At 39.4% G+C, this 274,768-nt stretch overlaps 6 protein-coding genes across 6 annotated transcripts; 2 read left to right on the plus strand and 4 right to left on the minus strand.

Annotated features, from left to right (window-relative positions):
* Positions 1 to 37,594: 37,594 nt before the first annotated feature.
* On the plus strand, positions 37,595 to 93,620 carry LOC134669503 (probable phospholipid-transporting ATPase IM). Its single transcript, XM_063527093.1, has 24 exons — positions 37,595 to 37,885; positions 45,339 to 45,397; positions 46,653 to 46,865; positions 58,248 to 58,453; positions 62,402 to 62,532; positions 66,061 to 66,260; positions 70,133 to 70,351; positions 70,825 to 70,933; positions 71,292 to 71,431; positions 76,793 to 76,972; positions 77,762 to 77,872; positions 78,233 to 78,406; positions 78,894 to 79,065; positions 79,589 to 79,693; positions 80,257 to 80,409; positions 80,901 to 81,036; positions 83,981 to 84,115; positions 84,627 to 84,778; positions 85,629 to 85,852; positions 87,161 to 87,386; positions 89,450 to 89,553; positions 90,436 to 90,609; positions 91,569 to 91,748; positions 92,257 to 93,620. Exons 1-24 carry the CDS (start codon positions 37,705 to 37,707, stop codon positions 92,491 to 92,493), a joined length of 3,921 nt encoding a protein of 1,306 aa, XP_063383163.1. The 5' UTR covers positions 37,595 to 37,704; the 3' UTR covers positions 92,494 to 93,620.
* A 4,951-nt stretch (positions 93,621 to 98,571) lies between these two features.
* On the plus strand, positions 98,572 to 100,666 carry LOC134669498 (uncharacterized). The gene is made up of 2 exons (XM_063527086.1): positions 98,572 to 99,700; positions 100,094 to 100,666. Exons 1-2 carry the CDS (start codon positions 98,643 to 98,645, stop codon positions 100,617 to 100,619), a joined length of 1,584 nt encoding a protein of 527 aa, XP_063383156.1. The 5' UTR covers positions 98,572 to 98,642; the 3' UTR covers positions 100,620 to 100,666.
* On the minus strand, positions 100,651 to 152,322 carry LOC134669332 (unconventional myosin-IXAa-like). Its single transcript, XM_063526844.1, has 37 exons — positions 151,470 to 152,322; positions 149,818 to 149,961; positions 147,079 to 147,191; positions 143,001 to 143,914; positions 141,254 to 141,434; positions 140,402 to 140,541; positions 139,814 to 140,060; positions 138,999 to 139,134; positions 136,896 to 137,044; positions 136,238 to 136,345; positions 135,498 to 135,578; positions 134,052 to 134,237; positions 131,276 to 131,470; positions 130,567 to 130,814; positions 129,759 to 129,930; positions 128,772 to 128,955; positions 126,763 to 126,854; positions 126,028 to 126,108; positions 125,240 to 125,362; positions 124,043 to 124,214; positions 122,411 to 122,523; positions 121,478 to 121,626; positions 119,540 to 119,675; positions 118,465 to 118,623; positions 117,888 to 118,088; positions 117,321 to 117,507; positions 117,140 to 117,281; positions 116,913 to 117,103; positions 115,893 to 116,162; positions 114,803 to 114,964; positions 114,149 to 114,250; positions 113,580 to 113,717; positions 112,486 to 112,668; positions 111,715 to 111,830; positions 110,946 to 111,087; positions 110,118 to 110,302; positions 100,651 to 104,285 (listed from the first exon to the last, which is right to left on the minus strand). The coding sequence occupies exons 1-37, from the start codon at positions 151,503 to 151,505 to the stop codon at positions 104,144 to 104,146; spliced, it is 6,420 nt and encodes a 2,139-aa protein (XP_063382914.1). The 5' UTR covers positions 151,506 to 152,322; the 3' UTR covers positions 100,651 to 104,143.
* An 8,538-nt stretch (positions 152,323 to 160,860) lies between these two features.
* LOC134669221 (Krueppel-like factor 6) lies at positions 160,861 to 162,218 on the minus strand. The gene has a single exon (XM_063526734.1). It carries the CDS (start codon positions 161,831 to 161,833, stop codon positions 160,973 to 160,975), a length of 861 nt encoding a protein of 286 aa, XP_063382804.1. The 5' UTR covers positions 161,834 to 162,218; the 3' UTR covers positions 160,861 to 160,972.
* Positions 162,219 to 165,865: 3,647 nt separating this feature from the next.
* LOC134669222 (Krueppel-like factor 6) lies at positions 165,866 to 167,205 on the minus strand. The gene has a single exon (XM_063526736.1). It carries the CDS (start codon positions 166,866 to 166,868, stop codon positions 166,008 to 166,010), a length of 861 nt encoding a protein of 286 aa, XP_063382806.1. The 5' UTR covers positions 166,869 to 167,205; the 3' UTR covers positions 165,866 to 166,007.
* Positions 167,206 to 190,204: 22,999 nt separating this feature from the next.
* LOC134669504 (protein groucho-like) lies at positions 190,205 to 274,560 on the minus strand. Its single transcript, XM_063527094.1, has 16 exons — positions 274,328 to 274,560; positions 264,574 to 264,671; positions 262,626 to 262,689; positions 261,793 to 261,837; positions 239,950 to 240,087; positions 229,657 to 229,855; positions 225,399 to 225,424; positions 199,572 to 199,673; positions 199,235 to 199,356; positions 198,037 to 198,330; positions 196,830 to 197,076; positions 195,937 to 196,116; positions 193,807 to 193,967; positions 192,311 to 192,393; positions 191,700 to 191,899; positions 190,205 to 190,565 (listed from the first exon to the last, which is right to left on the minus strand). Exons 1-16 carry the CDS (start codon positions 274,394 to 274,396, stop codon positions 190,458 to 190,460), a joined length of 2,136 nt encoding a protein of 711 aa, XP_063383164.1. The 5' UTR covers positions 274,397 to 274,560; the 3' UTR covers positions 190,205 to 190,457.
* Positions 274,561 to 274,768: the final 208 nt, after the last annotated feature.

The raw sequence follows: 274,768 nt of genomic DNA on the forward strand, positions 1-274,768 counted from the left end.
GAGCTTGCAGAATTCTGCTTGCTACATTAGGATCGTTGTGGCACGCGAGAAATGCAGCATCATCAGCAAAGGTGGCCACATGAATGTTGTTAGACTGGGGTAAATCACAAGTAAATATATTATATAGTATAGGGCCAAGAACGGATCCTTGAGGTACACCTGCACGGCAGAAATGTAGAGAAGATCTAGCTTCACCTTGTTTCACCTGGAACATCCTTTCATGAAGATACGATGCCATTATTGGATAAAAACTGTGTGGTAATAGTTTCTTGATTTTATAAAGGAGTCCTTTGTGCCACACCCGGTCAAAGGCCTGTTGTACATCGAGAAATGCTGCCGAGCAGTATTCCTTGCGTTCAAAACATTGTCGTATTGAATAGTATACTCGGTGAACTTGTTCAACAGTTGAGTGCTGCTTGCGGAATCCAAATTGGTGGTTAGGTATGGTCTGTTGTTCGTCTAGGTGATATTTTAAACGGGTTAAAATGATCCTCTCCCAGAGTTTTGAGCCAGCTTGTCAAAAATATTCTTAGGAACGTTGGGAGTCTTTCTTTTCGTCATGACTGTCATGAGCTTAAGATAATTTTGTCAACTATGTAAAAATTAGGCAACCCAATATAAGTGGAGTTCTATGGTCACCCAGTCATTATATTTAGTTCGTTTTTTTAGCATTAGAAAGTACTTGCAAGAAGGTAAGCAATCTTGACATGTCTTTTAATTGAAAAAATTATTTTTAAAAATTCAAATCTATTACTTATGAAAGCAGAAGAATATAAAATATGATCGTATTAGATTCATAATTGTTACATATTTACCGTAACTTATTTTAAAAATGTGTTTTTCAATTAAAAGACACATCAAGATTGTTTACCTTATTTCTAATGCTAAAAATAACGAACTATAGTGTGTGGTATTGGCCCTTGTGATACAGCTGGTGGTACCGAATCCAAATTCAGAAAGCAGCAGTTTAAAGTCAATTGATACATTAATACAGTACCGGTCAAAAGTTTAAGTTCACTCTGCGAAATAAGGTTATCATATTTAATTATGTTCAAATATAGAATATGTTTTGAATTTCAAACGTTTAATTGTTTCCACGACTACCAAATAACAATAAAAATACCTCTTGGAGGAATCGTTTTATGTTATTCGGAAAATTTGATCCATTTAATATTTTTGTTCCGTATTTCCTATGAGATTTCGTGAAGTTAGAAATCATTTAAAATGGGTCGCAAAGCCGATTTTAGTGTCGAAACTCGTGCTGTTATTGTAACTCTGTCAAATGAGGGCTACACGACGCGGAAAATCGCTGAAAAAATGAAGGTTTCTCAAACCGCTGTCGTGAGTACTTTGAAACGAAAACAAAAAACCGGTCTTAATTGCAGTCGATCTCGATCAGGTAGGCCAAAAGTCACGTCTAAAAGCGAAGACCAATTTATTTGCGTGAAGAGCAAACGCCAACGTACTCTAACTGCTCCAGAAATTTGCGAAGAACTCAACGCCACCCGAGAACAGCGAGTATCGGTTTCGACAGTGCAACGGCGTCTGCGAAACTATGGTCTAAAAGGTCGTATTGCTGCCAAAAAACCCTTGTTACGTAGTCAGAATAAAGTTAAGAGGTTGAAATGGGCCCAGAAACACAAAAACTGGACGTCTGAACAGTGGTCTAAAGTTTTATTTTCTGACGAATCGAAGTTTGAAATTTTTGGAGGGAGACGTCGTCAATATGTTCGACGACAAGTAGGCGAACGAATGATAAAGCAATGCGTGATGCCAACAGTGAAGCACGGTGGAGGATCAGTTATGGTCTGGGGATGCTTTGCGGGTGACAAAGTTGGTGATCTCGTGAAAGTCAATGGCATAATGGATAAGAAAATGTATCATAACATTTTGCAACGTCACGCTTTTCCATCTGGAAAACGGATTGTAGGCAGAGGTTTTGTTTTCCAACAAGACAACGATCCCAAGCATACGTCGAAGTTGTGCAAAAACTACATTTCATCCAAAGAGAACCAAAAAGAATTAAAATATATGGATTGGCCTCCTCAATCGCCCGACCTCAATCCGATTGAGTTGTTATGGGATGAATTGGACAGGAGTGTGAGAAAAATGCGGCCAACTAATAAAGAACAGCTTTGGGAATACCTATACATTTGTTGGAATAAAATTTCGACATCAACACTGCAAAAACTAATTACGCGAATGCCGAAAGTGTGTATGGCAGCATTGAAAGCAAAAGGCGGATATTTTGAAGAGTCTAAAGTTGGCAAAAACTGATCTTTTTTATTTAATTGTGGTTTTAAATTAGAGAATTACCTTTAATTTATTATGTAATAAAAGATTATTAAATACATTGTGTTATATTTTATTAGTACATTGTGTTATAGCTTCATTTAACCGAATTTACAGAGTGAACTTAAACTTTTGACCGGTACTGTATTATTACACTGTATAATAGACCAAGTTACCATCATGTATTATTTTAATGCTGCCATTATCTGAATTGCTCTAATTATCGTAATTTCTAATATTTCTATCCATTTGTATCATCAAGTGAAATTATCTAAATAGATGTAAGTACATAACTTGTAGGTTGTAGTTATTTTGTAGTCATGTAATTACAGCATATAGGTGATTCTACATTAAAAAGGAACAATTCTAACACATAGTATATATTTTATGAATAATATATTCAGGACAAGGATAAATATTACAATTATGGAACTATCAGTAGCAGGGTACGGAAGTGCCTAGAGAGGCCCAATATTTTTAGTTATTTTGTGCTATGTTACATAGTAGGACTGAATCATGTATTTAGGTAACAACTTCGTATTATTAGATAGTCCCATTCAGAGCCTTGGTCAGTAGGCATGAATTGATTTTTACAAAATGTGAAACCTGCCTTAGTTTACATTCAAAGATATTTTTTAAATATTTTATTTTGTTTCTCACTGCCACGACAGTCCCGTCATCTCTTTAAAAAAAAACATTCAACTTTAAAAATATTTTAAAGGCTTTTATGTATACAAATCTCGATATACCTAAATAGGCTTAAAAAATGGAGGGAACGTCACTTTTGACCGTCAGCAACCGTCTCTGTTAATCATGACGTGATTGACGTGGCCCCATGAGCGTCCTGTTGAACCAATCCAAAATGGCAATAATCGCTAAATAAGTTAGGTACCACAAGTAACACATTAATAAATATTAACAAAGTGCCGTTGATAGTTTGTCACGAGAAGGTTTTGCATGGGAACCTCGCCACTGCTGCGACACGTAGAACAGATGCCAAACACCAGCGTGTTTTCACAGTTCAAAATTGCACGGAACGCTAAATCAATGTATAGATATAGATGGAATAAACTATCGCGGCTGCAACATAAAGAACAGACGAACTGTACCTACACCAGCGTGTGTCATTGAAAATGGCACGAAACGTTTAATTATTAAATTATCAGTTACCACGTGTATACATGTTAATGACTGGCTATACCGTTATTTGGCATTGGCCGTTGTGACACTAAGGCCCTGGGAAGAGCCAGCCGCCGCTGCGACAGCAGCCGGCGCTTCCCACGCGTGGACGCCGTGGACACAATTACACGCCTAAATTATTCAACCCCCAGCGAAAGTCGATGCTACCCTTGAACTTTCTTTTCGCAACACCTGAGGCACCAATCAATTCTCTTATAACCTACAATGTATTGTAACTTAACAAGTTGTAGTTCCACAATCGATAAAAAGAAAAGTTATCGAGGACACTTTGGTGTTATATTCTAATTGTAATAATTGCAAAGGACGAATTATTTTGAAAATCTACTTTACAATTAGATACTTGCCTAAATTACCTAAACAATTTGAACCTCCGAAAATGAATGCTGCCCTTAAATTTACTATTTTGTTATCATTCATTAATTGCCGACTGAGTGAAGCGATGCGCCTGCCTGATTGGGTGATGGGTGATGTGATATTTACAAGTGTAACTGCGCTTCAATCACTCTTCTATCATATGACTATTACTCAAAACCGATTACTTAATTATCGACGGGGTTTAAAATGAAACTAACAATTACACCTATACTTTTACACATTCCGTACACGCGATCAGTTCGAACATTGTAATAATTGTTACTATTGTTAGGTTAGAAAACATGGAAATAACAAAGCAATTAACTATAGTTATGCACCTACTACCGACGTGAGCAAATATATTCTGCTCGAGAGTGGAAAATAACTAAATTTTAGATTATTACCAGACAACTCTTCAAGCGATAAAGTTGCAATAAAGGTGTGATACAATGGAAATGCATTTCTATTATCGCGAACAACAGCCCAAGAAAATTCACATTTTTGCCATGACGTCATTGTCGCAGTTTTGAATTTGCCCACAACGTACCGTAATAGAAATACGATTACCAAAAATACCTTAATTTTTTTATAGGTGGGAAATAACTTCACTTTCATTAGTTGGACGAGACCACTATTATCTCTATTTGACTGACCTATCACGTCGAGTGGCGTGGACGCAAAGACGCCAATTTTCTAAGGTAATCTGATTGGCAGTTTGATTGGATGGGTTTCAATTTAATGCTGATTGCATTCTTTTGCACGTGTAGAAAAATAAACAGTTCTAACTGACTGATGGATTGGCAATTTAACTACTGGAAGGGGTTCTAAAACTCTATCAAACTGGCTTATAATACCTGTTCTCACGTGAATCAGTAGCTCGTTGAATAGCCATGTTAGCATTAGCACCATTAATGCACGCACGATGCAACCAATAAGCAAAAGTAAAAGTGTGTTTATGTTATTATTAGATTTTTGGGCTTCCGGTAAAGTCATCCGCAATCACACAAATAAGCTCGCTATAATTATGTCAGGTCCATTGCCAGTTACATTACAACTTGTACAATTGTACATATGTACGAATTTACAGTCACTCTCGTCGCTCTCTGACACCGAATAATCTGTACTATTTATTTCGAAAGCGCGTTAAAAGCGGACTATGATTTTGTTGGCTTTGCTTTCATTTTCAATCCCATAATGCGGCGCAAACACTAACTGCAAACAATCAATGTTTCCCCTCGTCTAGAACGTCTAGACAAAGGGCGTTGTGTATTAAGGTAGGTATCGTCAGTTAACAGCATTTCTAAATGCCAAGGCAAGACGCGGCTCGCGATGCGAATAACCCGAAAAAGCACGGAAAGTTATTAAAGCTTCCAGTTATCAGTGGTGATGGAAGGTGTGGCAAGGCTTTGTTGCTGAAGAGTATCATTCCAACAGCTTACTGAAGGCTGCTCTTACCACTATCAGTGCGCTCTATGGATAAACGCATAGGTGTTATGGTTCTCGAGGCCACGTAAAACTGGTTCGGCGAACTAGATTTGCCCGCGCTCGCGCAACATAATAATAAATGGCCATGCCAAAATGTCAGGCGTGGCCCGTGACGTCACGCCGGTGAAATGGCGCGACATTTAGCTTTTGCGACCGCCACGCCTGGGCCGCGAGCCCACCCTAATCTTTATCACCGCAGGGCTGCCCCACATGCTCCCTCGAGCCTCCTGGCATTTAATCTGTTGAAAATGTGGGGCGCTGATAAGGTCAGCCTTTCCTAATGTCATAAATATTCGCCCTAATTTGTCCGAATCAGAATTTTACGTAACGCACGTCACTCCTGACTAGGGTGACCAGATACAAATTTCAAAAGTCCTGACAAAATTCCTGATTTTCGGCCGAAATTCCTGACATGAGCTGTCGCGGTCGCGGCGGGTGGCGAGGTGGCGGTTTCTACGTTATAACAGTGCGCGTGTCGTGTCCTTAACATAGCGTCTAGTAGCAAACGCCCGAGACTATGTACTTTTACGGATGATTTACGAATTAAATATCCGTTACTGAAAGAAGGTAGAGAGCCGAGTGAAGTGTATTGTACTGTATACCATTTTATTGTTTTGTTTATTTGTCCTTCGGGAAACGGAAATGCCAAAATTCCTGACATTTCCCTTTTCCGGCCGTCAGGAATGACATATGCCTAAAATTCCTGACATGTCAGGAAAATTCCTGACGTCTGGTCACCCTACTCCTGACTGAGCATTGCCCGGCGGTGGTGTTATGGCTCATGATATGCCAGTGTCAGATTCGCTGCACTTGCTTTTAACTGAAAAAGGTACGTAGGTACTGAAACTACAAAATGCACATGCCTATCGTAAATAACTGGAACTGTAATCACATTATTAGAGTTAACGGCTTGAAAAGATAAGACATTCGTAGCAAGTATCAACAATAACGTCAAAGATAAGATTTCATTTCTTTATGTTGATAACTTTGTGCATCTGTACTATGGTAATTCACTTACACAATGTCCAAAAAACTCGTCTTAAAATGCACAACAGGCTACTCTGGTCAAAACTTTTTCAAAACATAATAGAATTTTCAGGAACGAAAAGTGAGATGACGGAATGTCTACATCGTCAACTTTCATTTGACACTACAATTAGATAGACGTATATCACAAACATCTAAAATATATAACTAAGGAAAGGCTCGCAATGTAGTTTTGAGATATTGAGAACCATTGGTAACAGTTGTAACTATTTCGTGTAAACGTAATATACCACACCACAAACAGTGTAAATTACACAGGTTAATAGAAATCTGATGATCCTTCGTGTTCAAAGCTTTAAAAGCGATGTCTTCGATCCTTCATTCACTTTTGTTGATACCATAAAGTACTTCCATATCTATGCCAAACGCATTACCCTACTTTAAGCTCTAGCACAGTTTTAACATTCGATTTTGTCATGTCGTTAGCACGACATTGATTTTTACGGTGTGCGTTTCTTAATAGGCAGCCTCAACACATAGTTGACGATTATGATTTGTGAATGCTCTTTAAGACGCCAGAGGACGAAGTCACGTGACCGCAACAACGTGACCGTAATACCTATAGTTTGGGTCAAATCTTGTAATGGAAGCTAAATTAGGGCCATATCTTGACATTCGATAGGGCTCAAACTTAGTATTCTTATAAAAAACTGCTGACAATGAAATATTTTGCCTATTATTATCGATCTGATCTGATGATTAACACCGAAGATTGTCATTAGGAACAAGGTAACAAAACGACGCAACCTTTTTGTGTTCTGGTTCGCGTTTCTACGCCTCAGTGAATACATGACTGTTGATAGAAAAAAGTTTATTTAAATATACTTCTATAACACAGGGTGGTATTGATGGTAGCCCTGGACGTCCCCGTCCAAAGAAAAGTGTTGCGGAAGCGGTGTCCATAAACAAATTGCTTGCACGCGTGCGTGTGGTGATTGGCGGAGCCTCTGCCGCATTAGATGCCGCATTATTTGCACAATTTGTACCTACAGGTAGCGAGTGGTGCTGTTGAGGCCATTTACATAATATGTCGGTCCAAAGTGTCCAAACGCGCGATTTATCGCAGTTATTCTCACTGTTTGTGTCTTGCACGTGGTCTCTGAGTTGAGGAAATCTCGTCATAGGATTTAAATTTGAATTTATTAAAAAAATATGCACTGCGATTAAACGTTGGCCTTTCTATTCTCAAACCATAGGTTTCTATTGAGAAATTGTGAATTATGTGAATATCAGTTATTTTGGACTTATAATAGATTGGACTCCGAGAACCCTTCCTTCAATTTTGATGACGATGCTTATTTTGATCTTAGCTGACTTGGCTCGTTTCCGCGCTTGCATTTTAAACTTTAAACGAGATTAGGATCCACGTGGCGCTTGATTGTAGAAGGGTTGAATTTTCAACCAAGACTGGGGCGTCAGGTGTTCGTTCTTCAACTAAGTACAATTAGCAGCTTTGTCCATGAAACATTATGTATTTATGAATCATGAATCCTTGACATAAAGCTTTCTCCTTTTCTTCCGAGTGAAATTTTTTATGTTGCCTAAATATTTAACGTGATATACTGCTGTGGGTTTAAATATTCAGTAGTAAAAGTGTACATATTGTTTTCCAGAAGTATGTTTAGCTATAAAAATATGAATAAAACACTGTCTGTGGTGGATAAATACGTCCGATTAAGACATAAACATCACAACGGTTTTACCGTCATATTTTCGTGCTAAGTTTCAGTTTATGACACAATAGGAGAAAATACAACGAACCCAAGGGTAGCATTTCTAATCTAAAACGAGTCTAGAAGCGATCGTTGTGCTTCGCTTGGCTTACAGAAATGTTATTCCTAATTCTTTAACGAATCTCTCTCGGATTAACCAGTCAGTGTGATCTCTGATTACCAACAGTTAATAGGATCTCAAGGTTACATTTATGCTGAGCTATAAAGCTTATGAACGATTGTAATAGCAACCATGTATTGTTATGTCTAAGAATTTGCTTACGTTATTTTTATCGCGTTCAGCGTTGATCTTTGCTGTTAACATTTACTGTTTGACTTTTCAAACTGTGTCCCCAATAGCAGTTGCGACATGCATTAAGCTCGACAAAATGCTTGCATTACAATAATTTGAGACTGTGTTTATTTACGTTGCCTGAATGTTGTTGTCGATATCATTTTACATTGTTTTATGTCGATTCAGCCGTTTTTACTCTTGGAGACATGTTATATAACTGCCATTGCTGAATAATTAAAAGCCTTTAAAAGACAAAAGTCAAGGAAGGTTTAAAAGAAAATACTAGTGGCGCGTGAATCTAACCTGGCATGCTCTTTCTAGAAGAGTTGTAGAATAAGGCACCTAGTCACTAGATATCTAGAAATAGGAGCTCAAATCTCTGATATGCAAGTTATTACATATACTCGTATCATACAATAGATGTGAAAAAGGTCTGTAAATACGCTAAATCCTTGTAAAAACATAAAATAAGTTTCTCCTTAGCGCTGACTTAATAATATATTCATATCATTGACGTGGCGGAATGATATATTGTCCCTAAGGGTGGTATTCCACCTATCCAATTTCTGTGTCCAATGTGTATTGCGTCTCAAATTTTGCTTTAATGAGAGAGTGAGACGCACTGACATTGGATAAAGAAATTGGACAGGTGGAATACCCCTCTAACATCGAACAATTATGCGACTAAAAACGATGATGGTGGTTTAGTCGGTAGTGACTCCGTCTACGAAGATTCGCGGTTGAAGTCCCGGATAGAGATAATTTTCGTGTAATAACCACTGTGTGAAAACCGCTAGGCTCAAATGGGACTGGGCCGGTCACGTCTACCGCATGCATCCGGAGAGGTGGGCTAGCTTAGCCACCAAGTGGATGCCGGTAGAGGGACGTGGCCGCGGTAGGCCCAAACGGAGATGGCGAGCTGACCTGGACAGCTTCCTGAACAACTGGCCGGAGGAAGCACCAAATCGGGAGTCGTGGAAATTAAGGGGAGAGGCCTTTTGCCCAGCAGTGGGACACTGAAATAGGCTAGGAAAAAAACCACTGTTTGTTTTCCTGTTTCTGATCGACTGCAATTGCCAGATCTAATCTCACAGAGCCACTAGTAATTTAGGTATTAACCCATTTTTTGCAATTTCAAAAAATACCTTCTGGAAGATCTAATTAAAGCTACATATATTGTTCCCAGGTAATTAAGACGTGGCCGACCATGGGTCAATTGACAGACTACTCGCTGAAACTGTGATTTGCTTTGGGTACGTATACTATGTGTTCACGTAACTATCATCATTCAGGCCTTGTAAGGCATGTAAATGTGGCAGGCAAAAGTGCATGTACATGATTCAACCGTAATATTTAGGCATTACGATCGACATCTATCCATGCACTTTTGAACGCTACTGTACATCTTTGCAGATAATTTAACCTTTTGGCCGCCGGACCTAGTCCGCAAAGACGCTCACTCACACGCCAGAGTAAATTTTAAGTAAACAACTAATAAAAAGTTTAGGGATTGCAAATTGTGATATCGATATTTACAATTTATGGTAAAACTCTTCTCAATTTGGCTTTGTTCTTAACCAACTTTAATTTATTTCGAGAATGCCAAAAATTAACATATTTTTTACACACGACAATGTTAAAAATAAAGGTCTTTATCATTAAAAACAACCACTAAACAATATCGATTCATGACGTAATATCACCGCACTAGGCTCTACGAGAAGTCTTGTATACATGACAACGGCGCGCATGGACTGCCCGCAGTGCAGACCGACAAGGACCGTTTCCGCGCGGATTAAGTAATAATAGTCTCTAGGTCAACGGCGTAAGCGCTTGTCGGTACGTAAACTTTATAAGCGTTAGGTTAGAGCCGCGCATCGTGTGTCGATAATATAAATGTACCGGAACTGCATTGGGGAAAATGACACGTGGGTTGAATTGTCAATGAGTGAAGAACAATAATATTGGAAAAGGGTGGGGATCAGAAATGTTCGGGAATGCATGTTTCACATTCGACATGTTCCTTAGAAGAGCTTGTCAGTTCCCGTATTACACCCTCCCTACCATAATATTTTTTCGTCAATTTCAAATATATAGGTAACATTCTCATAGTTAGGCGACACTGACTAGTCCGGGCGTCCGCCTGTAGGTACCATTCTTGTGCGAAGCGGTCACTGCAGGGCATCACTCCCCACTATACTGCAAAACGTAATTCAAGACCAAAAAAAGTACGACAATGTTGCCATTGCAATAATTTGTTTGTAAAATAGTAAATTCCTTTTGATAAATAATCACGCTCAGATAATTTATTCCTTAGTAATTTTACTCCTACTATTTAATAAAGTACTTTTATTTATTTATTTGTACATAAATACAAGACGCGCTAGTAAAAAGTGGCAACATTTCTTACTTTTTTTGGTCTTGAGTTACGTTTTGCAGTATACACTATCATCTCAAAATGAATCATTTGTTCTGCAAATAGACCACAAGGACAGATTTACTTGTCTGACTCTACTATGGACAGCTGAACAAGTTCCCTGAACTCCGGAATTATGCCTGTCTCTCTCTCGTTTAACGTATTCTAGTTACTAGTTATCACCAATTGGCATTTAACAGGTGTTCAAATGCTTAAATAAAACCAGATTGGCCACTTGATATTTAATTTGAATATTCTCTAGAGATGCACCGGATATTCGGTTACTATCCGGTATCCGGCCTATCCAGCCAGTATTTTAATATCCGGCCGGATACCGGATAGTGCCCTATTATCCGGCCGGATACCGGATAGTACCATTGCTTGATTTCGGAGTAAACAAATTGGATTTAAGAAACAGTCGTACTTGATTATTATTTTAAAACAATTTAGAGATTCCACTGACTTCGAACTCATTTCGAACCTAGAAATGTGTCCGCGCGAACGTTCACTTAGAAACAGGTCAAAACTGCAGAATGCGCACCTGAAAAACCGAAATGTAGGTGCAGCTCCGCTGGCCGAATATTCGGCGGCCGGATACCAGATATTCGGCCGATGGTCAGGCCGAATATCCGGTATCCGGCCAAACAACTATCCGTTGCACCTCTAATATTCTCATATCGAGTTAACATTCCCATCCCTAGCTGTCTTGTATACAAGACAACGGCGACGAGGAACATGAAAAACGTTGAAAACTGGAGCAATTTTTTTGATTGCCTTATTATAAAAGAATGGATTTATTTATCTGCTTTGAATGCAATTATTTTAAAAATCAAAGACCTAAAACATTAACACGAGTGTAAAAAATACTACAATTGATGTTTTTTCACATTTACCGAGCGGTTGAATTTGTGTCTTGTATACAAGACAGCGGCGCCAGTGTATCGTTCTATCGTTGTCTTGTATACATGCCAACGGCGGTCAAAGGGTTAAGCAGCATCTACTATGATCTAGCGAGTCTAGCGACAGCGCCGCTCGTGGCTATAGATACAACCCGATCTTTGAACGGCATAATCGCCCGCATAATACATACGTAACTATAATACATACGTATTACCACAACCTTTGCCACTCCATCAATCTTAGCCCGCTGCGTAATTTGTTAATTGTCTTCCGCTCGTCCGGAAAAAGGCAAAAAAGCCACCCCTTCATTGTTCGCGTGTCTGTTGTTTGTTTTATTTGAAGGATGATGATGTTAACTTTTTGAGGCGCCGCGCTGCGACCTAAATACTGCGGTTCATATATTATATTGTCTTGTGGGCCCGGCCGAGGTCAGAAGGGTAAGGCTGGCGGCTGTAAAACCATTCGTCTTTATCGTGCAGGTGTGTGCATATTACTGCCTATCTAAACCTACAAAACACAGACTAATAAATAAACTAAGCGTTGCGGTGACGGTTCGGACTAAATAATTATATACCACACATACAATTGATTTGCTTTCCAACAAGTGGACGATGTACAATTGACTGTAACGACCACTAATGGTTTCACATTAACTGCTCTGGAACTTTGTTCTAATAGTTATGACCGCTGTTACAATACCTACCATGAAAGTATCGACGGCCAATATTGTTCTCGCAATCTCATGTCGTTTAATTCATGGGAACTTTAACACTGCTCGCCTTAGAGGTGTGTCACACCATCAGTTCTACGAAAAACAATTTAATATTTAGTACTAGAATTATATAGTGTGCGGGTGATGTCATTCGTACGGATTGTAGACGTGTCAACACGTTACAAACGAGAGGCCGTAACTAAGCTTACGAATAGATTCCAGGGTATAGTTTGATTAAAAAGCTGGCTAGCCGTTAGGGCCCCATATCATCATCATCATCATAGGCCTTTCAGTCTATTGCAGACTATACAAACAGTGTCAGGCAGGGCGACAACGTTTTTCATGGCTGTATAAGCCAATACGGGAGCGGCAACCACGACCGCAAAACTGGCAGGTGTAGTGTGCCCGTGGCGAACACATGTCGGGCTGATGACGCTTGGCTCGCTTACTTAGGGCCCCATATAGGTAAGCAATAAACCGTCTGCTTCGATCGGCGACCCGATTAAATTCAATCAGCTCATTGTTTCTTTCCACGGATCTAGGAGCCCATATATCGCATATTGCCATGGCTGGAGATCGCGGAATCGCGTGCTAGGCGCCGCACCTTAAACTTATCACGAATCACGACATACGTAGAGCCTACTCGCTGTAACGAGTCTTAGACGGCGTTTAGTAAGAAGCGGAGCTTTTGTATTTGCTCAATGTACTGTTGTGCTACTTTGATTTAGTTGTCCATCCAAAATTTTGATATACTTAACGACTTATGAGGCAATTTACCTACTTATACACTTCCAAGGGACCTATCTCTGTGTTCGGAGAATCATAAAATCGCTGATGATGCGACGAACTTGATTGTTTAGGGGGTTCTTTGTTGACTCGACCTAATTTCGTTGCCCGCGAACGACCGCGCCGCGCCGCGTCTGTCAACTGGCACGGTTGTGATTTTACTTCGAATGTCGATAGAAAGCGAAAATAACCAGAACATAGATCAAAGGTGCTAAAGCAAATATTATAGACTTATATTTGTTTTATGTTATTATCCTGGAAGATTTTTAAATGTTGTTATTAAAAATCGTCCACTTAATGTTGTCATAAAACGCGTTTTTCCGGAGGCAAGCAGACAATGATGATTGGACAGTTGCCAAATGATGTGACTGCCCGACGGATTATTCATCGACTTATTTTTAATATCGTACTTTATGTACAAAACACGTATCAAGTAAAATAATAAATATTATAATTAGAACCTACATAGTCTACATACTTCTGAACAATATTACGAGACAACGTGTTTATTCTGAATGTATAGTTTATATAGATTTTACAACAACCTATGTACTTATTTTGATCCGTAACTAAACATAATACCTGCTAACATAATGATATTTAACTCCTACGAATGAGAACGCGTGTACCAAAGCTTAAGGTAAGGTAAAAGTGCGAGCTTAGAAATCATAAATCAATATCCTTGAGTATACAATATATACATATACATACATAATATAGTCCTGTTTGAATTGAACTGAATACACATACATTAGGTACATGACAAGTGATTTCACCTTTTGTCAGTCGGACAATTACGAGTGTAGGAGGATATTTCTTTTGACTATCGCGTTCAGGGGGCCTAGCCAAGGCTATTTGTAAAATTCCGGAGTTGATTTCGTCGTGACATCTCAATAAAATATTATATTTTAAGTGATAGGAAATGATACAGGCAGATTTTTTTTTAAATTAAACTACAGATTTTGTCGAGCATTCTAGTGCATGTAGGACCCGCGTGACCTAGCTAGTCGATCACAGATGACACCTCAAAATAACAGAAACATCAATCAGATGATAGGCATGTAGCATGCCATATTCCTCGAAATAGTGTTGAAATAAATTTATTTGTATTTACTGGAAATCTACAATTATTTATTTATATAATTGGTCAGATTAATTTATTAGTGTGCCGGAGGCCTGCTTGACGTAATTAGCCGTAGCGCTTCAGCTGCGCTCGTAAAATTGTGATGAGACTATCAGTTGGAAAACGTCTGAATTTTCAGATATTTCCGTGTGTGACGTCACTGGCACGGAATTATTTTTTTAATTTGTCTGGGCGATATTATCGACTCCCATATGGCGCGAATGAAGTCATGGTCGCGCGACGGATACTTCCCGAGTTTTAAAACGTTTTATGTATCAAACGCTATAACGTTAATAGGGTCTTTTGATGTAGGTATACGTAGCTGAGCAATATTTACAAAGTTTACCTAAACCGTCCCATCCCATGAAGCTGTACGTTCTCACGGGTAACAGATGCAGTTTTAATGATCTTACGGAATAATGGAACAGTTTAAAAAGCTATTTGTAGGTAAAATAAATCCATTAAAATCTCTTAAATAATAAAATTCCCTCCTTATTTCCCGCCTCTTATTAAATAAGGAAAACATACTTTTTTCGTCGTAAATTGTTTTTCAATATCATTAAATATTCTGTATAAGTAATTATAAAATAGGCACATATTCAATACTAAAGTTATTTTTTATTTTAGCGATAGCGGTACAACCTGAAATTCGGGAATCAGCTGCAAATGGTGTTAAAGGTATGAAAATCGGCACGATTAATCTTTAGGCCATTTGAATCAATTTGACCCGTAGCACCAAAAAATAAAAACAAACGGAAAGGAGTTATGACGTCATCTTTTTTTGTATGGAAAAATAAAAAAAATTGTTCAGAAACCTATCGTGTGTGGTATTAAATGAAAGGGCATTTTGAGCCGGTTCTAAAAATATATCACATTATTATATTTCCGTCATTTGCATTCAATTAAAATAAAAATAACTTTCAAAACATACCAAGTTTGGGCTCCTCCAGATACGAAACCGTTGAATTATTTTTTTCAAAATATACCTCAAGTAATACCCAATATCCTCATATCTAACCCCAAGAAATTAATTTCGAAAATATTTAGTTTTAGTATTATTTTAATTTTTTTTATTATTACAAATTGTGATCTATCAATCTATCAATGAAATGGCCTCCTAGCCTAGTCAATAGTGACCCTGCCTATGAAGCAGGCAGTCCCAGGTTCGAATCCTGGTAAGGGCATTTATTTGTGTGTTCATCATCATCATCACACAAATAAATGCCCTTACCAGGGCTTGTATATATTTGTATATGGGCATTTATTTGTGTGATGATGATGATGAACACACAAATAAATGCCCTTACCAGGATTCGAACCTGGGACCTCTTGCTTCATAGGCAGGGTCACTATCGACTAGGCTAGGAGGCCGTTTCATTGATGGATTGATAGATTACAATTTGTAATAATAAATATTTAAATAATAATACTAGAACTAAATATTTTCGAAATTAATTTCTTGGGGTTAGATATGAGGATATTGGGTATTACTTGAGGTATATTTTGAAAAAAATAATTCAACGGTTTCGTATCTGGAGGAGCCCAAACTTGGTATGTTTTGAAAATTATTTTTATTTCAATGAAATATAATAATGTGATATATTTTTAGAACCGGCTCAAAACGCCCTTTCATTTAATTCCATACACGATAGGTTTCTAAACAATTTTTTTTATTTTTCCATACAAAAAAAGATGACGTCATAACTCCTTTCCGTTTGTTTTTATTTTTTGGTGCTACGGGTCAAATTGATTCAAATGGCCTAAAGATTAATCGTGCCGATTTTCATACCTTTAACACCATTTGCAGCTGATTTTGGTCAACCGCTACTACTATTTATTTATAGTTCCGCTATTTAATACCCTTAAACGAGCATTTCTAGTTTATTTTTATATATGTATTTCGGGGATCTCGGAAACGGCTCTAACGATTTCGATGAAATTTGCTATATGGGGGTTTTCGGGAGCGATAAATCGATCTAGCTGGGCTTAATCATTCTAAGGGTAACATTCTATTTCCAACGACAGCTGCACTACTGTCAATTTTACTATGGACATTGACAATGACAGCGACACGTTCAGTATCGGTAGTGCAGCTGCGGTTAGAAATGGAATGTTACCATAAGGTAGGTACCCCGCTACCGCTACTTCGCTATAATGTCATACTCATAATATAGGACGGGGCGATACACTCACTATACTAACGTAACGTTTCGTGCCCTCGGAAAAACCAGTCCCGTTGTATTGATGACATTTCACAATCCATACACCTTATTGCAATGAAATAAGGTTCACGCAACGGTCACGTAGCGAGCCGTGCTACGAGCCGCTTGGACCTCTAGTGCGCCGCCGGTGCAAGTGTCCGCGGTTTGCACTCGGCCTCAATACCCGCCTTCACGACACCTTACCGGCCGCTTAGTCATAACGAGACAACTTTAAGTCTGACCTGTGAATACACGTAATTGCTACGAATGTCTGGTTCAAGTTGTAATGGGGTTTGCTGGTCACCAGGGTAGTTATTTTGTGAATTAAGTTAGCAGGAAAGAGACAAAAAAACCTGATTTGTTCATAACGTTACTGGAATTTCATTAATGATGCGATACGTTTCGCATGTTGAAACTATAAAGATTATTATTTTGACCTTGTTTTGAAATTTATTTATATTTGAGATAGGTAGTGATTGTAGATTTAGATTAACCTTGGTACAAGATTTTTGCAACAGTTGTGGAAGTTACGGATGGTGTGCTATGGATGGGCTATGGCTGGTGCATTTGATAAGGTTGTAGTAGTAGTAGTAGTAAAACACTTTATTGTACAAAAAACAAAACAAAACAGGAAAAATAACATTCGTCATTAGTACAAAGGCGAACTTATCCCTTTAAGGGATTTAAGGGAGGGAGGGGGTTGTGCTTAAGAAGTAATACAGTCACTATGTAGAGATTTTACTATGTATGGCATTTCTTGGTGTCTCTTTTCTGTCGGCTGCACGGTTTTATTTAATTGACACATAAAGTTCTTCAAGGCCCACTTGCACCATTCCACTAACCCGGGGTTAACCGGTTAAGCCTGGAGTTACCATGGTCACCGGTACAATTTGACGCTGGTTTAACGGTTTAACCGCTTAATCCCGGGTTAGTGGGATGGTGCAAGTGGGCCTAAGTGTTTCGTCGTCTATTTATTGTTGTAAAGGGACCCACTGATTAACAGTCCGCCGGACGGTATCGGCCTGTGATTTAGAACAAAATTTTGACAGTTCCGAACAACTGACAGGCCGAAACCGTCCGGCGGACTGTTAATCAGTGGGCCCCTTAAGTGGCTTAAGTATTATAAACAACATATATGTATATGTAAAAAGTACAAACTGTCATTAAGGAACTGTCGCATGTAATATGTATGTCGATAATTGCTAGTAATTTCCTACTAATCGTTTAGCGACAAGTGTGGTGTGAAGACATCCACCGTGCCAGGTGGCAAATGAGTTTTCAATGAAAGTATGAAAGTACGGTGGAACCCAACCGGCTCACCTTGGGCTCGCTTACGCTAAATACACAAACTATGAAACAGTGCGTCCTGTCCGCCGCGCCGAGCACACGCTCCACTGCCATGCGCCGTTCAAAAACGCGTTAAATATCGCGCGTGAATACCGTTATTCAAAAGACATTCTAAATCAAGTGCCTTTATTTAGTGTAGTTTTTTAAAAATTACTGGATTTAAAAAAATAAACCGTTTATGTTACAAAAGTGACGTGTGAATGGTGTGATGAATAAAAAAATAACTTCTGTTTCGGATTGTATTATATTATCTTCGGTGACTAAATTGTAATTATGTAAGTATTTAGTATATTAGTGTTTATTGTAGTATGTTAGTATTTCTTTATTTGCGAGTTATGTTTTAAATAACTTTCGTTCACTTCTTTTCAAAAAATAATAGACATGTTGCATGCTAAGTATTTAGGTAGTACTATTAGTTATTCTGTGGTATTTACCTGGTTTTAAAGTTGAATACCGTTATCGTTAATGTCGTCAATTAACCTGAACATAGTGGAAACAAAGTAGGTTGACTTAAACGATTTGTAATATTTTGTTAATGGTTAAAAATAAATTTCCGCAATAAGTATTACCTAATTTGAAGTTTTATAAACATAAAACTGAACAGTTAGTTGTTTATCAGTAAATTCTGAAATGTATTGAGGTGCAAATTAATACCTTACCTCTGCTCTCTGCTTAAATATTTTTTGCAGGCGAGGTTTACTTAGCAAATGAGTTCTTAATGTATTCATTAGTAACTTTACAATTAAGACAAGACAAAGCTATTTGTATTCTCATTGAGCGTCATTAGTCATTTTGGATGTATTTCCTACAAGGCAAGGCAACACAAAGTATTTGCATACAACTTCTTATCGTGTCGTTATCCTGACTCAGTGTGTATCTTTTACTATGTTTTATCTACTAATACTAAGCTACACTATTTGTAGCGATAATAGATGTGTATTTATTAGAAACAAACGTTGTTAAATAAATGCAAAGTAAGGATGGGTCTTGAACCCACGACCACTGAATCGCTATCCGGCAGAGAACTGCTGCCATCTGAGCTACCAATACCTTATCAAATACAGTTAAAATTTCCACCATATATGAGCCTTAGGGTAGCCCTAGCGACATCTAACAATTAAATAAGTGTAACACTCGTACGTTAGATGTGGCTAGGGCCATCCAGTGAATCAGCGATCCATACCTAAGGTGTTGTATTACATCAAATTTCAAAACCCTAGAGCTATTTTTGAGAACTATGTAGTTCATAAAAATATATAAATTTGATAGATTGATTCCACTACCAGCAATAAATTACCGTAGCAAAACTGTCGCATACATACATGCAACATTCATCATAAATTACAATTGCATTATTAGTTTGGTAGTACCTCACATTTATAGAAAAAGCAGTTATTATTCACTTTGTTTTCCAATTTGCTTTGAAAGTTTGTCTGGTCTATTTATGGATTCATGGTCATTTTAATTTTGGACAATTTTACAGTTGATTTTAGTAAAAGCCTTCGTCTATGTTGTTTATATACTGCTTATTAAATTAAATGAAACAGTTGAAATAGGAATGAACGTTGATGATTAATTAGTAATGTAAATAACTAAGTATAAAACCGCTTGCGTTTTCTCAAGTTACGTAATTACCTTTCTCGGTTGCATAAAACCTGTTTCTTTTTGTTTTTGACAGAAATTCTTTTGTAACAGCAACTGGTTCTTTCAAGTTATTCGCCAATTTCACAATGCACAAATGGGTGCTGACATTATTGCTAAATTCTGTTGCCAATTTTCCTAGAAACATTCACGGTGGCTCCAAATATTAAGTGAAAATATTAAAATTAGTTATTAAATAAAGGGGATAAATGTGACGTTATCTATGAAAAGGGACCTTATTGTCGATGGCGCTTACGCCATTATTAACGAAGCTCCGATATGAATACAATGCCGCGCGACGCTGTGCGGCGTAAGCGCCATCACAATAAGGTCCCTTTTCATAGATAATGCTCCAAATAAAGTTTTCTGTTTACTAAAAAACTAAAAGCTTAACGCAAAAAGATGACTTAATTTGCATAATAGAGCGCCGGTTTATGCTTGTGCAACATGGTTGACCGTAATGTCCTCCGAGTAAGGTTACCCATTATTAGTAAATTATACTAAGTTGTGCCACAGAAAAATAACAAAAATATGTCACCACGTAAAACGTCTGTTCTTAAAATAACCATGTCTGTATACAACAATTAGATCTTTTTAAACGGTATGTATAATAACCAGAAACCGGTTTTTTTACGAAAATAACTAGAAAAACTTATTTCTTACTTCATCATTTGAAACGTACCTGCACACACATACGGTTCTTTTTTCACTTCACAATAGCAGCACGTTTTGTAGTTTCATATATAAAGTAGTAGATTTGATAAGTTATAACTACCTAGCCAGTGGCTTATATCAGTGTTAAATCATGTAAAACATTCAGGGTTGTTATTATAGGAAACCCTTATCAAACCATTTTAGAGCAATCATGAATGACAAAATAATCCAAAGACATGTTTAATAATGTCTCTTTATTCTATAATTAATATAATATTAACTATCTATAATTAGGCACTTAAGTTCAACAACTAGCAGTTCAACCAGGGTTATATCAATCAGGAAAATATCACATACATTACTTATCATTTTCTCGTAATATTTAATTAGAGCCGTTCTTCAAATCTGTTGCAAACTAAATTGTGAGCTAATTACGTGCGAAGGTCTTAAAGGTATGATACAATGTGATGATGTCATGTTAGATACGAGCAGTCGAGCATGCCACCATGATCATTTGCTGTCGTATCTAGGTAATAACGAGGTAATTTGATGTTTATATCATAATTCCGTAATCATATACTGGCTATTAGACATTTGATTGTCTTATAACCGTTATTGAGATACCATCGGTACAGATGGAATAACGTTATTTGCATAAGTACCTATTACAAATTTCCGTAGTTATTTATTTGACATCGATTCGAGTAAATAAAAACGTGTCCCGTTCCAGTTTTTATTAACCTCATATTTATGACGGCAACGGAATGGAAGTAGGTACGTATAAAACATGTGCCAACATTATGGAACGCTTTTAACTTCTCGTGGTACGTGGATCCGCGTACGAGGAAACTATAAGAAAAAATACTCGCGGCAGTCGCGGCACACGAGAGGCTAGTAACGTCAATACAGTGGGGCTCTGAGTAGAAATACGAAAACCTTAAAAATTAAAAAGAACCGGGCAATTGTGAGTCGAACTCGCGCACGAAGGGTTCTGTACCATTACGCAAAAAACGGCAAAAAAATCACGTTTATTGTATGGGAGCCCCACATAAATATTTATTACATTCTTTTATTCGTATTAGTTATAGCGGCAACGGAAATACGCCATCTGTGAAAATTTCAACTGCCTAGCTATCACGGCTCATGAGATACAGCCTGACAGATGATAGACAGACAGAGAGACAGACGGGCAGACGGACGGACAGCGGAGTCTTAGTAATAGGGTCCCGTTTTTACCCTTTGTGTATGGAACACAAAAAACCGGGCAAGTGCGAGTCGGACTTGCGCACGAAGGGTTCCGTACCATAAAGCAAAAAAAAAAAACGGAAAAAATGCAAAAAGAAAACGGTCACCCATCCAAGTACTGACCACGCCCGACGTTGCTTAACTTTGGTCAAAAATCACGTTTGCTGTATGGGAGCCCCACTTAAATCTTTATTTTATTCTGTTTTTAGTATTTGTTGTTATAGCGGCAACAGAAATACATCATCTGTGAAAATTTCAACTGTCTAGCTATCGCGGTTCGTGAGATACAGCCTGGTGACAGACAGACGGACAGACGGACGGACGGACGGACGTACAGCGAAGTCTTAGTAATAGGGTCCCGTTTTACCCTTTGGGTACGGAACCCTAAAAATGAGGGGTTGAAAGTAAAGTGGTTTTAGAAAAGCCTATAGTTGTAAGAAAGAAAACATAAAATGATTACTTACTCGCAATGCAAAGAAAACGCACGTTTTCTACACAATACAAAAATTAGTATGCATAAAAACCATATTCTTCAAATTGTAACTGAGCACGTTCACTAAACTAAGTGGCGTTTACGTGGAACCGGATAACATCATCAAAATAAGGCCACGACCTTCTCTGCTGTGTAGTGTAAGAATTTACAGGTGCGATTATGTGCCGTGCGAATAAATAACCCCCGCGTTGGCCCACTTTCGATAGGGCGAGGGAATAATACCTGTCTGACAATGATTGTACGAGTGGTAAATGGGTTTAAAAAGTTTGCTCAATAGTAGGCAGGTTATTGCATTTCGATTATGATAATAGGAAACCTAAAAGCGCCAACTGGGACAGCCAGTACAGATGTTATTTTTGTAAATTCAAATACTGGCAGGTGTTCCGGTACGGTAGTCCCGTTATTTATTCAGTGGTTGGATTGGATCTAATGCAGCTAGCCGCCCTTTGCAATATTTTACGTTTTAACTCCCACCGCAACCGCTGAAAATTAAGGATTTTGGATTTCACGGGCCTATAAATCCCGGTCTTTTGATATAGGCTTGCGTGGGGGAAACAGATCACACACGTAGAGGCCTTTTGGAGAGCTTTAATGTCATGTAGAACGCCTGCTGGAACCCGTTCACAGGTGCAACAATAGTCACCCATGAACCGGTCTCATAAGCTGTTTTATTATTATGAATACTAGATTTTAAGACATGTAAATATCGCATTGTAGACATTGTAGTTGTACCAAGGGGTGAATGAACTTTTTGCTTTAAGAGTGGATCTACTTAAGTAAAACTTCGGCTACGGAACAGGTGACTGCCTCCGTGATAAACAAAGATATACGTCACCACAAATATTTACAATGCGTACAATTTTAATCACACCTACTGAGCCTATTAATTCCCGCCTCCGGATATTTTGTACACGACACAAACATGCATGTTTTTTTAAATATGAGTATATATTATATCATGAATTCATCATCTATCTATAGATCATTAAAATGTCAGGAAAAAAACATTTGCGGATTTGATCTTGTATTATTTTATACACGGTTTAAACGGAAGCATACACGATTATTGGCTGGTACTATACACCCTCAGTATAAGATTTGATATGCGCATTTCTATCGTTTATCGGCATAAATAAAACATCTGTTACGTTGTGATAAGTATATAGGTACATGCGAGGTGACCGATGTTTTCAGCGATTTACTGCAATGTTAATAATTTTATAGTTTTTAATATACATACCTTGAAATAGACTTGTGTAAGATCCATATATATTATTAGCTTATTTATTTAGAGATTTTTTCGTGATATTTATGCATGCAGACAATTAATTATTAACGGGTATTTAACAGTCATTACATACCTTTTCACTGATAATCAATATGAAGCCGCTAGGGCTCTCACTTCACTGTGACAAGGTATGGAAAGCTATAGTAATCAAATTCCTTGTCTCCGTATGGCATGACACGTGACGGCTATCAAGCAGCGCATCTCAATTCACCCAATGAAGTCTAATTTGTCTCATTAGGAGCACTGCTTGACGGTCAGCCTCTAGTCTCTAGGCGGGACTTATTAACCGACTGAATATACTGCGGTGGTACGATAGACTATGCTTGTTTAACGCCCTCTGAGATTTGGCGAAGTGGTTCGAAATTAGTACCTACTTTAAAGTTGTTTGTCTATGTATAATCGTTGGCCCAGTTAAATTAAGGGTTTCACCTCGGAATGAGAGATAATAAGCTAGAAACTCGTATACACCTTCGTTATGATGTGTTAAAGGTCCTCTTAAAAGTCGACGCATAGATCGTGTGCGCGTCAGAAGTTATTCAAGGTCAAATGTCACAAAAATCGGTTTTTCGCGGATATCAAAATTTCTATGGCTCCGATGTTTTTTACATGTAGGTAAGAATTGTAGAGCATATAATTTGCGACAAATTAGGTATCAAACATTTTTTCATGCGATTAGCCGCTTTCAAGATATACGGCATAGAAGGCGCAGCGGCCCGCCAAACGCACTATGACGCAAGGTTAGCTGGTAAACTCTGTGAATAATAAATTTAAAGTTTCATAATCGTTAAAATAACACTTGTTGGTCATAAATAGATTTTGAAACAAAAGTTGCCCCTCCTGTGGACATTAGTTAACAGCTTGTGTGCATATTGTAATGATTTTATTACATAGTTTAATATAAAAAGGGTACCCCTTTCATCATCATCATCATCTCAGCCTATATACGTCCCACTGCTGGGCACAGGCCTCCTCTCGAGCGTGAGAGGGCTTGGGCTTTACACAGGTTTAATCAGAAAATTATGCTTTATAGCCTTTAGGTATTTCTACAGGAAAGAGGTAGATTTTAAGTAATGCGTGTGTCATACACGAAAGTGGTTCCACAAGCTTTTATTTAACTCCCGATGTTCGTATGTACCTAACTATGAAACTTGGCTACAAAATTCAACTCAAATCGATTAAGCTGATCTATTGATGTTGACCTTAGATGACCATAGGAACTCTGTGATAAAATGACTCTATCCCATTGAGTTTATTTGTTACAATCGTCTGGAAGAGTAGTCGAGCACCGTGAAACAAAGATCAAAATCCCTACCGTTTGAGGTTCAATTATTTTCATTTTCAACGTCATCTTTATCAATTTATCATCTATTGTCAAATCTGGGTCAAATGCACTTTCTTCATCGGGATCGCTTTGCAATGAAGCCGCATTAATACACAAGCCTGTTTGCCATTGCACTGGCCACAAGCTAAAGATCATTTCAACCTCGATTTTCTGCACCAACAGTGTGGACCACAGTCCTTTTTACAATTGCAAAATATGGTCACCCACCTGGAAGGTAAGGCTGCGCTGGCATCCAAAAAACTCGGTGTGCTCAATAAAGCGAGGCGATACTTTACTCCGGGGCAAAGACTGCTGCTTTATAAATCGCAAGTCAGACCCCATATGGAGTACTGCTGTCACCTTTGGGCAGGAGCACCTGGATGCCAGCTTGGACCCTTCGACTCAGTCCAAAGGCGCGCTGTGCGAATCGTCGATGATCCCAAACTCACAAGCGGTATTGAACCTTTAAGTCTAAGGAGAGACTTTGCCTCCTTGTGTGTGTTCTACCGCTTGTACAATGGGTTGTGCTCTGAGGAACTATTTGACATGATGCCAACGGCCGCTTTCTATCACCGCACCGCTCGCCGTCGGCAGGGTGTTCATCCTCACACCCTAGAACCTAAATGGTCGCGTACTGTGCGATTTAAGAGGAATTTCCTCCCGCGGACGCTCCGGCTGTGGAATGAGCTCCCTCCTGAGGTTTTCCCGAGGGGGTTCTACAGTATGGGGTTCTTCAAAAAAGGAGTGTACAGGTTTTTAAAAGGTCGGCAACGCGCATGTAACACCTCTGGAGTTGCAGGCGTTCATAGGCTACGGTGACTGCTTACCATCAGGCGGGCCGTATGCTTGTTTGCCACCGATGTGGTATAAAAAAAAATGGTATTTAGTAGCTCACCTGGAGCTGGTGCTAATTTTGTTGTTATTGGCTCCATGAATTCGTTTTGAAGCATCCAATCCCATTCTTGGGGTTCTAAGTCATTCCCTAACCATGTTTGTACATGGTAATATGTACGGTTTATACGCTGATGGGCTGCTATAGTTATCGGTGGAAGATTTAACAGCTCTACAGGTTTAATTAAGCTTTGAATATAAATGTTTGGTCGAAAAAAATATTTATTATATTTTATTCGAAAAATTTGGATATGGAGGGAATAATGTTGGATTTTCTCTGGAACTAAAAGGCAAACCAATATCTTCGCAGGTACTTACTACTTACAATAACAATTTGTCCTAATTTTATATTTTCTACAGGACAGACAACTTTTAAAATCTGGATATGATCAATAAAGGATAATTAAATAACTTTGTAGAAGGTATTATTCACCGATATTCACGATTGACCTCATCATAGTGAGTTTGGCCTGCCGCTGCTCCTTCTATGCCGTATATATCTTGAAAGCGGCTAATCGCATGAAAAAATGTTTGATACCTAATTTGTCGCAAATTATATGCTCTACAATTCTTACCTACATGTAAAAAACATCGGAGCCATAGAAATTTTGATATCCGCGAAAAACCGATTTTTGTGACATTTGACCTTGAATAACTTCTGACGCGCACACGATCTATGCGTCGACTTTTAAGAGGACCTTTAACACGTCATAACGAAGGTGTATACGAGTTTCCAGCTTATTATCTCTCATTCCGAGGTTGACCCCCTTTTTAGGCTTAAGATGACTGGCCCATTTGCATGCATTTCATTTCGAAGCTGCGAGTAAGGTTGTACTGTAGGACCAAACTGAAACAGATGAAGATGACATACGAAAGAAACATTATTCAGGCCTGACATTAAAATGTCAGGCAAGACACAGACGCTGTTATTAAAATGATAGACGAAACGATAAGATAATACAACGAACTTTCTATGTACAATGTATATATTTAAGATCTATGATTATTATGAGATATTGATATGAGAGATTTTACTAGAGATGCAACGGATAGTTGTTTGGCCGGATACCGGATACCGGATATCCGGCCTAGACACAGGCCGAATATCCGGTATCCGGCCGCCGGATATTCGGCCGGCGGAACTATACCAACATTTCGGTTTTTCAGGTGCGCATTCTGCAGGTTTGACCTGTTTCCTAGTAAATGTTCGCGCGGACTCATTTCTAGGTTCGAAATGAGTGCGCGTGCAAGTCAGTGGAATGATTAACTTGTTTTAAAATATTAGGTGTATAACTTAATTTTTACAGATTCTTAAGTAGTTTTTTTTAATTATAAAAAAATAGTGGACAATGAACTTAATCTTGAAAATATTGTCCATGGTGCTCTATGACCTTGCGCCATCTATCAGGCAGCATACGAATGCCGTCGCGAAAGAAACTTGCAGGCTTCGAGGCGATAAAATCATCGACGAATTTACGCACATCATCCAGCGTTTTGAACTGTTTACCCTCTAAGCCATGCTGCATTGACCGGAACAAATGAAAATCAGATGGGGCCAAGTCTGGCGAATATGCCGCGTGAGGTAGAACTTCCCATCCCAAATCCAAGAGGGTCTTTTGAGTCACGCGAGCAACGTGAGGTCGAGCGTTGTCATGCAGCAGTATGACTTGCCGACTTCCTTGCCCAGTAAATGGCCTTTTCTGATCCAGCTCTTCACTCAATTTGTTCAACTGTCGACTGTAGCGTTCCGCTGTCACCGTCTGACCAGTTTCCAGAAGTTCATAATAAAGCACACCCTTCATGTCCCACCAGATACACAGAAGAACTTTCTTAAAGTTTCTGTTCGGTTTCGGCGTCGATGTAGAGGGTTGCCCGGGATCTACCCACGACTTTTTACGTTTGGGATTCTCGTAAAAAATGTACTTCTCATCACCCGTCACAATTTTCCACAAGAAGTCCTTTTTTTGTTGCCGGGCAAGCAGTGAAAGACACGTGTTCATACGTTGACCTAGGTTGTGTTCGGTCAACACACGTGGGACCCATCTTCCAAGTTTATGAATTTTTCCCATTTGGTGCAAACGCTTGGAAATAGCTGTTTGGGTGACTCCTAACTGAGCTGCAAGCTCTTTTTGCGTTTGCGTTGAGTCCTCATCTAGTAAAGCTTGTAATTCCGCATCTTCAAACTTTCGAGGCTGCCCAGGGCGCGGCTGGTCACTAAGATCGAAATTACCACTTCTAAAACGTTTGTACCAATAATTACATGTTTCATAAGATACAACGTCGTCACGAAGAACACTACAAATTGATTCCCGTGCTTGAGAAGCATTTTTTCCTTGTTGGAATTCGTATAAGATGCAGTGCCGAATGTGCTGTTTATCAGTTGCCATCGTAAACTTTACAATTCTGAGAGGTTATGTAACTTGTATAGACTTGTCGTTTTGGTGTTCTAAACTCTTGTGTACGACCCTTCCAAAATCACAAAAGACCGCGAAATATTTCTGTTTTAAATATAGTTTTAAGCTCTAAGAAAAAATCTGTAAAAATTAAGTTATACACCTAATAATAAACAAGTACGATTATGACCGTGTCTGTTTCTTAAATCCAATTTGTTTACTCCGAAATCAAGCAATGCTACTATCCGGTATCCGGCCGGATAGAAGGTCACTATCCGGTATCCGGCCGGATAGTAAAATAGTGGCCGGATAGGCCGGATACCGGATAGTAACCGGATATCCGGTGCATCTCTAGATTTTACCTATGATTTTCGTCGCGTAAAACTGAAATGTCCGGCTATACCTACCCGTAATGCTTTAATCCTGTCACCGTAGTATAAAGCACGTTCAGATAACTCATAACAACAATGGGTTGTATTGTAAGATTGCTCCGATAACGTGATTGTCAAGACTAAGATTTTACGATAAGCGACTAACCGGTTATATTAAGATTAGGTACGTACGTACGTAAGTATATTCATTTCAAACGCCAAAGATTAGGTACCTATATCTCGTTCGTAAACTGACATTTTCACAGTTCTTAATACCCGATCGGAAAATGTGATCTTATTAGTGCTGTAGTTATTTATATGTCTACTTTTCCACACCTGAAAATGATGAATATCTAGTTTAAAATTCCACTGGATAATAATTTGACGGTCAAATTTTTTACGAGTTACTTTGAATGCCGTCTACTCAATTGACGGGAAAATTTATTCCCAGAGGCACGTGTTTTGCCAAGAAACACAGGACGTGGTTATTGGTAGACCAGGATTCAGTCTGTTGTAGAAATCATGTTCATTCAATGTTCAATGGATATTCTAAGATAAATCCTGTTGTGTAAAGCCCATGAGCAACTGTTGGGCTATAACTATATCCCTGATTTCATCTTTCCGGCCTTTTCTCCACAAAAATTACATTACTGTAATTCAGTGACAAATCCTTAATGTGACATTTTACTCTGAGACATCCTTAAGGCAGAAGCGACCCGCTTACTCGTAAGAGGTAACAGTTATATAGCTATACGAGTAGAATAGACGTTTGCAAATCCATGGGCTCTTTGAAAGTGGTCGCAGCGCAGTTCTGTAGTTTATAATCCTGTAGTACCTAATTTTAGTGCAGTTTGTAACTTTGTACCTATACGAGCAATATGTTAATGTGAGTTTATGTTGTTGCAGGAAGGCGACGTGCACCGGGGGCGCGCAGGATGCGGTTCGCGCCGCGCGGTCCTCCGCCCTTCACCATACCGCCTTACCGCCCGCTACGTAGGAGACCTAGATTACCCTCAAGTGTCCTTTCATAATATAACGTGTAACTTTTTGTACGCCGCTTTTATACCGACCTTTAAGTATAAGTACGCACAAAGTGTTAAGTGTGTGTGTTAAGTGTAGAGTGAGCGTGTGGAAGTGTGGATGGTGCGGCCGACATGGGAAAGTCCTCGGCGAGAACACATGGCCAAGGTGAGTGACGTTCGGCCTCGGCACTTGTACTCAAGGCTGACGCTAAGTCTATTTATTTTGCTTCAGTCATCTGATTATTGTTGTTAAAGTTATTAGCGGTTGACATTGTAGAAGAGAATAGACGTGCTTAACTTTTTTCATAGGGGTCTTGACCAAAAATTACAGCCAAAGTGTCACAAGTTTATTGCAACATGTCATTGTTAATTTCGAAAAGGGTGTGATGCGAATTGCGATTATACAATCCAATCCAATTTGGCTTTGTATTTAATGACGGGCTGTACATAAGAACTAACACCGTTATTCATTAACGACTCACCGGACAACCTCAAACAGTTATTGCAGCCCTTATCTTTGACGTAAGTGTTAGAATGGGATAAAATAAAACATACATTAACCATTAACGCTTGTTACGTTTAATGAATAAGGGATCTATGTAACAATCAACAAAGCTTAGCACCGTGTTAGCACCCCTGCATAGTGCATAAGTGCATACACTTTTGTATGCAGGAGTTCAATAGTTTTTCTCACTGTACACAATATGCCAAGATTGCCAGGTGAGCTTGATTTGACTACATATTTAAAATGCTGCGGTAGAACTTATGCCCTTTTGAATTTGTATTTGTGTTCTATTGTTCTTGAACTTTCGGTTTGGACAAGTTGGTTTGTTTTAATGGCACTTGTTCATGTAACTTCTAGCTTAGATCCAAATGTCGCGTGTAGACTAATTCAGAGGGTTACGTAATGACTATTAGCCTAACGACTTTACTTGGCTAGTATTTGAGAAACGCTTAGCTCTAATATGCAATATTTAACTCGTTAAGAACTACATAATTATTTATTCTATGTTCTAGCTAATGCCTGACGATTAATTCACTGTCCATTAAAGTATACGTTACTATATAGAATAGAATAGAATTGATTTATTCGTAAACACAAACAAACAATCGATACAATACATTAGATACAAGAAAACACAAAATAAGATTAAAGTGCCACGAAATGGCCCCATCTCAGCATATAGCAGGTATAGGTACTGTAAGAGTAAAAACACCAGAGCACCACTTTTAACAATATTTATTAGGGAATCACAAATATGAGAGTATAGATCTGAAAATAATATGCCAAGACGCTCTCGCGTAAAACCAATCTAAGATGGACGACCACCTCTAGTGATGTGTCATTGTCGGTCATCGTAGTGATGTCAAACACCGACGGATGACGATCTCGCCGTATAGCTCGGCCATCTTCTGACCCGACCTACGTCCCGTCAGGTCACCGTTATCAAGGCCGCCACTGAAGACTACCGCAGCCAACGCAGTCGCAGCAAGCTGGGCCTTCACCAGGTGGCGGTAGTTGGCTCCTCCGTTGAGTTGGCTCCTCAACTGGTGGGAGGCTAACGTGGGACACGTCTCATGCTTGTGCATAGGTGCCCTCCAATACAGCACATGTAAACAGTACAAACTCTTATTCACGAAACTCTATAACATACATGTGAAAAGCCTCAGTTCCTTAATATAACAAGGCGTTATAATTCACCCTAGCGCCATCGACAGGCTTTGACATTAGCATACCACAATGTTGTTCAAAATAATCATGATAAGGTTTCGACGATATATTAATGCGCAAATGGCACAGTTAGACCCTTTGTTCACAGGTCCGGCTTGATAGCCATAAAATTATACCGTAATAACCATCACAGTCAAAAGGTCTACTTCTGTAAATACATGAGAAAGATGCAGTTATGATTGGACAGAACTCATGAGCACTCTTTAGCAACATTGTTAATAAATTACATAATCACCCTTAATGGCGACGTAATCAAGTAGGTACTTCATGTCACCGCTTTCTAGCATCGTGACTAATGGCATATAACCACAGATTTGATTATTGGACAAAAAGAAAACATTACCGTGTTAAAATACCACATGCAGGCTAGAATATCACTGCCATTGTAGAGGCAACGACCGTAGAAGTCAGCCCTTCACGATAAGGCTGTCACGGAGCCCATTGCACGCACTCGTTCTACTGGGCATCTTGAACTGGCACTACCTCAACGTCTACTGGATCCGGAACTGCGCCAGCGATCTCTAGAAGGTATTAGTGCAAGCAACCCTTTCAAGGTAACCTTGAGATCATCAGTCTTAAGGTCATTTAAATATCCTTTTGTAAACAAAGTCTCAAGCCAACCTCTCAAGGTCAACAACAAATAGTACGATATAGATAAAACAGTTATCGGTAGTAGAAATAATGGTCCTCTTAAGGATAATCTCATATCACATACAATGGACCGCCTCTTAAGGATAGTATTATATCACATACAGCGGTCCGCCCCTTAAGGCCTGCACTGCAGATACCAGGAACAAACTAGCCTCTTAAGGATAGTATTATATCACATACAGTGGTCCGCCCCTTTAGGCCTGCACTGCAGATACCAGGAACAAACTAACCCCTTAAGGGTAGTATTATATCACATACAGTGGTCCGCCCCTTAGGGCCTGCACTGCAGATACCAGGAAAAAACTAGCCTCTTAAGGATAGTATTATATCACATACAGCGGTCCGCCCCTTAAGGCCTGCACTGCAGATACCAGGAACAAACTAGCCTCTTAAGGATAGTATTATATCACATACAGTGGTCCGCCCCTTTAGGCCTGCACTGCAGATACCCGGAACAAACTAGCCTCTTAAGGATAGTATTATATCACATACAGCGGTCCGCCCCTTGAGGCCTGCACTGCAGATACCAGGGACAAACTAGCCTCTTAAGGATAGTATTATATCACATACAGCGGTCCGCCCCTTTAGGCCTGCACTGCAGATACCAGGAACAAACTAGCCTCTTAAGGATAGTGACAAGCAACAGACCGCTCCTTCAAGCCTTTGTTGCGATTACCGGCGCCAGGAACTAGCCTCTTGAGGATAGCATCCCTTGCCAAGACAAAAGTAATAGCACTTCTTAAAGAGCACACAATAATTAAAGCTCTATAGCAGACATTGAAGCAACCGGTAGAATTATGAACCAGCCTTTAGAGTAAAATGGCTAACAGTGGGGTGGCATAAATAACATACCGCAAGCATTACCATGGTTACTACAATATTTAATCAAGCACAATGTGTTTATTTTCTAGGTTTAGTCGGCAAACCCGTTAACAAAACACATTAGTATGATAACAGTAACCCAGTTCTAAATCTGGAATAAAACAAAATCACAACTCGGTTCCTAATCCGAGAGTAAGTAATATAAATAAAATCAAAACTCAGTTCTCAATCCGAGTTTTTAATAAAAGTATAACTCAGTCTTAGTCTGAAAATATAGTCAGTTCTTAATCTGTAAACGGTACCTCAAATAACAGCATTTGCCTTCATTAGTCGGCAAACCCGCTAACAAAATACATTAATATGACAACAGTAACCCAGTTCTAAATCTGAAATAAAACAAAGTCACAACTCGGTTCCTAATCCGAGAGTAAGTAATATAAATAAAATAATAACTCAGTTCTCAATCCGAGTGTCTAATAAAATTATATCTCAGTTCTTAATCTGTAAACGGTACCTCAAATTACAGCATTTGCCTTCATTAGTCGGCAAACCCGCTAACAAAATACATTAATATGACAACAGTAACCCAGTTCTAAATCTGAAATAAAACAAAGTCACAACTCGGTTCCTAATCCGAGAGTAAGTTATATAAATAAAATAATAACTCAGTTCTCAATCCGAGTGTCTAATAAAATTATATCTCAGTTCTTAATCTGAGAATATACTTGTCGTCAGTTCTTAATCTGAAAACGGTACCTGAAATAGCAGCATTTGGCGTTAATATGGAAAATATAAGATAATAAGCAGTTGCTACTATGCAACCAATGTAAATGATCATGTGCAACTTGGCGTGCCTCTTCCGTGCCCCTAAATAAAGGCAACACTCTTACTATACCACGGTTGAACTACAGTAGAGCCTGAACAGAAGTTCATGTTATCGAGGTTCCTCTGTTACCCAGGTTCGCCTTACCGAGGTTTCACAAATTTGTATTTTCAACCATCATGAAAGTGTATATTGATAATGATCAATCAGCTGAATCAATGGCACATATGCTTAAACCATAAAGCTTTCAATCCCAAGACACATGGTTGATTTTCTTCAGCTGTATATGTGCATTTTATGTGTAGGTAACTCATCACATCATCTTATACCTGCACAAAACTAAATAATTTTGTTAAATGCCATGCAAGCACACATTTAAAGGTAAATGAGTTCATAACATAATAAACCACAGTTTATGCAGTTTGCAAAACAAGAAACATTATAATTATTATTGTTTATTTTTATTTTTATTTTTTACTTCTGATTTATGAAACCCAGAAGCAATAAGTGTACTGTTTTATAATGCAAACAGTACCATAACACACTACAAGTTCAGACGAAAACCATTAATAACTTCAAACAGTAACTCATGATGACATGATATCCTTCGGTCAATGTTCAGCAGCAGTGAACGGGTTAAAATAGTTACTTAGAAAGCTTTAACCAAGCTATTTACCTTCGTTTAATATTCATCCATTTAACATTTAACTGACCGGTACGTTTAGAGTCCAGTAGCAATTGTATGTAAAAGACATGTACATCATGTAGACCGTCAAAGTCTATATTGACTCCTGAAAGAATTCACCTTGCTTACCATTAGCAGCAACCTGCTTTACCAATCAGCGCAATTAATATCTAATACAATATGTCCATTTTTTTTTTTGACAAGATTTAAACATTGGAATCTCCTGTAATCATAATTCATCAGTGCAAGTATATGATTACACCTTATGGTCAAAACTTCACCAGCAATCAAGTTTTGTTATAAGGAAATGCATCTGAAAAATACTGTTAGAACACAAATGATTTCATTGTCAATAACTCAAACACTTGACAATATCATGCCAATAAAATTTTCATTAGTTTGGTAAGTCTGTTTAAATATATGTCTTTGGTTAATTTTATAACATGACATTTTGTGAAAAATATTTGCAATTTCAACTTAAACCAACATCCCCATGAACAAAACAACAATCACAACATGTCAACACACTATATGTTGTATGCAATGGTTGGATAGACCTTTTATTCATAAATTCATAATCTATATTTATTATGTACAGACAGAAATTATCCTTGTTAATTTTTTTGACACTTCTACTGAGATACTACCTTATAATATATATCAGTTTGTCTCCAACTTAATATGAATTGTAAGGATGTATGAGGTTATATGAGATATGGAACATCTTTTTAAATATTCAGCCCGAGGAGGCTCCGGAAACATGGAGCGAATAAACCTGTCACAGACAATACTAACCAGCTATAAAATAGATGCCAATAATTCCTTTTGCTTATTCACAAAGCGCATTTTACCAACCCACAGTCCATGTAACACATACTAACCATTAGTATGCATGTAAAACATGAACAATCATTTTTTTTTCCAAATAAATACCTCATTTTCCATGGCATCAGAGATTAGTCACTTATCAACATTTTCTGCATATAATGAATTACTTGAACATAATATAACTGGCATCCATAACCAACTAACTTTGAAATATTATCCATGTCCGGGTTCATTATAGAGGTCTGAGCTGATAACCGCTCTAGTGCCTTCAACGGTATGGTAATTCACTTCAAGAATCATTGCTGTCAAATTTCTGGAAATTACACAACTCAAAAACATACTAACAAAGCATTATTTCAGTTGCAATAAGCACACACACACACACATATGTGAAACAACAATTCACTTTCCTTATCGGTTTGTGTTTTTGAAAACTTGGAATCTATTTTAATTTGACTGTAAAGGGAAAGTATTAAGTGGCGCTTATTGTTAATTGTGAAAGCATAACATCACCATACACATAGTATCAATCAAGGCTAAATTTATATTACCAAAATTGTTTTGTATGACTTTTACTTGAATTTACTTCTCACACCGGGATACAAATCTTAGAAAATGATTATAGCATTGTGTTAATGTGTCAGGTGTATATAATCACATTATGTTATGTATCTGAAAGCACATGAATCACAAAAATAACACAACATATAAGAGAGGCAGTGAATATTTACCACTTTGGCCCCGGAGCATTCTTAGGTGTTGGATCAACGACTGCTTACCTGAGTCAACTTTAATTCTTACTTTGTAATCCCAAGGATTTATTTTATTATACATTACACCATACTGTCAGTCTATGTCTTGTAACCTTCTGCTGTGAATATTGTAATCTCCATCATCATCATTCATCATCATCTTGGAGCTGTATTACACTGTCCATATGTGTTTTTTTTTAGACAGTCATGATGCAACGTAAACACATACACTGCAACATAACTGCAATGGGTATCTGAAAGTAAACACAAACACAACACAAGGAAAAGATAGGCGGCAGTAGTTTAGTAGGTTCGTTTAGTTAGGTTAGTTTTGTAAGTTTATCCTTGTAGGTCTTAGACGGTAAGACATTGTATATTTTAATCCCTAACTGATGAGTGGTGTTGATGCGTTTACTCATTACAATCAGAGTAATTATTTTATATAACGATAACGTTCACAACAATGAAACAAGGAATGACTTTTCCGACAAATCATATCATAGTAGGCGAGGAATCACTATCGCACTTCTGAAAGCTGTAAGAGTAAAAACACCAGACACCACTTTATAACAAGATTTATTAGGGAATCACAAATATGAGAGTATAGATCTGAAAATAATATGCCAAGACGCTCTCGCGTAAAACCAATCTAAGATGGACGACCACCTCTAGTGATGTGTCATTGTCGGTCATCGTAGTGATGTCAAACACCGACGGATGACGATCTCGCCGTATAGTACGAGTATACACCTAAAAGAAATGCAAGCGTATAATTAATCATTGTCGTTGATAGTATCTAGGTACCTACTTATTAAAAATCAATAAATGCACTGCATCAAGTCAAAGTAATGAAAAATATGGTTTATTTCAGTTTCAGCCCCCGCGGTCATAAAGTAAAATTTCTTGGATTTGAAAAAAACATACTGTTGTCGGCGGGATTCTCTGGAATGTGACGTTTTTTCAAAGAAAAACGTCACTTTTGAGACTGACACATGTAATCCATATCGTTTCTAGATCTATTAATTGACGTATCTTAAAATTCGAATCGGGCAGTGTTTTGATTACTACGTACTAAACTAGACTAATAGGTAATTGTTGTAGGGCCAAGGCTGGCTCAAGGCTTGGGATTAGTTGCCATCGGACCCCAGGCTCCCATGAGCCGTGGCAAAAAATCGTATTGTCCCGATGCGATGAAGATGATGTTATGCTACCAAATTAAATTACTAATTAGCACAGGTCAATGTCATAAAAATTGTTAACAAATGGTCAACGGATCTTCATAATGAAATGGTGTTATTGTATATACTTGACGTGTTTCGGCTCTTTATTAACTGTTATATAATCTTTTTTTGTTAAAGATTATATGAATAAAAAAATGGTTACAGCCCATCACGCACATTAACTCGCGGTTTACCGCAAATTACCAATAGTACAAAACTTTACAACGGATACTTCCGCTACGTTTTCCGCAGGAAAGTTTAATTAATTATCTAAGCAGATATAAATGTTATTAAATAAAGTTCAATAATCGAACTTTTATTTAGATATGCCTACCTTTACTGAATGATGACTAATATAATTTTGACTAACCAGAATGATTCCATTACATTCATTGCATACATTCGTATTGAGCTCGTTGTGTTATTGACATTGTTTGCTTTTCACGGACATTGAAGTGAGGAAACGGACGTAAAAATCGAATAAAAGTCCATGAGTAACTAGACTTGGTTACGACTTGATTTTATTTTGAGCAGTTAACCCCATTTGAGTACATACGACAAATGTACCTACATACATATGTATTTGGGATTTTGAACTACAAACGTGCCGCGTAAGTGTTTAAGGCGTTCACGACTCACAGAATGTGACTGTGTTACGACTGTAAATGTAAATAAATATAACGCGCGATAATTGTGTGTGCTGAAGCCATCAAACATCCACTACGCACGTTGCTTGTTGTGTAGCCGGAAAAATCGAGATTTGTCGGTTTTTCCAACGGCAATGCAGGAAAACTTGGAGAGTTTTCTCGATTAGTAGCGGCCAACACCGAGATGAGAGGGCAACACAGGTCGCAGATGCGCGCGCCGGTTGGGCGGCGCTAGTGTGTGGTGCGAGTCTCGGCCCTGCGGCTCGGCGGAGCGCGCGTGCGGTCGCTGCTAGTGGTACGGTGCACCGGGGTGGCCGGGCGAGACGGGCGGCATGGGGCGGCGGTAGCGGCGCGGATGTGCGCGCGCTCGGAGGCGGTGGAGCTGGAGGTGCTGGGCGCGGAGGGCGAGCCGCGCCCGCCGCGCCCGCTGCGCCTCTCCCTACTCGAGCTGCTGGGCAAGCTGGTGCGACGCGAGCCCGCGCCGCCGCACCGCCGCAACCGGCACAACCATCGCTTCCGCACCTTCGTCTCCTGCGGTTCGTCTATTCATTCCTAACCTTATTTACTCTTGTGTAACGATAGGTAATAAGTAGTAATAACTATTACGCGACCTTTGTGCGTGTCATGAGTTATCCGATTGAAATGTTGAGTTATTTTGAACGTTCGAATTGTTGATACTTCACAAGGCGTGGAAATATAAAGGGAGTGGACGGTGGCACAGATTGGCCAAGGTTAGCGTCGCGCCCCCGCGCGGTCAACGGCCGAGCGTTTCGGCGCGCACAGTATGAATCGCCGTCGCTGTTTGTTATCGATTCACCGCGCCGACGTTCTTCTTAGCGTTATTGTTTCACTTACTACGGATTAACGTTTTTTCTCCAAGTAATCTGTTTAACAATCCTATTAAATAGCTTTCGGTTTGGTGCAAATAATCCTAGTCTACAATGTTTCCTGTTATTGTTTTACTTATGAACTTATGAATAATTGAGACCAGCGGTTCTATGATGGCTGCGTTTATCACGTTTATACACTTAATATGATGTAAATAAAATACAGAAGGTTCACTATTTAACAAACCCGTTTGTTGTCACGAAAATACCGGCATTGTGCCCTTTTTCTGACTTTCGTGTTAGTACATGAAGATCTAACTAATCTGTTCTTTTGTTACACGTTGCCGTTGTAACAGTGAAAATCATTTTCCTATAGCACATCGCTTCCACACAAAATCATAAATATGGTCGATGAGTAAGTTTACACAGGGTATTTACAAAACAATTATCCTCACTTAAAAACGCGCTCCAGCCGATTAAACACGCCGAAAATGTGTGGAGGTGTAACATAGCAAAATGTTATTCATTGTTTCCAATGACGAAACAAGAATATGCACGTTACAATGTTAACAACGTGGAACAAATGAATAGAATAGAATACGTATATTACACGTTACCATGTTAACAACGTGGAACAAATGAACAGAATACGTATCCCTTTAGCAAATAGGTCAACGCGTAGGTTGATCGAGCCGCCGTCGCTAAAACAAAACTCACAGCGGCGGAAATCAAACCACTGAAAGCTTACATTTCATAAACATTTATACACATTAATGGCATACATAGAAAGGTGTGTGAAAGATGGAACCCTCTCGACTACCTCGTCGTGTTCTTCTTGGTGCTGTTGCGAATGCAAAACGTAACGTTGGGAGGCCATTGCTTCGTTTTAAAGATTGCGCAAAGAGGGACATGATTGCCTTCCGTATAGACCACCAAGACTGGGAGAGACTCGTAGAGCAGCGGACGGAATGGCGCAAACGTCGCAAGTTTTGTGATGAGACAAGGTGTCTCAGTACCGGTTTCCGCAAACTTCTCTTGTCAGACCTGTGGTAGACCATGTCGATCTCGCATCGGTCTATTCAGCCACCAAAAACGGTGTTACACCATAAATCGTCTGCATGATATAGACGAAAAGCCTATGATGAGAAAGGTGTGACTCTTTGTTATGTTTCCTATTAACGCCTAAGCCGCGAAATCCAATGCCAAATGCCAAAGTCCAAAAAATAATTCAAATGTTATTTTCATATCGCACATACATGACATAAGTAGGTACTTACCTGGTCCTGATTTGTCCGGGTGTCGCCGTTGACGTGTACGTCTGGGAGGCCATTATCATACATAAAAAATAACAGTATGACTGCTCAATCCGCCCAACTCATTCTTTTTGAGTTTAAATATGTACTAGTAAATACGTCGAGGAACCCTATATAATTATTATATTAAGGTAGCCAATTCTTTTTAATAAATGAAAATTACTTCGCTTAATCAATTAGAATCTTCTTACCTTAGAAATTAAGGTCGATTATTTCTTTTATAAAGTTTGATCTCAAACAATATCAACCATAAGCAACAAGTGGGGCGCTCAATCAGTGTTCATTCATCTCGTGTAGGCGGTTGCCCATCTTGCTGTGGAATAATAACTTAAAAAATGTCAAACATAATAGTGTGCCCCATGATTAAATGTCTTTCAAAGAAACATGATAAATCAAATGTATTTTGTTTAGAATTTTAAACCTACGTAAACACGTGTAAAAACTTCAACGTCTGCGTTTACCTATTTGCAAGTCAATGATATTGTCACATCTTTGGTAGATGAATAAAACCTTCGTATAGTATCGGAACTCCCACGTGACTGATTTTCTCTCTTTTTGTATATCCCATACAAATACGTGAATACGTTAAATCGATGTCCCGTGCCGCCACTTGATTATATGACTGACTAGGCACAGTTCGTTAAATTTCGAACGCTTTACGTTTTTATCCTATCTACATATGCTGGGTCAAGTGATGTTAAATTGAACCTTTGATCCTGTATGAAGGGATTTTTACTTCAAAGGGGAAGAACTCGGAAAATTTTTTTTAGCCTTCAATTTTTCTGTCTGTTGAACTATAGGTACTCATATTCACATACAGAATTACAAGTAGGAGAAGTAAAACTCACAGAAATTGAAACACATATGGAGTACTTTTTTTTCTTTTACGATAGGTAAGGAACTGAGGACTTTTTGCTGTGGTTACTGGTAGTGGTAGCCGACGATCAAACAATTGTCGTATATAAAAAATGAAGTTGTTGTGTATAAGAAATAATAAGATTTTTAAAATGTCTAAATGATTAATGGAAGTGATGCCTCGGGTAAGATCCGCAGTAAAACATTTCACTTTTGGAGTGCAAGGGTCCTCTTGTTACTCTTACCTGGTTAATGGGAACTTGATAGGGTATTGAAAAGATAAAACCAAATATATGACATGCAATTTAATACAATTCGCTAACTACTACAATGCACTCCGCTTTAGGGCGGGCGCTGCTCAGAATACAATCGGTTTCTCTAAACTGTCGGCGGTTATGGGATGACACTATAGTAAACCTTAATCTACGATCGCGAGATGGACGAGACGCGGGGTTTTGGCCAAAACCTGGGATAAAAGTCTAGTGCACTCACGGGTACCGAACGTAGCTATCATCCACAGGCCCGCTGGTATTTAACGCAGCAGGCGGATCGCTGACGGTGGGCGACGGGCGTTCCTCAAGCTCCGGCTTTGGCAAGCCCGGGCGAGAACAACCCGCGGCGCTCAGGAGTTCCACAAGAAGGACCCGCGCGATGAGACCTTGGGGTCGTCGGACCGCGGCAAGGCTGTCCGACACACGGCTCGCGGGTCAAGGCCGTGCCCTACGGCTTGATGGTGGCGCCAACGTGTCGCGCCTCGGAGTCGACAGGCCACGCAAGTGAAAGGGAGGCCTGTGTGAAGCACCTCGGGATCGCCAGGCGGCACGCAGTCCACAGGCCTTGGAAACTGCGCCCTGCGGTGAAAACCAGCGTCCCCACGACGCTCAGCACATCAGGGAGCGCGCAACGGCGCTCGGAGCAACCCGACCGTCGGCCATGCTTGCGCTCGCCGGCGGCACGGAAAGCACTCGGTGGGCTACGCCCTTTTCGCGCACAACACACACACACACGGCGCACTTTACATATATCCCAATCTTCCACCGGCCAGGGCAGGCGGCGGAAGGGGGCGAGGCGGTTTATTTCGATATTCAATTAGGAACTGTATAAATGCTAGCGTGCCCCAGTACCAACTCTCCATCCATTGTCGATTCTAGCAAAATCCCCAGCCCTCCGTTTCGATCCATATCGACGCATCAAACGTCAAACCAACTTAAACCTTTTCCAAATCATATGACTCTCGAAAAAATATCAATGCTCATTAATACTTGTAATATTTTAAGTGGTTAATAATAATTACTAATAATTATATTTCTATCGTACGTTTCCTACCTTGTTTCATTCAGAATACCTTCTTTCCGATGCGGTAACTAAACGCATAGTCTACTCTCTGACAGTTCTCCTGTCAAAATTTCAACCTTTTCACACCTTCATATTCACTATTTATGTTTCATAAAAATTCCGAAAATGATTCTAAAATACTAATTAAATTAGGAAGTGACCTATTTGAGCAGTTTAGGTAGACTAGGAGGATCATTTTGATATGCATGAAGCCAGGTTTGGTTCACCAATCTCCGCGCAATCTGGGTGACAAGTTCCGTTCAAGTGGCATACTCTTTAGACTTGTTTCTTCGAAACCAGCTAACCAGGAGGCAGGATATGCCAACCAACCTACAGCTGAGAAGGTACATTATAGTTTTACCTAAGTGTCATACTCTGGTGTATGTTATTTTGTTGGAAATGCGACAGTCATGTTGTACCGGTTATCTTGTATGGAAAAACATGTATTTATCCTAGGCAAATACGTAGCATCGCTACACAATTTGATGCACTTTGCTTTAGGTTTCTTTCGAAGGTTATAAAGTTTTTAGAGTTGAAGGAAGGCATTGTGTAGAAACTAGTACATCCGGACTAGTACAGCCTAGTTTCCCTTCTGGGCTTGAACGTCTGATGGCAGTTATATTCGTATAACCTAATAGTGCCTGTGCTAATTCTTACGATTAAGTTATAAAGAGGGACCTGGACTCCTTTAGTATGCAACCGGGAAAGCGATAGGAGGAATCAAATTATTCTTTCGTCTAGCTAGACAGTTGTCCAATGACCCTACAAATACAATTTTCCGGCTTTCATCCAGTCCGGTCACGCATTACAAATGAAATTTCGCAGTCGTGTCTGGAAGATACGCAGCTGTAGTTTATCGGGCGTACTGCTAACGCGCGAAGTGCCCATGAAAACATGATTAGTCGTAAAACGGGAGAAAGATCGATCGGCGTCTGCTTGGCGCCCGCCCCGAGCGACGCGTCTAACACTTCAGCGAGTACTATAGCAACACACCGTGGCGGCGACGCCCCGCGGGCCCGTCATAACACCGGCTCCATAAAATGCACTCGGTCAATTTCTTCTACAAACGTACAGACGTAAAAGTATTCCGAGATTTTTAACTACTTTTGGTTGTCGGGAATCTCGATGCATTGTACGAGACGTTGGGTTTTGTTGCCAAGAATTTTGCCCATTAGTCTGGACCGCCGTCTGAATACGATAATGAAATACTAAAGATTAGTCAATATGTACTTGTTCTTATATTTTGCAACAATGATTAATTAATTGGTTAATGAGTCAAGTAAAATTCTTCCTAGTAATTCAAACTTGAAATCCATCACAAAATCGCGCACCCGATGAGTGTCACCTGTAGTATGACAGGGTAATTCTTCGTGTTAGTCACTCACGACTTTTTTTAAATTTGTTAACCCTATCCTAGCGATTTTTTATCTCTTTGTGGGTGTTGTTAGCAAGGCGAGCTATGTTCAAAGCGACTAAAACAAAACAAAGCTTTAAGACTTAAGAGCACGGCTAATTACACGAGCTGCCCTGCCCGTCTATCCCGTTCCTTACCGAGTTGGATACTCATTCGACCAGTGTAACTGCGACCTTACGATGCGTTACAACTATGCATAATCAGATGTGGGATACTGGCTTGGTTGAGCTGAGCGTTTATTAAGTAGTAAAGTAAGAACGAACTCTCTTATTCGTGACATAGCCTGTATTATGTCCGTTCTTTAGAAAGCTTTGAGCTTAAGCTTCCATTAATAACTTCCTGATCTTTATGAAGATGAATAAGGACACGTACCTACACGTATTCGTACTATTCGTAGCCAGCTGGCGATGTAACTGCGACGGCCTATGTTTTAGGAACGTTGTTACTTATTGATCTTATTATCACATGCATGACACGTCACATTATTTAAATATCCTCACCGACTATTATGATCTTCTCCTCGTTGAAACTTCCTAGTTTAATGCACCTCATACCTCATTATATTTGTGTTTTTCACTATCATCAGAAGAATTATGTTTTAAAACTAAATTTGCTTTTGTTATACTATGAAAATAAATTTTTGAGATGTTTCGGACGATTAGTATCGCCCTGTGCTTGCGTAGCTAAAGCTAAGGACACCAAAAAAATTAAAGCCGGATCTTATTTAAATATGTATTTTAATTACAGTCTACATTTTGATGCCAATTATGATTCCACGTTTAAATCATAGGTATAGTAGCGGCAAATAATCCATCATATTTTTTCTGGTACATTTGCATAATATTTTTGGTTATTTCTCAAAACTGCTCTAGCGAATTCGATGTAATTTACAATATAAGTGCATATGAAAACAACACACATCTTGAAGCAGAATGCCAAAACTAAATCGGAGCCGTAAAGTTTTATGAATAAGGGGGTAAATCGTTACCATACCATTGGAAACAATATTTCGATTCATAAATCCGTTTGTGATAATTAATTAAAGTACACGACATATTTCCGCGCTTACATAAGACACTATAGATAGAAAAGAACACATAACAAAATGCAAGTTAAATGTGAGCCGGGGAAGCCCAATAAGTAAGTACATTACTCTTGCTGCAGCGCGCTAGTTCGGTGTCAAACACCTTGGCGCGTTGTGTGTGGGTAAATGTACCCTTTATTTTATACCCATTTACTACCACTTCCCTGAGAGTTGAACCATAAGATCCTGATGCTGGGATGATTAAAAATGTACCTAACTACCTATATATATATAGGTGCACATATTGGTCGACGTCGATCATTTTAAATATCCCGTAAATTATCAAAATTGATATAATTAATTGCCCGTTTTCTGTTCTACAACGAAGCATGCCAAAACATACGACATTTGCTCTGAGATTCTTGTCAGATTTTTTTGCAGCTGCATACACGATGCATTTAGTTTTTCTATATTCCGATCCTAAATATAATAAATATAAAAACTGTTGTTGTAATTAGAATTTTTCATTCTTAATGTATGGACTCCCACGTATTTTAGTATGTATCTATAGGTATTTAAATAAAAGTAAACAAACAATTGGTACATTTTCGGGTGGTTATAACATTTATTGGACTGGTTAACCGACCAATTACAAAGCCGCCTAGATGTATAACTGGACAACTTTAATTAACCTACATTATTTGATCGTGTACTGTTTCCATCTACCCTCAACTGGGTTAAGAAGCCATTAGAGGGTAGATAGTAGTAGTAGTAATAAACACTTTATTGCACAAAACAAGTACATAACACAGAGAGAATACAATAAATGTGTACAAAGGCGAAGGTGTAGATTTTGTTAACTTTTACTTAAATACCTAAAAATATACAGAATTATAGATACCGTACATATTTGTATAGGTCAAAAATGAACGTAGTACTAGTACGTATCTCTGGTGTAGGTATTGTAGAAGTTAAGTCTGTATAGACTATATACATAAAAATCTTAACTGTGTATAAATTTTGACACACATTATGGCCCTCTCGCGCATGAGAGGAGGCCTGTGCTCAGCAGTGGGACGTATATAGGCTGAAATGATGATGATGATGATGATGGCCCTTTTTATTTTTAGCTAGAGAGAGATCTGTGATCTTTAATGTTATTAATGAATTCGATATATAATGTAGCTGTCTATTAACAATGTATCTGTTTTCTTGTTTCAGAGAATGAACGGAGAATCAAAGCTAACAATAGGGAATACAATGCCCAGTTCCGTTACGCTGTAAGTCTATTTATATTATATCACACACAAAATGCAGCCCTATATTATTTCACGGCACTGTCGGCTCCTTTGTTTCATTCGCTTTAGTAAATCAGATTGTCACTTCACAGACGAAATGCTTTTGGTAAATCACAGAGGTGCAGTCTTTGATGTAAAGTCAACAAAAAGATACAATTGTAAATGGCTGCATTCGAAAAAGGCTATAACTATTAATTAATAGAACTATACACTATAAATAACGTTTGAAGTGATTGTTTCTTTACATCAGACTGTTGTTGCTTAGTTTGAGGACGAATGCAATTATGACGAGATCAATTCATTGATTGATCCGGAACCATCTCGGAAACACCTTCCTTTTGTTGCAATTTGATTATCTTTGATAGTTGTTATCATTTCCGTTGCTTCCTATTTTAAGGTTAAACAAATAAAACATAAACATATCCCATTCTATTAGATACTGTATTTTAGGAAGATATAAGAAACACTGATAAAATTATGTAAGTTCCTGTTTCGAGTAAAAAAACTCGAGGATATTGTACTATAATGTTTTTAAACTCAATTTTGAACTGAACAGAAATTTACATTAAGAAAATAGTGGTGCTTTGAACATTCTAAGTCTACGAAAATTACCCTGCCCTTTGCCTTTGAAATAATATATAAACTGCACACTTAAATGCAAATTTGCTCATTTCAAACCAAACAATCCACACATATCCTTAGTCGCGTTACACATACTAATGCGCATCACTTACACGTTTTCATGTTTTGGCTACTACTATTCAAAATATTGAATTTGTATTCTTTTACTCAGTGTTTTGCATATGGAAGGTGTTACATATTTAACAAAATATAGCAATTTAAATAGGTTACAATAGAACAATGAGCTAGCCGATTTGGTCCGTCGCGTGCCAAAGCAATTGTAACATGCTGCTTGACTTTGATTACATCCAACATTTAGGTATAACGTAAATAAATTGCTTACCTAATCTACATTTTTGAGTCTAGGAAAGATGCTTCTAAACGTGTTAGCAATTAAGGTCGCAAAATTCTGTAAAAATCGTACCTGGTCAAGGCATTTTCCAAATGTAAGAGACATTAGGCTACAGCCTACTACGTAGCACTAGTTACAAGGGCAGCTCAGCAGTGCGTGAGCAAATGTACTAGCGGCCATGTATTTCGCTGTCATGCTTTCTTAACATTCAAAAACATATTCTGGAAATATCCAAACTGGACTGACTACACGGCTTTGTTCCAGAACAACTACATCAAAACATCGAAGTATTCGATCATAACGTTCCTGCCGCTGAATTTGCTGGAGCAGTTTCAGCGGCTAGCCAACTTCTACTTCCTGTGCCTGCTGGTGCTGCAGCTGATCCCCGCGATCTCGTCGCTCACGCCCATCACCACCGCCATTCCGCTCATCGGCGTGCTCGCGCTCACCGCCGTCAAGGACGCCTACGACGACTTCGTAAGTTGATCCGACTTGCTGCTCCAGTGGCTAGCCAACTCTTCTACTTCCTGTGCCTGCTGGTGCTGCAGCTGATCCCCGCGATCTCGTCGCTCACGCCCATCACCACCGCCATCCCGCTCATCGGCGTGCTCGCGCTCACCGCCGTCAAGGACGCCTACGACGACTTCGTAAGTTGATCCGACTTGTTGCTCCAGCGGCTAGCCGACTTCTACTTCCTGTACCTGCTGGTGTTGCAGCTGATCCCCGCGATCTCGTCGCTCACGCCCATCACCACCGCCATCCCGCTCATCGGCGTGCTCGCGCTCACCGCCGTCAAGGACGCCTACGACGACTTGGTAAGTTGATCCGACTTGTTGCTCCAGCGGCTAGCCGACTTCGTAAGTTGATCCGGCGCGCGGCGTGCTGTGCTGTGACTTTAACGAATAAGTAGCTAACTTCTTTACTCCCTGTTTCTAGTCTTACGAAAAGAGATTAATAGTGCAATCCAATTAAAATAGGATATACAATAACAATTTTATTAATAGTACGTTGTAACAATGCTGCAACAATATTGAATGTGTCTGTAACACGCACATATCAAATATCGCTATTTCAGTTTTATTGCTTTAGTTGGCATTTGGCATACAAATACCTACTCTGCATTGATTGTAAATTTACACTACTAAAATAAACAACAGCGTCTGGAAATGCACAAATTTAAGTGATTATGGATGTTTGGTGCAGGAAATAAACGAGTTCCACGACTTTAAACCATGTCTCTCGTGTTCAACTAAATACATATTTAGTTTGATATGTATTAATGAATACCCTGGTGTATAATTGTAATCGAAAAACGATCGTCAACACAGAACATTGATAGTCTGTATAAAAATGTAGCTAAATTCTCCCATGCTCCCCGGAGCTGATATTGCAGAACGCCATAGCAGCCTCCTTACGGCTAATTGGAGTGCACTCACCGTAGTCAAAGCCTACTTCGGAAGGGCCTCCACCTAATTCGACACATACTATGGACTGTTCTATTGTAGCTTGTAGCGGAAGTCTAGGAACTTTGCTTTAAAAGTAGAAACTATTTCAAACTTCAAACATCGAGAGGATTAGAACATTATAATCGTCTTATGAAACGGTTGTTTTTCTTGTGGAAGTAATGTCACTGTAGACCTGACAGATTGTATTCATAACCGTTTCATAATGAGATTATAAAAGTACAAATATAAATCAGAGGATATTTGGGCTTCAAATAAAATACGCTATAGCAATGAAATGTTGAAAATGAAAATTCTGCTTATATTTATCGCAAAACATTTTCTTTGGTTCAGTTATATGTTTTTAAACGGTTTAACTGTTTTATCTTAATCATATTATATTTATATTGCACGCACATGTTATAATTAGCAGTGTTTAGACTTGGACGAGTAAGTAAATACAATTACTTGCTTGTTAAAACAATTACGTAGAGTTTTGACAAGCTCTAGTTAGAAAATCCTGCGTAGTTGGTAGATAAATACTGGTAAATGTAGTTTGAAATATGGATTAAAATCCGAAAATCTAACAAGCGTAGACTAGTAGACCTCTAAAATAAAGTATACATAACATAATATAAATGACTCCTGTTCAGCAAACATTGGCGCTCCCTTACTATATGCTAATTTAATCAAAAAGCGTTGCCGGTCATTTTGCGACTAACCTTTAGGTACTCGTGCAATTACAAATATTAACACAATTTGTAGCAGGTAAAAGCTTGTAAGGTAGGTCTGTAGGTGATACTCGCAAAGTGTGATGTGTGTATAAATTACAATTGCCTATAAAGTCACTTGATCAAAGATAGACTGATCGAAATATAGATACGAGACGATAACGTACACGAGAGAAAAATCATCACCAGGAATTAAAAAACAGTTCTGTACTGTAATGGGGGAAAAAATGAAGTTTTAGTAATAATTATGGACGTTTCACTATTTCTGTAAAGTTTATTTATTTCTACAAACAGCTCAGTAATCCCAAATATAATTTCAACAAACAGATAATAGGAATTGCAAGAACTAATAGAAATTGCAAAAGTCAATTTGTTCCTATTAGTTAACTCTCCTTGTCCCCGGATTAAGTTTATTTTTGTAATTCTAAAGACTGTATACGATAAAATCTAGCCACTATTTTTCATATAAAAACTTTTTTATTTATAAATCAATATGACAGTAATTCTGAGTCCTGTTGCGATAGAAACCAAACTACATAATTTCATCAAAACTAATGGGTTTTACTTAATAATTATCAGGATGTCCTCAAAAGAAGATGCTATGCGTAAAAAAATTGTTTCCGAGCACCATCTGCATCCGTATTTGTCGTGTCGAAAGCTCGCGAAAAAGCTAAACGCGGCCAAATCCACTGTGTCTAGCGTATTAAAACGTTTTGAGGAACGCTTGACGACTACACGGAAACCAGGCAGTGGAAAGAATCGGGGCCCCGTTAGCAAAAGTAAGGATAAAAAGGTTATAGAGGTGTTTAAGAAGAATCCAAACTTATCCGTTCGTGGTGTCGCTAAAAAAGTAAAGATGTCGGCATCTTACGTCCAAAAAGTTAAAACCAGGGCTGGCTTGAAACTTTCAAGGTGCAAACTGCACCAAATCGTCGAGATAAACAAAACCAGTCTGCAAAAACTAGAGCTCGTAAGCTGTATGAAGAAATTTTGACGAAACACAGTTGCGTTATCATGGACGACGAAACCTATTTTTATTTATTTAGAAATTTAATTCAGGCAACAAGGCCCATATTACAAATACCTTACAGACTAACATACATATGTATTTTATAAACTTAAAACTAAACACTATTTAGACGATAAAACGGCGTGGCTCCGTTGCATCGGCTGCTCTTGTGTCGGATTCGGCAGTTTGCCCCGGAACCTCCGAAACACGACACCTTTCGGCCAGAATACCTATGTCGTGGCTGATTATAAACAGTTACCTGGCCAGGAATTCTATACAACGTCGGATAAAGGCGGTCTTTCCGACAAATTTAAGAAAAAAAAGAAGTGTAAGTTCCCTAAAAAATTTTTAGTTTGGCAAGCATTGTGCACATGCGGTCGAAAAAGTCAAAGTTTCGTTACAACCGGCACAGTAAACCAAAATATTTACGTCAAAGAGTGCCTTCAAAAGCGACTTTTGCGTTTTATTCAGAGTCATACCAAGCCTGTAGCATTTTGGCCAGACCTTGCCTCTTGTCACTATGCTAGAACAGCAATGGCATGGTACGAGAGCAATGGCGTGGTAGTAGTACCAAAATCGATGAACCCACCAAACTGTCCCGAACTTCGGCCAATCGAGACATATTGGGCTCTCGTAAAGCGAAAGCTTAAAAATACGCACAAGGAATCAAAGGATGTTAATGAATTCAAAAAACAGTGGCGTTTGGCAGCAAATTCTGTGTCCCAGACTACTGTGCAAAGACTGATGATGGGTGTGAAGAGCAAAGTGAGGAAATTCTCCAGAAAGCCGTTAGAGTCCTAAAGTATATAATGTACATAGTAAGGTTACAGCTCGTATATTAAAGTTAATATATAACATAGTCCTTTGTATTATTTTTTCATACCTCTATAAACATTTGTATGTGGCCAGATTTTATCGTATACAGTATACAGTCTTTAAGTGTATTTTTGTTGTACTTTTCTCTCAGTGTACTCTTATAGCGTGTTTGCGTCACTTACATAATAAGTGTGATCATTATCGCAGAATGGAATGATCCACTTCTTTTATAAGCTGCAGTTATCATTCCGTGATTCATGCACAGGCAATCGACTGTTGCAATGTGCGGTGGAAACTACCTACCTACTGCATGAAGAGAACTCCATTGTATTGTACTGCATAGTTACTAGTTACCAGTGTTGGCATCAATCTGAACTAAATCAATCCGGATTGATCAATCGAATTGACGCGTCAATCCGAATTGATCAATTCGAATTGAATCAATTCTGATTGACGCGTCAATCCGATTGAATCAATTTGAATTAACGCATCAATCCTCAATTCGGATTAAATCAATTCTCAATCTAGATTAACCATAGTCCCTAAGATTACTTTTCAAAGGTGTAAGTTTTTGGGACTTACTTACTGGACTTAAATTCGATATCTGAGGTTCCCAGAGGTTCGAAAACATGTTCCTGATGTCAGTATTGATTTATTTTATTTATTTTATTTATTTTATTTATTTACTTTATTTACTTTATTTACTTTATTTACTTTATTTACTTTATTTACTTTATTTACTTTATTTACTTTATTTATCTTATTTACTTTATTTACTTTATTTACTTTATTTATTTTATTGATTTTATTTATTTTAATTATTTTATTTACATTATTTATTTCTTTTACTTTATTTATTTTATTTACATTATTTATTTCTTTTACTTTATTTATTTTATTTATAATATAATAAGATTTATAATAAGAACACACCACACAGGTAGATATAAAGATAAACAGAGGAACGGCAAAAAAACTTGTTTATGCTGGAGGCTGTTTTCACCTTAGATATCGATTTTGAATGCAAGCAGTCACTTTCAAAAAATGTCACTAAAATGTCCCGAAAGAGGACACCTTTCAATATTGCAGTCGAAAAGATGTTTAGAAACCTCTGGCTACCTCAGATATCGATTTTAAACGCAATCGGGTAATTTCTAGAAATGTCCCAAAAAAGGGCATCTCTCAATATTTCCCTCGGAAACAAGTTTCGAAACCTTTGGGCACCTCAGATATCGATTTTGAACGCTATCGGTTAATTTCAAGGAAAGTCCCGAAAATGTTCCAAAAAGGACATCCTTCATAATGCCGTCAGAAACATGTTTCGGAACCTTTGGTAAACTCGGACACCGCTTCGGAACGCATTTGGTCAGTTTCAAAAAATGGCCTAAATAAAAAGGACATTAGGTGTACATACAAAGTAATCGTCAATCCGAATTGACGATTGAGGATTGAGGATTGACCGGCCAATTCGAATTAACGATTAGTAATCGTCAATCTTCAATCAGTAGATTTAGAATTAGTTTCGTCAATCGTCAATTCGAATTGATCGGTCAATCCTCAATCGTCAATCGTCAATTCGAATTGATATTTTGCCAACACTGCTAGTTACCAAGGACGACGCGTTATCCTTAGGCGGGTTTCACTTGGCACAACATTTATATTAAACGTCTCTTAAATTTTTAATACCAAAGGAAAACATTAACATTAACCCTCATCGACACAAGTCTAGAAAAAGATTAAAATACATACAATATATGCGAAATGGTGGATTTAGTAATTCATATATGTACATATGTATATAATATAATACATAATTTAAAATAATTTAGCCTATATACGTCCCACTGCTGGGCACAGGCCTCCTCTCAAACACGAGAGGGTTTGGGCTATAGTCCCCACGCTAGCCCAATGCGGATTGGGGACTTCACATACACCTTTGAATTTTTTCCCAGATGTATGCAGATTTCCTCACGATGTTTTCCTTCACCGAAAAGCTAGTGGTAAATATCAAATGATATTTCGTACATAAGTTCCGAAAAACTCATTGGTACGAGTCAGGATTTGAACCCGCGACCTCCGGATTGAAAGTCAGGCGTCATATCCACTCGGCCACCACCGCACCGCCATGTACATATACGTACCTACCTAATATAGTTTTATGAGAGATCTAAGAGAAGTCAAGAATAGCTATAATAGTTGTGGGTTACTATGTGACCCGCAGGCGAAATTAAGCCGTAGCACGGCACAGCCTTCACGGCATTACAATGGGGAATAGAACAAAGCCTTTTTTGCAGATTTATTTATGTATATTTTTTATGTCAGCTATAATGGTAGGAGGCCGAATATTGTTTTATTTGTATAAATAAACACCACTCCCAGAAGCCAAATACTTAAATTAGAATTTAAAATACTTTATTCTTATATAGTAACATGGGGCATGGCTAAGGCTACATTGTTACATACCTAACAAATCATTATAAGTGTTGCCTCTATGTCCTCTAATTACTCAAGCTCTTAAGTCAGTGCTATATGTAGTTTTTATCTGTCACTTTAATACAGTTCAACCAACCATAAGGTAGCATTAAATAGGTGGTTTCGCCTTGACCGTTAAGTTTAATGTACACCATAACTACCAGAAGATGAATATTTTATATAGTTACTTAGTTACAGTGTCGTTTTTATAGGAGTAGGTACCATACCATAGGTTACCTTACCATATCTTACCTTTATACCATATTTTTCGGATATTTTAATATTGATAATAAAATTAATACACATGAGTTTATCACTTACAAAAGTAGCAAATCAAAACAGGAAATAACCTCCAGATGGGCTCGCCTTCATTAATAGGTATGGTCTAAACTTGGCGTGCTTTATGTTTACGCGCAGGCCGCATGAGATTTGGTTCAACATCCTGCGCGTGACGTCACGCCATATTCACTAATTCAATATCAGTTAGTCATTCGCATTAGCCTAACTATCGTATAAGGCTAGGGTGAGGTGAGTCAGTCGTCAAACATCGTCAGTCAGTGAACCGTGAATATAAACATTAGGAATTTAGCACGTCAGTATTACGTTTTGTTCCGGAAATTACTTTATAACAATCGATTTATTAGACAAAGTGCCTATCGCGAATATAGACATTCGAAGGTCGTCTGTCTTTACCATGAGATTCATGAGTGGGCCTTAAATTTATTTTAGCTAGAGTATGATCGGCTTAACGCGTTTGGATATGAAAGCTCGGCTCCATTAGAATATAATAATATAATATAATAAAATAAAAGTTCCAGGGCCATTTTTGCGGTTGAGGTCACTGGGCAGAAAAGGGCTGGCAGCTTCCTCGCTCAACGAATAGAGATTCGGCGAGGAAATGCTGCCAGTATCCTTGGCATTATGCCCCAGGCCCACTTTAGTCATAGATTTTTAGTTTTTTAAGTTTTTGTTTTGTAGGTACAGTCAGCCAAGAAAGTGGTCTACCACTTTTCGACTCTATCATCTGATTGATAGAGTCGAAAAGTGGTAGACCGCTTTCTTGGCTGACCCTACATATTTTTTATATACCCAGCACCAACTATGCTTCTCTGTTTGGCCTAAAGGTTGACTGGCAGAGAATGCCATGTAGCATTAAGTCCGCCTTTTGTCACTGTATATTTTTAACTGTGCAATAAAGTTTAAATAAATAAAATAAATAAGAAATACGCTAGATAAAAAGGCACCTATTAAATGCCAATGAAGGAAGACGCGCTTGGAATATTTTTCAGAATCACGAATCACGACATAACATCTGGACACTGGGTGTTTTGTAGTCTAGTGCTTTTATTTATGAAGTACATCATATTATATGATAAATGCACAGCATTATGTAGAAATCAAGTAAAGCACTCTCAACATCGATAAGATATACGAGTATTTTATTATAAAGACCACACTATCTTTGAGTTTACTTGTGTCCCCATTTGCTAAGGGCCTGTTAGTTGTATACTTGAAACTGTCTTATATCAACCTATACGTATCTCAATGTATTGTCACTGAAATTACCTACAATTAGGCTTAACAGTCCTGTTGTTAGTAACTTTGTACCATACAATTCAAAAATCATTAGTACATAAGTTAGCCTTTCTTGAAGGCAGTTTTAACGTATTCCATAGCTAAGTGGTTACGTAAGTGGTTGTGAGTTATGGAGCAGATGCCCACGGACCGCGACCTTCATACCCACCTGATTTAACCTTGTCCGAAACGGAGCTTCTGAGGTCAAAAGCTTTGTCCCGAATCGCTTGGCCAATCGATACCTACGGCTCGATTTGGGAAATTAATTAGAGATTAACTAGATACGATATAAGATATGTGACTTACACGGCAAAAGGTACCTTATGGCGGATGACGCTGCGATTCGGGAAACGAATTAGAGATTCACTAGATATGAAATAGTAAAGTTAATTATATTTACTATATCGTATCTAGTTAATGTCTAATTAATTTTCTGAATCGCGCCGCTAGATATATTAGGTAGGTATGGTTTATTTGGACAACTAGGATACAAGGCCGATTCAATAAGGAGTGTTACAAGGACATTTCCGTTACGGCCCCGAGTGCCCGGCAAAAGGGGTGCTAAGAATCCCCGGGCGGAGATTTCCCACAAAACGAATATAACGACCCAAGCAAGAAAAACGGATTCCGATACGCTTAATGTCTTAACCTACAATGTTCGTACTTTAATGAAAGAAGAGCGTCTCTTAGAATTAGAACACGCTTTGAAAGAAGTTAAGTGGGACGTTGTAGGTTTATCTGAAGTTCGACGAAATGGCGAACAAACAATAGAACGCGAAGACAATGTGTTCTACCACTTCGGAACAGCCGGCGGTCTGTACGGGGTCGGTTTCCTCGTTAAAAAGAAGTGGAAGAACAACATTGTCGAATTCTTAGGTTACTCCGAAAGGGTAGCTGTGTTGAAGTTAAGTCTATCCCAAAATCACACTCTGACGCTAATCCAGGCCTACGCACCAACATCTTCCCATAGTGATGACGAGATAGAAGAGTATTACGATCTCCTAAACAAAGCTTGCGACGAGCACCGAGGAACATGGACCATGGTTCTTGGTGATTTCAACGCCAAAGTCGGAGTAAGGGATGAATTGGATAACACCGACATAGTTGGACCACACGGCCTTGGTAGCAGAAATGACCGTGGCGCTCGGCTTATTCAATTCGCCTTTGGACAAAGCATGAGCATTAGTAATACCTTATATCTCAAAAAACCTCAACGTCGCTGGACCTGGATCGCGCCAAATGGAAACGTTAAAAACGAAATTGATTATATCCTTTCTTCCGACAAGAGTTTAATAACAGACATATCCACTATCAACCAATTCAAATTTAGTTCCGACCATAGGCCAGTAGGAGCAAAATTAAAATTTAATATCAAAATTCATCGCAAACAGCTCTTTCTGAAAAAGATAAGACGATTAAACAAAGATACGCTCATTTGTAATCACGATCAATTCAACCTAGAGTTAAAAAACAGTTTTGACGCATTTAATAATAACACAAATACTCATCCCGATGTTCAACTACAATACGACGCCATTATAAACAGTATTAAATCAGCTAGCAACAAAATCAAACCAACCAGAAAAAATAACAATAAACTAACAAAGGACACATTACAGTTGATAGAGGACCGAGAACACTACAAACATAACAGGGAACAATATAATACCATAGATAAACAGGTAAAAAGAAGTATCCGGCGTGATATACGTAACTTCAACACGAAACTCGTTGAAATAGCATTAGCAACACAATCGTCTCTTCGAACAGCCAAGCAAGGCATAAATAAAGAAAAACCCTGGATAACAAGCCTAAGAGACGAAAACGGGATAAAATGCAGCAGCAGGGACCAAATTACAGATCTTTGCACTAAATATTACAAAAACCTTTATTCTTCCGACACTTTGCAATCGACACTCAATAATAGCCACTCTTGTCCAGATAATATCCCTCCTATAACCGGTTGTGAAGTCAACGCCGCCCTCAAGAGCATGAAGTACCAGAAAAGCCCTGGGGATGACGGTGTCACAACCGAAGCACTTCAAACAGGAAAGATTACATTGTTACCATATTTAACGAACTTTTTCAATTCAATTTTATACAGCGGTAAAATCCCTCCTAAATTATGCCACTCAAATATAGTACTTCTGCACAAAAAAGGCGATAAGTCAGATATAAATAATTACAGGCCCATTAGTTTAATCTCTCATATTTACAAATTGTTCATAAAGGTAATAGATAATAGAATTGCCCCACTGCTGGATAAACATCAACCACCCGAGCAAGCTGGTTTTCGCCCTAGTTTCTCCACAACAGACCACCTTCATACTTTAAATCAATTGATAGAAAAGTCCAACGAGTTCAACGTGCCTCTATACCTTGCTTTTGTAGACTATAGCAAAGCATTTGACAGCGTTAAACACTCCGCTATATTTTCCGCCATGCAAAGCCAAGGTATAGATCCGACGTATGTTGAACTCGTTGGAACAATCTATAATAACAGCACAGCCAACATTAAATTACACGCACCTGGTCCTGTATTCAAAATAGAGAAAGGCGTTAAACAGGGCGATCCGCTGTCTCCTAAACTGTTCACCAGTTGCCTAGAGGAGATATTCAAAAAGCTGGCGGTCTCGTGGGAGGGGTTGGGCATTGTCGTCGGTAATAAACGGTTAACTAACCTGCGGTTTGCCGACGACATTGTCCTTTTCTCCCACACTGCATCTCAACTGCAACTCATGCTACAAGACCTGAGCACTGCGAGCCTTGAAGTTGGACTCACAATGAACAGAGCGAAGACCAAGTTGATGACCAACAGAGCAAAACATAGGGTCACGGTAGATGGGCAGGATATACAATATGTTGATGAGTACATTTACTTGGGCCAGATAGCTTCCTTCGAAAACAGGCAAACCATAGAAGTCAATAGACGTATCGATAACGCCTGGAAGAGCTTCTGGTCCATGAAGGCGCTATTGAAGGGTGACCTTCCCCTGTGTCTCAAGCGCAAACTCATCGACATGTGTATCCTGCCTATCCTAACCTATGGTGCTCAGACATGGTCATTGACTGAGGCTTTGAAGTCCAAACTCAAGGTTTGCCAGCGAGCGATGGAGCGCAGTATACTGGGTGTTCGCAGGACTGATAGAATCAGAAACACGGAACTGCGCTCCAGAACTAGAGTTGTAGATGTAGGTGTCAAGACCGCTAAGCTTAAGTGGGACTGGGCTGGACATGTCTGTCGTATGCACCCTGAAAGGTGGGCCAAAATGGTTACGGAGTGGGACCCACGGAACACCATAGATGGTGCTAGCCGGAGTGCAGGCAGACCGAAAAGGAGATGGCGGGACGACTTGGACGTATTTTCTCCGGATTGGCGGGAGACTACAAAAGACAGGGTTGAGTGGAGGAAGCGAGGGGAGGCCTTTGCCCAGCAGTGGGACACTTAATCAGGCTAACAAAAAAAAAAAGCTGTGATTATTTCTGCGAGCTATTTATTTATTTGTTTGTTTGCCAATGCCAACAAACTGTCTACAGTTTCGCGAAACTTTTGTATACCTAGACATAAGTATATTTTTTTGAAATAAATAAATAAAATTAAATTATTAGAATGACGTTTCAATAAAAGTATGAAATATTGAGTACTCTTACCCTAGTACAATTGACGGTGACAGGAATTCGCATGTCCTGGTCAGAAAATTAAAAATACCTATGGTAGGCTTAGGAACCTACGAGCTAGCTTAGTCGAAAAGTGTAACTACAATCGAAAACGACTTTACCGCCTTAGATATATAACGCACTATTTTGTTTACAGCAACGTCACCAAAACGATTCCCAAGTGAATCACCGGCGCGCGAAGACGCTGCGCAATGGCAAGCTCGTGGAAGAGAAGTGGGCGTCTGTTCAGGTGGGAGACGTCATCCGGCTGGAGAACGACCAGTTCGTGGCCGCCGACATCCTGCTGCTCAGCAGCTCGGAGCCCAACGGGCTCTGCTACATTGAGACTGCTGAGTTGGATGGGTAAGTGTTCATATTAACCCTTTAACCATTTGACATTCCTTTCTAATTGATTCTTAATGTAGATATGCGTTTTTGTTTTAAATATGATGGCAAGTATGTTGCCGCTACGGACTAAAGGGTTAGGTCAGCGCACACCGGCTGCGAGTGCGTAGACATATTTGTGAGCTAAAATGTTGGAGCCGTGTCCGCACACGTCACGCAAGCGGTGTGCCGTCTCTCATAAGGATCTGTGTAATACAATAACGCGGACGCATCCGGTGTGCTCAGGCCTAAATAGTTTTAAGTAATTGCGCTTATACTTGACGGGCTAAAATAAATAAGTCTCAAATTTTGTATCAGCAGCCGTGTGACTTCTACATACGATGCGCCAGGCAACCACGCGTAGATGCCGTTTTTATGTTACCGCCTTTTCAAGCTAGTTACGTTTTTTACTGTAATTTGCATTTATTCTTAGTTCCGTATTGTCCATATCATTGTACTCAAACTTGACAAGTCAAGCAAAAAAATAATAGATGACCTTTAAGTCTAATAGATAAAAACTTTATGTAGGTGGATAGCGTATTATTTTTAAAAATAATCTCTGTGTAATCCCTCTCTCTATTAGCCAGGATGTTATATTTTTACTGTAACTTAAAGTTACGCAAGAAGGATAAACTTCAAGTTTCCTTGTAGATAACCGTTCGTTGAACATGTTAATTAACTTCCTTTTGCGTAGTTTTTTAACAACTTAATTAGCGTGAGCTGAACTTATGCGGGCAGCTTATGCCTCTAACATTAATGTTTTTACCTACTGAAAAAAATAGGCAGGAGTTCCATGCAAGAGTACAACAACATGCAACAGTAGGGCCAACACAAATAAAAATGCGCCATGAGACCCTGTACAGTCACCTGCAATAATATGTTACTCTTCGGATGCCGCAAAAATATGTAAAACGCTTAGGGAATGCAAATCGGTTATTTTTTGTATGGAAATAATCGGTATTTAACCGAAACCGCGGTTATTTCCATACAAAAAATAACCGATTTGCATTCCTTAAAAACGCTCTTATGGCTCTACAAATAAGATCGAGTCAGATATTTTTGCGGCCTTCGTTTTGTATCATATTATTGCAGGTGACTGTACATTGTACAATGTATGTTTTAGAGAGGTTTGGCGTTAAGTTGCTCACAGTGACTAACAGAGTAACATTTGTCATGCGGTAGAGTTGTGGTTTGAAATGGCAAATGACTGTTGATAGTTCCCTTTGCATTACGGAATATTTTTGTCACAATTTACACCTTAATCCCGAGGCTACGCGAGGCAATATATTAACACAGATAAAACGTATGCTAAACTATAGGTTGTAGGGGCAATTTTATACGATATTTTATTTTTAATTTCTAAATGTGACCCAGAATATTTTTATTTCGGTGACGGTGTAGCGTGTAGGTATAATTTTATTTTGTTATTTTAATGAAGCACCTAAAATTCCGAGTACATACACATACATATAATACTACAAGTACACGTATTTCAACAATAGGTTTTTAAATGTTGACGACCAGTCTGGCCTAAAGGGTAGTGACCCTGCCTATGAAGCCGATGTTCCCGGGTTCGAATCCTGGTAAGGGCATTTATTTGTATGATGATACAGATATTTGTTCCCGAGTCGTGGTTGTTTTCTATATACATATGTATAAGTATTTATATATTATATATATCGTTGTCTGAGTACCCACAACACAAGCCTTGAGCTTACCGTGGGGCTTAGGGCAATTTGTGTAAAAATGTCCTATAATAAAAAAAAATGTACCAACAACCAGTCAATATATACATATATAGTATAATCTTGCCGGGTTTATGCCAACGATCTCGGCCAATAACAGAGGGCCTACCGCGGACCACGTTCGTCGTGTTGCCTCCCTGTCACACTTACGTACGAATTTACAAAGGCAACAGAGAGGCAACCCCTTAAACGTGGTTCGCGGAAGGCCTGGGGTCTTCTGGATAGGAGTGCAACCGCTCTCGGCGAATCCCATCTATACAGCGAAGCGTTAAATGCAATATAGGTATCGTATTGTCGTATAGTTGCGACATGTTAACGGCTACTTTGTGCACAAGTGATAAATCGCGTACACCAACAGTGTTCGTTCATTACGTACACGCAATGCATTGTGCTTTATTGGTATAGTAGGTACTACTGATAAAGTGATAATTAGAGATGCACCGGATATCCGGTAACTATCCGGTATCCGGCCATTATTTTACTATCCGGCCGGATGCCGGATAGTAACCTACTATCCGGCCGGATGCCGGATAGTAACATTGCTTGATTTCGTAGTAAACAATTTGGATTTAAGAAACAGACACGGTCATAATCGTACTTGTTTATTATTTTAAAACAATTTAATCATTCCACTGACTTGCACGCGCACTCATTTCGAACCTAGAAATGAGTCCGCGCGAACGTTTACTTAAAACAGGTCAAACCTGCAGAATGCGCACCTGAAAAACCGAAATGTAAGTAAATAGTGCCGCTGGCCGAATATCCGGCCAAACAACTATCCATTGCATCTCTAGTGATAATCCTCTTTTTTCCTCCTTTTTAGGGTTCCGCACCCAAAGGGTAAAAGCGGAACTTGATCTTTATTCTTTGTTAAATATTTATTTTTCCTGTTTCAACGCTTCACTTACGGCAGTTACGGCAAGCCATTGCGTGACCTCCGCCAATCCACAATCTCGTATGCTTTGTGGCGGCCAGAGATTTCCCCTACTCGCGTAATATGCTTTCAGCTTGATTACTTGTATATTACCATGTGGCAGGTATTAGCACTCTGAGCTATTACATATTTGCTATATAAATAAAATAATTTTATTGGAGTAGACATACGTAGTTGACGAATATATGTGAAGCGTTTGTGACAGTTATGACACCATTCGTTTTGTGTCTGGATTTCCAACATTAGCTTTTGACAAGTCACTATAAAGTTGTTTAATATTATCTTCCATCATGCCGAACGTTGCAACAACATATTTTCTAGTTTCCATACCAAGTAGCTGTCTATAGTTATCTAATTTCCAATAATATATGTTTGAAAGGTGACCATTACTAGGAATTAGATGTAAACTGCTCATTGGTGGATATAAAATCACTGTATTTTCAAGCCTAGAATTTATACAAAATGTACGGCAGCTGTGCAATATAACGCCACCTAGTTGAGGTAATAAAACCACTTCGATATATTTTTCACTGTGTAATACGTGTACTTCAGTTTATTTCAGTTCTATATATTTACTAATATGGATGAAAAATTGTTTCAATGCCATGTCATGACCTCTATCCGTTGAATGCATTGACCCTATAGCGCCAAGTGGTGGTAATAGCAATTACACCAATCAAGTAATTACCACCTTTGTGCATTGATTATGAGATATTAGATGTACAATTTCTACTAAAGAAACCCGGTTTAGGCATTTTATATTCTAGAATTTATTAAATGGTCAAGTAATTAATACCTTTGTGCATTTATAATACCGTAATGACCTAATCTAGATTTTATTAAATAATCAAGTAATTAATACCTTTGTGCATTTATAATACCGTAATAACCTAATGACGATACTAGGTATGTTATTTGAACTAAAGAAACCCTATGGTTTATTGTATATTCTAGAATTTATTAAATACAACTAGGACTGGTCATTTAGATCAATTTAATTGATAAAAAAAGTTAATCATCGAATAAAAGTTAGCTATGAGATTATATGACAAGATTTTGTTACGCAATGCCAATATTGCCAATGAAGTATATTGTAGACGAATAAAAGTTCAACTTTTATTTACGTTGATGATAAATTATTTATTACTTAATCCCTTATGAAATCGTTACAATCGCTTTTCGACTGTAAACTTAAAAGGCGATGATGGCCCTATTCGAGCGTCTATTTAAACTTTTGTTTTGTTACAGGGAGACGAATTTAAAATGTCGTCAGTGCCTTTTGGAGACGGCCGCGATGGGCCAGGACGACGCACAACTGGGCGCCTTCGACGGCGAGATCGTCTGCGAGACACCCAACAATCTACTTAATAAGTTTGACGGTAGGATATACGCTAAGGGGACACTGGTCGATCATTTCCTGTCTTTGACGACACGTGGGGACAGCCGCGTTGGGCAAACAATCAACTTGACAAGTTTGAAGGTAGATTAATATCTTAATAGGTAGAATATAAGATAAGGATAAGAAGGTAGAATATAAGACGCTGGGACACTGGGTAGGATATAAGAAGAAGGGACAATGAGTGCCCATTTCTTGCCAAGACTTTTGGGCGCCATCAACGGCTAGAATCCAGCAAATCTAGTTAACTAAGTTGAAGGTAGGCTCGCATTTAGGGGCGCTCATTGAGAAAATTAACCAATAAGAATACTAGCAAAAAAAAAGAGAAAACAAAGTGTACTATGTACCTTAAATTATTGGTTATATAGTTTTTTTTACAGTTGAATAGGGGACTACGATTATTACGAAAGGCTGTAATGCCTACTACATCTACTCGCAGCATCAAATCCTTTCATTTTGCGCCCAATTTATGACATAGATGGAATTACAGAGGAAATGGAGTTAGTAATTGCCACAGTTCAATGGAAAAATGTTAAGTTCCTGTGTTGTGTAGTTTATCTTCCGCCGAGCTACAATGATAATCAGTACTTATCCGTTCTATCATGCCTGGAAAATGCTGCCTGCAAATATTCTGACCTTGATATGTTAATTATAGGCGATTTCAATTTGAACTCATGTAGTGTTAAGGTTCGAAACCATTTTGAGACTTTTTTAGCTTTTTGCCAATTCTACCAACACAACACAATACATAATCACCATGGTGGACTGTTGGACCTGGTATTGAGTGGGCTGGATTCTGATCGCTTAACAGTGTCTGATGATATAGAGCCACTGGTGCCGCCGGACGCCTACCACCCGCCCCTCGAAGTAGCGCTAGTATTGCCGCGAGGTGTACCGTTGACACCCTCGCCTACGCTGAGTGGCCCCCCCGTGCCGCCGGTGTGGGATTTTCGTAAAGCCGATTTTGAGTCGTTGTACGCATCACTAGCTTGTATCGATTGGGGCGAGGTCTTACAGACACGTAATGTTGAATTGGCGACCGAAGCTTTCTATACAAAATTAAAAGAATGTATATCTGTGTTCCTAATAAAAGGCCAAGTAAAAGGTCCGGGCGGTATATCTATCCTCCGTGGTATACACCGGAAATTATCAGGTATATTCAGAGCAAATACTTTCACCTAAAAAAATACAAACAAACGGGAAAATTGTTTAACAGAGAGCTCTATAGATACTACAGGGGGCATGTCAAAATGTTAATCAAAGTTGCATATGGACGATACCTCGATAACATTGAGCGAGATATTATTAATGAGCCAAATAAATTCTGGAGTTATGTTAGGAACAAAAGGAGGGATAGACGCGAAAGTACCTATTCGTATAAAGGTAAAATCGTGGTCGGGCAGGAGGCAGCAGAAGCGTTTGCAGAATATTTTAGCTCTGTGTTCCACAGTGAGGCACCGCGCTTAGACTTCCCTATGGAAGTTGTTGTTTACAAACAGGCATTGGAACATTTTAGGAACCCAAAGACCTTTTAACTGACCGTCAGTCGTAAATCACCTAGAACAAATATTGACCAAGTACTCAACTTCCCGAACATGACGCCACGAAGTCCTAAAACTACGCTTACGTAACCGACTCAAATATTCACACTTACATCATTATACATCAAAGGTTTTTCTCGGCCTATTAGCCGTAGGTCGATTTCCGCCAATTCCTAAAGGTGTAAGAACTTTTGTTCCTATACACGACTTACGTCTTTTAGGTTCAGAAACTAGATCAGATTGAGTATAAAGATGTCTCATTCGACCCCAAATAACAAAGGTGCAAGGTATTCATTAGTTTGATTGAACTACATGTTGGAACGGCCTCTTTCGAGGCGTGTACGCGCCGGTGGGCCAGTTACCTATTTTTGTAAACCACTTCGCAAATTGTGCTAATTAAATGCGAGTCATTCTATTTGTTCAGCTAATTCAATATCGAGCGGTAGTAAAATACGAGTTTGCCTGCTGTTGAAAAGGGATGATGAGGATGATATAAGTATGTTGAATTTTATGATAGTGAGTATCTAGTTAAATGGGCAGTAACCGAATAATAGATCCCAGACGTAGGTGCAACTCTGTAAATTTTAGTTTCTATCCGAATTATTTAGATTAAAATGTCATGCGGTCGGATGCGGGCGGATTGCTTTAGGATAGGTAGCAAAAGCTTTATGCACTACAAAGACTTTTAAGAATTAACTGTCAGCGAAGTGCGGGGAGTTCACTGCTTACAGTTTTAAGCGATAACAACTTGCGCTATGGTATGGATAGGTTAACTTTGGTGCGGCATTTTCATACTATGTATGTGCCAATTGCTAATAACGAATATGAACTATAGGCTCCTTGGGGGTTCTACAATCGCGCCCGTAACCGATAGACGTTCACACTACGGCACACCGACTTGAGCGTAATGTGAACATTGTGTACGAATCCTAAAATAAATATTCATGGGTTGATACGAGTTGATTTCAGTCCGTTCACCCGCATTCGAAACAGTATTTGCGAAACGGCGGGAAGAGCGCTATTCGCGGATGTCGTAACGATTGACGATGTTGAGTAATGTAATAGTACATACGCCGATAATACATGCTGGCTCGAACGTGCCGCTGCCGACTATTGTGATGTGTGCTGTTACGACTATAACTAGCTGTGGTCTATAATTGAATTTTAACTCAACTGCATCGGATTACATATTCGTTCTTTACAAAAGGGCAGTTGATTTAACTCTGCCCTCGTAGGCATCTTTATCGCACCAACATGTAAAGTTAATTGAACAAAATACATAGTTCTTACTTATAATTAGCACCTACGTTTATAAACGAATGTGAAAAGAAACTTGAGTTATGTTAAATTATATCCAATTAAGTAAATTTTGTGAAGGTAATTTGAATAATAAATGGGTAAACTAGTTAGAAAAACAAATATCTAGTTATAATTATATAGTTGTGAGTTCACATGTTTTTTTCAAAAGAAATTATTTTAACGACATCAAACATACTACCTGATCTGATTTTAGAGGTCTCAAATCTTCACTGATTCCAAATCGCAAAAGTGATTAACGTTAACGCGAAGTTAAAAAAAGATTTTGAAAACGGGTGCCATTCTTGTCATATGCTATGCATTATGCGAACCCTTAACAATTACTGGCTAATTCCTAGAGAGGAGGCAATTTGAGAAACCCTGCCTTAGCCTCGCGAGGTCAACCTTTGGTATGATAGCCAAAGGTTGAGGTTGACCGCGATAAAAAGGAACCGCTCCGGCGATCCAGTCAGCGCTCTATTACTTATCTGGTTGCATTTATGACATTTAGGGCCACTTGCACCATCCCACTAACCCGGGGTTAAGCGGTTAAACCGTCAACCTAGTGCCAAATTGTACTGGTAACCATGGTAAATCCAGGCTTAACCGGTTAACCCCGAGTTAGTTAGTGGAATGGTGCAAGTGGCGCTTATTTAAATAGTGTTTAATTCCAGGCACGCTGACTTGGCGCGAGCGAGTGTTCTCCTTGGACAACGACAAGATCCTTCTGCGGGGCTGCGTGCTGCGCAACACCTCGTGGTGCTACGGCGTGGTCGTGTTCGCCGGCAAGGACACCAAGCTCATGCAGAACTCCGGCAAGACCAAGTTCAAGCGCACCAGCATAGATAGGCTACTTAATTTTCTTATTATAGGGGTAAGTGTTCACACAAAAGGAAAGCTAAGGCTGTAAAGTAGCGGTCGGCAACAAGCGGCCCCGCGAGCCCCTCTGGCTATTTAGTATGTAATATTGTCTAACAACAATGTCTGATAAAGTCACACATATTAACAAAGGTGCGGCCCGCGTCAACTTAACTATTATGTGGTCCTTGGTTGCTAAAAGGTTGCCGACCGCTGCTGTAAAGTGAGATCGGGTATGGTTTTCTGAGAAAGTTTTCTCACAAGTTGGATGTCACAGCAGTAAACAGACACCACCTGTGGCCATCATGCATAATTACGTCGGAGGGTTGCTGACCTGCAGCGATTGTGACCGCACATTTGCTGCAAAGATTAGCTGCGTCAGTCACCTGAGAGCGCACCAGCGGCGCTCTCAGCGGTAGAAAAGCAGTCGCTGTAGCCGAAAACGGCTAGGAGATGATGATGACGATGAACAGACAGTAGAAGGAATTGATAAACTTATTCGTGCGTTACGTTAGTAAAACCATACCCGGTCTCCCTCACAGTCGTTTATCGATGTATCGGGTATTCAAAATTTCATGAACTCGGCTCTATCGAAAAGACGTGGGATTGTGCATGTTTTGATATAGATGAGCTCCACGTCCGCTCCGATATGATGCGATTGGATGAAACTGATGAAATTTGTGCCATATGATTAGAGGAATTGAAAGATGAGGGTTGACACGAGATGAAAAGTAAGACGAGGACATGGAAATTAGGGTCGAAATGAGGCAGAGTCAGTGGGGGACGGAAGAAACATAAAAAAAGGTCGAACGTAAAATAACTAGATGATCCTCGGTATAAAATTATTCATACCTATAGTCGATCACTCGAAATAAAAATAAAATTGTTATGAGATAAGTGCCTATGCATGTCAGGTTATGTTTACTGTATAAATTTTATCATAAATGTACGATAACTCACGGCAGTGTCTGTCACACATGCTGAATAATAAAATCTACCTACCCTACACTAGTTGTGCTTGTGGTCGATAGTTCGATAGATTATATTAAAAAGTAATAGGACCATATATCTAAACAATTAAAGGGCGAATGCCCGCTCAAATATTGTTATATGGTGCAATATCCGAGTAAAAAATAGCCCTTGCGTGATATAATGTCGTGTTCGCGCACTCCGTGCCGGATACTCTAACTCTCTAAGCCTGGCTGGGTTGACGCACACATTCTACTTCTAGTAGCAATTTTTCATTTAGCATGGCAGTATACTCTGCGTACATGGCACGCTAAATATATCAAATATTTTTGACGTTGCCCGCCTCTAACACATGGCAAAATGGGAAAAAAATAATTTAAAATCTGTTTTTTATTGATAAATCCAACATAGAATTGTATGTTTCCACTGCTATTGCACTAACCTCAAATGCAATTCCACAACTTTTCCGTGTTTAGAAATTATTTATTAATTATTAGGGTTTCGTACCCAAAGGGTAAAACGGGACCCTATTACTACGACTCCGCTGTCCGTCCGTCCGTCTGTCACCAGGCTGTATCTCACGAACCGTGATAGCTAGACAGTTGAAATTTTCACAGATGATGTATTTCTGTTGCCGCTATAACAACAAGTACTAAAAAGTACGGAACCCTCGGTGGGCGAGTCCGACTCGCACTTGTCCGGTTTTTTTACAGTTAAGTATCTAATCAAATTGACATTAAATTGTAGATCCAGAATACAACTTTCTGACTAATAAGGCTGACCAATGGCAAGCTCTGGGACAAATATTATTCACAGCCGTAATAAGAATAAGGATAATAACTTTGCAAACATAAAAGTGAACTCTTTATTCCAAATCACAGTTAACGTAACAAGTCAATGTATTGATTAAGTTATTTTAGGCCTTGCGTCATCTTCACATATTATACGGACGGTAATCTTTACGATTAAGTAGGTATTAAACTGGGCCTTGTTCCCACCGCTTTCCTACTCGAGAACGCGCGTTCTAAGCGCGAACTACCGCCTATCCATCGTTACTACGTTATGTTTTTGTAAACTAAAAAATATTGTTAACCTTTTCGACGCCGTGTCAAACACAAAAGCTGTCCTCCGACGCCACGTCACCGAAGTGTCAAAACTGAAATTGAACTTTATGCAGCATATGCACGTAGGTCTATGTTGCTCTGTGACCGATTAATCGGTCTTTGGCGTTGAACCTGCGGTGCCGATATATCGGTCATTGGCGTCCAAAAGGTTAAAAAACCTTTGCACACCCTAACGTATCAATTATCATATCACTACGCTACGCCACACAGTTCTATACTATTTCCTATGGGCAGTACTGCATTGTCTAGATTATTGTGGTGTTGTGGGCCTTTGAGTGTCGCATCGACCAGCATTGATCTATTGTGACGGCCCTTTAAAGTTCATTACTAATGCCCGTTGCATCCAGAAAGTTCCAGATTCTTTGGGCCGTAATGTTCTGTACCTCATAGGGTTGCAGTACTGCATACTTGCATAGTTTAAAAATACAGACTATTGTTTAAAGTTGTTGAGACTAGTCCTTTAATTCTTAATTAACAAACCTTAATACCAAATCGTCGCTACCTTCTGGTCCCGCTTAATATGAAATACGAAACCATCGACACGAGAAGAAGACGAAGGCGATCAGAGCGGCTACCGCGAAAACCGAAATTCGCAAATTGCGGGGATCTTTCTCTTTTACTCCAACGAAGGCGTAATTAGAGTGACAGAGGAAAATCCCCGCAATTTGCGAACTTCGATTTTCGCGGTTATAGCCCAAATCACTTAAGATTACCCAATTATGCATAAAGGATTTCGCAACGATATACTGGTTTATCTCAGGCGTTTTCTCGCCTGCAGTTAGTCCGCAATAGAAATAACGGCTCAGAATGTAAACAAACACGTCCCGGTGTCTGGTGCTCGGCCAAATGGGAATCGAACGCGATTGATGGCCCGCCACGTTACCTTTCTATTAACAAATAGACGGAATGAAGCGATTAACTCGATTACACCGGCTCCCTACTTGTTGAGTGTAGAAAAGACGCACCGTTTTACGTGTATATTAATTAAAGCCTTGGCATACGGTCCTTGCTTACCGGCGGCGAGGCACCGGTTTTGTCCCATAAAATATAAATAATTAATATATGAAAGACGCTAGTGTGTCAAGGTCCAAAATCAATGTATCGGAATAATAAATATATTTATTTCCTCATAACATATGAATAAACTAGAATATCAGCGTTAATTGTAAATATTTAAACGTATTTATACGGTAGATGATTTATTGAAATTTAAAATTACATATGGAAAAAGAGGAGAGAGCCTTTGCCTAGCAGTGGGAAACAATGGGCGCTGAATAAATAATAAATTTATTATACATCTATATTCTATATAGTGATAATTGGATGAATGCCAAACATATACATTTCAACCTTACCTATCGTGGGAGCAGTCGCAGATGTTGATGGATGAACGAGTGAACGAATGAAATTTTGTCCATGCAGACATGCAGAACACTGCACGGTGGCGTGCGGCCTGTGGGAGTGGCTGGTGGGGCGACACTTCCAAACATACCTGCCGTGAACGAGTGAATGAATGAACGTTTGTCATTGCAGATAGTGTTCTTCCTGCTGTCGATGTGCGTGTTCTGCACGGTGGCGTGCGGCGTGTGGGAGTGGCTGGTGGGGCGGCACTTCCAAACATACCTGCCGTGAACGAGTGAATGAATGAACGTTTGTCATTGCAGATAGTGTTCTTCCTGCTGTCGATGTGCGTGTTCTGCACGGTGGCGTGCGGCGTGTGGGAGTGGCTGGTGGGGCGGCACTTCCAAACATACCTGCCGTGAACGAGTGAATGAATGAACGTTTGTCATTGCAGATAGTGTTCTTCCTGCTGTCAATGTGCGTGTTCTGCACGGTGGCGTGCGGCGTGTGGGAGTGGCTGGTGGGGCGGCACTTCCAAGCATATCTACCGTGGGACTCGCTGGTGCCCGTGGAGCCTGTGTCGGGCACCGTCGTCATCGCGTTCCTCGTGTTCTTCTCTTACGCCATCGTGATGAACACTGTTGTGCCTATATCGCTATACGTTTCCGTCGAAGTAAGTACTATTCTATTTTTTATTTTTTTTATTTAACTCCCAGTTGGTCGCCCCAGATAAGCTCTTTTAGCCCTACGATCCTAGCCTAGGCCTAGCCTAGCTTTGGCCTAGGTACCGATGGATCGACGAGGTCCAGAAAGACCTGTGTGGCATGCAAGCGGGCGAATGGCTTCAGATTGCACAGGAAAGGAAAGAATGGCGCAATCTAGTGTCGGAGGCCAAGATCCACTTCGGGTCGCTAAGCCAGCGAAGTAAGTAAGTATATAACCTTAACCCGTAACTTTATGCTTTTCAAACATACATTTTATAATTTCATTGTTTTCAATTAAATTATATCGCGGTAGATCCGTTTGTGTAATTAAATATGTGTACAAAACATACATTTTGTTTGTACAATACAACAATAGCCGTAAGAACTACTCTAAAAGTATGAATAATTGAATATATTAACAAGTACGACTTTCCCGTTGCAGGTAATAAGATTTGCGCAGAGTTTCCTCATCAACTGGGACGAGAAGATGTATTACGACAAGACCGGGACGGCCGCCAAGGCGCGGACGACCACGCTCAACGAGGAGCTCGGTAACTTACTCTTTATTCATGTTAACTTCAAATTTTAAGGTGACCGAGCTAATAATGCGTCTTGAAGGAGAAAATGGAGAATAGTTATTTGTTTTACAAGGGGGCAAAGTTGTTGTTTAACCGCTCGTGCTAATATTGATACCCGAGCAAGGGAAAGATTCTAAAATATAAATGGAATCTTGAGCGTTGCGAGGGTTTCAAAGCACCAGGGTTAAACAAAATCTTTCTGTTACAAAGCTACAAACTATACCTATTACGACGTACAGCGAGATTGCGTTTGCTTAGTTCAAAAGAAGAGGTCCTAACGTTACTTTGAAAAAACAACCACCAAGATTGCAATTTACATATTTTATTTTAGGTCAAATCCAATACATATTCTCGGACAAAACGGGCACGCTGACACAGAACATAATGACGTTCAACAAGTGCTCGATCGCGGGCGTGTGCTACGGCGACGTGGTGGACGAGCACACGGGCGAGGCCATCGAACTCAACGAGGTATTTATACCACTATACCACTCTCTATATTATCCTAGAGAAGAACGCACTACTTGAAAACGCACTCGTAAATAGGGAATATTACGCGAAACTCTGCGTAGGAGGCGTCACTACAACTATCCGTCACAATCTGGGGGTCTATCGCGAAACAAGAAAATTGAAATTTCGTTATCTAACCTCTCTATCACTCTTGCATATTCGAGCGATAAAGAAGCAGATAACTAAATTTCGATTTTCGCGATTCCCGGCAGGACCTTGTTAACAAACCGTCTTGATGCATCAATGTCATAATAAAATATGACTGTCTGTGAAAACTTGTCAAAAACAGTTTAAGTCACAGTGTGTATAAGTTACTCTATGGTTTACTAGAGGAGCTAGTGCTGCACTCTGGCGGCAGAACATTGCCCTATTTGTATAAGATTTTACCTTACACTACCTGTGACAAGACGCACAAAGGGGTGCAATCGTGGCGTGGCTTTGACAGCTGAATTAGGTAATGCCGTAGGATGATATTAGTTTAGTGAGGTCTGGACTGTCAAATGATTGGCAACCTAGTTACCGCTAAATGTTCGACGATATGCAGCGATATGTAGTTCAGACGTCAAAATTATGCCTACGATATAATTCTCTAGCTTGTTAGGTACAGTCTACGTCAAAAATATGTTTACACCTTTGCACCTTACTCCTTTGTAATAAGGCAAAAAGTGTAAACATATCTTTGGCGTCGACTGTACCTACAGTCACGTATAATATAATAGTCCATTAGTCCATGCAAGTATTTCGGGCACACCATGAGCCTTCAATCAGGTAGCGTAAAACCCGCCTTAACGCGGTTTGCGCCATGCGATAGATAGTTCTACCTGAATATGAACTTTCATAGTGGCCGAAACAAGTACCGTAGCCTGCAGTAAAGTTTTACATAAGTTTAACAATGGAATGTAGGATTGTAGCTTTATTTTGTAGTCGTGTAACTCACACAGTTTATAATTATATTTACGACTGCGTTTTCAAAGTTTTGCATTTTTCATTATAAGGATTGTAAACATTTTTTTTCTCTCAATAAGACTGTAGCCAAGCACATTGATCATTCTAGACATTACGAGCATGTAGGCATTCATATATTGACTGCGCTGCAACTGCACAGCGCACCTAGCGACCATCATTTTGTTTTGCATGGAGTTGGTTTCATAAATTATGAATTTTTCGAGTGAAGATTGTGAATTGAAATGTTTTGTCCCCGTCTAGCTTTGGGGTGTTTCGTCTGAACCGTAACCTTTAATGTTGAGTTTACTTTTGTTTTGTTTACCAGTTTGTGCATGTTTACTGCACAGGTTTTGTATAATTTGTGTTTATTGATACTTGCATCCTCGGATGCGTAACATCACATGTTGTTTACACTACAGTTTGCCACCCACCGGTCACGATATCTCACACGTATTGCATGTACACACAATGCAGTTTGGTTTAGTAGCTTTATTTGCAATTATTATAAGTTATTTAAGGCAGTAGGATCACCTACAGGTTCCTGAGGATATTTTATTAATATACATATTTTTAAGCGCCAAATTTTTGCTCTCCCGCGATATTATTTTCTTTTCATATCGATGCCTCGCGCTTTTTACTGGCTGAGATCATGACATCCATTTTTATTGAAAAGATGCGTACTACTTAGGATAAGCCAAGCGGCAGGCACTCAGAGCATAGAATACTGCGTTCAGCAGAGAATAAATAGATGGGATGGCATATATGGTCGTGTCACAAACATAATTCAAATACAGATATGTATCAATATTTGTGTAATCACAGAACGCATATAGGTACCTAAATCGAGGCGATAAAAAACATTGCAGTCTCGATTTTGGGACTGCAATGTTCCATACAAATTCCATTATTTGTCGAGTTCCAAACTTTTTAAAAGTTGAAATGGCCATATGAAATGAAGGCACAGGCCCATTAAACAGCCAAACAGATGATTAGTACCGCGACTATTTAGCTGTCTCAAATAGGTTGGCGTATTTTCGGCAGAAAAATACACTTCTATTTTTTAATTAAAAAAATAAAAAGGCGGCAAGGGCTTTTTTCTGTGAAAATGTATACGTAAGAAAGTTGCTTTTGTATAATATTTCTGTGATATTTATATTTCTTGCACCATTTTTGAGAAAAGCACTATATATGACTCGGCTGGAAGGCTACTTGCTGGCTTCGGATTCAATTAAACGGACTCCCAAGGTCGTCCGTTTAAAACGAATCCTCAGCCTGCAAGTAGCTACTTCCGAGCCTCGACAATAATGTACTATAACTTTTTAATTTTTGACTGACCATAAACTTCGCGACCTATTTTTTAGACGGCGAAGTCGACTTTGCCGTCCATTTTTGAGAAAAATTAATTGTGATCGATGCAAATCTAGTAATGTGTGTTAATTTTTCATCCTAAATTATATTTTGCTGGTTTAACATTGAAATGTTCTTATGGGAGAGTCAATGTTTTTTCGCGATTTCGGGGTTGGTGCCATAATAAAAATTGCTCAGTGTGACCTACATATTAACGGGTTTGAGTAAATGTATTTCGTTAGTTTACATACTGTATAACGTATATTATGAAAAATATGCAAGATGTGCTAGAAAGCGTGACACAGGAATATTTAGGGCTTATAATAATATGTAGGCAGGATATTGTGCAAGTACCAGGGTGGCATAAATAGTGAGATGTATTGGGCAGCGCGGCGGGTCGCGGCCGGGGCCGGGCTCGGCGTCGCGCGCGCGGCTGCTGGAGCAGGAGCACGAGCAGGGCCGCAGCACGCCCGGCGCGCGCCGCCCCCAGGACGCCCACGCCCAAGCCCGTCCGCATGTACGCGCACACACACCACACACTACACACACTCGTACCTACACAAACATCACACACTGCGTCTAAAGAGACTCGACAGATTCTATCCTTGTTTTACTTGAGATCTATGGAGTTGACACATACGACACCTTGTACGCCACGCTTATTATATATAATGCGCCATCGTAATTATTATTATTCAGAGCCCACTGTGTTCCACTGCTGGGCAAAGGCCTCCCCCCTCTTCTTCCACTCTTCTCTGTCTGGTGCTATATCTGGCCAGCCTCTCAAGGAGTCCAGGTTATCCCGCCATCGCCGACGAGGCCTGCCGGCTCCCACCCTGTGGTTAGACTCGTGGGGCTCGGAATTCGTGGTTAACTTGGCCCACAAGTCGTTCGGCATTCGGCATACATGACCAGCCCAGACATGACATGATCGTACACCTTATTAAAATTCATGAAGGTCTATATTGCATTGTAACTGTCTGTAGGCATCTTTGGCAGCCAAAGGGTTAAAAACATATACAAATAAACCGGACGTCAATATAGTAATATAAAAATGTATATTATGTATAGTAAAATAAAAAAATCTTTTATATAGTAATATGTATATTTAAATTTATAGTAGACTTTGATGTCGCAAATCAATTACATTTTTAGTTTTTCTTGCTCCATTTTGGATTGAGATGCTTCTCACAGAATCAGAAAACAAATATAATTATACAAAGAAAGGAACTGTCGAATCTCGTTAGCCTCAGTATTGCAATATATTCAGAGTCACGTCTGTAGTCTTAATTGATCCTGCTTTGAATGCTCGTCCTAATCATTATTGCTTGTACGACTGCATGCATGCCGGTAATAAATTCATAACGAATGACAAGCGTAAACGTATAACCTTTCGGTAATATTGTGATCAGTTATTTGTTTTATTCTCGATTTATAATTTTCGATTGATCAGCGAAAGAGATGACTCTGAGATTTCGATACACGTGACTACATACAAAAACATACGTAGGTATTTCACATGTTCAAATACCCAAAAGAAATCCTTGATTAATAATATTTATTCAAGGATCGTATTGGATATTTGAGCAAGATTCCTAATGGATGCAATGATCCTATTGGATGTTGGATTCATAAACTCGTTCTTATAACCACAGCACATCTCGAAGTAGTTCGACGCTCTTTTATTTATTTACTGGAATGGAATGGTTATAGGCTAACACATCTATTACTTTGTGTTCCTTGAATTTCTCTTTCGATAACATCTTCGTTATCATCTAAGTAACTTTGAAAATCACAACAAAATCCTCAGAACACGTAACAAACTATTTAAGGGCTAGTATCTTCTACAAACTGAATAAACTTAACCCAGCTTACTGTACCTGTTGGTGAATGTGTAAATAACGTTTTCGTTTGTGTTGCATGCGCTTTGCATTTTGTTGTTCTTGTAGAAAGCTTCTCTAATGTACAATTTAATCTGTGTTCGTTTGATATAATCGCGCCGAAAATCTAGTCCCGTCTGAAGTTGGTTCGTTACTAGTGCGCGTTGAATCGTGCTTATATTCAGAGCGGACTAGATGATTGGCGCGATCTGTTGTAAAGCCTGCTTCACACCCATTACGCCGAGTCGTGGAACTGGCGCTCGTGCCTGAACTTTGATATTGGGGATTATTGCAACGCCGCTCGCTCCGCGGCGCCGAGCTAATGGGTAAACAAATTTGCTCTAAACGTCCCCGCGAGCGATGGCTCAACTTTATTACTTTTATCATAAAATCAATCTTCCTCTATGTTTCAGTTAAAGTAAACGATTGATTGATTATAAATGCATTCACATATATGCATTTACGGGGACGTAAATCTATCGAACGATCGTATCTGAGGTTGGCAAATAGTTGGATATGTTACGATGTGTTTATCTATTAATCCTGTTTTAGGAGTAGTTTAGTTCGCCTATAGTTCGTTTTTTTAGCATTAGAAATAACTTGAGAGAAGTTAAGCAATCTTGACATGTCTTTTAGTTGAAAAACGCTTTTTAAAAATCAGTAACTATTACTTACGAAAGCAAAAGAGTATAAATGATCGTATTAGATTCATAATTGTTACATATTTGCCGTAACTTATTATTAAAATGTGTTTTTCAATCAAAAGACACATCAAGATTGTTTACCTTATTTCTAATGCTAAAAAAACGAACTACATATAACACAGTTTACATGGTCCTCGTTATTTATATTTATTCATTATATTATCTCAAAATTAATTTTAATTTAATAATGTAAATATTTTCGAAGTCCTACATATTAGACTTGTAAAAAAAGATACGATCGTTACACACCTTCCTTTTTGGATCGCATTACAGATTCAGCTAAGAAAAATATGTGCCGTCAACCATCCTTTACTTGTTCCCGTTGTTTTTGTATACATATTTATGCTATACAGTTTTTAAACAATTCTACAAGTAAATATGAATCACCCGCATAATCAGCTACTAGTCGTGCTAAACAAGTTTAGCAAGAACATCACATCCCACAGAGCACGCAGCCGCTGGACTTCTCGTTCAACCCCGAGTACGAGGCGGAATTCAAGTTCTTCGACGAGTCGCTGCTGCTGGCCGTGCAGCGCGGCGACCAGCACGTGCACGACTTCTTCCGGCTGCTCGCGCTGTGCCACACCGTCATGCCGGACCAGAAGAACGGCCGGCTCGAGTATCAGGTACTAGCGCTGCCCGTGTCTTCGACGAGTCGCTGCTGCTGGCCGTGCAGCGCGGCGACCAGCGCGTGCACGACTTCTTCCGGCTGCTCGCGCTGTGCCACACCGTCATGCCGGACCAGAAGAACGGCCGGCTCGAGTATCAGGTACTAGCCTCTGTCCGGGACTTTGCCCGGGTAGACGATAACCCACTTCCGGGGTGTCAGTCTCATACTGATGCGCATCAGCACCGCGCTCCAGTATCCAGTACTTTCTAAACTTCATAATAGCAACAACCATTGCATTCCCTTAGGGGATGAGCTTGCCATATTTTGTGGTCCAAAATTCCTTAATGACTGAATTATACGATCAATGAGGATGAAATATGGTCAGCTGTGGATTTTTATCGCGGAGAGATTTGTGACTTTTCCAAAAGGCTCCTCACTTAACTATTTCGACGCGATACATTTTCAAGTCGTCGGGACTCTAGAGCTTAATTATCTTATTCATCTTATGCCAAACCCATGAACCCATAAAGTGTGAAGAAAAACTAAGCAGTTGACATATTTCTGGTACCATTATCGATCTCGTTGGATTGAGTACTAAAATCACCCTTCCTTATCCCCTTGACAAAAATTTAAATCAAAAATTATCCATTCGATTTTTTTTAGATAATTTCGTCAGGTGACAACTAATACTCACTAATTACTACCACAAGTTAATAGCCATATTGAACCATATTGATACCTGTATAAGGTTGAATTTTGTTTAGTTGATAAATGATGAAATATTAAAGAAGCGCTTTGTCTCCAGGCGCAATCTCCAGACGAGTCGGCGCTGGTGTCCGCCGCTAGGAATTTCGGTTTCGTGTTCAGAGAACGCGCGCCTAATAGTATTACTATAGAAGTTATGGGTAAGACAGAGGTGAGCACTACATTTTATATACCATTGTATCGAATTAATGTTGTGACTGAGAGTTCATTTGGTCCCAATGATTTAAAAAAACTAAAAAAGTCTTAAACATAAGGTTAGGCCCAGTACAATAGGTACATTTTACTTGGGAAACAATTTCTTATAATTATTAATTTCGGCTTGTAGGTACAGGTTAAACTAAATGTATTCAAAGAAAACGGATAATAGATCATTTATGTAATGAATTAGACATTTCAAGGTCACTCCAATATCTAGAACTGGTAGTTTAGTATAATTAAGTTACAAACATAGCTTCAACGTAATTGAATGTCCTAGTTTAATTAAAAACTAATCATTATTTTCTTGTTTCAGGTGTATGAATTGTTGTGTATATTAGATTTTAATAATGTTAGGAAAAGAATGTCCGTGATATTGAGGAAGGATGGTGAAATTAGGTTATATACAAAAGGTGCTGATAACGTAATATATGAAAGGTTAAAAGGAAACCAAGACGGAGTGAAGTCGAGGACGCAGGAGCATTTAAATGTAAGTCCACATCTATTTTAATTTGTGTTAAATCAAATTCATTGTGCATTATGGTTTTTATAAGAAAATGAATACAAACAGCGAGTACTCGATCGATATACTTAACCTTTTGGACGCCAATGACCGATCTATCCGCACCCCAGGTTCAACGCCAAAGACTGATTAATCGGTCACAGACCACAGAGCAACATAGACCTATATGCATAAAGTTTAATTTCAGTTTTGACACTTCGGTGACGTGGCGTCCGCGTGACAGCAGTTTGTGTTTGACACGGCGTCGAAAAAGTTAATTGAAGTGCTGCTATCTATAATTACTGTTAAGAACAGAAATATATTTTCATCTTAATAAGATGTCTGCCGCAATGCAGTTGGAACAGTTGGTCAACTGCCGTTTACAATGCCGCAATGATTTTGTTTAATGCAACATTTGTATTTAATAATGTTTTTTAGTAAGAACCAGCATTAACAGATCCTGTAACACTTGTAGAAATTCGCGGGCGAGGGTCTACGCACGCTTGCGTTAGCGTGGCGGCCGCTAGACGAGCGCGGCTTCGCGGAGTGGAAGCGACGGCACCACACGGCGGCGCTAGCCTTACACGACCGGGACGAGCAACTCGACGCCATCTACGAGGAGATCGAGACAGACCTGCTGCTGCTGGGTACGTGTTGACAGACCTCTACCTACCACAGTTGTACTATCGCGGGCGAGGGTCTACGCACGCTGGCGTTAGCGTGGCGGCCGCTGGACGAGCGCGGCTTCGCGGAGTGGAAGCGACGGCACCACACGGCGGCGCTAGCCTTACACGACCGGGACGAGCAACTCGACGCCATCTACGAGGAGATCGAGACAGACCTGCTACTGCTGGGTACGTGATTGAGTTGACAGACCTCTGCAATACTTGTACAATCGACGTGAAATATATGTTTATACTTTTGGACCTTACTACTTTGTAATAAGGCGAAAAGTGTAAACATGTTTGACGTCGACAGTACAATTGCGCAGGCGAGGGTTTTGTAACACTCGTGCAAGTGTAATAGGCAAGAGCCTACGGTTTAGATGCGAACAGCATATAAACTATAACAAAAAGGTTTACTTTAAAAGTCAAATTTCGGAAATCATTTATCAACAGTCACTTATTGAATTGCTGATTTTTATGTTTTAATGTTTCATGTTGTCCTCAGGTGTTACAGCAATTGAAGACAAATTACAAGACGGAGTACCTGAAACGATAGCAAATCTTAGCATGGCGGGCATCAAAATATGGGTGCTCACCGGAGATAAACAAGGTACGAACAATACCTAATCAATAAAGTCAACACATTGGTTTATATTCCACAATTTACTGTCAATACATCGCTCCTTGTCGAATCGCTGAAACGCACCCTTCTGTTTGAGTTCATTTTTTTTTTCATTTCTCATGCTCTGAAAGAGGGTCATTGTTGTTCTAAAAGGTGTGCAGAAAATGACACGTGTCTGCACTAGAGCATTTTAAGTTCCAAGTACGATTTTATTAATTGTTTTACGATAAGACTCCCCAATCCATAAATAACGATACTTTTGCTTAAATTGTTAATTGAAAGTACCCTAAAAAATGCTATAAAAATTTATACTTAGTCATGTTTAAAAAAAAACACATGCATTTTAATTTTCTCGTATTCTAAATGAATGTTTATCTCGAGTGAAAGGCATCATTTCAGCCTCGGACTATTGGCGCTCTCACTGCGTTCGAGCGCCAAACTACCTCGGGCGGAATGCATGCCTTTCATCCCTTGGTTAACAATCTACTATTATCCTCTAGTGTGTACTGTGCCTGATCTTTAAATAACGACAGATTGTTGTTTTTCAATAGAGACGGCGATAAACATCGGGTACTCGTGCCAGCTGCTGACGGACGACATGGCGGAGGTGTTCGTGATCGACGGCGTCGCGCACGACGACGTGGAGCGACAGCTCGCCAAGTGCCGCGACTCCATCCGCGTAGTCAACACCTTCCTGCCGCCCGGTCAGTATATCTTACCCCTAGATTATGCGTTAAGACTGAGGGTGGTATTCTATCTGTCCAATGTGTATTGTGTTTTACATTTTGCTTAATAAGAGAGTGAGGTGGTATACCAACCTAAGCTGCGTCAACATAGTGATGGAATAGCGCAACAATTCTATAGAACGTGACTGAAGCTCTATCGTAATGGACGTTGGCAACCTGACTCCAAGGCCTAATAGGAAGAAATTTAGTGTACTGTATTTTTCGTAAGACGTAATTATTTCGTACATTTTTGAGCTTTTACAGACCACAGAGACGCATCGGCCACCGCTGCCGTATTTAAACACTGTTTTGCTTGTGTGTAGATTTAAACCTAAAGATTATGTTATCTGTTTAACCTTCCGATTTAAGGCAGGTGCATGAACATAGGGAAAACCTTGACTTGATTCGTGAATTTGGTCTGAGATACGGTAAACAAACGAAAGAAAGCTAACAGTGATGTTTGTCGGCAGGCACTAGTGGCGGGTCGGCGGGCACGGCCGCGGCGGGCGCGCCGAACGGGGCGGGGATGCCGCGCGGCGGCGCCTCGCCCGGGCGCGCCGCCGGCGTCAAGCTCAACGCGCCCGCCGTGTCCGTCGTCACATTTAGGTGGGAACATAACATGCATGAGCACAGGTAGAGAGAACAAGAGCTACACCTTATCACTGCTAGCGAGCCCTGTCGCCACCCCGACCCCACCTCATCTCACCTCACCCTTCCCGTCTACCGCCGGATGGATTCGCAAACTAAATAACCCAGTGCCTACATTGATACCTACCGCCAAAGAATCGGTCGTTCTGTAAAATGAGAAAAGTCTGACACGGTTCACACATTATCGTGATGCAAATTTGACAGGTGATGTTGATAGCGCTGTACGCCTACGTACATTGTGTTTTTTTGGTTGTGAGAAGATGACGTTTGACAATTCAATGACCATGGCGCATTACAGCGCCATCTGGTTCGAGCCTCAAACTAAGCAACACATTTTTTTACTGTGACTTAGATCTTTAAAATGTTGCGCCACAAGAAACACTTTTGTCTTTTCGCGTCAAATTATGAATTATGACGTTGAAACCTACTATAACCAACCAACTGAAATTTTTTGTCAATTTAAAAATGACTCGGTAAGCGCATAAATTAATAAGGTCATTGTTTCATGTACTTCATCCGTAATCTAGCCTATTGTTAAACTGTAATGTATTGTATTCTTAAAAGTGTTTATACTGTTTATGAAACAAGATCTTTTCTTATAATTCAAGTATGTATCATATTGGCATGGTTTATGGTATAAAATATCAAAATTCCATTATCTACATTGATTATTTAACTTGGAAATGTTTTTGCGAATCCATTCACGATCGGTGTTGTGTAGTGATCATTGTGAGTTAATATGAATAACCTATGCATTTTGTAGATGACTGTACCTATCGCTTCATTATACCCTGTAATCTGAATCTCGTTTGTGTGTCTATGTTTAGCTAAAATTATATGTAAAAACTAAAGTAACTTCTGCAAAATAGTCAGCAGAAGAATATTTTTCCCTTGGCTGCTACTGTAGTATGAAGGCAAGAATTAATAAAGTTCCGAATTGAAGAACGTTTAACATTATTAATTATTTAACAAGAAAGTTTTTAATTTCAGACCTGTTACAAAAAATATGGACAAGATCATGGAACGTCTTCAAATATTTTACTTACAAAATATAGAAGGGCCTGCTTGTATTTATATATTTGTTACAATTTAAAGCTTATCACTTATTTGGAAGTATTGTGTATTTTGTTTATGCCTGTCAATTATATTACTTATCTTAAACGAAGAAATCAAGGTGTTATTTTGTAAAAAATTAAACCCGGAATATAATTAATGCCGTAAGGTATACCCGGAATATAATTATCGATTTGATAATGAGACAATGATAACATTAGGCGATGGGCTTTCAATTGACATTACTAATGATGTTTCCAGCACTATCCTACTAAACCTTCTTCAACCATGTGACATGCAGCACCTTTCTGTAACACCTCGACGCCTGGATGACCGCTCCAAAATAAACGAATTACATGTTTATTTGCTTTGTACTTAGAGCTTCAAACCCCGTGGCAGAAAACGTTTCGTTTGAGTTAGAGCGTTGGTCAAGCGGAGACACGGTCCAGTCTGTCCTATTTGCCCCATACTCCCAGTAAGAGCGCTCTTTTTCTCTATAACCTGTACGGCATTTCTATTTAACCTACACAAACCTCTAGAAGCTAATAACACAATTAATATTGAACCTTAACACGCTGTTTTTAGAACCATAGTCGAGCATCACGCGAAGTCCAGTGGTAGCATATCTGTGTATCATGTATTCGTGCGATGGCTTGTTATTTTAGTTTTATTTACCGTTATGCTGTGATATTGATGGTTGCTACTATTGGCGCTTCAGTAAATTGGTGCAGTATTTGTTGTCATTATTAGCTAGACTAGTTTTTTAAGTATTGTGTACAAAATTTAGTCAAAATACATCCCTATATAGCTGTCGTCTCAGTTTTGCGTAGCGTACTGCCTAAATAAAACAGTTGGACCTGTAATTTTATTAGACATATTGTTAAGACACGCAAGTTGTGCGAATTATACCTCACGCATCGAATGTCGGTCCTTAGGACAGTTAGTTTGTTTGGAGTTCAGCACAGAAATGTAACATTTAGATTTTAGGTAATAATAACATATTTCTTAAATTAAGTATTTTTTAAATACCCACCCAAAAGAGATTTGAAGGAACTCATATGGACCATTATTCGAACAGGTTTAGAATATCAATATAATACCTTTACCTAGATACATCTATGTACATATATTGCATTAAGACGAACTGAGAGAATATCTTAAAAAGGTTTTTACGCAAAATTGTTGTACTGTAAACTTATCGACGCCCTCGTGCAACAGATGCATTTTAATTTCCACACTGTTTCGTTTGGACATTATGCTATGTCACTTATGATTATGACGTATATGCAATTAAAAAAGTTTCATAATTATTGGCAGACTTGCCATCTTGAAGTAGTCCGAAAATCAGAGCCTCTCAAGTAACGACTGTAATGTAATACTACTGGCAAACTGTAGATCTTTAAGATTTAATATGATTATTTATCCACATTATTAGATTATTTTAGATTTAATATGATAATATTGGGTATCGACCACAAAACAAATCTTCCATAGAGCGAGTGACCCTTCAAATTTTTTACAAAATATTACCACTTTTATAAGTTACCACGTTGTAACCCTTCAGATCGACATTCTATGACGTTTTCTTTAATGGTTCTTTTCTAATTAATATTTTCTAGATTATGTCGAAGACAAAGTAATCTCAGATACATCCCATCCATCTATTCTATCGAATTCCATACTTAAATATTCAGTTTGTCAAAAAATTAAGGTACGCTAGAACAATATAGCCTATAACTAAAAGTAACAGGTAACGAGACGTTGTAACTTATATCAGTGGTCGTAGTTACTCGAGTCCCTTGCCCTGTGTAGTACGGTACGCAAAGTGTTGTAAAGTTTGCCATTATAGCAACGAGTACGCGGCGGGCGGCGGGCCGGCGTCCGCGGACTCGCACGAGCACGGCAACGACGACACCAACGGGTTCGCCATCGTCATCAACGGACACTCGCTGGTTCACTGCCTACACCCCAAGCTCGAGGAGAAGTGAGTTAATCAAATTTCAACTCGTGATGTCCCATCACCGCGATTGTTGCGCCATTTAGGGTCCTAGCTAAATAGGTTGAACAATACTTAGGTTATAGAATTTCCAATTTAGCAAGAACCGTAATTGGCATAACAATCCCGTGTGGTGACTGACACATGACACGTTCGCGGTTCGAGTTGATGGCGCGTTTTAGCTCCGTTTGTAGTGACCCTGTTTTCGTATGCTGCAGTGCAGTCCTGAGTCCAATTTCTTAAACGATTGTAACTTGCAATAAAATATAAAAGAATGACTCTTAATAATATGTATTATTAAAACGGGACTCCGGCTTGTTTTACAAGTTGCAAGCACTAGAAAAGGAGACTAATAGCGCGCCAGTTGCGAGTCATTTGCGACATATGCGTTTCGTGGCATGATGAACACGGAGCGATTCACGAATGGCGCACTAGCGGCGCATCTGCCTGCGCAATCATCATTTTAACTAAGTAAAAAGAGTTTGTGTTTCCGGCGCAGGTTTCTCGAGGTGGTGCTGCACTGCCGCTCGGTGATCTGCTGCCGCGTGACGCCGCTGCAGAAGGCCATGGTGGTGGAGCTGATCAAGAAGGCGCGCCGCGCCGTCACGCTCGCCATCGGCGACGGCGCCAACGACGTCTCTATGATCAAAGGTGCGTGCCTCTAACATTTACACTTTTTTTATTAGCCCCAAACTATATTTTTCACGATTTCGGGGTTGGTCCATAGTAAAAGTTCCTCAGTATAATCCCAAAACCTCCCTGGCAACAGGAATGAAATTATTTTTTACCCACCCTGTATATGCAGTGCACGGCCTTAAATTGAAGGCCTAAAGAGTGAATTGCAAAAAATTTGTACATAGTTAAGCACCTGTAATTATTCTAACGTTAATTGATTCTATTGTGCTGCCACAGTCAAGCCATATCTTAGATATGTTAGATGCATGAACGTTAACGTATGCTATAGACTTATATGTGTACGAATTAAGTATGTACAATAAATACAATAGTTAATTTTCGTAACACAAATGAATCAATTTAAGTTAAGACTAATTCTGCGCTTAATTACGTACAATTTTTTTGCAATTCACTCTCATAAATTCTTGTGACACAGTTGAGAAAACAACAATTCACTGTATAGTGCGTAGGTTTCTAATAGAGCCCGAGCTAATCCTATTGTCTATTGTTAAGTAAAACCGCTCGTGCCACGTGCCACAATCACCTTCATAAAATAAAAACCTGTTCGGTTACTGAGTGCCGGCGAGTCGAACACTACAGAACCAGTCTAAAATGTGTCATCGAGGTGCGTAACAAAGGCGCGTATTCGGAGAGCGCACCTACACTGGTTTTTTGAGCGTTGGACTAGCCCGCGCTCAGGTGCCAAATAAAATGAGTATGACCCTTTTCTGCAGGTAAGTAGCACGTGAGGTTTTACTTAACAATAGGATTAGCCGTCGGGATCAGTTCGAAAACTACGAACTATAACAATGATGTAATGTTCCAGCGGCGCACATCGGCGTGGGCATCTCCGGGCAGGAGGGCATGCAGGCGGTGCTGGCGGCCGACTACTCCATCGCGCAGTTCCGCTTCCTGCAGCGGCTGCTGCTGGTGCACGGCCGCTGGTCCTACTACCGCATGTGCAAGTTCCTGCGCTACTTCTTCTACAAGAACTTCGCCTTCACAGTGTGCCACTTCTGGTTCGCGTTCTTCTGCGGGTTCAGCGCGCAGGTTAGTTAGCTTAGGCCTTAGCTCTAAGGGCTCATTTACACGGTGCGAGAACTCGTATGCGATTTTCATTACATTGCGCTTTGTGATCGGGCAGCTGCATGAGTTGTAACCTCAATGGTCCGGAATGTAACTAAAATCGCATGGAGTACGCGCGCCGTCTAAATGAGCCCTAAGAGTCCGTTGCACCAACCACAGTTGACGGACTGACCAACGTCACTCCGTCAACTGTGGTGTGGTCTGTGGTGTCTCCGACAACGTGAACTATGAGATGTACTATATACCCATACATAGCGAACTTGTCACCGTTAAATGACAGAATGTTTGGTTCAACCGACCCTAAATTAGTTATTGTGTTAACAACTGTATTAAGAACTATGTTTCCACGACTAATGCAGGTGCCAGCGCAAGCCATCTGCGCAAGTGACCCTTGTGCTCCGTGTTACTGCGCAAGTAGCCCACGCAAGTAACTCGCACGATGGACAAACACACGCGAGTAATCTATGCCTGTTAATTGAGCTCGCACCTCTACATGGGTCCAACAACAACGGTCCAGATTAAAAAATACTCAATCACAGCTAAAAACCTAATACCTCGTTTACATTCAGTCGAAGTGAGCAGGAAAGTGGGCAGAATGAGTGTGTAATTGTAAACACGATACTTCTCATGCCACTGCCATTGCCACTCGCGCTGCCCGGCGCTCCCCAAAATGGCGGTTTTTTGTGTGGAAGTCAAAGAACCGGGAGCGGCAGGGCGTGTTCAACTGTTCACATTCTGCTCCGTCGCTTATTACTCGCCGAGCGCCTGGAGGAGAAAGGCGTCTGTTGTTCGTTTTTTTAAGATCGGCAAAAATGCCGGAATGGAGCAATGAGATCCTATCACCGGCCACACCCGGTATAATATACAAAATACTTAGATGCATAGAAAATTAATTAATAAAAAAAATATTAGGTACTTACAAAGTTCTATTATGATGGATAGATATCATCCACCATCGTCTACGACGAACTTTCTTTTTTTGTATTCGATATCTTTTTAAATATCGAACCTAATTGCGTATCGCAAAAAGACACAGCGCGGCCGCTGTAATTATTTCGACGTCTGCCATTGCCGAAAGTTGAAAGCGAAGTGAGTGGTAGGGCAGTATGTAAACACACCTCTTTCGATCCTGCTGCAACAGAATTTAGAGAATTATTGCCGGCAGCGCGAGGGGCAGCGGCAGGGGCTGAATGTAAATGAGGCAATAAGGTCTGTTTTGAAGAATAATATTTAAGTGTCACATCTTTAATAACCGAAGTACTCATTTTACAGACGGTATTCGACGAGATGTTCATCTCGGTGTACAACCTGTTCTACACGTCGCTGCCGGTGCTGGCGCTGGGCGTGTTCGAGCAGGACGTGTCGGACGCCACCTCGCTGCAGTTCCCCAAGCTCTACGTGCCCGGGCACACCTCGCAGCTCTTCAACAAGACCGAGTTCATCAAGTCCACGCTGCACGGCTGCTTCACATCGCTGGTGCTGTTCCTCATCCCGTATGGTAAGAGTCGAGAAAGGATATATGTTCATCTCGGTGTACAACCTGTTCTACACGTCGCTGCCGGTGCTGGCGCTGGGCGTGTTCGAGCAGGACGTGTCGGACGCCACCTCGCTGCAGTTCCCCAAGCTGTACGTGCCCGGGCACACCTCGCAGCTCTTCAACAAGACCGAGTTCATCAAGTCCACGCTGCACGGCTGCTTCACATCGCTGGTGCTGTTTCTCATCCCATATGGTAAGAGTCGAGAAAGGATATATGTTCATCTCGGTGTACAACCTGTTCTACACGTCGCTGCCGGTGCTGGCGCTGGGCGTGTTCGAGCAGGACGTGTCGGACGCCACCTCGCTGCAGTTCCCCAAGCTGTACGTGCCCGGGCACACCTCGCAGCTCTTCAACAAGACCGAGTTCATCAAGTCCACGCTGCACGGCTGCTTCACATCGCTGGTGCTGTTTCTCATCCCATATGGTAAGAGTCGAGAAAGGATATATGTTCATCTCGGTGTACAACCTGTTCTACACGTCGCTGCCGGTTCTGGCGCTGGGCGTGTTCGAGCAGGACGTGTCGGACGCCACCTCGCTGCAGTTCCCCAAGCTCTACGTGCCCGGGCACACCTCGCAGCTCTTCAACAAGACCGAGTTCATCAAGTCCACGCTGCACGGCTGCTTCACGTCGCTGGTGCTGTTTCTCATCCCATATGGTAAGAGTCGAGAAAGGATATATGTTCATCTCGGTGTACAACCTGTTCTACACGTCGCTGCCGGTGCTGGCGCTGGGCGTGTTCGAGCAGGACGTGTCGGACGCCACCTCGCTGCAGTTCCCCAAGCTGTACGTGCCCGGGCACACCTCGCAGCTCTTCAACAAGACCGAGTTCATCAAGTCCACGCTGCACGGCTGCTTCACATCGCTGGTGCTGTTTCTCATCCCATATGGTAAGAGTCGAGAAAGGATATATGTTCATCTCGGTGTACAACCTGTTCTACACGTCGCTGCCGGTGCTGGCGCTGGGCGTGTTCGAGCAGGACGTGTCGGACGCCACCTCGCTGCAGTTCCCCAAGCTGTACGTGCCCGGGCACACCTCGCAGCTCTTCAACAAGACCGAGTTCATCAAGTCCACGCTGCACGGCTGCTTCACATCGCTGGTTCTGTTTCTCATCCCATATGGTACGAGTCGAGAAACGCTATATAACTTCGAACAACTTTGTTTATTCTAGAAGTTCTTGGAGAGTTAGGGAGAATCACCACTTTCTCCGTTAATATAATTCATACTGACGTGTGGTATTACATAAAAATAATAATTATATTTATTTTAGATAAAAAAGATAAAGATAAAAAATAGTTTATTCAAGTAGGCATATTACAATGCGCTTATGAACGTCAAATAAACCTTTACCGGCTCCAACCGTACACCTCTGCCCCGAGAAGATTTAAATCCCCCCTCAATTGGAGGAGGGTATCCCAATATGGGACCGGCAACAAACTCGGTGGGACACATCTTTTCAAACATTATTATATCTTATAATTAACATGCATTACGAGTAATTAAGAAAAATACAATTTAAATTACTATACGAGTCGAGAAAGGCTATATAAATTCGAACAACTTTGTTTATTGTAGTTCTTGGAGAGTTAGGGAGAATTACCGCTATCTCTATTAATTAACAATATCTGGGAGACCGAGCTTTGCTTGGAAAACATATAAAAACTCAAGAATGCGGCGTTTTCCCACAGATAAGACCTGTATGGAATTTGCTATGTAAACAAAAGTCACTAGTAAATTCATCATTCAGAGACGATTTCAATATGGCGGTTTGTTGACATAGTTAGCAAGTTCCATAGAATGACACTTTAGCTAGATCGATTTATTGCCCCCGAAAACCCCCTTATAGCAAATTTCATAGAAATTGTTAGAGCCGTTTCAGAGATCCCCGAAGTATAATAATAAACAAGAATTGCTCGTTTATAGGTATTAGAATATTCATACTCACCTGTGATATTGTGATACAGATTAGAATGTTTTTTTTTTCATTAGATATAGGTGTATTTAATAGTGGTTTGCCTTCGCAGGTACTTACAAGGATGGACTGGCGCCCGACGGCAAGATCCTCTCCGACCACATGCTGTTGGGAAGCGTCGTGGCGACGATACTAATCATAGACAACACGACGCAGGTAAGAAGGTTTACTCATAGCATATTATACAATTAATCCACTTATATATTATGAGCCCCACGAGTCTAACCGGGGAGCCGGCAGGCCTCGTCGGCGATGGCGGGATAACTTGGACTCCTTCTTGATGGCTCCTCTACACGATGGGCCAACGCCGGCCAATCCAAGGGACGCAAACATGCGGTAGAACGAGATAGCAATATCACTTGCTCCCTCTAACGCATAAATGCGTCCCTTGGAGTGGCCGGCGTTGGCCCATCGTGTAGAGGAACCATGAAAGGCTGGCCAGATATAGCACTAAACAGAGACGACTGGAAGAAGAGGGGGGAGGCCTTTGCCCAGCTGTGGGACACAGTGGGCTCTGAATAATAATAATAAAATTCCACTTACTTTTTTAATCTTTCGCTGGTTTTCTAAAGGCCTTTCGAATACTCAACGTCAAAAGTTCGCTTAGCCATCATATCGCACAAAAGCGACTGTAAAGTTCCAATTAGACGGTTCAAGAACTTGCATGCATTATTCGTTACATTGCAGTATTTGGTTGACCGACTGAATTAATTGTACTTTGTAGTCGGCAATGTATTGAATATTGCATGCAAGTGTTTGAACCGTCTAATTGGAACTTCATCTGTGGACCATATCATAAACTCAAAAAAAATACTATTCTTCTTCCTTGTGAATCGACCAGTGGTAACTACTGGGAATTTTTACCACTGGTAACTACTGGAAAAAAAAACCCACCAAACCGAGTGGGTAGTAACTACAGGGAATTATTTTTCCCAGTAGTTACCACTGGTAACAACTTGGTGATAACAAGTGGGAATAACGCTTATATATTAGTGTACGATTATTTTCTGTTGTTTTAATAATTTGGTTGCTATTTAGATCGCCCTGGACACGACGTACTGGACGGTGTGCAACCACGTGACGATCTGGGGCTCGCTGGTGTCCTACTTCGTGCTCGACTACTTCTACAACTACGCCATCGGCGGGCCCTACGTCGGCTCGCTCACCGTCGCGCTCACGCAGGCCACCTTCTGGTTCACGGCTGTGCTCACTGTAAGCATTGATTGTGAAACTATACATATACACCATCATTAATTTAAGAGCATGGCTCTTGTCGGTGGAGTATGTGCCAGTTTTCGCGGTCCTCGGCTAGGTTCTTTAGGTCCCTGTGAAGCTATACATACACATTATAACCTAAAACTGTCCTGTACGGATATGATGGTCGTTTTTGTCTACGTGACAGCGTGACAAAATGGTGTCCGTCCCTTTCTATCTCGCGGAGTTAAACTGTGAGACTTATTTTATCTTGTGGATAAATTTTAATGTGGATAAAACGATCCATAATACTCCTGCTATTATATTATGTATGTTGGTGGACAGTGTGCAGAAATTGAAATATTATCTTTCTCCTTGCGGAGTAATTTTTGTGACATAAGTCAATAAGATATGAATCACGGTATGAATGCCCACATTTTATTTCATTTTCGATCCTCAAGGTTTTGTATTCCACGTAAATTTAGGCTAGTCTTTTGGCTTCTTGCGATCATGTGTAAGGGGTTAAAAATTAATTTAATTATGAAATTACTTTAAATATCCAGTAACTGTGAGTGAGAAGTGGGGTTGCACCGACAGCTAAGACAGCATGATCCTGGCAGGGTCGCTATGAAGTGTGGGGCGTTCAGGGGTATAATAACAACAAAAGAGTGGAGTAAAAAATGAATGCTTTATTTAATTTATATATACAAGAATTTTATTGTATGTTATATCATATGTTAATTAATAATTATTGTTCACTGGTGCGTGAATGCATCTTAGGAATGCGGCAAATGATAATTATAAATTAAATGTCTGTTGTATGGGTAACAGCTGATCAACCGTGTGGCCGTACTACGGATCAGCCGTGTGGCCCCACTACAATCTGGCCTAGCCATTAGCCAAGTTTGTAGAAAATGACAATCATAATATGGTGATGTTAGTTTTTATCGCATCAGTCAAGTTGTGTTTCGTCGCAGATGATAATCCTGATGGTGCCGGTGGTGTCGTGGCGGCTGGCGTGGTCGGTGTCGCGGCCCACGCTGGCGGAGCGGCTGCGCGCGCGCCAGCGCTGGCGCGAGGCGGCGCCCGCGCCGCGCACGCCCTCCGCGCGCCGCGTGCGCCGCTCCATGCGCTCCGGGTACGCCTTCGCGCACCAGGTACGCACACTAAACTTTATTTTTGATACTTAACTAATATTTATTCCGTCAAATACCCATACACGGGGCTGAAGTAATTTCAAATTGTGATCACGGAGGAAACTAACAATAAATAAAAACAATTTTTAATTACTAATAAAATACCATTCGAACTACTTTATATGTATACAAAAATTTCAAGCTATTGGTAGAATTCCAACAATTTGGCTGTGTGTGAAATTCACTTGTAAAAATAATAGTGATGATAATTCGACGTGAAGAATGTTTGATTTTTTTAAGTCGAGTATAATATTGTAGTGTATTTGACTTCTGTAAATAAGTCGTTCTTATGATAAATATCAAATAGTAAGAAAAATAGAGCGACGGCAGTCCAAAAATAAAATAGTTGCTAGGTTAGCACTACTTTCACGCACACGCAATGAAAACTCTGCACATCAGAACCGAATGAATATCCGCGTGGATACATTTTTTAGTCTTTACTAACACGGACATATGTTATATCGTACAGGAGGGCTTCGGGCGTCTCATCACGTCAGGCAAGATCATGCGGCGCATCCCGCACGCGGACGCGGCGCTGCACGCGCTGGCCGCGCTGCCCGGCAAGTTCAGCGCGCGGCCCGCCACGCCGCCCGCCGAGCCCGACCCGCCCGCCTCCTCCCCGACCTCCCCCGCCTCCCCCACCTCCCCCGGCACTCCCCCCAGCCCCAGGGCACCCAAGCAGGATCTCGACTCCGTCGACTTATGAGCGCCGCCGACCCGCAGGACTGTAGTTCGCTAGTGCCCGTGTGTGTGAGCGAAGCGTGCCGGACTGTGCGTGTATGTACGTGTACGCGACCCGTGCGATCTCGGGGCCGAGGGCCCCTTTTGTACTTTAATATTTATTCGGCCCGGGGCGGCCGTGATTTCCTTAAAAAGACGAAATGTACAATATAATATCGAGAGTAAAGTTTGTAAATACTGAGAGGGTTACGAACGAACCATAATTTTTTAAATAGACGGCATAATGTCGTCGCGACTCATATTGTGATAACGTTACTAGAGTTAAAATTCGTATTATATTATTACCTATATTAAATTATATTTGTTGATCGAGAGTATATATTGATAGATATTTATTATGGTACGTGCTAAGATTACTCTTTTATATCGGAAAGCGTAGTATTTCGTAATATTTGTTTACGTGTTAGACGACCTAGTTCCGTTCCGCAGCACTCCCGATCGTTCGGTATCGTTTCATTAGTTGCGGTCCCGGCGACCGTTCGCAATCCATTAGAACAATATTAGTCGTAGTGTCACGATACCTTCTATAATCTCGATGATAATTCCTCGAATCGGCTTATTATTCTTTCTTTTTGAATTTGTTGTTTTCTACTAATTTCATTGAACTTTGTTACATGTTTTGTCTGTTGATTTCTCTTAAGAGCTTAATGTTTTCAAATGATATTTAATTGTCGTCTATGTGTCCGAAAACTTAGAAAAATGTGCATTTAAACTGAACTGTCCAATTCCGCAAGCAGTGAAAACGCCACATTCATTGTAAAATTTAAGACATCAATTTGTTATTGTTGTGCCAACAACATTGTAGCCTAAGTGTAATTTATTACTCACTGTTTGCTTGATATTGAAAAAGTACCAATTGAAGTGGGTATTTATAAGCTGTACAGTTGAAAACTAAGCTGATCGTCCTATAGTAGTAACCGATCCGTGTAAATGATTTATCGATGCCGAAAATGAAACTTGATGCCGAGTACGCGCGAGAGCGCGCCACATGCCTTAATATCATATAAAATTGGATGTTGCATTTTAACTGCATGCGAATTGAAACATGAATTTGCTTTGGAATCGATTTTTTAATAAAAAATATAATTCTTATGAACTGAGTTTTTGTTTTCTCATCTACGTGCCTTGACCCGTTCCTAGAAGGATAGTTATTTATTAGGGGCTCAAACTCACTACATATCATAAAAGGGTGGATTTCATGACTAAAAATTTCACCATACAAAATTTTATTTTTTTTAATGTTTAATTTAACACGATTCTAGCTGTGTAAAGTAATAGAGGGCTGTATATAGAGGATATTTATGGTATTTATACAATCATTTGTGGCTTATATTTGAAGTTATCGCTTTCGGAAAATAAAAACGCAAGATGGTGATGACAACCATGGTATGGTAATGACTATTTTATGGACGGTAATGACACTGCATGTACGGTAATGACGATTTGGGAACTAAATTACATATGTCTTAAAAACGTATTAAAAAAATATAAACTATTTTAATTGTAAGGATTTAGAACTTTAATAAACATAACAAATAACATGTTTTTGAACATAAGACTAGCTTCATAAATTATTTTCAGAAAATTATAAAAAATACATTTTATTCATATAATAAATAAATATATAACAAGTATTTGTATTGTATAATTTTAAATAATTTATATTCAGAAATATGCAATTTATGTATTTTATTTTTTTTGGTTTTTTCAATGTTACGAGCATAGTATCAATATTGTACTCTTATTATCAGTTTAAACCCGCATCTTCTTTTATCTACTGCATAACTTGGTATTTATATCATATTAGAAAATTGCTGGCTTACCAATGAGCGTAATTGTTATGATATATTACGTTTTTATTTGATAATTTGATTCATTACCTAAGTTTGTAATGTTTGTATTTTTGTTGTTTTATAAACTAACTTTAAAAATAGTTGTAATGATTTAAATCCATATATAGTTTGTTTAATAGCTAAACATTTTTATATAATCAGTGTTTTATAAGTTGCAAGATCCCTATTTTTAATGAATGTCATAAGTTACAAAATGTTAGGTATTGGGCCGAATGGGTCGGGTGACTAACAAATGGTATAATTATTAATTGCTGTAATTATATACATACATCAATTAATGTAATATCATCAAAAAACATAAAGCCATCTGGATAGTGAGCCAGTACCGTAGCCTATGGTCGCTTAAAACTTAATAGATGTTGCTTGTTTAAATACAATGTTTTAACACGACTAACATGCAATTACAGACTCTAAGTTGCACGATTTACATGTATTAGATTATAAAAAACAAAAAAAAATGTTCTAAGTTCTAAGTGACCTAAATTTTGCCTACTTAGTCAACATGTTATATAAAACCTAACCATCCCTCTAGTGTGAAAGAATAGTTATATCTTTTTCTACATTTATTCAACATTTATAAGGTAAACATTACATTGTTAGAAGACATAGAAAACGTTTTTCAAACATACAGCTTAATATCATAGTGAATTATACCAAAATAACTAGAAAAGTTTCTGAGAATCGTCATCACCATACACATGAAATCATCACCGGTCGTCATTTTTTCCCGGTGATGATGGGTATGGTGTTGACGATTTGAGAGTTTCTTGTTTTTATTTCTAGAATGGGAATAATAGTAGTTAATGTCTTTGCCACACAATAAATTTCATGTAGTTTTCCATTCATTTCGGTAATTATTTCTAATATATCATTCGTAACTTCTTTAAACCAAAGCATAACGGTGATGATGCTCTGTTGTGACAAACTACGTTTTACAAATTTGTTCGTGATATTTCTGACGATTCAATGATGTGAATGTATCAGTGGCGGATTTGCAGTCTTTGCCGCCCTAGGCCCCAGGCCTTGTAGCCGCCCCTTTCTCAGCATCACCCATCATATTGACTACATTTAGGTCAGGCAACGAAAAAGTATAGAGGGAAATGCTTGGGACACATTTTTAACTTAGTAACTTTATTTGGACTCTTTAGGAGGTGAACATATCAAAATTCCCCTTGAGCGGGGGTAGGGGAGTTTGGTTTGAAGGTCACATTTTTCGGTTTTCCGCTTATTAGGTATATCTCAGAAACTATACGTCCTTGTGATATGATCATGGGAACATAGGTTAAGTGACAGTTTTACCAATAGCATTGACTTTTAATGTACCTACAAAAACATTCAAAAAATTTAAAAAAGAAACAAGAAAAACATTATTTTGCTATACCTATAAACACTCATATATTTTTTTTCCCTTCTTTTGGCCTCCAGCGAATTCCAGAGAAGTTTAAAAGACAAATTAGGAGGGGAATGGTCATTTTTTGCCTATTTTCTTGAATAACTGCTAAACTATTTATCCTAAAATTATGAAAAAAATATATATTTGAGATTCTTACAATGAGCTCCTTGATTTGATATGTAACACGATATAGTTTGAAAAACTTTAATTTTTAATTTTCTCATTTACCCCCCAAAAATGGCCTCCATATTTAAAATTCATTTATTTACGTTACACGTCCATCTTTGGGTCACAAACATACATATGTGTGCCAAATTTCAACTTAATTGGTCCAGTAGTTTCGGAGAAAATAGGCTGTGGCAGACGGACAGCCAGACGCACTAGTGATCCTATAATGGTTCTGTTTTTTTCCTTTTGAGGTACGGAACCCTAAAAACGGGGCCCTCAAGATATCAAAAAACTTGTAGCTTGTAGCAAATTTTACCCGCTTTCATTTGTATAATGAGCATGTCGTTAGAACGCATAGTTTTCGAGATATGTATAAGTGAAAAACCGAAAAATGTGACCTTCAAACCCCTTTCTTCCCCCGGCTCAAGGACTACGGCCGGGGACTTTTGATATGTTCACCTCCTAGATAGTCCAAATAAAGTTAGGTACGAAGTCAAATTAAAATTGTGTTTCATGCATTTCCCTCTATAAGTACCTTTTTTTGAGAATTCGTTGCCTGGCCTAATTTTGAGTTATTTTTTGTTATCATCAGCGAATTTTTTTGTCACAATTTGCCGCCCCTAATATTTTGCCGCCCTAGGCCCGGGCCTACTGTGCCTTATGGGAAATCCGCCACTGGAATGTATAGTGAAATCATTTTATGCATTTTATATTAAAGTGAAAAATAGGGCAAGGACCTTTAGCGGTATTTTGTTGTTTATACACGGAGATAAGCTCACATTGACATAACCATGACGGTGTTGACGAATATTCGTGACAAAATTTTAAATATTTTTAAATGTACTTTTTCGGTGAAGGAATTATTGCATATTTATTCATGTGTTAAACAACAACATGGATAAGATTTAACTAAAATAAAAATCGCAATCGTACGATAGGTATGCTATAATTTTCACTGCAAACAAAAAGGTTTAGATTTTTCCGGTAGACGGTGATGATTTTAGACACATGAAACATTTTATATAAAAAAAACTATTAAGTTATTGGAGATGGTAATTGAAGGAACATTAAGATAATAGTTCTTAAAAACATATAAAAAAGTTGCAACTCGCACAACCCACTAGTTTTTTTTATAAAGACCGAACCATAACTTTTCGCCCGATTTTGAAATCCACCCGTGCGTGACATTTGTACTAGCCCCTTTCATATTGCCCGTAAGGCCCTTCCTTGGATTTATCGCAATGGAAATCATGGAAAAAACAGATGAAGAGATTTCTATGGGTTTTGGCCTAAAAGTCTTAGTTTAATTGGTATAAAGCATAAATCACTGACAGCGTATGTTTATTCCATTATTTACAGCTGCCAGCTGGACACTTTAGCAACAGTTCTATAGTTCTCCCATAAAATATTGTCCGCACATAAATGGTAGGATCCTATATACATATAGATGTGCGTCCGTGAGGGACAGAACATACGCAATATGGTCACTGGTCATGCATGGTCATTCTCATGCGCGTGTTTTTTTTTCTCAGGTCAGGGTTGTTATTGTTCAAAAAATATTTTCGAACGCCCTGAACAAGGCCCCTACGTTTTCTGTTCTCTTTGACGGCGTATCATTTCTCTCTCCTCGCTCTTTTAAAATGCCATTTGTCAAAAAAGGACAACCATACTGTTGACAAGGTGAACTTCAAATCAAGTGTTGCCTTTTTTGATGCATCCAGGCTGTGTATGTGTGCGTAAAAACGTGTATGTGTGCTCTTTTAGGGATGTGAAAAGTCGATTTTAATAATGTTATATATCGATAAACGCTACACAGCGGAACGAAATACCTATTAATTGAAGCTCAATATCTTTGTTAAACATATACATAATTGAAATGCTAATGAATAATAAATATGTTAGAATATAATAAAATATTTCAATTATTGCGGAACACATATCTAAGTAGGTATTTATGTATTTTAATTAAATATCTGAACTTTCCCTTGGTTCCCTGCTGGGGCGTGACGATAAAATTATGATCTGATAACCACAATAAAGAATAAAAGCGTTTTTGTTCATTTTAGATATCGTCAAACCTTTGAAGTAAAATTAAAATTGTAAGAAATGTGGCTAGTTTATCGATATGACTTTATCGACATGGCTACAGCAAGGTGGTGTTAAATTGTTAATCGTACACTAAACAAAAGCAGGGGTGCGAAGCTCCTGACTTCGGCCAAACTCGGCTCCGCTCGGCTCAGCATTGCTCCGAGCAATTATTAGGGTTGGCACCACTTGACTTCCTTTTGCGTGCACGACCACAGATAAGATAATCACTTGAATTTTGACAACCCTAATTAGCCGAAAGGGATAGTGCCATGTATTAGAAAGGGATAGCATGATTCGACCCTGAACCGCTGTCAAACTTCGGTTTTGTAGGAAGCTTCCTTTCTGTACGGTAGTACTATTATTTATTCTGTGACAAAAGTGGCAACAGTGACAGCTCGCTGAGACCCCGTCTCTATATATTATAAGTCTATGGCCCTGAAACGTTTATCGCGCAGGTTTCTAAACGTATCCCCCGAAATATTTGACATTTGATATAAAATTAATGACAGATGAAGATAACCTCAAAATGTATGCTCAAAATGCTGGATTGCTCATTATATACAGGCGCTTTCTCTTTTAATTACATATAAATCATATAATCTAAGGTTAAAAATGAGTCAGTCTTGTCAAATTGTACCCTGGTTTGATAGCAAAGAGTGGTTTGAGGTGTATGAAAAGATTTATTCTTCGCCCTCGTTAAAAAGTAAACAAGAAGCACTTGAAATATTATTAGTGTGGAAAGCGAGATGTCCCTCTCTCCCGGCTGGCATCGAGTCTACCCTTGGTCTACTGGAAGTTCACATTCAGGATTCTACACAAGGAAATGAAAAATTACTTCGCTTGGCATATGCCACTGCAATGATGCGGTTTGTCAATCACATGCTTGATGCAGAAATAGCCAAAGGCACGAGTTTACATCAGGCGGCCAGAGTTTCTGATGTTCCAGATTGGATCATAGATTTGAGACATGACACTGCACATAATAATGTTCTACCATCAATTGAGATACTCAGAGAAGCATCATTAATAGGCCTGGAATGGTTAAACAATAATTATTGGTTAAAGCATAGAGAATTTATAAAAGATTTTGTATCTGGCCATAAGGAAATAAATAGTACAGATGAAATTAAAATATCAGTTCTAATTAATTTCTGTACAACATTGAGCATATGTGCAAGCCCCAGCTGTAAAATAAAGAATGTAAGCGATATTACTGACAACAATATGAGGGAAGCTATTATAAATGATGCAAGGGATTTATTTGCTAATAGTATGGACTTTTCCAACCTCAAAACTGTATCTATTGTGTCTTTAGTCAACACTCTAAATATCAATGCTAAGAGACTGCTAAAATCTAAAAATACACCTGCTTTAGTGAACAAAGCTTTGACTAGTGAGGACTCACTATTCCTATCTTCGGACCTGTTACATTATTTGTGTGAAAATGATTTTTATATCAAAGGCAAGCTCAGTTTTCAGTATGTTCAGTGTTTTGAAGTACTGCTCACATTCTTGCAAACAAATGATTTGCTAATGGACTTTGTCCAAGATTTAATTAAATTTACAAATGAAGAAAATGACAGTGAAAAACGCAAGCTTGCTGCTCTGTGGGTTTCAGAAATATTACAAGCACTGAAAAAATCTGTGTTGTTCAGTCATAAAATAAAAGGGTGAGTAAATTATTTCATTTTGAAATATTATCAATATGGGGTAATTGTGTCAGTTTCCGTCCACTTGATGGATTAGTATATAATTTTTATGTAGATAGATGAATTGTTTAGATATTAAAGATGTAATAAGTCCAAATTTGTGCAGCAATGAAGGTGTATATTCAAACTTCGTAAAGTGGACGGAAACTGACACCGGACGAAAAGTAGCACAATGACCCTACCAGGTTTAGATGTATTACATGGTTTCCTGTACAAGTTGGGTCTTTATTGTAACAGAATAGTTTTTCATGGGTTTATATAAACAATGTTTCAGTTCCATGATTTATACAAGAACATCAATACTAAAATCCACTCCATGTCTACATTTTAAAACAAAGCTACTTCCACTTTCAGATCTGATCCTGATCAAACCAGAAATAAGAAGAGGAAAGAGTTGAAACTCTTGTATAAACATTGGTTCCCGAATGAGAAACAAAGTGGACTGTTGTTGGACCTCCACAAAGGTGTTCCCAGTGAATGGATGGATATAAAATTCATTCAACCTATCATATCGGCATACAACCCATATCTGATTTACTTTATTAAACCCCTACTAGATTTGATAGAGCCAAGTGTTCCCAAAATAAATATTGATAAAATGTATAATTTAGCTAAAATAATCTCAACACCAGAGTCCGGTCCTGCACATTCAACTAAAGTATACACCATTGAAGACTTGCAATCAAGTCAAACTAGCAGAGTAGTAGCTCAGGATCCAGAATCGGACTGCATGGAAATATGTGAGGAAGAGCTATTGGATAACACAACAGTTTGTGAAGAAGAGTTTCAAACTGGTATTTGGCAAAGAGCTTCCTCAAATTACAATTGGTCCCTATGTCCTGTTGGAATTTTGCCTTGGCAAATACATATTAAACAATAGGACCTTATAATTTTGGATACTGAATAAAACATTTGATTCCACAGCAATTTTTATTTTTTCATAGTTTGTATACAGTATAACATTTTGGTTACATTCATTATATTGACACATTATAGGATCCCTAACAATAAATTGAACAATATACATGTTATTAGTATATTACAAGATTAACAATTACATAGGATGTTCACAGTCAAATAGCATACAGAAATATGATCTAACCAAACTTGAACGGCATAGTATTGGTCCTTAGCACACTAATCATACTAAACAAACACCTCTAGATCATATTTAATAATTGGTATAATATCAAAGTAATATCATGTCAAATATTTGTTTAAATATATAGAATGCTATTTGCCACAAGCGATAGACACAACAGAATGGCCAAAGCGCGTTTTAAATTTACATTAGACATGATAGGTACATGATAAGTTGGTAGTAGACATTGACAGGCCATACGTAACACTACAGCAACAGGATCAACAACGACGTAACGCCTCCGAGCAGGCCACCTCAACACATTCGTTAATGACTATATTCTGATAAAAATTTAATTTTGCTATTTTTTTTATATAGGCACCTGAAGGGCATATACTTATGGAACAATAAAATTGATAGGCACTTTTAGAAACTAAATTGTTTACGTAATAAAGAGTTTTAGCAGTTTCTTAGATAAAATGTGGTACTTTGCTAAAATCGTTTTAAAAACTAATAAAAATATTTACATAATTAAAAAATACTAAAAGAAACTTAATTTACACACACTTCTAAAGTGTCCATAGGGTTTAATCGTACAATAATTATAATTCTATACAAAACGCATAACTTTATGTTAAAATGACCTATGAGTATAGTATGTTCCCATTGCTCAAGGTAGTTTTAAAATTGGGGAATCCTACAAAATACCTAGAAATGAAACTTAATATCCATTTAACAGGGTAGCGATAAAATATAATTTTACTGGGAGTATCGACACCACAGTGAGCACCAACAACAAAATACACGCCAATGATTGCAATTCTCACAAAATATAAAAGGCACAGAAAATACACGCAGTTTCGACGGCGTCGCCCTGGCGACGTAGGACCCCAATGCTTTGCACTTAATTTTTAACATAACGTGTCTAAAGAATTAATTTCTACTAATTTATAAATAAGTCATTGCCCTTTTGAGATTCTAAACGGATATTATGGCATAATAAACGTTGTATTACCGATGCAAATTAAACTTAATAAAAAGCGCCATCCTGAATATAATTGAGCGACATACCTCGTCTTGGTCAAAGGTACAACATGAATATATAAATATAGTTAAATGATAAATTTCTCAGATATTCGTTGTATAATAGTTGACTAAGTTATTAGAAAGCAGGTAAAATATTTGTGACTTAATAATAAATTCAATAGCTTATGAATAGACAGTCTTTAGATAATGAAGCGAAATTAAAAGTATGAAGTGAAGTAGGTACATTTACTAGTAAGTAATCTGTTTGTGTAGTCGTATATGGCAACCTGACTGCGCATGTCATGGCGGAAGTACACAACTAAAATGGTTAATATAATTAAGCATGATCATGTTAAAAATGGAAACAGCACAGTTAAAACAAGTTTCAGAGTAAAAAATATAATGACTGTAATATTTGATAAAAATAGTTATTTCTTCTAACGATTACGGAATTGAAATCACAATCGAAATACTATCGCCTAAATAAAGTAAAATCTCAATTTAACATTTCCCAACATACTCGCATCGAACTATAAATCAATATTGCTATTCGGTAAAGGTTTACATATGTACAGACAGAAAATATATCTTAAAATATAAAGTCGGTGCAAAGATAAACCCCCTTATTCATAAACGTTTACTAAAGTTGACAAGCCGATAATAATCGTTTGTCCCTTTCCGACGTATTGGTATGATGGAAAGGGACACACGATTATTATCGGCTTGTCAACTTTAGTAAACGTTTATGAATAAGGGGGTAAGTCTGTATGAAAAATACTTTTCATAATTATCATTTGGACACGCGCGGGACGACGTGTCGCCGCCCCGAGTAAGCTCTTTCTATTCTACGTCAGCCGCAGCGACACAAGGGCAGTCGACAACGCGAGTGAACTCGGCTATTTAAACATAGTATTTCACTTTTTTTATTTGTATTTATTGTTTTAGTGAATAGTTTCTTCTTCAAATCTGGTAACAATTTTGAAGAACAAAACTCCCAATACATGTATAAAGTTTTGAAAGAGTTTAATACTTACTAAAAAAATAAGGAATCACTCAAGAACGTTCACCGCAGAGCTCAGCTCGCTGCCGGCCGGAGACAAACTATTAATTCGTTTTCTTCCACTTAGTTATGTGGACACATTTCGCCTCAAATCTCTAATATGTGAAATGTGGAATGTTTCGCGTGTGGTCAACGCACAACGGAATGTTAAAGTCTTACCATACACTTTTAAATTAATGTATGAGATCACTATAACTATTTAAGTACTCGTCTAGATTGCCTTCGGCCGCGACTGCTCGTGGCTCGACTACTGGCAAGAATATAGTAACTTCAATAACGAGAGAAACATCAACATCTTGTAGGAATAACAGAACCAAACATGAAGACATTCTGATGTCAATATACTAACAAACTGAGGAACCGAGAATGGCGCGTCCGTTCGGGTCCCGAACGCCCTTTGAACATTAACGTAATAAAGACACAATGATCACATTTCACCGTACGAGTAAACATCAACGCTAATGACTAACACATCTCCTTACCATAGCGTAAGGTACCACGGCAAGAATATCGATGCAACTGGTCGGATGAGTTTTGTACACAACCTAATAGGCTTCATTTCAATAGTACACATTTGGGCGTCAACCCCTACACTAAACAAAAGATTGCTTTTCGCACCATAAAGCCCCTAAAAACAAGTTTCTAATATCGAGTAGTTTGAAAACTCTCAAGTTTTCAGAATAGAATTTTATAGCTCCAACGACTGATACTTTTTTATTTAGGGTTATTCTTATAGAGCTTGACACCAATTTGAACAGTCGTGTACCATAAAATGGGGTGACTGTGAATTATTATTAGGCCAAAATATTTTTTTTGCAGCACCAGTAAATGAACTTCCGCTCATTCAAATAGATTCAGTTAATTAATAATAATGCTTTTTATTTTAATTTGTCTCTATCAAAGTATTCCGGTCTTTTGTAAAGTCACCCCATTTTATGGAATAATAAACAATAGTAAGAACAGTTTTTCTTGTCATTGCAATGTAACGACATTAAGGTCGTCGGACATTCAGTACATTCTGAATACAATACAGAGGTCAGTGTCCTGCCGTTCATCTAATAAGAACTTTTCTAAATATTTACCTAAAAGTAACCTCTCGCTGTAGCGGCAGGTTCGTTATTTGTCATAAAAGCGGCACGCGCGAGCATGAGGCGGTATGACGACGCTTATGTGCATCTAGCTGATAGTTGTGTAATCTGACGGGGTCAGTCCGGACAGTGGCCGGCGCGCGGGGCTGCTACACCATGATGGGGTCGTCGGAGGAGAGCTGGCGGTGCAGCAGGCGCTGCGAGCGCGCCGACAGCCCGCTCAGGTCGTCCGTGCTGCCGAACTCGCCGTCCTGCTCCGTGGCCGACAGCAGGTCATCGTCCGACGTCGCCCTGCATACAGAATACAAAACACGTTACCGTGCGTCACAGACAAGACATCCTCCAGACTGAGCGTATTAACGCTAGTCTGACCAGCTATTTCTTAATATTCTTATTCATATTATTATTTATTTATTAATATTCTTATTTTGTAATAACTTTCATTTTAAAATAAAATAAATAAATAAATATTTACTTTTAATATTCTTTATATTACAACTTTTTTTCCTAGAGTCTGGCTACTGAAATTTTACCTAAATTATTGGCGGGAAATTAAAAAAATCTTGGGCTGGTCACACTCTGTGTAGTAGGAATTATAGTTTTGATACTAGACAATATCTTTGATATTCTGTGCACAAGTAACGTACCTAAGGAAATAAGCTAAATAAACGTTTAAGTCAGCTCACATAATTTCTACCACTGTTTAAAGTACAGTCAACGACAAACACACATGTTTACGTTCCAATATTTAGATTTTATAGATATTTTTCAGAACTTTTAATTTATCCGTTTCTTTATACACTTGTCCTATTTATGAGATTCAGGCATTAATAAATTCACGTACTTAATCAAAGTAATCGGCAAATGTTAGAACTAGTACTTAAAGTATCAAAATATTTATAAAGCACCAACCTCCTAATTTGTTTACATTTGGTTAGAAGTTGTAAACATTGCACTTTTTCATTATACAACGCTACACGTCGACTTCGCACATTGTCGTAATTATTTACGAGCTTAAATAATAGTTTGTGAACCTCACTCAGCATAGAAATTATTAATATTATTTAAAATAAACCCCATAAAAACCGCAAACAATTTGAATGAATGACATAAATTGACAACTGACTTTTAGCTTTTTTTTAAATCATAGACAATTGGTGATACAACAACGAATTATCTGTCAACAATTTTTGGCTAGCCAGACTCTATCAAATAAGCTGTCATTGAATTTCATAGTAATTTTATTACCAGGTGCGGTTTATACTGAAATTCCCGCGTTTTTTTGTGCCACGACTCGCTGGTCAGACTCTACCTCCTCTGCCACAAATATACGGTAGTTTTACTCCATGTTTGAGTCAAAGTGTCTTTGTGTGACGCCCGTGTCTTTGAACGGGCTAATCACGGCACGGGACTCGCTCACCTCGTCCCCCGCACCCCTGTATTTTTGGCAGCATCGGTTTCATGAAATAATTGTTCTAAACTCCGTCTAGAGGATTCCTATAGTCTATGCCGTGCCTTCACCGAACTATAATACCTGACCTGACGTATGGCAGGTATCCATCCGGCGGGCCCGGCGGCGATCAGCGAGTAGCGTTGGTTTCTTTGCGAACGATATTTATCCGTACAGTACTCGCTGGCGGTGTAAAACAACATCTAAACTGAAAATCGTAATTCAAAAAAGTAAGACAATGTAGCCACTTTTTACTAAGGCGTCTTGTATTTTTGTAAAAATAAGTAAATAAAAATACTTTTTTTAAATCGTAGGAGTAAAATTACCAATAAATAAATTATCTTAACGTGTTTATATGTAAAAAGGAATTTACTATTACAAACAAATTATTGCAGTGGCAACATTGTCATTGTTTTTTTGGTCTAGAATTACGATTTTCAGTTTAGCGATCAGCGGTTATAATACATATTTCTTTTGTTTATGATTTGTACAATTAGGATTGTTCATTTTTTTTCAAATGTTCTATTTCGAAAACTATTTCGAGATATAAGGTTTTTAAACAGTTTCCGACATTTGCTGCGATATAATAATTGGAGATTGAAGATATTTCAACAAATATCCTTATGACCTTAGTTTGACCTTCTCCCGGGCTGAATGTAAAGTCATTGCATAATAAAAGTTATCGAACCATAGTAAATAAATCCGTCACTCACGTATTGTCAAAGTTATCATTGTCATCGATTGTCATAACAATATTTTTCAGTTAAACCGCTGCGCTTGTTTGTTACAATTTGATTTATAATTAATACCTAAACAGTAGATTTCATTGCTTAATAATATATCAAAAACCTTATTCCTATGTGTGGGAATGATTCACAAAAATAATAGTTCGAATCCACGAAGACCTACGACGTGAAAGATGGTGCCGTGAATTAAACTTGGAATACCTACCTACTTCACGTGTTACACACAGTATTGCTGTGAGAATCACGTCGATGTAAGTATAAAATTAATTTTAATTTACTACAATTAAGTATTTAAAAGCTCACTTTATTGGTAGGGTCGTGGTATCTATTTATTTTCTGTGGTAATGTAGCCAGAGTATCTAAAGGCAAACCGTTAAACAGAGATGGTGCCTACTAGAAAGAAGGAATATACAAGAATACATAGCCATACTCAAAATTCAGCCTGAAACTGCTTTAAAAAGATATAATTTCTAATTTCCAGGTACATGTTGCAGTTCAAGCTGCTGATATCATGGTGGACAAGACTTAATAAATAGTTGTGAATAATAAAACATGTTTTTGTTTACCTACTTTTTTATTAATTTGGGAAATATGTTATATATGTTTCCAAAAAAAATAGTAACTTTACATTAAATGTATGTTTATCATGTTCTGCACGAGCATCTGACAATGATGGCTTCTTGTTGACCATCCAGAAGAGAAGTGTATGGTTTGTTATTTACTCTGTTCCCAGGCATTATTTACGGTCGTAAAGTATTACGACGATTAATAATTAATATGACGTTCGTTTCAATACAAAATGCTCAACTTTGTTCTGGGCCCAAGTGCAGTTACATATCTCACAGCTGTATCTAAATAGGAATCACGATGACCTGAAATAATAGGATATAATTAGCAAAATTGGCATGTTCCTAATATAGTAGTATAAGTATGTAGTACAATATCCAAACAATGGTGACAAGCCGGTAGAAAGCACCCACTGGGTGCTAAGCTACCTTTAGCAATGGACGCTTGTAACGATTTTATGAATCCAATCTTCTTACAAATCGAATCAGTTAAAATATATATGATGTAGGTAACTTACATTTGTATTTTTGCTCCCTTGATTTCAGCCAAGTTATGGTTGGAGTTGGATGCTATATGGATACATACTCCAATAAAACTAAGTTATATTATATAACTTAGGCAGATTTCTGGAATCAGCTTTCTCAAATTTATAGCGTAGGTATTTTGAAATTAATGATTCAAAATAAACGAGTTTTCCATTCCAGATGATTGTTATTTATAGAAACACGTGACACTGACATTGTCGACAGGTGACATTACAATCAATTGACAATGACAACTATTTTTTTAATGCTTGTTGTTGCTTGTGCATTATCCTAATCAGCCGACGACATGTAATTTACGAGAAGTCGTATCTCATATTTTCAATAAATTATAAATATTCAACCGAGCCACGAATTACTAAATCATTCAAATTGGTATCTTAAATTAACCTATATTTTCAGAAAATAAAATAAAAATGGGGGTCTAAAAAAATGAACAATCCTAATTCTCCACGGTAATTGCTTGACCGAGAAAATAGTCCTTTGCTTCTCGCTTCATCGCCGCAGGTACCAGCGTAAATAAATCGTTAATATAAACAAACCTATGAGAGTATCGATAATAATAAAAGTTTTGATATTAATGAAATCGATTTCAAATAAATAAAAACAATAATTTAACACAGCGGTCGGCAACCTTTTAGCAGCCAAGGGCCATATAGTAGTTAACGAAGTTGACGCGGGCCGGTCATTGATAATATTTGTGACTTTAGCAGACATTGTCGTTTGTTAATATTATATACAAAATAACCAGGGAGGCTCGCGGGCCGCAACCGAGAGGTTCACGGGCCGCATGCGACCCGCGGGCCGCTTGTTGCCGACCGCTGATTTAACACAATGTAAACCATTGATCGAGAAAGATTTTACTTTAACATAAAATTCTAAATTTATTAAATCTAACACGATTAGAGTACTAGCGAATCTGTACACATACGATCAATCGGGAAAAGCCTCAGATGCCGTGAAAACCTCGCCGCGTAAAATTCAATTGGGATATTACATGAGACAGTTTATGTCAGTTCGTCGAAATCATTGGTCGCCGCCTTCTGACCGACCGTCTACTCGGAGGAACCTTCGTCGATATATTCGGTGGCTGACTTCTGATCGACTAGACACTCGGAATCTTCGTCGATATATTTGGTCGCTGTCCTCTGATCGACTAAACTCTCGGAATCTTCGTCGATATATCTGGTCGGTGACTTGTGAACGACTAGACACTCGGAGGAATCCTGCGAGGACAATCTTCGGTAACAGCAGACGGGGATCGAAGTGGCGCCGAGCATGTGCGAAGGCTCGGGGTCGCATTCCCAAATAGTCCTGAAATTAATCGCGTTTAGGAATGGTGTCGCCTTATAACACTGTAAGGCTTACAGTTACAATGTAAGCCAATCCTTGGAAGATAATCGTGTATATGACCTATTGAGATAACAGAATTAAATGGACCAAAAACTTAGTTTTTCTGCTACTGAACTGAACTTGACTGGGAAAGTATGATAAATACAAACTGATTGTAGAAGGGTTGGAAAATGAAAGAAAATAATTGTGCTTCTATATTAAATGCCGATGTGGATGGCATATCCGTACATCCACGAAACAATAGCGCCATAAAGCGCTATCTACATCAGCAGTCAAACTCTGGGCACGGTATAGATCTTGCCAGTTTTGTAATCAAATCATTCTTTGAACCATTTAAACATTTAGTAATTTTAGGAATATAAATGCCAATTAATTTCTGAGAAATAGATATCTGGAGAAATTTAGCTCGAGTTAAAAAAAAAAACAAGTAGGCATCATTTAAGGCCTAAAAAAGGCTAAATTAAATGTCAGTACCCTTACCATGAGTCACTGACTTTATTAATAATGACATATTCACTAGCGTGTACGTAACTTACTTTCTATACATCTCGCTCATACTCGTATATTTGTGCGAGCGAGATGTATAGAAAGTAAGTTAAGTAGACGTTAGTGAATATGTCAGTTTCGATACTGTCAGTGACTCGTGGTAAAACTAAAGATGAGGTTTTGGTACGATTTAAAAGCTTATAAGGCGGGCGGGCAACAGCGTATAGCGAGCCGGAGCTGTCATGTCATGCAAGATAACGGCGACACGAAGCGACACGGGTTTAGAGGCGACATCTACAGTTTATGAGGCATCCGCAGATCAATCGCATATTATACATAAACGCTAGTACGATAAACGTATAGAAACGTCAACAACGTCACATGCGTAGTGACGTTTAACCTGTAAAAGCAAATATATCTATATTATTTGTGGTTATTTACAAAGCTAGAAATAGCCAGCGGCCATCAATTAATATGCCAACACTTATCCACTCCGTTTCTTTTAAGTGTTTTCATATTTACTGCCAAAATAACTATTTCTATTTTGAACTCTTTGAACGCCATGAATGAATTAAGCGAGAGCTAGAAACAAAATTAGCTCATGTTTAACGCTACGTTATTCAGCAGTTAAGGATTTCAACTGCTGAATAACGTAGCCAAGTTGTGCTTCCAGATCTAGCGAATGTGCCGCTATCGCAATCGCGACCTATTTTCGAAAGGATCGTTAACTGCTAGGCTGCATTTCGCACGGTGCATATCGTCACGGGAAAAGCTCCAAAAATATGTATACACGACCTTATTGCTCTCACATTAAGGTGTACATACATATTTTTGACAGTATGGATTTAATGACTGAAGTACGATATGAAGCGCGCGAACGATTCGCGACTGGCGTACAAGCGGTGTATTCGCCAGATCAAACACAATGTCACGGATGTGGCGTTCAAAAGGCAAACGAGGCGGACAGAAGCAGCCATACCTGATAAGCGTGGGCAGGTTGGAGGTGAGTATGGCCTTCTCCTTCTGTATCTCGCAGATGTGCCCGACGAGCAGGCGCTCCTCGCGACGCTCTTCGGGCTGCGCGCTGCGCAGGGAGGACAGCCGGTCCGTGGCCGTGTGGCACGCCGTGTCCAGTGTCGCGATGTCTTGCAGCATGCCGCGGACCTGACAAGTATTCAATCAGTTGCGGTAAATCTAAGTAAGAGTACGGCTTCAGGGGCAAGTGAACTGCGTCAAAGTAATCTGAGCAGCATGCACTTAGGCCGCTTGTAAACGTTTACACTTGTTTAACATGAATGCCGCAGTTTCCTAAAATGAAGAAGTCAAAAAATCTCTATTCAAACTTCCTAAACAATGGCGCTATTGGCTCTGTCGTCATCTTGGTGAAGGTCCCAACGTTTTATAACAAATTTTATTGAAATTCCCTACCATGAACTGACTAACAAGGGCCTTAGAGGCTGCCATTTCTCTAATATATAATGATAATAGTCATTGTTTACACTGCTACTAAAACAAATTGATTATTTTGACCCAGAAAATTACTACATTTCAAAGATCAACTAATATTGTTAACCCGTAATATTTATTTACATAAGGAGATCCAACAGCTAACTAAATAACAATGGAATCTTAAATAGATATAATGAACCAATTACAGAAATTACAATTATATTAATAGAAAGACGTGGTTAATTATTTCGAGTTTTTTGCGCCCACTCCTACAGTATGTTTACATTTGCGGGATGTTTAATTTCGTCGGACGTGACGTATTAGTAGGCGCGTTTAGTTGCCAGTGGAGTGTACTCACGGTGCGGATCTTGTCGGAGAGGATGGCCTCGAGGCAGGCGGTCTGGCGCGCGATGTCGTGCAGCGAGTCCTGCGCGGGTTGCACCTTGTGCGTGCGCAGGATGCACGGCGCGAACACGATCGCCAGCGCGTTCGGGCCCATCCTGCACAATACATACACCATGTGTAAATAGTACGGTCCACAGACAAGACTTCCTCCGGACTGGGCATAGTAGCGCTACCCCCTCTGCCACAAATATAATATAATTTTCGAATCAAGTGTCGTAGTCCGTGTCTTTGAATGTACCAATCACGGCACGGGACTCGCTCACCCCCGCACCCCTGTATTTTTGGCAGCATCGGTTTCATGAAATAATTGCTCTAAGCTCCGCCTAGAGGATTCCTAGTCTATGATACGGTCTGAGTGGCAAGTATTCAGCGGGCGGCGGCAAGCTGCTCCGTACGGGCCGCTCGTATAACGTCGCACGCCAGGAGTGAGCGTCCACCCAGATAATAAGAAGATGTATCATCCCCTCGCTTTCGCTACTACGTAGGGCATACTGAAAATTCTTGGAACTGGCCACTTAGAAAAAATAAGTCGTCTCATATATCAGCATCCAGAAACTTTCAGTATGGCTCACGTACACACACACAATGGCGTTTCCCTCTAATTATAACAAATAACTGATTAAGATTATATTTAAGATTAGGTGTTAAGTCGACCTAAAGGCTAAGCAGCTTAAACCTTCAATTTGTTTATCTGTTTTTATTAGCAAAAAACTATTGTTTACCTGTTATTTTCTTCTCCTAAAGCTACCCTCGCCAAGTGGAATATTAGCCTCTCCACCAGGTCGAAATTGGGCTTGGGTAACTTTCTTAGAATCGTAAATATACTAGACACTCGTTCCTGTAAATAAAATCATTATTGTAAAAATACAACACAGTACACATTATGAAGAGAGATGCTTACATAAAAGTTGGGAGCGAAACACATTTGGACGTTTGAAAAATTAGGCCAAATTCCACCTTACTCAGACAAGTACAGCGAATTGTTAGAGTCTGTGCAGAGGAACACGTCATAATCCAAAACAATATATAAATGAAAAAGTCTGCCAATAAATTTTGTTAACTAGGCAGGCAAAATTCTTGTCATATAGTTTTGAAGCATAGCTTGTAAGCGCCACTTGCACCATCCCCCTAACCTGAGGTTAACCGGTTAAACCGTTAACCCAGTGTCAAATTGTATTGGTAACCATGGTAACTCCAGGTTTAACCCGGGTTACTGAATGGTGCAAGTGGCCCTAACACGTGTATCTGGCGCGACTCTAAAGGCCGAGCAACACCGGCTTGCGTGTGCGTGACGTGCGCGTGTGCGTGCGCTAAAATGTTGGAGCCGCACACGCACACGTCACGCAAGCGGTGTGCCATCTCTCATAAGGATCTGTATACTACAACGCCGCACGCGCACGTGCACGTTACGCACACGCAGCCGGTGTGCACAGGCCTTAATCTCTCTGTATGTCGGTGAAACAGAGGCCTAGCCGAGTGATGGTGTGACATACCGCGGGGTCGGAGATGTCTGCGGCGATGATGAAGTCGTCGTAGAGGTCGAAGGTGAGCAGCGGCTCGGGCAGGTCGCGGAAGAACCCCTTGAGCACGGAGGCGCGCACGTGCACGGCGTACAGCTCCAGCCGCTCCACGCCCTCCTCCGGCCGCTCGTCCAGCAGCCGCCGCAGCTCGCGCACCTACATATCATACACGCACTTAGTACCCACAGACACAGAATAAATAATAGTACTAGGTACAGAAGACTCACTCCCTAACAAAACGCGTCTGTTACGATCAGCACAGATATGGCCGCTAGGTGGCGACAGCCCACGCGCGGCTTATGGCAAACCCTAAAATTGGGGCCGAAGGGATGTACTTTTAGCTACCTGTAGCAAAGCGTCGAAATCGCGGAGTGAGCCACGCCTGCCACAGACAAGACATCCTCCAGACATAGCATAGTCGCGCTACCCCCTCTGCCACAAATACGGTCTTTGAATGGACCAATCACGGCACGGGACTCGCTCACATCGTCCCCCGCTCCCCTGTATTTTTGGCAGCATCGATTTCATGAAAAAAATTGCTCTGTACTACTTCTTTTGAAACTAGGTGTTCTGAGTTAGTACCTTATTCATAAAACTTTACAAATACATGAGTCAAAATGACAGATAAGGAACGATTAGGTAATTAAGGTTGTAGCGCGTTTATGAATAAGGGGGTTATTACCTATCGCCTGTTGTTTCATTGAGTAGTAGTATTAAGAAATTGTAAACCGAAAGATCAGCGAAATGGATATAGGAAAATATTAGACGCTGACGATAAACTGATGTCCAAGGCGAGTGTCCGAATGTCGGCGGTCACCAAGTAGCGACTTTTGCCATTCTCGAGTAAAAATAGTAAAGTAGCCAAAATGTTGACATCGATTGACTGACATAAAATTACTTGTTGACATTGACTTTTCCCGTGAGATCTTAACAAAGATCCTAAATTAAATACCTTATGTTAATAATATTTTTGTTTATTAGCACTGTATAGTCAGACATCTCAAAGGGTGAACAAATACAATTTTATCCAAATTGTCATCAAATTCAACGATCAAATGAGCGTGTACCTTGGAACTGAGTCCGCTTTTCCTGTAGAGCCCCTCGGTGTAGAGGCCGGTCATCTCGATGGTGGTGATGAGGCGGTCCACGACTATCGGGATGTTGCTGTCGCCCGTCGGTAATTCGCTTAGAGGGACACCGAACACCTACAATCAGATTATTATTAATTGTCATTATTTTAAATAATTTCTAGTCGTGATTTTTTACTGATTGGCGCAAAAACGTGTAATATTTTTCTAACAATTATACTTGGCTAGTATATATGTGCAATCGTTACACAAACAGGACTACTTATTTTATTATTTTTTTACATTTACATCCACTTTAGCAGAGGTGGTAAAAAAACAGCCTAAGAATTTTGTGTTCCTAGGTCACAATTCAAATAAGAGCAAAAAAATTGATTCATGTTATAGAATGTTTTCTAGCCATTACAGAAGAGCTGGATCTGTACGACTAGCATAATTCACAGCAGCTCGCGCGACTTAAGATCCAACATTATAGCATGTACGCGTTTCACTTAATCCGCACATTACATGGCGACCCTGCCAGTATTTAAATATGAATATTTTTGATTGACCTTTCCCCGCTTGCAGACGCCGAGCTGCTCGCGGCCGCCGGCGTCCACGGCGCCCACGATGGCGGCCGAGGCCGCGCCCGCCTCCTTGCGGCACTGCAGCACCTGCCACACAACCACAACTGATTACATCAATGCTGATCAAAAGGGGGTTGATGATGCCTGTTCGCGAATCATGCTCGTGGGTTTAAAACCCTAAACAATTTATAATATTATAAAAAATAAAATTACATCTAGTAATCAAGTTTATTGTTAGCAAACTAGGACAAAACAAGTTATAAGAAAATGCCGAAATTTGCTATGAAAGAATTAAATTGTACCAAGTTACGAAAACACACTGAAATTACTTCGTCAAACACGTTTTGCAAAAAATAAAATATCGAATCAAAGTGTTTTATCTCATGGTAACTTCGTAATTACCAGTTAGTTTGATCTTTGATTTGACATGCTAGGAAGGAAGCTGGCCTATAATGTTGATTTATATTACAAAGAAAACGGGTAATGTATGGACACGACTAGATTTCACAAGAGAAGATCAAAAAAGAAATATTATTTTCAAGAATGGATGCCCTAAAACAAATCTACCTTGTTATTGTAGGAACCGATTGTACTTTTCATTACTTGAGAATATGAAATAAAAATGTAAAGGTTGTTTACCTTCATGTAGCACTTCTTGTGTGACGCCAGCCTACACGTCTGGCAGATGAGCGACCGCTCGATGGGCCACATGAAGAACGTCTTGCAGATCTCGCATTCCGTAGGTATGTTTATCATTGAGAGGATAAACGTATGCCCTTTGTACTGTATTGGATCGTCCACCTGGAAAAAGAAATTAGCTCAGCCGACAATCGACGACGCCATTAACCCTTTCGCCGCCATTGACTTGATATGAAGTCCGAAAATTTCGTGCCCCACACGCCACGGCTTGATATCAAGTCGTAGTTTTGATCAGGTTTGTGTACGAGCAATTTTTGACATGGCGCTGATGACACTTTATTACTTCATTGACGTGGCGGCGAAAGGGTTAAACTCACTTTTTTTATATCAGTCAAAATGCAATAATGTCACACGGACCATAATACTAGTCCATAGACACCTTACTCATCAAAAATTGCTCAGTAAGTTAGGTATACACTAGGTGCTAGACAAGAAATATTTAAATTCAGAATAAGGAACTGTAATAGTACATCACGATACAAGTGCGAAAAGTAGGAATTTAGCAACGAGTGGCGAATTACCTTTTCGCACGTGTATTGTACAACGTTTTACAGTACATTTGGTCCTTTAAATTTTTGACACAGGCACGTATTGTCCTTAATCCCGCCCTAGGGCGGGAAAGTAGCACCATATGTACTGTACAAAAAGTTACTGTTATTTGATTACAAATCTGTTACGTGCAATAAGGGCCGCACTGGTGGCCTAGCGGTGAGAGCGTGCAACTTCCAATCTGGAGGTCGCGGGTTCAAACCCCGGCTCGTACCAATGAGTTTTTCGGAACTTATGTACGAAATATCATTTGATATTTACCAGTCGCTTTTCGGTGAAGGAAATCATCGTGAGGAAACCGGACTAATCCCAATAAGGCCTAGTTTACCCTCTGGGTTGAAAGGTCAGATGGCAGTCGCTTTCGTAAAAACTAGTGCCTACGTCAAATCATGGGATTAGTTGTCAAGCGGACTCCGCGCTCTCATGAGCCGTGGTGAAATGCCGGGATAACGCGAGGAAGGAGAAGAGGGGCCGCACTCACTTTTCTCTTCTTATCCTTTTTCCGCTTGGTCCTCCCCTTGTCGACGTCATGCTGGCTCATGAACTCGTCCATGAACCCGCGGAAGGCGTTGACGCCCATCGTGATGGACAGCGTGGAGCCCTCGCGCGCGCACACCGTCTCCATCACGTGCAGGAAGTTGCCGATCAGGTCCTTGTACTTGAGCGCGGAGCCGCGCGTCTCCACCACGCTGTACGTCGCCACTAGGTTGTCTTTGAACTCGCGTAGCGCGTGCTTGAATACCCTGTCCACCTGCGGGTGTGACGTTTTAGCATTAGGATTGAGTGAGTTATCACGAAAAGAATTCTAATACCGCCGAACTATAGTTCGTTTTTTTTAGCATTAGAAATAAGGTAAACAATCTTGATGTGTCTTTTAATTGAAAAACACATTTTAAAAATAAGTTACGTCAAATATGTAACAATTTTGAATCTAATACGATAATTTATATTCTTCTGCTTTCATAAGTAATAGTTACTGATTTTTAAAAAAGCTTTTTTCAATTAAAAGTCATGTCAAGATCGCTTACCTCCTTGCAAGTTCTTTCTAATGCTAAAAAAAAACTAACTATAGCACATGCCTGGCACGACAGCATCTCGCCGCGAGATAGACCCATCCCTCTTTAATTAGTACAGTCAGAAAAAGACAAGTAATCTATTTCGCGGCGAGATACTGTAGCGCCAATCATGTGCTTGGCCTACAGGCACAAGAAAGCACCCTTCAATGAGCTCTATTCGTCTCTCTACTTAGTACTTATAGTCTGTATCTTTAGGTATTTAAAAAAGAGTAAACGAAATCTACCCTCAAATGGCTTCTTAAGCCAGTTGAGGGTAGATGAAAATGAAAACATTACATCGTCAAATAATGTAGGTTCAAGTTCAGTGACGGATCCAGAGGGTTTTGTATTTGGTAGGTAACCAATAAATGTTATGAACCGAAAATGTACAAATTATTTGTTTACTTATATTTAAATACCAAAAGATACAGAGTATATTCACTCACCTCAGATTGTTTCTCATTCTCGCTCGACTCCATCTGGAAGATCTTCTTGGTGATGAAGTTCTGCATGGCGTGGAGGTCGTTGGCGTCCGAGATGATCTTGTCCGTGCGGTCCATGAACTCGGACGTGCCCGTCAGGTTGAAGTGCGTGCTCGACGAGCTCTTGTGCTCGGCGCCCAAAAGTATAGTAGGCACTTAGGTACTCACCCCAGATTGCTTCTCATTCTCGCTGGACTCCATCTGGAAAATCTTCTTGGTGATGAAGTTCTGCATGGCGTGCAGCTCGTTGGCGTCCGAGATGATCTTGTCCGTGCGGTCCATGAACTCGGACGTGCCCGTCAGGTTGAAGTGAGTGCTCGACGAGCTCTTGTGCTCGGCGCCCAAAAGTATAGTAGGCACTTAGGTACTCACTTCAGATTGCTTCTCATTCTCGCTGGACTCCATCTGGAAGATCTTCTTGGTGATGAAGTTCTGCATGGCGTGCAGCTCGTTCGCGTCCGAGATGATCTTGTCCGTCCGGTCCATGAACTCGGACGTGCCCGTCAGGTTGAAGTGCGTGCTCGACGAGCTCTTGTGCTCAGCGCCCATGTGGGGTTTCCTGGGACCATTTAATAGATTATTGTTATGTATAGTTATTTTGTGACATTGTGTTTGTTTAATTTTTCATATCTTGTAATCGGTTGGCATTTTAAGATAGTACATATGTATTTTAGAATAGAAATAATCGCGAATTATTTCCATTCTAATTTCAATAAGTTTCACGAATTATCAGTAAAAATTGTGGCCGATAGGACAATACAGCTAAAGACGACACTAATTAAACCTGCCTTATTGTTCAGTAAGCTGAATAATTACATGGACACGGTATGAATAAATTGAATTAATAAATTGGTCAAACAATTTAGTAGCTGGATGTATAATTTGACGCTACAATCGCTACATGCAGCGTACGGCGTCAACTGGACAAATCGGGCTTACCTGTATTTGTGCCTGCCGCGGCCGGGCGCGGCGACGGGGCTGGAGCAGGGCATGGTGATGACGCCCTTGTTCTGGATGCACTTGGTGTGGTACAGCTGCTTGCAGTCGATGCAGCGCTGGCCCTGCGTCACGAACGCGTCGATCGCCTGGTGGCAGTACACGCACTTGTCGCCTTTCGCGAACCGGGTGCCTTTCCGAAACCTGGAAAAAAAACATTACTCTGCTGTTGCGGGTCACTACAAAACACATAGTAATTAACAAAATTACGTTCACATGGGTATAACGTTTATCATAGTATAAGTGTACATACGACCCCAGAGGCGCGTTCGGTTGGGTGTACAGTGAACCGTCGAACTTTCAAGGGATTTGAGCGGCGTGTTTTTCCAAATTCATTCAATTTACATTTGTATATCATAGACGCTGCGCCGGATGCTCAGTCGGTCGCCCAGCTCGAGCATTAGGTCAGTTTACACACTAAAGAATGCTGCGCTAGCTTGTTTGTACTAACAGCAACACTCTGACCATTGGTAGAGCTTATATCTTTGCCATAAGGTTTACCAACACGGTATCTGCGTACCTGTGTCCCGCGATCCGGAAGAGGCCGTTGGTGGTCTGCCCGATGTAGTCGGTGGAGCGCGGGTCGGCGGGGCGCGGCTCGGGGTCCGAGTTGCGGCGCCGCACCTCGCCGCGCAGCGGCGGCGCCTCCAGCAGCGGACCCATCATCTCTGACGCCGCACTAACAGAACAATGTTTCCATCAGTATGACTCATAGACTAGGAATCCTCTAGACGGAGCTTAGAGCAATTATTTCATGAAACCGATGCTGCCAAAAATACAGGGGTGCGAAGGACGAGGTGAGCGAGTTCCACGCCGTGATTGGTCCGTTCAAAAACACGCGCGTCACACAAAGACACTTTGACTCGAAAATGGAGTAAAACTACCATATATTTGTGGCAGAGGGGGTAGCGCTACTATGCTCAGTCTGGAGGATGTCTTGTCTGTGGTATGACTACTTAGGTACATCCTTATTTGTGTGTACACGTGTAGGCATGTTTGCTGTAGTAAGCGTGACCGCTGAAGGGGGCTTGGCGCGCCGTAATTAGTACACCCCGCGGCCCGACATCCGATATGATAATATGATTCGATTTGGTTTACGCGGTGGCATATCATGCAACACGCACGGTCCTATATTTTCCCTAAAGGAGATAGCGACACAAACACAGCGTTTCTCGTTCTCAATAACCATCACAAAGTACATAACTTTATAGGGATGTGTTCACCTGTAACTGGGGTACATTAGTACATAAGTGTTCATATACATCAATCATATCACATAATTATTAACATTGTAACACTTTGTGCTACGTATTTTGTTGGTGTCCCGTATAACATGGTGGTGTTGGTGATGCCGTTTTGTCGCCTAAATAGTGTTTAGTATTTAAGTTTATAAAAATGCATATATATGTTAGCCTATGACACTAGACTAGACAAGTCTACGTCTATGCCTCGGCTAGTCTGTGGCCACGAGTAAGCCCATTCATAATTAAAAAAAAAAATGTTAGTCTGTAAGGTATCTGTAATAAGGGCTCGCCTGATTTAAAATGTTAAATAAATATATAAAATAACTAGTAAAAAAGTGTGTGGTGACGCACCGCTTGATGTCGTGGTGGTCGTTGTGGTCCGCGTCGGGCTGGTCGGGCGCGCGGCGCGGCGAGCGGCGGGCGGCGCGCGCCGGCACGGCGGGCGGCGGCGGCCCGGCCTCCGCACCGCGACCCATAGTGGCGCACGCTGCAGGAACACATGCAATACATCGCTGGCCCAATATTACAGGGTTCCATGTTATATTTTCAAGATAGTTGAAATTCGACTCAATGTCACTATGACAATGTTCAAATTTCGGTTCGATAAAAGTGAAACAGAACCCTGTAATACTGGACCGGCGACATGACTATATACGAGTTCATGTTGTAATACCTCACGAGTAAAGCTTCAATGGCAAAATGAATATGTACTTCAATATTTAGAACATCGAATGTCTGTTACGATAGAATTGCAATTCAAATCTGTCAACACCACTAACTTTGAATTAGGGACGCGCGTTTATAACGCCTTAAACACCCTAAAAACTATATAAATACTATCCCCACTTTTGAATTTGACTCCCCTTGATTGGGATAAGTACGAAATTATTTTATAACGATATCGTTTCGCGGGAAAATTTCAATATTCATCAGCCGAGGATAGAACATTTTTATCTCCGAAATCAGTCTGTTCGGACGTTCTCTTACACTCCTCTTATTCATAAAACTTTACGGGATTGATTTAGTTAAATTATGTTTTATCCCTTTCCTACAAATACATAAATAACAGATAAAGACAAACGATTAGCATTTATTAGCTAATTGAAGAGGTTTGTAGCGCGTTTATGAATAAGGAGGTTAGAATTTACAGAGGTAAAATGAGAATGAAACTTCGTACGAGGAAGCAATTGTGCGGCAAAGATTATCTAGTTATTAATTTAATACATAAGATCTACCATTATATGAAGAACACAAACACCAAAATTAAAGACAAACGAGTGTGACGACGTTTACGAATAAGGGCACAAAGTTTATGCCATAAACGTATATCATACATAACTTACCGAAGTAATAAAATAACAACTTAATACACACATTCACATATCCCATCAAGAGAAGGATCACGGAGAACAACACAAGATATGCAAAACATTTCTCATCCGCTGTGGGTTTGTCCGTTGGCACTACTCGCACTGACATTCTGTCATCAATAGTAATATCAATAGATATAGATCTACTATACTGACTATTATCATTTTCATTTATAAGAAAACATTTCAAAAAACAATAGAGCGTAAACACATTAGCAAAGGGATCTATTAAAGATGGACCCTCAGTTGCAGATGATAAGACTGTCTAATCATTAGACTCTAATGTAATGAGTTTATGCAAAACAAAATTTGCTTGAACGGGAAATCTTTTGTGTTATTCAAAATAGAGTTCGTAATTAGAATGGGTTCTGCTGTTATTTGTCTTAGTTAGATCATAAATCCAATTTGAAAAAGGTCGGTGCTTAGACTTGGCAACAGATCACACACACATCGATCAGAGGTTCGAGAGCGATGGATTCGCGATTGCTCCGAGCAGTAATTGAGGTAAACTCTAAACAGCGGTTAAGAGAAAGTGTGATACAATAGGAAGGGATAACATGATTTACTGTGAGTTTTGGTCGTCACCTGACGGTATGGCATCATGAGCAATTATAGCATATTTGACCAGGGCGCGAAATATCAAACACGCTCTAATAGATGTGCGAGTGTGTATGAAGTGGGTATGGTGGGTGGGTATGGGGTGGGTATGTGGGTACTCAGGCAACGATATATATAATATATAAATACTTAAATACATAGAAAACAACCATGACTCAGGAACAAATATCTGTATCATCATACAAATAAATTCCCTTACCAGGATTCGAACCCGGGACCATCGGCTTCATAGGCAGGGTCACTACCCAATAGGCCAGATCGGTCGTCAATCACTTATATGTGTGTAAGTATGTGTGTATACCATTAATCTGCGTGGTGGGGCGGGCGCGCTGCGGGTCGCGGGGCTCGCGGCGCACGGGCGGCAGGCTGAGCAGCGCGCGCGGCGACGCGGCCGGCGGCTCCAGCGTCGTGCTCGACAGGCTGCGCTGGTACACCGCGGGGGAACCTCTTCTGGGGGGAGGGGGGACCATACTCATTTACAGTTATTTACACATGTCTCATGCGGACGCAAAACCTATGCACGTCCGAGTAATACAAACATTAAAGAAAAGAACAAGCTTTGGTTACAGAGAGTGTAAGTGTTAGGGCTGATTAAGACGATGCGCAAACTCGCATGCGATTTTAATTACATTACGGGTTACGTCCAATTCAACCGACCGTTTAAAAACCGCAATGTAATGAAATGAAACTCGTATACGAGTTCGCGCGCCGTCTAACACAGCCCTTAGACCAATAACCAATAACCAATAAAGATTCGATAACACTCCGAGCAGTCGAGGTGCGGTGGTGAGGTATCTTGTCAAAGTAAAAAAGCTCAACACCAGCTCAGTTTTGTTTCTAAATTGAAGGCCGACGCCAGGCTTAGGGTAAAAATAAATATATATTTTTACCCACCATATTCCCCTCTCCCCATGTAGCGCCGGGTATCTCTCGGTGGGTTACGCGAACGTTACACAGAGTTCGAGAAAAGACACAAAGCATTCGTGGTGATTAGTTCACTTGCGGGTTAAGAAAATAAGCCCTGAAATAAATGCTTGAGAAAGAAGTTTTCCTCAAGAGAGATGATAAACCCTATTGTAATATATATTATGCCAAGTCCACATATTGGGCCAACTTGGGTCAATCTGAGGGACGCATCAATGCGGTGAATGACATAGCAATATCACTTGCTCCCTCTAACGCATAAATGCGTCCCTTAGATGGCCCAATATGTGGACTCGGCATTATAGTTTACCTGGAGCCGCTCCTGTTAGTGTCGGAGCTGTCCGCGGGGCTCCAGTCGCCGGCTTGCCTCAGGTACTCTTCACTACTGCTCGCTATCGATTCTGCTAATTCTCTTTCTCGAATCTGAGGACCAAAGTGAATAATAAGGTAACGAAATACTGTCGCGGCACACCCACAAACCCCTATCATAGAGATAAATTTGAACCAATTTATCTCTATGATAGGGGTTTCAATCAGTGGCGAACTTGCAAGTTTAAAATTTCGGCGGCGGCGCCCTAACCTAGTTAGCTAGGCTATTGGAAATAAATAGGTAACCTTGGTGAGGTGGATTGCCTCACGGCGCTCCTCTCTACTGTCTACGGCGCCCCAGGGCGCCGCGGAGCACAGTTTGGGAGCCCCTGCTCTATGACATTGGCAAATGAATATCAGAAACCAAACCAATCCATTCTGGTTTAACGATGCTCCTCTATATTATGTAATTGTGATTTATCTCTAATAAATCATAATACTAGACCGGTTCTAACTCTACACCACAGCCCCGAGATACCGGCGAAGAAACTCGGCGCCAATTACGATAATTACATTTTAAGAGCCTGAAATAAAACTGATATTTTAATTTCTATATTGTTTAAGTTACATTAATGATAGTAGAGTATGGCTGCATATTTGCGGCTGGCCCTATTGCAGTTTAGAAATACTGAAAACAAAACCCAAGTCTAAACGGGTCATTTGAATGTTTGTTGCAAATCACATTAGTCAACACATTCCTATGCAAAAGTTAAACTTAATAGTAGTGGTTTACTAAGTACATTTTCATAGCGTTTTCGGATACGTAATAGTTTAGGAACTCTCTACCAAGTAATCGAAAATTTCATTCAAATCAGCCAAATCGCCAAAGACATGTTCACAAGAATAAGGCAGACGACGCTCAAATATTATCTCAAACACACTTACACGTTTGGCGTAGTCTTCATAGTGTATAATACGTCCGTAAGTCCGCAAAGATATATGCACCATCTCAAATAATATGTATCAAAATAAACACGAACGGGACCACTATAAAAGGCCGACAGACATGGAATGACGCTGCGTGCACTCGGCTACACTAATCCCCGGCCACTGCACAACTACGTAAATGTATAATTTAATTTATGCAAGGTAGTATTAGTTATGAATACTCACAGCGCAGATTGAGTCAAACTATATAATTGTCTGCTAAATTTGAAATACTAGGGTTCACTAATGAAGTTCGATCTCAGCCCTTTCGTGATTAACCTTGCAAGTCCCCGCGTACTAATACAAGTACAAATTCAATGTGAGTTTTGAACTTTCGTAGAAATAATAGAAAGTTCCAAATTCAAAAACACAAATATTGGTCTGGATCTTAAGCTCTACTTTCCTAGGATAGTGATAGTGGTGCCGTAATAAATAATACGGCTAAATATGGACGTCGTAGTATTTTGTATGGAGACGGCCACTATATGACGGCACCGCTATCCTAGGAAACCAGAGGTTTACAAGGATTACTAAAGTACCTAGCATTCCCTATTAGATTTTAAGAATTCTTACGATATATTTTTTAAACTCGTTTGTTAATTGCACTAACTATAATGAACATAAATAGGATACATAAATTACATACCTTATTCTTTTCGGCCATGAGATAGTTCTGGTCTATCCTAAGCCAGAGCAGCTCATTGGCCAGGTCTTCGGGAGTAATCTTGTTGGGGGGGATGACCCCCTGCGGATACTTGTTCGTGGTCACACTCCAGCTCTCATCTGGGGACGATTCGTTCGCCTCCGACTGGTTTACGCTGCAAGCGACAAGTGAAATGAACCCTAAACTCATAAACATAGATCCTAAATTCGTATTGTATTGGGTTTATAGTAGACATCAGGGATGTTGCGGATGCAGATTTTTTGACATCCGCGGATGCGGATATTTAAAGGCTCACATCCGCGGATGCGGATATTTAAAGGCTCACATCCGCGGATGCGGATGTCAAGATTAGGTACTTAAAAAACTTCAAATATTACATTTTTAGTAATTTTTATTTAAAAAAAACGAACCGTTTAGTATTTGAGCAAGAATATAGGTGCGTTATATTTAATAAAAAGTATCTTGGCCGACTTTTCTATAATTAGACGATTTCGTTATAGGTAATGACGAAATTTCCTAGCACTAAGACGCCGCTAAGACGTTCCTATACCTACTTGTTCGACATCCGCATCCGCATAAGCTCCGCATCGATTTTATGCGGATGCGCGGGATGCGGTTGTTGAAAACAATGCGGAAGTTCCGCGGATGCGGATGCGAATATTCGCCACATCCCTGGTAGTCATAGTCAGGCGCCAGTGACGCGTTACTATAGTCGTGATTTGTAGGCGTGTTTCCTGTGACGTGCTGACTAGATTTATTGACTGTGTTTTAGGGTTATGACTCAACTGCGTAGTTGGTTCCTTACAAGTCAATTGTCCAGTAAAATTTGTTTACACATTCTTATCTTTACAGTTCATGGTAAATAATACACTTGTTTATTCTTGAATGATTCAAAATATAGATCTACGACGCTGATATTATGTTTTTGAATTTTTTGTGTTAAAAACATAAAAAAGTAATCGCTGAGTTTTCTTAAGCATAATATTGCTAATTTTATAAATATTTTTCATATTATTTAGTTTTTGTGCAAAATTTATTAAAACATTTTAAAGTGCATTTTAGACCTATGTTCGTGATGTTTTCCTATCGAGCGAAAGTATCTAGAGAAAAGCCTCAAGATGGCTAATACAATTTTTAGTGCGTCATATGCGGAGTGTCTTTTTTTTTGTCTTGTCTTACCTCGAGTTACTTTGTTTTAACGGCTGCTCTGTGATATTCTGCGTTTTGGAGACTCTTCGCTTGCCGTAAGTCACTTGCGTGGTAGTAGCGTCCGTGATTAGGATCTCGCGCTTTTTCTCCAAACTGCCACAAAAAACAAAAACAAATTGTGCAAAAAAAACCTTACATATACGAGTAGATGATATGTATTATAATTTGTGCTATATATAGTCTTTGTTTTTGATTCCTTTAACCTTTTCGCCGACATTGACTTGATATAAAGTCAGTATATTGCGCGTCCCACACGCCACGACTTGATACGTTATACGGGTTGTCTACGTGCAATTTTTGACATGGCTTTGATGACACTATTATTTCATTGACGTGTCGGCGAAAAGGTTAAACAATATATTTTTAGACGAAATTTATTATCTTAGAATAATATCACAAAACATAAAGTTAGCACAAATAATCTCGTACATTGTCCCGCCATTTCCCATCCCTATCGCACGTGTGTAATCATATTGCTGTCCCGCCCATGATGCTAGTGGAAATGATACTGCGAGTGGGACCGCAATATAATTAAGCGCGTGCGATAGATAGGATATGGCGGATCAATATATGAAATTCTTTGTGCTTAGCGTCCTTACTTTAGGGTGGTATTCCACCTGTCCAATGTCATTGCGTATCACTCTCTCATCAAGCAAAATGTGAGACGCAATACACATTTGACAAATAAATTAGATAGATGGAATACCATCCTAAGATATGTGTTGAATCACAAATTTTTCACAATCGAAATGATTTACCTCGGAATGGGCAGAGATTGCGTCACTCTTAGTTTTTCTCTCGTTTCTTTCCTCTCCGCCTCTTCTTGTATCAGCCTGTTCCTAAAACGGAACAGAGCACGTGAGATATATTGTAGGTTAGTGGCGGGGTTTATGGGTGAATGGAAATCAACAAAGTTGTAGAGCTCCCAGTTAATGTCAGTCGTAAATATCAACGCCGACTCACTGACATTTGAAGTTTGGGTCATACTCATATTTAGGCGTAATTTAATACTATTTTGTTATAAAAACATGAGGTTTTTTTTTCCAAATTATAATCTTAGTTTTATTATATGTATGCCACGTGACCGAAAAAGCCTACTAACATTTTTTTTGACGTCACTATAGCAGAAACAAGTGTTAAATTTGTAGTGATGGCGAAAAGTTTGCACTGCACATTTGACGTTTCTTCGTTACAGCACTGTTATTATGACGCCACAAGAACGGCGGCTGCCTTTTTGGCGCGAACATGTATCGTTTAAAAAAAAAATATTGATAGGTATATAGCGAAGTTATTTTCAGGAAATAAAAATTCCAATTGGCTCGAAGTTCGATGCTACACGAACATTTATAAAAATATAAAAAAAAAAATGTAGAATATCCTATTTTGGTAACGCCAAAAAATCCAAAAACTACGTTAGGACCAGTTCGGAGAGGCAGGACCCTATTTATCGCTTACAAAAAAAAGTAAGGCTTAAATTGGTATGAAATACTTACAATTGTAAATCAATAATATTCCTAATTTGGTCGATGCTTTGCCGTTTGCTGAAGCCGTCTGTCTCCGACACGATTGGCGCTTTTCTGTCATGCTGTCAACACATGGATCAAGGCGGTGTATATACAAATATATGCCATACAATCAAACACATAAAGTTCACTTTCGTATGAATTTCATTTACTATTAGTTACAGTAATTTTAGAAGGCGTTATGAGATGGAAATTTAGTCACAATGTAGTTGCAGGCCGATTCACCGAAGTATACATGAATGAATGAAGTAATACATGTGTAATTTTGCATGTCAACATGCAACCGGTTACTACACCACAACGGCACTGACAACGATACATATCAAATAGCTGTCACAGGTTGACATACGTAGAATTATATCGACCGGGATATGAACCGTGATTACCTTTTGTATAGTTTTCGAGCTCCCGATATTTCGACGCATTTACATGCATCTTGCACCCGTGAACAAGATGCATGTAACTGTGTCGAAATATCGGGAGCTTGAAAACAATACAAAAGGTAATCGATATTAAACTTTCGTGAGACATATTTTAAATTGTTTATATGACAACGGTCGTGCACGAGTTGCAGCCGCCGCGAGCACTCGAGCCTGAGGAAGGACCCCCGACGGGCCCGAAACATGTCGCCAATAGCGACAAAAAATTCAAGTGAGTGAAACCGTTGTCATATAAACAATTTAAAATACAAAAGGTAATCACGGTTCATATCCCGGTCGATATAGGTCTAGTGAAACTAACCGTGAATCATTCAAAATTGTTAGCTGTCATACGTGTTTTGAATATTTATTCAATTTATGTAACTTTGGTGAATAGGCCTTGATTTAACTCTAGAATTGAATTCAAATGTTAAAATATTGATCTTACAAAGACCGAAGACAATATCAAATCAAACTGTTAAAACTTCTTATTTACAATTACTAAAGTCTATTTCAATAGAACTTGCTAACTATGTAAACAAACCGCCATATTGAAATTGTCTCTGAATGATGAATTTACTAGTGATGGGCAAGACTCCTACTTACTACTTTACTAATGTCAAACCACATCGAATAATAAAATACAAAAAGTAAAAAACAAGTAGTTACTTATTTTTAATTTGTTTAATCACGATTAAGTAGAAGACAAATTAGTACTTAAGAATAATGTATTGATGTATTTTATAACCGCGGCGGTAGGTACAGAGCGTGGGTTGGGTAGTGTGTAGCGGGTTTATATCACAAACTTTAGTCACAACACTACCCATCATAGACAATTATAGAATTTAAAAGAAACAAAACCGTCATTCCATCAGGTCCTAATAACCTAACTTATGAAACCATTTTAAACTTTTAATTAAATATCCAAGATACAGTTATATATTTATGTATTTTACGGAACGAACCGTTTCAATAGTGTATATGTGTATGGTTTCAATGGTATTTGATGAGGTGGTGTGAAAATTCAAAGAGAAACAATGATAAAACAAAGTTACGTTGTTTGTTTACATAGTTAGCAAGTTCTATTGAAATAGACTTTAGCTGTTTCGATGTAGATACATCTCAAACTCATATACAGGTACAATCATTCCATACATTCGCACACGTTCAATATGTCCTGACGGCTTTCCACTACAACCAATAGCTTTCCAATACGAAGATTTTCCAACACAATACGAATTAACGATTTTTTTTGTCGTTTTAATCCCTTTTTCACAGTGGCGGTCAGTCAAATATAACAGTCGGCTAAACCGGACAAAGTTGATAAGGAAATAGCATTGCTGAGAATTTATTCTTCAGCGAGATATTCCTTGAAAAATACTAACCGGCAGTGTGAACATAGGTCTGCAAACCGAGCGAATGCACTCAACGTCACGTTGGATGCTCTGCCAAACGTGGTGCTGAATGCATCTGCACTTTCCGTGCGTAAGAAAAACATTGAATACTCGCTATATTGATCGCCAAGTGGAAACCCGTCAGGCTACCCCACAGCCTACATACCTCGTTAGCGGGCGCGGGCAGCCTCCGGCGGTCGGGCAGGCGCCGGCGCAGCAGGTACCCGCGCGAGGCGGCCTGGAAGGCCACCACGGAGTCCCGCAGCCGCACGTACCAGCGACGCACGCGGCTGCCGCGGAAGAACGCTTGCACCTTCGTCGCGGCCTCGTGCCGAGCTTGGAGCCATTGTCTGTAAACAAATAGTATGTCAGGATGTGTAGTACCTAAGGATACTATAACATTTTTGCTGATTGGTGCGGTGGTGCTCCAGCACGGCGATGATGGATGCTGGATGGTGATGATGGATGCCATTACAGGAGTGCGACACTACTCCCTTAGGGTAAACTCGGCTCCTTTCGGCTCAGCATTGTTACGAACAATTATTAGGGTTGACACAACTTGACATCCATTTGCGTGCACGATTACAGATAAGGGCTTGAATTTTGACAACCCTAAATAGTCGAAAGGTATAGTGCCATATATTAGAAAGGGACAGCACGATTCGACCCTAAACCGCTGTCAAACTTCGGTTTTGTAGGAAGTTTCCTTTCTGTACGGTAGTACTATTATTTATTCTGTGGTCATGATTTATCAGTCATGTGAGTATACCTGCAGGCGCCCTGTATGAGCAGGCTGGCGCGGCGCAGCGCGAGGAAGCGGTGGCGCTCCAATACGGCGCGGAACCAGCGCTGGATGGTGATGATGGACGCCATGATCTGTGAGTCATGTCAATATACCTGCAGGCGCCCTGGATGAGCAGGCTGGCGCGGCGCAGCGCGAGGAAGCGGTGGCGCTCCAGCACGGCGCGGAACCAGCGCTGGATGGTGATGATGGACGCCATGATCTGTGAGTCATGTCAGTATACCTGCAGGCGCCCTGGATGAGCAGGCTGGCGCGGCGCAGCGCGAGGAAGCGGTGGCGCTCCAGCACGGCGCGGAACCAGCGCTGGATGGTGATGATGGACGCCATGATCTGTGAGTCATGTCAGTATACCTGCAGGCGCCCTGGATGAGCAGGCTGGCGCGGCGCAGCGCGAGGAAGCGGTGGCGCTCCAGCACGGCGCGGAACCAGCGCTGGATGGTGATGATGGACGCCATGATCTGCTGATGCAGCTTGTATTCCAGCTTCGTCTGCTCGCTCTCGCGCATGAAGATCTTCGTCGCACCTGTGTCAGAGAGAAATTTGTTTGAACAAGTTAAAAATCGAAACAAACAGAAAAATCATTGTTTGATTAGTTGGTTGATGATGATATTGATGATGCAGTGATTTGTAAAGCTATTCCAAAGAAGTCACAAATAGGCAAGCTTTTCAACTTCAGAGTGTTACACAGAGAAATGAACAATACCCTAACCTAATTTATATCTAAGAAGCATGTCGTCGGGTGACAAGGAAAAGTCACTAAGTACTATCAAAAAAATAAAGTAACAATGCACTTTATTACACATGTAACACGGTTTATTGTCCAATAATTTCAATGGTGTTAGTTAGTGACTTTTGCTTGTCATCCGACGATTTGATCCAGTACAGAAAAAAAAATCGATTGACTGAAAAAAGCCTAAATACACGTTTTTATGGCTGCCTATACTTTTCCTAAAATCTATGATTGTCAATTGTTATTAATTAAAAGGTTAGGGAAGGTCTCTTAAGCTAAGACCATTTTCGCGTAGAGGCATGGGATGTGGTAACTGTCCTCACGTACCCATGAGAAACATGCATGGCCAACGGTATTTAAAACCATAATGTTTCATTGCAAACGAAATTTCGATATTAAATATTTAAATGAATTACTGAGCGAACTTACCGAGCTGATAATTATCCCTATCCAAGTTCAACTTGGCCAGAAAATGCCTAACATCAATCTGCGAGCTGAGCAGCCCCTTCGGCAGAAGTATCCGGTACAACTGTATGAATTCCTCATACGTCAGCCGGACGTTGTATCCAGCCTGCCGGATCCGCACCGTCTCCAGCATGCCCGTGTATCGCAGTTGACGTTGGACGGTTTCCTCGTCGAACACGTTTGGGACTTTGTCGCTGTTTGACTTTATGCATCTGTGGGGTGAACGGTAAATAAAGATGTGGTGTATGGATGGTAGTGACTAAGCACGCGATTTTAGTAGATTTGGTTTTCGAGAAGGGTTCGATTATATTTTTCTGCCAGTATTCAAACGATTTGCAATCCTCTACGGTACGTAGAGGTATAGTAATCTTTAAAATACATACATTATAAATAAAGCATATCAGACACTATTTACGAAATTCTAACACGTGGTACGTTTTTTATTGTCACAAGAACAATGCAATAAGATACGTAACGACAGAGGTGTTTGAATTTTTTTTTGTAGATGGCGACCCTGTGAGGACAAGCCTACAAAGTTCTAGCCTTTTATGATTTATACCTTCAGCCTTGTGAAATATGTAAATATTAAAATATTAGAACTGCCAAAGATTTTCCTGGCGGGGTCGCCATGTACGAACCTACTCTCTATTTCCTCAGATCAGGTGGACATTACCTGATGAAGAAGGGGTTAGCCTGGTTGAGCGTCTCCATAAGCGCGGCGAGCGAGTGCTGGAACTGCGCGGCCACGGTGAGCGGCTGCTTCCTCTTGCCGGCCAGCGCGGCGGTGCGGCCCGCGACCGTCTTCACCGACTGCAGGTTCTTGAGCCCCTTCTTGGCGCGCTCGCGCGGCCTGAACGACTTGTATTTCCTGTAACGCTATGCCAATTCAGTACAGGGGTCGGAGTAGGCGCCCATGCACGTAGAGTGATAGTGTATCGAATATACATTGAAGGTCAGTGAGGGATAAATGTGTTTTGAAAATTGTTACGGCTGGAATATACGGTTGCTACGCCTTTGTATTATGCTAATGTATGAATAAAAATGAGAATTGGTCAAAACGACACTGAAAACTTTGCTTGATACATTTTTTTTACTTCAATAGTTTGTGCCTAATTTGCATTAGGGTCATTCCATAAGAAACGCTACCAAAGGGTTGAAAAATGAAAACTGGTTTAAGAAGTCAAAACTAACCTATTTCCATAGAAAACATACCGGACCTTCATGTCACAAAAAAAAAAAACCGAAAAAAAATGTTTTTTTATGGTAGCTCCTGTACAAAAAAAATTTTTTTAATTTTTTTTTTGCATTTAATCCTGTGATGTGGGGTGTCGTTAGATAGGGGTCATTCCACCGTTTCGGGTGTTACACTTGAACTCATAAAATAAGGTTTTATTCGATATTGTAACAGGAACTAGGAGGTTATAACTATTGATTCATCTACTACTTTAATAATATTTTCCTTTCCTGTACGCACATTATTAAAGTATAAGAGAAATAACGAGAGAATCACTAAAAAGTAGCTGTTTCGGGCGTTACGCGAATTGGCCTATACCTTCTGACCATCAGTACCAAAATGCATAATTAAGCGAATTTTATCAAGTAAGCTCCAGTTTTATTTATGTCAAGTAATAATAGTTAGTATAGTCTACTGAAACACAGAAGTAACACTTAGTATCACTTCTTATTTAATTTTAATAAAATAAATTACCTGTTTCGGGTGTTACTCATGGTTCGTTTCGGGTGTTACGAGTACGAAATTTAGACAGATTTATACGAAATTATGGCTCATTTTATTGAAATTATTGTCTTTTTAATAAATTCGATTAAAAATATAAGTAATAAATGCTGAATTATTTTAAAATACATTATCTTAACAATAAAAACTGTTTCTCGAAGATATCATAATTATTTTTCTTTCGATGCGAATATTTCCGAAAATATTCACTTAATCAAAAACTTGTTGATGGTGACACCTATTCATTTTGAAAGATCTATCCAACGACACCCCACATCACAGGATTAAACGCAAAAAAAAATTAAAAATATTTTTTTTGTACAGGAGCTACCATAAAAAAACATTTTTTTTCGGTTTTTTTTTGTGACATGAAGGTTCGGTATGTTTTCTATGGAAATAGGTTAGTTTTGACTTCTTAAACCAGTTTTCATTTTTCAACCCTTTGGTAGCGTTTCTTATGGAATGACCCATAGATTTTTCAAAATGAATAGGTGTCACCGTCAACAAGTTTTTGATTAAGTGAATATTTTCGGAAATATTCGCATCGAAAGAAAAATAATTATGATATCTTCGAGAGACAGTTTTTATTGTTAAGATAATGTATTTTAAAATAATTCAGCATTTATTACTTACATTTTTAATCGAATTTATTAAAAAGACAATAATTTCAATAAAATGAGCCATAATTTCGTATAAATCTGTCTTAATTTCGTACTCGTAACACCCGAAACGAACCATGAGTAACACCCGAAACAGGTAATTTATTTTATTAAAATTAAATAAGAAGTGATACTAAGTGTTACTTCAGTGTTTCAGTAGACTATACTAACTATTATTACTTGACATAAATAAAACTGGAGCTTACTTGATAAAATTCGCTTAATTATACATTTTGGTACTGATGGTCAGAAGGTATAGGCCAATTCGCGTAACGCCCGAAACAGCTACTTTTTAGTGATTCTCTCGTTATTTCTCTTATACTTTAATAATGTGCGTACAGGAAAGGAAAATATTATCAAAGTAGTAGATGAATCAATAGTTATAATCTCCTATCGAATAAAACCTTATTTTATGAGTTCAAGTGTAACACCCGAAACGGTGGAATGACCCATTACCAATTTTCGAAAGTAGCAACAACAGTTAAGTAGACTGTCTTATGAGTGTGATTACCCTCTATAATTCCAACATTTAATAAATACAGGATAAAATGATTTTGAAAACACATTTATTCAGCTTATAATACCCAAAATATGTTTACACAAATCCGCTGATACCCTGGATAGAAACGAGTTATCACATTGAAACACAAAATGCACGGAAAATTAAAACCCATAGCCGACACCGGAAAACAAGAGCAAGTGTAGATCCCCCAACCAATAGCTGCGGATTCATCAAACAAAATCGTCAAATTGAATCGATGGCAGTATTAAAGTTTGTAAAAAATTAAAGTAAATACGGCGTTCTATTCTAAGATAAAACGAGATAAAAGTACTAATGTACTACAGAGGCTTTGTCAAAAAAAGTATAATAATCTATTCATGCGGCAAGAAAAAATTAATAAAAAGTGACTGAATATGAATATGTAAGAAGATCGGGAATTATAGAGTTGAAAGCGCGATCATATTCGTCTCTCGGCCGCAGGACGTTTGTTTGATGAACGCTGAAGTGCGAGACAGACAGAGAGCGGGCATAAAGTCGGAGACACCGCACGTACATAACGATCTGGCTGGCGCGCTGCATGACGTCGGTGTCGTCAAACGTGCGCTCGTCCCTCTCGCGCTCGAGGCGGCGCGTGCGCGTTTCGGCGAGTCTGTAATTTTTTGTCCCTTTCCCCCCTTGTCTAGGCGGCGGCTCGGCGCGCCGCGCGTCCGTGGCGCGAGCGGCGGGCGCGCGCGGCGTTCTGCTCGCGGGGACGGTGGGAAAGATGACGATTACAAAATTAATGAAACAGAAAATCTATACAAATTAAAATTTGATTAAGGTGTGAGTAGTATTGCTTCGCGCATGCATTACTGGTGCCGTTTAGAGTGATTATATGCGCAGGATCTACGGGTGTGGTGATTATGATACTGGAAAGTCGATCCGAATGGACGTTAGAGCGTCAGGCTGTGTTTAAAGCGTCTAGATTCAAAATGGGTCTGCGTAGAAGCGTTAAGCTGACGCTGAGGATATTTTCGGGATAAAATGTCTACTAAAACCGGGACGGTTACTATATACTATCTAAACACAGCCTCTAGATAAAGATAAAAGGGGTGACTAGGTATACCGGAGGTAAAAACGACGTCCATGCGTTTAGAGTGCACATAGAACAAAATAATATAAGCATGCCTCGGTCGGTCACTTACGCAATGCGGTTGATTGCGAGATTGATTGACGACACAGTCGCCAGTTGGCTGATCAACAAGACACATTTCATTACGTCACAATATTGCACAAGCTTACAATACTTACATAATTACACGATATATTCGGGAACATTTATATTCATGGGGTTTCAGACATGCTTATAACATTTTAAATGGGGCGCGAGCACCTAAATATGAAATTTAAATTGATCGTTTTAGCCGCCAGTTAAAATGTTATCATGTTAGACATTAATAGGTTGCAAGTTAGTGTTGGATATTTGATGATCCTGTAGCCATAATAGTCATAAATGTTATAGTCCTTCGGTTTTAAGCTGCACTTCATCTTACAATAATGTACTCACGAAAACATTACAACTTTGTATGTGACTATTCGATAATTTCTCCTTAACTTAGGTTGCGTAAACGTTTTCATTTTTAATTTATTTTCTATAATGAATAATAATGATAGATTTGAAAATTGATAAAAAATTTAAGCATTCTGACTCTATGTTTATTATTTTGACTGGTATTTTTTAACAATAGTGAAAGCAATGAAACCCAAGGACTATGAAGGCTAGGGAGGGGATGTCACACCAATTTGAAAGCAAGCCGGAACTTCACTTTTTTAACCTCAAGTGTTTTCTGACTTTTCATACCTACATATTGTATGAAATCGAGTCCGTGGGAAATGGAGTTATTGCTTCTGTCGACTCGATTTAGTGTAAGCTGTATTTGAGGAATTACGGGAAGAAAAAGACTTCTTTCGGCAAGTCTACGGGAATAGTTAGCCCGACCACTGGTCCCACTAAACTCACCCGAGAAGGTCAGAGGAGAGCGAACCGCGCGGTCGCGAGTCTCGCCTGTGTTTCCCCGCCTCTAGTGGTGTGAGGTTGGTTCTGCAAGTACGTACAACGCGTAAGCGAAATAACAAAGAACCTGATACTTATTGTTTTTATCACTTCAATGTGATAATTTAAATTAAGATCTAAAATAAATAAATCTATTTTAGATCGGAATTACTAACTCGATGTGTATGTATTTTTTAACATATTAAAGATACACCGAAAACAGAAACATAGCATAGGGTGGTATTTTATCTGTCCAATATCTTGGTCCAATGTGTATATTGTCTAACATTTTGTTTAATGAGACGCAATGAGATTGGACAAGTGGAATAACCCATAGCCTAGTCTCAGTGAGGTCGATCAGGTTTTTAGTTATTTTAGTTACACGTCGTATATCGTAGCGCGTCGAACGCGGTATTCTCGCGGCCGTTCCGATTAGAGTTTTGTCACGTAACACTTAAGGTCGAATTTAGCGTTAGGCGTTTCCACACTTTGTAAATCGATGAACCTTAGTGCGTGATGATAAGATTAAGGGCCAGTTGCACCAACCACATTGGACAGACTGATCAACGTCAGCCGGCGCGCCCCGGCGCTTTACTATGAAACTTGCCGTACATAAAAATTTAGCGAACTCTTTAACGATACGAACAGTTTGGTGCAACCGACCCTTAGTGATGGTATGTGTGATGGATGGTGTGGTTCATACTGACCCCAGCAGGCCGTCGTTGTGGTGCAGCGAGCCGCGCGGCACCCTGGAGGCGCCGTCGCCGCGCAGCCCGCGGTGGCGCCGCCCCGCCTCCAGGAACGCGAAGTACCCTCTGCAGGACCAAACACAAACACATACTTATACACTTGCCGAGAAAACTATACAACTGTTTCTTGAACACTCCCGCTTAATGTCATGTCGCTTCCCGAGAGCGAATGCACAACTTACTATTAAATATACCCAAATCAAAGGTGTGCCCATAATATTTAAAAAGTTCTCTCGATTCTAACCGTTCCGCGATCCCTTCGTCGGATCCTACCGACGTGACCGACTGTTTGGTTATGAAAAAAATTAAGAATACCAACAGATTGAACACTCATTCAAAATTTTCAGATCGATTAAAAATAAAATACATTCTTACAATAAAAAATAGTGTAAAATTGCAGTGATTGGCCGCATTTACAAAATAATATTTTAAAAGTACAAGGGCCCCCCATATAATGATTTCACGATCTTTGAAAACGCTACATAAAACTGAATTCACGAAACTGTATAGATAGATATGTCGGCAAACAATACTACAACTTTTACAAATTTCACTACTTCAGACTTACCCTTGTCGGAAGCAGTAAGATTTTCCTTTAATTATAATCGGTACAGACCTGAAAAAGGCACGAACGATGGCCCAGCGGAACACAGCGACCGGGTCCACACCGACCAGCTCCCGAACGAACGCAAGCGACGAGTTCTTCAACACGCTCACGATGTCCTGCCGCATTAAGTCCAGGTTCTTCTCGCGCATCGCTGTCGCCTGCAAACATTCATGCTCGAGTATCGAACACACTACACAGATACCGCATTATCAGTGTTGCCAACTCGGATTTTGAAAAAATGCTAGACTAATGTCTAGATTATGCCAAAATTATGTCTAAGATTATTGAAATACGCTAAAAAATGCTAAAATGTCACTTGAGATTAGACACTTAAAACACATTCATTTTTCGAATCTGCCGCCTTTTTCTACTGGTAAGATCTGCTTGACCAACTTTATATAGAGTCTATCTATATAGCATTGATATATATTATAGCATTGATATATATTATAGACCGTCGACGTCCATCCGTCCACAAGTCAAAATTCATATGAAAATATGAACCACATAAGGCGATGGCGCATATTGTTGCTGCCAAGTTGGTGCAAACATGCTTTAGACTAAATTATGGTAAAAAAATATGCCAGATGCTAAATGGGAAATTTTGGTGCCAAAGCGAGTAAAAATATGCCAGATCTGGCATCATTTATGCCAAGTTGGCAACACTGCGCGTTATAAGCGTTTACAAAGAGCACGAAGTCACTACACATATGTACAATTTTACTTGTAAAATGCCACGAATCCAGCAGCACAATAGAGTTGTATTTTAGGCTACTTTATACTATAATAACTCAAGAACACCCCTAAAGCTTAATAATTATAAATATTTTTAAAATACTCAAGTAGTGGTCCTGGTTGTGGGCGAAGTGATAATCGGTCGCTCTGCCATACTAAATTTGTACGGAAGAGCATATGTGTGGTGACCTCGATTGAATTATGTATGTACTCCGTCTAGTACTGTAGTTGAGGTGGTCTGTGGTACCTATCGAAGGATGGTTGGTTGTTATACTTGATTGGTTGGTTGAATGATGATCCCTATGACAGTTTCTCCAATTCGCTTTTTTAGATAGACTCAATTTAAAAAATAATTGAAGAAACAGGTCATTACCGTATTTTTTACTATTGCGACATTTCTAAATAAAAAAATGCGTTAAAAGTACCAAATAAGGTCTAAAAACGTATTGACAGTTACTCCATACAAAACATTCGTCGCGTCAAGTAAAGGTTGTAATTCGACGAAAATTCAAACTTCCTTTTGAAGTCCAGATAATATTAAACCCCTACAGTTCCTTAAACAGAATCACGCGAGAAGATAACTTTAAGGGCCGGTTGCGCCAAACTGTTCGTATCGTTAAAGAGTTCGCTAAATTTATATGTATGGAAAGTTTCATAGTAAAGCGCCGGGGCGCGCCGGCTGACGTTGATCAGTCTGTTAAATGTGGTTGGTGCAACTGGCCCCAAGTCTCAAGGACGTGATATCGCACGACATTGTCTGTGGCTGATTGGACTCGAGGGGTAGAAACAATACAGAGGTTACAAATCCCCCTTACATGTCATTAAATTGTTCATGTCGCAACCGCGTTGTTGGTGCGCTGTAAGTTAGCGGTTAAGTATTTTGTCTAAAGATCTGTTTTCCTATGATAGCGGTGCGCTGCCGTCATATAGCGGCCGTCCCTATACTAAATAATACGGCTAAATATGGATGTCGTAGTATTTGTATGGAGACGGCCGCTATATGGCGGCACCGCTATCCTAGGAAACCAGAGCATAACCGCGGTTGAATACTGGAATTTGTTGAAAATCAAGTTCGTATGAGCACAGAATAATTAATAGTACTACCGTACAGAAAGGAAACTTCCTACAAAAACGAAGTTTAACAGCGGTTCAGAGTCGAATCATGCTGTCCCTTTCTAATATACGTCACTATCCCTTTCGGCTATTTAGGGTCGTCAAAAATCAAGTGATTATCTTATCTGTGGTCGTGCACGCAAAAGGAAGTCTAGTGGTGCCAACCCTAATAATTGCTCGGAGCAATGATGAGCCGAGCGGAGCCGAGTTTGACCGAGTTTTGCACCCCTGGTATGAGCCCTAAAATATAAGTGGTAAAGTGACCTGGTATTTGACCCTGCCGGCGTAATGTCGCACCACGAACGCCGGCTCGCGTCGCTGCGGCTTCTCATAGAACGGGTTGTCTTCGTGCACGGAGTTGAACTTTTGCAGGAGCGTGTCGTTCGTCGCCCAGGGGAAACTGGAAATTAAAATACAGGGCTTCGATTATTTTGGTATACGATTTGTATACTATTTCAGTAGCATCTGTCAAACGTGTTGAAAATAAAAATAATGTAGATTTTGTCATCACATTGACATAAGAGTAGTGCAGTGTACGAACAACGTACAATACACAACGTACAATGAGCTGCAGGTAGCCCGTGTTGTCCGAGAAGCCGATGTCCGTCCACCGGATGCCCTCCCGCCGGTACTCCTGCTCGTGCTGGAACACTCACTTGCACTGGTCGTCCAGCACGCACAGCAGCCCGCCCGGCTTGCCCTCGATGAGCTGCAGGCAGCCCGTGCTGTCCGAGAAGCCGATATCCGTCCACCGGATGCCCTCCCGCCGGTACTCCTGCTCGTGCTGGAACATTCACTTGCACTGGTCGTCCAGCACGCCCAGCAGCCCGCCCGGCTTGCCCTCGATGAGCTGCAGGCAGCCCGTGTTGTCCGAGAAGCCGATGTCCGTCCACCGGATGCCCTCCGGCCGGTACTCCTGCTCGTGCTGGAACACTCACTTGCACTGGTCGTCCAGCACGCACAGCAGCCCGCCCGGCTTGCCCTCGATGAGCTACAGGCAGCCCGTGTTGTCCGAGAAGCCGATGTCCGTCCACCGGATGCCCTGCCGCCGGTACTCCTGCTCGTGCTGGAACACTCACTTGCACTGGTCGTCCAGCACGCACAGCAGCCCGCCCGGCTTGCCCTCGATGAGCTGCAGGCAGCCCGTGTTGTCCGAGAAGCCGATGTCCGTCCACCGGATGCCCTCCCGCCGGTACTCCTCCTGCTCGTATTTGAACACATGCTGGTTGAAGTAGTACTGCAGGTGCTCGTTCGCGTAGTTGATGCAGAGCTGCTCGAAGCTGTTGCTGGGGCCGAAGTCTTCGAAACCGAATATGTCTAGCACGCCTGAAATGGATACAATATTTTATTGGTCAGTACAAATAAAATGCAGAGCCTACCAATCGAAAACCAATCTTTAAGGGACGCTTTTATACAGTCTGTGGACGTGTGTTGGCAGAAATGACGACGAATTATTGTATGGATATTCGCAGAGCTGCTGGACCACCCCAGGAGTCAAGACACGTCTGTGATCGATGCGGCAAGAAATGCCGATACGCCATTGGTCTATACAGTCATCGCAGTCGAGGAGTGGTACAGATACCATTCCTGCCGCGACTAGAGATATGCCCATTGGGCGCATTTATTTTATAAAAACAGGGAGACAAATTGTTGCCTATGCTACATACCGATACTGTGGCCCTGGTGATCCCGCAGCGTGTCCTTCTTGGAGAGCAGCGCGTGGTTGACCTGCATCACGATCCAGTCGAACAGCGCTCCGTACAGGCACTTGGCCATTGCGTCGCGGGTCGCTATAGCTTCTCCCATTCTGTAACCAAACAATATTATTTTTTGATATAAAGTGCTGTATATTGAATGCCAAGGACCGAGCGGAATATGATTCGAGCCCTACATCCCAGAGTGAAAGAGAATGAAAGAAGAAGAGAGTATTAGGTTTACACTGATGCCACCCAGGGTTATGGTATCCGGACATTTCTATTTAAAGTTGTATTTCATCCCCCAACTTGGGAATGTTTATATACGAGTATCATAATTAAGAATTCTTTCCATTTTCGCAGAGAAATCCCCAATTATAGTGGTCCCGTTGGTTACGTTTTAAATACAACCTTCTAAGACCGAAGCAAAACGGACAAACAAAAAAATCTATGAAATTTTGGGGACACTTTTTCTCGTATAAGGATCGAAGGAGCTAGAAAATCTAAAATGCAAGTTTGAGAGGCCACTGAATAGAAAGGCTCACCTACTGATAAAATAACATTAGGTTTTTTTTAAGTTACAATCTTGTCCGCGACAGCTGCCAGGGTCAGTGCTGATATAAAAGATTAGGGGACTGTGTTTGACCGTTGCTACTGTACCTGTAGTTGATGACGAGCGTCTCGCCCGAGGCGCGCGCGCTTGGACGTGAGCGCGGCCAGCAGAGTCTCCTGCTTGACGCGCAGCAGCGACGAGATCAGCGACACCACCTCGGGGTTGCGCACGCCCACCGCCTCGTCGTGGTGATATGATCCCTGCTACTATACCTGTAGTTGATGACGAGCGTCTCGCCCGAGGCGCGCGCGCGCTTGGACGTGAGCGCGGCCAGCAGAGTCTCTTGCTTGACGCGCAGCAGCGACGAGATCAGCGACACCACCTCGGGGTTGCGCACGCCCACCGCCTCGTCGTGGTGATATGATTTGCGTTGTGGTTGGAACTCGACGTTGCCTGAAAACATTAAACGATCATCATTCATTATAATAGAGTCTGTTCGAAAAGAGAAGAGTCATGGAATTTATTGGGCCCCATACATTCTACAACTCTTTCCGCACAGACTCTATCATAATGTACGATGTGCAGTCGATGTGTATTTAAATATGGAATGTAACTGCCCTCCAGACTGTTCAAATCTCTTCGACACTTGTAAGTTGTACCCTGTCTCCAACCAGACAGTCAGCAAATTAGTAACAATTAATAACATAGTAATATCAGACTTCATTGGCTCAGTGCCATCCAAAGTACTCGGTTAAGAACCAGTAAAAGTGGTATTCCATAGTACTGATGCAATTTGGATGGAAGCTACTACCCTACCACTTAACTTATTGTTAGTTGACGAGGAAAGTGATAACTTTGTTTGGAAATACATCTGGTTCACAGTATTTAATTTATGGTTACTTACATTAATATTACAGGAGTAGATAATTGTTGCTTCACCATAGAACAGTAATGTGTAGTTTGTTAAACCATACAAATCAGTATTGGAAGAACTATGTGATATTATTGTTAGGAGCAATGGAAACACATACATCCTTGAATCTTTTTACACGACTTTCCAAAAGAAAATGTATATTGTTACAGATGTAAGCAATATGTAACTAGTATTGTCTGATTAGCAGTAGGAAGGCTTCTTAACAAACGGATTAAATTGACCGTATCTTATCCGCGACCTTGAAGAAGGAGATCACATTAAACGGTACAATTTACGGCCTGCATTCTGGAAATAAATCACTTTGAATAGTGGCTGAAACACATTTGTTGACCTCTTTTCTATTTAAATTTTAGTTTCGCTCAAGCGTATTTTCCTCAGTAAGTGATAAAAATAGTCTGTTTATGACATGTACAATGCCGAAACACCTTGATGTGACTTTGAACCAAATATTTTAACTAAATATTTATAATTTCTCATTGCAATTATCTCATTCTAATTGCAAATGTTATCATAATAATGCAGTTTTTCAAGGAATATGTAACAAGCTTAAAAATGCATTATTAAACGATACATAGAGCCTTATTTGATAATTTTATACTTAACCATTGACTAATTATAATTACTTTTATTATAATATTCTCATAATGAAGTGACAAATCAAGGGTCAATAAACTAATTCATGTGTATAATGATACGTTGAACTCATTGCAGATATCATTGTTAAGTATTTACCAGTAAGCGATTATCGAAGGAGTTATCTATGTTTATCTCACAGATAGGCAAAACGCGCGTGGATAAAAAAATCCGTCATGTTGATTTAGATTGACACAAAAGAAAATGTATAAGGATTTATAATTTCGGTACATATCATGTTTTCTTACGTTTAGAAGGCTGTAACCTCATACCAGATAGCATTGCCACCTCAATCACCTCATTCATTAAAATAGGCTTTATACCTTCCACGATATAGTGGATAATAAATACATAAGACTGCTAAATTCATAAGCGAAAAATTTAGCTTCGTCATTATCGGGCTAAAATTGTTGACGTCTTATAATTTAAGAATCACGAAACTGGAAACATACCTAGAAGTAGAACCGCAGACAGGACAGCGAAAAGTCTCCGCTGCTTGTCCATGGTGAAGCCAACCATCTCCATGGACTGCTTGAGCCGCGAGAACTCGTACTGCTCGTCCACACCGGGCACCACGCTGCAGCCCGTGCGCGACAAGTAGTGGTACTTGTCCACACTGAGCAAATGCAGTTGCTCCCTCTCCTGCTCCGACGCACCCGCCAACAAGTAGTAAAACACATGGTAATTCCGCTCGTTGCGCCCCTGACTGCATATCCTCGACTTCTCCAGCAGATACTTTTGCACAACCGCTCCATGGACCATGCCATTCTCCTTGTAATTTACTTGGATGAACTTCCCGAAACGACTGGAGTTGTTATTGTGGGCAGTTTTCGCGTTTCCGAACGCCTCTAACACCGGCCCGGCGCTTAGTATCGTTTGCTCGACGCCGCTGCCGTGCGAACCCTTCTGACTGAGCGCCGTCAAATGATGCAGCAGGAAATTCGTACTCTCTGTTTTCCCGGAACCACTTTCTCCACTGATCACTATACACTGGTTGTTTCTCTCGCGGACCATGTGATGGTAAGCTGCGTCGGCGACCGCGAAGATGTGCGGCGGGAGACTTGAGCCTATCCTCTTATTCTGGTATAGCTTCACATACTTCGGGTTGTAGATAGGATAGAATTTGAAAGGATTGAGGGCTATTAATATAGAACCGACGTATGTGTAAATGTATCCGGCCGCAAATCTCGCTCTCAAGTTATCCAATAGCGTCTGTTCATTTAGTTCCGGTAGCTGGCATAGGTCTGGATATTCGCGGTCCTTCGGCTGATATAGAAATCTCTGGAAGTAGTCTTTTATTAGCTGCGGGTCGACCGAAAAGTTCTCCATCCACGGTTCGTCTGGTATTTTCTCACGGAGGTAGAACCTAAAAATAGATAAAGAAAATATTAGTTATCTCAATTGAGTGATCATGAAAGGCCGATGTATAGATTTTATTTACTTATGAGTCACAAGAGCGGGATGAAATCTAAACATTTGTGTTGCAGAATATATTTAGTCGTTTGGCGGCGACTTTCAGTCGCGGGCGCTCGGGCAGGAAGGAATACGCGTTATCGGCGCGGAGCAGGATACATGCGTCACCGCCTGACATTAAATTATCCTCAAATCACTGTTCGACTTGCTCCTTTAAAACCCTTTGCGACTTTAAACGAGCGCTTAATTATTAGTCTTCATTAAGATGCTCATAATCATCGGGACCATATACGGAGATTAATCACTATAATTAGCGATGTGAATCATACCTAGACATTGTCGACATTGCTCCGGTATAAATAGTGTCGCGGCGACAAAGCGATTAAACAAACAGATACATAAACAAAACTGTAGTTATGCAAAAGCGTGTAAGCAAGGTCTCTCGAACGCACCCACTTGCGCGGTAATTATTGCGGGCCATGATTGTGCGCGGCTCTGACAGCACTGCAATTACAGCGCGTTGATGGGGAAAATGTTCACATTTTACTAACTTCAGGACAAATAGCTATTACACATGGAATTATTTATAAGAGCCAACAGGAGTGGTCATTTCTCCATACAAACGTACTCGACTGTTTCCTCCGTGGGTTTTGATGCTAGAGGAATGATTTTTTCAACACAGATTAATATTGTCAATATCTGTGTCGGAACGTTTTGATTTTTTTGATATTTTTGTTTTTTAAGGCGCTAGAGCCCTTCAAAAATGGCAAAATGGCCTCATTGACTATGCCGCAATGAGAGGCGTAGTATTCAAAACTGATATCAATTAGGCAAAAAAGCAAAACGGTCCGACACAGATAATTTCATAATCATTTAGATTTCCAAATTTGGTTACGATTGGTTAAGTTTTGGAGGAGGAAACAGTCGAGTATGAAACCTCGATTTTTGAGATTTTTACGCAGGATTTTTCGCCTTGTCCTTATCGCACTAGTTTTAGGAGCCGCTTCCGTTAGCGAGACGGGTATATTTACCTAAAATATTTAAAACTCAGCTCCTGTTTCGTCATAATGGAATTTATTATTCCTTACTTCTCTCGGTACTCACAGGCATGAGCAGATCGCGCGTGTACGTTAGATTTGTAAATAAACGTTTGCGTAGATATAGACTGATGCTAATAATCAATGAATAGGATCGAATGTCACGTTGAAATGGCATTATGAAAAGTCCGTTACATCTTTCAAAGAACGATCCCGGAACTGTTGGCACGGAAAAGTAATATTCTTAAGTGCATTAGGTAGTTGTCTCAAAAGGACTATATAATTTGTTGCTACCAAAATATACTTTATGGCGAATACGCTCAGCGTGGCACGCGCTAACATTAGAGCAAAATAAATAACGTAAGCGCCTTTATAGTGGATGATGTGAATGAACATTTTCATAATAACGTGGGAAAATATGGTCTCTGCCTCTAAGCAATCCGTTGGTCCCCGAATAATTAACAAATTAGGTTGCCTACTAAATAAATTCCTCTCATCGCTCAATTAGTTTTATGACAACAACCATGATGAGTGGATGACTAATACGGTGCGAACATTCCGAGTTAATCCCCATGTGACGACAATTTCGGGAAACTATAACCAAATCGAGATGACTCAGGTTAAGTTGCATTTTCACGACTATCATAAGATTCATCAGTGAAGTAAATATAGATATAGAACTTGACCTTTGCCCAACAGTGGGACAATGTAGTCAGATAATAATAAAAATATGACTGAGTCATATAGGCCGCAATTACCTTTCTAGTGTCATTACTGGTTGCAAGAAATATCAAGGCTAACAATAAGTAATGAACCGGGCTGTCTACATTAAACGTTTATGTTTACCCTTCGGTTAGTTAAAGTTAAGTACATATTGCAATGTTAAAAAACTACAAGATACGTAAAACAAATATAATTTATGGAAAACACGATGGGTTACATATACATCTCAGATAAATCACTTATTTAAATAGTGGCGGATCAAATGACGCCTAACGAGTTAATATCCTTAAATTGCTTTAGGCTGCAGAGCGAATATAAAAATACATATACTCAAAACCCTCGTACCTCTGTAATAAGATAAGTATGTAACAAAATATTCGGCATTCGGAGAAAAAAGACAAATAAAATCATAGTTGTAGCTGGCAATTCAATTCATGGTTTGAAATCGGGTTGTATTTTTTTACTGTTTGTATTTTTTTTCCCAATATGTTAAACGAAAGTGAAGCAACACAATAATGTCAATAATAAACCACGACGAGAGTTGGCTGCTTATCGTATCGTACGTAAACTAGGATTTCATGAATATAGCACAACACACAGCTGGCGCCACCCACTCAGGGTCTAATTTAAATGCTTGCGAATTTAGCTTGACCTTACAGATAAACATGATAATCTCCCAACAATGTATTAATTCTGATTTATTGTGTTACGTGCTTCTTGCCAATTTAGGAAACAAATTAAAATGATAATAACGAATCTGAAACGGTAATACGGAGTGTATTAAAATTTTAGCAAATATCATCTCCTAATTACCTATTTGCATGTGGATTTGGTCCAACAATCAATCTTATATGAAGGACTACAACTTGTGCAGTCGCCATCACATATATCGGAGCGGCCATGGTGCTCACAAATATCTGAACACGCCTCTATTGTGCGTGCGTGTTCAGATATTTTTGAGCACCTCGGCCGCTCCGATATATCTAATGGCGACTGTACTATTATACTGTCCATGATTATACTAGCTTCGCCCGCGACATAATACGCGTAGAAGTCGTTAGAAACTTTCAACTCTATTGTCACCCGCTTGAAGATAAATTTCATTGAAATCCTATCTTATGTCTGCAGCTGTTTAGGATGTGCGTTGTTAGTTTTACGGGAGTCTTATGCAGGTTGACTAAAAAATAAGTGCATTTCCGTTGCCAGGGAGGTTTTGGGATTATACTGAGCAACTTTTACTATGGGACCAATCTCGAAAAGGCGAAAAATAATTGGCTGTTTCATACATTTTGGCTGGTCTATTTTCTATGGGAGGGTAATTATTTTTTATTCTATATAGAATAAAAAAAAGGCTTACCTATAGTACTGTCCGGAGGTGCTGTTGGGCCATAGCAGCATGACGGCCACGGGCGACTCGTTGGGCCCGAGCCGGCGCTCCTTGCACTCGCCGCTGACCACGTCTCCCACCACCTGGATGGTATACAACATATAAACAACCCAATCTTAGCCCTTCCCGTTTGTACAGTCAGCAGAAGTTGCTAAGCAGACGAGGTGTTCAAAATTACCTTGACACACTCTTATCCTCTAAACCAGGGGTCTCCAAACTTTTTTCCCTGAGGGCTATATTGCGCCTCAAAATTTTCGCGCGGGCCAATGACGGGTCTGTCGGTGCCCAAGGGCGGGGGAGGGGGGTATATCTGGTTGCTGCTGTTAGGGCTGAACACTGGAGCTTGGCTCCTGCGGGCCGGGCTGGACCGCTGTCGGCGGGCCGGATTGGAACGCTTCGCACGCCGGATTTGGCCCGCGGGCCTGGGTTTGGAGAGCCCTGCTCTTAACAATAAAGTCTCGTCAAGATCATTTTGTACACCTCGCCCGTTGAGCAACTTCTGCTGCTGACTGTACTCATGCAAATATTTACGAATGCGATTGGTGTCGATCTATTTAACTCAGAAAAGAACCTAGACTAGGCCTTGTTGGGATCAGGCTGGCCTTCTCGCGATGTTTTCTTCCACCGAGTTCACATGGTACTCGTGATATGTATGAATTACAATTTTACATAATTACTTTTAATTAATATCATTTATATGTGTATCTGTCTGTGGTAAAGTAGCTCCAAATCACTAACCACTTATCCCTTTTCAATATAACATAAGTATGTATTGTCACTGCAATGGACATGGAAATTTTCTAAGTAACACTACAATAGCAAATAAACTAATCAACACGTTTTGCATAACAAAATAACACCTATAAGCCAGAGAGTCAAGTGTTACATTTAATAATTAAGGGCATACTCGGCCCACGGCACAGGTGCAGCGAGGAATGCATCTCGGAATCTAATGTGACTAATGATGTAATATGACAAACAATAAGGATATGTCTATTGGAGTGACTAAGACAAAAAAGGTTATCATTGTTTCCTGTTACTCCTTTACAAATCTGCTGAAACATATTAGACCTTCTAGCATGACTTTGCGTTATCGCGCGCGACTGCATACAGCATGGAGTCGCGCGTGAGAATGAAGTCATGCTAGACCGTCCGGTGTATTGGAGTAATTCCAAATCACTTCAGATAGTTGGCCTCTTTCGAAATGGAATTTATTTTAAGATAAAGATATCTTTTGTTTGCATCAAAAGTAATTGTATCAGTTGTAATTGAAATTGTTCTGTTTTGTTTTTAAAGGCTTGGCCACACACAGAGCGCGACGCAGCGCCGCGTGATGCCGACGCGAAGCCTGGTCAAACAGGGCGCGCGCCGATCGCGCCGGCCTCACGCTCTCAACACGCCCTCAAGGCGCGCGTGAACGCGGCGCGGCCGCGCGGGAACGCGGCGCGGCCGCGCGGGAACGCGGCGCACCGCTCGCTGCCTAACGTCCGATCCTACTGATGTGACCTTGCGCGACGCGGCGGGCCGCCGCGTTCGCTCGGCGCAGCGCTGCGCACGCGCCGCGCGGACGCAAGGAGCCGCGCGGCGCGGGGCGCGACAGAAGCGGGGCGTGATACCGGCGGGACGCAGTCTGTTTGACGTCGGTAACCTGTTAGCATGTGCCGCGGTCGCGCGGCGTGGACGCGGCGCGGACGCGGCGCTGCGTCGCGCTCTGTATGTGGCCAAGCCTTTATACATTTAAGTGGGCTATTAAGTTTCTCTTTATCTACAACTAGTAGATCCACTTATGGAATGTGATTGCATGACATACATTAACATTTATATGTAAAATGTAAATGTAAATAATAGTATAAAAGCATCAGTGGCGTAACTAGGAAGGGGGGAGAGGTTCAGAGGGGCACGTTAGTACGTGGCCCAGGAGCCGTCCATGAGGGGGCGCCAAGATAGGCAAACCTGGCCCATCTGGCCCACAGTGGAAAAGAGAAAGCCAATCTCACACACACGATGTACAGTCGCCATCAGATATATCGGAGCGGCCAAGGTGTTCACAATATCTGAACGCGCACTCTAATGCCTTGACAATAGAGGCGTGTTCAGATATTTATGAACACCTTGGCCGCTCCGATATATCTGATGGCGACTGTATCTCACACGCCAGTGGGCCAATGATAGTCAAGGTGAGACATTGGCAGTTGGATATAGCAAAGCGACCGGGTTTGTCAAAGTTACCATGCAAACGGATTGCTAGCTTTTAGAGCTATAGTAGACAGAAACTGCTCCAATAGCATGGACATTAACACTGGCGTTCTGCAAGGTTCTGTGTTCTCAACGCTGTTTTTGCTCCATATTAATGGCATGTTTTTTATCGACGACACGACTCTAGGCAGGACAGTACAGGATGAACATTACACAGGCCGTGCCGAAATCCCTCATTCTATGCTATGCTAGAAAGTCGTAAAAAGCTTCATCGGATATCGAGAGCACTCTATTTAGACTTTCAATGTAGGATTGAAGCATGAGTATGGTAGTACTATTAGTTATTCTGTGATATGAGTTTCATTTTGTATGTTTATTCTGCCTTTAAATTTCATAGTTTTCTAGTTAAATTTTGCTTATTGTTTGTTATTGTTTTTATTACAGATGAATCATTCTTTAAGTTTCTTGGAAAATCAAGCAGCATTTTTTAAATTTAAAAATATGTCTACTTACCTCTGCCAATTCATATGGTCCTCCGGAGCCATTGTTTAAGTTTAGTTTGTCAGCAATGCAACAAACTATCTCATCGGAGCTTGTCTGTTTGGACGCTTCCACTGACAGAGCCTCATATTGTGCTGAGAGTGCACCCACAAACACCTAAACAATAAAAACACATTTTATAATAAGTACATTATATAATTTTGAAAGATAAATATTATAACATCCCCTCTTTGACTATGTGCTACTTAGCATTTTCTATGATACCCATTTCATACCGTCTTACTCAGGTAAAACTTGGGGTAGCCTGGCATAGTGTGCTACACTGGATTAGTGACATGAATTGATTTCCATAGAACAGGGGTCACTAATCTTTAAACCAAATCCAGTCTGTAAGTCCTTGCTTTTGGCTCATGGAATGTAAGAAGGGAAAAAACCTTGCTGTGATCTCAGGATATAAAGTAAGGGATGCACCAACCATATTTAACGGACTGATCAATGGCACTAAGAGCATTTTTACATTGTCCAATCCAAAATAAGAAATAAATACAGAGAATCATATATTTTTTACATTTTACTTCCTTACGACATCCAATATCGGATCGGACAGTGTGAAAACACTCTAAACAGTCAAATGAATATTTTCAATTTCAAATGATAAATTTTTGTAAATCCTTTAATGTTGACAGACGGTTTGGTGCTATGCCTTTCAAAAATGAAAGTAAGAAATTTGCAAAATTAGCTTTTCCCTGCTCTATATATTATGCTGCAAGTTCGACACATAGATATGAGGTACACCAGTGGCCTTTTCTGAGGGAATGTCTAACGTTATTTCCACCACCACCACCACCACCACCTAGTGTACAGAGTAGTGTAGGTAACTGCAATACAATCTCACTAACCAGGCACTAACGCTGACACAATAGAGCGGATTACTGGAAAATTCGCTTTACTGGAAGTTAGAGCAACTCTGCATATCATAGATGCGTTTTTAGTATGTTGTAGAAATACTTTTTACTAAAATACTAAATTTTTTACTAAATTTAAAAGATAATCTACTCTTATTAAGTTATCAGGAACTTCACCATTCATAAAGACATTGAAGAGCGAAAATGTTAGCGCACCAAGTAAACTATCGAGGTTTCACAGTATAAGTACTATAACAGAATGTTATCTAACAGGTATGTAAATTTTTGAGACTACATAATTTTGTTCGGGGCAGTAACATTATCTTAATTAAACCAATTTAATTTTCACATAAACCTTTGGGGAACAGGCTATAGTTTATATTATGTTTGTAACTTGTATGACATTTTTATATGAAAGCAAATGGCCTAACTGATGGAGAATCAATGCAATGTTTTTTTTTAAAGTAGGATAAAACAACTACTTATATATTGAAAATGTATAGTATATAATTGGTCTTTTTATAGATTGATTTATATTGGTTAAAAATGAACTGATCATTGTATTTTCATTCTAAATAATTTTGGTATTTTGAAAAGGATTTGTCTCTCAAATCATGACTTTATAAATTACAATTTAACATATTAGTCCTAAATTAAGAGTAAATTTTCATACCACTGTTAGCTATATCACTAAAACCTTATCAAAATGTTGTTTGAGCATCCTGTGGCAGCTAGCCTTGAAAATGCCATGTCACTGACCTGCACAATGTATCTGTGATTTTCTGCGTGAGCCATCCTGTGGCATCCTAATGCTGGCAGCTTGATGTCAGCGGTGACTCCTTGATCCTCATGTTGCACTACCACTGTACACTTGTTGAGCACACACAAACATGCGAATGGACATTTAAACAACACAAGGTATTTATTTTCCTGGTACGAGCACTTATAATCGCAAAAAGATTGACTGCAGTAAAGTCCGAGCGTGCATTTATGTTGTATTTAGACAATATTGCTGAAAAGCGGGTCTCGTGCACCTGACCCCCAGAGAGCTGAACTCAACCGTGACAGGTCCATAAAATGTCATATCCCGACAAATACTGGTCTCTTGTGGCGTTGCTACGGCTTGTCTGATATCCTGGTGCCTCTCTATTTGTAAAATGCTCGGACCCGTAGAACACAAAGAAGAGAAATCTTAGATTTGGGTCACATGCTGATTAATTGGAATGGTCTTTTGGAACTCTCTTTTTGTTTCTTCAGTATAGCTCCTCGGTAAACGCTTCAACGGACGAATTAGCCACCGGTAAGCACACGTTAATGCAAATAAAATAATCTTATTACAGATAAAAATAACACCATTTAAAAGTGCAGCGAAATCGGTGTCTCCAACAACCTGTTATTTGTCAAACACGACTTTTGTTAACACACCACGTAATCACACCCGTTGAACTTCTGCAATTTTTATGATCATGAAAACGTTTTTCACTTTATAAAGCTTCTGTTATCATTAATATTTTACTTCAAGTTACAGAAATTGTTTTCTTGGACTAATCTGAACTACAGAACCACCATTTTTATTTGTGTCTGGTAGAATTGAATCGTGTATCTAAATGTAATTATTTCAAAGTGCATTTGAAATGTATGGCATTCTTCACATTGTTTTAGCATTCGTACTTGGCAGTATTATAGCATAGACAATATTACATAGAGTTAAGCATAGACTACGTAAAATAAAATAAAACGTTTTTAAATATTTTATCTGTATCTGTAATGCTGCTACTACACGCTACACTACTTAAAGCTGCAACAGACTACCGCACCGCACCGTATCGCAACCTTGGTGCGGTGCGGCGCACTTATCGATAGTGTACTCAAGTGGTTATATTCTCTTTGAGTGTGCTTAGAGCATTTAATAATATATAGAACCAGTCCGTCCTTTTCTTTTGGGTGCTAGTACTAGTGTAAGACAAAGATAGTATGATTGTCTCTCTCTATGATTGAAATGAGACAATCCTTTGACAAACTATAGTTACTAGCTCTAAAGCCCCCTCCAGACTATGTGCGTGAATCGCGGGCGAAGCCGCGAACGCGAGTGTGGAGTCGATTTCGCTGTCTACGAAAATCGACGCCACACTTGCGTTCGCGGCTTCGCGCCGCGATTCGCGCACGAGTGTGGAGGGGGCTTAAGATAGTGTGTAAAAGAAAGAAATATCTCTTTCTCGCTCTCACTTATGTGTGCGGCGCATCAACGTTGCGGTGCGATAGTCTGTTTTAGCTTTTAGGTGATCGCCGTACTTGCGTGAAGGACGCAGCTATAAGTTAGAGCGAGAAAGAGGTATTTTGACCGTAGTGCGGTGCGGTGTAGTAGTCCGTAACAGCTTTTACATTTATTTCATATCAAAAGTTCTTTCAATCATTCTTTTGAATAAATGCACAAATAAATGAACATTTCAAGTAATGAATGAAAGCAAATATAATAATATGTATTATAAAAGGAAAAGAGGAAAAGGTTTTTCCAAGGGCCCAACGTTTTCTGTTCTCTTTCACGACGCAGCAACTAGTATCATTTCTCTCTCCTCGCTCTTTTAAAATGCCGTTGGTCAAAAAAGGACAACCATACTGTTGACAAGGTGGACTTCAAATCAAGTGTTGCCTTTCTTGATGCGCCCAGGCTGTGTATGTGTGCGTAAAAGCGTATATGTGTGCTCTTTTAGGGATGTGAAAAGTCGATTTTAATCATGTTATATATCGATAAACGCTACACAGCGGAACGAAATAGCGATTAATTGAAGCTTCAATATCTTCGTTAAACATAAACATAATTGAAATGCTAATGGATAATGAATATATTATAATATAATAATATAATTCAATTATTGCGGAACACCTATTTTAGGAGGTATTTATGTATTTTAATTAAATATCTGAACTTTCCCTTGGTTCCCTGCTGGGGCGTGACTATAAAATTGTGATCTGATAACCACAATAAAGAATAAAAGCGTTTTTGGTCATTTTAGGTATCGTTAAGCCTTTGAAGTACAATTAAAATTGCAAGAAATGTCGATAGTTTATCGATATGACTTTATCGACATGGCTACAGCAACGTGGGCCTCATTGTTAATCGTACACTAAACAAAAGTGGCAACAGTGACAGCTCGCTATGACACCGTCTATATATATTATAAGTCTATGGGTTTTTCGTTTGTTTTTTTTTCTTCATATACATGGCAACACCTATGTACAACGCAAGAGCGCGAAGGAGACTTCGTTTCAAAGCAAAATCCGCAAGGATGTTTATATTCTTCTAATCAACCAAATGAGATAAGTTACCTATAGGTATTTTCTTTGGGCCATTCCTCACTCCTCAGCCTCAGACTCCTTAGAGGGCTCAGAGTATTCATTCCGTTTCAGTGTAGTGTGGTAACTGGTAACTGTATCGAAGATCGAAGAGGTACAAAAATGAATTCACCGGGCTGGTTCTAATCTAAACGTCTATAGAAAGGAGGCAGCGGGATGTTTGGCGATGAAAATAATAACCAGGTAAGAGGTAGGTACTGATAATTAAATTACCATCATTCTCTCACAGAATTATACATTTGTAAGGGCTCCTCTACAGGATGGCCCAGCGCCGGCCACTCCAAGGGACGCAGTCATGCGGTAGAATGATCACTTGCTCCCTCTAACGCATAAATTCATCCCCTGGAGTGGCCGGAGTTGGGCCATCGTGTAGAAGAGCCATAACCTGCAGTCCTGCAGCAGGCGACGCTTTATGCTCACGACGACGTTGCAAAGCAAATGTTAATAAGATTTCGCTAGGCGCCTACTGTGTTAGATACCTAGTAGTAAAACAATGAGAGGTAAATTTGTAGTATCCCGGGAAAAAAGTAAGCCATAGTTTTAATAAAGTCAACTCATTTTGAACTTTATTACAAAGAACTGAAACTCAGATTCTAAGTAATTGTATTTAGTTGCTAAAATAGCCTCTGCCCGTATAAGGATTAAACTCAGACCTATCCAAGATTCAAATCGTTTGCGCTACGACAGCTAAACGCTTTCTGTCTCTCTATCACTCTTACATATTAGTGCGATAGAGAGACAGATAGCGTTTCGTTGTCGTATCGCAAACAATTGGCATGTTGGCTAGGCACCCTAGGCGTGTTATAGGTAAGTTACTGATATAACCACGAAATACACGCGTGTTTTTTGAATTATGTTTATGTTTATTTATATATGTTCTTTAGTTTTTAGTTTTAATTTAGTTTTATTTTATAGATAAGTTAGTTTATTTTCATTTTTAATATTTGTATCTACCTTATCAATAAACTATACATTGTTCTTGATATAGTTCGGTAGCAGACGCGGACAGTAGAAGCTTTGTAATAGAGTTCCATTTCCTACTTTTGGTTTGGGCAGGGGTGCGAAACTCCTGAGATCGGTCAAACTCGGCTCCGCTCGGCTCAGCATTGCTCCGAGCAATTATTAGGGTTGGCACCACTTGACTACCTTCTGCGTGCACGACCACAGATAAGATAATCACTTGAATTTTGACAACCCTAAATAGCCGAAAGGGATAGTGTCATATATTAGAAAGGGATAGCATGATTCGACCCTGAACCGCTGTCAAACTTCGGTTTTGTAGGAAGCTTCCTTTCTGTACGGTAGTACTATTATTTATTCTGTGGTTTGGGTACACACAGAACCTCAGCATTTGTTGCATTGGCCTGCGGCGCTTTCATATTACTGCAGGACTGTAGGGTCTGTACTAGTCTGTAGGTAGAGTCTGCTGTGGCCCCGTACAATCCACGACTCTTTTCTTTCCGCACAGACTATATATATATGTCGCAGTAAGATAGATATAGCCGTTATATAGTTATAACCCTAGGGATATAATTATATGACGTAACATAGTTATACGAAAACGATTCATTACTATCTTACTAGGTATATAACTATAATACGGCTTTAGTTTAGTGATATAGTTATATTACTGGATTAAGTTTAGTGAAATAATTGTAAGTAGGAGTGAAGCGGTGCGGCGGAGGTATAGTTATATCCCTAGGGATATAGTTATATGCCGTATAGTACGTAACTACGTATTATAATCATATTCCTAGTAAGATAGTAATTGTAGGTATTAGGAGTGCGGCAGTGCGGCGGAGGTTTAGTTATATCCCTAGGGATATAGTTATATGCCGTATTATAATCATATTCCTAGTAAGATAACTATTATATATATTTTCATGCTGCTATTTTTAAGGGTTTATGAGGCATAGCGATCGATTCACGAAAGCTGGCGCGAGATTTGACAGAATTTCAATGAAAATAGCTGTCACTCAGTAGAAATCTCGCGCCAGCTTTCGTGAATCGACCTGTACTTTTACGTAATATTGCTAAAAAGTATTATACGGCATATAACTATATCCCTAGGGATATAACTATACCTCCGCCGCACTGCTGCACTCCTACCTACAATTATTTCACTAAACTCAATCCAGTAATATAACTATATCACTAAACTTAATCCAGTAATATAACTATATCACTAAACTAAAGCCGTATTATAGTTATATACCTAGTAAGATAGTAATGAATCGCTTTCATATAACTATGTTACGTCATATAATTATATCCCTAGAGTTATAACTATATAACGGCTTTATCTATCTTACTGCGACATATACATATGAAACGAGTTATTACATTTCGTCGGGTGACTAGCAAAAGTCACTAAGTACTATCAAAAAATTAAAGTAACAATGCACTTTATTACACTTGTAACACGGTTTATTGTCCATTAATTTCAATGGTGTTAGTTAGTTAGTGGCAAAATCGAAGCTAGGAGAGGAAAAAGAAAACCACGAGCTATACACAACAACTAAAAGCAAAAGCAAATGTCGTGTCTTACAGAACTAAAGAACCTGGCCGAGGACTGCGAAAACTGGCGCATACTCCACCGACAAGAGCCATGCTCTTAAATTATGATGATGATGAGTTAGTGACTTTTGCTTGTTACCCCACGATATATTCTTTTGTGGACACTTTTTGCTATCTCGTTATTCTTGTTGCTAACTGTCCTGAAAAAAGATAGATTAAATAACTTATGTGATGAGGGTGTGTGCCGCTATCTATTAAATAAGTTAACAATAAGTCTTAAATAATTGATAAATAGGTCCAGTCAAACACATTTGAGTTCATCTCTCATTTTTATGAAATAACTAACACATGCTATATTCGAAAATTTTTAAGAAAACTCTTCTATTTTCAAGACCAATGACCTAAGAATATTTGTATTTACAATAAATAAACAGCGCATATACACTATGCTTTTACCTATTTGTGACGTTCCACTGCAAAAGGTACCTTATGGCGGCTGGCGCTTACGAGCCCCGATGCATATGTTTTCGTCAGGTGACCCCATTTTTTGAGGTTCTTGCGTTTGTTCAAAAATAATGTTTTTGTTTAAAAATTACTAATATTTAATGCTTATACTAATGTAATTTAATTTTATATGGTAATACTCTGCAATAACTAAATCCAAATACAAGAAATACCGTTTGTACTGAAAGAAAAAAAAAATTTTTTTTATTATTTTTTTGACGGGTAGGATTACAACATATGTGAAAAGGGCTATTACCAGGGAAAGCAATAGGGCTCTGCCAATGTACTGAAAATTTTGTTTTGAGCCCATGCATGCAGCAGTGCTGTAAGAGAGGACAATATGATTTGGACAACGTTTTTGATAACTCCTTTTTTTCAGCAATAAAAGACTCATGCAATTTTATTATACGATCAAAATAAACTAAATTAAACATTGCTATTATGGTTCCCATTACTGGGTCATTATATGTTCATGTGTAAAATTTATTAAAATAAACAAAATTGTTGCGCGGAACTAGACGAAATCATTTGCATCGGGGCTCGTATGTCGCATAGCACCGCAAAAAATATGACAATAGATAATTTAAATTGACTCTCAATTAGGTATCATTAACTAAAATACCACCATATTTCTTTGGAATATTTGTACACAGATTAATTATTGTGGCGTTCGTGTTTACCTACTGTACATTACAAACTATGTATTAACATTCGTGTTGTGTTACTAAATCAAGCAAGTAGTAAATAGTGATAATTTTAATAAGTACAAACAATGGATTATGCTTCAATAAGCAGTCACCCCCAGTTAAACAATAGGGCCAAACACTAAACAGGATACATTCAAAAAAGTTAAAAAAAATCTATTTTATTTGTCACAAAAAGCAAGATGACTTATAATATTCCTAGTGAATCGGTGGCAAACAAGCCTACAGTCCTTTTCTGGTCCACACCGGAGCGGGCGTACAGAATTCGCATCAGTGTGATAACCGCGTCAAATTCAGCATTTCGGCATTAGGGCTACCGCGAACACCGAAGTTAGCAAATTGCGGGCATCTTTCTCCTCTACTCCAATTAAGGAGTTATTAGAGTAACAGAGAAAGATGCCTGCAAATGGCGAACTTCGGTGTTCGCGGTAGACCCTTGATCTGTACCAATACCAGGCGTGGCTCACTCCGCGATTTCGTCGCTGTTCTACAGGTAGCTAAAAGTACATCCGTTCCGCCCCAATTTTGGGGAAAGCCATAAGCTGCGCGTGGCGCTGTCGGCACCTAGCGGTCATATATGTGCTGATCGTAACAGACGCGTTTTGATAGTAGGTCTATTATTTATTCCAACAACGGAGGATGTGTAGACGAGATCAAACGTCGTATGGCAATTACTAGAAGCGCTATGGACAAGTTACGAAAAATATGGCGGAATCGTAACATCACAAAATCCACAAAAATCCGGCTCGTTAGAGCACTCGTATTCCCCATATTTCTCTACGCCGCTGAGACATGGACCCTGCGGGAGAGTGAGAGGAAGAGGGTGGATGCCCTGGAAATGTGGTGCTGGCGAAGAATGCTTGGAGTATCGTGGACCGAACACCGCACCAACGTCTCCATACTCCAAGAGCTCGGCATCAAGCAGCGTCTATCCTCCATCGTTCAAGCTCGCATCCTCACTTTCTTTGGACACGTTTCTCGACGTGGAGATGTGTCCATAGAGCGACTGGTAGTGCAGGGCAGAGTAGAAGGTACCCGAGCGCGAGGAAGGTCGCCCATGAGGTGGACGGACCAAATAAAGGCAGCAATGGACGGCCCCTTGCACGAATGCGCTAAACGCGCAGCCGTCAGGGAGGAGTGGAGGCGAGCCGTCAAACGTGTCACAAAGGGAGACTTCCAATGATGACCACGACCGCTCTGTCAAGAGTGTCCCGATCAAGAAACAAAATTATTTATTCTGTGCCAATACCAACTTCTTAAAAAGCTTTCCGCTCTCTTTATTGTATAAGTATGTTAATGTGTATTGGTACGTACTGTAAAGGAAAGGATATACATGAGCGTGAGACGCGTTGTTTTCGTCACATATCTATGAATGAAGCGGAAGGGCCGTTAGTAGATAATGGTGGTAATTGATTGATTGCTGGAGTTTCTTGCCGACGCCCGCTCCCCGGCTCACGGCTAGGGAATGCAATAACCGGCCAAACTTCATAACCGGTTTCGGTTACGGTTATGCCCGAAAAGTAAACGAATACCGGTTATAATCGGTTACGGTTATTTTCGACAAAAAGTGATAAAATAACAATGAAGTCATTAAAACATTACGAAAACGAAGGTACCTACAGTACTAGGGAATATGAGTACCTATAAGTCTTCGTTTTTTAATAAAACACACAAAATACAGTTAAAGTAAAATATGACCTTGGACGTGACGTGATACAATATTCAATAAAAATAATAAGGGAAGTAATACTTTATTATTAAAGTACACGAATGACAAAAATTATAGTCACAGGTGTCACAGGCTTTTGCCTTTTTAGGCAGGATTTTGTAGTCATTAGACGATAAAAACATAGAATTTAAGTCACAAATAAATACTTAACCGAAAATAACCGTAACCGGTTATTTGAGTTTCCAATATTCGGTTATGAAATTTTGTCAAAATATTCGGTTCTAACCGAATATTTAGGTTACGGTTATAACCGATTTGCATTAATACTCACTCCCTACTCACGACTTCATTGCTTTTAAATCTGCATCAAAACAGTCTTCATTCACTTATTATCTTTTATATAAATAACTGCGTTTTACTTATTATGTAGGTAATTATTAACGTTAATGTTATTGAGCAAGTCTCTATGACTTTGTTGATTGGAGTACGTTGCCCTTACGAGGTAATTATTAAACATGGCACCTTGCGTTATCTTCTTATTGCATAAACAATTTTTGATATTTTGGTTTTTATCATTAATTTCTCCTCACGCACACTTCTCTATCTCTACGTGCGCTATTATCTGCACATATTAGTATTAAGTATTAATCAGATTATTCATATAGATAGATCATATACCTAATAGAGTTAATCTTGCATAAGTACCATGATATGACTATTTTAGCTGTTGTCTGTATAGTGTAAATGTCTCAATGAATAATTAATTTCAAATCCATCTCACCCCAACACCCCCGAATCTATATTATTTGATGAATATAAAAATACTATTATATCAATTTTATATAAAAAATCTAGATTTATGTATGTACAATTAATAATTAAGAAGCATTTTCTGTATTAAATTACATTAATAGAAGTAGGTACGCCGGGAACGGGACGTGTAAAATATTAATAAAATAATATATTAAAAACTATACACCTATCTACTTTCCTATCTAAGATATTAAATTATTTTCTCAACAACAAACTTTAAAGTATTTTGACCGAATTTAAACATGAGCTTTTATATTCGGCATAAGTATGTATATCACATTCACATAACTACATTGAGAATCAGTTTTTTGCCTTCTTGATATAACAATCCATCAGTCATTGAAATAGATTATTCATTATATTTAAATAGTCATTTCAGATAATGTTCCTTGTTAAGAAATAAAATATTAATTAAACATCTGTAATTTTAGCACAGACCGTAACTATGACTTGAATCTTATGATTAGGTATAATCATATGCACATACAGTTCTACATAGCCAACGAGACGATACTTCAAACCCATTTACCTACCTATTAAGATGTGTTGTTCTTAAGTTACTTAAAATCTTTTTAAGTCTATTTAAATCAAATATGAGTCACAAAACACATTTTAAAATGACATCTGACAAGTTCACATAAATATTTCGCGCCCGCGCAAAAAAATATATTTGTAGGTCCATATCCTAGGAGATTCGTTAATCACACAAGTCTTCGCGTCCGATACCCGTAAGAGGCAGGTCTTCTGGCCGCGTTGGCCGCCGCGGCAGCGGCAGCAGCGGCGGCCGCGGCGGCGCGGCGTGCGTGCACCCGGCCGTGCTTGGCCAGGTGGTCGGAGCGGGCGAAACGCTTCCCACACTCGCCGCACCGGTATGGCTTGTCGCCGGAGTGACTGCGGCGGTGGCGCGCCAGCTCGTCGGAGCGTGCGAACCGCCACGAGCAGCCGCCCCACGTGCACCGGTACGGCTTCTCGCCGCTGTGCCGCCGCAGGTGTGCGCGCACGTGCGACGCCTTCGCGTACACCTTCCCGCACTCTTCCACTGGACACCGGAACACTCCCATCGTCGGACAGAACTGCGGCTCGCCCCACGAACGCTTCTCAGTCTTCGGCTCTGTCTCCCGCTTCGACGCATCCTCCTCGGGTTCGTAGATGCTTTCTTGTACTCGCATCGACTCTAAATCGATGCCCAGAACCGACAGCCTCCCCAGTGACTCCTCGCTACTGTCCGTGGTCTCGGAGCCCGAGTGCGGCGCGTCATTCGAACGGTCACTACTCAAAGCTTCCATCAGGAACTCATCGAAGTCGAAAGTATTGTCCAAATCGGCGAAATCGAATAGCACTGGCGATCGAGATCTCGCATCGTCCGTATTTCTTACGCTACTACTCACAAACGCATCACAATTTATGTCCAAGTCACTGAACTGCCAGTCGTCAGCGTCGGAGCCGGAGCCGAGGCTCGGCAGCTCGAAGTTGATGAGGCTCTCGGCCGGCGAGTACTCGAAGAGGAGCTCGTCGCTAAGGAGGACGTCCTCGCTGACCGCACTGCTGCCGTCGCGTAGCATGGTGCTCCTGAAATAATCAACTAAAATTCACTAAGATGCATTTAAAAGTGAGTATGTAATATTTAAAGTTGACTTTAATTTAACTTACAATGCAAGTGTCCGTATAGCGTTATATTTAGTGGATTTTGGTAAAGATAGTCGTATATGGAGCCAGGCAGCCGGCTGTGGAGCGGCCGGGAGCGAAGTGAGTGTGAGGACTGCGCGCGCGCCGCCGGCGAGCAGCGGACGCGTGATAACCGCGATCGGCGATTATCGGCGGATCCATGTCCGCAGAGCTCGGCCAGATTAAACCTTATCAGACGTACTGGCCCGACGCGCGTGGTGCAACAGACGGATTGTGTCGTGGAATTGTTTGTAAACAACAATTAATTCGCAGGTGCGCGACATTTTTCCGCAGCTCAGAAGTCTTGTATATTCTTAATATATTCTGTAGGTAGCCGCGTAACTATTCTGTTAATAAAATCACTGAACACCTTGCGTATTTTTTTCATCTGAAATAACAAAACTAAGTATAAAGTATTGGACACCAACTTCACGGTAGAATATGATGGCACTGCATTTATTCTAATTCAAGATCACATCAATGTACCATATTCTGACAAATACCTAAATACATTCCATTTCATTTCAAATAAATAATATTAATTAATATTTTTTAGTTCTTTATTATTGTCAGTTGTTAGATAGGTACCTACCTAGTAGGTACTCGGAATACCTAATTACGAATTAGCTAGCCGTGTATAGTGTGTACGCTGCTCCGCCCGCGTGGGATTCCATCTGTGTCATTTCCTCGCTACCACCACCAGGAGGATAAATTATATTTACATCCAACCCTAAAGATGTTTAAGCTTTCTACTTGCCATTTTTTATTATAACTGTTGCAGACGTTGACATTAAAAACATACTTAAACTCTTAATTGGTACTGTTTGTAAAATTCCATGTCAGTAGGTAATTCACCCAGTAGCTACCATATGCCATTATTATTTCTGATAAGAAATAGAAAAATATCAATTAAGTATGTGCGCTATTTACCTACCGGCGGATCATTCACTTTCTCTGTTATCAATATGGCTTGTTGACTGACCCGACATCTAGAGTCTTCGTCTTGAAATATATACATGGTAGGCAAGCTAAATAGGAGAAATAACATTACAATTTTCAAAAGATGTTGACAGCGATTTAGGGACGAATCATATATGCTATCCCTTTCACTATCCCTTTCGGCTATTTAGGGTTGTCAAAATACAAGGCATTATCTTATTAGTGGTCGTGCACGCAAAAGGACGTCAGGTGGTGCCAACCCTAATAATTGCTCGGAGCCGAGTTTACCCGAAGTCAGGAGTGTCTTCCCACTTTTTTTAGCCTTCTTTGGTTTCCCACTGATGGGCAAAGGCCTCCCCACGTTTCCTCCACTTGACCCTGTCATCGGCATTTTCCCACAATTTGGGGTAGAATTAGCAATGCACGCACGAGAACTTTCCAAAGTTGCGAAACTTTCCACATGAGAAATTCTCGGTAACTTCTGAGAATGTTCTCGAGAATGAGAATTTATTTATTTATCGTAGTTTATAACATGAATATTCACGATAGTTTAGGTGTAGTCCTTACCCCCAGAAAATTCCGACTTTTGGTCGTCTATAATATCACCATATTTCTTTGCAATATTTGTACACATATTAATTATTGTGGCGTTCGTGTTGACTGTATATTACAAACTATGTATTAACATTCGTGTTGTGTTACTAAATCAAGCAAGTAGTAAATAGTGATAATTTTAATAAGTACAAACGGTGGATTAATGCTTCAATAAATCAGTCACCCCCAGTTAAACAATAGGGCCAAACACTAAACAGGATACATTCAAAAAAGTTAAAAAAAATCTATTTTATTTGTCACAAAAAGCAAGATGACTTATAATATTCCTAGTGAATCGGTGGCAAACAAGCCTACAGTCCTTTTCTGGTCCACACCGGAGCGGGCGTACAGAATTCGCATCAGTGTGATAACCGCGTCAAATTCAGCAATCTGTACCAATACCAGGCGTGGCTCACTCCGCGATTTCGTCGCTGTTCTACAGGTAGCTAAAAGTACATCCGTTCCGCCCCAATTTTGGGGAAAGCGATAAGCCGCCGCGCCGTGGCGCTGTCGGCACCTAGCGGCCATATATGTGCTGATCGTAACAGACGCGTTTTGTTAGAGAGTGAGTCTTCTGATAGTAATAGCTCTATTATTTATTCTGTGCCAACCAACCAACCAACTTCTTAAAAAACTTTCCGCTTTCTTTATTGTTGTATGTTTATGTGTATTGGTACGTATTGTAAAGGAAGGGATACTGGAGCGTGAGACGCGTTGTTTTCGTCACATATCCATGAATGAAGCGGAAGGGCCGTTAGTAGATAATGGTGGTAATTGATTGATTGCTGGAGTTTCTTGCCGACGCCCGCTCCCCGGCTCACGGCTAGGGAATGCAATAACCGGCCAAACTTCATAACCGGTTTCGGTTACGGTTATGCCCGAAAAGTAAACGAATATCGGTTATAATCGGTTAAGGTTATTTTCGACAAAAAATGATAAAATAACAATGAAGTCATTAAAACATTACGAAAACGAAGGTACAGTATTAGGGAATATGAGTATAAGTCTTCGTTTTTTAATAAAACACACACAATGCTTACAGTAAAAGTAAAATATGACCTTGGACGTGATACAATATTCAATAAAAATAATAAGGGAAGTAATACTTTATTATTAAAGTACACGAATGACAAAAATTATAGTCACAGGTGTCACAGGCTTTGCCTTTTTAGGTAGGATTTTGTAGTTATTAGACGATAAAAACATAGAATTTAAGTCACAAATAAATAACCGAAAATAACCGTAACCGGTTATTCGAGTTTCCAATATTCGGTTATGAAATTTTGTCAAAATATTCGGTTATAACCGAATATTTCGGTTACGGTTATAACCGATTTGCATTCCCTACTCACGACTTCATTGCTTTTAAATCTGCATCAAAACAGTCTTCATTCACTTATTATCTTTTATATAAATAACTGCGTTTTACTTATTATGTAGGTAATTATTAACGTTAATGTTATTGAGCAAGTCTCTATGACTTTGTATGACTATTGGAGTACGTTGCCCTTACGAGGTAATTATTAAACATGGCACCTTGCGTTATCTTCTTATTGCATAAACAATTTTTGATATTTTGGTTTTTATCATTAATTTCTCCTCACGCACACTTCTCTATCTCTACGTGCGCTATTATCTGCACATATTAGTATTAAGTATTAATCAGATTATTCATATAGATAGATCATATACCTAATAGAGTTAATCTTGCATAAGTACCATGATATAACTATTTAATTTTTAGCTGTTGTCTGTATAGTGTAAATGTCTCAATGAATAATTAATTTTGAAATCCATCTCACCCCAACACCCCTGAATCTATATTATTTGATAAATATAAAAATACCATTATATCAATTTTATATAAAAAAATCTAGATTTATGTATGTACAATTAATAATTAAGATGCATTTTATGTATTAAATTACATTAATAGAAGTAGGTACGCCGGGTACGGGACGTGTAAAATATTAATAAAATAATATATTAAAAACTATATACCTATCCACTTTCCTATCAAAGATACGAGTATTAAATTATTTTCTCAACAACAAACTTTAAAGTATTTTGACCGAATTTAAACATGAGCTTTTATATTCGGTATAAGTATTATGTATATCACATTCACATAACTACATTGAGAATCAGTTTTTTGCCTTCTTGATATAACAATCCATCAGTCATTGAAATAGAAATATTCATTATATTGAAATAGTCATTTCAGATAATGTTCCTTGTTAAGAAATAAAATATTAATTAAACATCTGTAATTTTAGCACAGACCGTAACTATGACTTGAATCTTATGATTAGGTATAATCATATGCACATACAGTTCTACATAGCCAACGAGACGATACTTCAAACTCATTTACCTACCTATTAAGATGTGTTGTTCTTAAGTTACTTATCTTTTTAAGTCTAAATCAAATATGAGTCACAAAACACATTTTAAAATGACATCTGACAAGTTCACATAAATATTTCGCGCCCGCGCAAAATAAATACTTGTAGGTCCATATCCTAGGAGATTCGTTAATCACACAAGTCTTCGCGTCCGATACCCGTAAGAGGTAGGTCTTCTGGCCGCGTTGGCCGCCGCGGCAGCGGCAGCAGCGGCGGCCGCGGCGGCGCGGCGTGCGTGCACCCGGCCGTGCTTGGCCAGGTGGTCGGAGCGGGCGAAACGCTTCCCACACTCGCCGCACCGGTAGGGCTTGTCGCCGGAGTGGCTGCGGCGGTGGCGCGCCAGCTCGTCGGAGCGTGCGAACCGCCAAGAGCAGCCGCCCCACGTGCACCGGTACGGCTTCTCGCCGCTGTGCCGCCGCAGGTGCGCGCGCACGTGCGACGCCTTCGCGTACACCTTCCCGCACTCTTCCACTGGACACCGGAACACTCCCATCGTCGGACAGAACTGCGGCTCGCCCCACGAACGCTTCTCAGTCTTCGGCTCTGTCTCCCGCTTCGACGCATCCTCCTCGGGTTCGTAGATGCTTTCTTGTACTCGCATCGACTCTAAATCGATGCCCAGAACCGACAGCCTCCCCAGTGACTCCTCGCTGCTGTCCGTGGTCTCGGAGCCCGAGTGCGGCGCGTCATTCGAACGGTCACTACTCAAAGCTTCCATCAGGAACTCATCGAAATCGAAAGTATTGTCCAAATCGGCGAAATCGAATAGCACTGGCGATCGAGATCTCGCATCGTCCGTATTTCTTACGCTACTACTCACAAACGCATCACAATTTATGTCCAAGTCACTGAACTGCCAGTCGTCAGCGTCGGAGCCGGAGCCGAGGCTCGGCAGCTCGAAGTTGATGAGGCTCTCGGCCGGCGAGTACTCGAAGAGGAGCTCGTCGCTAAGGAGGACGTCCTCGCTGACCGCACTGCTGCCGTCGCGTAGCATGGTGCTCCTGAAATAATCAACTAAAATTCACTAAGATGCATTTAAAAGTGAGTATGTAATATTTAAAGTTGACTTTAATTTAACTTACAATGCAAGTGTCCGTATAGCGTTATATTTAGTGGATTTTGGTAAAGATAGTCGTATATGGAGCCAGGCAGCCGGCTGTGGAGCGGCCGGGAGCGAAGTGAGTGTGAGGACTGCGCGCGCGCCGCCGGCGAGCAGCGGACGCGTGATAACCGCGATCGGCGATTATCGGCGGATCCATGTCCGCAGAGCTCGGCCAGATTAAACCTTATCAGACGTACTGGCCCGACGCGCGTGGTGCAACAGACGGATTGTGTCGTGGAATTGTTTGTAAACAACAATTAATTCGCAGGTGCGCGACATTTTTCCGCAGCTCAGAAGTCTTGTATATTCTTAATATATTCTGTAGGTAGCCGCGTAACTATTCTGTTAATAAAATCACTGAACACCTTGCGTATTTTTTTCATCTGAAATAACAAAACTAAGTATAAAGTATTGGACACCAACTTCACGGTAGAATATGATGGCACTGCATTTATTCTAATTCAAGATCACATCAATGTACCATATTCTGACAAATACCTAAATACATTCCATTTCATTTCAAATAAATAATATTAATTAATATTTTTTAGTTCTTTATTATTGTCAGTTGTTAGATAGGTACCTACCTAGTAGGTACTCGGAATACCTAATTACGAATTAGCTAGCCGTGTATAGTGTGTACGCTGCTCCGCCCGCGTGGGATTCCATCTGTGTCATTTCCTCGCTACCACCACCAGGAGGATAAATTATATTTACATCCAACCCTAAAGATGTTTAAGCTTTCTACTTGCCAATTTTTATTATAACTGGTGCAGACGTTGACATTAAAAACATACTTAAACTCTTAATTGGTACTGTTTGTAAAATTCCATGTCAGTAGGTAATTCACCCAGTAGCTACCATATGCCATTATTATTTCTGATAAGAAATAGAAAAATATCAATTAAGTATGTGCGCTATTTACCTACCGGCGGATCATTCACTTTCTCTGTTATCAATATGGCTTGTTGACTGACCCGACATCTAGAGTCTTCGTCTTGAAATATATACATGGTAGGCAAGCTAAATAGGAGAAATAACATTACAATTTTCAAAAGATGTTGACAGCGATTTAGGGACGAATCATATATGCTATCCCTTTCACTATCCCTTTCGGCTATTTAGGGTTGTCAAAATACAAGGCATTATCTTATTAGTGGTCGTGCACGCAAAAGGACGTCAGGTGGTGCCAACCCTAATAATTGCTCGGAGCCGAGTTTACCCGAAGTCAGGAGTGTCTTCCCACTTTTTTTAGCCTTCTTTGGTTTCCCACTGATGGGCAAAGGCCTCCCCACGTTTCCTCCACTTGACCCTGTCATCGGCATTTTCCCACAATTTGGGGTAGAATTAGCAATGCACGCACGAGAACTTTCCAAAGTTGCGAAACTTTCCACATGAGAAATTCTCGGTAACTTCTGAGAATGTTCTCGAGAATGAGAATTTATTTATTTATCGTAGTTTATAACATGAATATTCACGATAGTTTAGGTGTAGTCCTTACCCCCAGAAAATTCCGACTTTTGGTCGTCCGCTTCCGGTCAGAAAAATGTATGACGGCCCGGCCAAACGGTCAGACTTAGGTGGGGGGTGCTCGACCAAATGTCATAGAGGGACCCTGGCAGTTTTTGACGCTCCCATTTTTTTTCAATATGGCCGACTTTTTTTTTAACTTTTTTAATTTTGTTCTAGCGCGCTGAAATTTTGGTCACGGAATCTCGGGGTCCCCTAGATACCTATGAATTTATTTTTTTGGAAAAATGCTACAATTGCGGGAAAACAAGCCACTTTTGTTTTGTATGGCAACTTTTAAACGGTGCGTGATAGGTGGGGGGTGCTCGACCAAATGTCATAGAGGGCCCCGAGACAAAACAAACTGCATTAAAAAAAATCAAAATGGCCGACTTTTTTTTTAATTTTTTCAAGTTGGTCCGAGCGCGCTGAGTTTTGGCATGGCGGGAAATAGAGGCCTCTACATTCTAATGAAACTAAAAAAAAATTTTGGAAAAAATTGTCGAAAGTCGAAATGTTCTCTGATATACAGTGAGAATTTAAGCAACTTATTGGTAAATTTATCACATCAACAAGATAGCTAACTGTAATAGACAATAATATATGCATAATAACATTTAGTTTTAAGTTATGCCTATTTAAACTTTATTTCAAGTATATTCTCTTGTTTAAACAATAATTTCCATGTTGCAGGAATGTTCTGAGAACATTCTCGAGAACGTTTCCGCTTTTTGGGAATGTTCTGCAATTTGTACATTGCTAGGTAGAATGCGTCAAAGTCGCCCCGCCATTTGAAAAATGTAGGCGCGAAGGGATATCGTCTCATAGAAATTTAGAATTTCGCACCTTTTTCTACTGACAAGATTTGCTATGACCATCTATAACTGACATTTTGGAATACTTTTCCAAATAACGATACATATTTACAACAGTCTAATTGTTAGAGCTTTTAGAGACGGTAACTCTTTTTAAAGATTTAATTTAAAGATTGGTATTTAGATACTTTTGAGGCATAGGTACTTCTGATCAGCTAGTTTTGATGCTGACATGTACCTACAGTTGCGTTTGATAAAAATGTATTTATTTTTGCAAAAAGCTACTAAGGAAGCATATCCGCTTCCATTTCCACCACGAGCTTGGCTCTGATAAAATTCCATTAGAGTTGTTTCACAGCGTAAATAACGTAAAACGTAAAAACCATGTGGTGTTTGGACCCAGAGTGAGTCATTGGGCGTACGGCGTATTGTGGCGCTGGCGTGGCATCATTCACTCTGTGCATGATAACAGATTTGACCGTTCCAAATTCCCTGGATAGATAGATAACTATATCTAGATGACAAATGAGTCATGGGTGTTTTCTATGTATTTAAGTATTTATATATTATATGTACCTGTACCTTACCTACCTATCGTTGTCTTAGCTTAGCTTATTATAAAAGGTGTCTGAACTTATCGATAGCTGAGAAAGTCGATAAAATTCAACGTTCCAACTCTATTGACGTTTGATTTTTGCCATGAGCAATTCCGCCCTCTGCTTATTATCAATTGGTTAATTTAAAGTTAAATTTAAAATACACATTATCATTTCTATGAGATTACACTAAAACTCCTTCTTTCAAATAAAATAAAAATGGTTGATCTCGGTTCACAAGATAAAAAATTATCCCTAAGAAACGAACATACATACAGGGAGCGCATAGATTCCGATAGATGGCGCTGTACACAATTATGCTTAGTATAGACACAAGTCTTTCGTGATTATAGTTTCATGAGAAAATTTAAAGTTTGTACGGAACCCTTGGTGCGCGAGTTAAACGAACTCGCACTTGACCGTTTTTTTCGTAGTAGGGACCCATAACATAAACCTTCTTGAGCTTACTGTGGGGCTTAGTCAATTTGTGTATGAATGTACAATATTTACCTAAACTTAAAAATATAAGTCTCAATCAGATATTAAATAAGATCAATAAGAATAGGCGATAAAAGATATAGGTAAGCATTAGAGGACATCTTGTGTAAGTACAAGATGTAGGTGCTCTTTTCTATGATCAAGTTTATAAGCCACCTAAACGATATAAACGCAAGCGACTCACAAAATCGGACTTTTCGTGTCTCAACATGATACTTTTCGCTTATTCCACCAAAATATAGCTGGTGTTTTATCAAAAGTTGACGAATTGGAATTAATCCTAGATAGTTTTAAAAATGAAGGAACTGCTCCACATGTAATCTGCCTCTCAGAAACGTTCCTGTCCTCTAGTATCGAAAACAATCTTGTTCTCAAAGACTATGAATTAGTCTCCTTTTACTCTAGACCTAAGAAGAGAGGCGGTGTCGCCATTGTTGCTGATAAAACTCTTGATGTAGATGACATACCTATCATACAAACATTTTCAATCCAACGAGAATTTGAATGTTGTGGCATCGAAATACATAACTGTAATTTGATAGTAGTGTGCCTATACAGAACTCCTGATTCGAACATCAATTCATTTTTTAAACAATTTGAGAAAATGCTAAAGTTTCTCCGATCTAAAGCTAATTGTCGTAAAAAAGTTATTATATGTGGCGATCTCAACATTAATACGTTAATTAAAAATAACACAACAAAGGACTATTTTGCTCTTCTGGATAACTATAGGTAATATGTTTAGTCATATAAATGAACCTACTCGCAAAAATAATTGCATAGACCATATAATTAGCAGCATAAAATCGGCGGAAGGGACAACTGTACAATTAGGTCTCTCAGACCATAACACAGCTCAAATAGTAACTTTTCCCACTAAAATAAATAATTACATACGCGAGTGGTACTCTACAAAACGAGACTATAGCGAAGAAAATATCCTCATATTTAAAAATCATGTCAGTCAGCTCTCATTCTCTGAAATTTATGATGAAAATTGTTCAAATAAAGCATTTACCGTATTTCATGATCTTATAGTACTATTCCACAATCTTTGCTTTCCTGTAATAAAAATCAAAATATCTAACGCAAATAGAAAGCTGAAATGGATTACGAAATCACTTAAGCGATGTTGTGTTACGAAAAGAAAACTGTTCCTTAAATATCAAAAAAGTACACAAAATAAAGACCTGAATAAAGAACGGCTGCATAACTATACACGAATACTTAAGAAATGTATCTCTCACTCGAAAAAAATACAAAATACTAAATTCATATCAAACTCATCGAATAAATGCAAAGCTGCGTGGAACGTAATCAAAGGTAGTTACAATCAAACATCTAAAAAAGAGATAACTAGTATTACAGATAGGCATGACATCCAATTACATAGGCCTCAAGACATTGCAGAGGAATTTAATGATTATTATATTAATATAAACCAATCGTCTAATAACAGCCAACAATTCGCAAAGCCAATTACCTTTAAATCTCAACAAAACAGTATGTTTCTAACCCCTACTGATCCAAGTGAAATATATAAAATCATATGCTCTCTTAAAAATACCCCCTCTACTGGATTTGACGAAATACCGACCAAAATCATAAAGAGTATTTCACCAATACTGGCGTTCCATCTATCGTATTTGATTAACAAATCCTTCGAACAAGGCACATTCCCTACGATATTAAAAAAATCTGTTGTTAAACCAATATTTAAGAAAGGTAACAAGTCGGAATTAGGAAATTACCGTCCTATTACATTAATCCCAGTCGTGGCAAAAATTTACGAACGAGCCATGTACAACAGAATCGAACGTTTCTTAGACAAATTTAACATTTTAAAGGACGAGCAAAACGGTTTTCGGAAAAAAAAGTCTACAACAACATTCCCATATAACCATTCCAGTCGCAGAATCATCAAAGTGGTAACTAAATGTCAGATGTGTCGTAACAGAGTCCACACAATGTGTCTAGAATTGTTTCGAAACAAAGTGTCGTCGCCGTGTGTACACTTTTCCGTAACAAGGTGTCGACACATTTGTGTGCACTTTGCGTGCGGTTTGCGACTAAATCTGACAGCAAATTTGTGACAGCAAATGTCAATATAAAATACCTCTTGAAAACCAAGGTTTGTCAAACTACTATTAGTGTCTCGTGTGCTCGTAAGTAATTCTAGTAAGTCATCATGGGCGATGCAAATGATAATAATCGACCAAAACCATATAAACACCCAACACCCGTCAACCTTTTACAGAAAAGTTTTTAAAGAAATGCAATAAGCTACTTAGGTCAGCCAACGAATGCTCAAAAAAGTTGTAGAGGGAAATGCTCGGAACACAATTTTTGACTCTGTAACTTGGTTTGGACAAGTTAGGAGGTGAACATATCAAAAGTCCCCGGCCGTAGCCCTTGAGCGGGGGGAAGAGAGGGGGCTTTGAATGTCCCATTTTCCGGTTTTTCGATTATATCTCGGAAACTATGCATCTTAGCGACATGGCCACTTATACAAAATGAAAGTTAATTTAATTTGTTACAAGTTTATTCCGTCAATTTTTTCGATATGTTGAATAGTTTTTGAGATATCCGCTCTTGAAAGTTTATTTAGGGCTCTCAATTTTATCTTGATATATCTACATCAGTGAAGGTGCTAGGCCGTGTATGGTATCGTTTTCGTATAAATCTGGGTTGCTGAATCCATTTAAGGTATCACATTGAAAACATTCCACAAAATTAAAGAAATCTTTTTAGGGTTCCGTACCTCAAAAGCAAAAAACGGAATCTTTATAGGATCACTCGTGCGTCTGTATGTCTGTCTGTCTGAATACACAAAATAGTTCTTTACCTATAGATGACAGGAAAACCTATTAGAAATGTGCAGTCAAGCGCGAGTCGGACTTAATGTACGGAACCCTTAATACGCGAGTCCGACTCGCACTCGGTCGGTTTTTTTTAAACTCCTCTTGACGCTTAACCGCTGAACCGATTTCGTTGAAATTTGGTATAGAAATAGTTTGCGTCCCGGAACAGGACATAGGATAGATCTTATAACCAAAATCATCTTTTGAAGGTGTGAAAAGTGGCGTGGAAATTTGTACGGGAAATCAATAACCGCTGAACCGATTTATATTAAATTTGGGATGGTCTACATCTTTGATTTAGTTAAAAATGATAAAAAACACATGACTTCAAACCTAAACTTAAACAGTATTAACTTCAAGAAGTCAATTCTGAATTCCTCCCTACACCTCATTTCACACCTTTGAAGGATGATTTTTGAGATAACTTATTATGTCCTGTCTCGGGACTCAAAATATATGTGTACTAAATTTAAATTAAAACTGTTCAGCAGTTTAAGCGTGAAGAGGAGTTTAAAAGAAAGTAAGTTTATATGTGACGTCCCACGGGTAAAGGTACCTTATGGCGGTTGGCGCTTACGCTATTATTAACGCCGCTCCAATGTTATTGCGGCGCTATGCGACGTAAGCGCCATAAGGTACCTTTGTCGTGGAACGTCACATATGTTTTTACTTTGGAATGGTGTCAATGTGATACCATAACTAAATTTGGTACTGCGAATTTATACGAAAACGATACCAAACATGGCCTCGTAGCTTTACTGTTGTAGAAGTCAAAATAAAATTGAGAGCCCTAAATTCTTATTACTTGACCAAACTTGTGTAGAAGGAAAAGGAAAAATAAAAGTCTTCGGCAGGAATACAAGACACAAATATAATTTTTTTTTTGCGTTACTATTTCAATCATCAAATATAAACATACCTTGATTATATTATTCTAGTGAGATCCTCACAGATAAACAAAAACATTTACTTAAAAAATTACAAGGTCGAAATGTCACGGAACTTGTGAGAGTAATACGTGAAAAATAAAAACTTTTATGACAAAAAAATCTGGACACAATTTAAGAAGCATCCTATTGCGTCGAGGAATCATCTGTATTTTTGCTTGTTTCATTACCTCCTCGCTTCTTTTTTTGTCCTTTGTATTCTGTAGCAATTTGTTAGATCTGAAAATAAAGATAACTTGCGTCGTCACGGATGTCGATTTATAGGTTTTAGGGAGTGCAGAATTCGAAAACGATGATCATTTTATAATCCAAGATGGCCGCTACGTATTTCGTCATAAAAGTCGTCATGAATATCGTTTTATAGGTTTTAGGAAGTGCCGATTTCGAAAATGATGACCAGTTTGGAATCCAAGATGTGTGCCGTGCACTTTGTCATAAAAGTCGTCATGGATATCGTTTTATAGGTTTTAGGGAGTGCAGAATTCGAAAATGATGACCATTTTGGATTCCAAGATGTCTGCCGTGCACTTTGTCATATAAGCCGTCATAGATGTTGATTTATAGGTGTTAGGAAGAGCAGATTTCGAAAATGATGACCATGACCAACAAAACGACATCCATGTCGACTGTTAACATAGTGCATGGCCGCCATCTTGGATTCCAAAATAGTTATTATTTTCGAAATCTGCGCTCCCTAAAACCTATAAAACGACAGCCATGACAACTTTTATGACATAGTGCGTGGCCGCCATTTTGGATTCCAAAATGGTCATCGTTTTCGAAATCTGCGCCCCCTAAAACCTATAAAACGACACCCATGATGACTTTTATGACATAGTGCATGGCCACCATTTTGGAATCCAAAATGGTCATCATTTTCTAAATCTGCGCCCCCCAAAACCTATAAAACGACACCCATGACGACTTTCATGACATAGTGCATGGCCGCCATTCTGGATTCCAAAATGGTCATCATTTTCGAAAGCGGGGCCCCCTAAAACCTATAAAACGACATCCATGACGACTTTTATGACATAGTGCATGGCCGCCATTTTGGAATCGAAAATGGTTATCGTTTTCGAAATCTGCGCCCCCCAAAACCTATAAAACGACACCCATGACGACTTTTATGACATAGTGCATGGCCGCCATTCTGGATTCCAAAATGGTCATCATTTTCGAAAGCGGGGCCCCCTAAAACCTATAAAACGACATCCATGACGACTTTTATGACATAGTGCATGGCCGCCATCTTGGAATCCAAAATGATCATCATTTTCTAAATCTGCGCCCCCCAAAACCTATAAAACGACACCCATGACGACTTTTATTACATAGTGCATGGCCGCCATTTTGGATTTCAAAATGGTCATCATTTTCTAAATCGGGGCCCCCTAAAACCTATAAAACGACACCCATGACGACTTTTATGACATAGTGCATGGCCGCCATCTTGGAATCCAAAATGGTCATCATATTTGAAATCTGCGCCTCCTAAAACCTATAAAACGACACCCCTGACGACTTTTATGGCATAGTGCATGGCCGCCATTTTGGATTCCAAAATGGTCATCATTTTCAAAATTGGGGCCCCCTAAAACGTATAAAACGACATCCATGACGACTTTTATGACACAGTGCATGGCCGCCATTTTGGATTCCAAAATGGTCATGATTTTCGAAATCGGCACTCCCTAAAACCTATAAATCGACACCCATCTCGACTTTTATGACAAAGTGTTTGGCTACCATCTGCATGCAAGACATTTCTATTATTTTTACGTACAAAAATGGCCCCCTGTCAACTTCCAACCGAGATTTAATCGATAATTTATTCGATTAATGTTCAGATTAATTCAATTTCAATCTATGTTAGGTCGACTAAACTAATCGTGATTAAAATTTGAGGATTAACTTTTTTTATTCCATTAATTAGTCGAATAAACAGTTAATCTATTAAGTCCCATCTCTGACCACGTCATTTTTACACTTTGAGAATATCTGAAAACAAATGAACACAAGGAGCCATTTTGCAAATCCAGTAACTTTTTTATTACTTTTGACAGCGCGTGTCATGTGTCTACACAGAGTCGACACAAAGTCGAAACATTTGCGACTACTTTGTGACTGCAATATTTCTCAGCCTTAAACCATATTTATACATCATAATTAACAAGTTTCGTAGTATGTAAAGCGTTATTTCTGTTATTTAAGTATAGTATACGCATCGAAGTACTAAAAATGCATCAAATAATATATTTATGAACACAAGCACTGAGAAGTAAACAATTTCATTTCCGGCTAAACTAAAACAATGTGGTGGCGCGTTGATTATATTACACTTAGTTTATCAAATCACTCGAGCAGTTTAATTCCCCATAATAATTTAAGTCCTATTGTAATATAAATGCAAACAATATATAATTACGTCTTGTAATCCGTTTTAGAGATGGCGTATTAATGTCACTTATTTTTATTTAACTATTTTTCCATCTGACAGTTTCCATTTGACAGGAACAAAATGAACGAATGAACGAATGATTTTGGCATAAAGTAGTCGCAAACCCGAAACAATGTGTGCACACGGCGACCACACTTTATGTCACTTTGTGTCATGTGTCGACCCTTCCCCATTTCTGGTAACTGTGTCGACACGGCGACGACTCTGCGACTGGAATTGTGACCGAAACAGACGGTGTCGACACAAGATGTGTCTACACCGCGTCGTAACGGCGACTGGAAATGGTTGTATGGGTTAGCTTGCTTTAAGTTAAATAACTTAATTACGGACTGTATAGACAAAGGCATTCCAGTTAGGGTATTACTTTTGGATATGTCCAAAGCTTTTGACACCGTCTGTCACCGCCGACTTTTAGACAAACTCCAGCGCTATGGAATTAGAGGACCCGCATATTCCTGGATTCAAAGTTACTTGTCTGAAAGAAAGCAGTGTACTCAAATTGAGAGGGTTCAAAATAATAAGCTGAAATCGTACAAGTCGCAGTATAAAGTTAATACATACGGGGTGCCACAAGGCAGTATTTTAGGTCCGTTATTGTTTTTGATATATATCAATGACTTACCTGAATGTATCCGACATGATTGCATCCTATTTGCTGACGATACCACGATATTAATCAAAGGTACCAATGCAGACTCATATGAACGCGAGGTGAATAGTGCATTAAACGATGTCATCGGTTGGCTTAGCGAAAATCATTTAAAGGTAAATCTTAGCAAAACAAAATTTATCCAGTTTAGATCATACAAAGCAGCGCCACAGGCAATAAAAATTTTACATGACGACATCGAAATAGAAGAAGTAGAAGACTCTGTATTCTTAGGCATAACATTAGATACTCACTGTAACTGGAAACGACATGTAGAAAGTGTATGTAACAAAGTTAATAAATTTATTTATGTGTTATGGAGACTCAAAGAAACGGTTTCGCAAAAAACAGCTCTTATAACATATCATGCTTATATCGAGTCCATTTTTAGATATGGGATCCTCTTATGGGGAAACTCAGTTGAAATAGAACGTGCATCTGTAGCCCAAAGAAAGTGCATTAAAACTATTTGTGGTAAAGGTCGCAGAGAATCGTGCCGACTTGATTTTGCAAAGCTTAACTTATTGACACTGACAAGCCTATACATTTACGAAGCAGCTGTCTTTGTGAAGAAGAATCTAGAACTCTTCCCGCCATTTAATAATATAAATAATAGACCTCTTCGACAGTACCAAATGACACTACCGCCCTATAACCTTAAAATAAGAAAAAAAGGCGCATATCACATGTGTATACAAATATTTAACAAAATTCCTGCAAACATAAAGACGCTACCATTCAACGAGTTCAAATTAAAATTGAAAAATATATTGTGTAATGCAAGTTTTTATAACATTGATGAATATTTTAATTATAAATTCTAACTATTATTTCATTGTGACATCTAAACTTTTGACATTATAAATTATAACTTTTACTTCATTTTGACATCATAAATCATAATTTTAATCTTAAATTCTAACTATCACTAATTTTTAACTTATTTTTAACTTATTTTGACATGTAAACTTTTGACATTATAATTTTGACATGTAATCTTTTTACATAAGTAAGAAAATTAGATTTAACTATAATAGTTTGATGAACTTATGCTCTGAATTTGAATGACTAACTGACTGTAGATTGAGGCATGAAACTAGATGTTTGTATTTAATAATTAGTAGACCGTGCGAGGCTTCTGGCAGTGTCACAACCAGAATCTGGGGCATGGCTGCACGCGTTGCCATCACCCCAATTGGGCACCTTACTTGACGGCAACTCGTTACGCGTGGCCGTTGCTCTCCGCCTGGGCTGCGATGTTTGCCAACCACATTTATGCATCTGCGGTTCCATGGTGGGGGCTGACGGTCACCACGCACTGAGTTGTCGCCGATGTGCAGGTAGGCATCCGCGTCACCATGCCCTAAATGATACGATCCAGCGAGCTCTCAGGTCGGCTGGTGTCCCATCAGTGCTTGAACCACCAGGCCTCAGTCGTACCGACGGTAAACGGCCTGATGGTCTGACTTTGATACCATGGGAAAGGGGACGGTGTTTGGTTTGGGACGCTACATGCGTCAGTACGTTCGCCGCCTCCCACATCAGCCGTACATCGCGCGTGGCCGGTGCGGCAGCCGAAACTCAAGCGGATCTAAAGCGTCAAAAATATGCCCCTCTCTCCCCTGCCTACATAGTCATCCCTTTCTCTGTAGAAACGGCGGGTTGCTGGTCTGCCGACGCGAAACGCTTCACTCGTGATTTGGGACGTCGACTCAGACAGAAAGGGGAGGGTCCCCGCTCCGAGTCGTTCCTTGTGCAAAGGCTGTCCGTGGTGATCCAGCGTGGAAATGCTGCGAGCATCATGGGCACCTTTGCACCGGGAACGGCAGGGAGCGGTTTGTTTTCTTAAATTTATAGTTTTAATTTTTATTTGTAAGCCTTAGTTATATGTTATTTGTATTATTATGATTAATTTTTTTTATTAAAAAATAAAATTGAAAATGTTTAATAATTTAAATTTTGATAATATTTTAGTTAACGCGACATTTTTGTAACTTATGTTCCTTTGACATGCATGAATTATGTCAATACAAATAATTTTCACATGCCATAAGGCTGAACATATCATGGGTCAATATGTATACTTAATAATATCTACTGTACCATATGTTCTCGTGAATAAACTTTCATTTCATTTCATAAGGCCATAGTAAAGTCACATTTTCCTCATTAAAAATAAAAATGAATTTACATTTAATTCAAATTGTAGGTATTAATCGAAGAACCCGGGCCCGGGTTAACGTTTTTTACATTGCCCGCTACTTAAACGTAACGCAGACAGGTCAAACGCACGCATGTGTAGTTTTTTTCTTAATGAAAAATTGAATAAATCAAGTAATAAATCAAGGTTTATAGCGCGCATGTTGCGATTACGCCTGAGGGCCTACTGCGAACCACGTTCGACGTGCTGCTTCCTTGTTACACATACGTACTAATTTACAAGTGCGACAGAGAGGGAACTCGTCAAACTTGGTTCGCGGTAGGCCCTCTGTGTCGGTCGTCGGCGCCGGCACAACCGACGCGTATAGTCCAAGAGCTGGATGTGAAAAATTAAATTCTGCTGTTCCGAACTTGGCCTCCTCCCGCGACTTTGGCCTTGCGGAATTCGTATTTTATTCCACTAAATATTTGGAGGGTTGGCAAGGGAGAGGCCTTTGCCCAGCCTTCTGATAGGCGAAAACCTCACGAAAATTCGTTCAGTAGTTTTTGAGTTTAGCGCCAACATGCACACACAAACAGACAGATTAAACGATTTAGTTGATATATTTGGTATAGTCTACGTCAGCGGTCGGCAACCCGCGACCCGCGGGCCGCATGCGGCAATCCGACCTCTCCCTTGCGGCCCGCGAGCCTCCCTGGCTATTTTGTATGTAATACTGACGAACGACAATGTCTGCTAAAGTCACAAATATTACCTACCAAAGTGCGGCCCGCGTCATCTTCGTTAACTACTATGTGGCCCTTGGCTGCTAAAAGGTTGCCGACCGCTGGTCATCTACATCTTTGAAAACGATATCCACCTCAGACATCGTCAAAGCTGAAAACCCTAAAATGCACCAAAAATCTGGATGGCTCCACTTCTTAAATAAATCTTATTTCTGAATGTTTGGTTCAGAGAAAGCCGTATTTGGCCTTTTTATGTCATGTAGAAACGCAACTAATACAGCCACAATTTGTCAAAAAAATCATGAGAGGAGATAGAAATGAAACACTCTTCAAATAGTGACCCAAAAATTATGGTCATAAATTTACTGCTCTAAGAATAAAAATGTTGATAAGTAAATTACCTATTCCGGTCAATCTAACACTTTTGATTAGGCATATAAATGGTATAAATTTTACCTGAGTACTAAGTACGACGTATTACAAAATTGAAGATCCATTATAATCTAACTGAATGAATAAATGTATTCAAATGAATGAATAAATGAATGGTTAAATAACTACAAACACAAACTGTAAATGAGAAATCTTAAATCAGGGATTGAATTGTAGATTTGCACAGCAATGAATATCCTTTATCTAACCAGTATAATGGTCAGCGTTATAAAAATGATCACAATTTGTGGTCAATCTCTTGCGACCGGTGGCTGGTACTGCCGGCATCTGTTGATATCTCACGGATTTATGGCATTTATTATATTTATGGATTTATACGTAAGGTCAATATGGAGAAGACCGTTTATCAGGTAAGAGCGACTACAAGCTCTTTCATCACTTCTAACTTAACTCTTTCGGTTGTATTACACATACTTCCTTAGAACGGTTTCGCACTACGTCCGATCCGAACCCGTGAAAATATGCTCCGTAGCAGCCGTAGAACTATTTCTATGGTAAGTTACGCACCGCACACGTTGAATGACGGAAAGAAATCGGATGACGGAGATCGGATCTAGTGCGTAACTTACCATAGAAATAGTTCTACGGCTACTACGGACCATATTTTCACGGGTTCGGATCGGATTCGGATCGGACGTAGTGCGAAACCGCTCTTACAGAAGGTCAGTAGAGCAGGAGCAAAGCTCTTCCTTACTGACTGTGAGCGAAGTACAAATACAAATAAGAGTAGTAAACATTTTTAATCTTTGACTTTGAAAATGTATGAATACCTACTATTAAAGTGATATTTTTCAGAATAAAAAATACATGGGCTGTGTAACATCCAAAATTGTCACAAAAACACATAAATTTTTTTTTGTATGGAAAGGTAAAATAAATATTTCAAAAATGAATTCCTCGTCCCTAAATTATACGAAAATGATATATTACTTGCCCTAGTTGCTAAGAACAGGAAGAAATATAGCATAGATTGGACCTGGGTAGTTAACCCTTTCACCCCCCCTTTCTGGGGGGTATGCACGGTATGATCTCGCGGTTACCGGGGCAAATCAGCTTTGTTTGATCTAAGGAACAATCGTGCCAAGCAGCATCGTCTTAGACTAAAGTGCATGCTAAATGACCTTACTCAACCTACTATAAAGTCTATACCTAAAGATTAGCTTATATGCAAACACAATCATAATATTGTAATCTATCAACGGCTGAAGCCGCCCGGAGGCTGGCACCGCCACCATCTGCGTGGTTATCATATCGTATCGCGTCGCGCGGGTTACTGGCGCCGTGTCGCGTCGCGTCGCGTCGACATTGCCACAACGCCAGATTGCTCGCAATCTCTTTTATCGTGTTTCAGCGGTTTTCAGTTGGTATAAAAGATCAGACATTGTATACAAGATACGAGGAAGCCGAAGTATACTTACATATTAATGGCGTATTTGGTTAAAATATGTATTTAGATAAGTACCTCTATCAAACATTATTAAATTGCACACCGTCGGAGGTAAATATTTAAGTCCCGTTGTGCAATATAATAATGTTTGATAATCGTGAAGTTTAAATCAGTGTACCTCTATCGACTCGCAGTCTCAAATGTAAATTTTTTTAATGCCGTTTTTGGATTTATATGTCTGTTCTGTAGGTCCTCATCGTCAATGTATTGTAAATTTTTTTAATGCCGTTTTTGGATTTATATGTCTGTTCTGTAGGTCCTCATCGTCAATGTATTGCGTACTCTTTAGGGTTGACAGACTTTGGGAATTTTCGGTAGGTATTTTTCAGAAATGCAGTCACAATATGGAAATGTCTGTATTTTTTGACTAAGTAAATAATGGATAAAGTTATTTATACCTCTTAAATTATTTATTATACTATTTTATTATTTTATTAGGTATTTTAAGTATTTAAGCGACTCTGGAGGCCGATTTTTGAATTCTGAAATTTCTGATCGCTCGATTTCGGTACTCGAAATTCGGTGGAAAAAGGAGAAATGCTAATTTTTGAAATACTTATGTGCGATAGAAATTGGGAATCGAGTGGTATTGACCACTCGTTTTCAATTCTATTAGGTCCATTAGTAGATTTTAAATGCCTAGTAGTGGAGATATTATTGAACGAAATACGCGAAATCCAGCGGTCGAAATAAAAAAATCGGGCCTAAGCTATTGTTTGGCCATACGATTAAAAAAAATGGGTCTGTATGTGTATGACCCGCAACAAATATGAGAGTGCGATTATTTCCCTTAACAGGACGCAGCTTCGATATTTCTTTGGAAAACCCGTATGATTTAACGATAATGACAAATAAACAATTGATTATCTGGAACTGTGTATCCTTCTTAGGCCCACTTGCACCATTTCACTAATCCGGAGTTAACCGGTTAAACCTGGAGTTACCATGGTTCCCAGTACAATTTGACACTGAGTTAACGGTTTAATCGCTTAACTTCGGGTTAGTGGGATGGTGCAAGTGGCCCTTAGTAATTGATATTTCCGCTGTAAACAACACCCGCAAATAGCACAACTGTTAGCATAACAAAACAAAAGAATTAAAAATCCAGTAAGAAGTGGGTATACCTAATACCTATATGAAAATATATAGGTACTATAATATTATCTAAAAAAAGCAAAGCTTATATATTAGGTACCCAATTTTGTCAGTACTTCTTCTTAATCGCTCCCCCATTGCTGAGGATCGTGACTCCACTTGCGATTTATAAATTGCCTCCAACTGTTGCGGTCTGATGCTTGATGGAAGGCGGTGGTAACAGGTAGCTCCAGCTGTTCGGAGATCTGGTCCGACCATCTCTTTGGACTTCGTCCTCTAGGTCTTTTACCCTCGACCTTTCCCGTCACCACTAGTTTTTCTAAATTGTTGGCCCCTCTTCGTGCGATATGGCCAAAGTAGGTAACAACACGGTGTAGACATATAGAGGACAGACGTTGGGTGTTCTCCATTCTGAGTTCTTTGAGGACCGAAGCGTTTGTGCGGTGGGCTGTCCAAGGAATCCTTAACATACGGCGCCAGCACCACATTTCGAAAGCATCGATCCTCTGCCTATCAGCGGCTTTCAGCGTCCAGGTTTCGGCCCCATACAGAAATATGGAGAAGACAAGTGTGCGGACGAGATGTATTTTAGTGCGGTTCGAAATGTTCCTGTCTCTCCATATTTTGCCGAGTTGGGTCATTGCTGTCTTAGCCATGCCGATACGTCTGCGTATCTCCGGTTCACATGTCCCTTTATTCGTGATCACCGACCCAAGGTACTGAAGATGATCCACGGTTTCAAAAGCGTTTAGTGCATCTGTACGCAGCTCAACACCGAAACGGTCCACTATCATCAGTTTTGTCTTTCTTGCATTTATCTCGAGCCCCATTCTGCGGCTGGTTTCTTCAAGTCGTTTGAGAATTTCCGCCATTTCCATTTCGGACGATGCAAGGAGGGTGGTGTCACTGGTGTCGTCCGCGTAGCGAAGGTTCGAAATAAGTTTTCCTCCGACTTTCACACCGCCCTCCCAACCTTCAAGGGTGTGTCGCATTATATACTCATTATTATCAGTACTCGCATATATTTGTCAGTACAAAAAGGTTTTATTACTAACAAATTGGTATGGACACGCGCACGATAACGCAAGTCATGCTAGGGAGTCTGAATGCAACGCAGTTACATGAATCAACATACCTACGAGTAATTAGTATGTTTTTTAGAGTTCCGTACCCAAAGGGTAAAACGGGACCCTATTACTAAGACTTCGCTGTCCGTCCGTCCGTCCGTCCGTCTGTCACCAGGCTGTATCTCACGAACCGTGATAGCTAGACAGTTGAAATTTTCACAGATGATGTATTTCTGTTGCTGCTATAACAACAAATACTAAAAACACAATAAAATAAAGATTTAAATGGGGCTCCCATACAACAAACGTGATTTATGACCTACTTAACACAATTACAACACAATTAATTAGATAAAAAGTACCTGTCACAGCTTTATATATGGATTTAACAAAAGCTTTTGATTTTGTAGATCATAAAATCTTATTATCTAAACTATATAACTATGGTATCCGCGGAAACACCTATAATCTACTGCAATCCTACTTGATGAACCGAAAACAAGTCACACAGATAACTCGTATTTGTGTTAAGTCTAAGAAAGAAATCACATTTTGTTCAGACTTAAAACAAATAAATTCCGGCGTGCCACAAGGTAGCGTCTTAGGCCCCCTACTCTTTTTAATTTACATTAACGATCTACCGCAAGCAATCACAGATAAGATAGTTTTATTTGCAGACGATAGTACAGTGATATTTTCTAGCGAAAACTCATCATCATTGGAGCCTCACATCAACAAAACAATAGAACTATTAATCGAGTGGCTACATAAAAATAATCTCTCTATAAATTTAAATAAAACCAAAACAATGTCATTTAAACTAAGAAAAGAACTAATATCGGATATGAAAATAACATACAAGGGTCAGGTCATTGAGGAAACAGAGACAACCACTTTTTTGGGGCTAAATTTAGATCGTACATTAAGTTGGAACAATCACATAGATAGCATTTGTAAAAAATTAAATAAATATTCATTTGCCTTACGACATTTACAGAAAATAGTAAACCAGTCCACTGTTTTAATTTCCTATCACGCTCACGTAACATCAACTTTGAGGTACGGGGTTATATTTTGGGGCAACTGTACTGATAAAGAATTAGTGTTCAGGGCTCAAAAAAAGTGCTTACGGTCAGTATGCGGTATACAAACCCCAGAATCGTGTAAGCCCTACTTCATCATGTTAAATATTCTCACGTTTCCCTGTCTATACATTTACGAAGTCGCATTATACATTAAGTCTAATCCTGACCAATTCTCCTATTTCAATAGTTATCGTCAAAAACATAAAATAAACTCTAGGTCATGTAAAACTGCATTACTAGCGAAAAGCTTTTTTGGAATGGCACCAAAAATTTATAACAAACTACCAATAGAGATTTTAAAACAGAATGATTTAAACGAATTTAAAAAAATGCTGTATAATTTCCTAATAACTAAGGCATACTACTCAATTCAAGATTTTTTGTCAGACTCTGGAAATTTTGTAACCTATTAATTTAACGTGTATTATTTTAATTACTTATTAAGTTTTAGTTTAAAATGTGCCATACATGTCTTCTATATTTGTATGCCATATGGCGAAGCATAGTGATACTTTATTATACATTTAAGAACTGTTGTACCTATGTTTAACAAATAAATAATTTGTAATTTGGATTTTTGACCAAAGCAACGTCGGGAGTGATGGTCAGTACTTGGATGGGTGACCGTTTTCTTTTTGCTTTTTTTTTGTTTTTTTTTTGCATTATGGTACGGAACCCTTCGTGCGCGAGTCCGACTCGTCCTTTATACGGCGACGTCCGACACTTGTACTCGGTGGCTGGCGGTGCCAGGGTCTGCCTCGCGGTCTGCTTGCCACTTCACTATTACATTGTTAATAAATAAATAAATCTACCAAGGGGCCTATTATTTAACCCGTCAGGATGAAAGGTCGTGTCGTAACCTGGGACCGTGGGAAGTTTTCTGAATCCTTTCACTCTAATTCATTAAATTTAGAACTATGGCCGACATAAGCTAAGAAATTTAGTAAGAGTACTTAAGCGAAGAGTTGGGTGTTCCTAAAACTGCGATCTTGAAAGAAAAGCATATGTTTTCGGAGCCCTATTAGAGATTTCAAATGGCGATAAAAAGAATCCTAGAAATGTGCCACAGAAGCAGAACAGAACAAAACAGCCTCGAACGCCAAAAGATAAACATTTGGCGGTTTATATTTCTGGAACCTTATCTGTTAAATTATTTACATGGTTATTTACGAAAACGTTTCATCACAATGTTAATTGATAAAAATATCGTTAGCACAAACACGTGTTGTTCACATGTGCCGAAAGCCACGATAGTGTCCAGGCAGGATCAAATAATGACGGCCAAATTGGCCAAATATATAGGAATACATCCTTATTTCTATGGTAACTAAGGTCACTATATTTATACCAACTGTACCTACCTAATGCATGACTGCCTTAGCGTCAGTAGTTTCAAATGACGCGCCAAGTGACAATACCGTTTTTGACAAAATGCCCAAAGGGGTCATCCATTAATTACATCACAAGTTTAGGGGGAGGGAGGGGGTCAAGAAAATGTGACATATTGTGACATGGGGGAGGGGGGAGATACAAACTATGTGACGTCACTTTAACTTCATCAGTAACCGAAAATTTATTTAAATTATTTTATTCGCTGTACATTTAAATAACAAGTTTTTAAAACAATAATCGTTTTTATTCGTTTAATTTTCTTTCCTAAGCAGTTTTAGGTTATAAAATTACTAATATTTATATCGTCAAAAATATTTTGATAAAATATTAGTAATACTTAGGTACTTACTTAATTCGATTTAGCGATTTCGTAGAAAAAATGTGACGTCACACTAGGGGGGAGGGGTTTGCCAAAAGTGACCAAGTGTGACAAGGGGGGGGGAGGGGTCAAAAAACCTAGGAATTAGTGTGACATAATTAATGGATGACCCCAAATGATTGAATACCTACTTAATAATACATACAGTAATTTTGCCGAATGCGCGAACGCGCGAAATGCGACCTGTACTTATAGGAGAACATCCGGACATAAGCATTATTGCCCAAGCAGCTTACAGCTGAAACGGAGACCTTCGTTTCACTCCGTCAGTCATAACTTACCACTTACCATAATAGTACCCAATACCTACTTGTACATACAAATATAATAAAATTTCTGTTAAAGTAGGTATAACGTACCTACCTATTCAGATTTATAACCTACTTACACTTACCTATTTCTGCATAATCACCGGATTATAAGTACAATGTTAGGTATGATATATTCGGAAAGCATTCATTCAGTTATCATTCAGTAATTTTAGCTCGTACGTAATAAACTTATTATTATGATTTCGCTTACCTTGCCGGGTTCGTATTGTTCGCGTGATTGATTGCAATTTCGTTTAATTCTGGAAAGATTAAGTTCAAATTATCTTATATTTTTCTGGATACCATAATCCTTTTAAGCCCAATCATAATGAATTAAACATGCCTGCATATAATTATTTTAATAACAAAATCATCCAATTAATTAGTTTGACGTAGATTAACAGGCATTTAAGTTTTAAGGTTACCAACTTGCCACGCGTATGCACCGACGAAGTCGAGCGTCAGGGTGGTATTCCATACAGTCCAATATATTTGGTCCAATGTGTGTATTTAGTCTCACATTTTACCTAATGAAATTTTACAAAATGTTTGCTCTTTTTCAGTGTTTTGTTTGTAGGTCAAAAACGGTACGCCCGACGGAAAATTTGCTCTAATGATAATAAAAAAGCGGCCAAGTGCGAGTCGGACTCGCCCATGAAGGGTTCCGTAGCAGCAAGTAACATAATAAAATTGCGGTTTACGATTTATGACGTATTAAAAAAAACTACTTACTAGATCTCGTTCAAACCAATTTTCGGTGGAAGTTTGCATAGTAATGTACATCATATATTATTTTTTACTTTTATCATACTCTTATTTTAAAAGTTACAGGGGGGGGGGACACACATTTTACCACTATTCAGATTAGGAGAAAATGATATAAACCTCAATATCAGTTTTGAAGACCTATCTATACCCCAGACGTATGGGTTTGATGAAAAGAAATTTGAGTTTCAATTCTAAGTATGGGGAACCCTAAAAATTTATTGTTTATTTTCTATTTTTCTGTGAAAATCTTAATGCGGTTCACAGAATACATCTACTTACCAAGTTTCAACAGTATAGTGCTTATAGTTTCGGAAAAAAGTGTCTGTGACATACGGACGGACACGGACAGAGAGACAGACTTTATCCACACCTCCTAGGCCTATTATATATCCATTGACTGGCCTCTGACATTCCTGAGCTTTTTCGCGATTTCGGCATTGGCACCATAATTGGTTGGTGATTAAAATTTCACCCTGTATATTTATATTCTTAAGATCTTCAGATAATTATTTATAAGGGTTCCATTTTCGCCATTTTTGAAGTAGGTTTTTCAATTTTTAAAGGTAAATTTTCTCACTTTTGTGTAAAAATAGAAACGCTCGGCTTGTTGCGCGCTCTAACGCCGCCCTTTACCTTAACATGGGTGTAGTCAAGCGAGTGAAACCGGCGTTAATGTGTTAATTCAGTTTCCGTGGCAAGACTGGCAAGTTATCAAATCATAATCTATACGCTTCGTTAGAGAAGCTGGCGCTGTTTTTACTAGATTTATATGGGATTCCGAACTAAAGAGCAACTCTTAGACTAAACATCGGTGACAACAGAAAGTGGTGGTCGGAAAGAGAACACCAAACTCGAGAACAGTCTAATTTATAGTTCGTAGCTTCGTAACTGAGCCCGGCGGCTAATCCTATTGTCTATTGTTAAGTAAAACCGCACGTGCTACTTACCTGCAAAAAAGGGTCATCCTTATTCTATTTGGCACCTGAGCGCAGGCTAGTCAAACGCTCAAAAAACCAGTGTAGTTGTGCTCTCCGATAACGCGCCTTTGTTACGCATCTCGATGACACATTTTAGACTGGTTCTGTAGCGTTCGACTCGCCGGCACTCAGTAACCGAAGTACGCAGGATTTTATGCAGGTGGTGGTGGCGGCACGTGGCACGAGCGGTTTTACTTAACAATAGACAATAGGATTAGCTCGGGCTCAGTTACGAAGCTACGAACTATACTCAAGTTATTATATTCACATAGTCAAATTACGAGATGGAATTATGTAGTTTGGCTGGTGTATACCCATTTGCCGGGACCAGGCACAAATGGGAATAGGCGCTTCATATAAATCGTTCCCATTTGTCCCCGCCTCATGTATGGCGGCGATCAAGTCGGGCAACGAATGGGAATACACCATTTGACATCTCTTTTGGTCACATTTTGGTCGTAGTCCACTCCCTGTTTTTGGTATACTTTCGTCATGATTATCGGTCGTCGATTTCCCTATCTGACGACGATGCGATGAGCGATTATGATAGTCGTACCAGCCGATGAGCATTATTTTTGAATTCGGTTTTTTGTGAACCGATTTTTATACCGTGTAGTCTCTGCGGAAAAAGAAGAGTCGTAGAATATAAGATTACATTCTACGACTCTTCTCTTTCCGCACTGATTTAGTAACAGCTAATTGTAGTAGAATCGAGACACCCAACCAACCCTCCCCGGGCATACATAAGTAATTTTTGAAAGACAAGACCATAGACAAGGAATCCTCTAGACCGAGTTTAGAGCAATTATTTCATGCAACCGATGATGCCAAAAATAAGGGGGTGCGCGGGACGAGGTGAGCGAAGTCCCGTGCCGTGATTGGTCCGTTCAAAGACACGGACGTCACACAAAGACACTTTCGACTTGAACATGGAGTAAAATTACCGTATGCGTGGCAGAGGGCGCGACTATGCTCGGTCTAGAAGATTCCTAGTCTATGGACAAGACATACTGGGTTAAAAGAAACAAAATATTAATTTGCGCATATTTTTTCTTTAATACGAGCATTTTACAACAATATTGAAACGAAATCATCATTTTGAGATCTGCTGCCAACATACACTACCGGCGCTCAACAAATAAACATAAACCGCGCACACTAATCTATATAAACAAGTCGCATAAGTACATACAGGCTTCCCAATATACTCTATACATACACTATAACTATATCACCACTGTCGCTCAGAGAACGTCCGCTAGGCACAGTCACGTTTGTTCGCTCACTAGTAGATCACTTCGTACACTGTGGCCTTCTTGTCGCCTGAACCCGTCACGATGTATTTGTCGTCGGAGGAGATATCGCAGCTTAGTACTGATGATGATTCTTTTGACTGTGGACAAAAAACACTATTGTAAATGGATTGAAATTATGGTATCGTCTTGGGTCGTCCCATTCGTTTTTCGTCAAGTTCTTAAATTAGTCCTATTCTACTTGCGTCACTCATTTTACATTCGTCACAATCGTCGGTAGCTTTCAATTTAGAATGAGTGACGAAAGCAGAATAGGACTAATTTAAGAACTTGACGAGAAACGAATGGGACGACCCAGGACGATAGCGAAATTATAGTTAAAGAATGTTCAATTATTAGGCGATTTAAAGTAAAGTAGGAGTGAAGAGTGTACAATCTTCTTCTTCCTCGTGTTATCCCGGTATTTTTGCCACGGCTCATGGGAGCCTGGGGTCCGCTTGATAACTAAGAAACAAGGGATCTGAGAGTGAAGAGTGAAATATGAACAATACGGTACGGAATCGGAGCCCGAAAACTCGAAATGGAGGGATATATTTATTTCTTGAAATGGCCAGACATAAAGCACTGGACCGAGACCAGTGGAGAAATTGGGGAAGGCCTTTGCCCAGCGGTGGGACATGACAGCCCCCCATATAATAAAATAATCTCTTCTACAATCTATAACTCTTACTATAAACAATCTTGATGTCCTTTTATTGAAAAATACTTTTAATGAAAAGACGTCAACATCGCGTAGTCTTTTTCTAACGCTAAAAAAACGAACAATAGCCACAGAATAAATAGTAGGTACTAAACTGCAAAACGTAATTCAAGACCAAAAAAATAACACAATGTTGTCACTGCAATAATTTATTTGTAAAATAATCACGCGTCTGTTATGATTAGCACGTCCAGATATGACCGCTAGGTAGCGACAGCGCCACGCGAGGCTTATGTTATGGCTAGCCACCAAAATTGGTGTGCGACGGATGTACTTGTACCTGTTGCAATGCGACGAAATCGTGGAGTGAGCCACGCCTGCTATAGCTACTATACATGTGGATATTACCTGGAATATACTGGCGCCGTAAGGCGTGCGCCAGGCGTTGAGCAGGTTGTCCTTGCCGGTGGACGCGAACCACTTGCCGCAGCTGGCGAAGCGCAGCGACAGCACGCACGACTCGTGCAGGTGCAGCTGGTACTTGTCCTACTACTACTACACATGTGTATATTACCTGGAATATACTGGCGCCGTAGGGCGTGCGCCAGGCGTTGAGCAGGTTGTCCTTGCCGGTGGACACGAACCACTTGCCGCAGCTGGCGAAGCGCAGCGACAGCACGCACGACTCGTGCAGGTGCAGCTGGTACTTGTCCGGCTTCACCGCGTGCAGCACCTCCACGTTGCTGTTCTCCATGCCCACCGCTAGCCACTCGCCTGGGGAATATAGGTCCGGTTAAGGGCGTTTTCACATTGTCCGATCCGATATCGGATCCTGCATGCCTGTAGTCAGGCCGCGGGGAGCGCCCGGGCGCCACCTTTAGCGGTCACGCAAACTACAACAAGCATTATATCTACACATGCGTACACCAACAAATGTTATCAGTCCGACAGCTGACGGTGGGCTCTGACATGGCTGAATTTATCGGAAGCGCCTTTCCGATATCGGATGTCGGAAGGCGCCTATGACAAAAACAGCTGCAGGAGAGTGCCATTGGCATTAAATCCGCAGTTTTTGCGTTATTTATCGTTTTGCTTTAATAATTATTTATTAAATGCATAAATAAATACACAGATACTACAAGTGCTATATGTTACCAAATTATGTGTATGAATTGGGTATTTTACCTGTAGGGCAGTATCCCAACGAGAAGATTTGAGAGCTGAAGTCATGCTGTTGTAACTGTCTGCCTTCTCTCAAATCCCACGACCTGAAACGCAAACAATAAACATAAAAGATATTTTAAACTTACAAACGCAATTTTATTACGTTGATATGATTATAAACTACAAAATTAATATGGTGAAACAAAGCAGTAGCTACTGCTTTGTTACTTAAAATAGCGTATATTTTGGTCAGATTTAAATTAAAAGTACGCCGACGCCAGTGACGCCACACAGACCGCGCGTTTCCCAAGAGCAATACCCACGGCGACTTTTAGTATCGATACATTTGCGACTACAATTAAACAGTCGTGTTTCATACACCTATAAATGTGCGTCAGAAGCATTTTAAAATGTAGCCGCATAAGTATAAAAAGTTGCCATTTGCCAAGGTGTTTTAACCTTTTGACCGCCAAAGATGTCACACGCGCGGCTACAGCCCAATATCAACTTTCGTCACAGAATAAATAATAGTACAGAAGACTCACTCTAACATAACGCGTCTGTTACGACCAGGACACGTATGGCCGATAGGTGGCGACAGCGCCACGCGCGCCTTATGGCCAGCCACCAAAACTGGTGTGGAACGGATGTTAGCTACCTGTAGCAAAGCGACGAAATCGCGGAGTGAGCCACGCCTGCTTTCGTGCATTCCGATAACGTTCGCGCCGCGCACGATAGGCGGCGTTCCAAGGGTAAGGGTGGTATTCCACCTGTCAAATTTCTTCGTCCAATGTCATTGCGGCTCACTTCTCTCATTAAGCAAACTGTGAGACGCAATACACATTGGACAAAGATATTGGACAGATGGAATACCACCCTAAAGGTTCCGTCACACAGGCGCGTTTTCGGGCTGGGCGTGAGCGGCGCGTGAGCGTTTTATATGTAAAGGCAGGGCGGTGTTATTTTAACGGGTCAAGAAAATACAAAATGGAGTAATAAGTATGGTAGTGTACTGACCGCACAGTGTTGTCGAGGCCGCCGGTCCACAGCTTGGTGCCGTCGGCCGAGATGTCGATGCAGGAGGCGCCGTCCGTGTGCCCCTGGAACTGCCGCACCAGCGTCTGGTTGTGTAGTGTACTGACCGCACAGTGTTGTCGAGGCCACTGGTCCACAGCTTGGTGCCGTCGGCCGAGATGTCGATGCAGGAGGCGCCGTCCGTGTGCCCCTGGAACTGCCGCACCAGCGTCTGGTTGTGTAGTGTACTGACCGCACAGTGTTGTCGAGGCCGCCGGTCCACAGCTTGGTGCCGTCGGCCGAGATGTCGATGCAGGAGGCGCCGTCCGTGTGCCCCTGGAACTGCCGCACCAGCGTCTGGTTGTGTAGTGTACTGACCGCACAGTGTTGTCGAGGCCGCTGGTCCACAGCTTGGTGCCGTCGGCCGAGATGTCGATGCAGGAGGCGCCGTCCGTGTGCCCCTGGAACTGCCGCACCAGCGTCTGGTTGTGTAGTGTACTGACCGCACAGTGTTGTCGAGGCCGCCGGTCCACAGCTTGGTGCCGTCGGCCGAGATGTCGATGCAGGAGGCGCCGTCCGTGTGCCCCTGGAACTGCCGCACCAGAGTCTGGTTGTGCAGGTCCCACACCGCGATGTTGCCGTCGGAGCAACAGCTGAAGCACACCTGGAATACAAATAAAATAATAAATAAATATCAGGGGACATCTTGCACAGATCAACCTAGACTCAAACTAAGCAAAGCTTGTACTATGGGTGCTAGGCGACGATATACATACTATATAGATAAATACATACTTATATATACATAGAAATACACCCATGACTCGGGAACAAATATAAGTTTTCATCACACAAATAAATGCCCGTATCGGGATTCGAACCCAGGACCATCGGCTTCACAGGCAGGGTCATTACCCACTAGGCCACACCGGTCGTCAACATATACACGTATGACACTTTTAAAAAGCGGGTCTTGGCACTGATAATAGTGATAATAGAGGCGATCAATTAGGGCGGGTTGTACCAAACGCATCTTACAAACTGTAATGTAATATCAGACTTTCCAAATACTAATACAAAAGTTCTTTTGGCCCGATTCGAATTTTAAGGTACGTAGTTTAATAGATCTAGAAACGATATAAAAACTATTCTTTATGGATTAGATATGTCAGTATCATATGTGACGTTTCTTCAAACAAAAACGTCACTTTTGACACTGACACATCTAATCCATATCGTTTCTCTAAGGTTCGAATCGGGCAGTTTCTCTATTATTTCATCACGAAACGTCCACAAAAGGACGAGACGAGAATACAGAAACGGACTGTTTTGCCCCTGAATTTGACATTTTACAAGCTAATAGCTGCTTAGAGACGATCATTCTCAAGGAATTTCGGTAGTTTTTTGCTAACGAATATTTGTTTTAGTGTCAAAACTTTTGTCAAGAATATAGTAACCCCCTTATTCATAAACGTTTACTAAAGTCAACATGCCGATAATAATCGTTTGTCCCTTTCCGTCATACCAATACGTCGGAAAGGGACAAACCGGACAAACGATTATTATCGGCTTGTTAAGTTTAGTAAACGTTTATGAATAAGGGGGTAAGAATGTAAGCTAAAGTTATGAATAAACGCCTATGTAATATCTATCCAGTTTTAGTGAGTATGGTTATAGTTCCACTACAACCACATTTTAATTTCCCCAGCAGCGTTGATAGCTAGTTGTAAAACTAAATGGGCTGTAAACCGCGAACTTTTGCAACGCGGCTGTGCTAAGATTAAAACTGGTAATCTCCTAGTAGGTACTAGATTTTTAACGTTGCTGTTTTAGTTGTCTTTAAGTACCACTATTATTATAAATAAATTGAAATAAATGTAGTGCAAATAGTATCTTTGCTTAGAAGAGAAACTATATTATATCTAGTTTAAGTAACCGTGATTGAAAAACATCCCATATCGGAACTTTACGCAGTGACATGTCTTAGGCGTTGGGTTTTTGTTATACATTTTGTTACGTAAATAGAGCGTCTTTGAGGTGTAGTGTGACAGATATTCACTGACGCGATAACGGGTCAGCAATGAGAGTCAAAACTCCATTCGAAATTTTGAAATTTCACAATAGTTTTTTGGCTGGAAAATTAAGACTCCTAGGGGATGAGAAGCTTCTAATTCTATTATAGTATGAATTATCTCAGATGATTTTTCGGGCTCGGGCCCTAATCCGTTAAACAAAAGCCTTTGTATCTTTTAAGAGCGGTCTACAGCACGTGCCAAAGCAACCATGTCGTTTAAAAAGCAACAATATCATGATAGTATTAAGGTTCAAATTCATGTGACAGCTCATTCAGAGAATAATCAGGGTGGTCTTGTTTATGGAGATAACAAAACGTTATCTCCGAATGGGTTGTTCATGAATTTGAACCATATAATTAGAATGGTACATTTGTTTTTTAAACGGGCTTGTTCCCGTTAATTATGACGTTGCATTAAGCAGTAGGCAAGCAATGTAACCACTGCATAAAGGAAACAATACCTTTTGTTTAGCAGATTAGGGCCCGAGCCTGAAAAAATCACCTGAGATAATTCATACTATATCCATTTTCGGTTGGAGCTATGTAATAGTTATTTTACCTTGGAGTCGGGGCTGATGGCCAGCGCGTAGCAGGCGGGCGCGGAGGAGGTGAGCTCGGCCTTGATGCGCGGCGTGGGCGACGCCAGGTCCCAGATGGACAGGTTGGACGCCTCCCCGCCCACGATCAGCGTGCGCCCGTCGGGCAGCAGCTTCACCGATCTGATGTAGTTGTCTCTTTGCTGGAACAATTACTTTTATTGTGAATAGTTTGAAGTTGTTTCATTAAATTAATACACTTTCTTAGCTGAGTCATGCTCAATCAGGCAGGGTAATAGTGATCGGAGGTGTATAGTTTGAAAAAGAAGCCGCTGACATATCTGAACACTCGGTGAAGCGGTCACTCACATATGGTTTGTAAGCCTTTTATACATATGTTTTTCTTTTTGTATGTTAAATAATTCAATTTTGCAATGTCATTCTTGCCTTAACATATGGAGGCTTAAATATATGAAAAAAGAAATGGCTTAGTTATAATGTATTTTTCTTTCAGAAAACGTGAATTGATATATATTAATAATTTTGATAATTTGACATTTTAATTGTACTTAATTAGATTATTATTTTAATTTAAGTTAGTCTAAGATTTTGCATGCCATATTGTGGTAGACCATACATGCATGTACACAATAGCTACAATATGTACCTATAATACCCCAATGACATGTAACCATGACAACTGTGTATGTTCACGCAAAATAAATAAATTAAATTGAATTGAATTGAATAATTCCATTTTGCAATGTCATCCTTCCCTTAAAATATGAAGGCTTAGATATACAAAAAAAGAAACAGCTTAATATTTATTGTATTTTTCTTTCACAGAAAACGTGAATTGATACATTCTAATATAAAAAAGTACCCAAAACCCAAACCAGGACAGTTACCCACTCACCAAGCAGTCCAGCTGGCTGACGGGCGCCTTGCTCGGCTGGCTGATGTCCCACACCTTGACGCAGCCCTTGCCGCCCGTGTACACGTACTTGGTGGGCGACGACACCGTCACCGCGCACACCACCTCGCCGTGCGCCAGCGCCGACACCTGCCGCGCGTGCCGCGGGATCCCGGGGCCCATCAGCGCGTCGGGGGGAAAGGGCACGGGCTGCATTTGCCCTTCCGCGGATACGTGGAATGAGTAGGCTCTGAAAGAGAAGTGTGGTTTGAGTTATACAGTGGCTGGCAGGGTCGCCATGTAAGGATGTCTTCTGGGTAAAGCTAACGAACGAAAACTGAATCTGATAACTACAAAATGGATCAAATACTATAAGTATGCATGTGCGTAGCGACTTGGATATGGCACACATTATTCTTCTTACAAAACTGGCTGTCAAATAGTACGAAGATGTCGTACCGTGAAAATTCATTTTTTTCCCACACCGTGCGTTGTCTTTGTTTGTAATTTCCTCAACCACATACTATGCCACGTCGACCACACCTCACCACATAGCCAAATGGGTCGTCGTACTTGGGAGACTGTCTTCTTCTTCTTCCTCGTTCCCTCAATGCTGAGGATCGCGACCACATGCAACATGTCCCCACTGATTGCGGTCATAAGCCAAGTGAACTGCACGGTGCAGGCTGCCGCCACTCGCCTTCTTCATGGCGTCAGACCATCTCTTACGAGCCCCACCCTGAGCGCGTTTCCATTCATTCGCCCCAAGATGATACACTTCTCCATATCATGCATTGATGATCTCATAATGTGTCCGAAAAATCTAAGGGTTCGTTCATGGCATGCTTCGTAGAGCCGTGTGGTAATTGAGTTCTTCCAAAATAGAGATGTTAGTTCTTCTAGCTGTCCAAGGTATACGCAGCAGTCTTCGCCAACACCACATTTCAAAAGCGTCAATCCTAGCCACATCACAGCTTTTCAGGCTCCAAGTTTCGGCACCGTACATAAATATCGAGAAGACGGGAGCTCGAACCAATCGCACCTTAGTCGTAAGTCGAATACCTCTGTTCCTCCAGATCTTGTCAAGGTTAGCCATATCACTCTTAGCCATACCAGCTCTACGGCGTATTTCGTCAGTGCTGCCACCGTCGCAGGTTAGGTGGGAGACTGTGCAGAGCAATGAAACATAAGACTAATCATCTGTACTTACGGTTTGCCACCAGGAATGGGCGCCAACGCCGCCGGTCCAATCGGCGGGCGCAAAGGCTCATACGCCAGCGCAGCTCGCGCCGAGTACCCCGCCAGGCCGTACGCGTCATGCGCACCGTTGCCTAGATACGGGTACTGCAGCGCGGGGGGCTTCACCGCGGCCTTGAGAGGAGCCCCGGCCGCGCCCGCGCCGCTCGCGCCTGAAGTCGGCGTCACGGGCTTGGAGATCGGCGTGCTTGGCTTCTCATCGAGCTTTTTTGCTGACGGCGTTGAGGCGTTGCTTGACGTGCCTGACCTGGAATCGTAAGTTGATATGTTAAAGGCCTGTGTAAACCTTATCAAAAGAAGAATAAGAAACGTTATAAAAATTCATAATACTAATAGGAAATACAATCATTAATGTAAAAGCGATTACTGGATGCTTTATAAAGAGCTAAGCTCTGCGTTGATGTAATTTTGTATTTATTTTTATGAAAATTATTCACACTAGACAACGCCTCTTCAGTTAGTTATTGTTTTTAGACAACACTGCTAACTGTCCTTTCAACCCAGAAGAAACTAGGTTAACGGTTCATCACACTCTGCATTAAACGTACGTTATAAAGAAGTGTTAAGTCACGATAATATCAAGTTGCACGAAACAGTGAAAGCGTGGTAACACATCTTGACACTAAAACAAGTCAGTATCTCCACAGCTTACCGAAGGTTTATCCATCAAAGCGTGTCTAATCCCATTACAGTTATTAGGAGTACACTAAACATCGGTGTCAGTAATTGATTTAGTGAGAAGACGGATTAGATAGACGGCCGGACGACTCCTACATACACTGACCCTATTAGAGGCATGTATTTGCTTAGTATGGCTTCTTTTAAATGGATAAAGCGATTACGGAGAATTTGTACCTACATAGAGCTTAGACAGAAACGGAGCGAGGTGTAAAGTCCGATCAAAAAAAAAAATCAAACAGAGGTCATTTTTCCGATTTGTTGATGAAATAAGGCACTAAGTAATACTTAACAAGTTTGACAAAATTAAAAATATCCAATACATTCCGATAAAAATATTTACAGCGGCGATTTAATAAAAAAAACGTGAACAGATTAGTTTTTGTGAAACAATTCGATGGAATCCAGCGGAACAAAGGTTTTCGAAAGAAAAGTATTAGATAATTTAAGAGTCAAAATAATAAGAATGCTACCTAGGGCTATGAGGTGGGTGCTCCTTCTTGGGCTGCAGCTTGTCGAGACCATTTTCTCGGGGAGAGGGCGCTCCGTTGTGCGGCGACGTGGGCTCTTCACTCGCGTCGTCTACCACAAGTTCCTGAAAACATTTATAAAGAAAGTTGTAATTAAGTCATATCATCTACAGATTACGTAGGTAGATACTCGTACCTACAAATAAAATACTGTAGGCTTAACACGTATCGAAGGAAACCTGAAGAAAATAGGGAAGTAGGTACACCAACTGGAGGGATATAGTAAAGAAGGGCACACAAACAAACGCAGTGCCAGCTTAAACGAAAAAAAAAAACTTACATGGCCCATGTCTTTTTCTTCCTTCTTCAATTTCTTATGGTCAGGTTCAGCCGGACTTCTCGTCCGGTACTTTTCTCTTTCACCGGGTGATATGGAATTTCTCTGCAACAACCAAACAGCACGGCTACAGAAATAGTACACCCACGTTTTTACTCTAACAATACGGTCGGGTAAACATAATCAAACCGTTTACGGTCGGGCTTACGTAAAGCAATCAATCGATCATTGTTCGCAAATAAATCGGCGTGCAGCGAAGCGAGCGCTAGTCAATATCAATATCAAAACAAGCTGAGGCAGAGCAAACTGACCGCGTGATTAGCTCGGGGAGTGGTGACCGCCTGCCCCCCGGTGGGCCGTCGGCCGCAACATTTGGATGAGTGCGCAAATACGGACTAATGAAATAATCATATACGTGACGACCCGCTCGGTCTGATTCCGCCGCGTTGACGTATCACGAATATTATTCGCTGCCAGACATCGAAATGTATTCGGATTACTGATATTCGGTCGAGTGCGCTGCGCTGTTAGACAGATGCTATTTCAAGTGCACGCAGCCGTGAGGGCCGGTCGGGTGAAAAGGCTTACGTGTCTGGTATCGTGAAGTCAACATAAGTACCTATTGCGGATATAGCTATGAATCTACCAGGTGGTAGACAGTCCTGTTCGTATGTTTTATGATACCGCTCCGGGAGCTTTTATCGTTCTATAAAACCGACAAGACTTCGCTTATCTGTGACTGTATAATTCTAGAGTGGTTCCGAGTAAGTAGGCAAGATGATAAAATAATTAAAGTACACGTCTAGGATACAGTTGTAAATCTAATTCAGATGCTGCTACTGTACCACCCTCACGTCCGTCTCTGTCACACGGCGTGGCTGTACTGTAATTACTTATGTCGTAACTGGTCATGAATGAGAAACGGCCCGTAATCCTCGGCCCTCAGGGAGCGAGGCGTCCGCACGCCAGACCCATTTACATAATCAGTACCTTGACTCCAAGTAAGCGCCAAAATCGGTGTAGGTAAACCGTGTAGCTGCGGTGCATTTGCTATAATTGAAATGCACCATAAAGCCTAAAATAATGGCGGTTAAGAATCTGCATGAACGTCCAATACAATCTGACTTTCATACAATCAAAGGTAAAGAGTCTATTTAGCCTTCCTTACAGGGCAGATTTATAAACAACTAAGTCACCTAATTGGTCACTAGAAACAACGATATAAAAAATTTGCCGTGGACAGATTATTGCCGAGATGCACCAGATTACCTCGCACGAGATGCACTAAATTACTTTCAATTGAAAAGGTTGATTAGCTTTTGCGCCTGAGATGACACTAAAGTGCCTAAATAACATCGGTAAGATGAAGACATGGTGCTGTTTAAGATACTTGTACCGTAGCGAAGCCTGGAGGGTGGAACGGGCCTAATTTTACGAGGCAGTAAGTTAGAGGCGAGTGGCAAGCGCCTGTTAATTTGCTCGCCACGCCGGCCTGTCGCCGCCCGCTGTGACTTATCGTACTGCTCCGGATCGCACCCAGACAATAACACTTTATGTCGGATTCACATCTATTTATCGCCGGCCGAGTACTTAACAATACACTGGCTTTGTTTAATATACTGTTCTATCTTACTGTTGAATACCTTCTATCTGCTTATAATTTTGCTACAAGAGGGTCTAACTTCTACACGAACCGTAATGTATAAGTCGTACGATTAGTATATACCAAATTAACCTAATCTAAAAGTCTGAAGCAAACTTAGATAATAGATAGCCTATTTGATGAACAAAAGAAAAACTATATCGACTACTAACCGAAAAGAGCACCATAATTTTTTAATAGCGAAAATATTTGCCAAAGAAACTAGGGAAAATAAAATGTCCCCAGATAATATCGCTAAAAGAAAGAAGGTTCGCACGAGCGCCGCAGTTAAAGACTAGAGAAACAATAAAACGGGACGAGCCCGTTATGCTGGTATAGGTATTAGTATGTAAGATAAATAACGTGGGTTATGGCGGCGTTATTGGATATTTTGATAGTAGTCGAAATGTAACCAATAAACTTTTATCATTGGCACAAGTCGCGCGGTCATAAAACCGCGTCCACGCGCGGGTCGGGCCTTAATTTTACGATCACCCGATCTCCACAGCATTCGATATCGAATTTCAAGTGGGCTATTTCGAGAGCCGCAGCGGTAATTTGATGTGTCGGGTTCGATTGGTCGGATTTTATGTTATACGAGGAACTCGCTCGAAGGTCTGCGGTTATTACTGAATTTATTAAATCGAATTGTGGTCATGGTTGTTGCTGGAACTGTGACTATTTGCTGTTACATATTTGATACTGTTGGCTTTTTATTTTCCTTAATTAACGAGGCATCTTTATGGCTACAAATGTACGAACTCGTTCTCACATCATACCTATTGATTGTACAGATATCGTACTGATACCGTATGTTCCTAATAACTATTAAAACATAAAAAAGGTTGTGATACATTTTTTTTCCTTAAAATAAAAAGCTGTGAATGTATTGAGTAGTCATTTACCCAACCTTTTCCTTTTTCAACAGAAAAGCGGACAGAGCTAATCTTTACTTTATCCGATTACGCGGGTCGACCTCAAGAAAAAGGCAATTGAGTCGGGGACGGGGTCGCGGGCGGCGCCGTCTCGCTACAAGCTTCGACAACACGACTTATCGGCTACCGTTCGCGCCGCGAGCCAAGGAGCACACACTCGCGGCGTGTGTGTGCCGTAGGGGGAGGCAGTGACGTAACGTATAAAGTGGCAACACACAGGCGCGCTGTTAACGCCGCCCGGGCTTATTGTCTGCGGTCACGCGACGAGCCGTTTAGCCGCGCGCGCCGCCGCCGGTTAACCGGAAGGGGGGGCGGTTAACCGGACGCTGGGGGCGGAAGCGGGGGAAATAGATAAATAGACCGTCCGCTCGGAAATGTACGGATTGAGTTCGGACTATATTTCAGGCATAATAGTTTTGAAAAGTTACGTGATTTACACGCGACGCTTTCAGCTTTTATCGAAACTGCGGCTCCACCGGCTTTATACGACTTCGTTTTATGATACTGTCATCGAAAAGTTTTATTGCGCACCATTTACTTTTAAAGTCCCATTACGTTCTCAATTTACAACTTTGTATAGGTTTATGCATGCGAGTCGAGAAAGCTTTTCAATGTGCCAATTTTTAAACCAATGCATTGAATTTATAGGTCTATAGCTAGTTCACGCACATTTATTTTTTGGACCGAGCAGCGCGCCTGCAAACAAAAACGAGCCTGTAGGCAAACATCGTTTGTATACGACATCCACACATCGGCATCGAAACCCACAAAAACGTCAGACTTGCACCAAAAAATTAATTGTTCGCGTAAACCGCGGGACGCAGTACAACTTTAAAATTAACTTTTACCGGTTCATTCGTATACATAAATAATGGAGGAATTTCTGAATACACATTAAACTCCTATAAAGAATACATTAGCATAAATTTATGGTAGCGAGTCGGCGTTTCGAGCGCGTTTTTACGTGACTCGTAAAGTTTATAGTCGCGAGTGGAGGATTGCGTTTACTGCGCGCTATCGGTTTATGGCCGACCCCAAATAACCAAATTGGCTGGCGGTCGTTGTCGGGCGGGCGTCCGCTGGCGCTCGTGGTCCGCGCCCGCGCCCGCTGCCGCCCGCACTGTGCCCGACCGCACGGTGAAGTGCGCGGCCATTACGCCGCCACTCCGCGTTACGAGCGCTCTCGGAGGGAACTCCGGCTGCGCCATACTCCGTACCACTCACAAATGCACCGCTTGGAAACTTGCCCGATAGAATTGATGTTCATTACTGCTTTGTTTGCTACCTGCACTCGATTTTTATAAACTTCAGTTTCAGTTTTATACTTTCCGAGTTGTAATACGGTACGTGACATATAAATCTAGTCAACTAAAGAATGATACCTATTAACGCGTAGCCCTTGTATATTATTGCACGAGAGAGGTGTATAATCCGATGTAAAGTAATCAGCTAACAAGAAGTAGAGTCGGGCTGATGTACCTATCACACAAAGCAAATTCCGGGAGCGTCGTCGATAAGCAATCTCACCCTCCCTCGCTCCATTACAGGAGTAATTAGCACAATTAACAGGAGCAGGGGCCGCGGGCGGGGCGGGGGGCGATCGCTTTCACGCACGCAAACAAATGTCACGTGGCACGGCGCCTTAATTAAAACGATAATTGAGTTGACTTGCGAAACTCGCCCGCCATTTCGACATTCCGAGAGAAATTTCACGGAAACTCTCCCCCTTCGGGAACTACGAAGCCCTTAAGTGTCGACGACTTTAATTTTGTGTTAGCGTCTACTTTGCGGTCTCGAGGCAAAATTTTAATACGGTGCACACGGCCTCGCTTTGTAAAATTACTTAAATAAATTACCCGGAATCGAGTTTCGTCGCGCAGAGTTGAGAGGTAGCTCGTTTATAAAATTGGTAGAGGCGAAATTGCCTACTTCTAGATACGTACAGATATGTAATATAGAATTAGGTTTGTAATATAGAATAATTAGATTTATAATATAGAATTGTCAACCGATATAAACACAATGATTGTTAATATAAACCGTATTAACGCGTGACAAATGTCCGTGGCGTTATTATGGTAATAAAATGTATCGGCGGAGTGCGCCGCTCGTGTTGACATCGCCGCCGGTTCCTTTAATTGTGATCCCTCCGCTTAAATCAGAGAGGGAGGCTCGGCTGCCTCCGCGGCAATATGTGCGTCGACACTCTCGGGACTTAATGCCGGGGATAAACAATTCGTTCCGTCTTCATAAGTGATTCCCTTCCAAATAATAGCTAAATTAATTTGTAGCGCGCTCAGCCTTCTTAAATTATTACCTACTCCGTTACGGTATCTGAGTACTAAATGTGGCGTTGTATGGTATTGAAAGAGCGTAATGAACCTGTTTTGGAGAAGACTCGAGGCAAATTAATTTGAATTGAATACCGCCCACACGAGATTTAACAGTTGAAGTGTCAATAAGATATGCTAATGAGTCTCCGGGACAAGATACCGGTAAGTGGGCATTTATCTTGATTTCTTTTCCAGTTTATAATTTCGCAGTGGGCCGAAGGGTCAGTATCTCGATAAGCGGGTTTGCGGTCAGTGGTAGCATTCGCATGATCGCCGCGACCCCGGCGGGCGGCGCGTGCGAAGGGGACGCGCTTATTTAAATGAGAGCTCCCTCGCCACCCGTCAATAAAACATTAAACACGTAACAAGTTTATGCGCAGCGACAACCCTAGCGGATTCCGCCACTTCGTTAATCCGGGGCGGGGGCAGCCCTAAATTAGGGTCGAGACAAGCCGTAATCCCCCGCTCGGCGCGACGGGGGATTTATATTGTTATTGCTCCGCGTCCGGAATTATACGAGGGTTGAGGGACTAATGAAAGGGGAAATTTAATTCCTAATGATTCTCGTCTTAGCCCGTAACGAGGAAAACTCGAAAAAGGGCTGCGACCCGCTCGCTTTTTTATGATTAATCGTTTTAAGCGGAGCGGAGATTATTTGAATCGTGCCCGGATGTTAGTCGTCTAGTTCGATTGTTTGTTTGTATCGGTTCGACGTGTTCGTAAAATCGGAGTTACCTAACCATCAAATTGGATTACAAATTTATTCATGAAATATTTTCGATGCCCGTACACGGTGTAGCGAGTGAAGCATATGTAAATGCGTGATAAGCACGAAGGCATTGGAGGTGCGGCGTGGAGCGTGCGGCGTGGCGGGCGACACGGCGTCGGCGTGTTGGGCAACACGGCGCAGCGAACAAGGCCGCCGCCGCCGCATTGTCAAACACGCCGCCCGACAACCGCAGCGCATGCACCTTGCCTTGCGTCGGGCCAATATCGTGAACAACCGCCGGCTACGGGTAACCGCAACCAGTATACTGAGATAATTTGTGCGCGATTGGCTCGCTCGGTGGCAGATTGTTCAATGTTCACGAAATTATGCCAATTCACTAGATAAATTTAAAGTTCATATTTATTATATGGTCTTGATTTCTACGTAATTATGGTATGTGATCCACGCAGACCGATTTTACACCGTCTATGGCTGAAATATTAAGCAGTAAGAATATGTTTAGTTCGCATTGCTCATATATACCTAAATGTATATTTTTTTTAATTGAATTGCAGTCTTATGTTGGTTTTCAACCCCCGACGCAAAAAGACCATATTACCTATAAGTTTGATGCCAATGATAATTTCGGAGTGATTTTTTACGTGAAAGCAGGTTTCCTTGCGGTAGAAATCAAAGGTAGCAAGCAAGTCAATAGTACCTGTAGTTACATACGCCAATTTAGTTGAGATAAAATTAAAAGACAATGCCCAAGAATTAAGAGACGCATCCGAGAAGCTGCGGGCAAATAATATTATATCGTTAACTGATGCTTATAATAACAAAAGTATATGTTGCGTTAAAAGCATATAAACAGTGAAAATGCTTGGAGTAAACCTCCGAAGCGTTAGGCGCTCACGCCGTCGCCCTTCCGCTCATTACGCGCGACTAATTGAGATAAATTATGAAGACGTGCAGCGAGCCGCGAGCGATCGCGCGCCGACCTGCTAATTACATGCAGCCATTTCAATTACCACCACTGCTTATGTTTTTATTTGTTTTTTTTTTAATTTCAAACAAGTTCACGGCGATTATAAAGTATCGTGAGAATTAGGGCTTGAAGTAAAAAATTAAACACACTCCAGTTAGTCACGTTCATGGGGCTCTTTGTATTACTGACTGCTTGAGAAAATCTTGCTCGGAACGCATTATTCATGTTTAGTTAATATTTCAATAAAATGAGCCAGTAAAAAGGAGACTGTAAAATGTTTATTGCTTAACAATAACACGATTAAGTCAGCGGTTATGTCGTAAAAATGAAGAATGTAATGAAGTAAATGCAATATGTGTTGTATTGTAGGTAAGCGGGGGTATGGTAGCCATTATGTATGCGGGGCGCAGGCCACACACGTCGGTGTGAGCATCAGCAGGGCTGCAAAACGATCAAGAAAACTCGCTCCTTTAAGCATGTTCACTAGTGGAGTATTTCGTGTTTCGCATACGTATCTCCGTGTCGATTCAAACATTCTCCTTTCAACACCGAGTTGAATACCAATTTTTGTAATTGGTTTTCCATGGAAATGATTGTGAGTTGAGGCAGTTACTGTGATAGAAAAAGGTGAAACTGTCAGCACAGTAAAGGGACAAAGACAATAACTTATATCCGGCCGTTTAGGAATTCCTGTAACGTCGCGTTCGATTCTCGGTCGCAAAAACTACTCGTTTACGAATACCAGCCAAAGCTAAAACAAAGAAATAGTCATAATTAATTATAGTAGTGGGCTTATAGTACGTATCGTCAGTCGGTTTAGTCGCGCGACAAGCTAATGTGACCACCTTTATTTGATGCCTGAGGACAAGGTGGGTAGGTAGTCTGTATAAATGTAGTCTGTTTTCAGAGCATGTGTGTGGCAGCCCCCGTGGCCGAGTGGAGACCGCAACAGGGAGCATGTGCGACCGCAGCCATGCTGGCTCGGTCACAACATGCTCTGCCACTGACTACACTTTTTTACTTGAATTTGGAAGAACGCGTTACTTACTTTCCAATTCCAAGTGCCCAGCTGTAAATTTTAAGCCAACTTGTGATAGAAAACTTAAGGCTATGTTTGTGAAATGTGACGATGTTACGAGCAAACAGTCAAATTGCATCTCGCAGCTGTATATCACTGAATATTTAACAACTCGCGTCAGTCAACCTACCTATTTACCCATATATAAAAATAAATGCTGTAGGTATGTATAATAACACTAATAACATTTTAATAACTACGTTTATTAATACTCGGCGTTATTTAATATCTTCGATCACTATCAGAATAAGAATTCCAATAACAATTAATCCGTAGCGCTCATAACTGAATCACAAAAATTCTTACTTTTTAATTAAGTCATAAAATCGATCGGAATCAAGCACAGCGCAGCGTCGGCATGAATTCGGAGAAAAATGCACTTTGAGAGTCGAACATTTCGTTTTGTTTACTGGCACCTATAAAATATTGCACTTTCGTTACCAGCGAATGCAATACGTATTGAATATTTCATTTGGAATATTGAATCTGTGGAAGTGGCGTTATGACACGGTTCGTCGCTGCCGCGTGATATTTGATTAAACGGTTGGTGAAACAATGACTATGAAATACATTAGCATCTATTGTGAACTGCGCATCTATAACGTATTTTGTAGGCATTCGATTACGCTGAAATTGACATAGATACATAATTTGAATATTTTAACTGATTTAAGGTGGATGTCTAGGGATGGGATGCCGATTATCAGCCAAAAGATGGCGTCACTGTGCACGAATTGTGGATTTTCACTATTTCTCCCAAAATACAAAGTTTCATAAGATGTGTTGATATGTGCGAAAACTATAAAAAATACTACATCTAAATCGAGACATGTTCAACTCAACATTGTCTCATTTCGTTATTATCGGAATCCAACTGCAAAATATTGCAATTTCTTGCATTCACGCACACTTACGTACTTAAAGTCACCTTAAAGTCAGTGTCAAATGTCAGCAGATTCGTAATGTTACAGTAAAGTAACCTAGAGGGCGCAGCGGATGAAATGTTTATTGTTGAAAAAAGATTGGAAATTAAATAATAAATTCTTGTTTGAGCAACGATTAAGAATTACATGGCATTCAGAAGCAACTAATGTTTTCGACCATCAACTGTCATGTGCTCGTGGCACCCGTAGCCTCTATTTTGAAAAAAATCAGATTGTAGCTAAGATACATGGTTCAAACCCCGACAATGCCAATTTTTTTTTTTTTATAATTTTAGCATTCTCTTTTGAATTATTTTAAGCGTATGTTATTCTTCGAAACTAAACTTACGTGAGTAAAACATTTTCAGTATTTTAATTATTTTTTAATAATATTATGGGAAGATTTATAAAAGTATTTTTATTTTCCGGTTTTCAAAGGATATAAATAATGATTAAAATAATTTAAAAAAAGTCATGCATGAGGCTAATTAGGATCGCGGAATAGGTACATAAGAAGTCAACTATCGACGAAGTATAGCTGGTCAAGCAGATCTTGTCAGTAGAAAAAGGCGGCAAATTTGAAAAATGTAGGCGCGAAGGGATATCGTTCATAGAACATTTGGATTTCGCGCCTTTTTTTACTGACAAGATTTGCTTGACCAGGTATAAAATAAAAGTTTCCAAAATTTTATTGAAATGATATACCTACATGAAATAATCAAATACAATACATTTACTTCAAATAACTTTTAAAATAAGGCATGTAAAATTACCAAAAAGATGAAATAAAATAAATAAATAAATACAAAAAGAAATGAGTCTTTGTTCGCGGTTTGAACCCTGTCATGCTGTTCAACTTGTTAGACTTATACTCAATACTTAGCTAAAAGCCACTAGACCATTTGACCATAGTAGACCCGGGCGAAAAATGCCTTCTTATTTAAGTAACCCATTACTGTCAAAAATATCAAGTTTGAATTGATTTGAAATATAAGTTTTCATTGTCGACTTATTGACATCCAAACGTTGCGAGCATGTTGTACTTTAAAACATTTGGCAACGTCGCACGGGGAAATCTTCTGAAAATGTATGTCCTTTTATATTTTGATATTTATGGATATATGAGGATTCTTCTACTTATGTTGCAAATTGATTAAATTATCGAGAGAAAAATGCTAATGCAAAGAAAACAAGAAATATCGGTTTCATTTCTCATGCTATTGATTCGGTTAAATTGTGTTCTAATGTATGGGGAAGACAAACTAATTATAGCCAGCCTTTTATGAATGTAGTATGATACCTTAGGGTATGGTGCTTTACGCAAACTAGCGTCCCTTCCCCTCCCCCTGACGCAACCCCCCCTTTTTGCATGAAATATGTCCCGGTTCACAGTTTTTTACATTTTTTGAGGAAAGTATATATTTTAGGAAAAAAGTGTCAATGAAAGAAATAATCCTTAATAAATTCTTAATAAAAAAAGGTTATTTTCATTTTTTTACATGATGCACCATATTCATGTATTAGCTTGTTAAAATTCGAAATAACATAGTTTTTACTTAGGATTCGAAACTCATTTATTATACACGGTGTAACACGAGGAAATCGAATAATTTTGACAGCATATTCCTGATCATATTTAGAGACAAAAATGTCCTATAAACTTTTTTGAAATGCGGCTAGTTTCAGAGTTAATACCAATTTAAAAAAAAAACAAGTTTCTATTGTTACATAGTTCAAAACGCCTTTTTGATGGCGATGTTGTTACTATGGGATTTAGTCTAAATATCCTTATTGATATGTCAAAAAGTGACAATTAAGTAACACGTTGCAAAAACTATGTTTTACGAAAAAAAAGTAAAAATCCATGTTAACTGACAAGTTTACCAATAACATTTACTTTTTATGTACATACATATATATATTCAAAAAATTAAAAAAAGCGGCCAAGTGCGAGTCGGACTCGCGTTCCAAGGGTTCCGTATATTACACAATTTTTAACAATGTATTTTTTATTTTATTTATTTAGATATTTAATTCAGGGAACAAGGCCCATATTACAAATACCTTACAGACTAACATACATATGTATTTTATAAACTTAAAACTAAACATTATTTATGCGAAACGTGAGTCAAATCTTTAAAAAATCCGTAGGAGTCGGATCAAAAACTGTAATTAAGTCCGACTCACGCTTGACTGTACATTTCTAATAGGTTTTCCTGACATCTATAGGTATAGACCTATTTTATGTATTTTTTCAAAATTTTAAACCTAGTAGTTTCGTAGATAAAGGGGGGGGGGATAGTCATTTTTTGCCTATTTTCTTGAATAACTTCTAAACTGTTTATTCGAAAATTATAAAAAATATATATTTGAGATCCTTACAATAAGCTCTTTCATTTGATATGTAACATGATATAGTTTGAAAATTTTTATTTTAGAATTTTTTCATTTACCCCCCAAAAGTGGCCCCCATGTTTAAAATTCATTTGTTTACAAACTTACATATGTGTATCAGATTTCAACTTGATTGGTCCAGTAGTTCCGGAGAAAATCGGCTGTGACAAACGGACAGACAGACAGACAGACGCACGAGTGATCCTATAAGGGTTCCGTTTTTTCCTTTTGAGGTAAGGAACCCTAAAAACAATAAAAAAAATTGTTTTCGGTGAAATTGACCTAAACTCATACATACATTTTTTCCTTCTTTTGACCTCAGAAATAAAATCTTTCGCATTTCTTGAGGACACCTTGTATAATAAGTGTTATAAAATGAATATAACCTTTTTTAATACAGTTGCTCAAAAAGTGCTACTTTACGTAGCTGTTTAGCGTGCGGAAAGTTGGTTATCTCGAACTAGTGCTTTTTACTTTTCCAATTTTTTTAAATTTATATTTGTTCCAATTCACGACTACTTATTGATGAGTGTTAATATTATTTTCCTTTAAACGTCGTAATCAGCATAATAACCTACCGTTAATGTAAGAATACGAAAAATATTACATATTTCATATTTAATTACTTACCTCTTCGTCATTATAACACGTTTATTTTTTAATATTCAATATTGAAAATTCCGTTCTTAATAAGTTGACTGAATGGAACGGAATAGCTGTCAAACGCCCATAGATATAATATACTTAAAGACGACGTCTAACCGAGCTGTCACTGTTACCACTTTTGTTTAGTGTACGATTAACAATGTTTTTCTTATTTTTTCGCAACTGTATTAAAAAACGTCGTTCGATACACGTGCGGAAATGTCATTCTTCACTCGTCCCGAGTCTTGCCACTCGCCTGCGGCTCGTGGCAAGATATCTCGGTACTCGTGAAGTAATGACATACCTTCCGCACTAGCATCGAAATGTACTATTTTACTAAGAATTTAATAAGGAACTATTTCTTTCATTGACACCTTTATCCTAAAATGTATACATGAGGCCAAAAAAAGGAAAAGATGTAATATGTGTTTAGGTCAATTTCGCCAAAAAAAAAATTTTTTTTTTTAATTTTATGAATGAATTTGTACATAAAAATTAAATGCTATTGGTAAACTTGTCACTTACTATGGTTTTTTTTCGTAAAACTTAGTTTTTGCAAAATGTTACTTGTCACTTTTTGACATATCAATAAGGATTTTTAGACTAAATCCCATAGTAGTAACATCGCCATCAAAAAGGCGTTTTGAACTATGTAACAATAGAAACTTGTTTTTTTGTTAATTGGTATTAACTCTGAAACTAGGCGAATTTCAAAAAGTTTATAGGACATTTTTGTCTCTAAATGTGATCAGGAATACGCTGTTAAAATTATTCGGTTTCCTCATGTTACACCGTGTATAATAAATGAGTTTCGAACCCTAAGTAAAAATTATGTTATTTCGAATTTTGACAAGCTTAACACATGAATTAGGTGCATCATATAAAAAAAATGAATATGACCTTTTTTATTAAGAATTTATTAAGGATTATTTCTTTCATTGACACTTTTTTCCTAAAATGTATACTTTCCTCAAAAAATTTAAAAAACTGTGAACCGGGACATATTTCATGCAAAAAGGGGGGGTTGCGTCAGGGGGAGGGGAAGGGACGCTAGTGTGCGTAAAGCACCATACCCTAAGGTATCATACTACATTCATAAAAGGCTGGCTATAATTATTTTTTCAAAAAGCACAATTTGACCGAATATATGAAAGAGGGTCATTGTTGTTGTAAAAGGTGTGCAGGAAATGATACGTTTCTGCACTAGAGCAGTTTAGGTTCCAATTCCAAGTACGATTTTATTATTCTTTTTACAATAAGCAATTGAAATTTGGGTATAAATGGATTTGTTATACAATTTCCATTCTGATATTTGACTCCCCATTCCATAAATAACGATACTTTTGGCCAAATTGTTAATTGAAAATACCTACTCTCAAAAATACCTACTATAAAAATGTATTTAAAAAAACACATGCATTTTACTTTCCTCGTATGCGAAATGAAAAGTAGAGTGTTTTAACTCGGGTGAAAGGCAGCATTTTTGAAAAAAACCAGGCATGTGCGAGTCGGACTCGCGTACGAAGGGTTCCGTACCATAATGCAAAAAAAAACAAAAGAAAGCAAAAAAAAAAACGGTCACCCATCCAAGTACTGACCACTCCCGACGTTGCTTAACTTTAGTCAAAAATCACGTTTGTTGTATGGGAGCCCCATTTAAATCTTTATTTTATTCTGTTTTTAGTATTTGTTGTTATAGCGGCAACAGAAATACATCATCTGTGAAAATTTCAACTGTCTAGCTATCACGGTTCGTGAGATACAGCCTGGTGACAGACAGACGGACAGACGGACGGACAGCGAAGTCTTAGTAATAGGGTCCGTTTTACCCTTTGGGTACGGAACCCTAAAAATATCATCTACTAATGTTATTGTTATGCACAAGCAGAAGATATTATAGAATCTTGTTTATTTACAAGATGACATTTTTCTCCACATACCTACCTATATATTTTTGAGAAAAATATAGCTAGGTACTTTAGTTTTAAAATCATTGTTACAATAAATATAGGCTTTTCCAGAGAACATTTATATTTCTACCGAAACGAAAGCAGAATTCACAAGGGTTTTCGGTGGACGACCGTAACGCGAATGATTGTTTGGACTGACCTTTCTATAAATATATAAATGTATTTTATTGTGTAATAATCATAATAATTATTAAGTTATATTAAATCTGGGAATGAAATTATATCAGAAAGGAGATTCTTAAATGAGTAGGTATACTCGTAACATGCTTTGTGCATTAAATATACCTCCCTCTATTGAGTGAAAATAAAACAAAATACACAGGTAATCTGTGTTGCGGTTTTAAAATGCCATCTGTTACACCTTTGACAAATTAAAAATGATTGCTTGTCAAATGAAGTCGCCATGTTAGAATTACACCGATACTATAAGCATCACTCACACAAACAAGCAATGAGGCAAAATTTTACCAATATTCAAAGGCTTTTTTCTTAATAATTTTAATCAAAATCTAGTATTTTTTTACGTTAAGCGAAGACAGAAATATATATACTACCCAAACATTACATATACAAGTGAAGAAACCCTATATAATAGGAGCTAGGGTGCCAAGAAAGTTTGTATGAAAATCGAGCAAGGAGAACCACCTTAAGGTGGATGTCTAGGGATGGGATGCCGATTATCAGCCAAAAGATGGCGTCACTGTGCACGAATTGTGGATTTTCACTATTTCTCCCAAAATACAAAGTTTCATAAGATGTGTTGATATGTGCGAAAACTATAAAAAATACTACATCCAAATCGAGACATGTTCAACTCAACATTGTCTCATTTCGTTATTACCGGAATCCAACTGCAAAATATTGCAATTTCTTGCATTCACGCACACTTACGTACTAAAAGTCACCTTAAAGTCAGTGTCAAATGTCAGCAGATTCGTAATGTTACAGTAAAGTAACCTAGAGGGCGCAGCGGATGAAATGTTTATTGTTGAAAAAAGATTGGAAATTAAATAATAAATTCTTGTTTGAGCAACGATTAAGAATTACAAGGCATTCAGAAGCAACTGATGTTTTCGACGATTAACTGTCATGTGCTCGTGGCACCCGTAGCCTCTATTTTGAAAAAAATCAGATTGTAGCTAAGATACATGGTTCTAACCCCGATAATGCCAGTTTTTTTTTATTTTATAATTTTAGCATTCTCTTTTGAATTATTTTAAGCGTATGTTATTCTTCGAAACTAAACTTACGTGAGTAAAATATTTTCAGTATTTTAATTATTTTTTAATAATATTATGGGAAGATTTATAAAAGTATTTTTATTTTCCGGTTTTCAAAGGATATAAATAAAGAATAAAATAATTAAAAAAAAGTCATGCATGAGGCTAATTAGGATCGCAGAATAGGTACATAAGAAGTCAACTATCGACGAAGTATAGCTGGTCAAGCAGATCTTGTCAGTAGAAAAAGGCGGCAAATTTGAAAAATGTAGGCGCGAAGGGATATCGTTCATAGAACATTTGGATTTCGCGCCTTTTTAGGGTTCCGTACCCAAAGGGTAAAACGGGACCCTATTACTAAGACTTCGCTGTCCGTCCGTCCGTCCGTCCGTCTGTCACCAGGCTGTATCTCACGAACCGTGATAGCTAGACAGTTGAAATTTTCACAGATGATGTATTTCTGTTGCCGCTATAACAACAAATACTAAAAACAGAATAAAATAAAGATTTAAATGGGGCTCCCATACAACAAACGTGATTTTTGACCAAAGTTAAGCAACGTCGGGAGTGGTCAGTACTTGGATGGGTGACCGTTTTTTTTTTGCATTATGGTACGGAACCCTTCGTGCGTGAGTCCGACTCGCACTTGCCCGGTTTTTTTACTGACAAGATTTGCTTGACCAGGTATAAAATAAAAGTTTCCAAAATTTTATTGAAATGATATACCTACATGAAATAATCAAATACAACACATTTACTTAAAATAACTTTTAAAATAAGGCATATAAAATTACCAAAAAGATGAAACAAAATAAATAAATAAATACAAAAAGAAATGAGTCTTTGTTCGTGGTTTGAACCCTGTCATGCTGTTCAACTTGTTAGACTTATACTCAGTAGCTAAAAGCCACTAGACCATTTGAACATAGTTGACCCGGGCGAAAAATGCCTTCTTATTTAAGTAACCCATTACTGTCAAAAATATCAAGTTAATTGATTTGAAATATAATTTTTCATTGTCGACTTATCTTATATAACGACATCCAAACGTTGCGAGCATGTTGTACTTTAAACCATTTGGCAACGTCGCACGGGGAATTCTTCTGAAAATGTATGTCCTTTTATATTTTGATATTTATGGATATATGAGGATTCTTCTACTTATGTTGCAAATTGATTAAATTATCGAGAGAAAAATGCTAATGCAAAGAAAACAAGAAATATCCGTTTCATTTCTCATGCTATTGATTCGGTTAAATTGTGTTCTAATGTATGGGGAAGACAAACTAATTATAGCCAGCCTTTTATGAATGTAGTATGATACCATAGGGTATGGTGCTTTACGCACACTAGCGTCCCTTCCCCTCCCCCTGACGCAACCCCCCCTTTTTGCATGAAATATGTCCCGGTTCACAGTTTTTTACATTTTTTGAGGAAAGAATATATTTTAGGAAAAAAGTGTCAATGAAAGAAATAATCCTTAATAAATTCTTAATAAAAAAGGTCATATTGTTTTTTTTACATGATGCACATTCATGTATTAGCTTGTTAAAATTCGAAATAACATAGTTTTTACTTAGGATTCGAAACTCATTTATTATACACGGTGTAACACGAGGAAACCGAATAATTTTGACGGCGTATTCCTGATCATATTTAGAGACAAAAATGTCCTATAAACTTTTTTGAAATGCGGCTAGTTTCAGAGTTAATACCAATTTAAAAAAATAAAACAAGTTTTTATTGTTACATAGTTCAAAACGCCTTTTTGATGGCGATGTTGTTACTATGGGATTTAGTCTAAATATCCTTATTGATATGTCAAAAAGTGACAATTAAGTAACACGTTGCAAAAACTATGTTTTACGAAAAAAAAGTAAAAATCCATGTTAACTGACAAGTTTACCAATAACATTTACTTTTTATGTACATACATATATATTAGTGATGTACCGACTATTGATTTGGCCGACTAGCCGACTAATCGGCGCTCGAATGGCCGATTAGTCGGCCGACTAGTCGGCTAGTCGGCCAGATCATTAGTTTCGTATAAGTTCAGGTGAAAAACAATAGTTTTGCTCCTTTTGTTGCGCTATTCATCATATTAGCTTAGTTAAAAGGTATTCTCTACAGGTTCAAAGACCTATCACAAGAATCCTCGTTCAATTTCAGTCTTTAGTTTTTTTATTCTACGATCCTGAGCAGACCGTCAGTACAGCTTGTAGGAGGTATTTCCAAGGCTCTATTTCCGTATGAAGTCGCCAGTTAAGAACCTTTTCCCTGTGGTCAGCGTCTTCACGAGCAACGTCTAGCCCTCACGAGCCCTGTCTGTCTCTAAATTTTGCAATAACAGTTCCTCATGGTTCTAGCATTTAAAAAAAAAACTAAATAACAATAAAAATAATTAACTGTCGAACTTGCACATGAAATTACACGAGAATCAGTTGAGATCGACCTGTAGAGGAAAACACCAGCCTACCGACATACGATAACGATTAAACGGTCAATTATTTATATGAACAAAAGTTTTCGTATGCATCCTGATAAGGTATTTTAGTAAAATAAACATAAAACATATGGTATTCTTTCACTAATAAAGTGCCGACTAATCGGCCATTTTTGCCGACTAGTCGCCGACTAATCGCCGACTACAAATGTGGCCGGATAGTCGGCTTTCCCGACTAGTCGGCGACTAGTCGGTACATCCCTAATATATATTCAAAAAATTAAAAAATGGCGGCCAAGTGCGAGTCGGACTCGCGTTCCAAGGATTCCGTATATTACATATTTAATTCAGGGAACAAGGCCCATATTACAAATACCTTACAGACTAGCATACATATGTATTTTATAAACTTAAAACTAAACATTATTTATGCGAAACGTGAGTGAAATCTTTAAAAAATCCGTAGGAGTCGGATCAAAAACTGTAATTAAGTCCGACTCACGCTTGACTGTACATTTCTAATAGGTTTTCCTGTCATCTATAGGTATAGACCTATTTTATGTATTTTTTCAAAATTTTAAACCTAGTAGTTTCGGAGATAAAGGGGGAGGGGGGAATAGTCATTTTTTGCCTATTTTCTTGAATAACTTCTAAACTGTTTATTCGAAAATTATAAAAAAATATATATTTGAGATCCTTACAATAAGCTCTTTCATTTGATATGTAACATGATATAGTTAAAAAAAAATATTTTTTAATTTTTTCATTAACCTCCCAAAAATGGCCTCCATGTTTAAAATTCATTTGTTTACAAACTTACATATGTGTACCAGATTTCAACTTGATTGGTCCAGTAGTTCCGGAGAAAATCGGCTGTGACAGACGGACAGACAGACAGACGCACGAGTGATCCTATAAGGGTTCCGTTTTTTCCTTTTGAGGTACGGAACCCTAAAAACAATAAAAAAAAATTGTTTTCGGCGAAATTGACCTAAACTCATACAAACATTTTTTCCTTCTTTTAATTTGACCTCAGAAATAAAATCTTTCGCATTTCTTGAGGACACCTTGTATAATAAGTATTATAAAATGAATATAACCTTTTTTACTAAGAATTTAATTAGGAACTATTTCTTTCATTGACACTTTTATCCTAAAATGTATACATGAGGTCAAAAAAAAGGAAAAGATGTAATATGTGTTTAGGTCAATTTCGCCAAAAAAAAAACTTGTTTGGTTTTTTTTTTAATTTTATGAATGAATTTGTATATAAAAATTAAATGCTATTGGTAAACTTGTCACTTAAAATGTTTTTTTTTTTCGTAAAACTTAGTTTTTGCAAAGTGTTACTTGTCACTTTTTGACATATCAATAAGGATATTTAGACTAAATCCCATAGTAGCAACATCGCCATCAAAAAGGCGTTTTGAACTATGTAACAATAGAAACTTGTTTTTTTTTTATTGGTATTAACTCTGAAACTAGGCGAATTTCAAAAAAGTTTATAGGACATTTTTGTCTCTAATTGTGATCAGGAATACGCTGTTAAAATTATTCGGTTTCCTCATGTTACACCGTGTATAATAAATGAGTTTCGAACCCTAAGTAAAAACTATGTTATTTCGAATTTTGACAAGCTAATACATGAATTAGGTGCATCATATAAAAAAAATGAATATGACCGTTTTTTATTAAGAATTTATTAAGGATTATTTCTTTCATTGACACTTTTTTCCTAAAATGTATACTTTCCTCAAAAAATGTAAAAAACTGTGAACCGGGACATATTTCATGCAAAAAGGGTGGGTTGCGTCAGGGGGAGGGGAAGGGACGCTAGTGTGCGTAAAGCACCATACCCTAAGGTATCATACTACATTCATAAAAGGCTGGATATAATTAGTTTTTCAAAAAGCACAATTTGACTGAATATATGAAAGAGGGTCATTGTTGTTGTAAAAGGTGTGCAGGAAATGATACGTTTCTGCACTAGAGCAGTTTAGGTTCCAATTCCAAGTACGATTTTATTATTCTTTTTACAATAAGCAATTGAAATTTGGGTATAAATGGATTTGTTATACAATTTCCATTCTGATATTTGACTCCCCATTCCATAAATTACTTTTGGCCAATTTGTTAATTGAAAATACCTACTCTCAAAAATACCTACTATAAAAATGTATTTAAAAAAACACATGCATTTTACTTTCCTCGTATGCGAAATGAAAAGTAGAGTGTTTTAACTCGGGTGAAAGGCAGCATTTTTGAAAAAAAACCAGACAAGTGCGAGTCGGACTCGCGCACGAAGGGTTCCGTACCATAATGCAAAAAAAAAAAGCAAAAAAAAAAACGGTCACCCATCCAAGTACTGACCACTCCCGACGTTGCTTAACTTTGGTCAAAAATCACGTTTGTTGTATGGGAGCCCCATTTAAATCTTTATTTTATTCTGTTTTTAGTATTTGTTGTTATAGCGGCAACAGAAATACATCATCTGTGAAAATTTCAACTGTCTAGCTATCACGGTTCGTGAGATACAGCCTGGTGACAGACAGACGGACAGACGGACGGACAGCGAAGTCTTAGTAATAGGGTCCCGTTTTACCCTTTGGGTACGGAACCCTAAAAATATCATCTACTAATGTTATTGTTATGCACAAGCAGAAGATATTATAGAATCTTGTTTATTTACAAGAAGATGACATTTTTCTCCACATACCTATATATTTTTGAGAAAAATATAGCTAGGTATTTTAGTTTCAAAATCATTGTTACAATAAATATAGGCTTTTCCAGAGAACATTTACCGAAACGAAAGCAGAATTCACAAGGGTTTTCGGTGGACGACCGTAACGCGAATGATTGTTTGGACTGACCTTTCTATAAATATATAAATGTATTTTATTGTGTAATAATCATAATAATTATTAAGTTATATTAAATCTGGGAATGAAATTATATCAGAAAGGAGATTCTTAAATGAGTAGGTATACTCGTAACATGCTTTGTGCATTAAATATAACTCCCTCTATTGAGTGAAAATAAAACAAAATACACAGGTAATCTGTGTTGCGGTTTTAAAGTGCCATCTGTTACACCTTTGACAAATTAAAAATGATTGCTTGTCAAATGAAGTCGCCATGTTAGAATTACACCGATACTATAAGCATCACTCACACAAACAAGCAATGAGGCAAAATTTTACCAATATTCAAAGGCTTTTTTCTTAATAAATTTAATCATAATCTAGTATTTTTTTACGTCTGCGAAGACAGAAATATATATACTACCCAAACATTACATATACAAGTGAAGAAACCCTATATAATAGGAGCTAGGGTGCCAAGAAAGTTGTATGAAAATCGAGCAAGGAGAACCACCTTAAGGCAAAATTACACTTTCTTTTAGAATATTAGGTTCTGGTATAATAGTCAAAATTGAGATATTATCAATCCTTTGGTGTTGATGAATAGAAAATAAAGTGGGTGCTTTTTCGGCTCTAATGAGACATTAAAACAAATAGAGACTATCATCGAGAAAACCTACAGCGACTACTACTAGATGTGGACAAAATCTACTACTTAATATCAGGTATGAAGAGATTCTAAACTTAGAAACTTTAATTCTTTTGTCTCAATTTCATATCCTCAAATTGTTTATGAAAGAATGAAGGAATTTCTTCAGGCGCATTGAGAATAAATAGGTTTGAAATATTGAATATTCCATTCGCTCACGTACTGCTCTGAGGTATTGTTGTGGGTGGGTGAGGGGGGTTGCGATTCGATCAAGCCTGCATGAATCGATGCGATCCGGGTATCGGGACAAAGCCGCGAGCACGACCAGCGCCGCCTACCTCTGTGGAGGTAAGCTCTTAACTCACGGTATTAAATGTTATTCGAATCGCAAAAATAACAAAGCATGATCCAAATTAATAAGCGCTTGCCAGCAGATAAACATTTATCTATTTTTTGCATCGTTTAGCTGTAAAAGCGGTGAACAAACTTGTTCGGTTTTACATTTTTCATTATAATATACAAACATTAGCATTTTAGTCGATTTTGAAAATGAATGGGTACTACAAAACAAACGTAACCCTCATACACCGTTATTAATTAATTAAACCATAATGATTAACACGTTTACGCTCTAGTAATTTATTTAACCACTTATAAACTTCAGCGACACAAACCTTAATGTACCTACCAACCAGGACAAGACAGATAATCTCCCGAGATGCAGCGACGTAGTAATCTGTTATTCTGTATCAAGACGGAGCATAAGGAGATTAGAGCGGAGCGCTAGGCGCCGATCAGCTCAGTGAGCATAATCTAAATGTATCTGCGCCGCTGAATAGATCATTCGTAGGCTGGGGACATGATGGGGACCGTCCGCAGCCGAAAGGTTAAGCCCGTTCAGCCGGACCCATGTGTTCATTACGTGACGTTTCGCTCTCGCGTTGATAGGCTTGCTTCCTAAATATCGATATCGCCTGTTAATTAATCGAAAAGGTCAGCCGTTTGGAGTTTTCACCAGAGACAGGAATTTGCTCCATAGGGAAAACGATCTCTTAAGGACTGTTCAGTTTACTAAGCGGACACTCTTACACCTCTTTTAATCGGCGAATTTAAAATCAATTGATGTACAGCTCATAACAATATAATTAACAATCCCTTATTTATCAATTGCTACATATTTGTTCCCATAATAGTCAAATATTTTTCCCGAAGGACCGAACAAATTTGGAACATAGCAAGTTAGTTCTGCAATAAGGATGCACAGGCTAGTATTCACTGCGAAAAATCGTAAATATGTACAAATTTTCCAAGTTAAACGTGAATAAAATTATTAAAACATTTGCAGAGCATCATATGCTTGAAGATTTTACAAAATCCCGGCACGGAAGCGGCCCGGCCAATCCAGAAACAAAAGTATTGTCATGCGGCTGTTAAAATCAATAAATTACTTATCGGTTCGCGAAATTCCTAAGACAGCAGGCGTTAGAGTAGGCACAGATTAAAATATAAGAAGTATGTACAATAAATGGACCCATAGAAAGAAAAAAATGGACAAAAGAATTACAGAGCAGCGAAAGCAATCGAAAAAAAGAAGCGTCAAACTGTACTACATTTTACATTAAGATAAATTTCGTAGCATTTTAATGGACAACGGAAAATGCGTAAAATGTTGCTGTAGTACGTTACCAATGGCCCTGATGCTACCATGCCGTTGTAGAAGATCATATATTCGACGAGGAGAGTAACATCAAAATTGACCAATTCATGAAGAAAGTCCTTGTCTGGCAGGCAATTGGTTCCTGTGGCCTTAAAAAGTTTGTTCTATTTTGCGACATGAACTTTGGTTGCGACATTTACAGAAAATAATGCATCTAATAACGAGTACTTTCCGTCTATCAGACGCATAATGTCACCTCTTCATTTCGGCCTGATTTGGCAAGTGCCCACTATGCTGGTCAGAAAGTAAAGCTACTGAATTTGAAAAACATTGATTTCGTTCAAAAACAAGTCAACTCATCTAATTGCCCGGAGCTCCACTCCATCGAGTGGCACTAGACCAATGTGAAGATGCACTTAAAAAAGGGTAGATGAGAAGCTAAAACATTGAAAGAATTCAAACGAATGTTGTTTACAACTTGTCAAAAAGTGTCAAAAATTTATGTGCAGGCACTTGAACGGCGCAACCGTGTAAAAGTACGAAAATCTTACCGATGTTATTATATTATACTATATTTACATTAAAATGTTTTGCGTTGGTTTCCGTTTTTATTATATTTATCTAAATAAAGCGATTCCAGAATTAGAAAAATGTAATTTATCTTTTTTGTGTGTCCGCTTAATAAAATGAACAGTCCTTAGGACACTAAAGCAAAAATAAATAACTTGGCTATTTAACCAGTTGGCTGCATCTTCGTCGCTTTTGTCCCTTTTCATTGTGAGGTCCTGGTCAATAATTGCAATTAGTCGATCGGAGATGGTTTATATTTTATAGTATACTTAATATTTGGATTTGCTAAGTTCTTAATCATGCAATTTCGTTCATGCAAGTTATAAGTACCCGTCAAGTAAACTATAAGTACTAATTATTATGCCTTGGAACATAAGCGTAACATGATCCATATAATAGATTTAGACTAGAGTCTTTCATATCAGAGCCTTCGGCTGCATGCGCCTGATCAATATCTATAGACGGTATGCCAAGCTATGCTATCTGATGGTTTCACTCAATACTAACCGGTTCACGTACCATTTATCGGATTCAATGTTTTATTTGATTGAGTACCAGATAAAAATACTGTTGGATTAAATAGAAACTCAATAAAATAATCTCCTTTTATACTTATTTTGCGAGCGCAGTAAAGAGCCGTACCTATTCCACGGTAAACAGTAAACTTGGATTCCATAATAAAAGTATAAAACATAAACGCACTTAGGTCCGCACATAAAGCGCAAAGAAAAGGCAAACGAGAGTAAACTCCTAACTGCCGCGGAGAGGACTACCGCGCAATCTGTTTCACTTTACGGCGTCTTAATAATTACAAGTGGCCATTTCTTCCAATTAAGAAAAGTCTGGGGCGATAAATTGTGAGGGTTGTGTCGAGCGCTGTTTTACCGCGCGTAAACATGACGCGCTAGGGTTGTCGCTAGCTGCAAATACGGGCGAATTAAACTTGAAGGTTTTAATAAAGCGCGCCCGTCCATATCGCAGCCAGGTAGTAGTCGCATTTACACGCGCCGCTACCGCCTTAATTAAAGCACCTCCAACACGCACCGACGGGGCATGTCGAAGAACAAACGCAAATTTATTCGGACCGGGGTTTTTTCATCATCTATTAAATAAAGAAGTCGAGGAGAATGCTAAACAAGGTTGAGCGGCCCTCGCCCTGCGAGTTTTCCACTTGAAGTTGTGTGCTCCCGGGGGGGAGGGGGAGTGGCTTAGATAAGGTAAGGAGGATGAAGAGGCGAGATGCGCGGCGTAATGAACCGTCTCCGAGCAGTTTTTGTGTGGTTCGGGCGTCCAAATTGAATATTAGGCGCGATTTGAGAGCGAATGAACGGGCGGCGGAAATAAATCCGCGGTTATTATGCTACCCAAATGAGATTGAGGAAGGCTCGCCCTGTTAGGCTTAAGGCCGCTGCTCAATTTCATCTCGGTGTAAATTGCCAGACGTAACCGTCCTAGCGTTGATTATTTTGGGAGATTTTAAGGAGCTTTCGAAAGAAGGTAGAGAATTAAATTATGCGGTAATATTTAACTAAATTACGTTGGGTACTCCCTTAAGCTGACTCTGTCTACTTTAGGCAGATAACTTCCCATTCAATACCTATAAAATAGTCTACAAATACGTGACGTGAAATTATTTCTCGATTTCTGATGGTCTAATATTCAGTTTCTTTTACTGTTACAACATACACCCACCTAGTTGCAGAACATAGCTCACAAGCTATTCGACATATCAGAACATCAAATACCGTTCGATGTTGGCAAATAAACGCGAAGTTGCAACAGTGTGTCAGCGGCGTGATTCCAGTAAAAACATTCGTCCGTAGGGCGAGGCGTAACCTGACGCCCCCGGCCGCAGCCAAGACGCTCGGTTTATGTAAACTTTATTACGGAGTGCAGTAACCCCCTCCCACCCCCACTTGAAATTGTAAGGCGCGTCCGTGCATTACTCAGCTCGCCGCGTTTGCACAGATCGGCGGCTCGAGCGCCAATCGGGTCACACCGGAGAATAAACTTGTAAACTCCGGAGCGCCAGTTTTCTAACTTGTTAAGGTATGCCTTACCAACTTAATCTTATTATCGGGTTTCCACCGTTCACAAAGTAAAGTCAAGAGTGTCGTCATGATTATAAGAGGTACCTATAAATAATCAAACTCCAGCATAAAATAGACTAACACGAAAAGTTTTACCTCAACTGAAATCAAAACGTCAAAATGAGAGATTTGTGGCGCGCTCAGACAGAAGTAGGTTAGGTGAACAAAGACAATGTTCGCAGCAGCGGGGGCACGGATCGATTCGCATGCATTTCGTTTCGCTTGCAGAGCGACGGCAGAGGCACATCTGTGCGGTGCGCCGCGAGCACCCGAGCACAACAAGGGAGGCACCACCCCCACCGCGCGGTAACACGATACCCGACATTCGCAACACCTCGCCGACGCACTGTGAAGCACACTTCTATATTGCACTAGGGTCACCAACTTAAGCCTTAAAAATATTTTACGACGCTTCCGATTTTAATTAAAACGTTAAACTTCCGACCCGAGTGTTAGAAGTAGGTAGGTATTGTAAGCGAAGTGACATCCTTAATCTTTGAAAGAGATTTTGCATCATGGCAGCCCTGTAGGGGGTGCCACTTGCATAGCGCCACCCACTTGTGCCCTGTTATGAAATCAACGTGTTCGAGCGAGCTCCTGCGCGTTGGCATTCCAAAATGGAAAAGGAACGCCTGTTGGGAATTTTTCAAAGCATATTTTTTCGTCGTTGAAATTTTAACAACCTCGGCTAAATTGGAAAAAGTTGTGTACTCACATGCCTCTCCTCTGCAGAGCTGATACCTGTCGACAAATGAGACAATTAAATTGTTTGAAGTACAATTAACATAAGCCCGCACTCAAATTTAAAGGGTTTTACTTTTTATAGATGTCTTAGCTAACTATTTGAAGCTGTACGGGACACTTTAAATACATACATTTAAAAATAATGTGTACATTATTATTTTATTAACTTTAAGTGTGTACAAGCACAGAAAACGTGTATAACACGGAAGTTCCAGACAAATTGTTTGACACTTACGGCCAGTTAACCCATAAATCGTTTTTCGGGTGGATAAAGCGGGTGAAATTGAAACGTATTATAAACCGGATAGGGGTAGGTATAATCTCGGCGATGTACCCGGCCATGAGCCGGGTCGGGTGTAAAGTGCCCGATGAATATTGCAGGGGCTGTCGCGTCACGCATCTCAGGGTTGGCGGAATAGCTCAACTTTCAACTTAATAGTAATTATTATAATGATACTTGTAAAGCTCTTTAAAGGTGAGCCTCAAAAGGGAAAGAGACGCTTTATGAGTTTTATGCTAAATAAGATTTAAATACTGCAATATATTAAGGGCTGTATTTTGTTTACTTTTAATAAGTATTAACAGGTAAGTATCTAGACCTACATTTTTTGTTGATTTTTTTTTTTTTTATTATGAATGGGCTTACTCATGGCCACAGACTAGCCGAGGCGTAGACGTGGCCTACGATGGAGCGAGCTTGCCCAGAAGGTGCCTGTTCACTCTTGATTTGATTTGATAAGTTCACAATGCGTCCCATGGTTTCGAGAGTCAGTTTTTCCGTTTTATTAGGTACATCTTATGAGCTTAAACTAAAATTTGATTATTTTGCATTGTAATGTAAAACAAGCACACCTTCGTAAGGGTCAAATTAATATTAACTATATTTATCATGCGACTTTATACCGCATGAATGGGTGTTCAACGTACTTAGTTATTTAGGAAGTTTCGATAGAAGCTGTCGCCAAATACCTACTCCGAAGTTGCAGAATGTGCGGTAATGGAAGCCCCGCGAAGTTGTCAGATGCCTACGGAACCCTCTGACAGAACCCTTCGAAGAAAGTTAACCGCAGTAGGGACGCTAATATAATTACTGAACCTTTCCAACCAATATGGTTAGGGTAGATAATAGAACAATATTATTATGAACTCAAAGTCTACAAAAAGGAGCTTCAAAGAATTTCATCAGATGAAGTAGCTATGCTTTCTTTTTGATTTAGAAAAATGCCTTGCGTTTGAATAACTTTCAATTTGCTTGGGCATTTTCAATAAATTATCTGGTTAAATATTGATAGAATAGATAGGTACTAATGCACTTTGTTTTGCAGATCGTAATAAGTAAATTAAATGTCCCATATTTCTAAGTACATACACTAAAACATTTTAAAGCGACCACACAAAACAGGCTTGCAAACGTAACCTAATAATTATTTTACTCCGAAGTACAGTGTGCGCAACAAAACGTATACCTGAAGTACTCCCGGGGCATACTAATGCCGCATCGGCAGTCGGCACACGCGCGGTGCATTGTACTTACTCGGCCACTTCGTCTGCAGCGACTTATTTCGAGAATTAGAGTTGCCTAGCATCAATCAATGGTGATGGGTGCGTAGTGAATATCTTAAGGGTTCTTGAGAAAGTTAGTATAGATAGTGGATTTAGCATGTAGGTAAATTATCTACCTATTTATATGTTTCTAGCTAGAAACATGAACATACGAACCGAAAAATTATCAAGCGGTATAATATTCACTTTATGTAATAAAGTCAGAAGTTATGATTAAAAGGTTTTTTTAGTGTAGTACATATTTTTGATAGTAATTATTAATTACTAATTATCCTACAACACATTTTTTTATATATGTATGAACTTTTTTAAATTGTATTTTATCTGTAACACGCATCGACATATTCCACATCATTTCATTATGATCATGGGCGCCAAAAGGAATATGCCTAATACAGCAAGTGTTTGTCTGGCCTCTTGTTTACCGTGCGGCACGGGAGACTATTAGAGCCCCCCTCGACCTGACGTCTCCAATCCCACTACTGTTTCAATATTTACCAGCTTCGAGAGGCTTTTTGAACTCGCTGTTTGCGTGTTTTCGGATCGCTGACGGCTATATGGCGCGCCCGATATTGCTTTGGAAGTATGAAAAAGTCACTTCTCCGAATTGAAGCTACTTGTCAATGTTTGGATAGAATAAGTAAACAAGCGTTCAGTTTGGAAAACATGAACCGATTTTTTCATCGTTCCGGATAGAAGATGTAGCTTATAGGTATATAACTTGTATAAGGTTAGTTATAGTTATAATATTATTCATACAAACAATGGGAGCGGTGCGGTTTGAGCGTAGCGCGAATAATCCAGGCACGCGGGGCGAGCGCGCCGCAAATGAAAATGTAACACAGAAATGGATTTGGAAGCCGCCCGTCTCTCCGGTTAATTACAAAAGCAAGCGGTAATCTGCGCTCCGGGATGTTCCGGCTTAGCGCCCCCCGACCTCCCCCAGCCACTTCCCCGGCTAATTTGTGCCATTATCGGTGTACTGATGTAAGAGTTACCGAGCAGGTGGGGGCTCGGCTCCTCCACTCTACCTTGCCTCAATTAATTATTCCTGCTGGTGTGAGCGTCGCGTGTTTTAGTCAATTAGTAACGTAATTTTGCGGGTGACTTGAGTGTATGCGGTCGCGAACTCAGCCGCGTTTTAATGTTTACTAAATTACGAGGATTAAAATAAATAATCACGTAGGCGCTCCTACTTAACTACGAGAATTATGTATGTGTATTACTGTCGGGGGGATGAATAGTGGAAATTCTATGACTTTACCGGTTTAGTCAATTAAAAACGTAATTTTGCGGGTGACTTGAATGTCTGCGGCCCTGAACTCATCCAAGCTTTAAATTACTCGATTTAATACAAATTAGGTTAGCTTGCTGTTTGCGCTGACTAATATTCACTGATATTTACATAGTTACCTACAACGCAAATTATAAAAATATAACCTTGCCTTTTTAAAAGTGAAATTTGCCTTGGTATACAATGGCAACTGCTTCATATCAAAGCTTAATGCACGATTAGATATATTATAATATAATAATTGTTCCAGTGAGCGAGCACGCTTCAATTACCTATCATGCGGACAGACGGGATGCTAACTACCTACCCGTGCTAACAGAGCCAATTATTGAGGCTATTGCATTTAAATTAATTGTAGCAGCACATGCACTACTAATACCCCTCGCCTATGTACGTGCACCGTAATAGGATTGCTCCGGCGATTGCTTTGCGCACAAACTCAGGCGATTCAGTCTATGCATTAAATGCCTTTGACGTGCGTCGTGCAGTACATAGTGGGCCGTTGTTGGATATAATTGGCAAGGCGACAAAAGGCGGTCGGCTACAGGGCTCTGCGGCCAGGAATGATCCAGTGACTGACTAGCCCGGCTACCAATAATCATATAAATCGGTCAGAGACCGGGTGTTGTTGGCTATTCCGGGTAGGATTTGTGCGCTTGGGAAATCCAATCAGCTTTCCTCTTTCCCTTTGTAGATAGCTATGTAGCTCGTATTATTTTGTTCGTAATTTATGTATCTCTAGTTATATTTATTGCAATTTTAATAAAATATTCTAATCATTTATAAAACACACCTTAAAGGTCAAACAAAATGATATGTTATCATTTTGTTTGACCTTTAAGGTGTGTTTGTCTGACACAATCAGTTTCGTTATTATATTAGTAGCAAATTATTATTATATATTCGTTATTATATTAGAACTCCACTTCAATTATTTCCCTAGAAACATGAAATTGATGAAATCAACCTAGCCACAGCAGATATTTTACACGCTTTTTTGGAAAATTGAGACAAAACGCGAACATTAGGCGTGATTCAGGGTCTTCAGGACAATTGCATCTCGTTCTCATATTTCTGATCAGAAAAAGAACGCAGCTGGAGATATGGCAAGATGTATTTAATTACACAAACGGGTCTACCGCGATATAATTTCATTGTTTTTACCTTTAATTCCGACGTTTCAGCTGAGTTGCACCAGCTGTGGTCACGGAAAGACTGACGTCCCAACAAAATTAAACAAAAAAAATTAAATCATCGGAATTAAAGGTAAAAACAATTAAATTATATCGTGGTAGACCCGTTTGTGTAATTAAATATGTGTACAAAACGCGAGAGTTTAAAGTGTTATATGGCAAGATGTATTGTAACTTACCGTTCCCCTTGTCATCGGGCCGGTGTAGGTCGGGCGGCTTGGCCAGCACGGAGAGCGGGTGGTGCGGCACGCCGAGCCCCAGCAGCCCCGCGGGCGGCAGCGCGCCCTGCCCGAGCAGCGGCAGCGGCGGCGCGCCGTGCGTCGGTAGGTGCGCCGCATGCATCTGCTGCAGCAGCCGCGGCAGGTCCGGCCTTTGTTGCTGCAATAATATGTTTACATAAAGCGGCAATTTCGTGGAAAGATGCACTTAATTAAAGAACTACTTTAACGCGGTATCCAGTTGTGCTCTGGGGCACAGAATAAATAATGACTCACTCTCTAACAAAACGCGTCTGTCACGTCAGCACAGAAATGGCCGCTAGGTGGCGACAGCGCAAACCCCAAAATTGGGGTCGAACGGATGGAGTTTTAGCTACCTGTAGCAAAGCGACGAAATCGCGGAGTGAGCCTGTCTGGGGCACAAAAATGGCAGGGTCGCCATGTAATATTCGGAGAGAATGAGTAATGAAACAAGCAAGTAAAATCATCATTGTCAGTCAGCCTAGCGATGCTAGTAACCAATCAAATTGTTCCTAATAAGAAAGTATGCCTTCAACTGGTCACTGTGAACTTGACTTTTTGATTGGTAACGATTTGATTGGATACATTGGTTACAGGCTGCATTCTTAACGCGAACGAACTATAGTACATTCAGAATTCACACTAATTAACTAAAACTATGTACCTAACACACGACACGTTCTCTTCTCTTTATCGAAAAACTGACTGAGTAATACCTTTTGAATAATTGAAAGGTTTTTAAATACCAACATTGATGGAGTTCCAAACTAGTAACTGGCTAGTAATTTTAGGACTACTATCACATTTCAACAAATCGAAAAACAAGTTTTATAACACAATTACCTCCTTTATCCCTAAGCAAAAAATGTAACAAAAGGGATCAAACGATACAATGGCTGTGCTTATTATTATAGGGTTGGAACGTGTAAGTATACTTGAATAGGTGCCTTTATAGGCATAAAGGGGTGAGTTTTGCATTTAAATTTGTTAGTTGTTTTTTTCAAAGGCGGTCAAGGGTGGCACAGGTGGCAGGCAGTAGACGCCGGATCAGGTAGAATAAAGCACAGGCGCGGTAGTAAGATTAATACGTGATTGCAAAAGCCCAATTTATTCATGGGTTTCGCGCGACGCAAATTAGCTACTCTGATTAAAGTGAAAAAAAAAAAAACATTTTAGTTGGGAGTGCCGACAGTCAAAGTGAATTGATGTGTCACCGCAGAGCGTCGTGCATTTTTAAACCGTAGCCGGCCCAAATTAAAAGTCCTCCACGGCCCCCTGCCGCCGCGATATTTTAAATTTTAAATGAGAACTCCGCCGGCGGCGGCGACTGAACGAAATTGATTACTCCTTCTCCATTATTCCCCTTTTTCCACTTTTCCCGCACTTCCCGTTCGTATCTCGTCTCGTTAAACGTTATTATTATACACTGCGAGCGGTTGCCCGCCCATCTGTCCCGATCTGCCCGCTCCCCGCCCGCGTCAGCGCCCGCTTCCGCGCGCTCCGTGGCGCTCCTCGCGCACTCCTCTCCGACTCGCCAAGCTTTTTCCGGTCGGACGAGCACGTTCTTTTTTAGCGGCCGAAAATTAATTGGATTTTCGCCGAGGGTGGAACATATTTTTTATTGGCCGCTCACGGCTGTGATTTATTGTGTGTCAAAAGGTGGCGAGCGCCACTTAGCTGGAGTGCTTTTCTACAATAGGGAATTTTTAAATTCCAATTATATTTTTGGTCCAATTCCTCAGACCCCACGAGACCAAATAAACGCGCAAGTAATCTGTTTAGCTGCCATAGCAAGCGGCACGTGTTTGAGCCATCTTTTATAATATAAAACTTGACATAAATGGAAATATAAGCGCTAATAACATCATAAAATAAACTAGCGGATTTACAAACTGGCATTAATATTGTTTATTTACAATGTTGTTAACCTACTGCAAACTGAACATGCATAACATAATTATGTCAAGACAACACGAATGTTATGCAAATTTTCGAGTATGCCTGCAAGCATAATCATATACTAACAGAGCAGTGTCAAGTTTTCTCAGGTCAGTAGTCCACCTCGTTTCATTGAACATGCATCATATAACTCATAAATTCATAAAGCGTGGGCCGAGGTCCTAGCGGTCCAAATTATACAAACAAAGCCGTAATTACCGTGTGCACCCGCGTTACCTGTCACCGTTTACCCCGTGTCACCCATGCTACCACGGTTCCTCGACCCCGGTCACCCTCTGTACGTGCGGTACACAGCCCTAGCCATGTCGACAGCCGCGTGATCTCTATTGTATTCCCCCATCTGTTACGTTTATAAACTAAGCAATTCCTATTTCTATCTATACAAGCTATTTTATAAACACCAGTAACAACAATAGACGCATTACACATTTTCCTAAACGTACACCGCCAGAGGGTATTGTTCGTTGAAATTTCGTAAATACAAGTATTAATTGAAATCAGAATATCTGTGTGTGCTGAGAACCATAATATTTGTATTAAGTAGGTATGCTTTATGATTAATGCTACAGTTCAGAGTGGAGACGGCTGTCTCGTTTATTTGCTTAGTGGTAACCCTAACGCCCCCCACAGATCCTTATGAATGACAATACCGCAGATCCACTGTAGGCACAAAGGCAGTAGACTGAATGAAGCCATAAGCACATACTCCCATTTAGTTTTGGGTAGTAGGAGTTCGTTACATTTTTGTAAGCGCATAATTTAGTCGTGATTAAAGAGCAAAGCAGCCTTGGGGATTAAAACTTGATCCTCTTAACGACGTTTGCGTATACCCAGCTAACTTCGGAGAAGCCTGGTGTTACGGAGATTATATTATGAACTAGATTGAAGTTATATTAAATTTTCTTTAAGGATTATTATCGAAGTACGTGTACGTGTTATAAAAAAAATTATTTATAATCAGATTGTAACTAGAGTCTAAAAATATAATGTTCATGGAATGATTCCTTTGAGAATTGTGAATCCTTCCATCTTCTGCCAAGGTCAATTTGTTATTCAAACGTATGCGAACAGAAAGACAAATCACAAGATATCAGACATTTTAAATATGGGCGGAGGCAGGTCGGTCCCACTGGAATTAGAATGGATGAAGGTAGGCATGGCTGGATGTCTTTGTAAAAATAGGTACATACTCAAAAAAAGATGTTAACAATATTGTAAAATTGTGCCGTTTCATCTTATTATTTTGTTAAAATTGTTATTTCATAATACTTAATATACCGAATGGCTTTTTTAGAAAACATTCCAAATTTTATTGGTCTAATTGCTCACAACCCTAAGAATTCTGTGAAATAATTTACAATAGTGCCAAAATCCAATAAACATTCATTTTATTTACAGAGTGTAATTATTGAGTAAATTTGCTTTAAAGTTGGAAAAGCTTATATTGTAAAATTGACGAGAGTTGTAGCGGGTAAAATTTTTAAAGAAAATGTTAGGCTTCCGTAACCACGTTCACATCTCGGCTGGATTACTCCCGATTTATAAATGGATAGCGTGCTCTACGGCTCAGATTTTTGCGTGAAAATATTTCTCTGAACACCGCGATGCTTTTGACGCAAATATGGAAGTTCGGAGCCGTGCGTTGAGCGGCTTTCCAGATCCACAAAACAAAGAAAACTATTTCGATTATTGTGAAATTGCGGAATGGATTTTGGGCCGGGGGTACCTATTTGTATAGATGGAAGAGGATAATATAGCTTTTTTCCGTGGTGACTTGGTAAGTGAATGATGCGTGGTGAACAGTTTAAAATGTAAAACATTGATATAATGTAGAGTAAGTAACCAACAGATGACCATAAAGACGAGTCGCTTAACGATAATGCTTATTGCTTTTTTATTGCTCGGACAATTAGAGCGCTCTAAGTAACATAAGTGGGATTGTAATCTGTTTCTATATCATTAACCCACAATTAGTTACATTTTAATAGTTCTATCGAGAGACGAGGAAAGTTTCCATTCTAACGCCGGAATAATTAAGATCAGTTAGTTTGCGGTGGGAGCACATTAAAGTGCAATTACCAGCGATTGCTTCGCTGCCGCCGCCTTCGGATTAAGATATTGCTGCTGCTTTAAAATAATTGATTGATTGCCCGTATATTTTGCCAATTGACGCAGTGATGTTGGCAATTAAAATGTATTGATGATCTAATTGGCTTTGACTTTTTAATAGTCTGTTGCAATGTATGACGCATAGATATATTGCAGCGGTGATATCATATATATTTAACAGACACTTTTTTGAGAATGTTTTGCACAAAAATAAAATTCCACAATAGAAATAACGTAACTGAAAGGATCAACAAAGAATTAGGATGACAACATTGATAGCTCGCGTCCGTCCCATTGTATCACAGTTGATAACTATCGATATTGTGCCCCGAACCACCCGCCCGTGAGCGCGGGGCATAAAACGACGACATAAGCTACAAAGAGGGTAGTTTATTGAGACAGGGTGGGGGCGCGGCTAACGCACCATTAGACGTGAACCGGCAACACGCGACGCGCCAACACACATGTTACACTTTCAACATAATTGCTTTTATCACTTACAGTTAAACACAAATAGTACATTATAAAGTTAAGGCACATTAAGCAGCTAGATGTAATTCGATTCGAATGTTTTTTCACTCCAATGGTTTCATTTTTAGATTACTTTTACGAAAGTAGGCGTAATCGGTGTGAAGTCACTGAGAAATAAGTCCTTATCTTCTTTAGATAGCCTATTTTAACCCAAATATAAACAAATCCGAAACGCCGAAAAGAAATGAATAAATCCTTAGGTAAAAAGGAAAACTCGTGAGCCGGATGAGTCGTAAAACTGATTTCATAATTTCATTGGAAGCGACGACAGGCCCGGCCCTAACTCACTGGTTGAAAAACAAGCGCCTAAGCGACGGGGAAAAGTTAATGCGGTAGCGGAGCGGGGCAGACGCACAAGAAATACCGAGGAGCTACACGATCCCATGCAATATTTATCACCGCCGCGAACGTGCCTCGGAAAAAATGACAAATTCATGTTTCCCCTCTCAACCTCCCCGCCGCTACCCCGATTTATTCTCGTCGTAATTTTTATCAGAGGGCGCGAGAGCCGACGTAAACTAGACAGAAATGTTTTCGCGACTCGCTTGTTTATAGAGCCATCGACGGGGAAACAGATACGCTCTAAGATTTACACAGCGAGCACTCGTGTTTGCGCACCTATATCTCGAGATAATGTTGCATAAACGAGATACATAATACACTTGTTTATTCCGCACAATTACTATCATAGATATGGATTTTCTATTACAAATAAACGCATCGTAAATTCTGATTAGATTATTAGTCATAAAGCAGCTCGATGTGGGATGTTCCTGCATCTGTGTGTGACGGAGCACGTTTTCGTATCGATCGGGAGTTTCATGAATATTGTTTCAATGCGAACATTTGTGTCATGTATAGGTGAACATGAGAGGGTGCGAGTGTCTGGAAGCTATTACCTCGAGGTCGGAGCCACCCCTCAAACCGGCGGTGCGGAATAAAATCAGAACGAGAAACGATGCGCCCGCCGATAACGGGGCGACGGTACGAGCCTCCCGACCTCTGTTCAGCGGGTCTATCTGCCGCGCTTACCTATATTGTCACCGTACGCATTTACTCTTCACGTAACACGCATTTCTCTACCTTACCCTCTTTCGACTCAATAAGAAGCCAGTTTATTTGATATAGATTGAATCGAATAAGTACTGCTTCAGACGATATTCATAAATCGTTACGGGAAAAGTCATAAAAAAAACCTTGAAACCATTTCAATGAAATACGATTATTAAAGTCAACGGTAACAAATATAAAAGCGCCCAAAGTGAAACAAGAGGATCGTAAACAAAAGCTATAACAAAAGCAAGACGTTTAAATTTGGAAACTGAGCACTCTGCAAGACGGTAAGTGATTTTAATAGGCAGGCAAACAGAGTCCCCAATTTGAAGAGTATTCCCTCTTCACAAATCGGCGCACGGTAGAATCGTCGCAAATCAGACGGGCCGGGGAGGCCACTCTCCGGGGAGAGCCCCTTTGATCCCTAGCTGACCCGAAAATAAAAAAGGTTCGTAATAAAAAAAGGACCGACATACGGAAGGTGGCGCAGCTTTTTTATTTAAATTAGAGTATTTTATAGGGGGAGACGATATTGCGTTTTGCCGGTATCTCGAAAGCTGTTCAGTAAATCTATAGGTAAATCCACGCCGGGGCGTTGAACCTTTAGCAAATATTTAGGGGATCTTTAGGCAGGTATAGATTCTCTTTCACATTTAAGGTATTCGCATCGTATAAGCGGCATAAAAGGTTCTTTAAGACCGAGATGGTAATACTCCAAGACGCTTACGGTATAGAGTTAACGATATTTTACTGGAAGAATTGTAATGTGGCCCACATTACAATTTTTCAAGCAAAATATTGTGAAGCCAACAAACTCAAGCCACATTATGTGGGACATAAAGTTGGCTAACAATTCCAGGAATGAAATGTGCGAATATGCGCAAACAATCCATTTGAATCTTGATATGTAGCCAACAACATGTGAAGCTGCAGCTACGCTAATCTTTGGCTAATTTTGTTACAAAAGCTGCCTCCTATTAAACTGCGCTAAGTTAATTATAGAATTGTGAGGTTATTGCTTTAAAAATAGGTAATAGATCAGTCGCGGGCAGAGGTGGTAACAATGTGGTCCGTGTGATCGAGTTGGCACACCGCCAAGTTCCAACCACAGACGGCGCAGCGTCAACTGACTTCCACCACTATTTTCGCCCTCATTATCTTTAAAGTGATTTATTTCAGTCGCCGCATCTACAAAACTAATAGATAGGTATCTATTTACATTAACACATGCCAAGCGTTAACACATCGCGAGAATAGGTCGCACTAACGACTTGGCACGAGTGCGAGAGGACTCGAGTGTAATAGACCGTCGCGATGAAGCGCTCACGAGTCACGACGCTTCTCTTAAAAAGTACAATTAGAATATCGTGAAATTAGTTAGAGCAGCAATTTGAGGACGGGCTCTAATTCGCGCCTGGAAAGGTGCGGTTAGCATCTCGTATGTAAATGCTAACAGCGGAGTCATTAGGCTGATACAGTGCGCGCCCACGCGGGTGACAAATGGACGCTTCACATGTGTAATGCCGTTAAACACGAGGCTCTAATAATTACCAGCGGGGTCATCACGATAAATTAATACAATAAATCATTATTTTCTTTATAAATTGGTCGGCGTTGTAGTTTGTTGTAATTTTATCAGGCGGCTGGCGCGCGGCCAGATCGTCTAAGATCGTTTAATTAACGAGCGCCGAACTTTCGACCTGTTGAAAGCGCTTTTATAGAATCCACTCGAGTTTCGTACTTCGTACCTGCTCAAGTTTTACAAGTCCTTTACAGTTTTATTGTGAAGCGAAAAACGAGCTTCATTAAAGGTATTGCAAGTAATTATTTTAAGTAAAAAAGCAGTTTGTCATCGCGAGACAGGCGAGGTAGCTAGTCATGCAATCAGTCGCATAACTAAGCAAAGAGTGGACTGTTTGGACAGATGCCACGTAGAGCAGTAGTCGCTAAACATTCCACGCTCGCATTTACAACCAACAACCTACTGCTGTGCAAACAAGACACGTGTAGATTTAATCGGTTTCGCGTTTCGCATGAAAAGCTGCGCTCGTGAATTTGTTCTGTTAACGATGTTACGCGCAATATAACGTTTAGATTGCACTCAGTGAAGGCATAGATTATACGCTTGATTGCGCGTTACCTTTTTTTGCAGCGACAATTGTACACTCTAAAAAATGAAGACCAACTAAGAGCAGTTTTCTCTTAGTTGACGTTAAGTTAATTACAACAATAACGATCTTATATAAATCAAAGAAAGCTGATTACTTAAAACAATAAGTGTATCTGTGATTGAACTAATAAAGTAGGTATGTTATTAATCCTAACAATTGTATACTTTGCATCTATTATTAACTTGTTGGCATAATTATGTAACGTAGGTTAATTCAATCCTTAACAATTTAATTAAAACAGATAAATATGTTAATCGTTACGAACATTTTAATAGTTTATTTGATTATTTTGTCTTTGTTGATTTACATAAGGTTTGCTAGTTGAATCAACTAAACATATAATATTTAGAACAACGAAGATAAAACACTCAATCCCATTATGATCAAGTTATTGTATTGATTACGAAACTAATATTCCATTCTACTAAGAATTATTTGTTAAATCGATTTTCTTAATAATTAAATTAAATAATCGGTTAATCCGATCAATCAAGAGATAAGTAGGGGGATCGCCTGTACACCCGCTCTCCGCCCCGCCCGCGCCCCTCTCGTGGCGCGTGCGACCGAGCAGTCAGTCTCGGTACCATGCAGTTGCGTTAAGCTCATTCAATTACTTGTTCCTCTGGAAAAACCTGGTGTGTAGAAAGTTGATTGCAGTTGTGGTAGTTCGTACAGTGGGCATACCAAACGCACTATTGCCTGCAGAATAAAGACCACATCGCTGCGGTCAAGAACAATGACGCTCGCAAGTCAGCTATTGCTCAGTGTCACCTTGAGTCGGGTATAAATCACTGGATCGAGCTGCATAGTCCCAAGGTCATTTCAACAGCACGCCGCTATATACCAAGATTAGTAAGAGAACCCTTAATTCATAAATACAACAATTTTAATCGTGAAGATGGGTTTTTAAACTGTCAAATGTGTTTTTAAACTGTAAAAAACAACCAGTGACATCCGAATCAAACTCGCGTAGTGACACTGTGAGTGTAGTGTGCTTGGATAGACCAACAAGTGTGAACGTGATTGGACCAACGAACGAGTGTTAACCCCTCGTATGCTTAGACACGGATCCGTGCTTGTGAATTTAAATGCAAAACGTTTACTTTCAAAATGATTAAATGAATAAATAACATCTTATTATAATATTTTTTTGTTTTATTCATTTACCCCCTTTTTATAAAACTCTACGGGCTTGATTTAGTTTAATTATGTTTTATCCCTTTCTTTGTTGTTATATTTTATTCAGTACTTATTCGTTTAAATTTGATAAATTTCCTTTGTGCCAGTTTTTTACGCGCCGTGCTGAATAAATGCTGGTCCTCGTACTCGCATTAGTCTTAAATACTAAGTAGGTAATACAGATTACAGATTTATTTCAGATCTTTTTGAGGATCGGCCTAGGCCGATATGGCTTCACATTTCACAAGCACGCCTCCTCCCGTGTTTGTAAAGCTAAACGGGTCTAAGCTGATCGCCCAAAAATCTGAAATAAATGTATAATGTATATTTTAGTATTTAAGACTAATGCCTTGAGAATAATAACGAGGACCAGCATTATTCAGCACGGCACGTATAAAAACTCTGAAACAAATCTGAAAGAAATGTTTTAGTAAATGCGACAAAGTGAGTCATAATACAATTGAACAAGAATGGTATTGTACTAAACAAGCTTCATAGTTGAAATGATTAACCAATTAAGATTCAAGTTGAACAATATCTTAGTTCAGGCTAATAAGATGCATAAGTCGGTGTGATCATGCTATTAGTTGAACTTATTTGGGTCAAATAGTTAATACAGTAATTCTTCATGTTAACATTGATTTACATCTTAGTTGAAATGATTAAACAATTAAGATTCAAATTGACCAATATCTTAGTTCAGGCTAATACGCCATAAGTCGGTGTAATCATGTTCTTAGTTGAACTTATTTGGGTCAAATAGTTAATACAGTAATTCTTCATGTTAACATTGATTTACATCTTAGTTAAACTAACTTGTTTGTTTTAATTATTAAGCCCTTAGTTGATCTTACTAGGATCAATTAGTTAGCATAATTATTTTTCGTGTAAATATTGAACAAGATCTTAATTGGTTCAGTTACCTAACAATAGTAATAGCAATCAGAATTACCTTGTTTGATGTGTTTAAGTTCTTGTTAGGCTCGTATGGAATCAAGATGCTTGATTACGATCATTAAGATATTGATAGGCCCAACCAAATTTTTTTTAGAGTGTAAGTTGCTTAGTTATACTTCCGGCGATTAACTCTTTTTTGTTTAGTGTGTGCCATAGATTTTAATTACAAGTTAATTTGTAAGATTGTGCAATAGTAGCGACTAACCAGTTTCAAATACCAATATTAATAGTTCAGTCAGTCAGTCATGTGATTAGTGGGTAAAACGTTACTTACCCCAATGATTGCGTTGAGTTCAGTCATGGTGACCTGTTTCGCCCGCTCCACGGCCGTGGCCACCTGCTGTTGGTGCTCTTGTGACAGGAACGGTAGGATTTGTGCTATTATTGCATTCAGCCTTTTCGCTATTTCCGTCTGAAAAAGATAAAGTTTAGATTAGCCACTTACTCATACCAGCTAATGTGATTGAAGAGATTTGAAACGATAACCTTGTCAAATGAAAGCGATTTACATACGCTTCAAAATATTTATTACCTACTCTGAGTTGCAGTGTGAAACATTGCATGTTTCAGAAGATTATAGCATCGAAATAACTAATGTAACATCAGCGATTTCGTTGCTAGGATGTTCTGAAATGTTCTCGATGTTATGATCACTCGTTATCGAGCATTAATTCAGAAATGTTTCCACGTCAAGAAACATACGACGATCACGCAGTCGGACATCGGAACCATAAAATAGCTCAGATAACATGAATAAAAACATGACATTTAAACGGTCACAGATTGATTGAGAGCAATTTAAATTCAGCGATCTATTTCTTTGTATAATATGGACAATTTACATTCAATAAAAGCTGTCATCAGCTAAATTAAACGCTAACTGGACGTATTTTACATACTAATTGTAAAATACGTCCTACACGCAAATGTTGCTACATTCCATTACCTATTGAAACTATTTAATTGCACTGATTATTTATATGAAATAAGTTCAGTTTGTTTTAAATGAGATTTTTTACAATATAATAATAATAGGTAAACACTTTGATACGTACACTCTGATGTAATTAAAAAGTTAAATAAAAAAAAAAGTGAGCAACGTAGCGCATACTTCTTATAGTATAATATTATATAGATAATATAAGAAAGATTAATAGGTACCTATACGTATGTACTGTACTAATATTTACTTATATGATGTAGGTCTTAAGATTACCCTGCATGGGTCGTGTAGTAAGTACCCAAGTACAGAGGTAGTCGGATCGTCGCCATTTAGCGTAAATAGTACCTACAAAAGGTACCTATATACGTTAACTCACATTATTATGCATTATGATTACTTAAGGCTTCGTCACACAAGCGCGTTTTGCGAGCGGCACGTGAGCGGGGCGCGCTGCTTTTACATATAAAACGCTCACGCCACGCCCGGAAAACGCGCCTGTGTGACAGAACCTTTAGTAGGTAGATAGACACGCACAATACAATGCAATTAATGCAAATCTTCATATACCTATTGTAGGTTTACTTTATTCCAGCGTGTAGGTATCACGCCGTCAGAATAAATCAGAAAACTAAGCAAATGAATAAATATACGACCAAATAAATTCCACAGTAGCACAGTTACAATTAACACTATAAACAATATGCAATGAATAAAATGATAAATCGCTGGCGCGCCATATTCATTGGCTTTGTATATGTATTTTACGAATAAATGCACAGTAATTTTATTCACAGATCCGCTGTGAATCGAGCACGAATTAACATAATGAGCCCGCGGAGTATGATGCGTTTAATATGACCCCTGTAAACACGAAGTCGGTGTTGGCCGATTTTATTAATCATTAAATTTTATTCAGTCTGATTTTCCACAATGATATTTACGAGTGTCGATTGATTTCACAGCAGATTATAATTGGTCGGCGGTGCGTAGCATAAGCTACATAATTGTGTAATCGGATTATGGATCCGATAAGCTTACCCCGGACAGACAGATTTAGGCGGGAATCGTATAATTATTATTGTTAGGTACATCATATAATTATTATCGGTAGATTAATAAATATTCGTGCTTCCCATCACGTATATACGAGTTACTTAATAGTAATTTCTCGCAAATCATGATATGCTTAGCTGACTAATGTAATAACAAACAAAAACCCATAGAAAATGGACCATTCAAAATGTATGAAGCAGCCAAATTTTTTTTCGCGATTTGTAGTTGGTCCTATAGTAAAAGTTGCTCAGTATAATACCAAAACCTCCCTGGCAACGGGAATGCACTTATTCTTTGGCCCACCTGTATATTTGACCTACAAAGATTTGAAACTGGATCTGTATGATTTTGATTCCCTGGGGAACCCTAGAGTACTTAGACCATCATAAAGACAAACGCTGTTACTTTGTTGTGTCAAATACAGTTATAACACTTATAACTAGCGCGTGATTGTGACATGCACTAAGTTCCAAAACAATGCGAGTCAGCCCGAGTCGAGTTCGTAATAGCAGCCCACAGACAAGACATCCTCCAGACTGAGCATAGTAGCGCTACCCCCTCTGCCACAAATATACGGTAGTTTTACTCCATTTTCAATTCAAAGTGTCTTTATGTGACATCCGTGTCTTTGAACGGACCAATCACGGCACGGGACTCGCTCACTTCGTCCCCCGCACCCCAGTATTTTTGGCAGCATCGGTTTCATGAAATCATCATCATCATTTCAGCCTATATACGTCCCACTGCTGAGCACAGGCCTCCTCTCATGCGCGAGAGGGCTTGGGCTATAGTCCCCACGCTAGCCCAATGCGGATTGGGGACTTCACATACACCTTTGAATTTCTTCGCAGATGTATGCAGGTTTCCTCACGATGTTTTTCCTTCACCGAAAAGCTAGTGGTAAGTAAGTTCCGAAAAACTCATTGGTACGAGCCAGGATTTGAACCCGCGACATCCGGATTGAAAGTCAGACGTCATATCCACTCGGCCACCACTGCTTTCATGAAAAAAATTAATTATTTAAATTAATTATGTTAATTTTATTATTTGAATTTTTTTTTAATGAAATAATTGCTCTAAATTCCGTCTAGAGGTTTCCTAGTCTATGAAGCAGCCCCATTCGGCAAGGACCGCACGCTCCGCTGCAGCGCACGAGAGCAGCGCTGCATAAAGGGCGGCGCTCGGCGGGTGTCGCCGCACCGCAAATTGCACTCCAATTCCGCTCCGCTAAATAGCCGGACTGTTTGTCGCTACCCTGCCTTGTTACTGCTCGGAACTGCTTCTCTTTATGAACTTCGATGGTTGTAAGTACGTATGCGAACCAAGTTTGTTTAGGTACTAGCTATTCCTAGTGGTAGAAATAAGGCTGTATTGAAATGAGTATAAGTATGTACGTATAACTATAGTTCGTTTCTTTTAGCATTAGAAAGAACTTGAAAACGATACGAATTGAAATACTGAACTTGAATACGAAACGAAAAGATAAACGATCTTGACATGTCTTTTAATAGAAAAATGCTTTTAAAAAATCAGTAACTATTACTTATGAAAGCAGAAGCATATAAATGATCGTATTAGATTCATAATTGTTACATATTTGCCGTAGCTTATTTTTAAAATGTGTTTTAATTGAAAAACATACAAAATAGAATATGCATAAACTCAGTTAATGCAAGCTAAAAGATAATAAAAAAACAACTATAATCTTAAATAATATGCTGCTGATATTAATTTATATTTTCAGACAAGTTCTTTGTTGTTGATTTAGATAATTTTCAATGGAAATGTGTGTGCCTATGAGAAAATCTGATAAGGTTTTGCCAACAACTTTTTTTCCTTATCCCAATGTGTTTTCCTTTTCCATGTATGTTAAGTATGTTAGCACCTATTAGCGCAAAAATCGTATAGGTATATTCCAAGTGTACTGTAGGTAGTACAAGTACGGCTAGAGTAGGTATGTACGTGTATCTGTGTCGTGTTGGGGAGCAAGCTGAACAATTCTGCGTCGTCGGCTGCCGGCACCGCAAATGGCACAGCAACACAAAGCGCAAGACTCGTTTGCAAATATCTGTAGTTTCTAGCGTTCATCGCCTTGCATCTGCACATCTACACTATGTACAGTCAGCAATACTATTCGCTTAGCGCCTTTGCATACAAACTTCTATGTTAGGGTCACTTCTCTCCAGCTCCAATTTAATGATTTTGATGTTTGTTTTTTGTAAAAAAAAAGAACGACGAACATTAATCAGCTTGCATGTTATTTGAAAGTATGAATAGTGTAAAATTGTAAACGTATGTAGTGATTGTTGGCTGTGTAAACGCAGCGATGGCGGTAAACAATTTACTTTTTCATTTAATAGGAGTGCCTAATACTTTACGCTTTAAATAAATTTATTATGACCGCCGACGATTTGATGAGCATGCATCTCCGATCTTCAATGACAAATATCACTAGACCTTATAAAAGAAAGTTCCCCGCCGCGTCTCGTCTGTCTGTTCGTCATAAACTCAAATACTACTAAACGGACTTTCATCCGGTTTTCATCTGTCGATAGAGTGATTATTGAGGAAGTTTTCGGTGTATAATTTGTTAAGGTTTACCCGTGGAAAGCCGGGGTGGGTCGGCATTGTATAATAAGTTAATAAGCCTAAAGTCTAAAAGGTAACGACGATACTATAAATGCAAATTATTGCATTAAAGTGTTAAAATAGTGTAAATAATATGTATTGGCGGTGTAACCGCGACTCTCGGCCGGCGCGGCGCGCGGCGACACAACCCGAATTACCGCAAATTACATTTTCATTCCCTCCCGATGACTCGCCGAGCAACATCGTGTCCGCATTAATGAGACCTAGCTTTTCAGACCGTGAGAACTCGTTTAATTTATTTATCTCGCTTTATATTGCGTTGCTGGAAAGCAAATTAAACAGATTATATCAATTTAACATGGGAGAAATATTGTCGATTACATAGTTTTTTAATTACCTAGTTATTTTGTAAATCCCAGACGGAAACGGCTTTATATTTAAATATCAATAAATTTAAATTGAAATTTATTATAACTAACCTGATAAATATGCAAAGTTAAATTTATTACTCTCATAATGGCCCCAGTCTGATCATCCATGATGCGTAGATAATGTGATAGAGACCACATTTCACGGCTTCGTAGGTTCGGTTTCGACCGAAACCAATACATAATCCAATTGCATTCCCATCATATCAGCCCGTGCCTACGCCGTCGAATACACGCGAACAAAGAGCCTCCAGATTAAAACATTTCATTGACTTTACAAGTCGAAAAATCTCGTACCATTTGCACTGGCACGTACATAATTATAGCTAGACCGGCAGCCACGAGCGGCGGAATAAAAGCGGGCGTACAAAAGAGCCGCAAAAATACGTACTTTTGCGAGCTCTCCACAAAAGATATAGTACGGTTTGTCATTAAGGAGTTCATCCCGCGCGAGAAATAAAAGAGGAACGTTGGGTTTCAGGGTGAGCGGGCGCCGGGGGGCGGGGAGGGCTGCACTAATGGCTCCGACACTCATCCGCTAATGCCGCCCATGACTCCTCTTTTTGCGCGATTTTCACGTGGTTTAGTCGGTTGAGCTTTTAATCTGGCACTGCATCTTGCCTGCGGTGACGCTCCATTTGTCCCCGCACTACCCTCCATTTAAACCTCCATATCTAAATTAATCGGAGTCGCGCACGGCGGCTCTTAACACGAGAGCAGGAGTCACTTGGGAAATTAAAAAAGTTTACCACAGTTTTATTGTACCAACAGAACACATTTACTAACAGTAAACTGATAGTGCTCGGCAGGAGCATTAAATTTAATGCTTAACACGTACAGTGGTTGAAATATTAATGCGAATTCTCAAGAAGTCTTATCTTGCGAATGCAACCGAGTGCAATGCATACGGCGAGGCTGACCCAAATGGAGGCGCGGCCGCGCCACGTGGGGCAATTTATTGTCTTCCCTCTCGGAACGAATGTCGACTTCACACACGGTGCGAGCGGACGCGAGTGCTTGAACGTTAGTAGTTAGTACATAAATTTGTTATGTCTGTTTTGTGTTAGCGCAATGTCCACGCCTCGGTGGCCGAGCAAGAAACGAGGGAGCTCGCAACTCTACGGTCCCGACCACTTCGCCCGATGAACTTTTACCGCGATTGTTTTACGAAATTAAACCGGACGCTTCCCAGTAAACCGCGGTCGCGTCCTTCATTACGCCTCGCGGCATCGTTTCATAAATTATTTCAGGCACGTTATCAGTATTCTTCGCGGCGAAGTTTCTACACTTCATTAAACAAAGCAGTCTCGTAAAGGCCACTATTGTATTAAAGCCACGACGCGGTTGCTCTTATGGCGCGGTAATAAATAATTCCTCCAACGAAATGGCAGTCGAGTCGATAAATGGGCTATTATTGCAGCAGACAGAGGCCAACATTATCATCGATTCGTATCGCATTCGCTCGGCAATAATTGTTTAAACACAGCCTGTCGCGGTACATTAGTGGCTGGATGGCGCACATCAATAATGTAAAGTACATATACCTGCCCACTGTCCTCGCGGGTCGTTAGCTTTCTAATTGCACCTTACATTTTAATGGCCTTAACTACTTTGCTTATTATGCTTACAAGGTTTTCGAAGTTTACGGTAAAATGAAGTTTGATAAATAGTATGCGGGGAACACATGTAGTCAATTTATCACGAGTAAAGTGCTACTGGAGGACAGCATTATAAATTACTTAAAATAATTGGTGTTCGAACGCCCCGATACTTGGAGAACCGGATCGCGCCTGCGCTCGCCGTCGATATTCATTAAAGCAAAGTGTGTAATTATGTAGGACAAGTTTATTCAAAAGCGGACTAGAGGCGGTAGTGATCGGGCACATCGTTATCTCGGTATACGGTGTCGCCGTGATCAGACCAGATAAATGTAATTGCGATCCACCGAGTGACGAACAAGTGCCGCTGTCAATCATTAACATCACTTTCAGTTATATGTTTTATAATTATTTCGACATAAAACGAAATGTCAATACTGGTAATAATGCCCTGCAGTTGCAAAATTAAAATTATGGACAGTAGCGTTTAATTGCCACTTAAAGACTCTGCAATACGTAACTTAAATTCACTGAGCCCAATAAAATGGCTATAAAACAGCAAGCAGGTTGCTTTATCCTATTAAAAGATTGCAAGTTTTTGCGAACATTCAACCGTAACACTTTTAATTGGGTTCTAACACGACAACTCGAGTTGTTCTACGACCGATGACAAATCATTAAGTATTTATTCAAGGATTGAAAGCAACGAAAACGGTCGCTCGACACGCGAGTGGCATCGATTCCATGGATCGGTTTATGCGATTGTCATTTTATTACCTAAGTATAGCTTGATATTGCGTGCGTCGAGCGACGCAAACATGGCTACTACGGCATGTGGTTACAATAGTCCGCGTCCGAGGTGCATGTACCCTCGTGTTGACTCAATGTTTCTCGCCAAACAAAGAGCCAGCTTCCTAGCTACCCCTGTTTGTTTAGGTCCTGCCAAACGTTTATTGCCCATTGTGTATCTTGCTTTTCGCTAAAGCGCAAAGCCTTTTTGACTCGGCACTTTTTCAAGTGCGCGTATACCGAAGTTGATTACTGGAAATTCTGAACCGGGCTGGTGTTTGTTTAAGAAGCGATGGTGACTTTGCATAAGCGAATGATATTATATTTTCTGTTCTCCGTGCGGAAAGCGCAACTTTCGGTACCTATGCGCTGCGCTAAACGAAACCCATACACACCTCGAGCATAAATAAGAAAGCCTCAGATCACATGGAATTGTCAGCCGAGACGAAGCCAGGACATTTCTTACTTTACTTTAGGCGCAAACGTTTAGCAAACAATATCGTTTTTAATGTAGTGCCTTGCAGAAATCGCATGATTAGGTGGAAAAAGCATACGTGCGAATTCCTCGATATGCTGAATTGACCAATTGAAGAGATAACACTAGATAGTTTCACAAGCAGCGGTAGTGACCAATCAGCGTGGTATGTACACGGTTTTTTGCCGACATTAACGAGCCGCTCGTAATGACTCGCGTTTCCGGCGCCCGCGGGCTCCGATCGCTTAACACGTGTATTTGTGTACGAACAAGAACACAATAGCGTGCGACAACTAATACACCTCCATTCTGTAACATAATAGCAGCAATTAACCACGAGCAAATAAACAAATTGAAATACATAGCTCCGATTACGAATTCATCGATGATTATGCAAGATTGAAAGTCGTCGATAATCTGTCGGCTGACGATTCGACACTATGCAATGTTTTGAATCGGCATTTCATTGTACCTGCGAACGAACGAAACAACGATTTCAAAACATTAGTTTTAGGCAGGTAACTATAAAATAAAACTGCGAAATATCAAGCGAATGGAAGCGAAATAGTTCCAAAAAATGCTATTAAAATCGAACGCTCGCGAGTATCGAATTAGTGCCGCGCGGACGAGTATCGATTATATTTTTAGTTCACAGCGACGGCTCGGCGAACCGTAGTTAGCTATAAAACGCCAGATATCAACCGCTTATTTTGGATAATAACATCAATACCGAGATAATTTTATATCAAAACAGATACATTAAATCGCTACAGCGTTTATCTTGCTGCAGTCCACGTGGACTCGGCGGCTACAAATTATTTATTTTATGGGCGCGGATGCTACCGCAACATAATGAGTTTAACAATTCGATACTACGTTATAAATATGTTAATGACTGTTATCGTCAATTAAGAAAGTTTCAAGTGATATATGAAGTGGTTTTCATTAGGTAACAGTTATGAGAACATTCTCAACACAGCTTTTATCTATATCTTCAACACTTAAGCTCACGATCCATCAATGTTACACGACTAAGTCTTAAGTACCTACAGTTATATTTGTAGATCGTCTGACTTCAAGAACAGATATCGTTTATCGAGTCCTGCATGATATTGATTTCCTGATTATGCTAAATCCTAGCACTGTATTTTGGATAACTATATATACATATATATGCCATCGGATTATTTTTGAACGATGGCTAAACTGATATCGGCTTGTTATTTGCTTGAACAGGCATTGGGCTTAGTGTCTTGATAAAGGACGTTTTGGAACAAAGCTATTATTATTACGTATCATTTAAATCTTTTAATACCAGCTTAAGTATAATTAATAGCTACAAGCTACGCACATACTTTTAATTATTTTATGAGAAAAAACACCCAAGACTGAATATGAAAATGGACTATAAAAGGAAAATAAGTTAAGTAGTTAATCTTTGATATATGTATATTCTTCTTTTCATTCCTTTAGATTCCATTACATATCGAAGGACGTTCTTGATTTTTGGGTTTAAAATTATGTGTAATTTTCCTAATTTAAAGAACATCTATCATGACTTATCGGGTCTTACTTACTTTCAATGTAATACTTTTAAGATTTCTTTGAATTGTTACTCTCAGTATTACGGATGGTGAGCTGCTCGTAGGGAGGGAACCGTGCAGTTAAATATGTACCCAAGTGCTGCATCTACGCCGGGTTTTGTTTACGGAGACCGTTTGCTCTGTCCTGTTTGCTAGCTCGTCTGTACTGGCTGAGGGGTGCAATTCGACCATTATCTGACATATTTCTACTTAAAACTTACGAAACTTGAGACTACCAACTAGTAGCTGAAGCATTGCAGAATTTTCTTTAGAATCATATACTTTTTCGTATAGTAACAAAACGCAATCTTACAAAAATACCGATATCAATATCCGGCAACATTGCAAGAGCAGCAGATTGTCTTTATATAGATTTTCTTAGACGTCGACTGTTGTTTTATATGACGCAGCAAGGACTGCCGCGATGCTGTATCTTGGACAGGGCCTGTTTACAGAGAACGATTGCCCCATTGTTTGTTATCTCTTTGGGTTGAGAAGCCGGATCTTCGGTGGATTATTCCCTTTGTTTTATCTAGTACATGATGCTTATGTGGTTTATTTCTAAGACTAGGGTTCCAACAGTTGTTAAAGTTCAGATCAGCCGAAAATTCGGAACATATTACCATTTCTAGTACCAATTCTAAACACTTTTTAGTCTGTGAGTACAAGCATCTCAGAGCTTGATGAAGGCATTTCCACTTGTCTTTTATACTTGTTGAAGGTATGAAATGAAATGAGGAATATAACGTGCCCAAGTTTGGACGAGGCAACGCCCTTGCGGAGGATTGTTTACGAAGCCCGTTTACGCTGCGCTGTTTGCTCACTCGTTGCCGACTGTACCTGTGTGCGGAATGCTGCGCTACAGATAACGAATGCGGATGAATGCTAGAGAAAATATTGATATTTTTATACACAAATGTAGTCTGTTCCAGACTAGTAAAGGTAAACTGGAAGATAACGAGATAAGTACTAAGTGTTCGTGTATTTACAAATAAAAGTGTTTCATGTAAGTATAATGATTTTACAGATATCGTAGCATGTAAAGATCTTTAAGACAAATTGTTATTTAGGTATATATAAAATACATATTTTTAATTGACCACACTGAAGGTATTATAAAATGCAAAAGTAAACAATTTTATTGTGCGTCTATAAGAAACATAAAAAAAAATCTTAAATATCGGTTAAAAAGTCATGCCCCGCTAAAATATCATGTCACACCTAAATTTACTAACAGAGATCATACAAAAGTATTCCTATTCGTTTCACATCAAATAATGTTAAATCACCCAGTCGCAACACGTAAATGTTTTAATTACAACAATTAAATAAATTCAGGTTCAAAGCCGGGCTTATTTATTCGCCGCTAGGAGGTCGGGCGACCGCGACCGCTCGCCGCGACCGCCGCCGCCGCGGTCGGCCCCCTGCTCCAATATTAGACTCCTTTACCTATATGTTTACGCTAAGCGTATTTCCACTCATTTAAACGTGATGTATGACGGAACGATTGTAAAAGTTGTTTTAATTTTTGACTAATCGGTCATCAATGTTTGTACGAGGTCATTCACAAACACAAATAAATATTTCTAAACGGTAAATATTTTCATAATTTTTCGGTACTCATGTATAATCTTAGACAAGTATGATTTTACATTAGATATGTGATTTCAGAGAATATATTCGAACTTCAAAGGTCAACTAACTGAGAAAAGTACGTTACTCTATTTGATTTTTTTTAAGCTGACCATTTAGGACTATGACCGTTCATAGTCCAACACAGCTGCACTACTTGCACCTAACTAAGCAAGAAAAAATCTATAGTTCGTTTTTTTAGCATTAGAAAGAACTCCACAGAAGCAAGCGTGCAGTTTTTATCACGCTCTTTAATTGTTAATAATTATTGAATTACCTAATGCTACAGCATGGTCAATACATATAATTTACTTCAAATTATTACCGCTAAAAGTGCCGGATTTGGAACCACAAGCATAAAAAAAACGAACTATAAACAAGTATATCAAGTATAATCTAGTTTCAAGTAAAATTCAATTTCCCTGTCAAAACAACGGTGTTATAATTACAATTAGGTCCGTGAGCGGAGCATAAGTACGTTAAATTCCGACATAGTTGCCGAGCGATTCATTTGCTCCATGAATTAGTCATTAGTGGGCACGTTCCAGCCCATTCAGGATACAGACTGCCCTTTTCTAACACGCCACAGTAGTGTGTGAGTAAAAAGGATAGCTGAAGTTCTGGTTTGGCCGGTAAATGGTTTTAATTCAGCTGTTTGTAGGGACATGTGGCGCCACACGCAAACGCCTTGTAACTGTGTTAGTAAATATGTATGTACTAGGGTTGCCAACTTTTTTTTGGTGGAATATAGTATTTTCTAGAATAAGGCATCAAAAATATAGTACTTTTGGATAAAATACTAAACATGAGTGTAATATACGTTTAATCGGAAATATAGGATCTTAACGTACTATATATTTTTCCAAAAGTATATAGTACAGACAGCCAAAATATAGTACAATACTATATAATATAGTACAGTTGGCAACCCTAGTATGTACCTACATAGTTATAAACAGCAAATGTTGAGTCTTTCATAAAGGATTATAACGAGTGTTATACTAAATTATGCTTTAAGTAATAATAAGTAAGGTTTACTTTAAAATGCAATTAAAGTATCGCGTACTCATAAGCAGCTAGGTGTTGTACAAACATGATTGTGAGTTCCAAAGTTCAACTTGAACTTTGACCAGAAACTTATCTGTAATAACTTAATAACTTTTGCTGATACATATTTTTGTACGTAAGATTTATAAATAGAATCCGGTTATGTTATACCGTATTTTCTTTGCCATAATAAATACAATACAATAAATCTTCATTGCACCATCTCAAGCGATTTAGAAAGATAACTCGCGTGAGTAGAGAAGTGATTAATTCTTTAGTTTAAAATATTTAACTTTGGATACTTTTCCTCTACATAATTATTTTGCCTTTATAAAATAATTAAATATTAATACATAAAAAATATAGTGCGTAATTTCTATTTATAGGTACAATAAAACATTACTTATTAACAGCTTGTTAAAAATAAATATACACAAACATTGATTAACAGTTCAATGTTGGATAACCCTTACACATTCCTATACTTAGTTATCGCGTTCTTTATTTTGTTGATAACACCTTATATTTAGCTTTATTTTATTCTGGGGCAATTAAAAACGAAATTGAGGGCAAACTTCATAAGTTCTTATCAGTTTGTTAATAAGCAGAGCGTGTATTAATATAAATACATTCCAACAAATTTTTCGTTCGGGATAAACGATAAACAATGGAAGATCAATGTGGTTCATAAGAATTAAAGTGTATGATCTCTACAGGTCGTCCAATAATACATAAACCAATTTGTGAAGACTCTTTATATATTTTTACTATACATTTGTAGACGTGATGCAGTAGTATTCTTATTATCCTTTCGTATGTGAATGTACAATGATGGCTGTTCAAAACATGAACTTAACTTATATACAGGGTGTCCCAGAATTCGACGTTTAGCCGTAAACGGATGATAGACCAAGTCATAACAGTTATCATAAAAATACAAACAAAAAATCCAACTCATGTTCTTTAAAAATTATGGTCACTAAAAATTCACTAAAAAATCCACACCCTGTAATGGTTCTTTAACTCTTGTTACTACAAATTCCATAATTTATTCTAATTTTTTTATCATTGTGTAATCTTGAATAATTACAGGGTGTGGATTTTTTAGTGAATTTTTAAAGTGACCATAATTTTTAAAGAACATGAGTTGGATTTTTTTTTGTATTTTTATGATAACTATTATGACTTGGTCTATCATCCGTTTACGGCGGCTTGACTTCGAATTCTGGGACACCCTGTATAATATTAACAGTTGAATGTAGGAATGGATGCACTGATCAGTGCTATTATCATGCCGCGATCAGAAAGGGATTAGAAATAACAGATTTCCATACACTTACGTCAAAATCAATATGGATTGACAGCTATCTCAATCCCTTTCTAATTGCGAGTCAGTAATACATACCAAGGGTTAAGCAGACTTACTTAAAGTATAATCGTTGGTTAAAATAGTTGGCTTGAGTGCAATTTTTAATCCCGTTTTAATACCATAATACCAAAACTATAAATTAACAGTTTTTTAATTCTCCTGTGCCTTACACGCTTAATTAGCTCTTCAGCATAATGAAACAACCGTTCTCATGCCAATTAAATGTCCTTCAACAGATGAATGGCTTGATTGGCTTGACAGGTAGCGTAAATTCGGCAGTAGGGCCACGTCGTTCTTCCGGCGATCGCTATCGGACCGGAAACACGTGGCTGATACCGGCATCAGGGAAAATTGTACACAGCTAAGCAAATACACGCCAAAATGTACAAGTAATTCTTTTGTCGGGTAATGCAAACAAACCAGAAGAAACCAGAGCGCGTTTTGTTATGAAATTGTGGAGATGCCTTGAGAATTTGAGATCTTAATTTAGAATAGGTTATTTTTACACTATGTATATGATTTTTTTAATTGACTCTGTAGCTTTAAGACCATAATAATTGGACCTACAAGTATATCTAGACTCTCTACTCTCTAGTGCCTCGTTTGATAACGATGATACTTACGTTTGATAAGTACTGATCACTTAAATAGACGCCAGATAAAACTATTTATAGTAAAATATAAAAGTACTACTAGTAGGTACATTTCAGACGTATTTTACTCAAGATTTCTAAATTCACTTGTTTTTTTGTTTATCACAACATATCTAAAGTCTGAAGATGTTATTTAATCTTCAGTTTGTATACCTATCCCTAGTAATATTATAAATGCGAAACTAATTGAGTCTGTCTGTTACCACTTCACGTTCAAACGCAGACTTAAGTCGCGGGCAGAACCTAGAGTAACAAATAAATATCTATCTACATAAAAACTGTTTAACACGTGGTTTCAATAAGAAGTACGTATCAAATAGCCATTAATTGGCATCTAAATGTGCAATTATGCATCGTGCGACCGCAGACGACTGCATCGATTGGAGTCATAAGTAATGCACACTGCGGCTGCGGCGCGCACATGTCACAGACGTCGCGGATGCGATTATTGCACATACGAGCATTTCCTGAGGCTATTAGCAGGCGTATGTACTCGTATGTTGATCACTATATAAGTTACCATCATTCAAGAAGTGACGTCAAGAACTTTATTGATAAATATTATCTTTTATTTTATATGATAGGAATATGAAGGAGAATAACTAGAGGAGATATTGAATTTTGGAGAGCAGTCGTAGCCTCTGCTCACTACCCAGAAAACTTTTATAACAGAGCTCTCTGCCAAAATATACAAGGAAATCCGACCCCAGCTGGATAGCGGGTTGGACAAAGAATACAAGAGAAAATATTGGAGGAGTTTACTAAACGGAGCCATATTTGTAGTTATAGAGGTAACAGTTACTAACTTGACAGTCTTGACACACCTATTTACTATATATATAAATACTATTTTAATCACAAAGAAACATGCTCACAAACACTTGTAGGTATTTAGCCTTACCCGGATTCGAATTTAATCGCAGCCCTACGTTAATCACTAGGTATTACAAGATAACCGGTTCTTTTATACGCGTATATCTGTTACAAAATGTGAACGTCCAAATCATGAATTATCAAAGAGGATTAATAAATTAAATACTATACTTTGGACTTATTTTTTACACAATACATTAATCATAATCACTTGTCAGTGCCAAATTAATTCTAATAGCCGGCTCAATAGCATTCAAAGAGGAAAGAATTAATTCAATCAATTACAGCAGTCATGCGAATGATCAATAAAAATTAATTGCATATTTAATCACGTGATTGAAGTGTTGGTATTCACGCCTTCTACTTACGTAAATCTTATCTAGATTATCCTCTAGCCCATACGTCAAACCTTGCCAAGCAAAATGAAATTTTATTTTGTCAAAACAAAATTCAAATTAGAATAGAACAGGAGACCTTTTTATAGGTCTCTGGGCGGATACAGGTTAAAATAGAAATCAGCAACATTTTCATTAGTAATTCCGTTGTATACAATCTCAGTAATAGTCATAAAATGCAAGTTTAATTCCGCAGTATTTTGAGCAACTGTCAGTGAGGGGTTCACCCGGAGGGTCGCCACCCCCTATGTTTGTAGTAACCCCTTCGCCCTGTTTGCATTGTTTCATTCTATTTGTATAGAGTGTGTCCCACCGCTGTACAACTGTTACTGTTTCCATGATATGTAAACGAGGTTTAATGATACTGAATCCGTGCGAACCCTCACAATTAATTTACCGAACTGAAGTGAAGCTCCTTAGCTTATCTCTTTATCATATCTACTTTCAAGCTTTAAGTAAACATTATTTATTAATAAACCATTGTTAATCGCGCATCTAATAAAACGGATAAGTGACAAAACCAGTTTGTTAAGTCGTTCTCGGTTTTATAAATGCTTTTTAAGAGTGGACTTTATTTAGTCAAATTGCTTAATTTTACATTAAGTAGCAATTATGGGACCAGACTTAATTATGTGGGAATCAGAGTTTGCGAACACGATTAGTATGCAAGTAGGTAAATGGAATGGCGCTTGTTAAAATTCTTACACCGCGCGAGCTGCAGTTTTACGGGCTATTACACTGAATGAAAAATGAGTGAGTCATAGGCGCAGAATACGAGGCGAATAGAAATCGTCTGTTTTAAATGAAAAGTCAAGGAGTGAACAAGGCGTACATTATTCATGAGGGCCGTTTCACGCCCGGCCACCGAGTATGTATGCATCCGACACTCGAGTAGACGGTCAAAATCGTCCGAGTACACCCTTGCGCCATTGACAATACGGTTCCGAGTATAGATGATGATATATCTCCGTCGACTGTACCGGAGCTGGCATCAACAAACTGTTTCGAAATCAATATCCGTGTCTCAATCAGTGCAATTAAGGCGCCCGCGGTGCAGGGCCGTATTCAATGTAATTAGTTTCGCGCCGTCGCCGCCGGCGAGGGGCAATAAATAAACGACTAGAATGACGTTAAACGTGCAGCGACTGCGGGAGGCGGTAATCTACAGAATGTCCTCTAAACCTTTTAATAAGTCAAATTAAATTAAGAACAATCACGAGATTGATATCGACGGTAATGTACAAGAACCAGAGATAATCGACAGTTATTAGAGTGCGCTTTGAGTACTACACGATTCTGTTATTACGTCGAGTCATTGCGTGATTTGGACTAGCAATAAAGCTATATTTACCAGTCACGAGTGTTCAACCACATTACACGGGAACGGTTCGAGTAATTTATTCATTCTTTCCTGACAAATGTCATGTCGCAAATATACTAATAGCCGTTCGAGAGCACGCTGTATGAGCGAATTTAATAAAGCCGGTGGGGTGAAAACGCCCTATTTTTTCACATGGCGCGCATCGCTTCCCCTAATATTATAGGGGCCGAATTTGAAAACACAATTAGACTTAATACAGAGGTGATTGTTGGCGAGCGAGGGTCGCTGCGAGGGGTTACTGTAAATCCTTTAATTTGGCTCCCCGATCAAATAATAAAGCGAGGGGCAGCGAGCAGCGAGCGATATCGCGTTTAGTGGTTTTATTGCAAGCGCCATCTGCCGCGCACGCACCCTGTAGATGGAGAGATAATTTCGCTTTTAAAGCGGGGGGCGACCGAGCGTTCATTGTGAGTTGTTGCGTTCGTTTAAACAATTCACAACGCTGTATCCGCCTGTAGATGGGACGATAGCGGCCATTATGTGGGCCCTTGACGACTGTCTGCGCTGCGATGTGAGGACTTCACACTCCAGCGAGCGCTCACTCTTCGATAAAGCACGCTGCTACCCGTTACTATCAACATTTTTGCGGATTGTAAGCCCACTTAATGTTTTACCCGGAATTTGCAAATTGTAAAGATACAAGTTTGTAAATTGTAAATACGAGACCTAAATACGACATTGTAATACAGATAAAAATAATATATCATATAATTTAATAATCACCGGTTAAACCTTATTATTTGATAGCTGCTTATATCTTATACATAGACTTATAAGACATTCGTATAGTACGTATGTATGTAGCAGCTAACAAAGAGATTAAAATGAATCCGATCGATAAATTTGAAACGAAATAAATTCATGTTAGATAAGATTGGAATTAAAATTGAATAGCTAATAATATTGGATCATGTAGCTTATCCGTTATCAAAGTAGATAAAGTTAATCCCTTTCACAATCAGTATTGTAGGTATAGTAACGGTCTCATGCATGTTGTTGATAATAATAGAGCGTGGCAGAAAAACAAACGGGATTACAGGGTACGCTCAACAGCCCTAGTTATTCATTATAAACATCGCACGTGCAGCCCCATTCATTCCTTAAAACCTCATATCTCATACGGTTTTTGCTAGTGCAAATGCCACCTTGCGTAGCAAAAAATAGAGTCCAATTTACAACAATAACTTATAAGAGATATAGGGTTGTGCGCAAACAGTAGCTTTATCAATGACCGGGTGCACCCTAATGCAACGGCAAACAATCCTCCGCCCGCTTATGAATAATTTCAACTCGAGGGTGAGGGCGTATGGAATCGAAATAACCAGTAAATTATTGAATTATACCGATCCTGACTCTGCGTCGTCGGAGGGAAGATTTATGTTGTTTTTTACGAGCTCTTTGAACGTTCTGAAACGATTTAATATTTCACAGAATACGTAGGTAAGACTACCAATCGCGTACGTGAGATAGAATCTGATGTTGTACAGTGAAACCTGGATAAGTGGGATCTCAAGGGGCGAGCAAATTTGTCTCACTTAAAGAGGTTTTCCACTTACCCAGGCTCCCAGTTAGCCAGGTACAAATAAATTTCTGTCTCATTTACAGAGGGTTCCATTAATAGAGGTGAGAATAGAGTATATTTCAGTTATAGAGGTGGTTAATAAGGTATTTAGTAATTATCTTTAAAAATAAATAAGGTAAAATAATCCTTGTCCCTGAATATTTTTTAAGTCTGTTTAAATATTTCTTTGAATTTATTTCGAATGATTCTCCAAAGGATAGATATTTCAAAATTAAATTACATTTGATGCGGACTTCATTGCGTATTAGAAATTTAATAAATAAAAAAATATTTTTTCGTGTTACTTATCAAAATTTCAGCTTTCGTTACGATAGTTTGAACTACTTACATAAATTAACTGAATCAAACTTGAAGTTGTTTAGACACAATTAGGCAAATTCGGAATTTGTGGATAGACTAAGAGTTAGTAAGAATACGGAAATTGTTAAATAAAGTCCAAGTTAGAGAGGTCATAGATTGACGTTATCTCAGATACAGAAGTCAATTCCCTATAAAATTCTAAAAAACAAGTAGGAAAATGCAATCTTATAAATATAGTCTCAGTAAAAGAGGTAAAATACACTCTCTGTCTCAGTTATAGAGGTAAATGTGACTATAAAATCACAACAACGAATCCCAGTTATAGAGGTTCGTTTTATCTCAGTAACAGAGGTAATTCAGTGCTAAAGTGTCGGGACCGCACCATGAGTCCCAGCTATAGAGGTTTCTCACTTATCCAGGTCCCACTTAACCAGGTTTCACTGTATTAAGAGAGTTCACCGTGATGTGCATTAAATTCTAGCAAGTTTCATAGGTTCGTTGTTTGACAATAGCTTTGCTCGAAGAGCTGCTCGTATATATGTATAAAGTAGATATGTTACTGCGAGTAACGAGCGAGTGTCAGTGAAGGGTGGCGAATGTGTGCACTAGAGCGTAGGGGTAACACCTCCGATCCCGACCGTTTTCGACAACCCTAACTCATTGTGTTATCGCCATTGGTGACACTCGATTTCTTCTGTTAATGGTCATTAAACTATTGACTCTTTGAGTATTTTATCAGCATATATAAAGTTTATCGATGAATAAACCATGGTAATAAAAATAGCGGTTCGATAACATAATATATACATTTAGAAACACCTTATCAGTTGTTCTAATCTATGTAGTAAAATAATACTGTAATAATATTACTAGTGTATTCGCTTCGTACTAAAATATAAACATAGAAACTGTTGCAATAATCAAAAGCGTGAAAGTCAGTCGGCATGAATAATGTCTCGCGGCGCGGAACAATAACTCTCCGTGTCGATACAGCTACACAAAGACGAAACAATCAATTCACGGCGTAAGTAGGTGCGATTCGGCACGGTCGCGGTGCTCTAGCCCCGCGACTAACAAAAGAAAATCTAAGCAATTAGTCGTCGTCAGAAAGAGCGGAAAACGCGCTTTAGACGCGGTCACGCCGGGCGTGCACGACCGCGGGAACTGACCGCGCCGCGCCAAAACGCGACTAGACGCGACAAAATTACAGTCAGCGTTATGAGGAAGATCTCCGACCTTGGATCGAAAACTCGCTTCGGACTTCAAACTTTATTGAGTGCTTAATCCGGCACGGTCACGGTATAGCAAACACAAAGGCGGACAAAAAAGAAAACATTACTTGTTGTGCGATTACGCTCGCTATAAAAGCTTGAAGGGGTACGGTTCTTTCTAATCGCTCGACTGAGCATGCTGAGTGCTAATGTAATAATCCATTACAATGAACAGTGAACGCTAAATAGCGCATTGAAGCGTTGAGCTAGTGAGCCATCTGTCCGGAGCAAACAACAGTGCCCCTCGGCTGGAATGGCGTATCAACATCAGTGATTCCTATTACATAATGCCTTTTGACATTGCAAATTAGAACCCTTACGCCGGGGCAGGCCAGACCCTCGGCAAATATTCACGCACTGACAGCGTTGGTTTATGTTCCAAACGGGTCTTAAAGTTTCTGGTTTTGATATGGATCTCTTGCTTTTTTGAGCGGCATGTTTTTTTTATAATATTGCTTTGAGGTTTAATTGCAGCCAGTGTGATTAACCTATAAGTACCTCCGATGTCCCATGCCCTACCTCCAAATATATTTAGATATAGGTATAAAAATAAATGGCTTACAAGCCCCTTGCCATGATTATTTATATTTTACAATTGTCTTAAAAAATTGTCCTACCAAGAAAAACTAATATCAAACTTTCTTACCTACATATATGAAAACATGTGTAACAAAATCACAGTCGTTTAATATTTGTCATGGAATCTGCGTAAATTGGCTTTGGTTCCGTCTGGAGGACGTGTTAAAGTACGGTTATTATTAAAAAGCGGGGTCGGAGCGTGTCGGCCGGCCGAGCGTAAAATCAACAGATTACCACGGAGCCCCTACGGATCGCCCCTAGCCCCGAGGGCTGTGGAACCCCTGCATAATACCCATTCGTTGCGATAGCTATTGTGATTGCGGTTAGGGTTGCTACAAATATTATAGGATTACTCGTGAGACTATTCAAATGCCTTGAGCCTTAGAATATATCAAAATAATTAAACAAATTGTGAAAGAGCGACTGTAATTACCGACGTTTAAAAAGTAGTTAAAACTTTATATTGAATAACATTTTTTTGGATCGAGATAAAGAGTGTCAACTCGAGGTAATTGAGCGTAAAGTCAGGTCTGAAATGTCTGGAGATAAATGAACTAAATGTTACCTATATTTTCCGCTTATTAGGTTTCATAGTCAAAATTGTTTTAATATTTCATTTATGGATGAACTCTGTCATCATTACTAAGTAAAGAAAGTAGTATAATATGTATTACAGTTATAACTTAAGCAACCCTAGAATCCGTTTCCCGTGAATGGTCGCAAGCACCTCGTAACTCACAGATATATTGTCTCCACTTTAGTCTCGCTTGGGGGAGCGTCCCTCGCTGATAATAATGCATTCGAATAAATGGCGTCACAACACAAATGCCTAACCGCCATCAATTGTTAGACAAATTATTATTTCTACTATCAATTATTATTAGTTGAAAGAAAAAGTCAGCACGGTAAAAAATAACGGAGCGCTCAGCGGAAAACGTTTGTTAATTTAAAAACCGAAATGTCAACGCCGGCCCGCCCTAACGCCGGGAGCGCCGTCAAACAACATTTATCCGACAAACAAGCTGGGCAATAACACACTTTTTCACTTTGGAAATTTCTCTGTGTTTCTCATGTTACATTTATGTTGGAATTACGCGTGGAATGTAGCAACATTATCGTTAAAGCTCTCAGTACACCGGACGCGGTCGCGGTGCGTGCGGTTTAACGCTTGCGTTAACTCGCTGCTTTTGAACTTTGGTCATCTTTAACTATTTGATTATCAAATTGCCATTATAAATTATAACATACAGGACAGTAATAGTTGCATATGTCTTGTAGTCTCGCAACACAGACACAAGAATAATCTGACTGTGATAAGGAATTATCAACATCAGATTAATTGTGAATGAGCACGTAATCGATTTGAAAGCGAGAAGCAAGACAATTACATATTATGTAAAGGTGTTAGATCAGATCAGAGGTTTTCCTGTGGGGGCAAATAGCAAGGCTAGTCTTTATCACGTAATGACATGGCCGACATTAATTATTCTCTCGCTGTGCACAAATAATAACCACAAGTACGCACCGCCACCGCGTGTTTGCATAAAACTAAAATAAAATACGAAAATAACACATACCTGCTTGTGCATTTCCACATTGAGGCCGTAAGACATTTCATAGTACTGAAACATAAATACAGATTAACAGATTCGATTACAAGTGTTAAAAATGTTAAACGTCCGAGTTGTGACACGGGAAGCATTTGGCACAGATAAGTTCCTCAAATTATAGGAGCCGAGTGACTAAACATCCGCGGCGCAGCTTGGACCGCAGCCAGAAGTGTTCTCGACATATAAAAATACTGACAAAAATTTCCTCTCAAGCGTATTAAAATAAATTGCGAGCGATTTGGCAACACTTAATCGTGATTCATAGCTGAATGGAACGAACATTTGAGGATTATCGAATGCCAAAAACTTTTATATTTAAATCACAGGTGCTACGATTCATTATTCTTAGCATACCTACGTCTCAATAAATTGTTATTCAATGCATGTTTATAACTCCCATATTATATTGTTTGGGTATTGAGAGGGACGATAATAATCTCCAAATAAATTATAAGAGGGTGACAAAATGGACGGTCGAACCCGATGGAGCAATATTGACGGGCATGCGGGTGACGAAGGGGACAATTCATTTAAACTTGAATAACAAAACAATGGTGTATCATTTGATAATCATCTCGAGCTTTCCCGCATATGCTGTAATAGGGTACCTACTGAGTATTTTATGTGGAACGCCTCGCTACTCAAAATCGAAAGAGCATGAAATCACAACTAAGCTCTCGCTCTCGGTCGGGGGTTGCTGAGATTAATTTTGGAACAGATAAGTCTTTGATTTAATGCACTTTAATTTTGTAGTGCGATTCGTTCGAGTGCCAGGGAATATAAAATAGTAGTCAACTCACCATAACATAATGCCTTTGAATTTCAATTTTTTCACTAGCCAGCTTTTCGCATTCTAATTTTAAACTGGAACAAACAGATGTTTATATTAAACAGATGAACTATTACAATTTTTAAATGCTTATAAAAATAGTTTATTATTTTATTCATATTTTATCGTATTATTTATTTTGTAAGGAATGACTTCTACTTCTAACAAGTATGTACCTCGATATTGAAGTTATTCGATTGTCAAGTATCTATTTCAACCAGATTCAAATGAGAGGGAAACGTCTAGCAAACATAGTTTGCAATTAAAAATGTGTCTAATTATTAATTTACAACAATGAGTATTTCTCCAAAGTAATGGTAACTATAACTACTTACTCCATTAGCTTATAGAGATTACATAAAAATAGTGATGATTGGATTTTTTTAATAAACAAAAACCACGTGACTCAGTCGTTAGGCCAATGACGTCTATTCACAGTAAAAAAAATGTTGGAGCTCAATTTAATAACCAAGTCACGCGGTTTTTTGTTTACATCTATTAAAATCCAAACGAAATAGACTATCTATAGTTTATCTTGCGTAAGCTCTTTACCACCTGTTTTATATTCTAATCCATATTGTAACGTGATCGTTATTTTTTATGTCAGAAATTCAATGTAAACAAATAGATAATACTTTTTGCTAGACAATAGAAAAAAAATGTAACGAAGGGTGGTTTTGTGAGGCAGGTAGCCGGATCTCTGTTGACGGGGATTCCGAGATAATCTCTGTTGAGATTTTTTACCCTCTGATACTTAAGTGATATAGTTGTCGTTGGCGTGGATAAAGTATTAGGGTCCTACGGGAATTAGGGACGAGTTAAGAAGTATATCATTCGTTAAACTAACAATATTGATTATGTATTTGAATTGAAACCAGACAACATAAATGTTGTACATTCTTGTTCCAGCGTAGTTGAGTTAGTTAAATTATGTAATATGAATAAAAAAGAATAGAAGACAATTTAAAATCAACAGAAACTTATCCTCATAAGCAATTGAAACTGAGATGAACATGAAATTGATTCCTTTAACAACACTGTAATGAAAATGCCTAAAAATACTTAACCAACATTAAACAAAAGATATTCGTCTGCTAAAAATGACAATTTCTTGCTTATGAATGGGGAATACTACTTCAAGCTTGCTTTAAATTCTCACCGAGATCACACATGTAAATTAATTCCACATTAAGCATAATGTATTCGCGCAAGGAGTCTTAATTACAATGATTAGCGTCGTATCGCGCTATCGCCAGATGCGAACAAAGCATTACTTTAATAATCATGTCGGTTTTTTGCCGCCATAATAGCCCGCCGACGGATTGAAATATAATTATGCACGTCGGTATGTCTTACGTTCGTGCGGGTAGTTATAGTGTAAACATGCAAGTCATAGACAAGGAGTGTTCAGTTGATTAATTACAGTATTTTCTGTGGAATTATGATATTTACGGTGCTCCTGCTCTTAAGAGGCCCACTGACGCCCACTGAGGCCGGACGATATCGGCCTGTCAGTTGTTCGGAACTGTCAAAATTTTGTTCTAACTGACAGGCCGATACCGTCCGACGGATTGTTAATCAGTGGGCCCCTTTAGGCGGACAACTCGTGCGCTGTGTCAAGATCGGTGGCAATTAGGTTTAGGCCTCGGAATCCAGTTACATCGGTGGATTTGAATGATCATTTTTATTTTGGAATGCTTGTGGCAAAGCTTTTTAATTGAATTAGTATAGAAAAAAAAAGTTTTTACATTTTCCATTGAGTGTAACCCGGTCCTGAAAATTCTCAGAGCGTTATTGCACTTCAGTATATCACTTAGGCTAACAGTCCTTTATCAATGTTTGTACAACCAGATATGTATATAATCATGTGATGTCACGTCGACTTCAATAGCTTACGAAGAGTAAATATCAATACTGACTTGTGATATTGCGCCTGGAGGAAGTTGAACTCTTCCTTAATCCGGTCGCAGGACTCCCCCACCGTGAACTTGATGGGTTGCCCGGGCTGGGGGGGACCCTGCAAAAGAACATTTTATATTAGAAAAATAATTAACACGGAACCACAGAAAGCCTTAGTAAAACTAATGCTAACAGGCCTTTTAATGGTCACCAAGTTGACAATGACAGCCAAGTTTAAGTTAAACGCATAAGTAGACACAACAAAAAAGTCTCATCAATCACAGTCTCGACAAAACATTCCTATCACGAAACAAAAATTACACGCATCCCAAATTATCGTAATACAAATTATCCTTTAATGACCATAATTCGGTGTGAGCCTCGCTTTAATGAAAAAAAAAACATCGCTCGCCTCTTAACACAAATAAAGTAACGCGAACACGCGAGCACGTAATAAAGTAAAAACAAAATAAAAAACTAGCTCCATAATAAGAAGCACGAAAATAAAAATAAAGCGAGAGACACAACACACGGTCGCCGGGAGGCCGGGCGGGCGGCAAAAAATAAATAACCGCTGCGAGCCGACGCCGAACAAACGGACTTTAAAAATAATAAAAGGAGCGTAAATAAAAGCGTAAAAGGAACTGGCGCAGCGTGTAGACGTTGTAAATGGAGCTGCGGACAATCGGCTCGGGGAAAATGCCGGGAATTTAGTGAATGTGGCTGCGGTGAACCCGCCTGCCCGCTGCCCGCCGCCGCCAGCACGCCGCACCGCCTTATCCTCCATCACTTCGTTAATGTCGTGACATTTACAATGCCCATCAATATTTTATGGGGACACTGATGATATAGCAGTCGTTTACCGTTATCAGCACTTAATGTACTCGTAACGACGGCCCCGAGCTACTTGTTTTAATTTAACGAGAGCGATCTATAAAAGAAGGTGCTATTTGTTTTCATTTCACTTCGCGCGGCAATTATATTCTGTTTCTCTCGGCGTGCAATTATTTATCCATGTACACATCTCACGATCGGAGAATAAAACAAATCGACAGTTACATTACAGACATGGCATTATAAAAGGCAAAAAGAAATCCGAGTCGGTAGCGAGGCGGCGCCGGCGTTCATATCATAGCGAGTCTGACACGATATCGGAGAGCCGAGACATGTCACGCAAGACATTGTACGTGTGTACTCGCCTTAAACCCGAGTTTCTATTAGCGTTCTAAGGTCGAGTGCACACTCGATTATAATTAGCGATTCACTTAACACGTGGGCCGATCGAAGGCTAGTTTATTCCAACACGTTTACCTCACCAGATTAACAAATTGATTACGGGCGCGTACTCGATGTTTAATTTAATTAGAAGTTCCAGGATACCCTGTGGCTGTGTACTTATCAGTAATTACAATGTTTCGTTAACATTTAGGTTGTAATTTAATACTTCGGAAACAAACCCTTTCGATTTATCTGGGGCCAATAAGTTACGGTTTGGATTCAATTACATATTTGTTTGCCGCGCGACCGCTACGCGACCGCCGCTGTTTCGCTTTCGCCCTCCACGTTGTACGTAGTACCAAGTTTTATTGCCACGATTAAAACGGAAAACATCATGCAGTAGGTAAATAAATGCGGACCAAATTAATTGCTATTTGGTTATTTAACTGGATTACTGTATAAATAAAGTTTGCGGCAGTTTTCATGCTTGTTAATAGGTAATGTTGATGAGTTGACATTCTAACAACGGTTCTATAAAACCCGCCATTATGTTGTTAGGTACTGAATATGAATGTTTTATAAATGATCTCCATTAGACATTCTTGATATTCAAACCAGAATATAATAAAATTTATTTCTGCCGTAAAATCAAATGGACCATTATGTTATGCGAGAATTACAACCCCGCAGTTAAACTATTATTACAGCAACCCTATTTTACGTCAATACCAAAGTAATAGCATAAGTACAAGTAAGATCATTCTCAAACTTCAAACCGATCACAAAAGGAAAATAATCGACGGCAATAATAGACTGAATAAACGTTCCCCTCGGCTTAAGAAAAAAAGATTCCCATGAATTATCACCGAAAAGGTCAAATTAAAATACAATGAACCGTTTTTGAGTGGCAGTATTGTGTAGAGCCCGGATGAAAGGCCCGCATGCAGGCCGCTCACAAAAAACAAAAACAAAACTAAACAGAACGCGTTTAAACGGATATAAAAAGAAAAACGTGTTCTTACTTCAAATTATTGAATACGTCTGTCTGCCCACGTCTACCTGCTGAGGACTCCTTTTATTGGGCCGGAATTCGAGTTTTACTTTAAGCGCTGCGGCCCGGGGCAGCCCTCGCGTGGTTCGAGTAACATGACTATTCAATCACTGCTTATAAACTATACTCGTTCGTTGGTCAATTACCCGCAACTCCTCCATGTTTGTTTACTCTGTGTAGACGCATTATTTAAATGTTGAAGATTTCCGTTGTTTTATGAACAGCACCAGCACTTTCGGGAATTCGTTCAACAAATATAAAAACAAGGCCGTATTATTTAGCCGTATATCGGTGAATAAATAAAGTGGATCGATGTCAACGATTTATTAGCAGCATTAGAGGTCCGCGGCCAACACAAGTTCAGCGACTCTGTAAACATCTAAACACCATTCGCACTTACAAATCAAACAAGAATACACAAATATTTGAACTCCTCACTAGTGTACTCAAGCCTTGGGCGCCGTAACGCCCTAACTCCGCTTAAATTCAAACAAAAATAAACCCTATTTAGAAGCCTTAAAGTTGGGAAAGAATTGAAAGTATGTTCAACGGCTTTTTGTAATGAAAAAAAAAAACTAGTAAACTAATATGGTAGCTCTGGGATCACCAAAGTGATTTTATTTTCTTAGAATCTTCAACGCATGCACTAACAGCCGATTGACAACGGGGCCTTCCTTCTTTGAATCGATTCTGTTTAGATAACGTCCAATTGTTTTCGTGTAGAAAGTGACAAATGAGTCGGCGGCGCGGGAGAGCTGTCACTTGTAGAGTTGTGGAAGGTATGATAATTAGTTAACTGTTCTAAATAAAACATTGGGCCAGCTTCTCACTTAGTTGTTTTGATGGGGAATTATTTATGATTTTAAATTTTAAACGGGTCTTGGATTTAAATTTTGCGAAGGCCTTCAGTTGTCTACTTTTAGATTTATGTTCGAATAACGTGTAAAAATGTACGGTATTGACTAATTTGTTATATAATATAATCAACTAAATTGAAGACGAATTTATAGCTTAATTACCTATGTATCTATAGGTATATGTACAAAATACAGGGTGACATTTGAGTCGTGATCAGTAATGTTTTTCAAACTCCATAAATAAACAACGAGCAATTTAATCCCCCTTATATATATTATATATATATTTATAAGTGGATTTAGGATATTACAACGGCTTATTATGATATTTAAATTAGTAAATTGAATCGCCTCTTTGAACTGGACTGGACTTAGGAACTGTCATTGACATCAATTTTGTCATTAGTCCCAGTTAGAAATAAAATTTACTTAATTTTTCATTTGAAATATCTTACAAAGCTGTTATAAAAAATACCCATGGCAATGGCCTCTTGTAAAAGTAAAATAAATGACAAAAAATAAAAAAAAAATTTGACTGATTTTAGTACGAGTAGGGGCATTAAATTGCTCGTTGTTTATGAAAAACATATCTGTATAGATAGCTGTTGGATCTCCATAACATAAATAAATAAATATTACTGATGACGACTCAAATGTCACCCTGTATAATAAAAATGTCAGTGATTTTAGTCATTCTTTCTTAGCTACGATGTGATGTGGTTGCAGCAGCTACGTTTATGTAGCGGTAACGCAGCGGAATCTCGACGCTTACAAACTGTTTGCCTACTCCAAATGCAGAGTTTATTTTCCCTGATAACACTATCATCACGAATGTCAGGAATTATTTCGGACGAACATTGACTCAAGCTCACAAGCCACTTCACTTATCAACACGATAACCCGCTTTAACGAGTTACATGTACCAAAATAATCGTTAATGACACAGTTCATATAAATTATGTTTGTTTGCCCGCATGATATGTTTGAAGAAACTTGGATACGGAGATCCAATTTGTATGTAGGTATAGGTATGTAGCGGTAATGCCGTCAGTCAAATATTGACGCAGTGGGACGACACGGATTTCGAGAAAACAGACAAATAGGCTCTTTGACAAACATCTCCTCACCTCGAGGTTCGGGCGGTGACTACAAATGACGCAGCAAACACCGTGATGTATTACAGAGAGAGAGTTGGGATATAACTAACTACATCTTTAAGTATTTAAATAAAAGTAAACAAACAATTTGTACATTATCGGTTCTAACATTAACGGTCAACCGACTAATTCCAAAACCGCCTGGACCAGTCACTGAACGAACTGACTTTAACCTACATTATTTGATCGTGTAATGTTTTCATATACCCTCAACTGGCTTAACGAGCCATTTGAGGGTAGATTATGTTTACTTTTATTTAAATACTTAAAGATACAGAGTATACTTATGAAATCTTGCTATAGAAGAAACTTTTTATTGAGCCTATTACGCTAATTGCCGTAAAAAATATGATCTTGAATAAGAAATGTAAATTCTTATATTGCGTGTAACTTCAATGAGCAATCCGACCAGCGCAATCGCTTGTACAATTACAATTATCATTTAATCTACTATTTGATTAATTTAATTTAATTATGTTGATCTTACGTTAAGTGCTGCGGTGTAGGTTGTTAGAGATACCCGCAAATCAGAAGATCCATTACAAGCCGGTTTGCAAACATGTTCGTTCGTATATACCTTGATAAGTTAAGAGCGTCTTATCAAGTTCGTCATACATTATCGTCACTTACCCACGTAAATACGGAACTAAACAAATATTCTTGAGAGGGAATATTATGTTGAACAGATTGTAAGAAGATTATTTTGCGACTAAATAAATTTGAGGGTATTTCGAATTAAATGCCAGGTGTTCATCTTATATTCTTCTTTCAGATTTATTAAAAAAAATATAGGTATATATCATGGTGAATGAAAATTCCCGAATATAAAGGTAACAATGTAATATTAACGATTAACGCTTTATTATTTTTACTATGGTACCAATTCCATAAATAAAGACACTTGTTTGAAAACATGGTTGTAAATAGGTACATATGTATACTTTTATTAAGTCCCTGTGTTAAACGATACAACACACGCCTGCTAAATTCTACCTACCAGAAAAGAACAATCAATCGTCTAACTAAGCTAGCGGTTTAAATTCTCTCACTTAACTCCATGAATAGTAAATACTTACACAAAGTTAGTTCAGAAATACCGCATAATGGTTCGGCAGGCATTGTCAACAATAAACTTATAACATAACCTCCGACACGTCGTGGGAACGGTCGGCAGCCGCTATTGTACCGCTCCCAAAGGAATAACGACGCATGCGAGTATGGGAGTCGCGAACGTATGTAACATTATCCCAGTACACACACAAGCCAAACAATATCTTCATGGAATAACGACGCATGTTACTATAACACTATAACAGTTTTTAAACACGAGTGGCATTTTTAAAACACTGGCGACGTTCAATGTCTCCAAACAGAAAAGTATTATGCGCTTGGAGATAACCGTGACATACGACCACTCGTCTCTCGTGCCGTGCTCAGTACGATCATTCATAATAGAGATCGCGTGATGAACGGCTAATTGCCACGAACAAATAACCTGGTGACAAATCGTTAATAAATAACACTTATTTTCGCATTATGTGCAGTCAACATTATGCATGGAATCACGAGATTCTCGCCAGACAAAAGAAGGTGACGAAAACAAACATTATTCTTCATGCCGTTTTCGTGACAATCGCATTGTTTACAAATAACAATGTTTTCCCCTACTCATGTAAATAAATCCCTTCCCCGTTTTTTCTTCTTTATAATCCATTTAAATTATATTTACGATTGCCATATGATGTACGGTTTTAAAGCAAATTGATATTTAAATTGTGGTCTGTATACGTCGGGAAATATTGTCGGGGATGTCACACAGATGCACTGCGGTCTGCGGTTGGCGTCGGACTTCGGAATTAGCCGTGAATAGCAAAAATCAGCCATACGCAAAAGTCTGAGGGTCCAGTTTGCTTTAGCATTTTTTTGGTTGTGGTCGCGGAAGCAAATTAGCATAACCAAGTCAGATCGATCGTTGCTTTGAATTAAGTGTTCCATGTAGCTCAACGACTCTGGTGTTAATTTGCTGGTTAACACGAGTCTCGCGGGCTTCGTTTGCAGGCCTAAAGGTATTGCCTTGTTTTCAGGTGTTTTAGCCCAAGTTTGTATAAATTTATATTCATGAATATAAATGCATGTTTTGTTTAGTTGTGGCAAGTATTATTTAATTGTCACTTAATATAAACAATGCGCGGCGGAATTTAGGGCGGTCCTTCGAGCTAGATATCTCACTCGGCACTTTTTGTGAAGGCGAAAAAGCGGTCTCGCCAATTAGTGTAAGTACCAATCTTATTCGTCCTCAAACAATAAAATAAATTTTGCAGTGTATCACAATAATAATACAAATCTGGCATGCTAGGTGTTCATTTTAGGTAATGATTATATGAAAGTGTAATAATTTCATTTCATAATGGTTAATATTTAATTCTAAGAAGCCAAGACTTTGATAAGACACGTGTTTTCCGCTGATGTAAGTGTCTATCTATAAATTGAACATACCCTAGAACCAAATGCCCGAACTTATTTAAACAAATGACGTGTTTATTGACATGACATTAATAACGGTAGAGGGACACTTAGGTATTTGACCTACGTGACGTAATTTATACATGACTTAATAAACTGTCAAGTAGGTTAATTTGAGTTCAATAGATATTCCTCCTTACTCATACCATTGCCAATGTATAGTCACCATTAGATATATCGGAACGGGTAAAGTGCTCAAATATATCTAAACATGCACCTTAGTAATTTGATAATAGTCTTTGTTCAGATATTTCTGAACACCTTGGCCGCTCCGATTTGATGGCCACTTGTTCCGACGTCACTAAAGTTACCTTTGTTAGCTAGGTAGTATTTAACTGTTTAAAAAACATTGACATATAAGTTTAAATATGTATATTAGTTTTTTTTAGAACTTTTTTAAGGTTTGCTCAGTAGATATAATTTTTTATGTATGTTATTAGCAACCTCAAAAAGATTATTTACATCCTTATAGTACCTATGTAAGTACCTTAAGTATTTAAGCATCTCCTAGCCATCACTGCTGCCAGGTAGGTAGACTAACTACCGACAGGCAGGCAATTGTAACATCCTAATTAGTGCGTATAAGAGGTCCAATTATCTTTCATTAGGAACGTAGCTGCCGGTATTCTGGTGATGTCACGGGAAACTTGTCATACCGAGATAAAGAGGGACATTTAATCATTTAATTAATTGCCAGATAGCAAATTAATTCGGTAGAATTAGAACAAAAGACTGCAACGATTTTGATAACACACGCAGTGCAAGTGTTTTTTAAACGTCAAACTTGAATGAAATTAATGACGTAAGTGTGAATAAATAACACTTTCATTGCGTGAATATTTTTATTTCTGATAAAATATTAAGACTTGAATCATTCATGAATCATTTCAGCCAGTAGAATGAAGTGCCGCGCGACCGTGGGTAGGTAGGTTCGATATCCGCCGAAGCAATTTCACGGATAATTGAGTGTCTGACGTGAATTGATCAGAAAGCGGCCTCTACCTGGCTACATAATGGTATTACCAATTGATGTCTTCAAGACCAGTGTTGATTATGCATTGACCCACCTTTATATGTAATATTACAATAAACAAATAGGTACATAATTTAATAGCGGTACTTATGAAAGGTAAAAAAATGTATTAGCGACTAAAACGTTGGCGACATTTTTTCCAGACCTGTACGAAGGCTTATCCAGAAGTCCAGTGACTTTTCGGTTGGGGTCGTAAAATATCAGATGTGATTACGATACGATGGTAGCGGCCGTAGCGTAGAGGGACGTCTAAAGTAATAAGTGTAATTGCCTACACAACACGATATATTTTAAATTAGGCAGAATATGATCATATGGTTTCTGCCTTGAATCTGGCTCTAGCTACTAACAAGATAGGTATTTTAACATTTTTAACCTCTCATTGGACGACTATCTACCTACCTCATGAATCTAGGATATACCTGGATCTGTCATGAGTGGTGGGGGTAACTGACAGAACGAGATAGTCTTATGTATCTTTCAGTAGGAGTAGCAGAGAAAGCGGTATTATTGCTTGTCCTTGTCACAGTTTCACTTTTTGTTCTTTCCCCACCTTTTTATTAGTATGGAGAATGGTGGGCAACAAATGAATTCGACCAATCACAGTGTCGCATTGCGTATGTTTTGTCCCTCACGGAGGCACGCGTATACCACTTCTATGCGATCCTACCTTCTATGACCTACCTATATAATACATACTCGTAGAACTGTAGAGGTGTCCAAAATATTTATTATTATTTATCAATCACTTTTTTGGCCAATATAAGCATTTAACAAAGAACAATAATATCTAATCGTTGAAATTATCGCAGTTCTTGTAGCGAATGATGAATATTTTCCTCTACAACATACAATGCATTATTCGTGGAAGCTCAAATGTTCGTTGAGAACCGTTTAGTAAAATAAAATACAGCAACAATACCGGGTAGTGAGGGCGCCGGTACCGCCGGTAGCGTAGCGACGTGCCGTCTCAGCGGGCGGCGTTTTATTACACCCCAGCTTAATTCTACAGCACTGCTTTATTTTATATAACTGTCTATGTTTTACTATTGTACAATTTTAGAATACTGGAGCGGTATTCCATTTTGTTTTTTGACGGGGCGTGACAAATTGAGACCGGCATTAATTTCAGCATGAATTTTATGCCGTTAGTATTTTGAAGCGCAAGATCTGACTGTTCCCAGACTTCACCGATTGTTTATAAGGCTTGCCTATGAAAACGACTTGGAATAGAAGCTTGAAGAGTACTTGAAAGGTAGGTATTTAAACTTTATAATACTCATACCTGTATCGCCCCTTTGTCGTTAAAGATCAAAGAAAGAGAGAAGGGTCGGTTTTGGTTTAGGAACTCGTATAAAAACAAACATTATTCATTGCACACATTGTACGAAAAATAAGAACATATTAAATGAATTTCTTTGTTGTAACTATTCAAGGTTCAAATTCACGGTTCACGATAATGGCTAAAAGACATCACAACGACTCGTATGCGCACTGTTATCCACTTTACAGTTTCAACAATTTTCCTATTCACGGCACTCAGCATAAAAAAGTTAACTGTTTGCAATTTAAGTGTTTCGCAAATTAGTATGCTGCACATAAAGAGCGCGAATAAGCGCATTAAGAGACATGTGGTGGCACACTTTCTCCACTCTCTCAGTTTGGGACCATTTGTAGATAATAACAATGGCAGGAGCTGTCAGTCGACTCCAAATTCATATTTAAATGAGCTTCTGAAATTACTTTAATGTTTGCGATTCTTTGCCGACGGGAATCGAATTTGGCACATCACATCAATTTGTGATCGGTTTGTGACACTTTACTGTTGCACAAACAAAGCACTGGCACTAATTCACATTGTAAACGAGGCACATCTGTTTGATATCCGTTTATGTGGGGGTCGGGGACTCGGGGTTGATCTCGGCGAAGTCTTACCGGATGCCTGGCGGCCGCCACGGCAGCTGCGGCGGCGGCGGCGTTCATCGCGCCCGCGCTTGGATACATGCCCGCGTCAAACACCAAGCATCGTCTGCACACCAACACAACACTCCACTAGCCACTAACAACACTGGAGCAATCCGCACGGTCAGTCACACGCGAAACTTTAGCGACAAGCTGTACGTCCTTCCTGCACGAGCTACGCGAGCGAACTGACGCGCGCGGGGGCCCCCCTCTACCCCCACACCGCTGCCGCTGCCACCCGCCGCCTCGCATACCGCTGCCATACATATTTTCTCCACTCGAATTTTTCGTCGACTATCTTCATGTTTGAGAAATACTTTGGCGAATCGGAGATATATACGCTCTAATAGATACGTATTATTCGGGGAGGGGAGGTTGGGGTGGTTATCGCGATCTGTGACTCGGCGTTATTTT

This window comes from Cydia fagiglandana, chromosome 12, assembly GCF_963556715.1.
Source record: "Cydia fagiglandana chromosome 12, ilCydFagi1.1, whole genome shotgun sequence".
Lineage (NCBI taxonomy): Eukaryota > Metazoa > Arthropoda > Insecta > Lepidoptera > Tortricidae > Cydia > Cydia fagiglandana.

Bases quoted from the DNA above. Each gene is read 5' to 3' on its own strand.
- LOC134669503 (XM_063527093.1), top strand. From the start codon at position 37,705: ATGTGCGCGCGCTCGGAGGCGGTGGAGCTGGAGGTGCTGGGCGCGGAG. The intron at 46,866-58,247 runs GTAAGTTGATCC...TTTTGTTTACAG, and splicing joins AGGACGCCTACGACGACTTC to CAACGTCACCAAAACGATTC. The intron at 91,749-92,256 runs GTACGCACACTA...TATATCGTACAG, and splicing joins GGTACGCCTTCGCGCACCAG to GAGGGCTTCGGGCGTCTCAT.
- LOC134669498 (XM_063527086.1), top strand. From the start codon at position 98,643: ATGAGTCAGTCTTGTCAAATTGTACCCTGGTTTGATAGCAAAGAGTGG. The intron at 99,701-100,093 runs GTGAGTAAATTA...TTCCACTTTCAG, and splicing joins TTCAGTCATAAAATAAAAGG to ATCTGATCCTGATCAAACCA.
- LOC134669332 (XM_063526844.1), bottom strand. From the start codon at position 151,505: ATGGCTCACGCAGAAAATCACAGATACATTGTGCAG. The intron at 147,192-149,817 runs GTAAGTAGACAT...TATACCATCCAG, and splicing joins GACCATATGAATTGGCAGAG to GTGGTGGGAGACGTGGTCAG. The intron at 110,303-110,945 runs GTGAGTACACTC...AATACTTGTCAG, and splicing joins TCTCCGACAAGATCCGCACC to GTCCGCGGCATGCTGCAAGA.
- LOC134669221 (XM_063526734.1), bottom strand. From the start codon at position 161,833: ATGCTACGCGACGGCAGCAGTGCGGTCAGCGAGGACGTCCTCCTTAGC.
- LOC134669222 (XM_063526736.1), bottom strand. From the start codon at position 166,868: ATGCTACGCGACGGCAGCAGTGCGGTCAGCGAGGACGTCCTCCTTAGC.
- LOC134669504 (XM_063527094.1), bottom strand. From the start codon at position 274,396: ATGTATCCAAGCGCGGGCGCGATGAACGCCGCCGCCGCCGCAGCTGCC. The intron at 264,672-274,327 runs GTAAGACTTCGC...GTTCTTTTGCAG, and splicing joins TGGCGGCCGCCAGGCATCCG to GGTCCCCCCCAGCCCGGGCA. The intron at 199,674-225,398 runs GTGAGTACACAA...TGGTTGTTGCAG, and splicing joins GCTCTGCAGAGGAGAGGCAT to AGAAATTCCATATCACCCGG.